The sequence below is a fragment of the Odontesthes bonariensis genome, chromosome 4 (genome assembly GCF_027942865.1).
Source record: "Odontesthes bonariensis isolate fOdoBon6 chromosome 4, fOdoBon6.hap1, whole genome shotgun sequence".
NCBI classification, from domain to species: domain Eukaryota; kingdom Metazoa; phylum Chordata; class Actinopteri; order Atheriniformes; family Atherinopsidae; genus Odontesthes; species Odontesthes bonariensis.
Genome location: NC_134509.1, coordinates 9,332,981 through 9,607,147, shown reverse-complemented (window position 1 = coordinate 9,607,147; position 274,167 = coordinate 9,332,981). Strand labels below are relative to the sequence as shown.

At 41.9% G+C, this 274,167-nt stretch overlaps 19 protein-coding genes and 1 non-coding gene across 28 annotated transcripts; 8 read left to right on the top strand and 12 right to left on the bottom strand.

Moving 5' to 3' along the window:
• Nucleotides 1-8,010: 8,010 nt before the first annotated feature.
• Nucleotides 8,011-10,430, bottom strand: LOC142378118 (intelectin-like). Its single transcript, XM_075462348.1, has 7 exons — nucleotides 10,346-10,430; nucleotides 9,888-9,986; nucleotides 9,476-9,723; nucleotides 8,982-9,140; nucleotides 8,487-8,604; nucleotides 8,231-8,334; nucleotides 8,011-8,145 (listed from the first exon to the last, which is right to left on the bottom strand). The coding sequence occupies exons 1-7, from the start codon at nucleotides 10,428-10,430 to the stop codon at nucleotides 8,011-8,013; spliced, it is 948 nt and encodes a 315-aa protein (XP_075318463.1).
• Nucleotides 10,431-25,412: 14,982 nt separating this feature from the next.
• On the bottom strand, nucleotides 25,413-29,241 carry LOC142378117 (intelectin-like). The gene is made up of 7 exons (XM_075462347.1): nucleotides 29,208-29,241; nucleotides 27,290-27,391; nucleotides 26,878-27,125; nucleotides 26,384-26,542; nucleotides 25,889-26,006; nucleotides 25,633-25,736; nucleotides 25,413-25,547 (listed from the first exon to the last, which is right to left on the bottom strand). Exons 1-7 carry the CDS (start codon nucleotides 29,239-29,241, stop codon nucleotides 25,413-25,415), a joined length of 900 nt encoding a protein of 299 aa, XP_075318462.1.
• A 4,701-nt stretch (nucleotides 29,242-33,942) lies between these two features.
• On the bottom strand, nucleotides 33,943-39,430 carry LOC142378408 (D(1) dopamine receptor-like). The gene has a single exon (XM_075462868.1). The coding sequence runs from the start codon at nucleotides 39,291-39,293 to the stop codon at nucleotides 37,929-37,931; it is 1,365 nt and encodes a 454-aa protein (XP_075318983.1). The 5' UTR covers nucleotides 39,294-39,430; the 3' UTR covers nucleotides 33,943-37,928.
• Nucleotides 39,431-47,419: 7,989 nt separating this feature from the next.
• On the bottom strand, nucleotides 47,420-53,158 carry chrna9a (cholinergic receptor, nicotinic, alpha 9a). Its single transcript, XM_075462866.1, has 7 exons — nucleotides 52,931-53,158; nucleotides 52,615-52,760; nucleotides 50,727-50,881; nucleotides 50,420-50,600; nucleotides 49,906-50,257; nucleotides 48,408-48,991; nucleotides 47,420-48,305 (listed from the first exon to the last, which is right to left on the bottom strand). The coding sequence occupies exons 1-7, from the start codon at nucleotides 52,974-52,976 to the stop codon at nucleotides 48,135-48,137; spliced, it is 1,635 nt and encodes a 544-aa protein (XP_075318981.1). The 5' UTR covers nucleotides 52,977-53,158; the 3' UTR covers nucleotides 47,420-48,134.
• A 4,035-nt stretch (nucleotides 53,159-57,193) lies between these two features.
• Nucleotides 57,194-62,292, bottom strand: rhoh (ras homolog family member H). Its single transcript, XM_075462867.1, has 2 exons — nucleotides 61,980-62,292; nucleotides 57,194-61,012 (listed from the first exon to the last, which is right to left on the bottom strand). Exon 2 carries the CDS (start codon nucleotides 60,592-60,594, stop codon nucleotides 60,007-60,009), a length of 588 nt encoding a protein of 195 aa, XP_075318982.1. The 5' UTR covers nucleotides 60,595-61,012; nucleotides 61,980-62,292; the 3' UTR covers nucleotides 57,194-60,006.
• Nucleotides 62,293-65,401: 3,109 nt separating this feature from the next.
• Nucleotides 65,402-77,966, bottom strand: n4bp2 (NEDD4 binding protein 2). Its single transcript, XM_075462865.1, has 16 exons — nucleotides 77,561-77,966; nucleotides 76,154-77,120; nucleotides 74,985-75,109; nucleotides 74,695-74,783; nucleotides 74,354-74,430; nucleotides 74,126-74,266; nucleotides 70,865-73,362; nucleotides 69,938-70,023; nucleotides 69,806-69,851; nucleotides 69,343-69,566; nucleotides 69,121-69,245; nucleotides 68,767-68,893; nucleotides 68,089-68,265; nucleotides 67,480-67,648; nucleotides 66,656-66,779; nucleotides 65,402-66,560 (listed from the first exon to the last, which is right to left on the bottom strand). Exons 1-16 carry the CDS (start codon nucleotides 77,841-77,843, stop codon nucleotides 66,515-66,517), a joined length of 5,304 nt encoding a protein of 1,767 aa, XP_075318980.1. The 5' UTR covers nucleotides 77,844-77,966; the 3' UTR covers nucleotides 65,402-66,514.
• Nucleotides 77,967-78,637: 671 nt separating this feature from the next.
• Nucleotides 78,638-105,789, top strand: pds5a (PDS5 cohesin associated factor A). 3 transcript variants are annotated; one of them, XM_075462858.1, is made up of 33 exons: nucleotides 78,638-78,728; nucleotides 79,650-79,802; nucleotides 89,226-89,429; nucleotides 89,800-89,886; nucleotides 90,285-90,382; nucleotides 90,650-90,776; nucleotides 90,919-90,999; nucleotides 91,192-91,332; nucleotides 92,322-92,437; nucleotides 92,678-92,772; nucleotides 92,888-93,033; nucleotides 93,635-93,786; nucleotides 94,034-94,147; nucleotides 94,389-94,470; nucleotides 94,568-94,616; nucleotides 94,820-94,959; nucleotides 95,303-95,418; nucleotides 95,944-96,049; nucleotides 96,235-96,395; nucleotides 96,477-96,600; nucleotides 96,725-96,883; nucleotides 97,055-97,123; nucleotides 97,309-97,445; nucleotides 97,619-97,742; nucleotides 98,084-98,288; nucleotides 99,184-99,298; nucleotides 99,420-99,552; nucleotides 100,273-100,392; nucleotides 100,706-100,768; nucleotides 101,057-101,205; nucleotides 101,306-101,384; nucleotides 102,328-102,605; nucleotides 105,360-105,789. In XM_075462858.1, exons 2-33 carry the CDS (start codon nucleotides 79,689-79,691, stop codon nucleotides 105,361-105,363), a joined length of 3,888 nt encoding a protein of 1,295 aa, XP_075318973.1. In that variant the 5' UTR covers nucleotides 78,638-78,728; nucleotides 79,650-79,688; the 3' UTR covers nucleotides 105,364-105,789. The 3 variants fall into 3 exon arrangements, with proteins under 3 accessions (XP_075318973.1, XP_075318974.1, XP_075318975.1); XM_075462859.1 differs by lacking the exon at nucleotides 78,638-78,728 and adding an exon at nucleotides 78,773-78,953; XM_075462860.1 differs by lacking the exon at nucleotides 78,638-78,728 and adding an exon at nucleotides 79,242-79,429.
• A 625-nt stretch (nucleotides 105,790-106,414) lies between these two features.
• ube2kb (ubiquitin-conjugating enzyme E2Kb (UBC1 homolog, yeast)) lies at nucleotides 106,415-111,728 on the bottom strand. The gene is made up of 7 exons (XM_075462861.1): nucleotides 111,355-111,728; nucleotides 110,399-110,492; nucleotides 110,253-110,311; nucleotides 109,256-109,338; nucleotides 109,071-109,170; nucleotides 108,833-108,961; nucleotides 106,415-108,651 (listed from the first exon to the last, which is right to left on the bottom strand). Exons 1-7 carry the CDS (start codon nucleotides 111,415-111,417, stop codon nucleotides 108,577-108,579), a joined length of 603 nt encoding a protein of 200 aa, XP_075318976.1. The 5' UTR covers nucleotides 111,418-111,728; the 3' UTR covers nucleotides 106,415-108,576.
• Nucleotides 111,089-120,696, top strand: smim14 (small integral membrane protein 14). Of its 2 annotated transcripts, none has more exons than XM_075462863.1 (5): nucleotides 111,089-111,232; nucleotides 115,557-115,652; nucleotides 116,375-116,423; nucleotides 116,559-116,713; nucleotides 118,820-120,696. In XM_075462863.1, exons 2-5 carry the CDS (start codon nucleotides 115,578-115,580, stop codon nucleotides 118,856-118,858), a joined length of 318 nt encoding a protein of 105 aa, XP_075318978.1. In that variant the 5' UTR covers nucleotides 111,089-111,232; nucleotides 115,557-115,577; the 3' UTR covers nucleotides 118,859-120,696. The 2 variants fall into 2 exon arrangements, with proteins under 2 accessions (XP_075318978.1, XP_075318977.1); XM_075462862.1 differs by lacking the exon at nucleotides 111,089-111,232 and adding an exon at nucleotides 113,156-113,320.
• Nucleotides 120,697-122,051: 1,355 nt separating this feature from the next.
• On the top strand, nucleotides 122,052-127,322 carry map9 (microtubule-associated protein 9). 2 transcript variants are annotated; one of them, XM_075464380.1, is made up of 14 exons: nucleotides 122,052-122,188; nucleotides 122,314-122,393; nucleotides 122,497-122,587; nucleotides 122,924-123,439; nucleotides 123,530-123,702; nucleotides 123,794-123,902; nucleotides 123,981-124,048; nucleotides 124,147-124,208; nucleotides 124,303-124,465; nucleotides 125,605-125,691; nucleotides 125,775-125,936; nucleotides 126,034-126,179; nucleotides 126,525-126,660; nucleotides 126,868-127,322. In XM_075464380.1, exons 2-14 carry the CDS (start codon nucleotides 122,322-122,324, stop codon nucleotides 126,985-126,987), a joined length of 1,905 nt encoding a protein of 634 aa, XP_075320495.1. In that variant the 5' UTR covers nucleotides 122,052-122,188; nucleotides 122,314-122,321; the 3' UTR covers nucleotides 126,988-127,322. The 2 variants fall into 2 exon arrangements, with proteins under 2 accessions (XP_075320495.1, XP_075320496.1); XM_075464381.1 differs by having other exon boundaries at nucleotides 122,052-122,393.
• Nucleotides 127,323-127,805: 483 nt separating this feature from the next.
• Nucleotides 127,806-133,629, top strand: ugdh (UDP-glucose 6-dehydrogenase). Its single transcript, XM_075462857.1, has 12 exons — nucleotides 127,806-128,051; nucleotides 128,877-129,038; nucleotides 129,484-129,585; nucleotides 129,697-129,897; nucleotides 129,984-130,181; nucleotides 130,649-130,796; nucleotides 131,065-131,159; nucleotides 131,233-131,363; nucleotides 131,628-131,767; nucleotides 132,629-132,720; nucleotides 132,818-132,928; nucleotides 133,026-133,629. The coding sequence occupies exons 2-12, from the start codon at nucleotides 128,877-128,879 to the stop codon at nucleotides 133,134-133,136; spliced, it is 1,491 nt and encodes a 496-aa protein (XP_075318972.1). The 5' UTR covers nucleotides 127,806-128,051; the 3' UTR covers nucleotides 133,137-133,629.
• Nucleotides 133,630-133,674: 45 nt separating this feature from the next.
• lias (lipoic acid synthetase) lies at nucleotides 133,675-142,236 on the bottom strand. The gene is made up of 11 exons (XM_075462855.1): nucleotides 142,102-142,236; nucleotides 141,654-141,829; nucleotides 140,331-140,424; nucleotides 139,242-139,322; nucleotides 138,118-138,274; nucleotides 137,674-137,731; nucleotides 137,457-137,585; nucleotides 136,249-136,394; nucleotides 136,099-136,169; nucleotides 135,879-135,990; nucleotides 133,675-134,500 (listed from the first exon to the last, which is right to left on the bottom strand). Exons 1-11 carry the CDS (start codon nucleotides 142,222-142,224, stop codon nucleotides 134,439-134,441), a joined length of 1,209 nt encoding a protein of 402 aa, XP_075318970.1. The 5' UTR covers nucleotides 142,225-142,236; the 3' UTR covers nucleotides 133,675-134,438.
• Nucleotides 142,237-143,299: 1,063 nt separating this feature from the next.
• rpl9 (ribosomal protein L9) lies at nucleotides 143,300-148,458 on the top strand. The gene is made up of 7 exons (XM_075462854.1): nucleotides 143,300-143,409; nucleotides 143,524-143,639; nucleotides 144,974-145,069; nucleotides 145,288-145,420; nucleotides 146,960-147,040; nucleotides 147,525-147,655; nucleotides 148,297-148,458. The coding sequence occupies exons 1-6, from the start codon at nucleotides 143,364-143,366 to the stop codon at nucleotides 147,629-147,631; spliced, it is 579 nt and encodes a 192-aa protein (XP_075318969.1). The 5' UTR covers nucleotides 143,300-143,363; the 3' UTR covers nucleotides 147,632-147,655; nucleotides 148,297-148,458.
• A 2,787-nt stretch (nucleotides 148,459-151,245) lies between these two features.
• Nucleotides 151,246-159,478, top strand: rfc1 (replication factor C (activator 1) 1). Of its 2 annotated transcripts, none has more exons than XM_075462853.1 (23): nucleotides 151,246-151,386; nucleotides 151,760-151,921; nucleotides 152,005-152,080; nucleotides 152,224-152,340; nucleotides 152,447-152,754; nucleotides 152,920-152,994; nucleotides 153,787-153,864; nucleotides 153,945-154,295; nucleotides 154,402-154,515; nucleotides 154,798-154,977; nucleotides 155,348-155,452; nucleotides 155,715-156,138; nucleotides 156,241-156,353; nucleotides 156,442-156,556; nucleotides 156,779-156,867; nucleotides 157,032-157,169; nucleotides 157,261-157,356; nucleotides 157,445-157,689; nucleotides 157,779-157,896; nucleotides 158,093-158,238; nucleotides 158,325-158,538; nucleotides 158,634-158,819; nucleotides 158,918-159,478. In XM_075462853.1, exons 1-23 carry the CDS (start codon nucleotides 151,384-151,386, stop codon nucleotides 159,008-159,010), a joined length of 3,546 nt encoding a protein of 1,181 aa, XP_075318968.1. In that variant the 5' UTR covers nucleotides 151,246-151,383; the 3' UTR covers nucleotides 159,011-159,478. The 2 variants fall into 2 exon arrangements, with proteins under 2 accessions (XP_075318968.1, XP_075318967.1); XM_075462852.1 differs by having other exon boundaries at nucleotides 151,247-151,386; nucleotides 158,915-159,478.
• A 662-nt stretch (nucleotides 159,479-160,140) lies between these two features.
• wdr19 (WD repeat domain 19) lies at nucleotides 160,141-175,820 on the bottom strand. Its single transcript, XM_075462851.1, has 36 exons — nucleotides 175,721-175,820; nucleotides 174,279-174,370; nucleotides 174,114-174,179; nucleotides 173,886-174,011; nucleotides 173,678-173,796; nucleotides 173,442-173,557; nucleotides 173,217-173,297; nucleotides 171,732-171,844; nucleotides 171,456-171,629; nucleotides 171,270-171,340; nucleotides 171,001-171,173; nucleotides 170,200-170,320; nucleotides 169,980-170,086; nucleotides 169,755-169,871; nucleotides 169,267-169,422; nucleotides 168,826-168,973; nucleotides 168,434-168,647; nucleotides 167,165-167,324; nucleotides 166,911-167,021; nucleotides 166,688-166,797; nucleotides 166,545-166,602; nucleotides 166,128-166,274; nucleotides 165,763-165,845; nucleotides 165,585-165,668; nucleotides 165,352-165,498; nucleotides 164,879-165,003; nucleotides 164,597-164,706; nucleotides 164,437-164,505; nucleotides 164,267-164,344; nucleotides 163,636-163,732; nucleotides 163,439-163,563; nucleotides 162,120-162,201; nucleotides 161,872-162,022; nucleotides 161,578-161,701; nucleotides 161,407-161,483; nucleotides 160,141-160,436 (listed from the first exon to the last, which is right to left on the bottom strand). Exons 1-36 carry the CDS (start codon nucleotides 175,724-175,726, stop codon nucleotides 160,322-160,324), a joined length of 4,053 nt encoding a protein of 1,350 aa, XP_075318966.1. The 5' UTR covers nucleotides 175,727-175,820; the 3' UTR covers nucleotides 160,141-160,321.
• Nucleotides 175,821-182,180: 6,360 nt separating this feature from the next.
• klhl5 (kelch-like family member 5) lies at nucleotides 182,181-212,779 on the bottom strand. The gene is made up of 13 exons (XM_075462850.1): nucleotides 212,038-212,779; nucleotides 208,075-208,263; nucleotides 202,611-202,747; nucleotides 199,867-200,063; nucleotides 198,296-198,508; nucleotides 193,176-193,362; nucleotides 190,789-191,013; nucleotides 190,114-190,189; nucleotides 189,746-189,832; nucleotides 187,656-187,730; nucleotides 187,238-187,375; nucleotides 186,307-186,478; nucleotides 182,181-184,596 (listed from the first exon to the last, which is right to left on the bottom strand). Exons 1-13 carry the CDS (start codon nucleotides 212,646-212,648, stop codon nucleotides 184,540-184,542), a joined length of 2,364 nt encoding a protein of 787 aa, XP_075318965.1. The 5' UTR covers nucleotides 212,649-212,779; the 3' UTR covers nucleotides 182,181-184,539.
• Nucleotides 212,780-238,324: 25,545 nt separating this feature from the next.
• LOC142378394 (uncharacterized) lies at nucleotides 238,325-248,071 on the top strand. The gene is made up of 10 exons (XM_075462849.1): nucleotides 238,325-238,644; nucleotides 239,224-239,520; nucleotides 241,550-241,843; nucleotides 242,536-242,655; nucleotides 242,756-242,818; nucleotides 244,424-244,459; nucleotides 244,534-244,572; nucleotides 244,659-244,691; nucleotides 245,072-245,119; nucleotides 245,304-248,071. The coding sequence occupies exons 1-10, from the start codon at nucleotides 238,557-238,559 to the stop codon at nucleotides 245,375-245,377; spliced, it is 1,092 nt and encodes a 363-aa protein (XP_075318964.1). The 5' UTR covers nucleotides 238,325-238,556; the 3' UTR covers nucleotides 245,378-248,071.
• On the bottom strand, nucleotides 247,422-257,373 carry fam114a1 (family with sequence similarity 114 member A1). Of its 4 annotated transcripts, none has more exons than XM_075462845.1 (13): nucleotides 257,313-257,373; nucleotides 255,998-256,330; nucleotides 255,540-255,612; nucleotides 254,875-255,119; nucleotides 254,022-254,156; nucleotides 253,738-253,890; nucleotides 253,461-253,644; nucleotides 251,604-251,689; nucleotides 249,670-249,897; nucleotides 249,419-249,558; nucleotides 249,250-249,322; nucleotides 248,650-248,703; nucleotides 247,422-248,220 (listed from the first exon to the last, which is right to left on the bottom strand). In XM_075462845.1, the coding sequence occupies exons 2-13, from the start codon at nucleotides 256,322-256,324 to the stop codon at nucleotides 248,095-248,097; spliced, it is 1,824 nt and encodes a 607-aa protein (XP_075318960.1). In that variant the 5' UTR covers nucleotides 256,325-256,330; nucleotides 257,313-257,373; the 3' UTR covers nucleotides 247,422-248,094. The 4 variants fall into 4 exon arrangements, with proteins under 4 accessions (XP_075318960.1, XP_075318963.1, XP_075318962.1 ...); XM_075462848.1 differs by having other exon boundaries at nucleotides 253,500-253,644; XM_075462847.1 differs by having other exon boundaries at nucleotides 255,540-255,609.
• Nucleotides 257,374-257,803: 430 nt separating this feature from the next.
• Nucleotides 257,804-257,875, top strand: trnap-agg (transfer RNA proline (anticodon AGG)). Its single transcript has one exon. It is a non-coding gene; the product is annotated as a tRNA-Pro (tRNA).
• A 299-nt stretch (nucleotides 257,876-258,174) lies between these two features.
• On the bottom strand, nucleotides 258,175-271,867 carry klf3 (Kruppel like factor 3 (basic)). Its single transcript, XM_075462844.1, has 6 exons — nucleotides 271,592-271,867; nucleotides 264,199-264,259; nucleotides 263,295-263,766; nucleotides 262,402-262,549; nucleotides 260,230-260,396; nucleotides 258,175-260,138 (listed from the first exon to the last, which is right to left on the bottom strand). Exons 2-6 carry the CDS (start codon nucleotides 264,238-264,240, stop codon nucleotides 259,957-259,959), a joined length of 1,011 nt encoding a protein of 336 aa, XP_075318959.1. The 5' UTR covers nucleotides 264,241-264,259; nucleotides 271,592-271,867; the 3' UTR covers nucleotides 258,175-259,956.
• Nucleotides 271,868-274,167: the final 2,300 nt, after the last annotated feature.

The window sequence follows — 274,167 nt, the reverse complement described above, 5'->3', positions numbered from 1 at the left end:
AGGAGCTGCATTAAAGCATGGGACAGGGCGAGCAGCGATAACCCCCCTACAACACAGAAACCACCACAGTCTCCTTTAGAAGACCTCCTGAACCCTCTGAGACTGTGTGCATGATCCAACACACAGCTGCGCTCAAACGTGTGATATTTTATACAGCTACTGAACAACACACACACACACACGCACGCACACACACAAGTACTCTCCCCTGTAGAGTTAAACGTATTACCTGTCAGGTTTAATACACTACTCGCTGTTTATCCACCCCCAGTCATGAATGACAAGTATTTATTGTATCATAAATACCTGTACTTATTCAGTAGATCCCCACATATCAATCTGATTCTTTTAATATATATTAATTTATATTTGTCCTTATTTTTGTATTAAAAAGACATACTCTGTCAAGATAGCTGAACTAACAAAATGGTGTCCTTTATTTTGGTTGATGACAAGTTGTTTTTTGATCACTGAAACTATTGTGCTTGCCAGAGACCTTAGTTACATTTTAATCTGCAAATGTGACGTGAAGACATTGTATATTTTTGTCGCGTTTCCTGAGAGTTTGTACTGTGCCATTACCAGAAGGTCTTTATATTAGAGTATAAATGTATAGATAATTTCCCTACCTATGTATTCCACACACAGATCTTGTGAGTAGCATTCACCTTAGCGGATGCATAGAACTGTTTTTACCTTTTTAACAAATTTAAAGAATACTGTGACTTTTTCTAAATGAAACTACTTTGTTAGCCCCTTGGTCTCCGATGTTAACATGTTGCTGCTAAGTTTTTGTACCGTAGACTTGGATCCTGATCTGTATGTTATATAGAGCTTCCTGCTCCTTACTGTATGGGGGCACCTTGTGTAACAGATAAATATTTTCCCCTCCCACCTCCACACATGTGCATTGTGCTTTATATTCCCTCATCTCCATCCCCAGACTAATGTCAGTTCCCTGACTGATGTTTGTTTATTAAACACAATATTTACCTCACACTTTTCACCTTTGTTTTGTTGTTGCTTTCAGAGGTCTAAGTTAGAAAAGATCCCGATGACACACCAAAGAGAATGATCCGAAAAGTTTGGAAGTGCAATGGTTTGTGGATTCATTTTGAAGCTACAGAACGATGCATAAAAGTGAGAATTCATCAGGATTGTGTCACATTCATCCTTACCCTTGACTTTACCTCTTCTCATCTCTTGTCTATGCCTTGTAAAACATTTAGTTTTCTGGGACATATACAGCATACAAAGCATATGAAGCTTTACACATGTATATGTTTTCAACTCCCTATATTTAATGAATATATAAACATATATCTGCATAGAAAGATGCATCGCATGTAGGCAAGGAATAAAAGTTTGGAATTGGAGGCTTTCTGGCTTCTGTTTTTAGTTTGCTTGTAGTCCAAGATGTATCAACCAATCATGTTGGGTTTTGTTTGCATGCGTGTAAGCAATCGTCTGGAGAGCAAAAGATGAGGAACACATTGGCTGAAATACAATCTAGAAATCATTACCAACTGACAACGATTCAGCTTTTTATCAGCCTTGAAATATATTTTGTATCTGTATTCGTGTGTGTGTTAACAACACACAGAAAAAGAGATCTTGTCTCATATAGCTGTTGCACATTGTATCCATATCTGTTTCTACACAGTAATATTGATCACTGCTGGACTACAGCCAAGGGTTCAAGGATTTCCTACATTAAACAAGTGTTTTTTAGAGGTAACAAATCTTATAAATAGACCAAAGCCTACAGGTTGTGCTAATACAGGCCCTAAGGCCCTGTTTTGGAAGTTTTCATTGTTTTACACTAATTTCATTAATTACACTTCCACAGTGTAATTAAAATGCAGCAATCAAGAAATGATTCAAATGAAGATTTTCAGCTTTGATTCAAGGTGTGATACTTGGTTTCATGGGTAGGTGCGGCCTGTTTTTTGGTTATTTCAGGACTAGTTAAGCAGATGAAAAAAAAATGATGATGTTGATTCAGTGCTGAACTTCATTTGCTGGCTTGTTCATGAAGGTAAATGAGGCCATTGTTTGGCAGAAAAAGCAGAACAGTCAGGTCAGCAGAAACTTTAGGAAAGCTCTAATCTGATACAAAGGCAAGGACTGTACTAGCCAGCTCAGCAACACCAAAAGCTCTTGAAGACCAGAAAAGAACAACTTGACATCAAAATGTCTTTGCATCATCGAGCCAAGTCCGTAAGACTCCTGAAGGGACAGGCATGGTCAGAGTCTATGAGAGACGTCTTCACACCACTGGTAACACGCAAGATAAGAAAGACCCGACTTGACTTTGCAAGAAAATATCTAAAAACAAATCCTGCACAGGTGCACATGAAATGTATATTACCCAACATTTGAAAACAACTGCTAAAAGATTAATTACCGAGCCAGTCTGTTTTGATTTTGTTTATTTTTTTTTCCCCAACATTATAAGCATGAATACATTTAAAGAGAGATCATTTGCTCTGTGTGGTCAAAAATAAACACTTTCTGGTATTCTACTGTTTCAATTCAAATGTGTGTTATATTCTTTTAAGTACAGAAGGGATGGAAAGTCACAGAGACTGATTTTCCCCCTGAGATTGTTCTTTGTATCTCAAGGTGTCTCCCTCTTTCTCTTGCTTTGGCTTCTGTACTGTCTGAAACTAAAGAAACCACACCACAAGCTGTACTTGTAGCAATAATTACATCACTCTCCTATCCTGGTAGGATGCAAGCACTTTCCCTAGAAAATCTTGTTGTTACATTTAAATAAAAAATTTGACCTTCACTGGGCATAAATGTACCTCTGTAGGAAGCTAGAAATAGCTTTCATCTCACAGACAGAAATCATATTCAGGACTTTCCTTAAATTTTCTATACCCACTTCATTTTGTTCAGAGTGGAGGGGAGCTGGAGTCTATTCCAGTTCAAGTGAGAGGCGAGGTACACCCTGAAGAGGTCACCAGTACATCACAAGGCTAAGGGCTGTTTTATACCTTCATGTAGGTATCAGTCTGAGGCGCTCTCAGCCTCCACATTTTGCCGGCCCAGACAGACAAATGTGCTGTCCTCCAAAAAGTTCAACACATTGGATTTGTTGATGATGCCACTCATTGATTGGATGCTGATGGGTCGAAAGTTAGCTTGAGCCTGTTAGAGCCTGGAGAGGCCGACAGCAACCAATTTCACAACAAAGAGCACAAAGTGTTCAAAACTGTAAATAGCAAAGAGTCACAGGTGAAAAACTCAAATAACATGCACTGGACAATCCTCATGATCTTAACACTGTTTGTTTCACTCCACAAAAAAAACATATCCTTGTCCACTTTTGTCTTTTCCACAGCAGAGCACAGCTAAAGGACCAGCAGAGGATACCAGAAATAACCAGAAAAGGATATTTTGATGCACTACCTCATTACGGGGCCTGTTTTAAGATTTTTTGATAGTTCTCCCTCCCCCCTCACCAGACCCTTTACTCCACATCACCCAAGGTCTCAAAAGGATGTCTCTATCCCAGCCAGGACTCCAGCGACCACCATCAACCGAGAAACGCAGGGCACCCCCCCCTCCTCCTCCTCTTACATCATCTGTCCTGGCAGAGCAGGACACAAGGGGATGTGCAGGATGTTCAAGGAGCAGCACAACACCCAGAGTTCAAAACAAAGATAGCACTGTTCAAACCAAAGATACCATGCCATGATGTGTTCAGGGTCCCTGCTATAGAAGTCCGACTTCTGACAGCTGTTCTGAGAACAAGCTGGGGCCCAATAGGATTCCTGTATTAGTTAGTAAAAGAAGGAATCGAAAACAGTCAACCTGCTGGGTGAATTTATCTAATCTGTTAACGGTACCACGTACAACTCAGAATACAACAGAGACCAGTGTAAACTCCACAAAGCCAGCCATACTTAATATTAGATCTCTGTCCAATAAGTCACTGTTAGTTAATGACTTCATCATTTCACACAATTTAGATTTTCTTTTTCTGACAGAAACATGGTTAACAGAGAGCACAAGTGCTACTGTTCTTAATGAAGCAGCTCCCCCAAACTTTAGTTTTATGGATAAATGCCGAAATGGGAGGAAAGGTGGGGGGGAGGCTGCCTTATTTAAAGATACATTCCAGTGTAAAGATATCTCATTTGGGGAATTCACTTCTTTTGAATATCTGAGTTTTATTTTAAAGGGTATTCCTAAAATCCAGTTCTTAATCATTTACAGATCTCCAGGATACTGTGCAAGTTTTATTGATGATTTTTCTGAATTATTGTCTGTTATTTCGACTGATTTTAACCATTTTATCTTGACCGGGGATTTTAACATTCACATGGATAATATGACGGATGGTACTGCCAAAGAATTTTCTTCTGTGCTGGACATGTTTGGTTTGTGGCAACATGTTACAGAACCTACCCACCTTCGAGGTCACATTCTGGACCTGGTCATTTCTAAAGGTGTTGATATTTCTTCTGTTGTTGTGACTGATTTGGCCTTGTCTGACCATTTTTGTATTTTATTTGATTTACATATTACTCAGAATGTTCAAACAACCAGCTTCTCAGTTAAGAAGAGGTACATCAATGAGAAAACAAGTGCTCAGTTTAGGGAGGCCATAGCTATGTTACCAACAATGAGCGCAGAGTCGGTTGAAGGAATGCTGGATCATTTTAACTTGAAAATTTTTAATGTAATGGAAGCTGTTGCACCGATAAGAATCAAGAGCACCTTGATCAAACAGAAAACCCCATGGAGAAACACCACTATAGTCAAAAATCTGAAAAGAGAATGCAGGAAAGCTGAACGTAAATGGAGGAAAACAAAGCTTCAGATTCACTATGAGCTATACAAAGAAAGCCTGCGTAGTTATAACAATGAGCTGTGCAAGGCCAGACAGCTGCATTTATCTGAAATGATTAATAAGAATGTCAACAAGTCTCGAACTCTGGTTGCTATGGTTGAAAAACTCACAAGTCCTCCTAAACAGTCAAACCCAGACCTCCTCTCCACTGAGAAATGCAATGAATTTGCCAACTTTTTTAGCCAAAAAATCAAAACAATTAGACAAAACATTAACGCAACACAGACAAACAAGAAAACTAATCTGTGTCTAAAACCTAGAAATAACTCTGACGTTATGTCACAATTTAATAATGTTGATTTAAAAATCCTAGAGGAAACAGTTCGGCAGCTGAAATCAACAACTTGTTCTCTGGACATAATACCATCCGACTTTTTAAAAACTGTTTTTACCTCAGTAGAAAGTGATCTCCTACAAATAGTTAACAGCTCACTGGCATCAGGCATTTTTCCCAAGTCACTAAAGACAGCTGCCATTAAGCCACTCCTAAAGAAGAGAACTCTAGATGCCTCTATGATGAACAACTACAGACCTGTCTCTAATCTCTCTTTTATATCCAAGATTATTGAGAAAGTTGTATTCAACCAGCTCAACGACTTTCTGAATGAAAGTGGAAGTCTTGATAAGTTTCAATCAGGCTTCAGACGTCATCACAGCACTGAAACAGCTCTGGTCAAAGTGTTAAACCACATCAGGTTGAATACTGATTCTGGTAATGTTTCAGTCCTGGTTCTGTTGGACCTCAGCGCTGCGTTTGATACTGTAGATCACAGAATCCTGTTGCACAGGCTGGAAAACTGGGTTGGACTTTCTGGAGCGGTCCTTAACTGGTTCAGGTCCTACTTAGAAGGCCGGAGTTATTTTGTTACAATTGGCAGCTATGAATCTGAGCGAGTGGCCATGACTTGTGGAGTCCCCCAGGGGTCAATTCTTGGACCTCTTCTGTTTAACTTGTATATGCTCCCTTTGGGTCAGATATTGCAGAATTTTAACATCAATTATCACAGTTATGCAGACGATACACAACTTTATGTGTCTCTGTCACCGGACGACTGCAGCCCAGCAGACGTACTGTGTCAGTGTCTGGAGGAAGTAAACACCTGGATGAGAGAGAATTTTCTACAATTAAATGAAGACAAAACTGAGATCATTTTGTTTGAGAGCAAAGAGAAGAGGGTCAGCGTTGGTAAATATCTTGAGACTCGGGACCTTACAATCACTGACCAAGTTCGTAACCTCGGAGTGTTGATAGACTCAGATCTGACTTTCAGCAGCCACATCAAAGCTGTCACCAAGGCAGCTTTTTACCATCTCAGAAACATCAACAGAATTAAAGGTTTCCTCTCCCAAAAAGACCAGGAGAAACTCATCCATGCATTCATCTCCAGTAGACTCGATTACTGTAACGCTCTTTTAACTGGACTTCCAAAAAAGAGCATTAAACATCTGCAGCTCATCCAGAACGCTGCTGCTAGAGTTTTAACCCGGACTAAGAGATCTGAACACATCACACCAGTTTTAAAATCTTTACACTGGCTTCCAGTCAGTCACAGAATAGATTTTAAAAGCCTGCTGATGGTTTACAAATCCCAGAACGGTTTAGGCCCAAAATACATCTGTGATATGTTCAGAGAATATAAACCCAGCAGAGCTCTTAGATCCAAGGACTCAGGCCAGCTGGTCCAGTCCAGAGTCCAGACTAAACATGGAGAAGCAGCATTTAGCTGTTATGCTGCAAATAAGTGGAACAAACTGCCAGTGGAGATTAAACTTTCACCAAATGTAGACATTTTTAAATCCAGGTTAAAAACATTTCTTTTCTCATGTGTCTATGCATGAAATATCTTTTAACTTATCTAGACTGTTGCCTGATTTTAAATTCATTTAAATGATTTTATTTGTTTCTATTTATATTATTTTATGTATTTTTAATGCTTCTTGCACTCCCTGCTGCAATGCTTTTATTTTATGTAAAGCACTTTGAACTGTTTGTACATGAAATGTGCTATACAAATAAATTTGATTTGATTTGATTTGATTTATATTCTAAAAAGAGTTCAGAATAAGCTAATTAGAGTATAGTAAAATTATTTCTTTATCATTTCTTTATACTTTATATCTTAAGGACCATTTCTGCACCTAACAGGGTACATTTCCGTGCATTGTTGAAATATTTGGAATGAAACACAATATTTCTCTGTTCTCTGTGCTTATTTATCATTTCTGTAGATTTCCGTCACCATCAAGACTTAATAAAGCACAAAAAATAAATGTTAGATAATCAAGGCTCACATTATTTGCTTCCTCTGAGAGTTTGGTTTAATTTCCATGACAATCTGTTTTTGGAAATGTATTTCAAACATTGTAAGCGACTAAAATAAACTTCCTTTCAAAAAATACGAACAAAAGATACAAAACATTTGGGTAAAATGTCAAATCTGGGTATCTTGGGTAAATATAATGTTCAAGACTAAGTCCGAATAAGAGCCTATGTGCCCAAAGCAGCTTCCACATGTAATGTTCCTTGTGGAGGCACTTACTTGCGACGTCTTCACACCACTGGTAACACGCAAGATAAGAAAGACCCGACTTGACTTTGCAAGAAAATATCTCAAAACAAATCCTGCACAGGTGCACATGAAATGTATATTACCCAACATTTGAAAACAACCGCTAAAAGATCAACTACCGAGCCAGTCTGTTTTGATTTTGTTTATTTTTTTCCCCCAACATTATAAGCATGAATACATTTAAAGAGTTTCCTTTAACTAGGTGACCGCTACATAAACTTAACTTTATTCCACCCAATATGTGGTCACAGATGAGAGAGATGAAGGCACACAAGATCACATAAGTCAAATAGAAGTCTTTAGCTGAGTGTCCAGAAAGACTGAAATGAACACAGAGACACAGAAGGGTTGACTGTGATCAGCCTCAAACACATAAAAGGAGTTACTGTTTATATATTTTCCAACAAAAGTGTCTCCACGGGTTAGGGGTTAAGATGGGGTTAAGTTACCTCTTTGTGTCCAGAGACACAGTCTAATGAATTAGCCCAACAGTTTAATCAGATACAGAGTACTGGAATACCATCTTCTGGTGTGCTGCTTGAATACAATTGACTATTCTACTGCTAAATAATCCTCTCAACGGTAGAACATTAAGACAGCAGATTCAGTCATCTCTTTGGAGGCGCTCGCCCCATGCCCCCAGTCAAACCCTGGGAAGTCTCCACACTGTAAATGGCTTTCAGGGAAAAATCCTCCTCCTCCTATGCAATACTGCACACATACATAGAAAAAGTGTTTACCATTTGATGCACTGACTCACTTACAGCATTGTGTGCAAAGATTGGTTCACACTCACATGTTCAGTGTTGCATCCAGTTGGTTTGACCCCAGAGCAGATAGCCATGGCTGCTTGTTCGTTGTTTATTGCTCTGAATGTGATGAATCCTGGCTCAAACTCCCCTTTCATTCGAACAGAACAAGATACACACTAAGTTCTGATTTTCATTTATAAATCATGGTCTGTGAAAATAATGTAGACTTTTATGTTCATCCACATATAATGGTGAAAGAACTATTCATTATCTTCATTTTGATCTTTTTGAGCTTCTTACTTCTTATAATCGGTCCATAAAATGTTTTGGTGGACTCTTTGTTTCCATGGTCATACACAATGGGAACAGATGGCCCTCTTTGGGAGCATGAGCCGATGTTGTATCTCACTGGAAATTGCTGGAAAAATGTGGCTTGATATGAATGCTTGTATGAGTAGATTTGCAGGTTTGTTTAATGATTTTGTAGGTCACCAACAACTGATAGAATTGTGATCCACAAAAATCTCATTTCATTTCGATATTTCCATGATAAGGAGGTCAAATCAACAGTGAAACAAATAAAGGAGAAAAGGAGAACAAAAACAGATTTCATCAAACCTACACAAATGAATAAATGAACTAAAGTAGCAGCAAGGGCACAGTATTTATGTGCTGATGTGAATATGACACTTTCACCTTCAGTCATGTCTGCAATGTCTGCATGTTTTCTAGTGTAGTTGGGACTTTTGATCTTATTGAAGTCCCAATTTCCCAATCTGTCCATGAATAAGTTACCTTGAAGAGATTAAAAAGGTTGCCCCTGTACAGACTAAGAAAGCCGTTATTGGTACGGTAGCGGAGGATGGCTCCCAGTTTCCAGTGCTCCAGCGGAAAGTTGTTGGGAACATGCCACACAGCCATGTTCTCCGCTATAATATCATAGTAGCCTGGATTCTGTGAAAGAGCACACAAGGACTTTTATCAACTAATAAGAGAACAATTAATTGACAAGTAAAGCTCTCCTCACAGTCTATAAACAACAACTTTTCAAGGGGAACTTTTCAAAGATTGTAAACAAGCATACGGGTAGAGTTTAGGATTTTTTATTTTCATTTACTTTCTCACATTTACTGACCACAGTAAATGCCGTTGTTTTCCGCCTAACTAGAGACCCATTAGTCTCAAATGGGGATGTATATATGTCATTGTTGGGATTTAAAGGCAATCTGCAGCGTACAGAAAACTAGAAATCTAGATAATGCAATAAAAATGTTGTCGGTCCAATGTACCTTAAAATCATCAGAAGTGGCACTCTCTGCTACTCCAAAAGTATTTCTGTTGGACCAGTTCCCATCTCCATCTGGAAAATGACCATAGTTACCCTGCTGACTGGACCAGCGATCGCCCACTGTGCACTTTCCCTGAATGGCGTTCTCATGGACACTGGCCACCAGTGTCCAGCCACCTCCAGCAGTGGTCATGTCGCAGAAAGTCTGATATCGCATGCCATTGGCTGTGGTCAGGTAGTACAACCCATCTGGAAACATCATAGTAAATTATGAAAGGAGAAATTCCACACCTTTATGTTTATCTCCTGGTCACTGGCTTGAGCTTCATGCCAAAGATGTTTTCAAAATGTACAGTTGAGGAGTCTGAAAATGCATATCGAAACATTTCTGCGAGGTCAAGCCTGATGCTCACCTTCTTGTTCATCGTATATGTTCTGGATCTCTTTACAGCTCCTGGCTACATATCTGGATCTGTCACTCAGTTTCTGCAAATGTTCAAAGTTCCTGGTACCTTTTGGGTGGGCGAGAGAAAGTTAGCAGTGAAGTACAACCCAAGCTGCAAAAAAAAGAGGTACGCTGTGAAAAATGTTGATTAAAACGATATTTTGTTCATAAGACGACATAGAAAACATTACAAATGATGAAAGTGAAACATTTTACTGTTTCATGATCAATGTTAGTTCATCTTAAATTTGATGGCAGCAACACATCTCAAAAAAGTTGGGATGGGGCAACATGAGGCTGGACAAGTAACTGAAACAACTGGAGTTGAATATGTTACAACTAATTAGGTGAAATGGCAACAAGTATAAAAATGATTGGATATAAAAAGTGCACCCTAGTATGTATGATGTATAATCAGCATTTTACCTGTTTGTAGAGAAGCAGGAGCGAGGGATTCGAGCTCCTCAGAGGTCACCAAAACCCCCACAAACAAGAAAAGATGGAGTAACATGTCTGTGGAACAAAATGACTCAAATTTAATGTAATAAGCATAATAGATCTGATCACTACACCGTATTATATCTTCCAGAAACAAATCAATTTCAACATGACGTATCCACCAAAGGGGAAAAATAACAAATAGACATGAATAAGTACAATTCTTTTCAGTGTTAAAAGTCTTTTCGTCGAGTTTAACATGACGTTTCAAGACAAAAACAGTTATTTGGAAATAATATAAACTCTGGAAAGTTTAGCAACATAGTCATCTCTCCCAGTTTTTCAAAAGAAAAGAGCTAGAAACAGCTCAAACAGTACAATAACTCCTAATTATAACCTTTTCAAATGTCAAGTGTGATATCCAAGTGTAAAATTTTTTTTAAAGAATTTCTATTTCTTATTTCCTACCTTATGATCGCTGTAAGGTCTGAAAGATGCGTGATGGTCAATGCTTCTTCACTGCTCTACTTTACAGCTAATATTTGTCCACAATGATGCAATTTTGTACTTTGAGCCTTTAAATTTCCTTTTTATTTGCTTCATTTATATTGCATCAGCTCCTGAAACACCTCTAATACAAGGAAAATGCTTACCAGACAGAATGATAAACTGTCCAAGGTATTCTGTTATCAAGGTTGGACTCATTTGATTTTGAACCATAATAAACTCACTCTACTGGCTTACTACCTCTAAAAACTAACTGACTTGTGATTACTCCAACTAACCTTGGAGTTGGGCTGGAACCAGGGTCTCCAGGCTCAGGGACTTCACAGAGCACCAGACAGTGGCTTGGCAATGGGGTAGAGCCAGGCTGCCAGCCATGCCAGAGAGGTGCCTGCGTCCAAGGCGACTGTCACCCAACTGGTCACCGTGGCTTCACTTGTACCTGTCACCCTGGTTGAACGGGGACTTTGTGTGACCAGCAAGTTAGCAACCCTTGTGACGGCAACAAGTGAGTGGGTTTTGGTTTTTTAGCTTTAAAACCATAGTGTTTGCACTTTTAGTGTTTTTTTTTGTTTGTTTGTTTTTTTTAAATGACATGGATATGGATATCTGTCCACATTATCAAATTCTGTCCTGTCCCTCCCTCCTCCATCCCACAGGTGTGTTCATGGCACTTGCCTCCCAATAAACTCCTACTCTTACTCCTGCCGCTGCCAGCCCGGCTTTGCTGGTGTTCTCTGTGATGAGCAGGACCATGATACAACTAACCTCTGCAGCCTGTCTCTCTGCAAACATGGCAAATGTAGAGTGTCAGGCCTGGGCAAAGCATACTGCGAGTGTAACAGCGGCTACACAGGAGAGGCTTGTGACAGAGGTGAGAAAAACAAGGACGCTTACCGATGAATATTTACTATGCTTGATGCTTCTATACATAAAGATTGTTATCTGTGCGTAAGGTAAAATGATGTCCAACATTCTTCTAAAAACATGAACTAATACTGTCTAAGCTTTTCAATCTGAAGGATTTCTTTAATAGCCCTTCTTCAAAGCTTTTTCCTCTCTCTGTGTCTTTCAGCAGTGTGTGTGTATCTAACATTCTTTAATGTCTCCGCACTAATGCTTCTAACCCGTCACTTTTTCAACTCAGCATCTCCTGAGCTTCCTATTAATCCCACACAAGGGGCAACTCAGGTGAGACTGCATGATCACATGTATCCTAACCCTGTCTGCTTCTATTCGTCATGATTTTTTAAGTCTCTCATCTTGTTTTCAACTCATGCAACATACTGTATGCTTAAGATGAGCTCGATTATCTCTCTATTTTTTCTTGTCAAATTGTTTACCGGTCAAATGGCAGGTCAGCTAAGTATTTTATTTAATGATAATGAAATCTTATTCTTAAATATTGCAGAATTTGCATGCCCTGATTTTTTTCTTAGCCAGAGGAGGAAGAAGCAAATGTGATAAATAAAGCTTTAGCATCTATGGACACAACTTGTTACATATTTAATTCATAGATAAGGAAAAAAAGTCAAAAGTGCCAAAGGAAAATGAGTTGGGGACAGTATGGAAAAGGAAAAAGAAAAAAAGAATTTGCACTTAGTGTACTTCGACTTTTATTTCATTGCAGTAGGAAGCCAAAATGTTTCATGTTTTGTCTCGTTAAGTTCTTTCCATTTGTTATCATACCTACATGTTTGCATTTCAGGCCTGACACATTCCAAATAAAAGTTGGGATGTGGGAAATTCACAGGTACAAATTAGGTTTCAAACGGATGATTGTAATCCTGATTTGGTACAATAGCAGCATCCATGAAAGGCTTTGTCTTTGAGGCGCAAAAGATGGTTGGACGATCTCCAATTTGTCAACAAATGCATGAGAAAAATCGCTCTAATGTGAAAAAACCTCAAAGAAATATTGAGAGGGTTTTGTATTTTTCCACCTCTACTGTCCAGAATGTAATTTAGCCATCGAAGCAATTTCAGTGCATAATGGGCAAGCTTAATCTGGACACTAGAGATCTCTGATACCTCAGACAGTACAGTATCAAGAACTGCCGTTCATCAATAGCTGCTGTGACTGAAGAGGCAAAAACTGTTTGTTCTGTGATGAGGAAGCACAGACAACAATAAGTCTCCTAAGATTTAAGGAATCTATTACAGAATAATAAATCAAAGTAGAATGAACAACCAGGAATAGTCAGCAACAATCATCAAACAGAGACAGAGACCAAGTATCAATATTCCGCTGAATAGGGTTCAGCTTCTTTCAACCACGGGGGTTTCAAGAGTGTGGACAACTCACTGATGCTAAGATCGGCCCTTATATACAGGGTTTGACCACATACACATATTTGTCCAGACAGTTCAAATTCCAACTTAAGTACTGAGCACGACGGAAAATCAACTATATGACGTTAAGCATTATTTGCTGAAGCTGTTCATGCAGTTCTGTTGTATAACAGTATAACTAATTTCCTATCACAGTAACCACATTGGCAAAGAATTACAGCAGGATATCTTTGTTAAGTTTTACAGTATAGAGTTACAATCACAAATGTCACTTTGCTAAGCCTTTTATTAGCCTTGTCCAGAAACTGTGTCATCTTTTCTGGGCTTCTGGGATGGACCATCACACAGTGGAAATGTGTATTGTGGTCAGACAAATCATTATTCACAATCTTGAACGTGAGAAAGATGTGTGTTCCACACCAAAGATGAAAAGGACCATCCGGACTGTTATCAGCAACACATCAAAAAGCTAGGCTGTGTGATAGTATGGGGTTATATCAGTGCCCTTGTCAAAGCTCCTTTGCAAGTCTGCGACCGCACCATTAATACATAAAAGTTCACTGAGATATCTGAACACATGGCCCTTTCAAGACGACATGTTTTCCAGGGACCTCCATGCATTTTTCAACAAGGCACAGCAAAACCACATGGCTTAACCGCTGCACTACCCTCCCCTCGTCAACAAATGTGGCACAAGAATTTTGCTTTATTGTAAAATACATGTGACAATAAAAACTTGAAAGTGAAACTGAGAAAAAAGAGGGTGCTGATACTGTACTGGTCATCCTGCAGACCTGAGCTGTCCCCAACAGAGAATTTTACAGGAAAATGCAGCGACATCCTTTTACTTCACACTTTAAGAAGTGTGAACAGGACAAAATAGTATCTAATATGACTCTTACTGTCTGCAATGAAATAAAAGTCAGTAAGTAAAAAACTTAGTGAGTAAATAAATAAGAATCACTGCGCTCTTGCATCGTCCATACTGTCCCAACTTTTTCCGATTTTGAGGTTGCAATTAACAGACAACCTGTCCTATTAAATCTTACAGTTATGTGGAAATATAAATGTATTTTATTTCTACAACCAGAACTTTGGATTTATTTGCCTATATCAGGTCCTTTTGAACATCACGTAGTCGTTGTCAAATGTACTTCTCTGGGTTTGATGCCATTAAGTTTCTGAGTATGTCTCCAAACTTTGCAGAACAGGGATTTTGCATGTTCCATTCCCCATTATAGCGCCACTTTAGCCTCTTCTCATTGTTCTATGTTCTCTCTAGAACTCACAGACATGTTGCCTCACAGTTTTGTTGTTGTCACCATAAAGATCAGCTATCATCTCCATCCGCTTTAAGACATGAGTTGTTGAGTGGGCATCCACGATCTGATTGAGTTAAAAGAATATTTTGATAATATAATTTGAATTATATTTTTTTCTTTGAGCAACTTTTTGTCATCAGAAAGCATCATTACATCCTTTCGAACAAGCACCCAAGATTTCTGTGCAAAATTCGTGGAGTTTCCCTCCCACTGTGAACTTGTAACACTCCTGTTTGGTTTGCATTTCTGCAGAGGTGGCCTGCCGAGGGGAACGGGTCCGAGATGTCTACCAGAGACAGCAAGGCTACGCGGCGTGCCAAACCCAGGAGAAGGTCTCCCGTCTAGAGTGTCGAGGCAGCTGCCCGGGGGGATCAGAAGGACAGGGTACCTGCTGCACCCCCCTACGCAGCAAACGTAGGAAATACACCTTCCAGTGCACTGATGGCTCTTCTTTTGTCCAGGAAGTGGAGAAAGTTGTCAAGTGCGGCTGTACAAAGTGTTCTTCGTAAAAAGAGAAAGAATTAAAAGAAAAAAGAGACAACACGATCGGCAGATTTCCGCTTCTCCAGATATGTTCTGTGTTCCTGCCCGCCTTACTTGATCCCAGTCTTCTCTTATTCCTCATGAGGAAACCGTTCAACCCCCTCCCCAGAGTATTTCCCCCACCAACCCCTTTTTTTTAAAAACCCCGAAAAAAAAGACAGAAAAAAAAAACAAAAAACAAGAAAAATACTACTAAAAAAAATAAAGAGATTTGTTTCTTGTCAGTGCTGGACTGATGATTGATGCTTCCTCGGCGGGGATCTTGAATTGTATTGTAAAGTACAAAAACAGACTTATTTTTTATTATGAAGTGGAGAAAAAGACAAAAAAACCCCCACAAAAGCTGACTTTGTCCTTACATCTGCTTCTTTTTGTTGGCCATGATGACTCCAATGGTGTGTCGCACTGTCTCTTCTCCGGAGAACTGACGGGTCACCGACGGCTGACCACTTCCTGTAGACTTCCTGCTTTCTGTCTGTGAGTTGTTTGTTTTAGGAGTAATTTTAACTGGTAGTACCACAGACTCACCACTAGGAGGAGCTGCATTAAAGCATGGGACAGGGCGAGCAGCGATAACCCCCCTACAACACAGAAACCACCACAGTCTCCTTTAGAAGACCTCCTGAACCCTCTGAGACTGTGTGCATGATCCAACACACAGCTGCGCTCAAACGTGTGATATTTTATACAGCTACTGAACAACACACACACACACGCACGCACACACACAAGTACTCTCCCCTGTAGAGTTAAACGTATTACCTGTCAGGTTTAATACACTACTCGCTGTTTATCCACCCCCAGTCATGAATGACAAGTATTTATTGTATCATAAATACCTGTACTTATTCAGTAGATCCCCACATATCAATCTGATTCTTTTAATATATATTAATTTATATTTGTCCTTATTTTTGTATTAAAAAGACATACTCTGTCAAGATAGCTGAACTAACAAAATGGTGTCCTTTATTTTGGTTGATGACAAGTTGTTTTTTGATCACTGAAACTATTGTGCTTGCCAGAGACCTTAGTTACATTTTAATCTGCAAATGTGACGTGAAGACATTGTATATTTTTGTCGCGTTTCCTGAGAGTTTGTACTGTGCCATTACCAGAAGGTCTTTATATTAGAGTATAAATGTATAGATAATTTCCCTACCTATGTATTCCACACACAGATCTTGTGAGTAGCATTCACCTTAGCGGATGCATAGAACTGTTTTTACCTTTTTAACAAATTTAAAGAATACTGTGACTTTTTCTAAATGAAACTACTTTGTTAGCCCCTTGGTCTCCGATGTTAACATGTTGCTGCTAAGTTTTTGTACCGTAGACTTGGATCCTGATCTGTATGTTATATAGAGCTTCCTGCTCCTTACTGTACGGGGGCACCTTGTGTAACAGATAAATATTTTCCCCTCCCACCTCCACACGTGCATTGTGCTTTATATTCCCTCATCTCCATCCCCAGACTAATGTCAGTTCCCTGACTGATGTTTGTTTATTAAACACAATATTTACCTCACACTTTTCACCTTTGTTTTGTTGTTGCTTTCAGAGGTCTAAGTTAGAAAAGATCCCGATGACACACCAAAGAGAATGATCCGAAAAGTTTGGAAGTGCAATGGTTTGTGGATTCATTTTGAAGCAACAGAACGATGCATAAAAGTGAGAATTCATCAGGATTGTGTCACATTCATCCTTACCCTTGACTTTACCTCTTCTCATCTCTTGTCTATGCCTTGTAAAACATTTAGTTTTCTGGGACATATACAGCATACAAAGCATATGAAGCTTTACATATGTATATGTTTTCAACTCCCTATATTTAATGAATATATAAACATATATCTGCATAGAAAGATGCATCGCATGTAGGCAAGGAATAAAAGTTTGGAATTGGAGGCTTTCTGGCTTCTGTTTTTAGTTTGCTTGTAGTCCAAGATGTATCAACCAATCATGTTGGGTTTTGTTTGCATGCGTGTAAGCAATCGTCTGGAGAGCAAAAGATGAGGAACACATTGGCTGAAATACAATCTAGAAATAATGACAACGATTCAGCTTTTTATCAGCCTTTTAATATATTTTGTATCTGTATTCGTGTGTGTGTTAACAACAAACAGAAAAAGAGATCTTGTCTCATATAGCTGTTATACATATTATCCATATCTGTTTCTACACAGTAATATTGATCACTGCTGGACTACAGCCAAGGGTTCAAGGATTTCCTACATTAAACAAGTGTTTTTTAGAGGTAACAAATCCTATAAATAGACCAAAGCCTACAGGTTGTGCTAATACAGGCCCTAAGGCCCCGTTTTGGAAGTTTTCATTATTTTACACTAATTTCATTAATTACACTTCCACAGTGTAATTAAAATGCAGCAATCAAGAAATGATTCAAATGAAGATTTTCAGCTTTGATTCAAGGGGTGATACTTGGTTTCATGGGTAGGTGCGGCCTGTTTTTTGGTTATTTCAGGACTAGTTAAGCAGATGAAAAAAAAATTATGATGTTGATTCAGTGCTGAACTTCATTTGCTGGCTTGTTCATGAAGGTAAATGAGCCAATTGTTTGGCAGAAAAAGCAGAACAGTCAGGTCAGCAGAAACTTTAGGAAAGCTCTAATCTTATACAAAGGCAAGGACTGTACTAGCCAGCTCAGCAACACCAAAAGCTCTTGAAGACCAGAAAAGAACAACTTGACTGTAATGACCAGATCAGAAAACCCGATAATTCAACCAGACACAAGCTTAGTGGTAAAAGGTTTATTGGATCACAGGTGCTGGATAGGAGTTGAATGTAGCTGGAGTCCGGATAATCCTCCAATGGAGATGTGGATCCGTGATGGTCAGAGTCCGCTCCAGGGTACGGAGAACAGGTCCAGAGAAGACAGTCAGGGGTAATCCAAGATTGGGTATGATCCTGAGGATCCAGGGAGGTCTTCTGGAGGTAGAGGGTTATAATCCACAAAGGTGATTCAGGCAACGGTCGGAACAGGAAATCAGGAAGACAAAGTAGAGAGGTGAGGCTGGACATCTGCTGGCTGTGAGGCTTGCGATAATCTGGCAGGGAACTCTGGCAGGAAGGAGTTGATATAGGCGGAGTGCAGAGTGGGAGAGAGCAAACGTTAATCAGGCACAGGTGAATATCATGAAGGCAATTAGTGTCAGAGCAAGGAGCAGACCAGGAAATGAACAGCTTCCAGGCTGCAACATTACAGTACCCCCTCCTCAACGTCCGGCACCCGACGGACCACCAGGTTTATCAGGATGGAGGCGATGGAATTCCTTGATGACCGTCTTATCAATAATGTGTCTAGCAGGAACCCAGGTGCGCTCTTCAGGTCCATATCCCTCCCAGTCAACCAAGTACTGGGTGCCACGACCCCAACGTCTTGACCGAAGGATGCGATTGATGGTGTAGACCGGCCCCCCATCAAGGTTTCGGGTGGGAGGAGGGGGTCTGGAGGGGGGCGAGAGGCAGGAGGAAGCATATGGTTTGATGCAGGAGACGTGGAATGTGGGATGAATGCGTAGAGTGCGAGGAAGCTGTAGACGAACTGCCACTGGGTTAACCACCTTAGAGATAGGAAAGGGTCCGATAAAACGAGGAGCCAATTTTCTACTCTCCACCCTTAGAGGTAGATTCTTGGAAGAGAGCCAAACCTTCTGCCCAATAGTGTACTGGGGTGCGGGGATGCGGTGTCGGTCAGCACCTCTGCAGAAGACACTGACCGCTTTAAGAAGGGCTCTTCTGGCTCTTCTCCAGGTCCGCTGGCAGCGGAGAGCAGCGGCGTGGGCAGATGGGACCCTGGCTTCCTTCTCCTGGATGGAAAACACGGGTGGCTGGAATCCATAAACTGTGTAGAAAGGAGACAGACCAGTGGAGCAGGATGGAAGAGAGTTTAGAGCATGTTCAACCAAAGGTAAATTCTGTGACCAACTGGTAGCATCCTTTTCACAAAGCATCCTAAGCTTCACCTCAACCTCCTGGTTAGCACGTTCCGACTGACCGTCAGTTTGGGGATGAAAGCCAGATGAGAGGCTCACCTTGACCCCCAACAGACCACATAACTCCTTCCAAAACTGAGACACAAATTGAGGGCCCCGGTCAGAAACAATGTCGGAAGGTAGTCCATGCAAACGGAAAACTTCTCGGACCAAGACTCCACCAAGCTCCTTGGCCGAGGGGAGTTTCTTGAGGGGAACCAGGTGAGTCATCTTGGAAAATCGGTCCACAATAGTGAGAATAACGGTATGGCCATTTGATGCAGGCAGTCCAGTTATGAAGTCCATGGCTATGTGAGACCAAGGTCGATGTGGAATGGGTAAAGGCCTGAGATGTCCGGCTGGCGGTCTGCGGGAAGACTTAGACTGAGAGCAGGTATGACAGGCAGCAACAAAGCCCTTAGTGTCAGAATATAACGTTGGCCACCAAAAGCGTCCCCGGATGACAGACAGGGTTTTACTTAGGCCAGGATGACAAAACAGACGAGAGTTATGACAGAAACAGAGTACCTCAGTTCGGAGATGATTAGGGACAAACAGGTGATCTGGTGGGCAAGTGACTGGGACCGGGTGCAGTCGATGAGAGCTCTTGATAGACTCCTCCAACCCCACCCGAGAGACTGCCAGTCGAACGGAATCAGGTAAAATAAATTCTCCACTCTCACTAGCTTGTTCCTTAGCTGATGGCTCCAGTATTCTGGACAGAGCGTCAGGTTTGATGTTCTTCGTTCCAGGTCTGTAAGAAAGAGTGAAATTGAAACGGCTAAAAAATAATGCCCACCTGGCCTGGCGAGGGTTGAGTCGCTTAGCAGAATTGATGTACTCGAGATTCTTGTGATCGGTCCAAACTAAAAATGGTGTCTCAGCTCCCTCCAGCCAATGGCGCCATTCCTCCAAAGCCAGTTTGACCGCCAGCAGTTCTCGATCTCCCACATCATAATTTTGTTCTGATGAAGATAGACTTCTAGAGAAAAAGGCACAAGGGTGAACCTTATCATCATTGCTGCGTTGACTTAGAACAGCCCCTACACCCACACTGGAAGCATCCACTTCAACAATGAATTGCCTAGCGGCATCTGGGCTACGGAGAACAGGCGCAGAGGTGAACAGATCCTTCAACTTGGTGAAGGCAACATCTGCCCGTTCATTCCACAGGAATCTGGTCTTAGACGAGGTTAGGGCATGTAGAGGGGCTGCCACTTGACTGAAATTGCGAATGAAACGCCTGTAAAAGTTGGCGAACCCCAAAAACCTCTGTAGTTGTTTCCGGGTTTGTGGAATGGGCCAGTCCTTAACTGCAGACAGTTTACAGGGATCCATAGTAATTCTATTAGGAGAAATGACAAAACCAAGGAAGGAAGTAGTGGACTGATGAAATTCGCACTTCTCCGCTTTGATGAACAGGTTGTTTTGGAGAAGGCGAAGCATGACAGATCTAACATGTTGTCTATGAGTCTCTAGGTCTTTGGAAAAAATCAATATGTCATCTAGATAGGCAAAGACATACTGTCCGACCACATCTCTGAGGACATCATTGACCAAAGCTTGAAAGATCGCTGGAGCATTCGTAAGGCCAAAAGGCATCACCAAATATTCATAGTGACCAGTTGGGGTATTGAAGGCAGTTTTCCATTCATCCCCCTCCCTTATCCTCACTAAGTGGTATGCATTTCTCAGATCTAATTTGGTAAACATCTTAGCTCCTTGAATGAGATCAAAGGCGGTGTTCATGAGTGGGAGAGGGTATCTGTTTTTCACTGTTATGTCATTTAGTCCCCTATAGTCAATGCAGGGGCGCAAGGAACCGTCTTTCTTGCCAACAAAGAAAAAGCTGGCTCCTGCAGGGGAAGACGAGGGGCGAATAATGCCAGCCTTGAGACCATCACTGATGTACTTTTGCATAGCAGTTCTCTCATTAGCTGACAACGGGTATATGCGGTTCTTAGGAGGAGAGGTCCCAGGAAGAAGATCTATGCCACAATCATACGGTCGATGAGGTGGTAAGGAGGTGGCCTTATGTTTGTTGAATACCTCCCTCAGATCATGGTATTCGATGGGGACCTTAGAAATGTCTGGGTATTTCTCTTCGATTTCCGACACACTGGTGGGAATGGGAGCATTGCGCAAACAGGACATCAAGCAATTCTGAGACCAGCCCCTGATTTCTCCCTTGACCCAATCCACATGGGGGTTGTGCTGCTTAAGCCAGGATGCCCCCAAGATAACTGGCAAGTCGGGCGACTTGATCAACATAAACTTGATTATTTCATGGTGATTACCTCCCATAGTCATATGAATGGGTTCAGTCTCATGGGTAACCTGATGAACTACATGACCATCTATGGCTAGTACCTTCTGAGTCTTTTGAGTTGGAGAGTTTTGTATCCCTAAAGACTTGGCGAGGTCTAAGTCAAGAAACTCAGCATCTGCTCCAGAATCAATAAAAACAGGAAAACTATGAACATGGCCATTTATCTTAAATTCGGCAGGAATAGAAAGGAGTGGGAGGGTCTTGGCGAGAGAATGACTCAGTAGGAACCTCCCACCACCTACTGAGTTTGTCCTTTTAAAGAACAGCGGTTAATGGTATGCTTATTGGAACCGCAGTAGAAGCATAACTTCAGTCTCCTGCGACGTTCCATCTCCTGTGGCGAAAGTTTGGTACGCCCAATCTGCATGGGTTCTTCCGTTTCCTGTGTAGGCATGGTAACCAAGTTGTGTACCTCAGGGGGTGCAGAGGACGAAGGAAATAGTTCCCCAGAAGGAAGGCCTCTGAAGGTGCCAGTCTCTCTTCTCCGTTCCTGCAGCCTTAGATCCATCCTAGTAGCCAGGTCCTCCAGGTCTTTCAGCGTCTCCGGAGTACTATGAGTAGTGAGCTGGTCCTTGATCTGCTCAGACAGCCCTCGGTAAAACACATCGATTAGTGCATCTTCATTCCACTTACTTCCTGCTGCCAGAGTGTGAAATTCAATAATATAATCAGTGACTCTTCGTCTGCCCTGTTTAATTGATAGCAGACCTCTGGCAGCTTCTCGGTCAGGTAATACTGGGCTAAAAACTCGTGCCAGCTCTTTAGCAAAGTTCTTATAAGAATAACAAATCCCTGAGTCTCTTTGCCATTCAGCCGTTCCCCATAACTTAGCGTGGTCAGAAAGCAAGGAAATAACATACGCTACCTTGGATCTCTCGGTAGGGAAGGAAGACGGCTGCAGCTCAAAATGGATCTCACACTGTGTTAGGAAGGCTCTGCACTGTGAGGGTTCGCCTTTAAAAACTTCAGGTGGTGTGAGACGAGGTTCATGAAGTGGTGATGATCTGTACTGCACAGCTGGTTGAATGGAAGGTGCGGGTGGAGCTGGAGGAGGGTTAGTAGGGAGAGAAGGATTACGCAACAAAACCATCATGTCAGAAACAGTCTTCTCTAATTTGGAAATGGATCGCTCAACTCCAGTGCACCACTCTTGTGCTGGTGACGGGTTCATCATGGCCAGATTATACTGTAATGACCAGATCAGAAAACCCGATAATTCAACCAGACACAAGCTTAGTGGTAAAAGGTTTATTGGATCACAGGTGCTGGATAGGAGTTGAATGTAGCTGGAGTCCGGATAATCCTCCAATGGAGATGTGGATCCGTGATGGTCAGAGTCCGCTCCAGGGTACGGAGAACAGGTCCAGAGAAGACAGTCAGGGGTAATCCAAGATTGGGTATGATCCTGAGGATCCAGGGAGGTCTTCTGGAGGTAGAGGGTTATAATCCACAAAGGTGATTCAGGCAACGGTCAGAACAGGAAATCAGGAAGACAAAGTAGAGAGGTGAGGCTGGACATCTGCTGGCTGTGAGGCTTGCGATAATCTGGCAGGGAACTCTGGCAGGAAGGAGTTGATATAGGCGGAGTGCAGAGTGGGAGAGAGCAAACGTTAATCAGGCACAGGTGAATATCATGAAGGCAATTAGTGTCAGAGCAAGGAGCAGACCAGGAAATGAACAGCTTCCAGGCTGCAACATTACACTTGACATCAAAATGTCTTTGCATCATCGAGCCAAGTCCGTAAGACTCCTGAAGGGACAGGCATGGTCAGAGTCTATGAGAGACGTCTTCACACCACTGGTAACACGCAAGATAAGAAAGACCCGACTTGACTTTGCAAGAAAATATCTAAAAACAAATCCTGCACAGGTGCACATGAAATGTATATTACCCAACATTTGAAAACAACCGCTAAAAGATCAACTACCGAGCCAGTCTGTTATGATTTTGTTTATTTTTTTCCCCCAACATTATAAGCATGAATACATTTAAAGAGAGATCATTTGCTCTGTGTGGTCAAAAATAAACACTTTCTGGTATTCTACTGTTTCAATTCAAATGTGTGTTATATTTTTTTAAGTACAGAAGGGATGGAAAGTCACAGAGACTGATTTTCCCCCTGAGATTGTTCTTTGTATCTCAAGGTGTCTCCCTCTTTCTCTTGCTTTGGCTTCTGTACTGTCTGAAACTAAAGAAACCACACCACAAGCTGTACTTGTAGCAATAATTACATCACTCTTCTATCCTGGTAGGATGCAAGCACTTTCCCTAGAAAATCTTGTTGTTACATTTAAATAAAAAAATTTCCCTCCACTGGTCATAAATGTACCTCTGTAGGAAGCTAGAAATAGCTTTCATCTCACAGACATAAATCATATTCAGGACTTTCCTTAAATTTTCTATACCCACTTCATTTTGTTCAGAGTGGAGGGGAGCTGGAGTCTATTCCAGTTCGAGTGAGAGGCGAGGTACACCCTGAAGAGGTCACCAGTACATCACAAGGCTAAGGGCTGTTTTATACCTTCATGTAGGTATCAGTCTGAGGCGCTCTCAGCCTCCACATTTTACCGGCCCAGACAGACAAATGTGCTGTCCTCCAAAAAGTTCAACACATTGGATTTGTTGATGATGCCACTCATTGATTGGATGCTGATGGGTCGAAAGTTAGCTTGAGCCTGTTAGAGCCTGGAGAGGCCGACAGCAACCAATTTCACAACAAAGAGCACAAAGTGTTCAAAACTGTAAATAGCAAAGAGTCACAGGTGAAAAACTCAAACAACATGCACTGGACAATCCTCATGATCTTAACACTGTTTGTTTCACTCCACAAAAAAAACATATCCTTGTCCACTTTTGTCTTTTCCACAGCAGAGCACAGCTAAAGGATACCAGAAATAACCAGAAAAGGATATTTTGATGCACTACCTCATTACGGGGCCTGTTTTAAGATTTTTTTATAGTTTTACATTCTAAAAAGAGTTCAGAATAAGCTAATTAGAGTATAGTAAAATTATTTCTTTATCATTTCTTTATACTTTATATCTTAAGGACCATTTCTGCACCTAACAGGGTACATTTCCGTGCATTGTTGAAATATTTGGAATGAAACACAATATTTCTCTGTTCTCTGTGCTTATTTATCATTTCTGTAGATTTCCGTCACCATCAAGACTTAATAAAGCACAAAAGATAAATGTTAGATAATCAAGGCTCACATTATTTGCTTCCTCTGAGAGTTTGGTTTAATTTCCATGACAATCTGTTTTTGGAAATGTATTTCAAACATTGTAAGCAACTAAAATAAACTTCCTTTCAAAAAATACGAACAAAAGATACAAAACATTTGGGTAAAATGTCAAATCTGGGTATCTTGGGTAAATATAATGTTCAAGGCCAAGTCCGAATAAGAGCCTATGTGCCCAAAGCAGCTTCCACATGTAATGTTCCTTGTGGAGGCACTTACTTGCGACGTCTTCACACCACTGGTAACACGCAAGATAAGAAAGACCCGACTTGACTTTGCAAGAAAATATCTAAAAACAAATCCTGCACAGGTGCACATGAAATGTATATTACCCAACATTTGAAAACAACCGCTAAAAGATCAACTACCGAGCCAGTCTGTTATGATTTTGTTTATTTTTTTCCCCTAACATTATAAGCATGAATACATTTAAAGAGTTTCCTTTAACTAGGTGACCGCTACATAAACTTAACTTTATTCCACCCAATATGTGGTCACAGATGAGAGAGATGAAGGCACACAAGAGCACATAAGTCAAATAGAAGACTTTAGCTGAGTGTCCAGAAAGACTGAAATGAACACAGAGACACAGAAGGGTTGACTGTGATCAGCCTCAAACACATAAAAGGAGTTACTGTTTATATATTTTCCAACAAAAGTGTCTCCACGGGTTAGGGGTTAAGATGGGGTTAAGTTACCTCTTTGTGTCCAGAGACACAGTCTAATGAATTAGCCCAACAGTTTAATCAGATACAGAGTACTGGAATACCATCTTCTGGTGTGCTGCTTGAACACAATTGACTATTCTACTGCTAAATAATCCTCTCAACGGTAGAACATTAAGACAGCAGATTCAATCATCTCTTTGGAGGCGCTCGCCCCATGCCCCCAGTCAAACCCTGTGAAGTCTCCACACTGTAAATGGCTTTGAGGGAAAAATCCTCCTCCTCCTATGCAATACTGCACACATACATAGAAAAAGTGTTTACCATTTGATGCACTGACTCACTTACAGCATTATGTAAAAAGATTGGTTCACACTCACATGTTCAGTGTTGCATCCCGTTGGTTTGACCCCAGAGCAGATAGCCATGGCTGCTCGTTCGTGGTTTATTGCTCTGAATGTGATGAATCCTGGCTCAAACTCCGCTTTCATTCGAACAGAACAAGATACACACTAAGTTCTGATTTTCATTTATAAATCATGGTCTGTGAAAATAATGTAGACTTTTATGTTCATCCACATATAATGGTGAAAGAACTATTCATTATCTTCATTTTGATCTTTTTGAGCTTCTTACTTCTTGAATTCGGTCCATAAAATGTTTTGGTGGACTCTTTGTTTCCATGGTCATACACAATGGGAACAGATGGCCCTCTTTGGGAGCATGAGCCGATGTTGTATCTCACTGGAAATTGCTGGAACAATGTGGCTTGATATGAATGCATGTATGAGTAGATTTGCAGGTTTGTTTAATGATTTTGTAGGTCACCAACAACTGATAGAATTGTGATCCACAAAAATCTCATTTCATTTCGATATTTCCATGATAAGGAGGTCAAATCAACAGTGAAACAAATAAAGGAGAAAAGGAGAACAAAAACAGATTTCATCAAACCTACACAAATGAATAAATGAACTAAAGTAGCAGCAAGGGCACAGTATTTATGTGCTGATGTGAATATGACACTTCCACCTTCAGTCATGTCTGAAATGTCTGCATGTTTTCTAGTGTAGTTGGGACTTTTGATCTTATTGAAGTCCCAATTTCCCAATCTGTCCATGAATAAGTTACCTTGAAGAGATTAAAAAGGTTGCCCCTGTACAGACTAAGAAAGCGGTTATTGGTATGGTAGCGGAGGATGGCTCCCAGTTTCCAGTGCTCCAGCGGAAAGTTGTTGGGAACATGCCACACAGCCATGTTCTCCGCTATAATATCATAGTAGCCTGGATTCTGTGAAAGAGCACACAAGGACTTTTATCAACTAATAAGAGAACAATTAATTGACAAGTAAAGCTCTCCTCACAGTCTATAAACAACAACTTTTCAAGGGGAACTTTTCAAAGATTGTAAACAAGCATACGGGTAGAGTTTAGGATTTTTTATTTTCATTTACTTTCTCACATTTACTGACCACAGTAAATGCCGTTGTTTTCCGCCTAACTAGAGACCCATTAGTCTCAAATGGGGATGTATATATGTCATTGTTGTGATTTAAAGGCAATCTGCAGCGTACAGAAAACTAGAAATCTAGATAATGCTATAAAAATGTTGTCGGTCCAATGTACCTTAAAATCATCAGAAGTGGCACTCTCTGCTACTCCAAAAGTATTTCTGTTGGACCAGTTCCCATCTCCATCTGGAAAATGACCATAGTTACCCTGCTGACTGGACCAGCGATCGCCCACTGTGCACTTTCCCCGAATGGCGTTCTCATGGACACTGGCCACCAGTGTCCAGCCACCTCCAGCAGTGGTCATGTCGCAGAAAGTCTGATATCGCATGCCATTGGCTGTGGTCAGGTAGTACAACCCATCTGGAAACATCATAGTAAATTATGAAAGGAGAAATTCCACACCTTTATGTTTATCTCCTGGTCACTGGCTTGAGCTTCATGCCAAAGATGTTTTCAAAATGTACAGTTGAGGAGTCTGAAAATGCATATCGAAACATTTCTGCGAGGTCAAGCCTGATGCTCACCTTCCTGTTCACCGTATATGTTCTGGATCTCTTTACAGCTCCTGGCTCCATATTTGGATCTGTCACTCAGTTTCTGCAAATTTTCAAAGTTTGTCCTGGTACCTTTTGGGTGGGCGAGAGAAAGTTAGCAGTGAAGTACAACCCAAGCTGCAAAAAAAAGAGGTACGCTGTGAAAAATGTTGATTAAAACGATATTTTGTTCATAAGACGACATAGAAAACATTACAAATGATGAAAGTGAAACATTTTACTGTTTCATGATCAATGTTAGTTCATCTTAAATTTGATGGCAGCAACACATCTCAAAAAAGTTGGGATGGGGCAACATGAGGCTGGACAAGTAACTGAAACAACTGGAGAAATATGTTACAACTAATTAGGTGAAATGGAAACAAGTATAAAAATGATTGGATATAAAAAGTGCACCCTAGTATGTATGATGTATAATCAGCATTTTACCTGTTTGTTTAGAAGCAGGAGCGAGGGATTCGAGCCCCTCAGAGGTCACCAAAACCCCCACAAACAAGAAAAGATGGAGTAACATGTCTGTGGAACAAAATGACTAAAATTTAATGTAATAAGCATAATAGATCTGATCACTACACCGTATTATATCTTCTTGAAACAAATCAATTTCAACATGACATATCCACCAAAAGGGAAAAATAACAAATAGACATGAATAAGTACAATTCTTTTCAGTGTTAAAAGTCTTTTAGTCGAGTTTAACATGACGTTTCAAGATAAAAACAGTTATTTGGAAATAATATAATCTCTGGAAAGTTTAGCAACATAGTCATCTCTCCCAGTTTTTCAAAAGAAAAGAGCTAGAAACAGCTCAAACAGTACAATAACTCCTAATTATAACCTTTTCAAATGTCAAGTGTAATATCCTAGTGTAAAATTTTTTTTAAAGAATTTCTATTTCTTATTTCCTACCTTATGATCGCTGTAAGGTCTGAAAGATGCGTGATGGTCAATGCTTCTTCACTGCTCTACTTTACAGCTAATATTTGTCCACAATGATGCATCTTTGTACTTTGAGCCTTTAAATTTCCTTTTTATTTCCTTGTTATTTCTTCCTGAAACACCTCTAATACAAGGAAAATGCTTACGAGACAGAATGATAAACTGTCCAAGGTCTTCTGTTATCAAGGTTGGACTCATTTTATATTGAACCATAATAAACTCTCTCTACTGGCTTACTTCCTCTAAAAACTAACCAGACTGGATCACAGGGATAGGCTTCCTGAAACTACTTATGTTGCCAACCGTCTCTAATGCTAGTAGAAATTTGTGTCCCATTTACAAATGTGTGTAATTTACCGAAAGGGAAATGCCAGCAGCTGCTCCCAAACGGTTCAGCTCACGCTGTCTCCAAACCTAATCTTGTAAATAACAAAACGCTATATGTCAGAAAGCAAAAGGGTTGATATTTGGAAATTAGACTGTAATTAACTGTTATCTCAAAGACCTATTTGCTGATTCTCCATTATCAAGCCAAGATTCTCCCTGATGAAGTAGATCAGGTTAGTTTAATCATTCACCAGCGGTTCAGCCATACACTGTCACCCAGGAGACTAACAAGTCCCACAAGAGTCACTCCTCTCCCTTACAACTGAATAAATCATCTGTTATTCTACAGGAAATTGGAACAAAAAAGAAAAGAAAAGAAAGTTGTAAGTTAAACTAAAAAGAACGCAAAGAAAACAAAAGAACTGATGGCAGAACTCATAAATAACATCCCCCGGGGATCCCAAGACTCAGATTGAGCACACAAAAATCAATAAATCAATTAGTCATTAGTCCACAATTCTTTGTGGTCTTTTAAGCAACCTTTGAATTTTATCATGAAATTCAGGCAACAGTTTCACCTTTTAACATTTTTTGGAATTGCTCAGGCACTTTTACAAAATACTGAGCTGAGCAGATGATTGGACATCTATGGCCATCACTAGTCAACAAAATCCGTTCAGATCAATGACACACTACAGAGCCTGTCTCACGAATGATGAGTCTTATCACACCCAAAGTCCATCAAATGCTGTTCTAATTGATCAGACCTACAACAGTTCTTGGGAGAACTGAAGAATTGTCACCTGATGCCAGAATAAACTGGGATTAAGATATTTAAGATAGATCATTAAAAAAAAAAAATGCCAGTGCATAAAAATTCACCACAGTACAGGTCATTTTGCTCAAAGTTTTCTGCAAGTGAATCCCCAGACCACCATTTACTTTTCCTCCCAATGCTCAAACAAAACCTATGTTGCATACATAAATATCATGTAAAACTGTGTAGAAACTTTTTATCACAAATTCTCTTATCAAGACTAATATTCACAATGACACACGTCCTTTTTTAACATGGCAAAGATGTTTTCAGGGAGCTCCACTGATTTCCAGATATTTGCAAATTGTTTGAGCCAACGTCCATGTGTCTAATGTCAGTGATCATGTTTTCAGTAGTAACCACCAGAAGTTTTTATTTTGAGACTATATAACCAGCCCCATCTCAGTTATCTGTGAAATGCTGTTTCATCTGATTCCCTCAGATTGCGCTGTCAGCTTTGTTGTTAAACTTCATCAGGGAGAGTGAAAAAAAGATCTTATGTAGACCTTTAATTGTTTATGTCCTGTTTTTGTCACATGTAAAGCTGAATATTATATTGTTAACTGGCAGTTCGGTGACAATGCATTTCAGGTAATGGCTGAGTATTGTGCAGTACTGTAACCAGTTACTGTCTACATGGACTATATGCTGTATATAGAGAGAAAGGTAACGTGTATTGTGTAATACATTGCTTTTTTTAGTAATGACCCAAACAATGGTTGTACAGTACGTGTAAGTTACTGGAAAATGATGTGTCACATGTTACAAGATTATTAAAAATGTAGCTTTTTGTGAAAATAACATAAATCTAAATCTTCAAGATTAAGATGTGATTTATTGGTCATGCATACACATGAAATTTGTCCTCTGATTTTAACCCATCCAGGTTGGCACCTACACATGCACAAGGTCACACACTGAGACAGATGCCAACTTGGAGCAGTGGGCAGCCATTCAGTGCCCAGGGAGCATGGTGCCTTGCTAAAGGGCACCTCAGCTGTGACAAGGAGGTGGACTGACATCCCTCCAGCTATCAGTTCCACCAATCTTTTTTGAGTGGTGAGAGTGGGAATTGAACTGCCAATCTTCTGGTTATTGGATGACTGACTCTAACCACTGAGCCACGGCTGCCCCAAGTGGCCCAATTCACTTTAGGACAAGACAATCCCAAAAAGATTCATCCCATTCATTCACAGATGGACAGAGACTTCTAGCAGCGTACACCTCTGTGGCTTTTACTGGAAGTTGCTCAGCAGATTAAAGCTTAAGAAGTGTTTCCGATTGGTGCCTCGAGTGTCTGTAGACAGAGAGTGACTATCATGTTTTGCTTTGAGCCACCAGTAGAGGTCAGCAAACAACAAAGATTGAAAAGGATCATAAAGTTAAACTGTGGACAGTGAACAGGAGAGTAAAAGAGATTTAAATTAAAAAAAAAACGCCTTCACGTCTGGTTAAGAGCAATTTGATTACATCACCAAACCAATAATATTAATACCCGTTTGGCTTTGGGAGCTTTAACAAGTTACCAAACCAGAAAACCCACCTCCAAACACTAAACAGTTGACCCAAAGATATTTCAAGAGACTGAGAACAAAGGCTGATCTTTAAACAACACATCTATGATCTGTTACTGATATCTGACATAAGAGAATGTTTTTACACAAAACCTTTCATTCAGGGGTGGGAAGAAAGATCTCACGGTCTTCGCTAAGTAAAAGAACCCAAAAAACAATGAAAAATTACTGCATTAAAAGTACAAGCACTTTATTTCAAATCTAACATAGGTAAAGCCTTGTCTTGTGGCTGTATCAAAATGTAAGTGTCATTTTATAATTGAGCTTTGAACACTCATGACCAACATCATTTGTACTGTTGGAGACACAAAACAACTGTTCGTGGTTGTTTGTTTCAGAAGGCAGAATGGTGGGGCCTTTAACGTGCGTGTGCCTGTAGTTCTCGTTTCATAATCTGTCCATGAGTGCAGTGCTTCATTACCAGCAAGTTAGTCACTTCACGCCACTTTGCGAGTGGCTAACAACTTGTGACTGGACTTTGAAGTCCTCTGAAGTCTTTAGAAGTGGCGCTCTGCAGAGGTGTTTCTGTTGGACCGGTGCCCGTCTCCCTGCAGCAGCTCAGCACTGTTGCCCTGCTGACCGGATGAATGTGACTCCCCACTATTCACCTTCCTCAAATGTTGTTCTCCTGAATACCAGCATCTGGGAACATTATTATTGAATGCTGATGAGAGAAAATACTCTGATCTCAATCAAATGATTGCTAGTAACAATTCTGAAGTGTTGCCCGCTGATCTCTCCAACACTTCCCCTGAAGTTCATTTGCACGTTTTTCTGGTTCTCCTTCTTAACGCAAATTGCTTTCCACAGCTGGAGTGAATGAACACTTTATCTGACAACTGCCTCTACTTTCCTCTCGAACCGTACAGTACACGGCTCACAAACTATCCAATTTTCCGCTGTGAGTGTATCTCTCTTTGGTCTATTTTTAGAGGGTTAGAAGGACACTGTGAGTTTGGGATGTCAGGCTTTCTGATGCCTTGCACTAATAATTCAACTGCTTCTTGCAGCAGCAAGAACGAGAGCCGCCAGCCAGCCTTGCACAGCTGCTCCGAACACATGTGGCTGTCTGTTGGAATTGTTTAAATCTTATTAAAATAGCATTTTGTGACTTTTACTTGCCCCTTTCATATTTGTTTCCCAGCTCTCTCTGGTGTCCTCAAGCCTTCTAGAACTTTCTTGGAACCTTTTCTCGTGTAGAAATGATGAAATGAAATCAAAACTGTCATGTAAACTCATCTTTATCATCATAACTATATCATTAAATGTGTTTGTTTTTAGCAGCATTAACATGTTTTCCAAGAAATGTTCTGAAAACATCTAAAGGGGTACATGATGTACTAGATTTATACTAGATTTTTAAGTGTCTCAAATGCCTATGGTCACTTGTACCTTGAAATTAAAAACAATCTTCATCTCTATATGATGTGATTCTACACAATGTCGAATTGCTGTGAGGATTTGGTTATTAGTTATCTAAATACTGCTCTTTTTTTCCCAGAGGTACTTGGTTGACCCAAACGTCTCTCCACTGAATCTTCACATTCTATTATTCATAAGACATAGCTTCCTCTCTCTCTCTCTATCTATGTCACACACACTAACACACACACACACACACACACACACACACACACACACACACCTCAGTAGCACTTACCAATGCACCAAACCCTCCAAATTAATTCCTGTCCATTTATATGGAACTGTACACATGTTGTTCTTCATATGTCACTCATAACCTGATTTATTGAACATTTATGGAACACAAGTCCAAAACAATTTTCTGATATGTGGAATGAAAGAAAGAGATATTCAAACAATGCTCTCTTTTAAAAAAAACAACATTTGACTCCATTACGTCAAGAAAAGGAAAACAGAAATGTTCTCTGGTTTTATCCAAAGAGCAGATTTAAATTAGACAATGCCTAATTTAAAAATGTCAACATTCCATTCAACAGATGTTTTTTATAGTACAGAAAACTGAATTTTGACTTTCATTTTCCATGAAAAAAGCTCTCAATGCCTCAAAATGGCTTGGGCTAAGACGCTACACCTTGTTCCTTATTATGTCTCCACCCGCCATGAAAAGAGTATCCATCTTAGCCGACGTCACCTTTATAAGGAGTTGCAGCTGGTGCTCGGCAGATTCAAAGCAAAGATAGCAAAACCATGGGATTGATGGTTGATTTTTCCCATGATATGCCTTATATTGATTGCCAGTGAAAAAAAGAATTTAAAAAAGATTACACTAGGATGATTTTATTTGCTTGTATTGTCTTTCCCCTCAGAAATCAGTCAGAAATGAAAAACTGTACTTTTTTTTCTCTGCAGAACCTTTGAGGTGTTTTATTCTTTCTCTGTGATTGTGTTTACTAATTATAAAGTAACTTCTGAGAAGAGGATTGTTTCATATGGCTCAGGGTGGCCAAAATCAGCTGAAATGAAGGCTATCATGAGAAATACTGACTCATTCTTCATCTGAAATACCCTGCAGGCTAAGGCCCTATAAGTGAATGCATGTGTTCGCCCACCTAAAGTGCTCAAATCAATTAACACTTCATTCTCTCTGCTCATCCATGCATTCATCTCCAGTAGACTCGATTACTGTAATGCTCTTTTAACTGGACTTCCCAAAGAGAGCATTAAACATCTGCAGCTCATCCAGAACGCTGCTGCTAGAGTTTTAACCAGGACTAAGAGATCTGAACACATCACACCAGTTTTAAAATCTTTACTCTGGCTTCCAGTCAGTCACAGAATAGATTTTAAAAGCCTGCTGATGGTTTACAAATCCCAGAACGGTTTAGGCCCAAAATACATCTGTGATGTGTTCAGAGAATATAAAGCCAGCAGAGCTCTTAGATCCAAGGACTCAGGTCAGCTGGTCCAGTCCAGAGTCCAGACTAAACATGGAGAAGCAGCATTTAGCTGTTATGCTGCAAACAAGTGGAACAAACTGCCAGTGGAGATTAAACTTTCACCAAATGTAGACATTTTTAAATCCAGGTTAAAAATTCACAAGTTAAAACATTTCTTTTTTCATATGTCTATGCATGAAATCTGCACGGTATCTTTTAACTTATCTAGTTGATTGTTTTTAATCATTTTAATTCATTTTAATTATTTTATTTGTTTCTCTTTATATTCTTTTGTGTATTTTTAATGCTTCTTACACTCCCCGCTGTAATGCTTTTATTTTATGTAAAACATTTTGAATTGTTTTGTACATGAAATGTGCTATACAAATAAACTTGACTTGACTTTGCCCAGAGCCTCAAGGACTCTTTCAGCTCTCATGCCAGGTATAGTTCATGTGAGCTTCTCCATGCATGTCAGTATGGGAGACACCTTAATTCAGTGAGCTTCCTCTGGGACCCACACAACAGAAATAAGGATGATCATTAGCAACTGCACTCACGTTAGCTCTGTAAGGACATTCTCACTCGGTAACCTACATGCAACATCTGCACTTTTTTTTTTTTTTTTTTTTTTAATCCTCTTTGTTTTGGTGACTATTCTTACACATAATGCACGCATGCAGCTGATGGATGTGGGTTACAAGCCCATTACAAAGCAAAAGCCAGAAGAATGCTTCTACTTAACCCGCAAAAAACGATCACACTTTTGTCACTGCTGCATCAAACAGATGCAAACATCTAATCTCTGGTGCACAGCAGAGATGATACTTTTAAGGGAAATGGATGTTAGGACCGCCATCTAATTGTTGCAGTTTAAATAAAAAAACAATTTTAAAGTCACATTTTGAAAAATACTTTTGTTTTGTAGCCAGAACTTAATTAGGAAAACTGACACCTCCATCATATGCTCACTTAGCTATGACTAAGATCATCAGTTAAAATGCACTTCAGTAATGTTTGAATGTTTAACCTAATGATCACCCATATAATGCACTGGGCCCTTACTCTGGGTCTGTAAGCTCACCATATACTCAGATATCAATAAACATCCCAATACAACATGCTTTGGATGAAGATTCCAGGTTAAAAAAAAAAGGACAGAATTTAAAAAACATATATGGAAATGCACTGCATACAATTACAAAATAAAGCTGTCTTTGAACCCTATTGTTTGTTTGTCAATAAAGTCCAGAGAAGCACATGAATGCATTAAAATGTCAAATAGCTTTCGATGTGAAGACAGGGACACCATATTAGCTTCGCACAAAGACCAGCTAGCTTGCCTCAGTCCAAAGGTTGCTCATTTCTTTAGGCCCAAATCATAGTTTGGTCATGTCCAGATGGTTCCTGAAGTGTCCACCTCTGGCATTTGTTCAAGTCCCTGAGGACTCAGCACAAAATGTTTATTGAATATCCAGATGAAGCCAAAAAGTTGTGTCTGCACAGACAAAACATACTGCAGGTGCACCAGCTGTGCAGGACAACAAAAGCAGGAGTTGCTGCAAGTAACTCCAGTTTTCTGACTACATCTGTAGCTTGGTTTGAGGAGAAGCAAGGAGATTTGAAGTTAGCCACATGTTTATCATTCATGATTAAAAGAGTGGTCCTTTATTTCTAGTAACATCACAGAAGCTCCTGTTCTTCCTGCCATGTAGTCTCAATTTAACTTCCTACTGCACTTGCATGGAATGCACATATGTTACAAACTGATACTGAAATTATGATGCGAATAAAGACACTATGAACTGGTTTCTGGTTATAAATGTTTGTGGGACTTAACCCCAAAACTATAGCTGGTCAGCGGAAATGATTTTTCTCATCACTTGTTGGCTGCTAAACCTGGGGATTTCAGAAAAATAATCTCTCACATTTTGTGTGTTTTAGGACTTACACGCCATGGGCATTTTGTGTGATTGTGTAGGTCACTAATCCATACATTAGTCTGTTTATTCAACTCTATTTTTCTCATAAGCTAGTACAAATATATTTTATTCTCCATTGTGAAAGTGTTATAAGTTCACATCACAGAAGTGATGAAATAAAATATATATATATGTATATATATTCACAGGTGAGTGTTCCTCATTTCTGCCATTTTTTATCCCTGACACGCTGATGATTTACTTCTTACTACTAAGCTAACTGGTTTCTGGATCATGCTGCCGGTAATAATGCACATGGGCGTGCTGTCAATCTTCTAATGTAAAGGAAAAAGGCTTTTTTTTTTTTTTTTTTAAAGTCACATCTGCAATAATAGCTTAAAAAAGCTAATAAAAAAAATGTTGCAGCTAAGGAAAAAATTCTAATTCTTTTTGGCTCCATTAAGGCTTCTTTCTTCCGGCGGTTATAACACACTCTTACATATTTAACACCAACAAGGAAGTCTCATTAAACAGAAATGAACTAGTGTTAATATGTAAAAAGTTGATCACATAGCAACATACGGGACTTCAACTCTTGTGTTCCCCTTTCGTACATCTGGCTCTCTGTGTAGAATGGTTTCTTATGGTTTTCAGCTAAAAGCTTCACTATTCTCACTGGTCAGGGCAACTTTCACAGGAACAACCTTCAGGTACAAATTATTCATGTGTATTTCTCTCAAGGTATCGATGCGGGGAAACTAGAGTGCACAGTGCCTTCACCAAGATGCTCAACAGCTGGGTGTTAATGTAAGTTACTTACATAATCCTATTTCTAGAGATTCAGAGAAAACCAGAAAACCTCTGATGTGGGAGGGGAAAGGGGAGCAATAGTTGGCTTTTTATGTCTGAATAGCCACATTGCAAAAACCCCGTTGACGTTAGTAATTCTGTGAGCAAACTTTTTACAGCAAAATCTCAGTGATAATTCCAAATGCTAGCTTGATTTACTACTCTGATATGACACAGAGGAAGCAAAAATTAGGAGGAGATGATTCCATTTGCTACTGCTGGATTTTGATTTTGATTTGGATGGAAAGGCCAATAGAATGAAAAAATTGAAATCATAGTCATCCATGATCTGGTCCTTTGAAGTGGGGCTGTCATTTTTATCTGCATTTTCTTGATGCTGAACTCAGATATTAAGAAATTTACATTTATGCATTTAGCTGACGCACTTATCCAAAGCGATTTATAAGGGAAAAGGACAGTTCAAAATCGAATAAAGAAATCTCCCTTGCTGCAGTTTTACTCTCTCATCTCCCAATTTTTGTCCTGCTCTCTGACCCCTCACATGTAAGTTTTACGCCGTGTGTATTTTGATAAGTCAAGTGAGTATTCTGACCGCATTATTTCCGCGTGGTTCTTACAACTTCACATGAACTTAAATGCTTATTAGAATATCCATTTCCTGAGATGTGATACTGAGTCAGGGTGTTGCAAAAATGATTAGAATCTAATTTTTAATCGGCATAATTATTAGGCAGGTTTGTTACTTTTGATGAAACATGTCAAATTAGAGATGGGTAAATGAACACCCTGGGGCATTAAATATTTTAAAATAGCAAAAGGCTGATGTGTGTCAGACAGTCAGATATATTTTGCATAGAAAGCTTTCATTAATGCACAAAGCAAATGTGCAAATTAAACACCAAAAATAGTCGCTATACTCTGGAGTGTCCAGCAAAGACCTTAAAGATGACTGATATGGCCCCTTCCTCACTTAAATTTTCATCATCTTAATGTAAATCTTCATGGTGAGGGAAGATAACCCACCTCTTTGACAACATTTGGCAGGTTGTAGTTGCTGAGAGTTGTTGGTTAACAGATGAAGAAATTCTGACTCTATGAATGGAAATACAGGCAATTTTTGTAATGGAGACATTTCTTATGTACTTTAGTAGAAGGAAATGTTTCCTAGAAGTGTAGTCGCCTGATAATTGTGATATATTTTAGGCTAACCTGAGAAAGAGAAAACTCGTTTTCATTTGCTAAAGCATTCGGGTTTGAGGATCTGTGCCATTTTGGACAGAAAGACCTCTGTATTTGTCCAAGAAAAATAATCCAAAGGAATTCCATAGGTTATGTCTGTAATTGTATAAATGATATTGTCTATATTGGTATGTGCGTCAGTTTGTCTTTGTCGCATCTTTCCCCAGTGTCCAAAACTGCTTCCGACTTGGCCCCTCTGTGATAAAACACAGCCGCCGTGGCTTTCCCGCTGTCCTGACTTCCTCTGGCGTTCGCGGAGATGCTCAGCTTCGCCTTCGGCTGGCTGTCCCTCCTCTGGTTTCCGGTCTCGTTGCTCGCCATCATCGTCTCCACAGCTGCGCTCACCGCAGCGAAGAAGCCGCGTCCGCGACAGCGCAACAGGCGCAAGAAGGCGTCCCTGAAGTCCGCATTGAACGCGTAAATGATCGGGTTAAGAGACGAGTTGCTCCAGCCGATCCACACGAAGACATCAAATGTTTTTTCGCTGACGCAGTAAGGGCCACGCTGGGCTCCCGGGGCCCGTGGTGCGGGGCAGAAAGGCAGAGCGCAGTTTAGGATAAAAAATGGCAACCAGCAGCAGACGAAAACACCCATTATGATGCTCAGAGTTTTGAGCACTTTTGTCTCTTTTCTGATTGAAACTTTAAGCTCGCGATGTGTCTGGCTGGGGCACTGGGAATCGGAATTAGCGCTGATGTGAGACTGACAGGAGTTGGCACCAATTTCTGTGCACATGTCTGGAACCACTTCAGGTTCGTGCGAACGGCAACTCTGCGCGTGCTCCGCCGCTCGCTCCAAAGAGGATATCACTCGGATCTGCATCTGGGCTATCCGGTAGATGCGGGTGTATGTGACAATCATGATAAGAACAGGGATGTAGAAACTGATGAGGGAGGAGGATATGGCGTAAGTACGGCTTAGGCTGGAGTCACAGCTCCCATCAGTATTCTCACGTGGCGCTAAATTCTGCCCGGTCATGTCACCGATCTCCGCCCGGTGCCAGTCCAGCTGCACAGGAACGAAGGAGATCACCACGGACACCGTCCAGGTCACTCCGATCATGACGAAGGCCACCTTTTTGTTCATGTTCCTCTCGTAGCGGAATGGGCTGGAGATAGCCCAGTACCGGTCCACGCTAATGACACAGAGGTTGAGGATGGAGGCCGTGGAGCACATGATGTCGCAAGCCAGCCAGGTCTTACAGAAGCCTCCAAACGGCCAGAAACCGGCCACTTCAGCCACTGCTTTCCACGGCATCACCAGAACGGCAACTAGGAGATCGGATAGAGCCAGTGATACGATAAAGATGTTTGTAACTTTAGCGCGCAAATGGCGGTAGCGAAAAACGGCTGCGCACACGGTGAAGTTACCAAAAAGCGTCCAAATGATAAGCAGCACCAGGACGCAGGCCGTTGCAGCTCGGTGCGCCGGCGGTTCCTCCCGGCTGCCAGCTCCATCCAGCGCCGAGCCGGTGGTGTTATTCATTGCCGAGAGCTGCGCACGGCCACATGTTAGACTGAACGGACGATAATCCGCGCCGTTATCAGATAAAGAAGCTTTACAACTCACTCACAGCGGAGTTCTCGCGTCCCGCTCAGGTCTGACTGATCTGTGCTGCTGCTCTGAGCGCACAGCGTGAGTGTGTACAACACAGCTCAGAGAAGCACAAGACCGAGACAAGTTGGTCACCTGAGAAATGCAGGAGCCATTTTTTTAATACTGTGAGCACATTTGTAAACAAATCTCACTTATCTTTCTACTTAGATTGTGTCCCCCTGTAGACTTTATTGTAAACAGTACATGTTGTTTTAACATATTTGACTCATGTTGCTTCCATTGTTGCTTTATAAACCATGCAAGTTACTGGTTGAATGTTTTCCCATGATGTTATTATTTGTCTTTTAATTAATTTTTGAAGATTATAACAGAACATGCCCAACATTCCATATAACCATGAACATTCAACACAAACAACAACACACATTTCCACCTATTCTATACAGTGGGAGGCAAGAGTTTGAGCACTCTTAAAGGCTAAAGGCTTAAAGAAGATAGAAAAGCATCTTCACATTCAAATATAACTATAGTTGCCAGTTATTATGAAGGATGGAGTCAAGAGGAGGTCTGGCAGACCAAGAAAACCATTTGAAAGAGCTTCTTCTCAGATCACCAGAAAGGCAAATCAAAGCCCCTATTTGGCTGCAAAAGATTTCCAGGAGCATTTATGAGACTGAAGTGGCGGCACACCGGGCTATTGTTCAGCTACTGTACAACTGCACAAATTTTGCCTTCTTTAGATAGTCATCAGACTTCGTCTCAGAACTTTGCAAATTAAAAATAAAAAAAAAGAGCCCAAGACCACTGACTAAATTAAAAAATCTAATCTATTTTAAAACAGCTATCTAGCTGTTAAGCACTGGGGTGGATCAATCATGATTTGGGCTTGACAAGGAAAAAATGAACTCAGTGCAGAATATGAAAATTAATACGAATACATGTCATACTCCCCTAACTCTTCACAGTAACAGATGTTGGAACAGGTGCCCAAGCTTTTGCATGCCGCTGTAAATCCTTTGCTGCTGTTCTTTACATTCATACCCTCAAACATGTACATCCTTATATGAAGTCCGTTTTGTCCTACTTGATTTAGTTGGAGCTGTTTTTTCTGTGGTCCAACTGTTATTACCTAATTTTTAATCACAGTCATTTACCTCATTCCTTTCAGCTTGCAGAAGTGTCCGGTGTCTAAAAAGATTAACGAAGCCATGTGCAGAATGGAATGCAAACTACATGCAAAGACTGTAATACATTCATGGTGTGCTGGATGCCTTTTCACACCCGACAGAAAGCCATGGTTTCCTCCTCAGAAGTCAGTGTCAGTCAGAAGACATGTGTCAACCAAGGCCTTCATCATAAGGTTCACAGTGTTCTGCAGGATGTCTGTCCTTAAAAAACACTCCAACCCCCTCCGACCCCATATCAGCGCCACCATGTGGATCGCAGACACGCAGGTGCAGAGAGCAAAACTTGCGCAGCCTTCTGATTGCATGTCCATTTAGCCGGGGGATTTATTCATTTTTTTATTTTTTTATGAATAGGTTTTATTCATGTATCTCTTTTCAGATGGCTATATTTAATTTATCCGGGTTCAGGCTGGTTCTGCGTGGAGCTACAATTGCATTGTGTCATTAGGAATTAAAAGAGGGCTCCAGGTTCGATTCCCAGCTGGGGCCCTTCTATGTGGAGTTTGCATGTTCTCCCGCGTATATGCGTGGGGTTCTCTCTTCCTCCAGAAAAATGCATGTTAGGTTAATTGGTGACTCTAAATTATCCCTAGGATTGAGTGTGAGTGTGCATGGTCGTGTGTCTCGTTTGTCTCTGTGTGGCACTCTGATGGACTGGCAACCTGTCCAGGGTGCACCCTGCCTCTCACCCAATGACAGCTGGGATAGGCTCCAGCCCCCTCCGCGACCCTAAATTGGATTAAGTGGGTATAGAAAATGGATGGATAAGTGGACTTGTTTAGCCTCCAGAGCAAGATAAAATAACACACACTTGTACAAAGTTGGCATGGATGACGATCAAAATAAACATATGTTCAGTTCTCCTTGTAGCTCCAAACTGATTAAATACTTGTCCTGTAACCTGCTGAATGGTCTACTATATTCAGTTGCATACAGTGAATATATATTTGATATTCAACTGAATACAACGTGAGGGGTGGTAGCAACTGAAAAAGGTAAAGGAGTGTTGATGATTCTGTGTGAATCCATCATTTGAGTTGAGCAGTTGACCCCATTTGCCTTAAAAAAAATGTATTCCTGTCATTCAGTTTGCTGTTAAGTCAGTTAGTTAAATAAGTCAGTTAAATGTTGCAAAATAGGTTCTAGCAGGATCATTAATGAATGATTTCTTCCTGTTTGAGAAGTCGAACAAAAAGTTCATAATCAGCCAACCAAACTGAGTACACTCAAAGCTACAAGGCTCAGAGTGTACACAGCGGATGTGTATCTGATACACCTGAGTAGATTCTGTTGGGGTTTTTTTTACCTCAGAGCTCGTGGCTGATTGGATTGCAAAGTAGTGCTCATCAACCCAGGCAGCATTTTATTGGGATATTCATGAACACAATGTTCAGACTCTTGATAAGCATTGTGTATTAGACTCAAAGAAATAATTGCAGGCATTACAAGCTGGTATCATAAAAATACATCTGATTCCAGATTTGTGTTTTGTCACTGCGTTGTGCAGACCGAAGATCTCAGATAGTGTAGTCATGTTGAAGTTCACCAAAACTTTTCACTATTAGCACTCACGCTTGCTGAAAAAATCTGCTGCTTTACACACTTTACACCATTTATTCAAAATCTTTCAATGAGTTCATTATCGAATGCAAATGAGTAATAAGTACTTCAGGCAGTCTGTGAATTTGAAATTACAGATGAGTTAAAGGTGCTGCACTAAAACCAAAAACTGATTTTTTTTTATTTATTAATGTTTTCTTGCACTGTTGCAATGTTGAGAAATTTTCTTTAGCAGATGAGTGGAAATATAATCTCCATATGCATTTCTGTGTTTATTTTAAACTCCAATTCCAAATAGTTTTGATGCCATTTATAAGATACATAAAAACAGAGTGCAATGATTTGCAATTCTCTTAAAACAGTGTTTTATTTACAATAGAACACAGAAAACATATGACACGCTGAAAGTAAGACATTTGACTATTTGATGAAAACCAATTGCTTATCTTAAATTCCATCGTGGCAACATGGCCGTTATTTTGCGATGGTGATGGCAGAACCGTACACTGGATGAATATTCAAAAAAGGGAAATTGTTGACTTTGAATGCTGTCCTCTCACCCACAAAGAGATTTCTAAGTATTTTGTCTCAAGTGTTGGCTCAAACGTTGTATGTTTGAAATGTCAAGTGAAAATCATTGTGTTCAAAGACCAAGCAAGCAAACTATGCTATGCTAACAAAAACCTTAATTACCGTATAAAACATTTGACAAAGCAGTTAGTGATCCAAAAATCGGTGATTAGAGTTAGCTTCATGATGTCAAACTAGCTTACAAACCAGAGCATGCAGAGCATTTCTGTCTATAATTATTTGTAAAAACTGAATAAAGGCGTGTTAGTCACTTTATGCCAATACTTCAGTTCAGTTGTCCAGCGTAAAGCTCTTCAGTTCCTTTTTCAATGTGCCATCTCTTATTCTAAACTTCCTGTTGAATGTAGGTGAAATTTGCAAATTTGTCCTACCTCTCTGTAAAAATGTCTCTCAATGAATAACTTATCCGTGGCTCTAATATTTTTTACATCATCTCAGACAGCATTTTGTCAGGCTATTGCACTTCACAGCGCTGACTTACATTCATTAACCCAAACTATAACTATCAACTTAACCTGTCTTTTTGTTCCCAAAAGGAAGGCAAGTGGACCTGATTGTATAAACAGATTAACACTATGTCCCCACAACATGGGGAATACAAGTGCCCACAAACACAATCAAAGGAACACTCAAACCCACTCAGTGATGCGGTGGATAAAAGCAGACCCTTTGGCTGGGAACACAACCAGATGGCACAGCTCAGGTCACAGCTGAGGTAAGGAACACTGAAACAGTGCTGAAAAGCAATATTCGCTCTTTATTAATGGCAACTGGGTTTTGTTTGAGTACAGATTTAGATGATGGAAACAGAGACAGCAGTGCAGGGCAGAGGGCGGGGTGTTATTAATCAGATTATCTCCATCATTTTTGAGACTTTGTGCATTTGCTGATTTAGGGCACACACAGGAATTACATCCATTTCTCGGAATGAAATTGCTTTCATACGGGCATTCATTTCCTGTCTATTCCTGACTCTTCAGTTAATGGTTGATGCGACAAAACAGAGAAAAAACAAAAACAAAATTAGAAGTCGAAATCATACATTGTGACCACATTTCTGAAAACTGCTACAGTCCACAGTGTAAAAAAAACTGTTCAAATCAGCAAAATTCCAATGTTTGAGGTGTCACTGTATGCAGCACGGAGCTCCAACCTTCTCTAAAGCTGCATTCAGCCCCAACAGTCCCATCTCTTGCACATATCCGGTCACTGTCCAGTGCTTCTGTGCAGACACCTTCTCAAAGATCTCTGCACATTTCTTGCCACACAGCTTCTTCAAAGTGGAGGTTTCCTTGATGCACCTTTCCCTCTCCTTTTCCAGACTCTCCTCCAGCAGTCTCTTGAAGTCCTCTTCACTCACTTTTTGTTGCTCTACCTTGATTTTCAGCAGTTTTAACTCCCGTTTGAACGCCTCCGATCTCCGTTTCTCTGCTCTGAGGTGCTCCATCTGTATCTCCATTTCTCTCTGATTCTCCTGCCTCTCATGTCTGAGCATGTTCTCCATTTGCTTATTCTTCTCGTCCTCCTTCTTGCTCAGCTTTTCCAGACTCCGGAAGAGTTTTTCAAACTCTCTCTGCAGGGCATCTCTCTCCATTTCTTCTCTCTGCCTGATGGCCTGCTCCATCTGGATCTGCTGAAGCTCCCTCTCTCTTTCTTTCCTTTCACTTTCCTCCTTTTCCTTTTTGATCCTCTCCTCCATCAAGTGTCTTGTTTTCTGCTCCTGCTCAACCTGCTCCTCAAACATTATAGTAAGTTTGTCAAGTCTTTCCTGAAGAGCTTCCTTTTTCTTCCTCTCCACCTCTTTCAACAACACCACCTCTTGAGACTTTCTCTCCTCCATCTCTCGCCTGAAGGCCTCCTCTCGATCTGTTGCCTGTTTCTCCTCCTTCTCCTTCTCGAGCTCCAGTTCCCTCTTCAGCTCCTCCAACTCTATGTTGTGTTTCTGCTGAATCCTTTCCAGCTCCTTCTCATACCATTCTTTTATAATTTCCTCCTGCTTCTTTTTCAGCAGCTCGCCCTTCTCAGTCAGCAGTCTACTCTCTTCTTGCAGCTGATGAGCCATGTCCTGCTCTGCTCTATGCAGCATTTTGCTGTTGTAGCAGCTCTCTCCATTGTCTCGCATCATGTCCTCCACCAAGGCGAGCAGCTCGGACACCTGCTCCTTGTTCTTGGAGCTTAGGTTGTTGAAAACACAGTACCTGCCACCACATGCAGCCACCAGCTCAGCAAGATCCCTACAGTCGTCTATTAGACATTGCTTCACAGATCCCCCCTCTTCCAGACGGTCTCCATGGGTAAAGACCACCACAGAGAAGCTCAAAGCATGGGAACCTATTGCCTCTTTGATTTGGCATACCGCATCTCTCTCATCCTGAGTGAACCTCCCAATCTGAATTACAATAAGGAAAGCATGCGGCCCGGGGAAGAGAAGGCTCACGCTCCTCCTCAGCTCCCTCTGAACCTCCTGTAGAGTGTGATGAGTATCCAGCACCCCGGGAGTGTCAAGGATTAACAGCTGTTGTCCACGAAATTCTCCACTGACCCTGCGGCAACGCTGGGTGGCTAAGGCGCTGCTGACCTTCAAGTCCAAGACCTTACGGCCCAAGATGGAGTTGGCAGTGGAGCTTTTTCCACTGCCCGTCCTCCCCAGTAAAACCAGCCTAATGACTGTGAAGGAGGAGGTAGAGGCCCTCTTGCCTGAGGAGACAAAATGGAAGATAAAGTTCAAAAGAAAGAAAGACAGACAGAAAGACAGAAAGAAAGAAAAATGATGAAGACCCACCTGCAAAGCCCACCGAAGACAGCTTCTTGGGGGACGACATGTCGTTTCTTCTCTTTTTCCTCCACAAACTGGGAACAGATGAAAATCCTGCAGCATATAGGTGCTGTCACTGTGGGCGTGTGCTACCCTTTGACATATAAAAAGCCCTCTGAACTCTCCCCATTATCATCACCAGGTGTTCAATGTCTATCTGGAGAAAGTGTGGTCCAATAGTCTGTCTCTGAAACACTCAGCGAAGCAGATTTCTGAGAATACCCTCACCAGCAAGATGTCACGATCCAGCAAAGTTCTGATCAATATGTAGGTGGGGGGGGGGGGGTTGTAAGTTGGGGTGAGTTGTGATTAAAGTCCGAAAAGACTGATAGCGATTTGATTTTTTGAGCTCTTTATCCCAAAAATAAGGTGATAAGCTATCATGAAGGAGTCGCATATCAATGCACTCGTCTGTCACTGGTGAGGTCAGACGGACCAGACAAACACACGGATGATGAAAAAGGAGTTTGCAGTCATGCTTGCAGCTATATAATGCCACCAGGATAGATAAAACTGTTTGTAGTAACATGTAAGCTGGTAGTTTTTTTTATTTGTGCCGTCATACTGTGATTTGATGCTGCACTTTGTAGTTTTTTTTTTTATGATTAGTCAGACAAGTAACCTAATTTCTCTTTTTTTCTAATCATATGTCGAGACAGCCTAATGTCAATACAATTGTACCTCTGATCAGAGAACATTATCAGAAAAGTGAAGACTCCACAGTCTTCTCTAATCTTCGTTCTGTACAAGCTTCTCATGGGTGTTTTGTGACTTTTTGAAGACATGTGAAAGAGTTCCAGTAAATCTAGGAGAATCTGTGTTCCTGGAATCTGAAAAGGGGACCCCTGTTTATAGAGATAATAACGAACTCCAGCTAGAGCCTAAAATATTCACTTTGTCTACTTCTTACATTAGAAATGATCGACTTGCTGTACAATGTTTCATCATGTTACACCTCGCCGCTCTATTCATCAGTCATTCCATCTCTATACGCTCCTGTTTGACTCTCCAGCTTGCTGTTGGAGTCAACTTCAAAACGTGAATTAAAAAAAAGTTTATTTGTGAGGGAACTAATGTCTCTAGTTGATCTTCATTCTTTCTACAGAGACGACTGTAGAAACAGAGCAGTCAAGTCGACGAGCTTTGTCTCGCAGTGACAAATGTTCCTAAAATCAACTGTTAAAACCCACTTTACCAGGTTTATTTCCACATGGTTTTATGTTGTATCCACTTTATTCTTTTAAACTATTCTGGCAACTGTTTCAACAAGCAGACCATTAATAAGCTATGCTAATATGTCAGGAATTCAGTTCATTTTGTGGTCTTTGGCAATATTAAGCTTCTTGTTGGGCATTTTCTAAATGTACTTTTTTTTTTTTTTTTTTTTTTTTCAGTCAGCCACTAACTGAATCATCTGTGATTGCAGCACTTCTGCCCTCTGGAGGCTCATTTCCAGAATGAAAATGTCTATAGAAACTAATCATGGTTTCTGCTTGGCTGCCCTCATTTTTCTTTAAGCTGTTTGTTGAGCTTTGCTTGACACACTTGTGTGTGTGTGTGTGTGTGTGTGTGTGTGTGTGTGTGTGTGTGTGTGCGTGTGTGTGTGTGTGTGCGCGCATGCGTGCGTGCGTGCGTGTGTGCGTGCGTGTGTGTGTGCGTGTGTGTGTGCGTGTGTGTTATATAATCCCAATGATCATATTTTATTATATTTATAGACAGAAAAACAAAATGGACGGTTTTGCTAATTGTTTGCACACAAATTCAATTTAAACCAAAATATAAACATCTGAGGCAGTGAGTAAAACAAAATTTGACAACGTAATAACAGTCTTCTTTTCATTTTATTGAGCTGTTTAGCAAAATGTAAGTTAGTCAAATGCTACAATATATGCATTGCCTCTTATTCTTGAGAGATAGGTTTTAAGGTCTGAATATAGAGTTAAAAATTGGATCTTTAAGCTTCATGTCCAAATAGGATAGCTTGTCTTGACCTTAAACATCCAAAGAGGAAAAGCTCTTTACCGTCAAAATTCTACTTTGCTCAATCTTCCAATTGAAGCTGCGTTGACTGTGTCAGAGACTATTCCCGTCTTGTGATTCCTTAGTAGTATTTAAGCTTAGTCTGCTGGTTCTTGCACTGCAACTAACTGAAAAGCATCATCTGGCTGCTTAAAACACAATGTAAGAAACGTAATGCGTATAGCTGGATGTCTGGCTGTTAGCTCATCAATAATAGAGAGTTCATGCATGTTCAAGGCCAGGCCTAGATTGTCTTACTGCTCCACTGCTTCTTGACACATGGAAGCGCACCTGACATTAACTAACTGAGAGGGCTTGATGAGTTTCAGTGTGAGTGCATGGTTAATGAGTGGGGTTAATGGGAGAACATAAAAAAAAAGGCAAAGCAAAACCGTGAATCCAGACAAACGCACTCCCATACACACACAAAACATTACTGACATGAAATATCATTTCTTGCAGACAAAACTGTCTTATATGAGGTTAAAGTAGAAACACCAGCAGTCACAGGCACCTCTCCCTGCCTTCACGCCCTCAGAGTTTAGTTTCACACAATACTGGAGGATTCGTGTTGATAAAAAGACGACGAGGAAGCTGTCAGGATGCCTTGGCGATGATGAGGATACTCATGAGAAAGACCATGACGAAGAAGATCCACATGAAAAATCTATCCATCACCTTGGCAACCTTCTTCCATTCCGCGACCTTGACACATGTTGCTCTCTGCTCACGGAAGCAGTTGGCAATATACTGGATGTTCTTCACCACCTGAAAGTGGACAGGTAAATTAAAGAGGGTGATTGTAAAACAGTGGAAGAAGAACAAGCAGACCAGTAAGCACAAGCAGGAGGAGGCAGAGCGTGGCGTCACCTGTTTATGTTGGAGGCAGGGGCAGCAGCAGGGGCAGGATGGGACCTGATAGTTCTCTGACGGGTAGAGAATCTGCTCCTTTAGCCCACCGTTCAGGTGCAGAGGGGCCTGGTAGTCCAGTTTTTCCCTCCCGATGTGGCGGTAGCACTGTGTGGGCTCCTGCTTTGTCTCACCCCTCTCCAGCCTGGAAGTGTTGTTGTTGTAATGGTGATGCTTGCCGTTGGCGTTGCCATTTGCTTGGTTTCTGTGATGCTTGTTGTGATGATGTACGCCGTTGCCATTGCTGTACTTGTACGGGTCACTGTCACGATGGTAAAAGTTGTCGTGGAAACGGTCGTCATAGTAGCAGCCCTGATCACTCATGGGTTCCTCTGGGTAAAGCGGGGTCCTTTCACTCTCAGGTGTTGTGCAGTTCTCCCCCACTTCATATACAAAACAGATTTTCGACATGTAGTCAATGATGAGCACCTTCGCCCAGTGAGGGACTGGTTTGGCCTCAGCACCACAGAAATGTATGTTCATGATAAAGATGGTGAGGGAAGTGGAGGCTGTGATCATCGTCATGGTGGCTATGTAGTACTTCCCTGGAGGAGAGGATGAAGAAAATGACAAACTTATGGTGGGTATACTTGCATGACATCCCCAATTTACACAATACAATGCTGCACATTTATACTGGCAAGCAAAAGTTCAGTCAATGCCAGGGCAATATTTCCATTAAGTGACTAGAGAATTAACTGATCTCTAGAAGGGCCAACATTTAAAGATAACAAATTTTAGCAAAAATAGTGATTACTGTTAGTATAAAGTAGCAGAATGTACCGACAGAGATTTCAGCTATTAGGTAACGTGCAAGATTAGGAAATCCAAAATCTAAGAGCTTCATAAAAAATGCTCCTCTAAGCAGCAGCCCAGGACTCTGAAAACTGAAAAACAATATGCCCACAAAGTGGGAAGAGACCTCAAGATAGCAAAGCCTCGTCTCAATTTTGAATCTACTTTCATTTTATTAAGAACACCCACTGAGATCCAGTCTTTTTTATAAAAAAAACAAAAAAAACAATGGGCTCTTAAAGAGGAAACATAATTCCCAGGCTTCCTTTATCACATTCTTTACAATGCTAGTGCAATGTCTGTTTTAACTTCAGGCTTTCCTCCAAATTAATTCATGTCCAAAGCGGTAGGTATGAAAATATTCTGACTTGTCCATCCAAACCTGCTGCAGGAATAATGGAAGTCAAGTTGACATTTAGAGGACAAAGAAAACTCTGAGAAAACTGCTTGTGGCATTGTTAGAAAGGAAAATCAGCCTAACCTGAATCTAAATATTCACTTTATTAATCAAAAATCGCAAGCTTCTCTGTAAAAAATAGGAGATACTAAGTAGGAATTACAGCGCACTGAGACAAAATTATACTCTTTTCCAAGTACAAATTGGTTGGTATGTTTTTCATAGTTCAATGATAGGGCAAAACAGAATTCTAAGATCAATTCAAACCTATATAGGGCATGCTCTCTGCAGGAGGCATGCTCTCAGCCACCAACAGCTGGAACACTGTGAGCGCCAGCAGCACAGTGACTCCCAGAGAAACCTTCTCCCCTGAGTCGGCTGGCAAGTAGAAGCCCAGTGGAGCCAGGAACGAGATGAGGAAGCAGGGCAGGAGCAGGTTGAAGATGTAGAAAGACGAGCGACGTTTCAGGAGCAGGGTGTAGGTGATTTCTGTGTAAGGGTCCGAGCAGCAGCCATACATCATGACGCTTCTAACTGCCGGCATGCCGTGACACTCCCACTCCACGTTCTCCACAAAGTCAGACAGGTCACCGCTGTCCATGCCCAAACTGATGTCCACCTGCAAAAGTACCGCAAACACTGTAAACCATCTTTACTTTGACATTTAAACCTCCAGAACAGGAGCTGGTTTCCAGTAACATGTGTGCTGTCTGATCTGTGTGTGTGTGTTTTAAAATTCCATTCATTTACCCAGTCCCCGTGTCCCCTTCTTAATACACACCTGGTTGCCATTGTAGGTCCATGAGCCAAAGGTAAGCTCGCATGATTGCCAGTCAAAGGGGAAGTAGGAGACATCCACCACACATGTGCTCTTTGTGATGGCTGGAGAGTCCCAGACAATTTCTCCATTATAACGCAGCTTCACATTAGTGTTAGACGAGCCCGACGACTCCTCATCTGCTCTACACAAACATAAAAAAGCATGTTTTTTCACATTTTTATTTCATTTAGTGTATTTTCATTCAAGCCTCATATGGATCTTTTGGTCTTTGTATTTCTAATTTTGTGTTGTGTCTCTTTTTACTGACTTGTTGTAGAGGACAATGTCTGGCTTCCAAACCAGGTCACTAGGGATGTTTATCATCTCCAAGTCGTCATAGTCCTCCTTGTCCCACTTCAGGTAGGCATCATACCAGACCTGCCTGATCCACAGGTAGGTGGTTAGCACCTGATTCCTCTCATCCTACACACACAAACGCATTTGCAGACAAACAGACAGCTATGACTTTACAAATGTTGAATCCCAAAATGTGATGAAGATAGATAAAAGTCCTGAAACCCTGAAACTAAATTATATATTCATTGTGGACATAATAACGGGATGAAAGGTAATTGTTTAGTGTAAGAGCCACATCTGTTGAGTAGTAGATGCTTTTCACCAGTTATGACAACCTCATAATGTTCCATTCCATGGTGCACATATACAGTACATCCTTCCCCCTGCTCCCTACTCAGGTACTGTCAGCTAGGGGAGCTTCCCTTTGAAGATCACCAAGGTCGTCAACGAAGGTCACATGAGACATTGCTCACTTTCTTCTGCTGCAGCAATTTTTGTACCAAAAGCTAAAATGAAATATTAACTAAATATTAAGCTAAGCTTGCAAAATAAACAAAGGAGGATGTTATACTGGACACTTCACACTTGCTCCATAATGCGCTGGTCAATCAAAGCAGCTCATTCAGCAAAAGAGTCATTCCACCATGATGTACCACTGAATGATACAGGAAATAATTGATTAAGCTTTACAGCTCCACCCTCTGACAGTTACTGTAACTAGGCAATAAATAAGAAGTTATTAATTATCATGTGCTTATTATGTAAGCTTGATTCAATGTTAGCAATAGCTTGTTTCCTGAAGCATATGAGAGAATCTTATTTAAAACATTTTTAATTGTATTTTAGAGGTAATGTCACCTGTTTAATATCATCAACACCAATAAGGAGAAAAAGAAAGATTACTTCCTAAGGGTCTTACAGTAAATAACATGGCTGAATACCCTTTGCAGTGCAATTTACAGGAAACTCAAAAATGCCAAGATTAGCCAGAGAGGGTCTAACAAACCAACCTGTAGACAAGTGAGTAAAGGCAAGGGATCTTAATTTATTAGTTTCATACCTAAACATAAAGATTTATTCATTAGGATCTGCAGGTGTTTTATATACCAAACAGAAACATATAAAAAGCACTTTATCAATATAGCCTGATGTTAACTGCGCTCCAAACATTTGTATCCAATACAACCACAGCCTTGCTAACTATCTTTACACAGCGCATAATGTTAGCAGTCATTCAAAGTTCAACTGTGTGTTTATCTCTACAGTCAATATATTTACCCTTCATTTTATTATTAAATTAACATATAATGGAGACTGAATATTATAAACAACTCTGCGTATGATGCAGATCATATTAAAACAAACACGGTTAAAAAGCTGTTGTGTACTGCAGTTGTACTGCACTGCATATATGTGTTCAAGGGGGCAGTGAGGGTACAGTGTGTGACTGAACAAAGTGGAACTCTCAGTCCTTAATTACTTCTGTGCCGATACAGTTCTTTATCTGTATTACTTAGATCTATTTCTTACTCTTTGATACTCTCCACTCAATGTCCTTTAATCCCAGTATACTATCTAAGATATCTTACAGGATTTCCTCCATCTTCTTTTCAGTATTGTTCATTAATGCACAACAGTCTTTTCAGTACATCCTAAAAGTTGTGTCACTCATTGGACAAATATGAGGTGGAAATGTTTTATTGATCAGTTTCTTCAAAAGTGTAGAAATAGTACATAAATAAAGCATATAAAAAGTGTATAATGTAATGAAGTGGAAATGTAAAAAATGTCATTTATAGGGTCGTATCTGTGGTTCTCTCTTGGGTGATTGTAGATATTCAGGAATCTTCTCTACTCACCATGTCTTTGATCTGTGACAGCGTGATCTGCAGGGAGACATTGAGGGCGTCGTCTGTGTCCTCCACAGGTCTCAGAGCGTTGGAGTAGTCCTCCATCAGATCATTCAAAAGTTTTCGGGCATAATGGCCCTGAGCACAGTGGGTTACTGTGTGGGCAAGAGGAGGTGGCAAAGTGGGTGAAACACATCAAACAATGAAAAGTTACACAAAACCAAACAATTAGGTTAACTAAAGCTAAACTCAAAGTTTTACAAGGCAAACTTGCGTATCACTTTCAGAATATCAACATCACACTGATCCATCATGCAAAACTAACCTTGCACCAAAAGGCTGAGCCAACCCATCAGAGCTGCCCTCCTCATTTTTTGCCGGTCACAAGCTAAGAGATCAATAATTCAGCAAAGCAGTGGCTGAGATAGCCCGAGCCCGAATCCAGAGCATCACCCGATTCTGATCTCCGTTCTCCCCTGCTTAGGCTGAGCCAGCCAAGACCACAGAATATTCTCGAAGTCTAACATCCTGTCAGAAGCTCTCAATGCTTCGCTAGTTGTTACTCGTAGGTTGCCTCTGTCTGTGTGTGTAATTGTTGCTCTGGAACAGGACCCGTGGCTATGACACACACACACATGCACTCAAACACAGGTACACTGCATCACAGTATCACTGTATCACATGGCACAATGGCACTGGGTGAAATGTGATGCCTGCAGCCTTATCTGCCCGTGTACATGACCACAACCAGCTGTATGACAAACACACATCCACACGGAGCCGTACTGCATTACACTGCGAACATGTGTCAGTCACACACATACAATGAAACATTCTTGCAAAGGTCATTTTAAGATGAAAACAGACATGCACAATTAAATGTAATGATCGATGATCCATGAGCAGGTCTCAGTGAGTAAAGATGAATCATTGACATAAAGATAGTCAAAGTGTTTGCTCATTGTTGATCAGAGCAGATTTAAGTTTAACCGTGCTGCCAGTTGTCTAAGAGGCTACAACTCATTTATCTTTACACGATGTCCTTCTGCAGTGGAAAAACTAAAGTTGTTAACATTTTTTTTTACTTTTCTTTTTATTTGTAACTTGCTTAATACAATTCTTTGTTTGGTGTGTGTTTGTCCAAGTCCTTTGCTGGACTGAATCTTATTTTCATTTTTTTAATGAAAAAAACTTGAAAAGTTGTGATCAAGACAAGGCAATAATAAAACTACATATAATGCTACAAGAGAGCAAAAAGACAAAATAAAGACGGTTTGAGAAATTGTTGGAGAAAAATGTCAATGGATGTGTCCACAAATTCCAACAGACCTCATCTAGAATATAGATAAAAGGTGAGAAAAATGAGTGCAGGTTCAGAAACACAAAGACCTAAATAAATGAGAGGATAAGTGTAGCGTTTTATCAGCCAACCTGTAGCCCTTTGAAAAAGCATCACGTCCACGTTGTTTGGCCCATTTTGTGAGAGCAGCCATTTCCTCTGCTAAAGTTGACTGTTGGTGCCTTTTCAGACTCAAGATCTAAAAGATATGCTCAGGATCTATAAAACATGCTCCCCTCAGACTTTTGTAAAACAAAAGAAAATTGCAATGTGTAATTGATTCAAACACGACACTTCTTGATTCCCCACTCTGTGAAACGGGGAGTTTGTAGTTGAAGAAGGTCACACGTGTGGGGCAAGAGATGCCAGTTGGTTGCCCTCTTAAATTTAAAACCACACTTTTCAAACAAACAAAGGCCTTATACATAACTGTTTATGTGTGTGGACATATTTCATTTTAGATGATGATTACATGGGAGTGTAAATGTCCAAATCTATAAAGAAGCTGCGGAAATATTTGTTGAAACATTTCAAAGTGTGGATGAAAAATTTGAAATCAGTATGTGAGGACAGATATAATACAATTGTACTGAAAACCTAACAATCAAATTTGAAACAAATGTAAAAAGCTTTTCTTTAAACTGAAAATATCATTTGTACTCAGGTCAATCCCAACTTGTAGTGCAGAGAAAATCAGTATTTTGTCCCAAAAAGCATGGAGTCGTAAGAAATGTCACTGACATAGGTGTTTGAATCTGTAAAGAACTGTGTATTGCTACATAATGTGTTAATGTGTCATTCAGTTTCTGTGGTACTGAGCTCGCACAGGACAGGTGTTTCCTGTGTGTATGTGAACGTGTGTGTGTGTGTGTGTGTGTGTGTGTGTGTGTGTGTGTGTGTGTGTGTGTGTGTGTGTGTGTGTGCGTGTGTGTGTGTGTGTGTGAGAGACAAAGAGAGAGCAAGAAAAAAGCCAAAGCGCTGGAGTCAAAGTAAATAAAATGAGCTTCTATGAACCATTTCTACTCTTCATTTCTGTGTTGGGTTCAACATGTGCTGTTAATGTTTGTTGGTCTTTGTTGGTAAGAGGAGACAAAGACTGTCAGCAGGCTCCGTCTGTATGTACACCTGTGTGCTGCTCTGTTGAATTTGATGAAAAAATGATGATGAATCTTATGAAAACCACAGCAAGCAATCAGAAATTGTGTATGTGATGTTGGTCTTTTCTAATTTGGAGAGACACTGGGATACTGAGACAGACGGATAGACCAAAGAGCAGAGCTGTTGTGACAGCTTGGAGCATGTGATTCTATACGTGATTCTCAGTCATCCAGGGTCATGGTAATCTTAAGTGCTTGAACAGAAAGCAACTGGGTTTCTTTATTAATTTTAAGAAGTCTAGTTGCTTTCTCTTCAAGTATTTACAATTGTTATATTTTCCCCAATGAAAAAAAGAAAAGAAAAGTAGAATAACATCTGTTTTGGTTTCAGGTATTCAGTATTAACTTTTTTTAAGCACACATTTTGACTTGTTGCACTAAAGAATGCAGGTGTATTCATCATGATTATTGTTCCAAGGAGAGGTTCATACGGCTTTACCAGCTTGCAAAATATATCTATGGAACAGATTGGTCATCAATACTTTTCCTTCTTGGCGAGTAAAAATTATGCCTTGTGCACACTGGCCCACTGTCATACTGACATGGTGAGACTCAAAGATGCCATTAATGTTGGTTTCCCCAGTGATTATCTTTCAGGGATGGGTCAAAGATATAAATTGAAAATGATCTATGAAAGAGCCCTTATTATGCTCATGCACAGGTTCATCATTTTGCTCTTGGGGTCTACTAAACCTTTCTCCTGAGAGACCCACTCTGCTCTGCCTGGTTAGTCAGAGATGGTGGAGTGTGAGAGAGCTGTAGTATTATGTGCCTCTGCCAGTAAGCAAGGCTCCTGGGGAGTGTGTGTGGTTTACATATCATCATAAGAGGGGCTGCCAGCAGCTTTGGGCTGATGATTGTGTGGTCAACAAGTTGTTGTGATCCCACAGAGCTGTTTGTGAGTGCTGAGCATGCAATACAACCTAAAATAGTTAGCCAACGTGTCAAATTTGGCTTCAACCCATCCTGCTGGTGCGACACACAACTCTGAAAATCCTGTGCATAATTATGAAGCACCGCTTCGTCCAAGTTGAGCCCAAAATACAATAGAGCAGCCTATCCCAACCCATCAGTGAATCTTCTATATAGTGAACATTATACAGTGGTATGGGTGAATAAGCCAACAATCCAAACACAGTTATGATAACTGCAGCCAAGTTGTACAGGAAGATGTTGGATAGTAGCTATTGGATGGCTGTTGGTTTTATTTTGCCTTTAATTAGATATTACAATAATTATCAAATATTACTTACAAAATAAGATTTTTAAGTCAGAAAATGATTTGATAAACACAAAATATCAACAAATCTGTTACTTTTTCTTTCTATTTTCATCAAAAAGCAATCTGCTAAAGAAATCTCATTAAAGTCTATTAAGTTACACTGCTAACAGGCTTCACAACATACAACAAAATATTGTGGAAAAACTGGAGAGTTGATTAATTGGCTCTTTTTGCTATGGTAGCCAGTGGCCAGACTGTGTTGCAGGAAAAGAACAGGTGTTGCCAATAACATCAACGATGGCTTTCATCAATCTAGCTGTACGTGTAAGTTAGCGTGCTCATTACCACAACTCTGGAACAATAAACTAGAGGCATCAGCTATCAAAGCTATTAGCTCCACCTGTGCTGTGGCTGCTATGACATGTCAAAATGTCTGCGATGAATAGAAACCTCACCGGGCCCCTATGTTATTCCCCAGAGGCACATGAGATGTAAGCATACCAACTACCGCTAACTGTGAAGTGGCTCGACGCATAGAGTTCTGTACACCACCATTGTGTGTGTTTGTGTGTGTTTGTGTGAGAGAAAGAGACACAGAGACAGGCCCAGAAAGAGAGGAATGAGGCATTGTGGTAGTTGTGGCAGAAAGCACAATGAGACATAAAAGATGTGACCACAGCAGTGAGTCAAACACCCTGAACTGTCAAAGTGGAGCATTTATCTTTGTCATTTTTCACTCAATATTCATGAAGACAGTATTCTACATGGAAAGAGATACAAAGATTGGCTATCTTACCGGACTTTAAGCAGATTAATGCTCAACAAATGATTTTATTAATGAATTTGTGGATACTGCAGATGTCTGGTTTTCTTGCTACAACTGTCAGATGACGGTTATCAATTATGTTAAAAAAAAAAAAAAACGGTTTGGAAGGCAATTCTAAATCGAGATGTATTTGAGTAAAATAATAAGTGCTGTTAGAGCCTCTTCTTCCCAATCGTTGCATGCTGCTTTAATATCTCTGGATTTTTGTCACATTATGCTACTTCAAGGAATGAAGTTGTTGAATATGCAAAGGCTTTCATTGAGTTAGTTTTCTGTTCAGGAGTCTCCTCAGAATGCAGCGTGTACATGACTCTGTAGCACATGTAGGGGTGTATACAGAAGAACATAGAAACAGTCTGCATGTGAACAGAACGACTAAGTGGTTGAGAGCTTGTTTGAACAACTTTGTCTAGATAATGCAACTCGTGTACATACATGTCTACGTTTGTGCGTGTAGTCTGGGATGTGGTTAGGGGTTCTTCAGCATATCCTTGAAAAGTCTGCCTGATGCCTCTCATCCTCAGCTGCTCTGAACACCGAGTAAGATGGAGGTAAGAAGAGAACGAGCGGGAGAAAACATGAGGGGGAAGGAGGAAGGGGGAACAGCTTCTTTCCTGGTTGTCTCGCTTTTTTTCCACCTTATAAATCAGTCATTTAGAACATTAAACATTTAAAAGACTTTACGTCCTCCTCTCACACACAATACATATTCACACAACTTTACACACTTCTCAGACATCACCTACATGGTCATAGAGTGTATATTATGAGTAGAGAACAAGTTATATTTGAAACCATGATACTTACAAGTATTGCCAATTTGTTTTGCATAAATGGATCATGGCTGTATCGTATATATTGTAGCCTTGAAGTCCTGAAACCCTCTAGAACCAACTTCTAACTTTGAATCAATAAACCTAAAGTCATATCTGTCATCTAAACTTCAACATTACACGTCTGCACTTCTTATCTAGTGTACGTTTGATCAAGCATCTTTCTTTTCAACAGCGATATATGTATTCGGTCAAAAAACGCAGTTGTTTAAATACTTTCGTACCTTACTGCGCCCACTCGGAATAAATGATATATGAATACTGCATTATACAACATATATGACAGTTATATAGCTTTATGAGGTTGAGTTTTTTAGAAATAGCACATTACAGCCACAAGTCACAAGTTTGCTAAGCTTTTAGTTCGATTGCAGCAGACACGCCTCTAAATCTTCATTAGAATCTTAAAAATAGAAAACTTCAGGCCATAGAAATATTTCTAATCTAAAAATCAATTGTATTCATACTTCTTAAGGTAGTTTGATAGCTCAGCAAGACATGTAACATGCAAAACATGTAATCTAAGGATGCCATTCTTCTACTTGCAAGACACACACTACACCAGAACTCCAGGCATACTGCATTACACATATTGTGAAAGTTTTCGTTATGACGTAAAGAAAGACTTTCATACAAGATCAAGTGTTCATATGCAAAATATAAATAAAACGTCATACAGCGTATGAATTTTTTCAGGAGCGGTAAGTCACCTAAGGCTGATAATTAGCCTAGAGAGTGATGAACAAAAGCGTATTTTAATCCCATGCAAACATACCAAAAACATAAATTACAAAGATGACTGCATACAATAATAATGACCATCATGTTGATTTCCTTTTAGTATTTGTTACCTCAACCTGTATGTCAAATTACTCGTCCACGAAGAGTAAAGCGGTACAGACTCACAAAATGTACAGATAAATTAAAAAAAGAAACGCTAAAATCCTTGAATTTAACAGAGTTTTAACTGAGTTAGTTGTTCTATGAATAAGTATTTAAAAAAAAAAAAAAAAAAGCAGCATAGTTAAAAGATAAAAACCTGGAGCAATAACGTCTTTTCATTTTCTAAAAGCAGGTTTAACAAATCAACAGTAAAGATTAAATAACCATATATGTGGTTTCATGTCAACTAATCAATGAAAAATTTAACTTTTTTAGACTTTTCTGTATATTTGAAATACAATTTCAGATTTTTGTATGAACGGAAGTGCAACTGTCTCTAAGTCCTAAATGGGTTTGACATTGTATTTATGATAAAACAATATACAGTCTGCAGGCATTTTTGCTAAACTATAACATTTCCTTTTCAGGACACATCTCATAAAGTTGCCCTATAAAGAAAATACAGAGAATATATTTCAGGTAGATCCTGATATGTGTTTTTTGTTTGGGTTTCTGCCCCAAATGACAAAAATGGGCCCACACCACTGTTTACTCATGGACTTAAATGGAGAAAAAAAGAAAACTCTAAGGACCTTGAAAGTAGATTTGACCTTGTCTGATTTAGACAAATGTGTGAATCACATAGTTAAAGCTCCATTAAACCATAAAACAATACTTGGTTGTATCTTTTTTAACTCGTGTTAGTAAAGAGGCGCATATGCAGTAATTTAAAAGTTCATGTGATGTTTAAATCCCTGGACTGACGCTTACTTTCCTTTGATTAACTCTTTAAATGTTTTCAATTTGAAAAAAAAGTCTCCAACTTTTCGACATACTGTAACTCCACGTGAGAACAAACACTTTTTTAGGACTTCGTTTTCGCATCAAACAAACGTAAAACATCCACCGCTGTACACCTGCATAGTACTCCATTAGGTTTACTGTTCAATCAATGCATTCTCAGTTCTAAAATGTTTGAGTTCAGGGGACTTTAGTGGGGAAGTTAGTGAAAAACAACCCGACAGACTCAAAGAAATCCCAGTTTGAGTTTTTGTACCCCCACACAGTTAACTGAGTTTGAACAGCACACTAATATGTCGTCTGAAAAACTGCTCAGATGGCAATCGGATCACGGTAAGACGTCAAAAGGCCGTGCATTGGTTTAAGCTGAACATGCGCCTCCTGGCTTGTTTCTTGGCCTGGTTGAAAACTGTCCGCACTGCATACTCAAACACCTGCTGCACACCGCGGTTGCTCAGGGAGGAGCACTCCAGGTAGCCCTTAGCGTGGATTTCATGAGCCACACGTTTGCCTTCAGCTGGAGAGATGCAGCTGCCTCGATGGACCCCGACTTCCCTCAGGTCCGTCTGAGTCGCCACGATGAGAACTGGCACCTTGGGTAGGTTTTCTCGAACCTCAGCGATCCACTTGCGCTGGATGCTGGCTAGAGAACTCGGGTTAGCCACAGAGTAGCAGATGAGGACGACATCGGCCTGGTGGTACGATCTCGGTCGGATCTGCTTAAAGTTGTCGTTGCCCGCCGTGTCCCACAGGCCCAGGCTGATCTGGACTCCATCCATGTACACCTCTACGCCCGTGTTATCAAACACCGTGGGCTTGTACGTGTCTGGGAAGGTCTCTGAGGTGAAGCGGACCAGCAGGGCCGTCTTGCCAACCGCGCAGTCCCCAACAAGAACACATTTCACGGACATCTCCGTCAAGCCGTTCATGATTGCGGTCAATTATCCTTAGGAAGTCTGCGGTTCTTCTAAGAGATTCTACAGTCAAGTTTTTATGAATTAGTGGGATACAAGGTCCGCGAGATATCACCCCGTGTGTGCTGTACTTCCGTCCGCAGGTGGCAATTTTCAAAGCAGACACTGTGTAGACCTGCTTTGTGGAAACTCCAGTACGAGAGGTGCTCTCGTGCCGTGACAATTCAGTTAACTAAAATGGCCTATGATGTGTTTCCTTAAATATTTCTCAGTAAGTGTGCATGATCAGCACTTCTCCAGCAGACAGGCTTCACACAACCTTTTTAGCTCATTAGGCCATCTCGGCTCGCCTCACTTCCGCTCGGTCTCCGCAGCAGCGTGGTCAGGCTCGTGCACTTCTCTTGGATCCTTTTGTCATTCTGCTCATCCGGGTCTGACGTTTGGTCACCGAGGAGGAAAGAGAAGATGAGACAATATGTCAGCACCACGAAGAATCGTAGAACACCCACAACGGTTAGAATCTGAAATGTTAAATTGAAGCTGAGAAACTGAATTTTGTTTTAATTTCTCCAAACAGCTGACAGATCATACAGCATGCAGTCTAACATGGAGGATGACAGCAGCACAGTTTCTCTGTACACTGCACTAATCGGTGATAATGTCCTTATTTTCATACGGAAGTAAAGACATGTTTGTTTGGGTGTGACCCAGAATTAACAGCTTGATCCCAAAGACTAAGGCAGGTGCTCATTCTCAACACATCCATCCGAGACAAATCATCAGGCTTACATGGAAGTTCCATCCCCCTCTCCTGACTCCGTTGTACCCCTTTTACATAAAACCCGTCTCAATTGTGCAGCTCACGCCACAAACTGACATCTGATGACAAAGACGTCTTAGTTTGGCAGAGAAAGTGACTAAATCTAATCTTGATGGTCAATGCCACATGCAAAACTAAATGTATTATTGATCTCTTGTGATTTATGTGAGGTATCAAACTGACTTTGGCATTTAAGTTAAAAACCTCAAAACCGCCTGCCATGTCATAGGCTCATCTCGATGGAAAGACCTGTCACCATCACGTAGATGGGACGTGTAAATCAGTGGTTTTTCCACATTTCAGTCAAATGACCTCACAATAGGTGACTGTGGTTTCTATTAATACAATGAGAAGACGTAAATGTTTAGAAGCTACTGCTGAAAGATATAATCCTCCATTTTTAAGAAAGCTCAACGTGTTTTTATTGGTTAATTATTACAAGTAAAAAAAAACATTACATTAATAATAATGATGATATAACTTCGAGCTTGAAGGTTCTCAGATGGTGTTATATAAAAGTTAAATTAAAAACAATTAATGACGTAATTAAGACGACAAACAAGAGGATCGTTGGGCCTACCTTGTCAGTCACCTCGATCTTTAACGGGCGGATGTCGGACTGCCGCCTTCAACAGATGACAACGTTGAAAAAACTCAAGTCTTTAAGCTCCAAAAACTTTGTTGTTAATTACAATGTGCCTTGAACCGCCAATGCGAGTCGCAAATCATTCGTATGGCTCAGAGAAGAAGTGATTTTGCAGCTTCGTAGCTGTTCAGGTGGAAAGTAAAACAGGAAAGTGACAATATACGAGAAATGGCAAGGGAACGCATCCGCTTGTTGGAGTGTGGAGGTGTGACTTACTGAGTCTGCCGCCCCCACAGCAGCTGTGCATTACAATAAGGCTGTTGTTTCTTTTCTTTTCTTTTTCCCCCCTCTTCTGTCATCAATTTGTGTAATTTTGCTTGTGCATTTTACGCAGCAGCGAAGCGCAGAGCTCGTACAGGGAACGTGGCTTTGAATCAAAAAGCAGCTGTAGCGACGATCACCTGTTTCAACTTCAGTCGGGAATAAATAAAGAACTTCCAAATCGAGCTCTAAGTTAATGTTTTTAATGGTCATGATGACCTAAGTCCACGAAGAGACGAACTAATTTCCCGTTGTTGAAGGGGGTCTTCTCTCCAGACTAAACATGGAGAAGCAGCATTTAGCTGTTACGCTGCAAACAAGTGGAACAAACTGCCAGTGGAGATTAAACTTTCACCAAATGTAGACATTTTTAAATCCAGGTTAAAAACATTTCTTTTCTCATGTGTCTATGCATGAAATCTGCACGGTATCTTTTAACTTATCTTGACTGTTGCTTGTTTTTAAATTAATTTAAATGATTTTATTTGTTTCTCTTTATACACTTTTATGTATTTTAATGCTTCTTCCACTCCCTGCTGCAATGCTTTTATTTTATGTAAAGCACTTTGAATTGTTTTGTACATGAAATGTGCTATATAAATAAATTTGATTTGATTTGATTTGATTCCATGCATTACAGTCTGTTAAGGTGTGTTGGGAAGGCCAGGACTCAGGAGTGTCCATAAAAATGTTGACGATTAAGCTGCCTTGGTTAACGTTGGCAGCAAGTTCGGTGGTGCTTCAGTGATTTAACCGTCTTCACTGTCAGCACCTGTGGAAGTGTAACGGTAGCCTGCTTGGAAAGGCCTCCGGGGGATAAAGCTTGCTGCTGCTGACTTTAACTTTGGTTCCTTTGTCAAATGAAAACCCCCATTTTTAAGACGCCCTGACCCAAAAGCTCTGTTGGAACCCAGTTATTGATCCTGAGGATGATGGTTTTACAGGACTCAGAGTTGCTCCATTCTATCGATCAGTTTATCAGTCAAATGCTTTACAAGTAAAAGAGAGAATTTGGGTGGGTGGTTGGGATAATGCCAATTTACAGGTGATGGTCCCACTCTGAGTAATCGTGAGGCACCTCATTATTTACAAGCAGCCTTTTACTATGAGGAAGACTGTGCCTACAGTAGCACTCACTCTTGGTATTGTGGCTTCACTAATCTAACATAAAAACATCTTAGTAAAACAAAGTGTGAGTACATGTAATGGAAAATAAATAGAATAAACATAGCACAGCACAGCATGGCTAGCACCTAATCCAATATCGGTAAGTATTGCTACAACAAACTCTGATGCTGCTAACTTTTGGGATGATGAATATGAAATTCAATATGAAAATGACTGTGATGAGCATCATCATCATCCCTTAAATTCCTGAGCAACCAGCAACATAATTGCAATGATTAATAGTTCATTAGCATGCATTTATACTGCAGGTGAAGTACGAAAGCATGCTTCTGAGCATCCACAGAATAAACCCAGGTATTACTGATGCGGGTAGTATATCTGGAAAAACAAAATAAATAGTCATTTTAAAAAAAGATTTAAAAAAAAAAAAAAAAGCTTTGTCTCCTGTTTTTTGCACTTTACGCCAGATTTCTTTAACTTTTCTAACATAGGTCTGTACTCAGGGATGGTAGCCTACCATGGGGTGAGCCTAGGAGTGGCTGTGGCCACCACCCACTTAATGCTTTGAACATACGTCTGTGGGCGCACCGTGTTGGAGCTTCACAAACTCGCATTTATATGCAAAAGGGTTTTGCCGCCACTTGGGTGCAGTAGCCGGCATATGCGGAACAGTCTGGGGTTTGGGTTGTTCTTGGTTGTGTTAGTGCTGTTGCTGGTCCTTTAGCCTTACTCTGCAGAAGTCAAAGTGGTCAAAGACCTGCTTTTTTGATACAAATTGTTGAAATGATGAGGATTGTCCAGTGCTGTTGTTGTTTGTGTGTTTTTCACCTGTTGTTGTTTGTGTGTTTTTCACCTGCTTGTTATTTGTTTTTAATGCTATGTGCTCTCAATCTGTTGTTGTTGGCCCCTGTATGATACAGATAACCTTTTTTCTGAGGAAAAAAAAAGAAAAAAAGTCAAGCTTGTGTCTTTCGTGTTAGGTACACTACATGTGGTTATGGTTGTGCCCTTTTATGGACAATAAATTATGTGATTAATATGGCTATCATTTCTCTGAAAATTCAAGTACTATTAAAAAGTGGTCTTGTGATCATTGCCAATACCAGGCATGTCCCTCAGCCCTACTGTACTACGCCCTACCGAAAAAAGAGAAAATTCTGAATCTGTTCAATTCTAAGGTTTACACAAATAGTGTTCTTCTACATGGCAGCCATGGCTGCATATGCAAATAAGAATATTAATTAAACACCGTACACCAGAAAAACAAAAACGACATCAGTTTCTGTTCCAGCCTAATAGGACTAATGGTCTTAGCCTGCACACCCATATAAAAAGTTTATAGCTGCCTGTACTGGGTGAACTACCACCACACATCACACTGCTCATGGTTTATCCAAATGATGCACCCTGAAGTCTGAAAGATTGAAAGAGACGCCAACTTACCTTCCCACCGACGGCTCTGTGTGAACAATTTCATGTTCAACCTCTCTTGCAGCTGCCGCTGCCTTTGCCACAACTGTGCAGTGGTAACAGCTTTGGTGACAGTAATGTAATAGTGCTGGTTCACTTCTTTTTTTTTTCTTTTCTTTTTTTTGACACAGCAGCTGTCTTTTCTTTTAGTGGAAATTCAAGTATTGGGAATAAGGCCCTAAACACACAGCTTTTTTTTAGGATTTTAGAAAGCAAAAGGAGTAAAAAAGCTATATAATATCACATTAATTAATATTACAAGGATTACTTCTAACTCCAACAGGACTTTTAAAAAAAAAAACAAACAAAAAAAAAAACTCTTGATCGTGATTTCTATTGTTAACAAATCAGAAAAACCTGCTTAGTTAAGGCTCTAGCAAAATACACATGCTAAATTTCCATTTTCAATCCAAAAATCTTGCATATAATGTATTTTGTTAGAGATGACTCCAGTGATCCACACAAACACACCCGCAAACGATGACAAATGTAAACCATTCTGGACAAATATGTTTTTTTATTTCACTCTATAACAACCTCTGTAAAATCTTATGAACAAAATGGATAAAAATACAATATTCTCTTCAAATTTCATGTGTTCACAGCGGCATTTATGGACAGCATACCTAAGCTTAATCAAATAGGTACAAAAACTGAAGCAGTTTTAAACTTGTAAAACTAACGTAGCCGACCAAACGCTACAAAAATGTTGGCACACCGTGTTTTAAATAGCTACCAGGGATGGGCTAGAAACAATCGACTGGCCTCAAAGGAGAAGAACACTTAACACTTGCAGTCACCTGAGTTTTGAACCAGCATATTAGCAGCTGATATATGTTTGTACAAAAGGAAAGTTTTTTTTTTTTTTTTTTTAAGTTGAAAGTAACAAAGGTCCGTGCTCAGACAAAGGAGAGCGAAGAAGTCACAGTGGAGGATGCTCAATCGATTCAATGAGGCTGTTCGACCTCATCGACGGTCTTTGATCATCTGTGAAGTTTCACGCGTACATTGTGGTGACAGTAAGACTAAAAACAAGAGGAAGGCGCTTTCTTCCTTTAAAGCATTTGGCTTAATAATACAGAAATGACATAGACCCGTTATGATAAACTGTCTCTCAAGAAACACGCGACTTAAAATCTGGTTGCAGAGGAACCGCCGAGTAGACGGCGTGTGATTGCTATTCGAATAAAATATGCACACTCTTAATAGTTATTAACTCGTTCATCATGGAGCCTGCTACACTCAGGACACGCTCACTCTAAAACACACCAAGTATACACTTAATATGCACTATAAAACAAATTTGGCGATAAAAATATACATGCCGTCGAGCTATACAGATGCATTAAAAATATGTGATTTGTGTGTCATACCAACATAGTCGTTTTCCATAGGAAGAAAAAGCACAACGGACAAAAATAAAAGCAATGTCAGCGTGACCAGCCATTTGAAATTCAGATGGCTCTATTATCGATGGAGACAGAGAGACTTTAAGAATACAGTCTGGCTGATGTTATAAACATGGCATTTAGTGTTAGACTTGTACTAAAGAAGTGAGGGGAAAAAAAAGAGAGAGCAGTCCTCCAGATCAACATAATCAGGATCCGTTTTTACCTCAAAGAGACCAACACGAGACCTGGCTTTGGCTCAGCAAACCTGAGAGATGCAGAGATGGAAGAAAAGGTGGGTGAAGATGAACATCTCTAGTTGTTTTTTTTTTTTTTTTTTTGCTTACATGTGCGTGTGTGTACCTGTAGTGTTTGTTGGTGAGGTAGTCTATAACAGCGGGGCGGATGCGGGCCACTCCCCCCTGGCTGTGGTTCCCTCTTCCTGTGATGATAGAGAGCTGAGGTCGACAGAGACCCTGCTCACATTCTGCACACAAAGAGGCCAAAGGGGAAGAAAACGCACAGAAAACCGTTAACAGAAGCACGTTCACGCGATGATGAATGTATTGCGGCATTGATAAAAAAGGCTTTAACGTTCCGATATACACATCTAATGTCTCTGTGCATGTTTTGCTTTGCATGGCAGTGGCATGCACATTTTGTTCTTCTAACCTATACCTCAGACATAGACACGTGCTGTGATGACATCTTACTTGGTCTCATCCAGAAAGGCCAAAGTTGGAGCTTGAGTTTAACTGTCACCGAATATTAGCGGGGTTTCCACTGCCATGTTTCGGTCACATTTGGAAGATGTAAAAAGGGTGAATAACAGGTGAATGGAAGCGGTGTACATAAAAACGTCCACTAGAGCACGTGAAGGTTCATGCACTGACTTGAGGTTGGTTTTTACCCGCTTCAAAGATTTGACACACATTACAGGGAACAGAAATGGCTTTACAAAACACACATCTGGCAAAGATTAAAATGATGTCACACACCAGCTGTTTACGAGTCGGCCTCCATCCAACCTAGTTTATTCACTTCGAAGCAGTCAACAGAAATGTCTCAGATTCACATTTCTTCCTTGTGTCTCTTCAAGAGAATCCTTCACATTTGGTTTGCTTGCGAATGCAAACCGGTTAATGAGTGGTGCACGCCTGAAAGGGACTGTTTGGAGTGTACAGTACCTGCAGTTTTGTCCTCCAAGACCTGAGCCAGATGCTCCAGGGCCTCGTCCACATGCAGCCCATGGAGGTCCAGGATGTTTTTGGGCAGCAGCGAGGAGTTGACCCTGTTAAAAATCTGAGCTGCAGCGCGGTGATTGGCTTCACGCATCCGCTGGCCGTGCATGTGTCCCTAAAAGGAGAGTCGGAACAAAGTAATTTACTCCTCAGCAGAGCTTATGTCAGCATAAAGCGATGATGAGCTTTGAACACAAAGACACGAAACAGGAAAGCTGAATAACACAACACTCAGAGTACAGTTGCTGTGGCAACTCGATCTCGTCGTGTCAAAAGCGTGGCTGTAAGTGCCGACTAGACTTATTGTAGGACATCAAATGTTTATTAAAAATGTACATTTCAAAAGATTTGACCTAACAGATGTTTGGGTGGCCATAAAATGTAAAACGTTTCGTCTCTTTTATTAGACAGAGTTGTTGGAGACATGGGGAAAGAGCAGAAGTTGAATGACATGCTATAAACGAATCAAAGCTTGGACTCGCTGCCCACTAACCAGTTGGCTCGTACACTAGCAAACAAAATATTAAATGAAATCATTGTCCCTCATTCGTTTACCTGTTGTGCATAAAACGAGGCCACTTCTTTGCGTCCCTGCTTGTAGGCTTCTGCGGCCTTTGCAAAACCCTCGAGCTGTCTCCTCCTCTGAAGGCTGGCCTCAGCTCTGAAGTCTTCGTACTCTGGGTCCTCTGTGTCCTGATAGTTGGCTACAGCCAGTTCCAGGGACTTTTGCCTCTGACAAATTAAAAGAACATCGTGATAGAGACACCTAATTAGGAGAGTGGGAAATAAGTCATATCCACTGCGACACAGTCTCTTCAGCTGCTGAGTTTTGGTGAAAATGAACCAGTGTTGTTTTGTTCAATCGCTCTCACGGCAGCCTTTTTATCCACGTTATGTCCGAGATGTTCATAATCAATCCTAATCTGGTTCATGGTTCAATAAATTTGTAATCACGGTAGGATATTTTTGAAGCTTAGGTAGAATAGTTTATATTCGATTAGTTTTTTTTTTTTTTTTTATCCATTTATTTTTGGAGAGAACACACTCTCTGCGATTACACAGATAGCATGATGTACTTACTGTGGGCGAGGCTGTGCCCTTTAGAACAAAATAAACAGTTTTATCATTCTAAACAAGAAAATCCCCCCCCCCCAAAAAAAATCCCAGAAACTTCAGAGGCCGCAAAAACGCTTGACAACACAGCACGAGCGTTCCACTGTTTGGTTTCCCAACCTTCTCTCTTTCCTTGCTGGCTGTTCTGTGGTGGTCAGACCGAGGAGCTTCTGGAGCAACAACCGTCTTCACAGGTCCCTCGTCGAGTAGAGAGCGAAGAAACAGCTCCGTCTGGACCAGGCCATAGCTGCGCAAAAACAAAGACATGGGGGTAAACAGTCGAGGCAGGAAATAATCAAGGACCTCATAGCATTGCAGGCGCATTAAATATTTGTATTTTATTTACATATCCCCTTTTAAGACCTGGGTTACAAAGTGCTTTACTGAAAAACACAGGCAAAAAAAAACAAAAAAAAAGGAGGTTGAATATTATATGTTAATATAAGAGGTTGCCAATCTCAGCTGTTGTCTTACTTGTGTTCTCTGAAGATGTCCTGAAGAAAATGCCTGTCGATGGTGGGGAACAGGGAGAACAGCTGCTGCTCTTTTAACAGAGTGGCTCCGTCCCGCCGGTCCAGGTCTGCACGGCTTTGTCTGGTCTTACAGAGAGAAAGTCGAACAGATGTGAGGATAAATGACGGAAGAAGAATGAGGTGGTTACGTTTTAAAAATTTTTTTTTAAATGCCTTCTGTTACCTTCTGCACGTTCTCCTGCAAAGCCTGCTCCTCCTTTATAATATCTCTGAGAGACACATGTGGATGGGGCACATTCCAGTGGTCCATAAATGGCACAGAACCAGAAGCCTCTTGCTGGCCCACCACTGACATATTTGCATCTTTACTACTCGGGAGATTTGCAGCTGGTGTCCAGTCTTGTGGCCTATATCTGCCCACCTGAGAATCCCCCCTGTGTGGTGAAGCTGAAGAATCAAAAGATCCACATTTAATAGTGCAGCAAAGCTGTGTTCGATCTGTCATGCACTTAGATGTATATTTCCGTGTGTGTGCTATTTATTTCTCTGGAAGCACTGACATACAGGGGCATGTTTGTATGCAAATGTGTAAATTGCTGAGCAACTATAATGCTGCTATCCTGACATGATGCTTCACTGGTTTCACCTTAGATCGTGTTTGGGTGTGTGTGTGTGTTACAACTCACTTTCCTGAAGCAAATGAAAAGAAAGCGCTGCTTGTCGTTGCCTTTCCTGAAAAACACCATAAACATCCAGATGAACAAACAAAGACCCTCTCACGGGAGCACATTCATCACAGGACAGACGTTTAACCCCACCTGGATAGTTTCCTTCCACCTCTGGTGAAGCAGTTTGGCCAGATTTAGGTCCATCTGCACAGCAAAGTCATCTTCGGAGCATGTTCCTGTGTGTCGTTAACCAGACAGGTCAGATATCCAGCTCAGTTTGGCCACTATGAAATGTGAATCACATGCTTTGACAGTCACTAGATTACAATACGATAGCATTTTGGACCAACGTGTTTGGGCACCAGCATTATAACTCCACATGAGGAAATGCGTTTTGGTGAGCAGAGAGCCACATAAGAATCAATTCCACAGCACACACCTTACTTAGATCATTTCATGTCTGTTTTACCCTCTAAGGTACATTTTTGTAACGTTGGACTGACCAACTTTTTACAATCAACTTTTTTTGCCTGCTAAATAAAACTGTCTCCTTTCATTTTTGACTAACCAGCTAACAATAAGCCAAGCAGCTAATGCTTAGTGGAATGGTCATGATACGCTGGGGCTCGGCCTTACTGCCGCCAACAATACGTCCTTGTTAACCTGCCTCGGTTTCTCTTTGGCAATTCAAACATACCTCATGACCATCTCTGGCACAAAGTGGTTTAACGGGAAGGTTGGGTCTGGGCATTTTTCATTTAGCATCATAAGTTTATCTTTTTCCAACAGGTGTTGCATTGTCATTTGAGTTTTAATTCTACTACTTAAAATATATTTTTCAGGCTTTGGTGTAGTGGGTACAGCAGGTGCCCCATGTACAAAGAGGCTACAGTCCTCGCTGCAGCTGGCCCCGGTTTGAGTCCCGCATCGGACGGCCCTTTGCTGCACGTTATTCCCCCTCTCTCTCTGTCCCCTGCTTCCTGTCTCTCTACACTGTCCTATCTAATAAAAGGCATAAAAAGCTTCCCCCCCAAAAAAACCTTTTATTTTTCAGTGTGAACCCTGTGTGTTAGTTACCTGGGTCTACTCCGACAGGACCAAACAGCTCAGTTAACTGTAGTGCCAGCTCAGTGGAGAGTTTCAGCTCCAGAGTCTGAATATCCAGGTGTCGGCTCCGTACCTCCTCCTTCTTCTGTTTTTCCTCCCTCTCAATCTCCGCGAGCTCAGCCTGCAGCAGCCGATTGATCTCCTCCATGCTGGCCATCTCGTCCTCCGTTTCAACCCTCAACTCTTCAATTATCACTTCATTATCCAAGCTCCCACCACTCGCTCCCCTTTCTAGGCCAGGCTCTGATATCACATTTTGATCAGAGTTGTCGCTTGGCTCCGATTCTTTTACTGCTTTAGTCAGACAAAGTTCTGTTTGAGAAGATCTTTCTAAGTCTGAAGTTGCATCTGATTGGTTCTCGTTTGTAACTAGAACAGATGCAACTCCAAAACTTGACACCTCTGCAGCGATGGCGCTCTCATTCGACTCATCAACAGTCCCACAGGTTGACTTTTGGCGACCCTCCTTAATCCCAGATTGCTCTCCTTTTGTCCAGAGCGCACCATGTTGACACTCATCTAACAAATCAGGACATTTACCGGTTTCTGCAGCCTCGCATGACGCTCCAAACAGACTTGATGTATTGTTTTGTTTATCCTCTTGTTCATCTTCATCTTCATCCCTAAAGAATTTCTCTTCGGAGTCCAGCAGCAGGTTGGTGGTCCATTCTAAGTCTTGGTGGCACTTATCATACAGATCCTCTAATGTATCAAAGCTAACCAGCTTAAAATGACCGCTGAGAATGCGCAGGCTCTCGAGCCGGTCTCGAGTTACCCCGAACTCCTTCTCCTCCACCTGTGTGCCTTTCTCGTGGACCACACGGTAGGGCACCTCTTTGTGGCCGGAGGGGTGAACAGCAACTGCCGCAGAAACTGCAGAGGAGAGCTCCGGCACAAACCGGGAGGAGTCGCCATACAAGACTGTGATTTCGCTGGACCGGCTGCTCGCAGTGACGGCCGTTTCCTCAGAGTTGTCATGATGATTGAGGCGCCAAAGAAGGGCAAAGTCGTGAGGTTCTGTCTGAGTGAGGCAGCCCATTTCCACCAGAGGAAGAGGGGTAGGGAGCTGCGGGTGTGCCGCAGAATTGCGCTCTGCAGACAGGTCGGTGTCTGGTTTGGGATCAAAACTGCCGTCACGCGCAGGATTCACAACAGATTTGACATCCGAGTTGACACGGCTGTCGGTACTGTCAGTGTTTTCAGCAGTGGCATTGGGACAGTTCAGATCATTCGATGAAGAAGCAGGGCAGTGCTGAGTGAAGGTGAGGGCAAGTTTGATGGGCTTCCCAGATCGCCGACCTTGATGCTGCTTTCTTTCCTGATTGCTTCCACTATTATCCGTTTCCACAAAGCCCTCACATGCTGGACTCTGACATGTCTCATTAGTATGGCTGCCATCAGCCTCAGTAACAGCCACTCGGCCATTTTCAGTACAGTCATCCGGGTCATCTGCGCAAGCCTCGTCTTTCATATTGAGGCTGTCGTCTACATCAAGGCACGCATGGGTTAACTTCCAATCCTCAGATACAGTTTTTCTTCCAATTTCTGACACAGTAGGATCCATTTCAGAGACACTACTTGGTTCATTTTCATTTTCCTCCGAATCTCTCAATTTTCCCACAACACAAGAGTCGTCTGCCTTCCAGTCTAACACACAGTCTGGTAATTCCCCTTTGCTGTTGTTGACTCCGTCCTGCTGCCTCTCTTTGCTGCTGGCATCCTCAAACATGCCACCTGCTTCACACTCTTTCTCACATTCCTCTCCTGAGCTCGGAGAAAGGGAGCGTGAGCCGGAAGAGCTGGTCTGAACTGGGGCGACACCGGTCTGAATAAGATCAAGAAGCTTCTTAAACTCCGTGACATCAGGACCTGACTTCACACTTGTTTTTTCATCGTCACTGGCTCCTCCCCGAGCGTCCTTGCCACACATCTCTCCGTGCCTTTCTCTTCTCCTCACCTGTCGCTGCTTGAGAGACCCTTCAGAAGGCCAGTCTCCCACAAAATGAAGCTCCTCCCCGCACCTCACCACCTCACCCTGTTCTGCTTTATCAGACTTTTCTTGGTCTGACTGGGTGGTATCTTTCACCACATCTGCAGGCTCTGCCTGCTCAAAACCAGACCTCCTGCTTGACCTTTCTCTCCTCACTCTCTGCCCAATAGATCCAGAGTAAGCCGCCTGCATTTCATCCCCACAGTGATCTACGTTCATCACCGATTCCACAACACAATCTGGGATTCTCTGGTCTCCTGTTGGGAGGTTCAGCTCTAACTGGGAGTCCAGCTCAGAATCCAGTTCGCCAAAATCAATATCGTCATCCCCATCAGAAACATCGGGGTTGGTGGTAGGTCTGCCGGTGGACGACACGTCGGGGAGGGAGGAAAAAAGAGGAGGGTGGGTTTTTTTACATCTCTCCGTCAATCCCGACTGACATACGAGGTCAGGACATGCCGTGTCAGAGGACACTGGGCTAAAGAAAAAGCAAAAGAGGCATATTTCTTATTGCACAATTTCAACACCAAGCAATATTTACCTAATAATAATTTTTTTTTAAAAACTAACAAAAAAAACAGAACCATTGCTGTTGAAGTTTATTTGTAAAAATGATTTTCAGGTAACATAAAGAAAAGTAGGAATCTGAAATCTTGAAAAAAAAAAAAAAAGTGGAAAGATAAACCCTACATTTGTTTGTTTATTTTGACATATTCACCTCTCTTTCTGTGGGAGAAGATGCTTTAAAATGGCAGGTAGAACCAGGTACATGTTAGCAAGCATTAAAATGGAACATGAATGAAACAAGTGATCTGACTGACAGAGTCTAAATGTGGTGTATCCCCAATTAAAAGAAGGAAGAGCTTCAAAGTCGATATGGATCTTATTTAAGCTGAGTAGGAGGAGTTTGACCGTTTTACACATCAGTGTTTAAAAAAACCTCAAATAAACCAAGTAGTGGAGCTTCATGCAGGTATTGTGGATCTACTTGTCGCAATAGCAAAATGTGTTATCAAACAACAAAAACATAATTTCCTTCCTTTCCTCCAACAGCAAAGACAGAAAGCTTTGCTTTGGCAGGCCAAGGTCCAAAAATACTGACAAACTTTCTCTTTCTTTTGAGAGAGTTTCTTCTGAGATATCAACTCAACAACTTCTCTGTTGTTACAACCCCCCCCTCCCCTGTTATATCAGCAGAAATGGGCTGAGGCATGGAGAAAAATGCTTTAAATGAAACTCACTGTGAGCTTTTGTTCTCCAGAACAAGGCGCTGTTTAAACTCAGGCACTTGTGAACCCATGATGGACTGGACCGAGACGAAGCGCTCATATCCGTTCAGCATGCGGCGGATGGTTTCCGCCGGCACATTATGAGTGGTGCGCCTGGACAAGAGCACACGTTATCCTCAACTGAAGCTTTTGCTCATCCAACAGGGAAATAACACAATGCTATTCCTCCGTCTCTCTGACCTCTGCAGTTCCCGGGGCTTGTGCTTCCACCAACTATCCGGCTCTTTGAACAGCACTTTATATCCATGTCTCAGCGCCTACGGACGGAGAGAGAAGTGGTCACTCTGTGCAGCTCGAAACAAACTCATGTGTAGGACATGATGTGCAAACGAATAATTGCTCCTGAAATCCCACATTTTCTGTCGTTTCTAAAACAAATATGCTTATGTCACCGGAAAACGTTCTCTTGTGTACTGACACCACTCCGCATATCTGAAATGTTTCATATCTCTTCTCATCAGTTAAACTCGAACTTGAACTCATTTAATCCACCGCGCGTGTTCGACCCCAAACTGACTGACCTGAACCACATAGGGTCTCATCTCCCAGCCCTGCATGTTGGTGTTATCGATGATGACAGGGTTGGTGCCCCTGTTGAAAGCCTCTTTGGCTGTGGCATAAAGGTGGTATGAGAGAAACAATGCATCACTTGTGTAACTGAAGCAGAGGTTAAAAACACGTCACTTAAAGCAAAACAACAGCACAGAGATACAAGAAGAAAAAAAAAAATCTTGAAATGTCCAGTTTTTTCTACTTTTTTTTGACTCAATGTTTTACAACTTCATGTCAGCGCTGCTTGTGTGTTGTTTACCTCGTTTATGGTTCCACTCGTGGGCCTCCCCCAGGGCCGTGGGGTCAAACTGGTATTGTCCATTGCGGGTGAAGTAGTCATCAGTGCTCAGTATAACTCCACCGGGGTTATTCTCCAGCAAGGCTCTGCAGACACATAATGATGGCTTTCAAATGATGCAACGGCTGTAGCAGAGGTCCATGAGTCTCACGCAGCGTTCCTAAACTTAGGACAACGCCATCTTCATTTTATGCCATTTTTGTAGGCCACCTCGATCGTTTTACCAACGAAAAATCCGATCCATTTCATATGTAGACAATATGATCAGCACAACCGATCACCACTTTGTTTTTCGTAACAGGAATGTAAAAATTTGAATATCAACACGGGCTGCTGGGCTGTAAACTGTGACTGGGCCACTGTCGGTAGAAAAAAAGATCAATGGACGTTTGCTTAAAAAAGAAAAAGAGGCCAAAATGGCTTCATCTGCCAGGTTGGATGAACTTCATCATATTACACATATATAACGCCTAACGCGTTTTTTGTGAAAGTGGACTTGACAATGAAGAAATCTTTGAGTGATTTCAGGGCAGAACCACGTATGACACTAACAGGTGTGTTAGTTAACATCGGACTGTTGGGATGACCGTGGTTCCTCCACGTTACAGGAATAAAAATAAAGGCAGGATATTCAAATATTTGATCGTCTTTCTGGTAAATTTTCCAGACATTTTTATCTTTTTTCCTCTCGAAATACAGATACTTATATTTTGAATTACCCCCATTGGGGCATTAATAAAGTATTTTTCTATTCTATTTCTATTCTATACACCATCCTCTAACAGCTCAATAAAATTCTCTTGTATACCTTTACTTCCATTGGTCTGACTGCAAGTAACAAACAATTCGGACTTGTTGTTCCTAATCTTAATTGGCATACAGGGATATTTTCAAATCAATCCTAAAAGCGTCATTCTGAAAAGCCTGTGACCACGATCTCTTGCCTTGTTGCGAACAAAAACAAGCGGATAAACTGTCTGAAAGAGAAATTATAACTTTCTGTTGATCATCGTTTATCAGTTTGGTCTCCAAGTCACCACACAATCACAGACAGAAACAGTAACACAAAATTATACAATACATTAAAATAAAAAAGAACTTTACTATTCTGACAATCAAAACATTTCTACCTTGCCAGGGTCGTCTTGCCAGATCCTGGAGCACCACGGAGGAGCACAAGCACTTTCCCTTGCAAACGCAGCCTGCTGAATTGGGCAGGAGCCTGAGGAGAAGCAGGCAGCGCCCAAGACTTTGGAATAGTAGCAGTAGGTTTGAGAGGCGCTTGACTGACGGCGTCCTGCTTCAGCCAGGGAGAGGCAAGTCTGCTCTGGCTGAACCAAGTGGAAGGCGTTTCAGCCACAGGGGTTATGAAGGCTGGCCCCTGGTTTCCAGGGATACGGGGAGAAAATGCTGGGGCCTCCAAGTTCCAAGGTGGCACGTAGCTATAGGGATTGAAATTTAGCAAGCTTGCTTCAGAGCTGGCTCCGCTGCCTGCAGCATCCGCATGCACGGGCCCAGTCCTCTCTGAAAGAGCGTGTGATGGGTCCTGCTTTTTATACACCTGGAAAGCCGAGGGGCGTCCCGAAGCTGCCAGGTTCAAAGGAGCGTTTGTCAGGTGTGTGAAATCCAGCACATCTCTCTGTCCTTCAGGGGTCTCGTCTTCCCATGTACTGAGCTGGTCGAGGGGGGACGAGGCTCCAGAGGAAGGCTCCACCAAGCCTCCAGCTGGTGAGCACTGCTCGGCAAAGCTCTCTGCAGATACAGCGCCCGGGCTGCTCAGAAGCAGCTCTGGGGGTACCTGTGGAAGAACAGGGGGTGGAGGGAAAGAAGCCAACGACACGCTGCCGTGCTGCTCTTCCTTCACGTCTTGCTGCGCGGTTAGTGCCTCTAACTCTTGATCAATAAGCATGTCCAGCTCTTCTTTGGGCTCATGCGATGCCATAGAAGAGGATGGCACGTCTAGACTGGTTCCAGAAAAGTGATGCGGGCTGAGTAATGCTGCAGCAGTGCGCTCAAAGCCAGAAACGGGAGCCGGGTGTGGGACTGCGACTTCAGCCGCCACCGACAGCTCCAGGAGGGAGTCCATTGCGTTTTCAACTATGACACACAAAGAAGACACAAAGAACAATACAAATAAATGAGCCAAGCAGCAATAAATCCCGTACAAAATACCCCCTGCTGCTTTTACTGCTCTGTAAAAACACCAGCACTCTGCCATGGGGCTAACTGACACACAGGATCTGTCATGTAAGACTCGTGCTATGGCATTCCCACAGTTCTTAACTCGGGCAACAGGTGGAGGAGGGAAGGTGGAGTTGTAGACCAAAAAAATGCAAGTTCAACTATGGTCTGTCACTTTCACAACTAGTATGCAATTATCATGGGAGTTGAAGTGTTAGGTAAGCTCGTGTTGTCAAATTCTTCAACACTTATCACAAGAACCAAAACCAGAAAGCAACTCAGCTAACTCGTTAGCCAAGTTTCACCATGAACACTTCCCCAGAGTCACACGGCAGGTTAGACAACTGTTGTGGTACCTTTAAAGTCACACTCGGACAGCACGATGTAGATAACCTCTGGGTCCAGGTGTGAAAACATCTCCTGCATGCTTTTCACGATTGTCTGCTTGACAGTCCTGCTGGACTCCGAAGTGCTGGCCATAGCTTGGTCATATCCCTGATGTGGAGGCGGGTAACCCGTAACGTGAGCGAGGCTTCCTCCCTCTGGTGGCCCGCCGGCGGGCTGTCTGGCCGGGCTCAGGCCGTTCTTCTTTCTACGAGGCATACCGTGGCCAAATGTGGAGCCGCCAACGGCTCTCATTAGCTGCTAACGGAGCTAACTACCCGCTGGTGAGGTACAGTAGGATGGCCCGAAACTGGAAACATGCTACTGCGAAATCGGCTGGAGAAAAACAAAGTGTTGGAACTCAAGGGTACGGTACCCGACAGCACTCCAAGTGGTGGAAACAAGTCAGAAAAAAAAACAAGTTGGCCAACACCGGATAGAGTTACTTCAAATTAAAAGCTTGTCCCCGTTGTCGTTTGACATTGTTTTATGTAATCGAATTGTTACTATTGACCACTGTTGCCATGGAATTTGCAATCAGTGTCTCGTTACATCCAAAAAGCAACCGGAATGTGTGAATGCCTATAATCTGAGGAGCAATCAAATAATGCCAAATAGATCAATTACTATTGCCAGTTCACCACTTGGTGTCACTCATTTCATAAACCACTGATATGTGCCAGCAGAAGTTACAATGTGATATAAATTGGCACACAGATAAGTGTTGGGGTCGATGAATAGAACCAAACCATTTTTCCCCACTCCTCTCTCTATCTCTCTCTCCATACATGTTGCTTTTGTTTTTGCAATGGCAGTGAACTTGTAGATTTTTATACAAACGCGTTGGGTACATTTAAGTCACGAAAAAGCTGTATTCTGGAGTCATACTTTCAGGATAGCCACGAAGACCTATTGTCAGACCCTCATGGGGCTGACAGGGAAGAAAGTGAAGTCAGTAGAGTGCTGTTTGTTTCCAACTCCCGCCATGAATCTGGAGCTGTGTGCTCCTGTCAGACCGAGGGGGGCGCTCTGCACCCAGCTTTCACACAGACAGCATTGACTGAACGGACACAGAGCTTTGTGCCGAAAACTAAGCTCAACCTGAGTCAGACTAATGAATTAAAACGGCCCATTTGAGAGGTAAATACTAGTGAGGACGCGCTTGGCAAATATCCCGGCTTTTAGGTCGCAGCGGTTTATTTGGAAATATATTCATTTTGCATTTGTTGGTGTGCTCAAAATCATCCGTGGGGCAAGTTGTTGGTGAGAGAGGAGGGCTCTGGGCGACGGTAGCAGCTCTGCCTCGCCTGTAAACTAGCGGCAGTACGGAGAGATGCTTGGAAGTTGGAAAAAAGATCGTAACAAGTAAATTAGCTTATTTTTTCAACTTCTCAAAGTAGTTGCATCAGTTGGAAATCACAGGAACTGACCACGAGAATGGCTATTTTAAGCAAAGATGATACGATACTTCACTTCCCCTGTGATTGTCTCTAGACGGAGATGTGATGGGTACCTGGACAGTTTGCGGCCTAGGCTAGCCAAGTGGGCTAACCAGTTAGCGCGGCTAACATGTATTAGCCACTTTCTGCTAACGTTACTTCCTTCCCGCAAAATGCTAACCAATGTTGTTTCCAATGCAGCTAGCAAGCTAGCTAATTTGATAACCTGTTTGACAGTAGATATACACCGGCTGCCCTCGTGTTGGTCGTAAAGTGCTTTTCCAACAACATTGATGTTCAAATGCGCCTAATGTTATCGTGGTGGTAGTTAAACTCGTTTCTGTGTCCAGTCGTTGTTTTGTGAAGAATTTACGGAAAATGTTCAACTGATGTTTAGCTGAGGTAATTTAGCATGCAAGCTAATAAGATGCACGGTGCTGGTTCAGTGATGGCTTTCTCTGTGAGAAGTGCACTGGACTAAAATGTCGTTTAGTGTACGAGAGTCATTTTAACAATTTCGTCGAGCAAAAGTGATGTTTGGCACTGGGGAATGATGCTTAAAGACAGGTTTTGGTAAGTGCGGTAGCATGGTTGTGTTGAACTTTTGTTTTCTGACCCATAGAGGCCAGTAGAAGACCGTGTGGACCATACATCAACTAGCATGGAGTTCCCGCAACAGCAGAAACCGGCGGGGGATGGAAAGATCATCTACCCTCCCGGAGTCAAAGAGATAACTGATAAAATCAGCAATGATGAGGTGGTCAAACGACTAAAGGTACGTCCATGACGTTTATTTTCCACCACCTCAAATAAACAACAACAACAACAACAACAAAGCAGCTCTTTCGCATTTTTAAGTATCCTGTCTCTGGCACAATACCCAACCCTCCAAACTTTGTAAACCTGCACATCAAGTTATCAGTGGCACTCTTTTGGCGGGCTGTTTTCCTATTCCGTGTATTTTGTCAGTGAACAATATTCAACCTTTGTTGAATATAGATTATTCTTACAAGGTCGAGTTCAAGCTGTGACTTCCACAATACAAAATAAATATCATTGTTAATGGGGCACTAGGTTTTCAAGTCCTTCATCCTTAAATTACAGATCAAAGTAATTTTTACTGGTAGTGAACAAAACAAGTTTAGGGAAGATTTAGGAAGGCAGCTGACACTGAAACTGATAATAAGCTAGTTCTTAGTGGTTGAAACTTGAGGTGTCGCGCAGTCGCTTGCTCGGTACCAACACTCGCCAAACACTTGATATTGAATTGGTTTGCCAAGTTGTAAAGTTTTGAATCGATGTTTGACAGTGAAATACTCTCCGTTAAAACAGCAGTTTGATGACACAATATCTGATTGTTTCTGCACTTGTTGTATTGCTGCATTTACATTGGGAACATACATTCTTTACTGCTGCAATATACTTAACTGGATTGCCTTCACTTTCTTTTCATTTGCCCCAACAGGTTTTCTTTTTTTTTTCTTTTTTACCGCTAAGGGGTAGAGGAAACGACTTGAGAATATAGCACTGACATATCTTTACGCTTAAGTTGGTATTTGTCTCTCGCGGTTGCTTGTTTACAAGGTCGTCAGTTGTGGTGATTATGTCGTTAAATTTGGAGTTAAAGTGCAGCCACCTGGTGAGTCATCTGTCCAACTCCTATGGCTCTGCTATGGTGCAACCAAGCCCTGAGCCATAAATGATTGCTGAATGCTCGATTGTGTTGACCATCTAGACATAACGTGTATCTGTCTACCATTTAATGCTGGTCAGAAAGTTTGCAGTTGGTTTATTTGGTTTCTTTGCTAATGGCATTTAAATGTTGTGGCTGAGGGATTGTGTTTATTTTTTGTTTTGCCTTTGCATCTGATATTGATGATAGAATGAAAAATGGACACATTTTTCAAATGCAATTCCAGTTAACCTTTTACTCGCAAATGACGTGACGTGTGACTTCTCATTTGTGTCACAAGCTCAGTTTGTTTTTCAGAATGGTTACACTCGCTGTTTATTACAGGGATATCAATTATACCAGCCTCAACACTCATGTTAAACCTCTTTCCGTGTTGTCTTTACCTCTCCGATACTTAAAGCTTGAGGTGTGCAAATTCTAACATGTATCTCAACGCAGAGGTGAGCGATTCTGCTTCAAACGACAATTGGATGCTCTCAAATTAATGTAGTGAAACATCGATAGATGGTGATATAATGGCTTCAGCGATACAGTAATGTAACGATGTGTTAAGTTCAATGCCTGTAAAACACGAAAGAAGCAGAAACAGCATAAGAAGAACAAACAAGTAGCTCCAGTGTTGTGCTAACACTACTGTGATGTGTTGGATGGAAGATGGAGCTGAGCAGCAAGTGATTATCAAACATTTGAAGTTGACTCTTTGGTCGTACCGTAAAGCACAAACTAGGTGAAATAAATGCGGCGTGTACAAACTCATTCTTTTATTTACACAACTAATACAACTAAAACCACAAGCTGTTTTTCGCCCTGACGAAACGTCTGTCAACTCAACGAACAAAGCAAGCCTCGGGGAACACAACCGGCCGAACCGTTTAGTCAACAATACACCAGACACCGTCAAACTTTGCTCCAACTCTGAGAGAGTGAAGAGAGTCACCAGATCTGTGGCAGCTTTCATTGATGGGGATCTATAGACATATTTTGTCATGGCCAGCTTTTGAAGTTCTTGTAGCCAAAGTATGAGGAATCTATTCCCCACAGAGACTACTCTACTTGCACTCTGCAGCCAAGTGAAAGTCCAGATAGAGGACTGAATGAGTAAAGCCAGTCAGATAGTCCTTGTATGAGATCTGAGGACTTCAGAGGCAACTGACTCGTATGTAACACACAGCATGCACTGTCCTGAATTGGGTCATGCTGACACTGTCACTGAATGGGTGCAGATTTTTATATTTATAAGAGTTAGATTTTTTTTTTAACTTTTATAAAGACCTAATTAAAAAGAGAATAAGTGCTGATTTGACTACTTACATTTAATCCTCTTATGAGTGAAAAAGATTTATTAAAACCATAAGCAGTGTCCAAATTGACAACAGGGTTTGCAGGGATCCTGTAGCTCTTCTGTCACATTTGATTTTTGACTGCACTTCTGCTAGCATGGCTGGCACTGTTTACTAAATAACACAGGAAGCTTAGCGTAAAAACAGCCATGGCCTTGGCCAAGAGTGTGCTGAAGGGCATGGTGTGGAATGTCCAAGTCAGATGTTTATGGATCATTTTGATGTGTGTTGCTCAGAGTCAGAGAGACTGACATTAATAGCATGTTATGTAGCCTCTGTAATCATTTAGCAGTTAGTAGATTATTTTGGGTCAGCACACCATATTGGTTCCACACCATGTGGCATTAATGTGTACTCATTGATGTTTCTCTGCGCGTTTTGAATCAAGTCATGGCCTGCGCGTTGTTGTTACTGCTGCATCGCCATTGTGTGGTGCGACGCTCATGTTGTGTGTTGTTTTACTTCAAACACTGTAGAGATGCACTGTTTGCAATCTTAGGAACCACAACTGGCAGCATATGCGAACGGTTTGCTTTCTTACATCCAGCTGTATGTTCTGAACAATCACTATTGAATCATTTCCAAAACGGCACCGGATCGCACGATCCTTTCCCGATCAAACAGAGCTCAGATTAAAGTGCCTGGGTGACTTGTCAGAGCTCCCTTTGGTGCCAGTAAAATCAGTCTTAAAAAAAATAATTAGTGACATGAAATATTGATCAGAAAAAAGGCCAGTTATCTCCACTTGATACTTTTTACAATATCCAGTAAAGGTTGTTTTAGGTTTGAAAGTACCTTAGCGGGATATCTGGCTGTATTACCTGCCAAGTGCCATAAATTATATGGAGCCCTGAAATTTATGGGATAGTTGAGGCTTACGATGGGCAGGAGAATCGGGCTGTTTTGCAATTGTTTCGTCACGTGGAACAGAGAAGGAGACTGAGGAGGGGGAAGGCGCGGAAGTGTACGAAGCCAATGCTAGCCTGACAGCTATCTGCAAGTATCAGGCTGATGCCTTATCAACACACAGGACAGAAGAATATGAAGGGAGGCTTTCAGTCCGCCAAATCTACTCGGTCATCAGAAAGTTAGATGCCTTTATGTAGTTGAAGTAGTGATGCTCCGATCAGCATTTTTTGGACCGATCACCAAAATCATGATCTGCCCGATTGCCGATCATGGAAGGAATCTGACATTTCCATGCCTTTCATCTAGCAGAGAATGCACCATTTATAGAAATTAAAACGCCAGAGGTAGCTGGGGACATGTAGAACAAGAATCTGGTGGAGTCGGCAGAGAACATTTTGATTTGGTTCTAAATGAGGTTTTCAAATCTGACTATGCAGAAATGAGTTTGATTCTGAATATGCTTCAATAATTTTGTTCTATCATTTTGTTTTAATCATTAAAAAGAATGTAGTAAAAAAACAACCAAGTAATGACAGGTGTATGTATTCCAACAAATGAAAAATCAACTTCGATCTAGATTTCTGAGTTTACGGGGTGCACTTGAATGCACCATAAATCCGCTCACACGCTTTACCGTACAACCCGATGTAAACGGGCACTAGATTTTCAAGTGTAGCTAGCGCGACCGTGCCTCTCCGAAGCGCAGATGGTGACCGCAGAAAGTTTCACATCTTTCTGACACACTTTGAAGAAATTCCAGACAGGAGAGGTCATGTTGTCGAGATGCACTGTAGAGGTTTTGCCTGTTCGGTTCTGTACACACGATAATTTAAGTCAAAAAAAAAAAAAAGCTAGTCATTTACGTCACGTGATCGGTTTTTTGATCGGCATATTTTTCCGATCGACGATCAGGCTATTTTTGGGCATTATCGGCCGATCATGATCGGCAGCCGATCGATCGGAGCATCACTAAGTTGAAGCATCTTGTGCTGAAAGATGTTGTGTAGCTAGCTATTTTTTCTTTTAAATGTTAGTTTTTTGTCAATATGCCTAAAATTGAAGCCTTTGTCTGTGACCTGGGTCTTTGACTACTTTAGCTCATTTTTTATTGCACACATTGGGCATTAATTGTACCTGTTAGGGTTTAGTCTTTGTATTTGTCCAAGTAAATAGTTCTTCAGTCTTGATAAATGTCCTTTTAAGTTAGTTTTACTGTCAAACAGAGTTGCTAACTTGTTGGGATAGATTTAGCTTCTGATAGGCTGTTCAGAGGAATCCGATGTTGAATGAATAACAACAACACTGAGATTGTCCTTCTCGGCTGCTTTGCAAATGATTCGTTGCAGCACAAAGTTGAATTTCTTTTTCATCTTCCGAGCCAAATGAGACGAAACTCCATTTAGAAGCTTTTGAACTGAAGCCTCTGCTTTCCGTTTGACCAGATATCATTACGTCCAACTGCCCCTTTCCGCTGCTATTCTGACCAACACAAAGGTTGTGTTTGTGAGCTTGATGTGAGCTTTTGTGTGGCAAAAAGATAAGTTGCTATGAAAACACTTAAAAACTAGAAGGACTTTAAAGAATTTTTTTCTGCGTATCATCTGCTCTCTGCTGATAAACAGCCATGATGTGTGTCGACAGTGTCCTTGAGTTTGTAACAAACTGTTGTGAGATGAAACCCTCAGTTGTATGAACATGTCGCTTAATTATACACAACCACTTTGCGTTGGGGACACTGATGCATACAGCTATGGCAGAGAAAGCTGGGGTTCTATGAAGACAAAGCAATGTGTATTATCCAGCCTTTTGCCATTGACAGTTATCGTGCGTTCCTCCATGGCTCTTTCCGTCATGTCTGAATGAAGCCGGGAGCAACATTAATGCAAAGCGACTCTTATCTGAATGAGTGATTAAGCTATTAGTGTTACATGTGTCTGAAAGGGCTCAAATGGGACTGGGAGAAATCAACTGCGAAACATGAGACGTTAATGTCTCGTCTATCTGAACGGATCTCGGGTCCATTTGCATGAATTAACGAATCCTCGAGCACAATCGTGAATTTAAAAGATAAGGATTTGCAGTTGTGTAGAAGAAGGTACATCTTCTTTTAATTCCAAGGTTTGTCTTATCAAGACGAGGGCTAGGATTCAGTTATGCTTCAGAGTGCTGCAAAGCTATTATAAAATGATTATCGATGCAGTTTTTTTTTTTTTTAAAGATTTATTTATGATTTTGTTTTTTTAAACTCCTTGCCACTTACTTGGCAAAGTATTTCTAACACTTGCTTTCAAGTATCTTTTGTTAATAAGGCAAAGAGGAGATGTGGCCTCTTAACTGGAAGTTTAAGAAGAAAAATGTGTCTGTAGCAGCCTGCTTTTAGTAAATTGACACATGTCATCTGGCTTTTATGTGCATTGAGCAATTGCAATTGTTGGATCACATGAGAAGCTATCTGCAAATCATCTGTGATAAAGTGCACACAGTTTTGGTGACACAACATTCTAAGGCTACGGCTACACGGAAACGTTTTTCACTGTAAACGATACTTTTGCTTATCGTTTGGCGGAGCCGGCGTTCCCACTAACGATAGTTTTGGAGAACGGGTTCCAGAGTGGGAAGATCTGAGAACGGCGTCGTTTCGTTTCCATTGTTACGGCCAAAACGGATTCGTTTACATCTGCGTCACAGCCACATGGCTAACGCCATTGACGTATACACATACGTCAGTGACCAGAACAAAAAGCGGCTTCCATTCAAAATCCGGAAGAAGAAGACAACACAGCAAGGACAGACAGCGATCATCATGGACCCCACAACATTGATGTTAGCACTGCTGCAGACACTGCTAACTACAGCGGCGTTGTTGAAGGAACATTTACAGGTGATGCGCTGGTAGAAGTAGGGGCGTACACGCATGCGCATTGCTTCTTCTATTGTTCTGGTGTAACCGGTGGGGGTGGCTTACAGCGCACATACAGGTGTGGCGTGTGTACTGCATCGTTTTCAGCGTTTTCAGCATTCCCATCTGGACTTGATTCTTTACAGAAGCTTTCCTGTGTGGTCGCAATAATTTTCGTACCCGTTTTCGTGTAGCCGTAGCCTAAGGCAAAATGGCCCGCACACGTTGGAGCTACGCTGCCTGCTTCCTTAAATGATCCTGTGAGTGTGGGGATCTCTGTCAGTAAAGTATCTTTGAGATGGGACGGTGTATCTCAGACATAAAAGTCCCCGGTTCTAACACCGAATACGTATGCAAACCCATGGCACTGAAAAAACTGCTGTGGTGTTTGTTTCTGCCTTTCCGAGTTTGGATGACGCTTTGACACATCGCTGGCTCGACGTTCCTCCGGTTCACAGCAACTAAATATCGGTCGTCTTTCATCCTTTCCCAGCTGGGACTGTGTCGTGTGCTTTATCGTGTTTGTTGTGGTTCCAAAATATTTCACTTCAACTTTGCAGAAGCCGAAGCGCTTCCATGCGTTTAACTCTCAGCGCCGAGGGCGCCGGTCGGATTTCAGGCTTTGCCACCGTGTGCGCTCCCCTGACTGCTATTCAATGCCACTTTTTCAAGTTCATTCTTTTTTTGTTCTTCAACATTTGCATCACTTCATTAAAAAAAAAAAATAAAAAAAAATCGATTTTTGACACTCGTGATTCAATTTGGAATATTTCGCATCTAAATGTTACTGTTTTTTCCTTTTTATTTTTTCATGTCCCCTCACCCTGAACCACGACACAGTAAAGAATCATCTGGTCCTTATCAGCTATGGGTTCATTTTAGTGAAGCATTTTAGCTGATTTGTTCTATCAGACTGCAGTGGATGGCTTTTTAGGGGGGGGGGAAAGTGCCGCTTATATTTTCAAACTGAAATTGTAATTTTGGCCACAAACCTTACAATAAATGTAGGTTACAGAGATGCTCAGGCACTCAGCTCAAGAGGCCCACACACTAGTCTCTGTATTCAGAGCTTTCCTCAGCTCAGAGCAGTGAGGGTTGGGGTGAGTGGGTGTGTGCGTGTGTGTGTGTGCATGAATGTGTGTAGGAGTGAGTTGAGCTGTTGGCCCCATCCCCCACCCATGCTGGCTGCCTGACTGTTGGGAAAGCTTTACAGCTACACTTCAGCTCTCACATACACACACAGAGGAAGTGGCAGCTTAAAGCACCGTCCTCTAGTGCATATCCACCAAAACTGATGCATTTGATAAGACTGCTGTAAATACAGCCTCAGCTTGTGTTTGGCTGAAAAATAAATGATAAGAAAAAGATTGATAGTATCTGTTGTTTTAACATTTGTTTGTTCTGTGATTGGGAAAGGCAATCTGGAGTTATTACATTTATTTTTAATTATTAATGGTAAAAGGTCCTTTTTGCGTAGCTTTTTATTAGAATTAATCAACAATATGAAACCGACCACCAGACGTGACCTGCTGTGTTTGAGGTATTTGAATATCTGCGGGACGGTTGCTCGCTGTACTTCCACGGAGTCCCAAGTTAATTGTTCTCGTCACATTACTGTCAAAAATAAACACCCGTATCATCAAGAATTCCACTTGTAAAATACCGACTCGGTCCATATTAAGTTGGTATTTTTTAACCATGGAGAAATCAACCTTGTTGAGGGCTCTGTTGGTGACACTCAGTGGGTCTACATGATGAGATTAATTCGATTATAGCTATAGTTGGATTATGCTCCTTATTTGAGCAAGGGAAATTATCCTTGGATATATGCCGGGAATTAATCGAATCATAGGCACAAAGCGTGTCATACCCCGGTATGATAGGTGGCGCTGTACCCATTTCAACTATTGCTAATAGAGCCACTTCCTGTTGACCTCTTCAACACCAACAACAGCAAACTCAGGCATTTGAGAAAGATGGCGAACGAAGAGCAAGATGAAGCTACGTCCCTCTACATTTTATTTGTGGCTTATTGCACAAACGCGATACACAACAGAGCATTCTCCATCGCGTTGTTTGTTTCTTTCCGACGGCGGCGACAACAACAGTAATATCGTCTCCTTTGACTTCCGGTTCACGATCCTGGGAAAAGATCTCGAGCATGCGCCGAACGCAAAGTCCGATTCACCACGTGCTTCACCGTCTACAAGCACGTTTAGTGTGACTTTCAACCGAGTTACCTCAGGGTCTTAATCTGACCGCGAGTAACCCGAACCGATCCAATTTCTTGTCAGATTAAGGTGTCTACATGAACTTAATAACTCATTCTTATTGTAATTTAGTACAGTGCCATGTAACCCTAGCCTAGCAAGCCAGACCCGTACAGCAAAAAGCTGTACAGGGGTCTAGTGACGCTGGATAGCAGTGTGGGTGGGATAAACGATTGTCTGTTAAGTTGCCTCTGCACTCAACGCCAACGGAGCAAGCTGGTAAATTAAACTTTTACCGTAGCCAGTGAGCAAAACTCCGAAAACGTCCTCTTTTTTTTTTTTCAATAAAAACTTAAGTGCAGTTATCTGTTTGTCTCGCAAAGAAAAATGTATATTTAAATCTTCTAGAGTCGCTGCCAAAGCCAACTCAAAAGACTGTTCGCTGGGCGCAGCCACTGTTTACCTCTCTCTGGAACTACACACTGAAACGACCCCGCTCCTCATGATTTGATTGCCCTGATTAAGTTTCGATTTTCAGCCTCGCAAAACGACCACAAGTGACTAGACTAGCCACGGAGCAAATTCAATTTGCGGTCGCTAGGGGCGACTAGATTTCTAGGCTGATGTAACCCCTATGAGTGTTCCAATAATGTCCAACTTTGGTTGTCATTTCAGTTCTTCTTTTTTTTTTTTAATGACATCAGTTCTGATTAAGTCTCATTGTTGACTTGGAGCAGACGCTTTTTCAGTTTGTAGAGGTGAGTTAAACTGTACTGAAATAGTTTTTTTTTTTTTTTTAATTTTATTGTTGTTGCTGACTGGTTTCTAGCATTTCTAGTTTTAGATTTTTCTAAACAAACACACGGTGACAAATCTAGCCACTTCTGGACAAACCTTCGCTGCTTTCCGTTTTTTCGGCGTGGTTGCCGTCTCTGATGTGCGCTTTCATTTTTGTTAGACACCCTTGGTCTGAAAGTGGCGACATTTGAGTCCCTTTTTCAAACCCTGTCTGCCGTCTGATGGCGGAAACACAAAACTGTGCTTTCGAGAACGGCTTTGAAGGGAATTCGGCTCATTAGAATTCAGTACACTTGTGACTGGGAGAGAAACTGACAGACTCAACCACCCTTGTCGCTGTATTTAACAGATGGTGGTGAAGACCTACATGGACATGGATCAGGACTCTGAAGAGGAGAAGCAGCAGTATCTCGGCCTGGCACTCCACCTTGCCTCAGAATTCTTCCTTAGGAACCCCAATAAAGACGTACGGCTACTGGTGGCCTGCTGTCTCGCCGACATCTTCAGGATCTACGCTCCTGAGGCCCCTTACACTTCCCATGACAAGCTCAAGGTTAGGACGTGACCCTCGACTTCGCACTATCCTAAAGGGGATCGTGTTCAGAAGTAGTTCAGACCTTAAGTGATTACTCGTATTCATAAGTCCACTGTGCAGATTCAGTGAGTTTATTTAAACTTCTTGAATGGTAGTTAAGTATGTTTGCCTGACAACTAGTGAGTAGTAATGTTTATACAGTCAACTGAGGTCCTTAAGACTAAAGAGTCATCGAAATTTTTAGTATTTTTAAGTTTTACAGAGAAAAATTGAGTTTTTACAGCAACTCTGTTGACGCACCATCCATTTCTTTTCTGCTGAACCTTCCTGTACCCACTAAAAACTCAATCATATACTGAAAATGACTTTTTTTTTTTTTTTTCTCCAGGATATCTTCTTGTTCATCACCAGACAGTTAAAGGGACTAGAAGACACCAAGAGCCCTCAGTTCAACCGATACTTCTACCTTCTGGAGGTGAGGGTTTTACCTAAGAAGGAAGAGCTCATCGCGTTTAGAGATCAAGCAGTTGGATAACAAATCAATTAGTTACTTTTCTAAGCAATATCATTTGAAAAATGTCTTTATATTCTCAGGTTCCAGCTTCTAAAACGGTAGTGAATGCTGCGTTCTTTTGCATATTTCATGTAATATAAAGATCTAAGATATTTCTGACTTTAATTTGGACGGGGAGAAGAAAAAAAAAAGAAGCTTACCAAGTCATGAGCAGTTTCCTGTTACTTCTCTACACAGTTTATTAAAGAAAGCACATCGGTGTAACTATTACAAAAATGTGCTTTATGGAATGTAATTCACGGAAAAGTCCCGGTTGAATTGATTGTTAAAGGTGAGGATTTCTTGTGTGTTTTCCAAAGAACCTCGCCTGGGTGAAGTCGTACAATATCTGCTTTGAGCTGGAGGACTGCAACGAAATCTTCATCCAACTCTTCAAAACACTCTTCTCGGTCATCAAGTAAGGCCTTTGTCGCTTGAATTAGCCGAATCTTTTCCATCCTGGATGTTTCTCTGAGCTGTAAAGCTGCAGAGTCATGGGAAATAAAACATTTGAATATACATGTGCGGTTCATTCCAACGCTGTATGTCAGTGGGGTTATAAGACTGCGTCACTTTCATAATTTTATTGGTGATTATGTATAATTATTATAATTTTTTTGCTCTTGTTGAAAAAAACAAGACTTGATGATAACATATCAGAGTCTCTGTCTTCCTTCGTCCTCAGTAACAGCCATAACCAGAAGGTTCAAATGCACATGATGGACCTGATGAGTTCTATCATCATGGAAGGAGACGGAGTCACACAAGAGCTGCTGGACACAATCCTAATTAACCTCATTCCTGCACACAAAGTAAGAATCTGAAAATCTTATTATTAGAACAACCATGCTGGCCAGAGGCTCAGAGATCCGGTTGTCCTCTGAGGGTTTTTTTTTTTTTTATTAATTTCTTCACTTGGACTAGCTGATCGGTGTTTAACTTTGTTTGGAACAGAATCTGAACAAGCAAGCGTACGATCTTGCAAAGACTCTGCTGAAGAGGACCGTCCAGACCATCGAGACGTGCATTGCGAACGTGAGGACCTTCTTCTGCATTTTAGTTCTCCACATGTTGGTTGTTCTCTCTCACTGAGCTTCTTTTTTGTTTTTTTTCCCCTCCCACTTCCTGCCTTTCCATCAAAATAAGTTGATGTATCGGTAGCTTATCTTCATCAATAACTCTTAAAGTCATTGTTTACCTGTTTGTTTTTTTCCTTTCTTTCCACAGTTCTTCAATCAGGTTTTAGTAATGGGAAAGTCCTCAGTCAGTGACCTTTCAGAGCACGTCTTTGACCTCATCCAGGAACTGTTTGCCATTGACCCCTTGCTGCTTACCTCTGTCATGCCGCAGCTGGAGTTCAAACTTAAGGTTAACACAACACAAAGTCGCACACACAATAACAACAACAATAATACTCACCTCAGACCTAGCCAAGCATCAACCTTTCTCTGAAAAGTTGACTCCTTTTGATATCATTTTTTTTCCCTCCAGGCTAACATTGATGTTTGATAGGCATGTTTTTTTCAAATATCTGTTGAATTTTCTGTAAATCGGTTCCATTGTCAACATCGCACCAAGCAGAGGATTTATTTTCTCCCGTAGTAAAAAAACACTGCGGTCGTGAAGCCTTTACAGGCACTTTTGAACAGTGCGGTTTCACAAAATTGTTCAATTACAATGAAAACCCGAACAAACAGTTTACAGGACAGAAACTGAGCTCAAACCTTCCTACTGGTTCTCGCGCACTTACAGTTGGTGCTGACTTGTGTGTGATCAGACTCATCGAGGGAGCGGTGACTATCATGAAGTTTTAATCTTCTTTAGCTCCAACGAGAAACTTGTCACGTTTTAGATTCGTCGAAGTCGAAGCTTGAGCTCTACTGGCGCGCTTAGAGACTAGAATTACTAGCACCACCTCAACCACTGAAGTGAAGTCGGGCTGCCTAACTTTTCTCACAGGGAAGCGATCAAGACTCGACACAACTCCCTGAATGTGGGATTTCCCTTTTATTTTTTTTCCCCACATCATGTACTCACGCCTGCTGCACCCTCCTGTGTCCCGTCACAGACGTGCTCCATGGCTGATTCCATGGCTAAAGCAATGTCGGCACTTGGATAGTGAACAGCATTTAACTCATGGTGTCGAGGTCAGCGATGGTGCCCACATTAACCCAACCAACAGACAAACATATCATGCATGCTCTGCCCTTTTCTGGACACCGAGGTGTGGTGCATTGCTGCCTAACTATGTGCACTTTCCACATGTCTGAGAAACGGTCAAACCTTTTTGGATGTGCATCATGTGGAAACGAGATGAAAAAATGCAAACATGTTAACGCGTCTGCTTCTGTTTGCAGAGCAACGACGGCGAGGAGCGACTAGCCGTTGTACGGTTGCTCGCCAAGTTATTTGGGGCCAAAGACTCTGAGCTGGCCTCTCAGAACAGACCACTGTGGCAGTGCTTTTTAGGACGGTGAGTCACTTCAACACTGTATGGCCCAAGTATTGTATTAGGCCGAGTCACTGTGAGCAGTTTTTTGCAAAATCTCAGCTCAAGTTTTTGGCTCATTTACTAATGGGAGGTACATTTACTAGTATTATTTCATTGTAATTCCAATATATTTACCGCATAAAGTTTTGCTGTAGTCAAAAGTACTTATGCAGATGAATATTTGTCCTCCGTTTTCATCACATGTAACCAATGTTTTTCCAGGTTCAACGACATCCACGTGCCAGTCAGGCTAGAGTGCGTAAAGTTTGCCAGCCACTGCCTCATGAACCACCCGGACCTGGCAAGAGACCTGACAGGTGTGTATTTGTGGCCGGTCGGGATTGCAGTCCGCCGTCCTCCAGCTGAATCCGTTCTTTTTCGCACACTGCTCCAACACAAACGTGGTCAAAATCCTTCTCTCCTTGCATTCAGAATATTTGAAAGTGCGTTCCCACGACCCAGAAGAAGCCATCCGTCATGACGTCATCGTCACCATCATCAACGCTGGGAAGAAAGACCTCAACTTGGTCAACGACCAGCTGTTGGGCTTTGTAAGGGAAAGGACCCTGGACAAGAGGGTGAGACGTATATTATTTTCTTCTGACAGTCTTCTGACATATAAACACAAGATTTCTTGCAATATGTCATAAAGCTTTCGTGTACTTATGTAACCGGTATGAAACCTCTGTGTTGTGTTAAGGTTAGAACAAATGGAGACCACACCGCTGCTCTTTCGAAGGCCTTTATTGTCCTCCACCTTTCCTCACCGAACCTCACAAAAAAGAGCCGCAAACATTAGTTAGCCTGGGAAACATTGGCACAAAAAAGTAAAACATGGAGCATACCTGACAAAATAAAATGCCAAATATAAAAGACAAAATGGGAGCTCACCTTTCCTCACCAAACATCACAAAAAAGAGGAAGAGTTTTGGCAGGACCGTGTCTTTTGTCACAAATGTTGCTCCCCCATAAAAGAACGTACAGAAACACAAAAAGAAAACAAAAGTTCCACCCGACTATTCTTGTCAGGTTAAAAACAATAATTTTGTGGAATTATACACAAGCCAAATTAACCCTTGTTACACTTACTTTCCTTATAAAACAAGGAAAGGAAATGGACTTTCCAAATCTTAACTGGAAGACTTTCCCTCTCCAATCTGTTTTCCTCTCCTTTTGTAGTGGCGTGTGCGTAAAGAGGCCATGATGGGCCTGGCTCAGCTCTTTAAGAAGTACTGTCTGCACCATGAGGCAGGAAAGGAGTCGGCCCTGAAGATCAGCTGGATCAAAGACAAACTGCTGCACATCTACTATCAGAACAGCATCGATGACAAGTGAGTTCAGGGACTGTTCATATTCCTGTCCTGATCATTAATGGAGCAGCTTTCCTCTGCTCCGGCAGGTGTTTAGTGTTGATAATGCGTTTGATGTTTTCAGTGTTGAATTGGCTGAGGGCACTTTTAATTGGGTTGATAATGTGCAAAGGGGGCTGGCAAAGTTGGTCGACTTTGGCTGGGTTTAACAGTGAGTGGGTGGGTGAGGCTGGTCTTCTGGTCACTCATGGAAACTTTCTTCTTCCAGGTTGTTAGTAGAGAAGATTTTTGCCCAGTTCATGGTCCCTCACAATCTTGACACAGAGGAGAAGATGAAATGTTTGTACTACCTTTACGCCTGCCTGGACACGAATGCCGTCAAGTTAGTACATCTGAAACATTTACACACATCTGCAAAAAATACTGACCTTTATTTCAAATTTATTTATTTATTTTAATTTTAATAAACATCACACTAAACAGTAGAGCGGGATACACTCCCGATTCTGTTTCAACCCACAAGTTGAACATGCGCCACACAGTAATATGGCAACGAGTGTTTTATAAAGGCAGTATATTGATTTTCTGCTGTGTTTTTCCTCTAATTAATCTTTGATTTTTAGGGCCCTGAATGAGATGTGGAAGTGTCAGAACATGCTCAGAGGTCTTGTTAAAGAGCTGCTTGATCTGCACAAGCTGCCAGTGGTGTGTAGAGATTCACTAATTTTGTTTTTCTTCTGAACGTGTACAGAATTAAGGCTCTAAATACATCTGTAATGTGTTTTTCCTCATCTCCTGGTAGTCCGAGCCCAATAACACAGCGATGTTTGCGAAGCTCATGAGTATTGCCAGTAAGTTGGAAGCAAACACATAGAAACACTCTGTATTGTATCATAATTTGTGTTCCAACTGTTATTAAGGTTCATCCTGCATAACAGTGTTTTCTTCCTACTCTTTTAATTGATCATTATGGAGTCGTGGTTAAAGTGGAGTCTCTTTTTCAAGCATCCATCCACGGTGTGGTGTTCCTCTTCTGACACTGCTGTGTTTTCAGAGAACCTACCAGATGCTGGAAAAGCCCAAGACTTCATGAAGAAATTCAATCAGGTTCTCGGTGAGGACGAGAAGCTCCGAGTCCAGCTGGAGATGCTCATCAGTCCAACCTGCTCCTGCAAGCAGGCGGAGATCTGTGTGGTGAGATGGCGCCAACTCACTGTACTTAGTTGCAGATTTGTTTGTCCATTCACCTCTTTGTCTAACTTCACACACAGCTCTTAATGCCGCTCTTAACACTTCAGCTACAGACACAAAGCTCTTTTAGGTTAAATATTTGGGTGGCTTTGAGCAGTCCTGAGCTGGTGACCAAAGCAGAGAAAAAGGGTGGGTGTGGGTGGAATGAAAAAAAAAGAGAGAGACTTTCAAATGAGTCACACATATTTGTTCTAGATAAAATAACGCAAGGCTAAGTGTAAATATACGTGTCTATGTATAAGGGGGAATGTTTGTGTTAATTATGCACCGTTTGTACTTTGTACAGAGGGAGATCACTCGAAAGTTGACATTCCCGAAACAGCCAACCAACCCCTTCCTGGAGATGGTGAAGTTCCTGCTGGAGCGGATTGCCCCTGTTCACATCGACTCTGAGGCTATAAGGTCAGCTTATAAAAAGCCCCCCCCCCTTTTATATAAGTGTAGACTTATTCAAGTCTAAACTTGAATTCTTGTAAACAATTTACCTGACTATGTTTCTAATTTTATTGAAATGATTCATATGGCTTTTGAAATAATGTTCCATTAGATCAGAATGAGTTTTAATGCGGAGCGCCTAAACAGAAACAGTCATATGACAGAGCAACAGGGTGTTTTCTACTTTCATGTGCTATCTGTGTCATTGTGTAACACTGTACCATTAACAGGCCATACCTCATTCAGTGAGACACCTAGTGGTGGTGAGGTGCAACTGCATGTCTCACTGCATGGCTCAGGTTTAACCCTTTCTGCTTTGTGGAAAAACACCATTAGTACATACATTAAATGGGTTATGCAGTGTGATACTTTTGGTCCAGAAGATTTATTCTTTATATATCTAAAGGTGCTTCAAGGCTATCAGAAAATGCAAAGGAGGCATTTTTCTTGACAGAGGGATGGTATTATTTGAGGTTTTATGTTCTTCTTTAGTTCTTTGGTAAAGCTGCTGAACAAGTCCATTGAAGGCACAGCTGATGATGATGAGGAAGGTGTTACCCCTGACACAGCAATCCGCTCGGGCCTGGAGCTGCTCAAGGTATGGGCTTTGGATCAAGTAAAAGACGTATAGTGACACAAATGGTAATGTGTGGATTCTGTAGCGCACTGAACTGAAAAGTGCTGCCACGATCTTTTTAAGACTGGATTATTGTACCTGGTGGATAATTGAGGTGCTTAACGACCAAATTGATGCCAGAAAGTGAAGTTCCTCTCCGTTTGTAGGTCCTTTCGTTCACACACCCCACAGCCTTCCACTCGGCCGAGACTTATGAGTCTCTGCTCCAGTGTTTGAAGATGGAAGACGACAAAGTGGCAGAGGCGGCCATCCAGATTTTCAGAAACACCGGGCAGAAGATTGAGACGGAGCTACAGCAGATAAGATCGTAAGCGATGGCTGAACAACAAAGGCAATCGGTTTTCTGATGCGTCAGCATTTTACAAGACACACTTTTAATCCTTTTCAGGACACTGATTCCCGTCCTGCATCAGAAAGCCAAGCGGGGCACTCCTCATCAGGCCAAGCAGGCTGTCCACTGTATTCACGCCATCTTCAACAACAAGGAAGTGCAGCTGGCACAGATTTTTGAGGTGAGAGACCATTTCTTATTTATATTACTGTTTTAAAATTTGATTGGGATTTCACTTGCATCAGTTTGCACTTGAACACGGTTTTGCGTGGATGCACTCATGATGTTTCTTCTGTCATCTGCAGCCTCTGTCACGTAGTCTCAACGCAGACGTCCCCGAGCAGCTCATCACTCCGCTTGTGTCTTTGGGACATATATCCATGCTCGCTCCAGATCAGTTTGCCTCCCCGATGAAATCCATAGTGGCTAATTTCATTGTGAAAGACTTGCTCATGAATGACAGGGTGCGTGGAGCAGACACACCTATAGATATATGTTTATATAACGACACTGTTTTGTATTTCAAAGGGTCATTAAATAAACTTGTACCAATGCAGCCAAGTCACGAGTGCATGTGGAGTTATTGTTGAAGTAGCGTGTGTAAAATGTGGTTTGCATGTGATTTGTTTCATCAGTCGGTGGGGAACAAAAACGGGAAGCTGTGGACCACCGACGAGGAAGTCTCACCAGAGGTTCTAGCAAAGGTAGGAAGCACGCAGACTAGCAAAATCTATGTCGCCTCCTGTACAATCTGAGTAAGTGTCAGTATTCTAGGTTTATATGGCAGAGGTTCTTATTTTCTTTGAATATATGTTGGAAACGAAAACAAATGGATTTTGTGAAGGAATCGAGCACACAACTGTACATTTGCTGCCCCCCCCCCCACCAGGTTCAGGCCATCAAGCTATTGGTACGTTGGTTACTAGGAATGAAGAACAACCAATCCAAGTCAGCAAACTCCACGCTACGCCTGCTGTCAGCCATGCTGGTCAGCGAGGGAGACCTCACGGAGCAGAAGAAGATCAGGTGCGTCACACGGATGGTCACTGTGCCGAGCTCAGTTTTTTTCCCATTTACTCAGAAACGTGGAGCTTTTAAGGGTCATGGTAAGCTAACAACTTGACAGTTGGAGCTTTATTTGAACCGACTAATTTATTGTCAGTTTTTTGTTTTTTTTTGTTCTTTCTGTCTTCTCACAGTAAATCAGACATGTCTCGTTTGAGGCTGGCCGCAGGTGGAGCCATTATGAAGTTGGCGCAGGAGCCGTGTTACCACGACATCATCACACCGGAGCAGTTTCAGCTCTGTGGCCTCGTGATCAATGTCAGTCTCGCCGTTATGTTATATTTTATCATAGACCTTTGAAGATTTTATTTGTAGAGTTTCATGTCCCCTTTGAAAAGCAGAAACGTTGGATGAAATTCGACTTGGTGGCTTTAGTGTAGTATTGTGCACGCTGGGCACGTAATTGATGTTAGTTAATTACGGCAACATTAGTTCCAAAAACGTGCTGAGCTATATTACACAATGAGGACAAATGACACTGTAGAGTTTGTACGGAACAGAGAAATTCCTCTCTACTTTTGATCATTTTCGTCATTATTTTAGTGAATGAATTTGCTTCTTTGATCCTCGACTAACTGTGGTCGCTCCTTCACACACAGGACGAGTGCTACCAGGTCCGGCAGATCTTTGCACAGAAGCTGCACTTGGCTCTCGTCAAACTGATGCTGCCCCTGGAGTACCTGGCCGTTTTCGCTCTGTGCGCCAAGGACCCGGTGAAGGAGCGCCGCGCCCACGCCCGACAGTGCCTCCTCAAAAACATCTCCGTCCGCAGGGAGTACATCAAACAGAATCCCCTCGCTCAGGGTCAGTTTTCAGCTTCAAAGCTCCAGTTCCATTGCTAGCTTTTATTGTTCCCATTTTAAACATCCTCACTCTACAACAGTTCAGACAATGGAAATTGGAATTGACAGTTTAGCTATCTTGAGTCGGTGACCTGTATGTGAACACAGTGTGACAGTGGGTTATTATCTTTCTTTCTTTCTTTTTTATCACTGGTGAATCTATTTTCTGTTTTGGTCCGTGTTTGAGGCCCCAGAAACCGCATTTGGGAGAGCTCGAGGGTTACATGGAGATGAACAGGATAAACAGCTTTAGTTATTAATTCAGATGTCATTCTGATTAAAGGTCTGATTAAAGAGTAGAGGACAAAAAGACCAGATAAACAAAAATGTCAAGGGAACCAGAACTTTTCATCGCTGAACTCATGTCTCGTGCTGCCTGGCTTTAGAAAAAAAGTCACAGACTAATATGTTGTCAGACCACCTTTAGCTCGGATTACAGCAACCCCCCGCTGTGACATTGTTTCGATAAGTGATAATATCACCACATTTATTCCTGTTCGTGGTGGCGTTGATTTTTTTTTTTCCCACGTGTGTCCAAGCACATCCCAAAGACTCTCTGTGGGGTTGAGGTCTGAACTATGTGGAGGCCGATCCGCGTGTGAAAACCACATCTTGTGCTCCCTGAACCACTTTTTCACAGTTTGAGCCTGATGAATCCTGTTACTGTCTGAAAAACCCGGTCATTCAGTATACTCTGGCAGCTGACCTCGGTTTTTAGGAACAAAACAGTGCTGAATATACACTTGACCAACTGTAGCAACCGTATTCTTCCCTCCCTTTTTTATTTATTTATTTATCAGCCTTGGCTGGACGCATACTTTCACCTTTAAAATGCCTTATTTTCTCTCTCTCCACAGAAAAACTCGTCTCTCTCCTTCCTGAGTACGTTGTGCCCTATATGATCCACCTGCTAGCCCACGATCCAGACTTCACAAAACCACACGAATATGAACAGCTCAAAGACATCAAAGAGTGAGTGTGTTTGCTTTTGTATCCAATGCTCAAAAAAATACACCAAAGTGACGCTGACTACACAAGTGACATAACAATGTATTGTGTGTGTGTGTGTGTGTGTGTGTGTGTGTATTTCTAGGTGCCTGTGGTTCATGTTAGAAGTGCTGATGACCAAGAATGAGAACAACAGTCACGCCTTTCTTAGGAAGATGGTTGAGAACATTAAACAAACCAAGGACGCTCAGTGTCCCGACGACGCGAAGGCCAATGAGGTACACACACGGGAAACATCTACAGAAACACTGGGCTGAATTTGCGTTGTAGTTTCAGAACAGAACCACATGTGTGGTCCTTGGAGCTTTACTTTTTGTCTGTAGCTATAGCTCCTCCAGAAAAGTTGACCCAAATCTAAAGGATTTGTCACAATGGGGACAGACTGTTGTGTAGATTGTCAGGGTGGCCGCGGGTCCTTAAAAAGTCATAAATCAATTTTCCTGAAAATAAGACCTTAAAAAGTATTAAATTGTCTTAAATTCAGATTGCATGGGTCTTAAATATTTGTGTATTTTTCTTTTTGCTCTAAAGGAACAGTATTTTTTTTTTTTAAATATATTTACTTGATTTTATAAGCATTTGTTCATGGGACTTAAATGTTCTGAAAATATTGTAATAAATTTAATTTAGGACAGTGATGACACTTTTGTGATCTTTTCGCATGACACACATTTAGCCATTGTTCTTAAACTCAACCGTCATTTGTCATTTTACCGTTTTACTGTCAGTGTGTTTACTTGGAAATGCTTGGTATTTCCATCGTACGTTTGGTCTTAAATTTCATTTAGAAGTGGTATTAAAAGGTCTTAAATTTAACTTGTTTATACCTGTATACACCCTGGATTGTAGTGATTTCATATTCATTGAAATGGTTTACTGATTTTAAAAACAAATATGTACATATTCTAACAGTTCATCTGTTGTTGCTTTGGTTACAGAAACTGTATATCGTGTGTGACGTTGCCCTGTTTGTGATCGCCAACAAAAGCACCGCGTGTCACCTGGACAGTCCAAAAGAGCCTGTCCTACCCTCCAAGTTCTTTCTCATACAAGACAAGGCAATATATATGCACACACACACACACACACACACACACACACACACACACACACACACACACACACACACACACACAACAACAACACACTGTGGATTCACATCTTCAACACAAGTATTTGTTTTCTTCCCCTGCTGAAGAAAGAACACGTCCGTTTGAAATAACAAAAACTCTTCATCAGAATGACTTTTGTTCAGAAACAGAAAAATATGCGTTGTTAAAAGTCAAAAGCCCAAAATGTGTGGTTTATATTTGTGAAATTGTAGATGGTGCTAAACATATATATTTTTCTCTTGTTATTTTCTTCAACCAGGACTTCAAAAATGATAAAGAGTACCTGACGACAGAGATGAGACAAATGCTCCTCACTGGGAAGGTGAGCACACAGCGCCGATAACAAGTGAATGCATCATAATCCACATTAGTTTGTGATGCAAGGGCAGTTTAATGGAGGAATATAAGATACGGCAGCCATAATTTTGCATTTGTTTGGAAATTGGAGAATGTTAAAAGCTAAAAAGTAAAGTATTATGAGTTTAAAAAACACTCAGGAAAATGGATTTCAGATTAATTAAGTGTTGTGTTGACATGAGAGTATGAAACCTGATCATCTAAGTACAAAATATATTTATTACACCTTAATTCCCTCACTTTTATTACGCAGCCCAAGCCCGCTCCAGTGTTGGCAGCTGTCAACAAACCTCTGACGGTACCAGGGCGGAGGGTCTTCCCTAAGACCACCGCAACATCAGACACGACCAGTAATACCAGCAGCAACTCCTCTCCGCTGAGCTCAGCAATCAACAAGAACAGGTGGAGTACGCACACACAATGCTCAGCCTTTACACGATCAGAGGAGAATCAATATTTCATACGCGTTGTCCATTTTTGTTTTTGCATTTGGTAACGACAGCGCAACCACCGAGTCATCAGAGAGCCGGGCGCAGGAAAACAACGAGAACCCTATCATCAAGAATGACGAGGGGAAGAAGGTGAGCTCACCTGGGAAAAACACGCCTCTCCACTTGAGGCGCTCTTCTTTCTTTTTTTTTATTGATGTTTATGCATTGATATTGTACAGAGTATGTAAATCGAGATGGTTACAAACATTACAGATAGAAACATCACCCCCCCCTCGCTCCAACAATAGCCCCGTACCATCGTCCATATACAAAAAAACAGAAAACCATATAGTACTTAAAATTAAAAAAAAAAAAAAAAAAAAAAAAAGGTATATAAATTAATTAAATAATAATTAAAGAAAAATAAAAAAATAAATAATTAAACAAAAAATAGTCCTTATAAATTCCAGATCATTCCAGTTCAGGTTCCATCACATACAACACCGCCAAAATCAGACATCTAATTTTTCTATATGACTCAAAAACGGTTCCCACATAGAATAAAACTTTTGAATACACCCTTTTGTGGAATAACGAATCTTCTCTAATACCAAATGGTGCAGAAGGTCGTTGATCCACATTTTAAAGGTTGGGGAAGTTTCTCCTTCCACTTAAACAGTATCAGTCGCCTGGCTATGAGAGTTGCAAAGGCTATCATGCTCTTCGTCTTATGATTTAGGTGAGCGTCATAAGGAGTTGTTCTAAATATGGCTGTAATGGCAGAAGGCCCTACAGGTATTCGCAAAACATCTGAAAACGTTTGAAATACCGACTGCCAGAAGTTGTCTAATTTCGAACAAGACCAAAACGTGTGAGAGGGTGGCTGGCATTTGTCTGCATCGATCACAAATGGGGTCAACATTAGGTGTGAATTTTGCTAACCTCACTTTAGACCAATGAAGGCGACGAACAACTTTGAACTGGATAACTATATGTCATAGGCAGATTGAGGAAGAATGTATTCTATCTAAGGCTCTTTCCCAGATATTAGAGGCGCTCTTCTTTTTAATCGGCTTTTCTCGACGTCTTTCAGGATGAGCCCAGTCAGAAAGCGGCTCCTGAAACCAGGACGGAAGCGTCGCCGGTCAAGCGGCGCGGACGCCCTCCGAAAACGGCCGCTGTGGCTGCCGTGGCCGCTGTGGCCCCTCCGGCGGCTGAAAAAGAGGGAGCAGCAGCTGTGGGCGGTGCATCGAGCAGAGGCAGGAAGAGAGCAGCTGACTCCAACCAGTCTGCAGAGTCGATCAACATTAAGATGTCAAAACAGCAGCAGCAGAACGACGAAGGGACAAAGAGACAGATTGACTTACAAAGGTAAGAGTGGGAAATAAGCCAGTTGGGAGGTTCACATAACTTAACCTTTTATGGTAGGCATCTGGTTTCAGATTTTTGTCTCAGCAGGTGGCCATTTGTGAGCGATTTAAAAAAAGAAAGTAGGAAAAAGGAAACGGGGACAGTTGCCCTCCTCCTGGGCAGCGAGGGTGACACTGAGATAGAGCTGGAGTCCAGCCCAGAGAGAGACAGATGCCTCCTCAGCGGGGACAGGTCCGCTCTGCAGCCTGGTCTTCCTCACATAGCCGAGGAGAAATGGAGTCTACAGGGAGGGGAGAATTTTCTACTGGCAGGCAGGGAGAGCGTCATTGGAGGGAAGTCAGGTGGGCAGGTAGAGAGTTAGTTTGAGCTGATTCTAAACCTCATTTCTGAGTCGTCTGCAATGTTTTAGAACCCCCGCTCACCGCTTTTTTGATGTTTACTGCTGTCTCCGGTATTTGCCTAATTTTGATTCTTCTCAACCTGCTTCAAAATGGCAAGTCATGTGGATGTCCTAAAAGGTCCGTAAAAGCACCATAAACGTCCGTTTTCAAAATCATCAACTCACCGGAGTGGTTACTGGTGTGCACTGGTAATCCATATCAAATTTCGTTGCGAATAGTTGCTTCTGTCGTGTTTTATTTGACATTTTGTACTGGATGTTTGTTGATATTACTCCGCCACCGCTAAGAAAATAGTGTGAGCATGAACGAGCTGCCAAATAAAACACGACAGAAGCAACTTTTCGCAAAGAAATTTGATATGGATTACCAGTGCACACCAGTAACCACTCCGGTGAGTTGATTATTTTGAAAACGGACGTTTATGGTGCTTTTACGGACCTTTTAGGACATGCACATGACTTGCCATTCTGAAGCAGGTTGAGATGAATCAAAATTAGGCAAATACCGGAGACAGCAGTAAACATCAAAAAAGCGGTGAGGGGGATTTTAAACATTGCAGACGACTCAGAAAAGAGGCTTAATGTTGAAAATACCGCAGTTCTCCTTGAATGCCGGCGCAACCGTCTGTGACAGTGACGTGTTACTTTAGCCGCTTTCGGACTGGAGGAACCTTTGGCAGTTCTAATAACCTTTAAATCCGCGGGGCCGTTTTCTGCCGCATTCGGACATACAGGAACTCAGGACCATCAGTTCCTATAACCATTCAGCTCCTTCTCCGAGGTCGGGTCTTTTCATGGTTCTATAGAACACATCTGACGAAGGTGTGTGGGGGTCGGTAGCTACGCCCCATGTCATGCTGTCACGGCTGAAATGTTTCATCATACCACACAGACACAACCGGCGGGTGTTTAATAAGTTAAACTTACACGTTGTCTCCTTTGTCTGCAGCGCTCTGCTCTCCTTTCTTCATTCATGAAATGAAAAAGTATCGTCTCCTGACTCTCTCTGTGAGCTCTTCCAGCCTCGATATTAGACGCCTGATGTGATCGTCCATGATTAATGTCACCATCATGCAGACCATGAACACGGTGGCCTCCCCGCTCTCCATATTAGCTTCTTGGTGGTGTTTTTTCTTCTCTCCTTACTTTTACGGGTTTTGTTGTTGAATGTGGCGCTAAACGGCTAACGTAACACGTCACTGTCGCAGATGGCTGCGCCGCATCAGTCCCGACTGATGTGCGAATGCAGACTGAAACAGCGCCGCTGGGGAAGGATAGTTATCAGAATGAAATTCGAGTAGAACAGTTCTGATAACTGCGTTCTTATAACGGCTCTGTCCAAAAGCAGCTTTTAGCGCCACACTCAACAACAAAACTAAACAAAACCCACGAAAATTAAGGAGAGAAGAAAAAACACCACAAAGAAGCTAACATGGAGAGCGGGGAGGCCACCGTGTTCATGGTCTGCATGATGGTGATATTAATCATGGACGATCACATCAGGCGTCTAACATCGAGGCTGGAAAAGCTCACAGAGAGAGTCAGGAGACGAAGGATGGAGCGCAGGCCATACTTCTTCATTTCATGAAGGAAGAACGGAGAGCAGAGCGCCGCAGACAAAGGAGACAAAGTGTAAGTTTAACTTATTAAACACGCGCCGGTTGTGTCCGTGTCGTATGAGGAAACATTTCAGCCGTGACAGCATGACAAGGGGCGGAGCTACCAACCACCAAACACCTCCGTCAGATGTGTTCTATAGAACCCAGAACAGACCCGACCTCGGAGAAGGAGCTGAAATGGTTACAGGAACTGAGGACCGTGGTCCCGAGTTCCTGCATGTGCGAATGCGGGAAAAAACGTCCCCGCGGATTAAAAGGTTCTAGGAACTGCCAAAGGTTCCTACAGTGCGAATGCAGCTAATAAACTGAAGCGACATTATAAAGATGATCGGGGCAGAATTTCCACTGCGATAAGGAAGACCGATAACTTGACATGGGAAACGATTACTTCAAGTTAATGCTGCAGATGGTGCCTCAACGCTCTGTTGAATCATGGGGTACGTTTCTGCAGTTTGTCTGTTTCTGTTCAGTAAAGACATGTAGTGGAATGTCTTGTTGTTTATCTGATGGAAGTATTTACCTGGTGAGGACCACAAAACTTATTGAAAGAGGGTGTATTTTTGTTCACAACCTCATCCAAATCAAAGGTCAGTGTTCAGGCGCCTGACAGTAGGCCCACCTGCCGCTTAAGCTTTTAATGTGAATTGAAATAAACCTTTTGTCTGCTTTGAAGAACGTGCGGCGTGTTATATAAGCGAGTGTCGACGCTGATGTTGAATTTTTGCTGTTTTTCAGGTAAAGAGGAGAGCGTTGAAGGTGAAATCATGACTGTAGAGAATGGGCCAGCCTCTTCCTCGTTACCTACCCAACCCCCTACGTGCAGGCTCCTCTGACTATTAAAGCTTTCCTGGAGACAATATGGACCTTTCTTAAAAACAAACACTGAATACACAAACAAACAAACACGCACGCACATACACACTGACTTCCTAGAGGGTTTAAAACACCTTGTAGTCATGAATTGAAGCTCGCTGTATGTAGGTCTTACAGAGAAACATGATATTTTTTGTTTTTTTTCCTTTGTGTTTGTTGCTCTTTGCTTCTTTTGTGGAGCCATTTTTAAGAAAAGAGAAGAAAAAACTACAGGATGGACATTTTACAAACATTTTAATCTGGTTCTGATTGTTGCTTATTAAATTCCCTGGGATATATCCCACCCTGTTGACTCCTGACCTCTTCCTCCTTGTGTCTGTTGCACAGTACTTTTGATTTCCTGCTTCAACCTGTTATAGATTGTAAATACGAATGTGCAAAATTTCCAGTTCCAGACTCTTTAAATGTCAAAGAGTCGATCGTTCGCAGCTAATCTTAAGAAAACACGGGAACATCGATGCTTTTTTTTATAAACTTTGTTACGTTTCGGTGCTTGGTTCTCGCATCGCAACTTCTTAACTGCCACGCGGCGCTTCCTAAATGCCTTTTGATTCATTTCCAGTGTTCAAATTGGACAAACTGAATACTGCTCCAAGCTCAGTTTGCTGCCCCGGGCTCCTCACACCGAGTTTTCTTTCCTTTTTTAAACAGCATTAGTACTCCACTTTGTAATGCATAAATGATATATTACTATACAAGTATGTTGAGGGTTTCTTTTGTCATCTTTTTCAATTAAATTTTTTTTGTACTTTGTCACTTTTCTGTTGGGTGAAGTCCTGCTTTGAAGCATCGAATGAGTGGAAACCTTCACGGGTTATTTTTTGATGTAGTTAAAAATATGCCTATTCTCATATTTAATTTTTTTTCCAAAATAAATGAATAAATGGTTTTAGACGTTACCGTGCAGTGGATTTGTCTCGATCGGTGTGTTTCGAAGTGCAGCTTTCAGAAATGCAAGCAAACCCTTTTTTTTGTTTTTATTAGTTGGATTTTTTTCCCACTTTTTTAATCAAAGAAACATAACACTGTCACAATAAATAACCATGCTTTTTTTTTCTTTTGTACTGCTGATGCTTTCTTCCAAAAAAAAGGAAATGAGTCTCGATCCAAATGGAGAAACTGGGATGCAACACCCCCCCCCCCCCTTTTTTCCCCCCCTATTTTTATTTTTACGCTTTGTCATCGTGCAATATTGTACATAAACACCAGGAAGACGGGAGGGGTGGGGGGGGGGGCTTCTGTCTCTGCCTTTTCTTACAAAAATGTAGATCCAGCCGTCAATGGTGCACCCCCCAGTGGTTACAACACAGCCCTTTCATAAGAACCTTAACTATTTACAAGGAGATTGTGTGTACATTCTCTCTGCCTCAACTTTTCGTTTCCTGGCTGCAAACTCGCTTCACTGTCAGCTCGATAACTGATGCGAGACTGTAATGCTGTGCTGAAAAGGACTGAGCTGGAGGTCAGGCAAAAGGAACATAAATCTTTAATAACAAACGGCTCCATGTTAAAATGCATAAGCACCTTTTTTTTTTTTGCCTTTTTGCCTCTGTAAACTCGACACATCTTAAGTTCATGTACTCGTATCCTTGACAACACTGCTATCTTCATACACAGAGGAATTCCAGCCTCTTAATACTCCGAACATGAGCTTTTTGGGGAGGTTCTTTTGTCTCTGTAGTAAAGCACATTTGGGTATGCTGGACATCACCTATACACCTTTAAATATGGCCAACATTTTGTGACTCAGTTCCATCTCCTAATGATCTCGTTAGTTAGCAGTTTTCTCAATCCGAGGCAGACAATCGCTGCCTTTACATGGGTGAAAGAAACACCACAGCACTGCAAACCTGAATCCTCGATGGCATTCACATCACTCAGTTCTTGCTGAGGTGTACAGGTCGAATCTGTTTATGGCGGGGGGGGGGGGGGGGCATTTTACAGCAACAGGATTCTAAAAGAAAACACAACAAAAAGGCTCTTACACCCCCACACAGATGCAACTCTGCGGCTGATTGAGCAGAGGGTGTTGTTGACGAGTTCTCAAGGGGGGGGGAGGGGCTTGTTAAGACTAACACACCCACCACATCATTTGGCTAAATGAAATGAAGGCAACAGAACATGCAAGCATCAGAAAAGACTCCAGGAAAGCTCGCATTGTGGCGTAGCTGAGGAGGAGACGTGCATCGACCCCGCAGGGGCCTGAGCTCTTACAGCCAACAAAACAAAAATGACACAGAAAGAGAGAGAGGGGGGGGGGTTAAAGAAGCATAAAAAGATATCTCTCCCACCTAATTGTAAAGTAGGCATAGTTTATATTGAAAATAATTTGTTTTACAATGCCATCCGCGTATGAAAAGAAAATTACATCCCCGTTGTATTTTCAAATTTACACACATCTATTTACAGATAACTTTGTCCATCGGTGCATGTGGAGGAGGGCGTGGATGCGTGGCACTAAATGACCGCCTTCTGCATCCATACTTCTGCAGTGGACTCGCACATCTATGATGAAAGTGTTCAGGGAAAGAAAGAAAGAAAGGAAAAAACCCAAAGCAAAGTGTTCTGCCCATGCGCAGGGAGTGTGACGCTCAGTCCGGCTCTCTGCTGACGAAATAAACGTGTCATAGTGACGGCAGTCCCCACCCACCCCCCGGAATTTTACCCTGCAGAATCCACCAGGCGATGGCAGCTGATCGAGCAAAATAATGAGCACAGACAGGATTTAAGGGGGAAAAAAAGTTTCAGAGCAAATCAAATCAAATTAAAAAGGAAGACAAGTTGCATGGTTGAAAGTTTAAGTTTGTTACAAGAGCACACGTGTCAAGAGGAAGAAAAGCCTCAGCAGAAAGGAAAGGTGAGATCAGACAGGCAACAGGGTGGCGTACATATTGGCAACTGCGGTGCTACCGGTGTCGAGTTTGTAGCAAACTAATTTGTGATTAAAAAAGAAGGCCCAGACTGCTGCGGTGAACCTGGGGCGGGTATCTGCTTAACAAAAGGCAAAGGTGGAATGGTGCCAGAGAGGAGCTGATGCTATGCTGTCCGGAGTTTTTGGATCCTCGCACCTGGATGGGCCTCAGTTGCTGAGGAGCAGCTCTGTCGCCGTTTCCACATCCCAGGATTTGGAAGACAGGGCCGCTATTACTGCATTCTGAGTAGAAGGGGGAAGAATCATTGAGAAACTATTGGAACCTGCGTGCCCCTTGCAAAATAAAGTGAATTAAACCAAACAGTTTGAAAGTAAAATGTCTTTTCTGTCAACTGAACACAGACATTTCTAATATTAAGTAATGTTGTTTTCCTTTTTTTTTTTTTAACATATCTTACTGTACCTTATCAAAACCCATGGCACAGAGTTTGTCTATTTTTCTCGTGTAGTCGGGACTGGTGACCGGAGCGCCTGCGTAGAAGTGTGACCACAGCCTTGCAGTCTGTTTGAACATTTCTGGGTTCTGCTTATACTGTGGATTCAGACAAGAGTTCACAAGAAGGTAAATGTAAGGCACGACGCCACGCTATCATAGCAAAAAAAAAAAAAAAAACACACATACACACATTCGTGCGTCTCACCTGGTTTGCTACAACTGCATCCTGGGGATCGTCTGGTTCTGCTGCAGCGAGAAGAGCCTGTAGAGACAAGAGCACTGTCCGCAGGGTCATTGCAGCTGCCCTGGGTGAGACAGAGTAAACGTTGGAGCGGGTACAGCTCATCTCTGAATACAGTGGATCACAGGGCTTAGATACTTCTCACTCACCACTGGTCTTTTAAAATGTCCAGACATATCGCTCCCGTCACAGAACTGATATTAGGGTGCCAGATCTTGCTGATGAAGCGCACCTGAAGAAAGACGGACGGGGGAGATTTCAGAGGTGCTCGTTGTGTGGCTGATGTCAAAAATCACTGAGCCAAACCACTTTCTGTAGTTTGCACATCAAATGTGGCAAAGTTCCTCACTGTACGTGCTTTACCGGTGCGCTTATTAAGAGTCCCGTTTCACTTGATTAAGCCACGCGGTGACACCGCCATCCAAAAACTGTGTGTTTAAAAGGCTTTCAATGCAATGCGGACCGACTGTGGGAAAAGGATTGTGTGCGTTTACATTTCGAGCACGACTTCACTTCTCTTTCGGTTAACACTCAATGAGTCTCTCTCTCTTGTTTTCATTTATATTTATGAAACCCATGACGGTAGCCAGAGTACTACTGAGTACACAGATGGGTGACAAACCAGAAGACACACCAGCCTAAAAGTGTGTTGGAAGGTCCAACAGTCAAAAGAATGACTACGTGCCGTCTTTACCTGAGTGCTTTTCCTTGTTAGGATGGTAGGATAAATTCGTAAGGAATTGTCCTCATATTTATCCACGCTAATCACGATACAACTGGGTAAATAACCCAGCAGCACTGTGAAAGTTGCGGCCGCAAGGACTTGTGGGACAGAATTATCTTTTTTCTTTCACTCAGAACGGTCCGGTGTTTCCAACAAAAGGATATTAAATCCCTCATATTTAGAGAATTTGGCTAGGGTTAGGGTCTAGGGTCTTTCCTGAGCGAAATAAATAAATAAATGAGCACTTTTTAACTGGCACTGCCACTAAAATGCCCCCTACGAAAGCACAACAACCACCAAACCTGCTTACTGTGGGCTTCTCTTAGTATTTAACACTTCTGGTATTTGAATTAATTCCACAAACAAAATGGAGGCCATCACTATTTTTCAGATGACCGGATGGAAGATATGAGGGTGCATACCTTTGGTGGGTTAAATGGGTAGGTTTCTGGGATTTTTATTTCAAGTTGATATCTTCCGCCTTGAAGAGAAAGCATAGTAACAAAACGTTAAAGCGTGACAAACCGTGACAAAGTGCTGTCACTACAGTTCAGGTGTGTGGCAGTACCTTCATATGGCGTATCTGGAGGACCCGCTATCTCACCCCTCAGCTCTGTGAAGTTCTCATCCACCAAATCAACTTTAATCTGGTTTTTGCTTGTCTGAGGGTTCGGACAAATGACAGAAGCACAAAAGAGTTAAGCAGGCATTACGGGTCCCCGCCCGTTTTGACACATTTCCATCGAGTATTTAGTCTCACTTTCAGCTGGCAAACAAGAAGCCACAAACGTGCTCATCGTAACAGAAGCGACCGATAAAAAATGAACGTGGAATTAAAAGTCGGTTTGTTCCACATTTTCACGAGAGGTGTTGGGACATGTTAGCAAAACAGACGAGCTGGACAAGCCGAAGTTAACTATAAACCGACAGTAACTCGACTTGTCAGGCGGAAGAATGACGACATAAACCTTGTAAATGACCGCAAACCTCCCACACCGAGCCGATAACAAGTTTGTTAAGTGGCTCAACGCTGAAGAACAACGCGACATGCTAATGCTAACTGTACACGAAGTGTCAACATAACGTTTCCCCGAGCAAGCTAAAAGGTGCTGAACCGGCGTGTCGCCAACTAATTTGATAAACAGCGGCTGTACATGAGTCCTTTGAAGCAGTTCGTTCAAAGTGGGTTTGTTTTAGTTGTTATTTCTCTAAGACATACGGTATTGTTTGCTGGAAACAAGAAGGCCTGTCAGTTGACAAAATCGAATCCCCGGTGTTTCCTGATCACACCCACCTGACATAACACGGGAGGTTCTACCACATACGAAGCTAAAGCTAAAGCTAGCTAAAGTTCTCCTGTTCGGGCCTGACCTGCCGAAACGTAGAACCGGGACCTCACCAGGTAATTTTGTTCTGTCCTAACGCGTTGCTGTGGCTACAATTTTTAATACAGCCTAAACGGAGTAAACAAAAACGAACAACAGCAGAAGGAGGAAATAAAAACAGCCAGTAACGTAGACGCACCTCTTCGCTTTTAAGAACTTCTTTGAACTCTCGCTTGATCCTTTGGACCGCGATGTTAGCCATGACTGTGGCTGTCTGCCGAGCTACTGCTGCCGCCTCGAAAGGTAGACCCGGGGCCTTTCTCCTGTCTGTGTGGGGACTGCCTGCTCGGTGTTTTTCTCTGGTGTGGAGCTCCTTTCACTTTCACCGTTTAGTGCTTCCTTTCACCTCGGAGGGAGATCACCGTTGCCGTGCACTGCCAGGCAGCCAGCCCACAGCGTCAGTCAGTCCAGAACATGCACCACAGAGCAGCTGCTGCATGGAGCACAAGCTGGAACTTTCATTAACGAGCTGGGCTCCAGTGACAGACAGACAACGTGGGTTAATGCTCTTTTGAAACTTGCCTTCAGGGCATTTCTCATCATGTGCTGAGCACATCTGGTTCAATGAGAGCTGTCAGGATTTTACACCTGACTGCGATCTGACGTGTTGTTGTTGTTTTTTTGTTTGTTTTTCGTGTATTGTTTTATTACTTGAAAATCAGCTTAGAGGTTCAACTTATTATTAGTCAAATAACAGTTGGAGGTGGTGATGGTCTGGTGTTGAAGCCCAAACGATTATATACCAACTAACACTTCTGCTCTTCTCTGGCACTTCTGCTCAAATCTTACAGTTTAGCTGACTTTTCAGTGTAATTCAGGTTCCAGTTGACACAACATCTGAATGTTGGCTTTCATACTTCCACACTTCATCTTGGTTGCCTCAGCTTAAAGCGAACATTCACTCCACAGACTTTTCAGTCACTTTTAGCTTGTAGTTTGTCAGTGACAGTTCGGCTGCTTGAAAATTCAAATATACCCTCTTGATTTTGAACATGACGAGCATTTGCGTTGCTTCCATATCTTATGAAAGGAGTACAGAAAGGAGACCAACTTTGCTGTCAAACAATCAGCCCATTGCAGAAACATACAAAATATGTGTCAGATTCACAAGAGGACACTACTACTTTTAAGTTGAATACTTAAAGCACACTACGTAGTCAGTACTTTTTACTCAGATCAGACAATTTTAATGCATGTTCACAGTGCATCACTACTTTTTTAAGCTAAGCTGGTATGAGACAATTATGAAATCAGATGCTTACTGATTGCAAGATCAATTCAGACTAGTTTTCCCCATAAATCCCACTAAAAAATCATAACGTAATAGTGCACTGTTACTCCATTTTACGAGTTAACAAGCTGTGAAATGGTAGGGGGAAAATGCATCACACTGAATGTGGCAAATCACACAAGATCAAAGTTTAAGAAATGGCTCAATTTCAACAGAGATGGTAAGAAGTGACAATTCAAGTAGTGCATTTGTACTCAGTTATAGAATTCTTTTTTGTGGCTACTCTGATTGGTTATGGTGCAACATACATTGTAAACGGAGCACACGTATTTAGGGTAAAATGTGCCAAGCAGCTCCAGCTTCCAAATAATTGCAATTGATTAAAAAGTAACACATTTCTTCCTGAAATGTGGAATTGTTGTGGAAAATTGCTCGAAGCTGAAATAATCAAGTGTATTCTCAAAATGCTTTCCTTAGATAAAGTCTTTTTAAGACCAAATATTGCATCAAATATTTGGTTATACAGTTGCACAGATGTTTTAAGTACATCTGCCTTCTGTAAAGGCAGACAGCTGGACTCTTTGTTTACTAGTCACACGGCATAATGTGATTGGCTAGAAGGTCCGCCCATCAAATGCGTGGACCAATGAGAGCGTAGAAGCTTCCCTCGTACCGTACACCCCGCCCCGGTCTGGTCGGGCCCGTCGGGTTAGGTCCCGGATGTCAGTCGTGAAGAATAGCTGGTTTGCTCACGTGTATTAAACAAAACAGAGACGGATGGCTGACATGTCTGCGAACTGACGGTCTCTGAGGGGAACAGCAGCGGCAGGCCCGCTAAAGACAGTTGTCGTTTCTGAGTAATTACCAAGCTCAAGTAAGTCGTGTTTCTGTTGTTTGTTGTCACATCCGCGTCCAGTGTTTAACCAAAAGGGAAAAAAGAGAGAAGAAAAACCTGACATGGCTGGGAGCTTTCTGCGGCTCGGTTTGGCGAGACTAGCAAGAAGCTAGTTAAGCTAAATGAGTTCCAGCTTCAGTGTTAATGTTTTGACTCGACAGTTGGTTAATGGTGGTGATGGCTGCTTTGATAAGGTCGTTGGGATTTTTCCGAGTTAAGTTAAACTGACAACTTGGTCTGTTTGTTCTTCTACAGATGTGCAGCCACCCACCCATGAAAGTAAGAAAAAGAAAGAAAAAAAACATTTACACATTGGTGCTAAAACTAAGACTGCTTACTTGAATTCCATCATCGAGGAAGTCATAATGTTTAGTTTGAGGAAAGTCTTGACTAAACTGTATATGGCCGTTGTTTAATACAATGACGTGTTTCTGTGATTTTTAGTTCACTGGCTCGTTCCAGCTTAGGTAAACCCTCCCAGTTTGTGCCATGAACTTCTTTAATAAAAACACAGCTCCTGCTAAAAGTATCCTAAACGGTGGCGTTGCACCCAGTAAAACCTGTGACATACAGCCACCAAAAACTATAGATATTGTGTAAAATTTAGATAACAAAAAAAAAGCAATAATTTGCTTATTTCATAAACCAATGGTTTATTCATGGTGGAAGTAAAAAAACATATCAAATATTGAAAGTGAGGCATTTAGCTATTTTGTGATAAATGTAATCTCCTGTTGACTGACGGTGGCACATGTAAAAATATTCCAGTCCCGTAGACCCTAATGCTCCCGTCGGCCATTGGAGATGCAGACTTTTTGAAGTGAGCGCGGATAACAAGCTGGATGGTCCTTCTCTTTTTGACTCCAGAGGGTTGCGCTGTTCATGCTTCCCAAATACAATTCATTTTTCTTTATTTCTGAGAGACTCTGCCTCTCTGAGGTGCTCTTTTTTGCCCCCCCCCCCCCCCCCAAAAAAAAAATGTTGCCTGCCTATTGCCAATTAACCGAATCAGTGGCAACATGGTCATCCATCTGTTTCTATTTAGCACCACTTAATCTCCCAGCCTTTTGTTGCCCCTGTCACAGCTTTTACTTTTTTATAGACGTGTTGCCGCCGTCAAATTCAACATGAGCTCATGTTGGTCGTCAAATAGTAAACTTTTAAAAGTTTTCCGTGTTTTGTTGTGATTAAAAATTGTTCAATGATGTGTTTCTGTACATTTTACATGTCGTTCCAGCTGTTTTGGAATTGTGTTTGTTTGGTAAATTTATAAAGTTGTGAAAAAGTGATAAAGCTCCGGTTTATTAAAGGATAAGACCGGTTTTTTGACATTGGGCCCTTGATTTCACATTATAACATGATGTTCTACTCACCCCTGCTTGTTGTTGAACATTTGGAGCTGTTCCGAAGATATTCGAGAGGCGTCTGGCTGCTCTCTTGAGATATTCGGCCATGAAACGGTTTCCTATGGGCAAGCTTATACAGGCACAAACTATGCTGTTTATAATTTATTAATTACTGTACATTAGCACTGATAACGTGGAGGTGCGTCGCTTACTTAAAAAAATCCGGGTTTCTGTAATTTTGTTTTTTTTTGTCGTAAAGTGGGTGTTACTGACGTCCTCATCGTGCTACTGCCACAGGCAGCCCACAGACCTGCTGCCTATTTATTCATTCGGCTAAAATTCAAAATTAGTAACCCGGATTTTTTTAAGTAAGCGACGCACCTCCACGTTATCAGTGCTAGTGTACAGTAATTAATAAATTATAAACAGCATAGTTTGTGCCTGTATAAGCTTGCCCATAGGAAACCGTTTCATGGCCGAATATCTCAAGAGAGCAGCCAGACGCCTCGCGAATATCTTCGGAACAGCTCCAAATGACCAACAACAAGCAGGGGTGAGTAGAACATCATGTTATAATGTGAAATCAAGGGCCCAATGTCAAAAAACCGGTCTTATCCTTTAAGTCAGAAAACCTTTACTTATTTATTCATTTACTTCCCTCTTCTGAGTTTTCTACAGTGAATGTTCTGTTTTGAGGAGAATAATAAAAACAGAGTATGCTGACTGTCCTTGGCTGAGCAGTCTCCTCCCCCTAATCTCTGTGCGCCTGTGGAAAACAACAATAGTCCACAGCATTGACAAGAGGTAGCATTAGATTTCTCTCACTTGCTCATGTACGTCCTAGTTACATTCAGCGCTTTCGTTTCAAGGTGGATACTGTCCGGTGAGAAATGGCAGAGGGAGGCTTCGACCCTTGTGAGTGCATCTGCACCCAGGAGTATGCTATGAGGCGCCTCATTAACCTGGTAAGCAACAAAACTGGGAGGCTTCGAAAGGCGAATGAAATTGTGCGGACAGGTCGAAGTATTCCAAGAATGTTGCGTGGCACGAAAATGTAGACGAGGAGGGAAAGACGTACACTTTGTAACGTAAAAGTCTTTCCAGGAGGACAGAAAAGGAAATAAAGTGACGCTGAGCCAACATATCCTGGTTCCTGATCCGTGTTTGTCCTGAGATCCTATCAGTGCTGACCTGCAAAGATGTCTCACTCTGCTCCACCGTGTGAAGTCAGATTTACGTTGTGCTGTGAAATAAATTCTGTCCTTTCTTGGTGGACGGTGAGTTTTCAAAGATGAGGTCAAACATGTAATAAAGGAAACATCCGCCGCTCACTTTTAATGTCGGTTTACAGATTTGACCTAATTTGCTTGTTTGCGCTCGGCTAAAACTTGTGTGGCGCGTCGCAGTTGGCTGAGAGCTTGAAACCACTCCGAGGTTTCTGATTAGCTCACTTCATTAAAGGGCGTTGCCAAATTTCGAAAATACCTCATACAACATTTGCCATTCAATATGCCATAAAATCAGTTCTATTTCAGGAAGCAGACGCAGCATTGTAGAACATAGAGCATCATTTACTGTTTTTTGTATGGACCACCTGTGTGTCCCCTTTTGCCAGATGAGGGCACTGATGCCCAGCGTAAATAATTATTCTGTCATTTGATCCTTCTGTATTTTTTTTCCCCCCCAGCTCAGGCAATCTCAGTTCTACTGCACAGACACAGAGTGTCCTCAGGAGTGTATGTACACCCACCCCTTTATATACTTCACATTTTATGGTTTGTGCTTGTTCTAGAGTGGAAATGTGGCCCCGCTCACAATCTTATATGAGAAATATTCGATTCGGTGTGTAAAGGTGTTGTATTCCTGCACAGTGCCAGGACCCAGTGGGACAGTGGGCGGAGGAGGTGACCTGATCCTCCCCATGGTTCTCATGGGCTGGGTGGTGGTGGCCCTGGTCCTGTTTCTGCTGCGCCCATCCAGTCTCAGGGGAGCCCGTCCTGCAGGCAAACCAACTGGACCTCATAATGTCAGTACCGATCATTCTTACACTGCAGAGCCAATCTAAAACGGCAAGTCACTGCTCTGCCTTGGCTAAGATTGAATTTGCTTCTATAAGAATATGATAAGACACGGCTCATCCATTTACAGATTTACTGAGGTAAACAAGCCAATAATAATAATAATAATAATGTTAAGGTTGATTTAACACGTCTAACAGGAATAAAATTAGATGAGAAACACAACAAAAGCTAAGGTACCGGACACATCTACTCCTTTATGAATAAACAGGGAGGCGAATGTTCTTTCTCTATTCTCACATTGGCTTACTTCCTGTTAAATTAGGGCTATTAACTCATTTGTTTTCACAGATTTTAAGAGAAGGAAAAGCTTTTGTACACACCATGAGCAGCTGGGTGAGAAGGGCTGATATATAATCACCTGATATGGAACATGCACTTATTGAAAACATAAACCATGAGCGTTTGTGGTTGTGGACACACTCTCAGTCCTTAAACATGTACAGTCAAGGTCTTTAATCAGACTGACACATAAACTGGGGAGGTGCTTAGCTAAACTTGGAGCTCTCATCCCGTACAGTCCCTTAAAGGAACATGATCCCATCTACAGTAAGCTTAGTCTTTTAGTGTCATCTAAATGATACTTAGTTTTTGGATTTGAAGAAAGCAGATTTCCTGTTGATGTTCAACATGACTGCAGATCCACAAATAGACGAAGGACCTGAGCGGTGCATCTTTCTTTAAATGCGACTTCCCGTCCTTCTCACTGGGAGCTCAGTTTGTGCCTTTTTCTCAGGGAATAGTTGAGATAAACCTGAGAAAAGCAGCTGATTATTGACCTGCCGCATGTGTTTGCAGAAGCTCATCAGGTAAACATTTACAGCAGGCTGAAAACAACGTCGCTGCTCCATCCAGAGCAGGAAGAAAGCCTGACAAGAAAATGGCTGACTGAATTCAAAAGTTCTTCCATCTCACTGTCGCCTCTCTAAGGCGCGAGTAGATTCGGCTGCTTAGAGTCCTGTTTTATTTTTAGTCAATGTGTTGCCTCTCCACGGGGCAAGTGACTCAGTTTTATTGTAAGATGCAGCACTGACTGTTTTTATATTTTTTTATGTTGATCGCATCAAATGAGGAACAAACATAAAAGCGATTCGAATCAGTCGGGGGGGGGGGGGAATTCCATCTTCTTAACACATTTTATGAGATGGATTTGAATATGAGTTTATGCAGTCTGGCAAGTCTGATACGCAGCACCCATGCTCATGAGAAAAAAGGGCCGGGGGAGAGAAAATTATTCTACTAAAGCAGAAGAATTAACGTTTTACACCCACATCTTTAAACATAAACTGGAGCAGCTGTAGACAAAAAAAACAAACCACTTTCAGATTTGGCCTACAAGCATTCCTTCGTGATGAGATGTCCCTCGTGAAGATTCGCAGTGAAAGCCAAACGGAACAGTTTAGATGTTCTGTGACTCGGAGAGAAAAGTAAAACGCTCTCAGAGGCTTTACACGCAAAGCATTTATCTGAATAAGACGGTGTTCTATTGGTCTGGAGCTGATGCTTCTTCATGTGGTAATCTCTCATGTCAAACTGAACCTCCTCTGGAGCAAATTTGGTCTCGAGCATGAGTAACCATGGCGATGCAGCCCAATAAGAGGTGAAGCAGCTTTGAGACGCTAAAACCCAGAGATGCTAATCCTGCTCTGTTGTACAGGTCCCTGGTTCTTCTGAGTAACACGATTACTACAGTTCTTCTCATAGATGGGTCACATCAGCTTTGTGATCGGAGGGAACCTAACGTGTTGGCATTTTGGGGTTCTCTCTTTAGTTTTTTTTGTCTTTAAATTTCTCTTCTGTTGTAGCGCTTGGTATTTAACGGGCACGATGTAGGCCGGAGATTATCTTCAAATGCATTTATTTTTCCAAACCATTTAGCATGAATACATTTTTCATGCACACTGAACATTGGATCATCAGTACATGCTGCTAGCCTAGTGTAGCAAAGCGTTTAAAATGCTGCCTTAAATAAGCGTTCATCTCCACGATAACGTTTTCGTCTGCGCTCCGTGTTCCTGTTTTAGAGGATTAATCGTTTTTTGTGTGTTTTCCAGAGCGACAGAAGGGAGCCCCCAGCGCCACCTGTCGACTAACGGTGGAACCAGATCGTCGGCAAACATCCACCCGCTCTGACCGGAGCCTCCCAGTTGCCTGTAACTGTGGCCAGGACAGCAGCATCTCCCTGTCAACTTTCACTCTCATATCTTTCTCCATTATTTCCTCTTATAATCCTGTTGCAGATCTACCTTTGATTCCTTGTAACAGAAATGTTTTTGGGTTTTTAAGCCAGACTTTATGATTAAAACGGGCATATCACTTGGGCTCCACTAGTTACTTCACAAAATCTTAAAATCGGGAGGTGTGTCAGCGTTTGGAGTTGGTCCCCGATCCCAGCTCCGGATCTACTGAAGCTCGCACACAGAAAAACAAAATGAAGGAATGTGTCACACGATCAGTAAGAGGGAGGGGGGCAGTCACTGAGATTCCTTCTCGGGTGGTTCCTTTTTCTGTTGCAGCTCTAGCTGAGTGGTTTTTGGTTCTTGATTCTCTGAAACATTCCTTTATTTCACCTTTAAAGTCGCAACTTTAGGCAGGTGATGACGTCGTCACATCGGGAGCAAATTCAAACCAAACAAGCAGGATGACCAAACTTATTATGTTCATTAGTTTAGGTTGATTTCTGAATGAGAATTTCCTTTACGATAACAATCGCATTGTTTAAGGCAGTGAGTTAGTCTTCTGTGTTTAATGTGGACTACAACCAGCAAATAGTCACATCCACTATATGTCTTGTCCCTTTAGATATCGGTTGGTTTGGTCACTGTGATCCATGTGTGTGTGACTGAGATGGCTACACATGCGCAACAAATTACAGAAAGTTGATAAGTAAAGTGAGGGATAAAAATCTATAATAATAATATTAATTATTGATAATAATATAACCGATTAACTGCGAGGTATGATTTCAAGAAAAAAGAACTGTGAACAAAATCGGCTTAAGAAATATTAAGCTGATTTTGTTTGGACTGTATTTGTTTTGTGGCTAAAAGACCAGCTGATGCGAACAACAAGTTGTTGCCAAAGAAACCTCGTGTTTCATCACAGCTCCAGATTTCTTTTGAGGGTCGGGTGTGAGAGCAGTGCAAAGGTTTCTACTTCAACCTCACAAAGTCAGTGAATGAGAATCTGTGTTCAAACGGGCGCGAGTGATTTGTTCTGGAATTTAGAGAGCTTTCGCAAAGACAAAACTTTTGTGTTTTTTTTTCGGGGGGTTTTTTTCGGTTAAATTTCTCGTAGAAGGCGGTGGAGGGAGCGGTAGCCTGTCCTTGTTTTTTTTTTTTTCTATTTTTTTTGTATACATATTTTATTGGGGGCATTATGCTTTGATGCTGCGGCAGCCTTTTCTATTCTAAAGAACCCTGTTTGAATTTATTTCATCCTCAGAGCCACCAGCCGAGCAGTCGCACGGCACTCTGGGAGAGTTGTTTGTTTTTTCATGAACCCCGACTGTATTGTATGAATATCTTTCCTGTGCTTGGTAGTTAAAGTGCATTTGGGTCTTGTGTTGGTTCCGGGTGTCTTTGACAAAAGAAAATCTGTGGATTTGTTTGCGGATTGAAGGCTTTTGAGCTGTAACACCATTGGTTTATGATAAGAGTGCTCTTTCCATGTCCTCAGAGCTTTTTGTTTTTCTTATTCCTGTACTGCAGCTTTCCACTTGTTTCGGGGATAGCGGGGGTATAAGAGTAGGAATCTTCATCAGCTGATGTTTTAAATGAAGTGGTAACTCCAGACCACTTCCTGAGGTGATTACGTGGACTATTTGGTATGACATGAGATTTCAAATTTCACTGCTACTTTGAACAAAAGGGCTTGAACTATGCACTTTTCCTACAAAACAATAAAAAATAAATAAATACCTCAGTCTTAATTGCTTGGCTGTGTTTTGTTATTTACTGTAGGTCTCTTAAACACTTGTCTGCTGTCATTTATCCATCCATCCATTTTATATTCCCGCTTAATTATGAGTTTTATAAGTAAACGCATTAAGAGCTTTGAGCTGTTCCCCTTGTGTTATAAGTTGCAGGCTGATGTGTAATTGTTGTCTCCAACTTAATCATTTCTTGCGTGTTCATTATTGAATGAGTAATAATGTAATTGCAACAACTACTTTTGGTGCTGAGGTACTTTTTACTTGCGCTGCTTTTCAATTCTTAGACTCCTAAGGGCCGTGTATACTCTCGCAGCAGTGTGTCGCAGTGAGCTTGTCGCAGGTATGACGCAGTTATTTTTGATTTATGCCCAATTTTGAAGCGCGGTCTGCGCTATGTTAATCCCACGCCACAACGCAAGAGGGACAATCACGAACAAGCTAGGATTGTGGGTGTGGTGTGTTTCTCTTCCTGTTACGGAGGTCATTCAACAACAATGGCGACTGGACGAATGCGCACTTTGATTGAGATGCAGCTGATCGATCTAGAAATAGAAGAAATATTGCTACTACTGGAGCTGGCAGAGAGGCGAAAGAAGCGTCACGGTGAGCATCACCATTAGCCGGTTAGCAAACCGGAAATACGCATAGTGTAGAGCGGATGTAAAGTTGACCAATCAGAGGCCTCCTTTCTCTACTCCTGCGACGATATCTGCGGCACTGTCTGCGGTCAGTTACAATTTTGGGGAGATGCACCAGAGTGTCTGCAAGGGGGGGGGGGGGCATGTCTGCGTTAGCTGCAACACACACGCAGACGACCTGGTTTCCGACCATAAACCCCGCTTTAGCTTTTTTTTTTATTATTATTATTTAACTTCGTATACCTCATCTCAGAGGTTTGACATATAATTATGAAGATTAGAAAATGGCAGTCAAAAGTGTACAGCCACGTGCCTGTGAAGTTTTTTTTTCTCGCATTCTCGTTTGTGTTGGAAAACTGCAGCATCAAAAAGAGTGTGAAAAGATTTCACCTGTTGGTGGGTTTTATTGAGATGGGGGGTTGGACACCGGGGGCCGAGGGACTCCATCATCGCCTCTGCCTCTACGGTCCGGAGTGTGGCTCTGCTCTCCTCATCGCAAGACAAACTTTCTTGGCACGAAGTTGCTCCTTCGGTCACACATTCTTTATGAAAACCGTTGGAATTGTTCCGCTAGCACAAACCGTAATTCCGTTATTACGGTCATGCAAAGTGCGCTTGCGCAAACTTGCCGCCGGCGACACCCTCGGTGAAAAAGCAGGTTGTGGTTTTGGGTCTCCGAGCATGCGCAACGTCGTTGAAACGGAACTCGAGAGCCCGTCTCCCTGGGTTACCATCAACAACTCGGTTAGCTCTCTGTAGCTCTGTATGCTAACCCGGGATTCGTTTACATGATATTTATCTTAAGCTGTATGATGTGAGTAGAAGTACAAGACAACTGTGTCACAAACAAGGTGAGCGTAATGCGTAGTCATCTTTATTTGCAGAAACTTAGTGGCGAACTATCTTTAGCAAGGACTAGCTGGCATGCTAATGTCCGTGCGCGCGACCTGAGTATTTTGTTTATGTTTTTTTTAAGTTTTCATAATGACAAATGAGGAGATCACGACACTGGCGTACACGAAAAGCCCTAAAACATCCAAGAGAACAACATTTCAGGTGAGAGTTTAACTGTATGTACTCAGGATTTCTTACCAAAAGAAAAACAATGGGATTAGAGATAAATCGACAGCCCCACTGAAAAAGTAAAATCATGTTGTAGGATGAACTTCAGGCTGCTGTGGCTTCCAGGGCGAGCAAAACGAAAGCGGAACGTTACTCTTACCTTGATGACTTTGATGATGATGAAGATGGTGAGTTGTCAGATCATCACAATACCAAAAACATGAATAATGTGGTGAGGAATTTCAGAAAGAATAGAACAGAGTATTTCTTTGTAATAAATAAAAGGGAAATTATTTCACGCAGTGCAAGTGATTGAAGATTTCAATAAGATGAACAGTTTAGAAGATCAAATGGGTATAAGTTCATAAGAGTCAGTGTGTGCTGTTACTTTGGGCAGAAGTGATCCCCTTTACTGAGGCTGAGGAAGCCTCTGGCTGAAGACGCTGTTGTTAAATCACTGTGATTTGTTGAGATGAGACAATATAATCTATTGGCTGACTCTGCTCTTATTTCTTATGTTTCAGATTTTTTAAATGAACTTCTCAAATCAAGAAAAAATAGGACTGATGCACCGAAGGCTGGGAGGAATAAACCCAAACCTAACAGCTTTGAGCTTTCAGACGATGAAGGCAAACATAGCAGGCCAAAGAAAGTTTCATTCCTAAAAACCCAAAGAAAAAGCTCTCCCTTGAGCGACACAGCAGCATCAGAGGCACAAGAAAATGAGCCGCCGGGGTCTTCTGTTGACGGGACTGGCAGTTATAATGGCTCCTATTCCCCTCAGCGCTCTGCGAATGTCAGTGAAGAGAACACACAATTTGAAAATAGGGATTTGGAGTCTGCTGACCCTCAGATCACGAATGGGCACTCAAGTCTTTCCTTTCACACATCAAACGATTCTCTAACTTTGCCCTTACCGTCTGACGGCAGTGTGGTGGACACTCCAGGTCCCGGGCAGAAGAACAGGAAGGCGGTGGTGGGGGAAGGCTCGGAGACTCCACGGTTCTCAGCGTCTGACCTCAGCCACGCTATTTCAGTTGGTCTGTTTAGTTCTGCGCGTGATACTTCTTTGTGAAAATACTAAGAGGCACATATTGGAAGTTACGTTTTCCCTTTGTGTTATTAATCAGATAGTGTTGCAGAGACGGAGCCACCTAGACCCAAACCTCGGCAGCGGACCCTTGGATTAAAGGCTAACGTTACAGAGAAACCAGCTGAGGAAACTGCATCTCAGGATGTCAGCAGACCCCAGACTACTTCTGCGTCCATCCCCCTCTCAACTGCTACATCCAGCAGTATAGCTGTAAGAAGCCGGAAGTTTATCTCATTGCTCAACTATCATCTACGTTGATTTGCAAAGTAAGCAGCTTGTTTGCTTTGTCGTTTATTGTCAGTGGTCAGATGGGGAACGTGCAGTTTCCTGTAACCTCAGCAAGTCCTCTTCAAATAAGAGCAAACAGTCACACCTCCTCACGGGGTCTACGTTTGATTCTGGTTCCAGAGGTAATAATTTACATTTTCAGCACTATAAAAGATCCGTATAAGTCCTCCATCCTCTTGACATTTGATTTACTGTTTTAGATGGCTTTATTTCTGGTGACAGCAAAGAGCCGGAGAGAAACTACTCTTCATCATTTGAAGAATTTAATGTAAGATGTTTTGAACGTTATCCATGCCTGGGGTGTTTAGTCTCACGTTAGATATGTTCCGCCTCCTAATCTGAGTTAATTGTTCATTGTTCTCTCAGGAATTCTCTGGAGATCACTCGGATCAACTCTCTTGTGCACCTGAAAAATCTTTCGATACCAGGTCAGTATGACAGTTTCACAAATAGAATGAAACGGTTAAAAAAAGGAAAGATTGTTGATCGCCTTTTTGTTTTTTATTTTTAACTGCAATTAAGAACATCGAGTGTTCGCTCTAAAACCCCTGAGAGGTCTCGGAGTGTTTGTTCCAAGAGAGTAAAGTCAAAGTATTTGGGAACTCTCAAAGTTCTGGACCGTAAAGTCTCCCTCCAAGAGTCTCAGCCACAGGAAGCAGATTCTCTCAGAGCTGCGATTTACCAGGTCAGTGTGAGTGTGTGTTGTCTTTCCTGTCACCGCGAGAGTCTACAGTGCAGTAGTTGTAAGTCGAGTTAAGGTTCTCCTTTGTTCTTTGATTAACGGTGCGAGACAGTTTGGAAACATCGTGGTTCTTCTTGCACTCAATGCTGTCTCGATAGTGATTTCTGTCACCTGACTGATAGGTCCTGTTAAATCATTCTAACCTCGGGGAACTTGTATTTGCTTCATTTAAGTCTCATTTATGTTTTCATTATTATCATTAGCTCCAAATTCTTCACAGATGGTTCAGTCATGCCTATGATGCCCCCAGTTTAAGCCTTGATCCAAATGGCCCAGCTTGAAATCCAAATAAATTCCTGCTGCACATGCATTTCTTCTGATTAAAGGCTTAATTTGTCTCCACGGTTCCGTTAGACGACGTTAGAAAATGCCAAACTGACCACAACTGGACATTTGAAATACAAGTAAAAATGTTAGGCTGATAAAACCACGAAATCCATGACCACAGCCTCATCTGACAAAATCGCCACTCAAATAACTTAAAGACATTGTCTTTGCAGGGACTTGCGCCCTGTTCTCTAAATAATCTGCATTGCAGTTATGGCTTCGTTAGCCACACTAGCTAAACGTCTGCAAACATTACGCACAAAGGGAAGCGCTTGTTGTGGCATCACAATAAAACTGATCCTCTTGATTTTCAGTCGCTCAAATGTCACTCAACGACAGACGATATAGCATCATTTGCACCTAACAGAGACACTGTTGTGCATCTATGTCACAGCGGTTGTTACATTCACTGGTGGGGGCAGTGCTTCTCTGGCTTTGGCTTCATAATGGGCTGCAAACCAGAAAAGCTTGTTCAGAGACTTTTCTTTTTGTTCAGAGGTTTCTGATCTGTGGTTAAAAGAAAATGGAGAGGTTTGTAGGTCACATGAAACACTGGGAAAATGTAATTGCATATTTTCCCTTTACAACACTTCTTTCAGATATCAGACACAGAGGAGTTAGTATTTCCAGACCCATTCTGTTTTGTTTTTTCCTAGCATCTGGACATGATAGCTGATTATTTATGTCTTGCAGAGGGCATCAGAGCGTCCACGTGATATTCTTCGTTAAGCAAACCCCTTCTTTGCACTTCACAGGAATGGCTTAAAGAGAAAAAAGAAAAGTCAAGAGAGACGATGCAGCAAAAGAAGAAAGAGGAGCTTCGAAAGGAAAAAGAGAAAAGGGTGATTCACAAAATATCATCAGTAAAGACCGCAATCATCAATAATGCTAGAATACTGCTCACCATCTTTATGTCAACAAACAGGAGCAAGAGGCTAAAAAGGAAGATGCCATCGCGTCTTATGAAGCTTGGAAAGAAAGGAAGGCAGAAAGCCTCAAAGCTAAAGCCAAAGAAAGGAAAGATATGATACGAAAAGAGCAAAGAGCTACTGAGGAGAAGCAGGAAAAAAGCCAGTCTGCTCAGCAGGTAAACTTCTCAGTTGCTCTCCGTTACTATTGAAGCGATGGTGAACAGGTTTGTGCTCAGGTGTGATACGAAACCTGTGCTTTGCTGATGACTAAAGGTGTTTGAGAAATGGAAACACGAGCACGATCATCTGCTCGGCGAGAAGTCCAGAAAACAGAGAGAGGCTGAAAATGAACTTAAACTGCAACAACAAGAGAGAGAAGAGGAAAGAAAGAGAGGCAGTAGTTCTGCTTTTTCTAACTGGTGAGTGTTTGTATTCCTCTTATTCTTTCGAAGGAAATGAAACATCAAATCATTTCCAGTGCTGGCTTTTAGTGACAAGACGGTGATGACAGTGCTGAACCGTCAGAGTCAAATATTCAGAATCCCCCTTGTTCTCTCGGAAAACTTCCCACAACACTCATCCAGTGGTTGGAGTGGCAGGGATGTGTCTGTTGTGCATAGACGTTTCATGGTATTTAACTTTAGTGGTGCTGTTTGGTTGTGAAAATGATCAACCACAAGATGGCAGTCACAGCTTTTCGTGCAAAGAGACAACCCCCCATTTCAAACTGCTTCTTTTTTTTACCTCTCTTTAACCTGATCAAGGTGTGACAAGAAGAAACACGTTCTGCATGAAAAGGTCACAACCGAGCGCAAAGAAGTCCAGAATAAAGCGGAGGAGGAGCGATACGTGAAAGAAGAAAGAGATAAAATGGCCTTAGAGATGTATGAAAACTGGCTGGTAAGTAGAGTTGCCAGAAACGGAAGAGATTAGCAGGTAATCTGTTCCTGCTCTGTGGCTCGGAAGTCATCACCAATCCTGCCAAGTGAACTTTTGACCTGCAAAGTGACAGTTTTTGGTTTTCTCAGTAGACGGTGACGCAGAGCTGTGTTGTTGAAATCCAATGTTTCTCCCTGAGACTCACGACCATTTGACTTTTCTCATCAGACAAGAAAAGGCCTTGAACAGAAGAGGCAAAGAGAGGAAAGACGCATACAAGAAATTCTCCGGGACACTCCGCCTCCGCCATGGAGCCCTCCAAATAAAACCATCCCATTTCGAAAATGAAGTCTGGAATGAAGTACGTCCTTCCGGAAAACGTTTTAAAGTCTTATTTTGTATGTTGTACTAAAGTGAGTGTGCCTGCTGTTGAATTTGATATTTTTCATCAGGTTTGTAGCAGCTCCTGTGGGCAGTTTTATATTTTTATATTATATGTTTTCTGACGAAATAATGGACGTATGATAATAAAAATGGTGAGAGAGTTAAATGTCAGTGTGACAGAAAAACTCATTTCATTATTATTTACTTTGTCTGTTTGCTTCAACATTTGTGGTGATTTGTGTTTACCATGCTGGACATAGTTAAATCACGGTTTGTATCAGGAAGGAAACTATTGATATAAAACACAGTTTTATGATACGGATCTGTCGAATTTGTTTTGCAGTGTCTATTTTTTTGTGCAAGGGCCTTGTAATAAGGAATCTTCATCTAGAGTTTAACCAACCCATTTGGGTTGATTACAAGTTAACTACATTGTTTTTACTTTAATAGTGCTCTAAAAACAGACATTAGACTCTGTAAAACTGAGGCTTTTCGTTCTGGGAGTTATACAAATCTAGGATTTTATATATAAACCCAGGCAGCCTCACTTTTAATTTCTCATTTTATGTGGATAATATGAGATTGTAGATTAATTTAGCCACTAAATTACTCCTGCAGGGGTTGGACCTTTTTAGAGCAAATTACAAAACGTGTTTATTTAAATCAGCATGTCCCATCAGCAATCCCAGAATGGGATATACGATATACGAAATGCGTTTCAAGTCTGCGCTTTTACTTTGAGGCTGTAACACCGGAAGTAAGTGTGTGCGCGTGCCCGCCGCTATAAAGCCCGGTGAGGGGGCAGAAGTCCCTCCGTTAAAGTATAGGTTGTCTCCGAAAAGTTACCAGAGGAATTCCTGGGGCGTGATTTGTTCGGTCGGGTGCTGGCTTCGCTCATCTTACTGAACACTTATCGTGTGTAACACAGCCTGGGCTCCGGAATTAACGTCTCTTTCGGCCACGAGACTCGTCCCACGGAGAAGGACATTATTTTCACTGAAGTTTAAAGACTGCCGAGCTTGTTAGAGGTAACGTAACGTTAGCTACTGTTTGCTAGCTAGCCAAGAGTGTCCATTCATTCACAATTTGTCTGGCTTTGGTCAGTCTGTGATAAGGAAGAGGAGGTGAAAACAAAAATTAGCGGTCCGTTTAGTGTTTTTACCTTCCACTTAAAACAGTGAGTCCTCTTCGCTGGTCAGCTGCCGCGAACAGTGAGCTGAAAGGCGATAAAGGGCTCATTTTTCTTCTCTGCCAGACGTGGCTGAGCTGCTATTAAAGGGCTCTTTCTTTTTCTGCCAGGCTGTAACGGCACGGCTGGTGACCGTCGGGTCGAGCTATTCAGACTATTAGACTTTGAATGGTTCAGACAGTTATTGGCATTCTGAAATGTATCCAGAAATGATTGAAATATATGGAAGTTTTTCTGTGCCATCAGTTTGAATACGAATTTCTAATATCGAATTTTTAAAGCATCAAAATCAAACTCTGAATTTGAAAAACCAACAGTGGAAAAAAAAAAAATTCAACTTCCAAAAATTCAGTGGTTTTTCAAATTCAGAGTCTGATTTTGATGCTTTAAAAATTCGATATTGTAGTGGAATTGCTGTTTGTAAAATGATGCCTGACAACATCAAACATTGGTAGTAAATCATAGAGCTGAAGTGAGAGGACATTTAATCTGTTAGACAATCAGCTCCTTTCGCTATTATCACTACTAATCGATAAGGACAGTTGTTATAGGACATTAACCTGCAAAGGAAAGACTGAATGATTGGCTTGTCTATGTATTTTTGAATTATGCTTGATGTTTTGTTTTTTTTCATTGTGTCCTTCTTGAATATTTGTGTTTGCAGATGTTTCAGATTAAAAGGATCTGTTGCATCGGAGCTGGGTATGTTGGAGGCCCGACCTGCAGCGTGATCGCCCAAATGTGTCCAGAGATCACGGTGACCGTTGTGGACGTGAACGAGTCTCGGATCAAAGCCTGGAACTCTGACACTTTGCCCATTTATGAGGTAAGCATATCAGTGTTATTACCAAAGAAAATGGGGTAAAGAAAGTACAAAGAGCTGTAGGTCACAGTTTATCAGGAGTATTAATGAGTTTCTTTCCCCTTTACCTTCATACCTTTGACACCCACTTGTAAAACGCGCCTGTTTAACTTCCCACACCAATCCTGGTTTGACTTGCTCAAGTCAGGCCTTACTTGATCCTCACAACTCCAGATGGTCAGTCTCCTGAGTTACACCCGCTAACGGTGTTGAGGTAGTGGGTGTAGCTAGGCAACCCATGCAGCTATCGTTGTTCTACTTCATCATCTCATGGGAGAAATGAGACATAAATTAGTTCCAGATTGTTTTGCAACGTCTCTACGTCAACCTCAACCACGAGGTATTACATCATCATGACTAGTGTTGGTCTTTGTGAGTCGATGCAGCCTCCCACTTCCTCTCATTTCAGCCAGGACTGAAAGAGGTGGTTGAATCCTGCAGAGGGAGAAATCTGTTTTTTTCCACCGACATAGACTCAGCCATCAGGGACGCAGACCTCGTCTTTATCTCTGTGAGTAACACGTTCATGCTGCACACTTCATGCTCCGTACGACATATTTTGTCTTGACTGCCAAATCTCACCTTTCCAACGCCCCCCCCCCCCCCCCACTCCCCCCCACAGGTGAACACTCCAACCAAGACCTACGGGATGGGGAAGGGCCGTGCGGCCGACCTGAAGTTCATTGAGGCGTGTGCTCGGCGGATCGTGGAGGTGTCTGACGGGTACAAGATCGTCACGGAGAAGAGCACGGTCCCTGTGCGAGCCGCTGAGAGCATCAGACGGATATTTGACGCCAACACCAAACCCAGCCTCAACCTGCATGTTTGTATTTTCACATTTAAAAAGCTAAAATATATCAGTTTTTTTTGTTTTTGTTTCTAAAAATAAAAGATGTGCTGCTGTTATAGGTGCTGTCCAACCCCGAGTTCCTGGCAGAGGGAACAGCGGTGCGGGATCTGAAGGAGCCCGACCGTGTTCTGATCGGTGGGGATGAGACGGCTGAAGGGCAGAGAGCCATCAGAGCGCTTTGTGCCGTGTATGAACACTGGGTCCCTAAAACACGGATCATCACCACCAACACGTGGTCCTCCGAGCTCTCCAAACTGGTGAGTTCAGGGCTGGGACAAATGTTGATTTTCATAGTTGTATATTCAGTTAAGCTCCCGATGATTGTAAGTACACATGGATTAATCATTTAGTCAATAAAATATTACTTCTATTAGAAGCTGATTATTATATTAATCCAACAGTCAGCTTATAGTTTACTGTATTGTAGAGCCCAGGGAGACATTTTCAGATGTCTCATTTTGCCAAACACACAGTTCAAATATATAGATTTTTTTTCTTCAGTAACAGCCAAGAAAAGCCAGAAGAAATTCTCACATTTGATTTAAAAAAAAAAAAAAAAAAAAAAAAAAAAGTCCTACAGTTAATCACTTATCAGCAACTTTCAATTAAGATTCTTTTGATTGCTTCTCTTCGTATAAAAAGATAAGGAAACCAGTCAGTGAATTATTTGTTTCTAAATGGTTTAAAAACGGGTGGTTCTCATTTGTTGTGTTTGTGTTTGCAGGCAGCCAATGCGTTCCTGGCACAGCGAATCAGCAGCATCAACAGCATCAGTGCTCTGTGCGAGGCCACCGGAGCTGATGTGGAGGAGGTGGCCAAGGCCATCGGTATGGACCAGAGAATCGGCAGCAAGTTCCTTAAAGCCAGCGTTGGTAAGAAGCGCCCCCCATGAAATTAGAAATGGTCCACTGTGTATGATGTAGTGACTGTAGACTGCAGCCGTCTGAATATCTCCCATATCATCCTCTCCATACAAGCTAAAGTGGCTGTGAGGGGAATTATGGGGAGGAATCATGTGATTCTACACCAATCTAAACAAAGCTATTCATATTTGACTGCATCTCTAGAGAGAGATAGCTCATGATTCATGATTTCCATCGCAGTTGAACCGAGGTGAATGTTTTCTGACACCCTGACCAGGTTTTGGTGGAAGCTGTTTCCAGAAAGATGTGCTCAATCTGGTGTATCTGTGCGAGGCCCTCAACCTTCCCGAGGTGGCTTCCTACTGGCAGCAGGTGAGAACGACGACTCATTGGCACATTGAGCTCCCCGTTTTTACCTTCTTCTCACCTTCCGATTTCCGCTCAGGTTATAGACATGAACGAGTACCAAAGGAGGCGCTTTGCCTGCAGGATCATCGACTCCCTCTTCAACACGGTAACTGGGAAAAAGATCGCTCTGCTGGGCTTTTCTTTCAAAAAGGACACCGGTGACACCAGGTAGGCGTCTTCAGTTCTGTCCTTTTCTAGTATTTTTATCTCTAATTTTTATCATATAGGCTCTAAAGTTTGTCATAAAACAACATAGCATTTGCATTAAAAGCAACAAATACCCATGACAAACTGTGTCTAACCTTTGTGCAAAACTTGCAGAGTCTCTGCTGATCACTTCGCTCCACTTGAACTCAGGCCAACGAGATATAGCCGCGAACCATGACCCCCGTTTAGAGTTGACGGTTGTGTTTGTCTGTTTCGCAACTGCAGGGAGTCGTCCAGTATTTACATATCTAAGTATCTGATGGATGAGGGAGCCAAGCTATTCATCTATGACCCCAAAGTCCTTAAAGAGCAAATCATTCACGACCTCTCCCAGCCCAACATCTCTGAGGACAACCCAGAAAGAGGTAGGTGTGTGTGTGTTACACAGGTACGTCTTTTTGCTTTTATTGTCAATCATTGACTTTGCCTTATAGCCAATTTCTTTCTTACAAGTCATCGTTCAAATGTGTCCGTCTTGAAAGGTGAACGCACACAAACATCACTCGGGTCTGAAGCAGAAGAAAGACGCCCGCATTGCATCCGGTCTGCGGATTAAGGAACGCTTTCACGTTTTTGGGATTAACGATGATTTAATTTCTTGCCGTGTGTTTGATAAGAGGGTCAAAACCAGTCTCACACGTGCACGTTAATTGCGGAGCCCGAGCTTTTAAAAAAAAAAAAAAACTGTATAAAACAATGAGCTTCCACATCCCTGTGCCAGCCGTGAAGCTGGTGCAGAAGTTTGAGGCACTTTTCAGGTTGAAGCCAAAAACACGTCAACAAAGAGACGAGGCCGCTGATCCAGCCCCCTGCAAAGGGAAAAAATAAAAATCTAACTTCTCTGTTAATTCCTATTAACTGAATATTGAAACATTTGGTGATGAAGTGTGCCGTTTGCTATTGGCTTGCGATTTAGCCACTGAAATGTTGAAACGAGGGAAGAGAACCAAAAGTGATTGAAGTACAGGTATAAAATGTCTTTGGGAAAAGCTCCTTTTAAGCTCAGTCAACCATGAAATCCAATAAATTGTTGCCCTGGAGGCGCCGTGGCAGGGTCAGCCTGACATTCTGCGCACACATGCCACGAATGAAACGCTCATTAGCTGTTGAGTCAGTGATTGTGATTCAGTTAAACCACCTGAACCTGAGTAAAAGACTTTCTATGAACTATGAACTCCAGGGCGAGACGATTCACTCACTCACGCTGGCTTTTTGCTCGTTTTCAGTGTCCGAGCTGGTGACTGTAACTTCAGACCCCTATGAGGCCTGCCAGAGTGCACACGCGTTGGTCATCTGCACCGAGTGGGACATGTTTAAGGTTCCTAATCACATTGATCCATCTCACAACTCATTTTTTTCTTGAAAGAAAGTGTGAACTTTAATTTGACACTCATACCTCTCCGATGCCGCCACAGGAACTGGACTACGAGAAGATCTACAAGAAGATGCTGAAGCCGGCCTTCATATTCGACGGTCGCAGAGTTCTGGACCACCTCCACCCGCAACTCCAGTGCATCGGCTTCCAGGTGAGCAGGGAATAAATAAATTAAAAAACACACACTTTTCACACCGAGTCTAAACGTATGGAACACGGAAAGCTTGACCGCCTTTCTTTGGCTGCAGATCGAGACCATCGGGAAAAAAGTGACGTCCACACGAATCCCCTACACTCCGGCAGCTGTTGGCACTCGCATCACTGCCAGTGAACCTCCCACCAAGAAGGCAAAAGTTTAAAGCCGATTGCTCCCCGCACACGAGCTCCGCACGCATTCCTCTCTCAGCCTTTTCATTTCAGCGGCAGAGGGGATGGACCTGCCTCTCTGTTGGTACACACCCGATGATCAGAGGAGCCGACTCCTGCGACTAGCTGCTCCCCGCGGTGGGATGAAAGCCAGGAGTCGGTGGAAGCCCAAATCAAGTATTACGTTTTGTTTTTTTTAAAGTAAGATTTGTGATGAACCATTCCAGATGCACGGTTACCATTTTACATTAAATGCTGCGTAACCTTCAGCGTCAGATACCCGTCTGCTGTACACTCTCAGTGGGGCTATTTTCTTACATCGTTTGTTATATAATTAAATAATGCTCTATCTTAGCAGAATTTGATGTTTCTTTTTAAAAAAAAAAAAAATTTATAAATCATCTTACTGTATGTTAAATAGTGTCTTTTGTATCAGACTGTTTACCTGAAGGGCCAATGCAATAAAATGTGATGTGCGTCCTTAAATCGTGTCACTCGTGTCATTCAAAGTGATGTCAGAAAAACGCCAAGTACAGACTGAAGACTTTTAATTCTGTAGATACAAATATACACTTTAGGATAATACATCCGTCTTGTCCAGGTGTTAAATTGAACCTCTCCAACAGAAAACCGGCACCTCAGAGATATCCCAAGTAGCCGTGTTGAAGCAGAAGTTCTTCTTTTGATACTCTTACATCTGATAAAAAGGCCTTTTTTATTTTTCAACTTCTTCGGACACGAAAGACTCTTTCGAAGGGGAGGGTTTCAATTGAGTCGGAATAGCTTTGTTTTTGTTTTTTGTTGTATCGCGCATAACTTCCCCTCTCAGTCACACAAGACTGGCTCAAAGAAGAAAAACAGCTCTCGCTTCATTAAATCACGAGTGAAGCGGCAAACATCAAAGCACTCAAACAGAAGTCATTTGAGCTCAGAAGCTTTCTACCTGAAATCCAGCTGGGGAGATTGTGATTTATGAGCCCCTGAGGAGCACGGATTTAACTACTACAGGTTCTGCTCGCGCTGGGTCGTATTCGATACAGAGTATCTGTAGTTCTCACACAACTGTAAGTTTTCTTCCTGAAGGACACCCCCCCCAAGGACACCCCCCCCCACACACACACCTTCGCAACCTTATCAAATACTTCCCACCCTTAGTTTTTATACTGCATGATGTCTTAGAACTTACTAGATTAAGTTTGGTGTGTTTCCTGCACTACTGTGAAAACAACGGATAACTAACTGTGAACAGAGTGTGTTCGGTCACAGCAAGATGAAGAGCAGCTTCTACCAGCCTCTCACTCTGCTATTGTGACTTCTGCTTTTCTCTTCTTCAGTAGATTCTTCAAGAAGAACTCGCCTGTAAAGAAAACAACAGCGAGGGATAAGTCCTGATCCCTTTCCGTTTTCTGTAATCATACTTATCAAAAAGGACACTGGCACGGATTGAACTAAGCAAATGATCCAGGGGGTTGATTCGGTCCAAGTTCAGCCGCGTCACGTGCCCAAAAAAATTAGGTCGGTCGACAACCTGAATACATCGAATGACTTAGTTTTCCCCATCAAGAGACTTTTTTTTTTTTAATTCCCTGATGGCGAGGGGGTGTTACAAGATGACAGAGCCAGGATTCACTGGGCTCAGACTTTGAAAGAGTGGTTAAGGAAACGCGAGACTTCGTCTTCATACGTGGATTGGCCATCAGAGGCCAGACCTTAACCCCACTGAGCATCATTGAGTGTGCCAGAGAAGCCTTGAATCGCGGTTCGACTCTCCCATCATCAATACACGAATAAACGTTGTGACATTTCATAGGCTCGTACTTTTCTTTTTTTTCCCTTTGGCAAGGCAGTGCCGCTACACTTAGTCCACATTTACACATATTTACAGAAACGAATATTTCGTACACACAACATCGCTTTCAAAAAACTTGTCATTTACATCAACCCGCATAAATACGCCGTCAAGCGCCATAATAACTATGCCAAACCTATTGGCGGCAGTGTAGGGAAAGGAATAAAGCCATGCAAGCCAATCAAAATCCTCAGAATCGACACCAACAAATAACACGAGCGACTTTTTCTGGATTAATGACAAACACGCAATTTGATTTTGTGTCTGTCAAGTGTCAGATCTCTTCGGAAGTAAAATGTCTGAAAAATGAAGACGTGTGTTTATTCAATATGGGTCAAACCAGATCAACCGATTATAGAATCCCATGATAATCCTGATCAGTAGCCAAACAAACTGTAAACATAAGGCGCTCGCATGATGTTAAGCATTTTCTGGCGCATAATGTGACGTTTAAGAACCTAAAACGCCGTTTCTCCCAGTTGACACGGCAACACATAGCCGGCGTTATCAGAAATCTCCACTTTGGCCGGAGGTTTTAGAAATAATCGTTTTCTGTGATAAAAACGGGGTTTTGGTGTAAATGAGAGGCCAAACCGCAGGAAAATATCTGCGTCTTCCTATCGTGTAAACGGGGCCTCAGTGCAAGCGGTGCTATAAACATGCAGCTAGTAAATATGTATATTTTTTCAAATTGATCTTGTCATTTATGTTGAGTTTCTCCACGCACGCGATTGAATGCTCCTTGATTTTGTGCTCATAGTTAAGACTAGAGGCTTTATGATTTGAGTCTCAGCTGACTTTCCAAACTCTAACAGTTCAAAATCTAAACAACATGGATTGCCTATACAAAATAAGAAATACGCAGAGCAAGATGGAGACTGCTCACCTGCTTTGTAGGAGGATCGGACCAGAGGCCCGCTGGCCGTGTAGACAAAACCCATTTCACTTCCGACTTTCTCCCAGTGAGCAAACCTTTCAGGGGTGACGTATTCCTCCACCTAAACCCAAACACACATCGTCTTAAAGTCAATCTATTTGCCAAACAACGCCAATTTGTCAGACTTGACCGTTTTAGTCGTAAATGGGTAAACGGAGCGGTGACTTACCTTTAGGTGGCGTTTAGTGGGTTGCATGTACTGGCCAAGAGTTAGACAGTCCACTTCTGCCTCTCGCAGCTCTGTCACATCAACACAAGAGTGATGTCAGAAAATAATGACGTAAACTCGAGACTGTGTGTGACTGCAGTGTGTACACACCGGTCAGAGTGTCGATTATCTGTTGGTCGGTCTCTCCAAGTCCCAGCATGATGGAAGTCTTGGTGAGCACGCTGGGCTGGACCCTCTTGGCGTGCTTTAGGACACTCAGGGATTGGTCGAAGTTTGCTCTGGGGTCACGTACGTGCCTGCAAAAACATGGCAGACATCACGAGTAACTGAAATACTTAAAGGGATAATCCGAAGTAAAATGCACTTTAGATCAATTTACTCCAATGTTGGGAGTACATACGTTGAGTTGACATAAAAATCATGTCATTCGGATGTGTTTTGAGAATTTCGATTTGACCGTTTTTTGCCAAAAGTCGTTAGCCTGGAAGTGATGAGGGCATCGAGTATCGCCGCTACAAAACGCTATTTTTATACCTCTTCTACAGCTCCAAACAACATAACACTTACGTGGTAGTGAGTAGAGGGTCCCTAAAGCCAAACCGAAGTGTCCCGAGGTCTTCATGTGGTCGGATTTAGAGTCCAGAATGAATTTAATCAAGCCAGTACCTTTCCGGAAATGTGTCTGCTGCAGCTGCCGCTACAGACCGTGGTGAAGTTGGTTTGATATTGGATATTCGACAGATATTCACAATAAGGAAATAAGGTGTCTTTTTTTTCAAACCAATATCAAACCAACTTCACCACGGTTTTAAGCGGCAGCTGCAGCAGACACATTTCCAGAAAGGTACTGGCTTGATTAAATTAATTCTGGACTCTATATCCGACCACATGAAGACCTCGGGACACTTCGGTTTGGCTTTAGGGACCCTCTACTCACTACCACGTAAGTGTTATGTTGTTTGGAGCTGTAGAAGAGGTATAAAAATAGCGTTTTGTAGCAGCGATACGATATGCCCTCATCACTTCCAGGCTAACGACTTTTGGCTAAAAACGGTCAAATCGAAATTCTCAAAACACATCCGAATGACATGATTTTGATGTCAACTCAACGTATGTACTCCCAACATCCCGTAAATTGATCTAAAGTGCATTTTACTCCGGATTATTCCTTTAAAAGAAGGAAGAGGAAACAATGAGAGATGTCTCTTGCACCACCTGCTGTCAGACTGGGGAGTTGATGAAGTCATGGTATTAAAACCTTCATTAATACTGAAACTGAAATTGGCAGCACAGAGGATTTGCATGAGCAGGTAAAATAAAGTGGGGGGAAAAAAAAAACAAATCTTAAGTCTGTTTACCGTTGCAGCTCACGCACCGTCTCCACATTGTGGGCGTACACATCTAACCCCGACAGGGCGATCTTCTCTACAGCCTCCAGGTCACCACGGAAATCAGGGGTCAGACATTCAACCAGGATCTGAGGGTTTCTGCATGAAAGTGACAAGAGCGCTTACTTTATCTGCTCCGCAAATGTCATGAAACAGTCACCTGACACGTCCAGGTTAAAAGTTTTACCTTTCCTTCAGGTTAGAAACAGTCATGGCAAAGTGCGACGCCCCTCCATCGGCAATATCTGTACATAAGAAAACCATTAGGACGGAGTAATGTTAGCCAATACTCTGAAAGCCGGTTTACAGTAATCAAGTTAAATCTGAGGACATTTAATACTTTATTGCAAATGTAACAACTTTTGAACATCAAAAACGTGCAACAAAATGTTGAACATGTGATTTTTCAGGGTTTTTATTTTTTTATTTTCGTCTAAGCTAATTCATAAATCATACGTCACTTACTGTGGGACCTTTTCTAAGTAACGAGGATAAATGAATGTGACAGAACATATAACTCCAAAACCCTGGTTTGTCTGGATTAATTTGATGTATAAAGACGGAATATCAAACTTTCCTTACAGGTCGGTGTGAAGTTGCACGACTTCAGATTGAGAATAGAAAGCTTTACCATCTCTGTCGACCGAGGTCAGAACCACGTAGTCCAGCCCCCAGGCAGCGATAGCCTTGGCCGTGTTATACGGCTCGCCTGGATCCAGAGGCGGGGGCCGACGGGCCGTCTTTACCGAGCAGAACCTGCACCCGCGGGTGCAAGTATCTCCCATCAGCTACATGCAGAGAGAGAAGAACAGTATCTTATGTGTGTCGCTGGATGTTGACGAAAAAAAACATCCCGCAACCGACCGGTTTTTCCACTAACCCGCCCGTTAACTCAGACCGCAAGAAATATTTATGAAAAAATGTTGACCCGACCCGCTTTTAAAAAAAGTAGCCAATGGTCTTAATGAACATCCTAGCGTCATTGGCAACGCACAACGGACCTCATATAGCCTACCTGCATTCATTTTTAAGGTGTTAACATTGTAAGATGGCATTGCTTGTAAGTTTATGTTGACAAACTTGCCCCGCTTCAGCATTCAAAAGTTAAATTAGCGCTCAAGCCTGCACTTTGCTCATCATCTTTGATGATCTCGGCGAATGAGTCCCAAACCTTACTTTTTCTGCTTGTGTGTTTGCGGAGCTTCCACTCTCCCAACTTGACCTTCTCTCTTGCCGTCTCCATACCTACTGTACTTCTGACCACGTACATCATCTCTGCGGAAGTTATTCACCCAATAAAGTGTATTTATTTAATAGAACATTGTGTCTACTGTTTGAATTACAAACGTTTACCACGTTATTTTTTTAATGTTTATCTCAAACGACAAAACGACCCGACCGATTGCAACCCGAATATCATTAAAAATATTTTTTTATGACCCGCAACTGCGGGTGACCGCGGATGCCTGCAGGCGCCCGCTGGCTTCGGGTCAGCCCGCGCATCACTGGTCACTACCCACAGCTCGTGACCATAGGTGAGGGTAGGAACATAGATTGACCGGTAAATAGAGAGCTTCGCCTTCTGGCTCAGCTCCTTCTTCACCACGACGGGCCGGTGCAGAGCCCGCATCACTGCAGACGCCGCACCGATCCGCCTGTCAATTTACATATCTGTGAAATCCTGTGAACCTAGACGTGCTTTGTGACCATTATGTCTGTTACTAGAAATAAATCTGCGATCTGGCAAAGACCCACCATGATGGTGGCTGTCGCTGTGGCGTACTCTCCTCCCCCCCAGCATTCCCCGATGTTTGGACATCTGGCCTCCTCACACACCTGAAAAAACAGACAAGAGACAAGAACTGACGCATGACATTTCCAGTTCTCCTCTCTGAAGAACACGTTTATTACTGTGAATGTTGACAAAGCGTAAACTAAAAGCCTTACATTTTGTAGGGCAAAAACAACAAAACTGCCACCTGTATTCAAAAGGCAAGTCACAGTGTGTTGAGGTCAAAACCTCTGCAGTGCCGTTGTATTTCCCATTTTCACATGATTTCTGGAGCGTCTTTCTGTGCTGGTTTTGCTGGTTTTGCTGCTGGAAGGACTGCAACGGGCAACTCTGGCAATTTTTTTTGCAATCTGCGATGATGCGTAACCACAGCTATGGGAAAGTTTTCAACCTCCTGGAGCAGCTAATTGAGCTTTTAAAAGCCCAGGTAATGCCTGGAATAAGACCCCGAATCAAGAGGAGTTAAGAAGAGACATCTAGGATATGGAGCAGGAACAATGCAGAGAAAAAGGAGGAGGAAGTTTAAGCCATTTCTTCCCTAGATTATTACGGGAGGTTTGAGATCACGCTTGGAACCCTGATGGGGACACATTCATTCAAGAGAACGAGCATCTCGGCCCTCCAGATGTTGAACTGTTGGTTGTTAAGTTTCTGTCCATGATGTCTATGGATACAGTTTCACCCGCGTTAGCCGGCAGTGGTGCGTGACATTGTGTGCTAAGTTGTTGCCAAGCAACAAAAACACCCCCAAACCGTTGATGGTGATCTCTAAAATATTCTATCATACCTTCCTCTCTGCTACACTTCAACTTTTTACGCGTTTGCCATCTAATTTAATATTTTCATTTTGTTATCCATCTATCTATCTATCTATCTATAAACAATGGCAGGTCATAAATAATAATTCATACTGCAGCAATATAATTTCCCTTTGGGGACTGAATTGAGCCAAAATCTGATTAACCTTTCAAAATGTCACATTTGACACCATTAGTTACATCCCAAGCTTTCACCTCGTGGGTTACTTGAAAAGTCACAGGCACGACACTCACTGTGTGCAAGTTGAGGTCTCTCAGTGTGTTCTTCAGCTTGTTGTAGTTCTTTCCAATGGGGATCTCAGTCTTCAGCCACGGAGGAAGCCTCAGCCTAAAACAACAGCAAAGCCGTCAGTGATATACTGAGAGTGCATTTTACGGAGACTCTGTGGCATTTTCTTTCCTGAGATCTTGCTTATTCAAACCAATCACCCTCTGGCACCCCGTGGCACCTTGTGGCAGCTGCCTCTGCAAAGCTGCCACCGGAAGTGCCATTGCTAGTTGCCATTGCCCAATTGGAGCTTTCTTTCTCTCCTAAATTACTCAACGTGGTACAAATGATGTAGTTATGGAGTAAATATATATATTTACTTAGCAGTTAAATCATGTGCATTCCTTGCAATGTGCTTCTTGTTCCTTACACTACCAGGTTAATTATATGGATGTGGCTATAGCTGATTAACTCAAACTGACTCAGGTATAGATTAGGTATGTGCTACAGCATGGACATTGAGACAAATCAGGGGTCTACAAACTGAGAGCTTAGACTGACTCAGCTCAGCAGTGTCACCACAAGGTTTATCTGACATGGTCTTTGAACCCCTGTGATAGTAAAACACCAACTTCTTCCTGACGGGGGAGCGTGTCTATGGTCCCACGGCCCACTGGTCCCACAGGCCCTATGTCCCACAACTCCATGTTCTCACATTTCTGAGTAAACTAATAGCAAAAAAGGTGTAAAGACATTTGGCCTGCACATGCTAACCTTTTTTTTTATTTGTTTTTTTTTTAATTATTATTTCCTCAGCTGTTTTTTTAGCTTCATTTCCAAAAGTAGAAAAACACCTACAACTGCACTGGTACTACTAATACTACTGCTACTACTAATAATAACAATAATAATATGTATTTCATGGCTAAATTGGCTTTACACAATAAAAAGTGGACTATAAAATATCATCACAGTCCGGGGTGGCGCACTTGACCATGGGAACATTCCCATGCAGACCCCACATAAAAATTCTGTATGGGCCTCCCTCACTGTGCTAAGTGACAATAAAGATTAGTGAAAACTTTCATTAAAATTCTAAATTTTAGACCAATGGGCCTAAAAAATAATGTTAAAAGTCTTTATGATGTGGGACCAATGGGCCTAAAATGAATAAAAAAAAGTCTTAGCGATGTGGGACCAATTGGCTGGGGGACCATTGGGCCTAATTTTGAAAAAACAAAAAAGTCTTAGCAATGTGGGACCAATGGGCCGTGGGAACATGGAGCTGACCCCCCTGACGGAACTGAAAACTCCTGCTTTCTGCTCCCCACTTGTCAGAGCTGGAGTACCTTTCTCCCTTTTCTCTCTTCAGGCTGCCTTTGTACTCTTCCCACTTGCTCTTCTCCGATAGTTCCCCTGAAATAAAGTCCTGGAGATCAGGCCCGTCTTCGCCCAGAAGCTCCTTCTTCCTGTCAGCTCGGTCTGGAGAGGATTTGGCCGCAGTTGTCAGACTGCTCGCGTAAACCTGCAGAATAAACCAGCGGCGATTAAATCAGGCTGTTTTTTTAAAGATGCGATTCCTTGACATGATTTTCATTAGTCCACCTACTGGAAAACACAACGTTAAAAATCTGTTAGTGTCGCCACAGCTGAGTTCCAAAACATAAAACAACGCAGGCTGCTGGTAATGTTATAAAAGGCCCGGGACCTGGCTTCGTAACTGAAGGCAGCCGTTAATGGACTAACCAACACGGTCAAAGTGTGTTAGCTACTGGAGCAGGGAGGTGGAATACTCACATGTGGAATGGACCTGGGACTTAGCCATAGGTGGTTTGTGGAGAAACGACCCGCCACACAGCAGCTCTGTTTAAGCAGCGCCATGACTTTGGCTAGCAGACAGCTGTCATTGGCAACAAACATCCGCGTGCAGCTGATTTGGTCTAGTGCTGCATTCAGGTCTTAACGGCAAAAGCAGTGACGGCAGGGAATATTGGGTTTCTCAAGTTTTAGGCTTAGCTGGAAAGACTTATTAAACTAGTTAGTATTCAAAGTTATTTTTTTAAGTAAATTTTTAAATTCTATCGTAACTATGATATGTCTTCGTGAACGCCCCCCCCCCACCACCCCCACATTCAGCAGACATGATTTATGATTTCCAATTATACGATGTAACTGGAACGCACCAGAAAATTCATACAAAGTGTTAAAGTGACACGTTTAAACTCGTTTAAACTTCTTCGTCTCGCGCATTTATGAATGTCCCACTTTTTGCAACTAAAATGTTTTTCTCACCACAGCCATGTTAACACAATCTACACTTCAAAAGCCACATTATGTCAGATAAGGTCAACGATTGTCACGTAATGTCTGATGACGGCGCGTACGTGCTCTACAATTGCGTCGTGACGTCCTACGTTCTTCCTTTCCTCTGCTACCGGCGAGGTGAGGATAACTCGAAAATTGTTACAAGAATTTCATCTACCTTAATCTGCGTTGATTAAACGTCCTTTTCGTTCAGTTTTGAATAACTTAGACGTGTATTACATTCTACTCCACGTTACATGTTGTATTTTACCTTTATATTTTCGTTTTGTCTTGAGATACGACAGTAGTTTTCCAACAGATTGCAGGTCTGAGGCCTGACGCTCAATTTATGCTAATGGCCGCATCCGTTTGAACGGTTGTTATATTTAGAGATTGTGTCGGTCTGGCTTTAGTGTGTTCATTACGTCTGTGTCGGTTTCAACGACAGTTTTTGTCTAATAAACCCGAGATGCAGTGTACGGTAACACCGGTGTTAGCATGCCTGTTAGCATAGTTGGTAACGTTGGTTCAGTGCAGTGTGGCTTCACTCCCATTCGTTACTAAAAGTTACAGTTTCGCTCACTGTATTATTAGACTGACCTTAAAACCTTAATAAATGGACTAAATGTAACCTCGTAGACCTATATGGTGCAAGATACTAAGTCTTTTGCACAGCTGTTAACTGGCATTTAGTAAATGTAACGCAGGATATTGATGTTGACGCACCTAAGTTCCACATTTGGTCTCTTTGCAGAATGAAGACCATTCTCAGCAGCCAGACTGTCGACCTACCCGACAATGGTAAGAAACTTTCTTTTTCTCTGGCCATAATCGCAGACTGTTGACTTAAACTCGCGTGGAGTGGTTCCTCACGTGTTTTTTTTTTTTTTGTCTTTCCCTTCCTCTTTGCTGTAGTCGAGGTGAGGTTAAAGGGGCGAACAGTGATCGTTAAGGGGCCCCGTGGCAAGCTCACCAGGGAGTTCAACCACATCAACCTGGAGCTCAGCCTGCTGGGCAAAAAACAGAAGAAGGTGAGGATGAGTGAAGATGCTCTGGAAAGTTCAGTTATCTCTTATCGCTGTTGTCTGTGTGGCCTAAATGGACTAAAAAAGATGCCTGTAACCACTTAGTCCCAAGGAGAGCGTAGGAAATTGAGTTTCCACAAACAGAAACACTCGGATAACACGGTTGTAACTACATTTGTCCATGCATACATACACTCAATTAGACTTAAATGAGCTTCTGTTCTCCACTGATACTCTGAAAAAGTTCTTTCATAAAACATTCAGCATAAGTGTTCCTCTGAGACTGTTCTCGGTTACATATCTGTCTGTAAACTGAATGAAAACCAGCCTCTGTACAAACAAAATCAGCAGCTCGATTAGTAGAATCCTGTAATAATTGCGCTGAGGTCAGTGTAGCATCTGCTAAAGGATGTTATTACTAGGAGTGGGACGATATGCTTTGGTCACGATTTTATTGTATCACGATTCTTGATAATTGCGATTCTCCAAGTATTGCGATTCGATATAATCAGTAATTGCAATTTTCTTCCTTCCTCCTTAAAAAAAACAAACAAGTTGAATCGTACACTTCTAGAATGAATGTCGTTCCCATAAACAATGCACATCAGTCTGTGTCAGTCAGTCCAGCAGCTGACATTTATTTCAACTGAGACAAAAAGAGGCTTTTTTTTTTTTTTTAAAGTTTACAGTTACAAAATGAATTGAAATGTCCACACAGCACAAATGTGGGCTAGTCTTAACATAACTTAATGTGATGAATTGATGAAGTTTTTCTGGACACGGATATGATGTAATATAATCGATAAAGCTTCCCTTGGCATAGCAAATGTGTTTAGCATAAACGGTATTCAGATTACAATTCTGCTGCCATAATGCTGGACAGGAAATGGGTAAAATATATATATATATATATATATATATATAAAAATTATAATTATTCAGGGGAGAAAAATCTTTTTTTTTTTTCGCCCACCCCTAGTTATTACCCATCTTTAACTCGTAGTTTGAGATTTTCTGTTGTCATATTGAGCTGCTTTAATAGGAACAAATCTAACATTTCTGTACTCTACTTCATCCAAATAAAAAATGATCGTTCTATCAAAGGATCTCAAGTGTGCAGAGTTCTGTGGACACATAACAAAAACTCCTATTTTTCTGCTTTTCTCAGTTGTCTTAAATAAACTGTATAGTTGGCCACCTCATCTAATCAATGTTTTGAAGATAGTTGAAGTTTATAAGAAAGCAACAGAATGATCGTAACTGTTTGCCAGTGATTTTTGACCAAAAGGAAACCCTGGACACCTGTACAGTTTTATGCTAATCGGTGCTGTCTTCCTTAGCTTCGTGTGGATAAATGGTGGGGCAACAGGAAGGAGCTGGCCACGGTCCGCACCATCTGCAGCCACGTCCAGAACATGATCAAGGGCGTCACGCTGGTAAGACTCGTGTCAGCTTTGTTTAATGAGAGAAGCCGGGTGAAATGGCGTCACGCTGCTCTCTGCCCAGCCTTTATGGTGGGATTAGCAGATTTTCTAGCAGTGATTTCTCTTGTGTGGCTGTGCAGCCCGATGCCGCCTTTGTTGTTGTAGAACAATGTGTTCCGTTTGCTCCATCAGTTTAGCTCAGTCCCCCTCACGCTTGTCTCTGACTGCAGGGTTTCCGGTACAAAATGCGCTCCGTGTACGCCCATTTCCCCATCAACGTGGTCATCCAGGAGACTGGAACTCTGGTGGAGATCAGGAACTTCCTTGGAGAGAAGTACATCCGCCGCGTCAGAATGAGGGGGGGTGAGTCCGCTACACATCATGGAGTAGCTGTAGCTGTTGAAGTGAAACACAAAAAAAAAAGAAGAAGAAAGCAAAGCCTAAACGTAGTCACAGTTGCTGACCTTGACTTATTTTGACTTCAAAGTACACTGGTACGATTGGTCACTAAGTATGTAAGAAGCTGCTGACACCTCTTCCTGTTTAAGAGTTGGGGGGGCAACCTGGACAAGTGACAGAACTGGATTTCACCTCTTAACCGGTTTGTGAAAGCGAGGTTCGACAGGGCTGCAGGCAGCATCTGCTGATTAATTTCAGTTCACCTTTAAGCTCATATCTCCATCGTTCCCCTTCCTCCCTCCGACTGACTGAATTCCTCAGCTGGTCTTCCAGAGACAGGAGGGCAGTTGGGTGCCTGTTAGACGGCAACACTGGGGTGAAGGCTTCAAGATGCTGGCTGATACTGGTCAACATGAAGTCCTCTGTCCTCGGCCTGCTGTGTGATGGATGTAGAAATGTGAAGAGGCCGAGACCGCTGGAGACACCAGCGATTATGCTCTCCGCTTTAGTTTTTGTGATCAAATGGTGACCTCCACACAGCACCGTAACCGCTCGCTGCACTCCTTATTTTCTAAACAGCGGGCGTTGCTGCTCACAAAGTGGCTGTGCTACACTGCAGGAAGTACGATGTGCATACGCAAATGTTTAAATGTGCGTTTCACTTTGTCTTTTGCCTGCAGAGACAGACCAACACGCACACTCTTCCCTCTTAGTTTTTCATACATGCATCTCATTGAGGTTGTGACACGTTACAAAAATCCCAGCACGCCAGCTCTTTGGAAGTACATTTATGGCACGTGACTCGAACGGTGACCATAGACCTAATGTTAGTAGACTTTGTGCTAAAGTACCAGGGCTGTGCCGGGGTGTAGGCAGTGGGAGCCAGCAGGCCAGTGACCATCCAGCTGCACCTGACATTAGCAGTGAGGGACCAGGCAGAAGAGACCTTAGGCGTAATGTTTCCTGGGCTCAGCAAACCATCGGCTGGTTGATCTCTAAGTTTAATATTATGTTGGAGTGTTTTTTTTTTTTTTTTTTTTTTTTGTTCTGTTTTTTTTCTCAGTGCATCCACATTGAATTATGAAGAATAAAACCAGTTAACTCTCTGGCTGTGTGACATCCCCTGCTGCCGGCCTGTCGATGCCGCAGTTACAAATGTGCATTTATTGTGAGAGCCCTGGTTTTTTTTATACAGTAAAGAGACTGAGGAGGTGGCTGTCTTTGTTGGTGCCTGATTAGATCAGAGTTGTTCTGTGGATTTGGTGTATCGTCTGAACATGAGGTACAAATAGATGTGACTGTTTGAATTGGTAGTCTTAGAAAGGCTTAATTTTCTTGAGGAAAAAGAACCTGGGGCAGAAGGAAATGTAATAAAAGGACCACATTTGTAGATTACTGCGGTGATATCTGAGCGTACTCTCCTCTACATGTTAAAATGTCTTTTGCATCTGCATTGTATACACTCGCACAGTAAAGCACAGTGCTCTGTCCCTTTGCTCTCAGGTGTGATGTGTTCCGTCTCAGCTGCCCAGAAAGACGAGTTGGTCCTGGAGGGCAATGACATTGAGCTGGTGTCAAACTCAGGTATGTTTGTCCACCTTTTTCGCCGCAGCTTTTCTCCAAGGATCAGATTTTCGATGACTTGACCAATATAAGCTTGAACTCGACCATTCTGGGTCTCTGCTCGGGCATTTTAAACAGTTAATTGAGATAAAGCAGGTTTTGACGGTTAGTTTTGTTTGCAGAACTCCCGTCATATGATTTAGACCTTACATTAGGTGTGAAATAACTTCTTATTCTGTCAAACAAAACATGAATGGGTTCAATCACAGAGATGCTCAGAATCATCACGTTGTTTATTTTTGCCTGTAGTTTTTATGAAATAACATGACTTTTTTTCTTTCCTTCCCAAAAAAAATATTCATGTAAGATCTGCTCATATTTGTATTCCGTTACAGATTAGTTTGTTTCAGTGAAGTTTGGTTACTTTCTTTTGGTTGTGCCAACACAACATCCCAGAACAGCTTTGTGTGACGTGCTGCTTATCACCCCAACTCTTCTGTTCCAGCTGCTCTGATCCAACAGGCCACCACAGTCAAAAATAAGGATATCCGAAAGTTCTTGGACGGCATTTACGTGTCTGAGAAGGGAACAGTAGTGGAACCACAGCAGTAAAAGTTACATCTGCACTTGTTAGAGGTTAGATGATGCCGTCGACGCCGCCTGCGTGTCCTCCACGGAGTGGGGGAGGACACTGTTTTGTTTTTCTTTGCATCTTCTTAACACGTCTGTCCTGGGTGCCTTCTTTTAACTGCTTTCTGTTTAGAGAGGTTTTCTTTTCACGTTTCACACTGGTTGATCCAAGACATTTGATTTAAGGCTTATTTTCACAGGTCAAACTTGAGCTTTAACGGGAAAAAGGGAAACAAATCTCACATCGCAACTGAAATGCTAGCTTATCTACAGAAAGACTAAGAAGCATGAATGCTGTTGCAGAACTCAACTCTGACACGTTCATAGGCCAAATGTTTGTGAGCACATCAGAATAATTTTAGGGAATGATTCATGACACCGTTCAGACTTACCTGCTGCTCGGCCTCGTGGTGTTGGCTCTGACTGCATGTTATTTCTTTGTAATGTAACTTCACAGTTTAGTTTTTTTTTCTCTGAACACTCGTCCGAACAGCTTCACTCCTAACATTGTTTTATCCTTTTTGACTAAAAGAATCTCTTCTCATTTCACGCTTGCCACCAGGCCCCGGTAGCTGAGCATGTTGTGGCAGCAGCCTCCGTGTTGCACGACATCCGGTCCTCACACTCTGCCCTCTCTTTCTCTGCAGCGGCATTGATCCAACAGGCCACCACAGTCAGGAAGAAGGACATCAGGAAGTTCCTGGATGGCATCTATGTCAGTGAGAAGACCACCGTGGTGGAGCAGGAAGTTGAATAAAATCTCACATGTCCTGTTATGACCAATAAAGCAACCATCTTTTTCCAAGTTACCAGATCTCTGTTTCCATATTGTCACCCTTCCTGAGCTGCATGTAAGAATAGATGCAGGTTTGTAAAAGCACTCAAGAGTTTTTGATCAGTGGGTCAGTTCATATACTCGTGTTTTACACGGTATACAAATTGAAAACCTAATGTTTAGTGATGGTAAGGTAGGTAGAAAAATGCAATTGTAGGTTTAGATGCAGCACCAGTAACAGCCATTGAAACGCTTTAGAAAGTAACTCGGTAAAGAGCTGATAAAGGAATATGACGAAGATTTCTTCCATGTTCCAAGAACTCACTGAATGCTACAGGCTGGATGGTCTCTATGGGTTTCCATACTACATAAGTGACATAAGATGGTCCTAAAAGGTTCATCTATTCAACTTTCTTTCATATAAAAAGCTGCAGGAGTTTTTATAGTGTTCATACAGTCACCAAATTTGGAGAATGTTCTTTCAGCTTATTTATTTTGTAAATAAAACGGATGACAAAAATACTGCAAGTGAATCTTTGCAGTTAAGAGTGCTTGCAGCTCCTAACAAGCTGTTGCACCTTGAAAGGTGGGCCTAGGAAGAGAGCTGCCAGTGCAAACAATAAAAAGGATTATAAAACTCCTTCAAGAAGGTGATTCAACTTGATGTTTTTGTTTTTTTCCCAGTTGGCTGTGTCTGAAATGAAAAACGAGGACCAGTTTTTTGCCAGAGTTTGTGTATCTCTTTATTAGATTCCTTTCACAACAAAAAACGAATGATGAAATATGTGATACAAAGTCCTCGAGTTAGTTTTACATTCATTGATGAGTTTAAATGTTCTCTTGGACCACTGACAGTCCAATAAAAGAGCAAGTTTTATTATGTCAGACACATTTTTGGTGTCCAGCTGCAACAAATATGATGTGGAAACACTGACAGACTGACTGTCAACCGTGAGGTGTGGGACTTCTCAATGTCGAGAAATTATTTAAAAAAAAAAAAAAAAACATATTCCCAGAGATTCTGGAGTTGTCCATTTTCTTATTTTGATGGGTGAATTCTGTTTATAGATTTTTAATCTCTGCAAATGTCAAAAAGAGTAGTTTCAGTGCTTTAAAAGGGTCATCTGTTTATGTGCTGAATGGATCTGCAGATACCTGTCAGATCTGTTTATTATGATGGAGTTATTCTCAAATGATGCTTTTAGTAATATATTAATTTTTTTTTATATATATACTTTATTGTGTTCATTCAGGTCTCAATCACTTCACAAACAGTCATGATAATTCATTTGTGAACACATTTTCTCTCCTTATGTGCATTTCACCTTCCCCACCCGTGAAATAGACTAAATGAAATACATCATAGTCATGATAAACAAATAAATAAACAAAAAATAAACCCTAATCATCATAGTAACAGTAAAATATGCATTAAATACATTGAACAAAAAACAAACAAACATAAATATATACCAATACAATGCATGCACCTATTTATGCAGTTTAACCTGTGCTTAGCAGTATTCCTCTTCATTTTAATGTACATGTACTCTTAGACCCTCCCGCCCTTCTAACCCCTCTTTCCCTCCCATCTCCAAGCATACATCCATCCATCCACTCATACGCCCACATTCACACCCATATAAATGCATCAGCATACGTTCATCCATCCACACATGCACCCACATTCTCATCAACATAAATGCATCCACATGCATCCACTATCCCCCATCCCTCCCCTTCTTTCTAACCCCCCCCCCCCCCCCCCCCCTCACACACACACACACACACACACACACACACACACACACACACTCACACACATGCATTCACCCATCTATATACAAACACACTCATGTCTAAACCCCCATAAACAAAATAGCGAAAAAAAATTAATCTAAAGTAAAAAAAAAAAAAAACTTAGGTAAGTAACCAATTTAACCAAAATACACTGCAGAGGGTATCCATAAATATGAATTGAGTATTGAGTATTAATTTCTCATGAGGGTGGTTTAAGATGGCTCCTCATTGTAAAGGGCCCATTTTTTGTCGTATACATTTTTTTTATTATTAAGTCTATACATTATTTTTTCCGTATTTCTCATTTCCTCTATACTTTCCAACCACTTATCTGTACTCGGTGGTTCTATTTTTTTTCCAATTTCTTGTTATTTGTTTAAGTACTGTTATTCTAAAGACCCAAAACAGGTAGAGGTGTTCCTTTTCCAGTCCTTCTGGTATTATGCCCAAAATAGCATAATGTTGTTGAATTGACACTTCCTTACTTAGTTTTTCTCTAGTAATATATGAATTGGGATGTTTGATTTAGTCTTTTATTTATATATAATATAAATATAATATATCTGATTAAACTTATGTGTTTCCTAACATCTGTTTTGTTTGCCCTGCGCGGTGCTTCTGTCTTTGCAAATTACATTTTCGAATCTCAGCCATATTTCTTCACATCACCTGAAGGAGATTTGTTTTCTGCCTGATTTTGGTCGTCCATCTGTGTCAATTTGGTCCGAAAAGGAACAGAAAACCCCTTTATACATTTATATTTTTTGAACACACATTTTCTCTCTTGATAATCCGCATTATAACATTGCGTGTTTCTGTTTTGTACAAACTTCTACAGATAAAATTATACTCAAAATCAACAGTATTAATCTGTCGATGCAAATAAAGAGGAAAAAAGTACAACTTTAAACACTGGTGAAGGACATTAATACCTTAAGAATCCAGGCTTTTGGTAATGAGTTTATACTTTGTTATGTTGTTTTTTTTTTTAAATAGAAAGAAAATAAAAAGATGATGACGCACTGACGTACGCCGACCATCTACGTTTGCGTCATCTCCTGGCGACCGAACAGAAATCTCTTCGCGCCAAGCAGTTGGAGGATTTTCTTACTTCTCTGATAACAAACCTTCGACAACACTGCCAGAAAACGCGTAAAAAATGGTATGTTGCACTTAAAAAAAAAAAAAGCGTTTTGTTCGTTAAGACGAGAAACTGCACATAAAACAAAGTGGTTGCATAAAGAGAAAACAGGCGCGCGCTGTCTTGTTAAACCAGCACGCAGGTGTTGAAACGTACTGCGAGTGTTAGCTGCAGCTAAAGAGGATCAACTTCTGTTGTCAAGTAAACGAGAGACACGTTATATTTATATGTCTGGTGGCTTTGTTTGGAAAAACAATTCAAATGGGTTTGCGGGGTCTCAGTGAAAACTTCGGACTGTAAAAGCATCTGTTTGCATGCAGTTTGTGGAATCTGTACCCCCAGTGAACATCTACCCTATAATACTCGTACTTTTGCATGTTGCAATTGTGCACAGGATATCAGGCGGTTCTTTGCACCGACATCAGCAAAGCCTGCGGTGCAGAAACCAGCCCCCAATGGAAACCTCAAAGACGGCGAGGAGGAGGAGAAGAAGAAGAAGAAGAAAAAGTCTGAAAAGTCCTCAGATGAGGAAGTGAAAAAGAAAAAGACCACCAAGGCAAGCAGATGTCATCTTCTGTCTTCCCACTTGTAATTTTGCCTCCTTTCCTCCTCTTATTTGCTTTGCTTTATGTTCTTCAGGTCAAAAGCTCCAAGGCAGAAGAGCCACGCAAGGATAGTGAAAAAAAACGAAAGAAGCATGCAGTCATAGTATCAGGTAAGCCGCATTTAAATTGAAATGAAGGAAACGTACAATTAAATTCCCTCCCCAGTCGGTCCATTTCCCCTGTGCAACGACACAGTACGTTATTCTCACCTGAGCTGTCTTCAATGCATGTTCTTGTGTTTTGTGCTGTTCAGACTCGGAGGAGGAGGAGCCGGTGATGAAGTCAAAGAAATCCTCCAAAGAGAAAGCAGCGACCAGCAAAGCGGCGCCGCCTCCTAAAAAGGATCCTGTGCAGTATGTCTCCGAAACAGGTGATCATCCCAAAGCACCATTTCCCTAACGATGAGGAGGGGAAAAAACAAATGCATCATCATATACACCAAATGTGTTTTTGATTGTTTCTCTTCTGCCTTGTAGACTCAGACAGTGACAATTTTCAGTCCTTGAAAAAGGGCTCCAAACCCAAACAGAACGGCAATGCCAAAAGCACAAAACCAAATGCAGAAAGTTCTCGTCCAGGAGCCAGCGGCGGGGCGAAGTGTCCCGTCGAGCCATCCTCCAGCCAGGGGAGACCTGGGCTGAAGAGCCCTCCAGCCCCTGCCACCCCGAAGTCGGCACCGCCTCCTCAGCCCAAGCGAACTCCCACCTCTGTGTTGGATTACTTCGGCAGCGGGACCATTCATCGCTCGGACAAGAAGCTGGTGGCGAGCGCAAAACGGAAGGCTGTAAGTGCTGATAAATTCTCCTCTCTCCTCCTCTGGCTGTCTTGAGTTATCACAGAATATGTTTTTTTTTTTGTTTTTTTTATCCATTCAACACTCTTGTGAAAGGAGGGTCCTTTTTTACAACAAATTACTTTTATAAACAAAACAAAAATCTCTGTTTCTCAGCCCACTCAAGACACCGATGACCTGATAAGTGATGAGGAAATCGCCCGACAGCTGCAGATGGAAGAGGACATGGAGGTATGGGGGCCGGCCGGTTTTTAGACTGACAGAAAGTTCTGTGTATTCAGTGGTTGGCACGGGCGATGATGACGTTAAGCGCTCGTCCTTCCTCAAAGGCGTTTTTTATTTATGGATTGACACTTCAGTTGTTTACATTCTTGTTTAATGGCTCATAATGTCTCTCTTCACTGTAGCACCACCTGTTGCGTGACATTACCCCCTGGGGTCTGATGTGCTTAATCATTTTCGTTCATGTTAAGTTTTTATAACAAATGAGCATCCCTTTGCAGTTACTTTCACATGTTATATTGCCCAGGAGGTGGGTAGGCTTCTGTACATCAACCTTTTGAGTGGAGCATTTTGTCCACCTGACCAGCAGAAAGCTCATCAGTCTCCCTCAGTCTGACAGTTTCGGCCAAACTGAGTCACCTTCCTCAGTCGATCTGTGTGCAGCTTGGAGGTGCTTAGAAGTTCTTTGCAGCTAGCTGCCACTTATTACCGCCAGCACCATTTCCTTTTTTTACAGTAACAATGTTCCTTCTGCCCTTTTCAATCCTAAATTCAAATATAATGTGAATACTTCCACAATGTGAAGCGTGTCAACGCTGTCATCCTGCTAGCAGAGTTGCACATTAGCACTGAAACGATCACTAGCAACAAAGGAAATGGCCAATTTTAACACGCAAATTATGACTCAATACATTTCTAATGCTTAAATTTGAGACTAACACAAGTTAAGTGTCTTTTAAAGGAATGAGATTACCTTTTTCTTACCACACTTGTGCCTTTTTTCGATCTGTGTTCACTCAGCTGGAGAAACAAGTCCATGAGGACGAGGAGTTTGCCAGAACGCTGGCCATGCTGGACACGGAGCCGCAGGCCAAGAAGGTAGAGGGCAGTGAGAAATGAACTTTTCATCCTACACTTTTACATGTGCAGACGTTTATCTTCATGTCCTCCTCACGCAGGCTCGCAAAAGCTCTGATGAAAAGCAAGACATAACCACGACTCCCAAAAGCAGCCGCGAGGGCGGTGCTGCGGGCAGCTCGCGCAGCCTGTCGAAGACCAACCACGTCACGTCTGAGGATGTGATCAGTCCGTCCCCCAAAAAGAGCCCCGCAACCGTCAAAACCAGCTCCAAGCTAGCCTTGATGAAGAAAAAGGATGAGGGACCAAAAAGTAAAGCGCCCGCTTCACCCACAAAAATGAAAATCTCTCCCAAGAAGGAACCCATTGCCTCATCAAGCTCGGACAAGAAATTCACACCCAAAACTGTAACCACGCCTACAGCAGTGAAAACTTCTCCTAAGAAACCTGAGGTGGGTCACGGTAAATCGCTTCATACGACAGGGGCAGTAACAAGAGGTTAACATGGCACACCGTGTGTAAAAACCAGCTCAGTGTTCTACTCTGCTTCTTAACCAGAGCACAAGTACGAGTCCTGATGACGCCGAGAAGAAGAAGGGCAACTCTGCAGCTTTCAGGAACTTCCTCAACAGGGACGGACCCCGAGCCCTGGGGTCCAAGGAAATCCCAAAGGTGTGTGACGCTGTCCATCAGCTGTGGAAATAACGGTCAATAAATGTAGCTCCAAGTATGGAGACATTATTCTACCATGTACACTGTTTATACCAGAGGGAAATCATTTCATATTTATAATATTTATTTGATTTATTAGCTAAAGATGAGAATGAGTTTGCAAAAAAAAAAAAAAAAAAAAACAGCTCGAGTGACGTAGAAAACTACATTTTTCTCGGGTAAATATCCTGTTTACTTTCCGTCGGGGTCCTGACTTTATACTTGATTTTTCTGTTTTTCCAGGGAGCAGAGAACTGTTTGGAGGGCTGCGTCTTTGTGTTGACAGGAGTCCTGGAGTCAATGGAGCGAGATGATGCCAAATCTCTCATTGAGCGCTATGGAGGCAAGGTGACAGGCAACATCAGCAAGAAGACCACCTACCTGGTGCAGGGCCGAGACAGCGGAGTGTCAAAGCTGGAGAAGGTGACCCATCCGTCAACTTTGGGGGGGGCGGAAGGGGAGATGTACAGATAAGGGGGGGGGGGGGGGGGGGGGGGGGGGCTTTAATGAACTGGTTATAAAAGGGTTTTAGAGCCAAATGTTGTGATTGGAACCTTTTTATTATTTCTAATCCACTACACTGATGCATTGAAATACTGATAAACTGCATCAATATAATATCTTTTTTTAAAAAAGGCAGGCAAAAAGAAAGAAATCCCATGAAATTAATGCAAAATTTCCCTTTTCCTGTCCTTTTCTTTTTTTTTTTCTCATTGTGCGGTATCAGTCCTCCAAATACACAATGTTTTGAAACAGTCCAGTCTTACCCCCCCATGTGTCTCGCACTGCTCAGGCGGAGAGTTTGGGCACCAACATCCTGGACGAAGACGGCCTGTTGGAGCTGATCAGGACCAAACCAGGGAAGAAGTCAAAGTATGAGATTGCAGCAGAAGCCGAGGTCAGTTCTCTTGCATCTCTCATGTCTCGTCCTCGTCATCGCTCTATCAAAGACTGCGTTTCGTGTGCTGAAACATAAAAACGGGCTTGCATTTGCCCTGAAATTGGAAGCTTTTTAAGCCATAAATCTGACCTGTCTTGAGGGCAGTTGGTTATATTAGCAGTTCAAAAAACGGGCACAGAAGATGTTTTTTGTTCAGAGCAAAACAAAAAAAGAGGGATTTATTTATTCAGGGCTGTTTTCTTCCATCCTCATCAATTAGAACAAAGCTTCCAAGACCAGGACTCCTCCCAGCCAGACATCAAAGAGCACCCCCAAAGCTCAGAAGGTCTCTCCCTCCAAAGGTAATTCCAGGTCCCCTCACACGCCGAGTCCGTCGAAGACCGGCCGGACACAGAGCCACGGATCAAAGGCCAGTGATGGTAGCACCCCGTCTGGGAGAGGCTCCGGTCCCACGGCCCGGAGGGGGCTGGGCCTTTCCTCCTCCGCTTCCTCTTCTTCATCAGCCCAAAGACCTTCACCTTCAGGGGAAGGCGCCAGTCTGTTGTGGGTGGACAAGTACCGTCCGCAGTCTCTGAAGACTGTGATTGGTCAGCAGGGGGATCAGAGTTGTGCCAACAAGCTGCAGCGCTGGCTGCAGAACTGGCACAAACACCACGGCAGCAGCAGCGGCACCAAGCCAGCAGGTAGCAGAAAACTGAGCTCATTTTATTCAACCGAATTTTATGTGCTTTAAAAGTAAATCCCTTTTAAACCGTGTGTTTTTGGTGCTTTCTCCCAAACGATAGCAAGGTTTGGGAAATTTGGAGGAGGGAAAGATGATGGGTCAGGATACAAAGCGGCGCTGCTCTCTGGACCTCCGGGAGTGGGGAAGACCACCACAGCTGCACTGGTTTGCGAGGTCTGACGGAAAAACACCAGTTTGCGATTATTCTCTCTGGTTGTATGTTGCGTGCATTTTGCAAACGTGTTTGCGTTTGGGCTCGCAGGAGTTGGACTTCAGCTACGTGGAGATGAACGCCAGCTGCACTCGCAGCAAAAACAGTCTGAAGGAAGTCGTTTCTGAGTCGCTGAACAACACCAGTATTGAGAACTTCTACAAAGGTGATTCCTTCTTTAACCTTTGTTTCTGTCTTCTAATCGTGTCAGATGCACCAAAGCTAAAAAAAAAAAAAAAAAAGTGATGTGAGTGAACAAATCGGCAGTTATTTTTCTCGTCATTACAGAAAACACACTGTCCTGTGTGTTTTTCTTCTTTTAGAGAATCAGCATTCTGTTAATCTAGAAGTGAAAGTGCCATCAGCTGCTTCTCTGTTGGTGTTGTAGGTACGTCTCAGACGGTGAGCAGTAAGCACGTCCTCATCATGGATGAGGTTGATGGCATGGCCGGTAACGAGGACCGCGGAGGAATCCAGGTTGGCAAACGCGCTTTTCTTGCGTTCCGAAAACATCTTCAGATTTTATTTAGCTGTTTATTTAGGAAGTTGAAAGCCGCAGCTGTAGTAGCTGCTGTGGTGGTTATTGGTGATCTTTATCATATTTCCCTGGCGGCTAACCTATGTCCTTGTGCTTCCTGTAGGAGATGATAGGCCTGATAAAAGGTTCAAAGATTCCCATCATCTGCATGTGTAACGATCGGAACCACCAAAAGATCAGGTCGTTGGCCAACTACTGTTTTGATCTGCGCTTCCAGAGGCCGAGAGTGGAGCAGATCAAGGTGCAAATCCTCCCTTCCTCCATTCAACAGATCTTAGTCTGTAGGTTAAAGGAAAGTTTAAAAAACAAAACTTTTCTTTTTAACTTTTCAGGCAGCCATGATGTCCATTGCCTACAAGGAGGGAATCAAGATCCCGCCGCCGGCTCTTAACGAAATGATCTTGGCCTCCAATCAGGACGTCCGCCAGGTAGAGAACGCAAAGCATCGAATGTTTTGAGCGAGTTTGAGATGTTCTCCCATGGCTTCACATTCTTTCCGGGCTTTTGTTGCTCCAGGTGATTCACAACCTGAGCATGTGGTCAGCCAAAGACAAGGTGATGACGTACGACCAGTGCAAGTCCGATGCAGCCCGCGCCCGCAAGGACATGAAGCTGGGGCCGTTTGATGTCTGCAGGAAGGTGTTCGCCTCAGGGGAGGAAATGAGCCTCATCGACAAGTCGGACCTCTTTTTCCACGACTACTCGCTGGCGCCGCTGTTCGTCCAGGAAAACTACCTGCACGTTCGTCCAGCCGCTGCTGGGTGAGACACGCTGGCTCGCTGGCCTTGTGACTGAAGCTCAGATGTCAAACGGTTCTTTTAACGTTTCTGTTCTGTCCCGGCTCTCCCAGCGGCGATGTCAAGTCCCACCTGGTGCTGCTCAGTAAGACGGCAGACTCCATCTCAGACGGGGATCTGGTGGACAGACAGATCCGCTCAAGGCAAAACTGGTCACTGCTGCCCACTCAGGTAACCCGCAGCAACAGGAAAGCCAACACTTAACTTCACGCTTGCTCATTCTCACTCTCTGAAAGGGACCTCGAGCGCATTCACAAGTGACTTCCGCTCACAGCCCTACTAATGATGCTTATTTATGCAGTAATCAAAAACACTCATGTTTGGGAGGAACAGAGCTTCATACGTGTGTGTGTGTGTGTGTTCATAGGCCATCTATGCCAGTGTGCTACCGGGTGAGCTCATGAGAGGCTACATGACTCAGTTCCCACTCTTCCCAAGCTGGCTCGGAAAGAACTCCTCCACCAATAAACACTCTCGCATCATACAGGAGCTGGCCTCTCACATGAGTTTAAAGTGAGTTTTTTTTTTTTAAATTCTTCACACTTTATCAAACACAAACTCTCATTTTGCTATTTTTTGTATCTGCTCTGTTCCTGCAGGACGTTGAGCAGCAGGCAGGCGGTGAACCTGGACTACCTGTACTACCTGCGGCAGGCGCTCCTGAGTCCACTTCAGAAGCTCGGAGCGGAGGGCGCCAGTCAAGCCGTGCAGCTGCTGGATGACTATCAACTCATCAAGGAGGACGTGGACAGCATCATGGAGATCAGTGCCTGGGGAGGACAGCCCGACCCCTACTCCAAACTGGACTCCAAGGTAAGCTCGAGGAAGAGTTTTAGCCGATGTGACGGAGATTTAAGGTGATATTTATCACCTTCAGTCTGACACCTCTGCCTCCGGCTTCCCTCTAGGTGAAGGCAGCTTTCACACGGGCGTACAACAAAGAAGTTCACCTGACGCCGTACTCCCTGCAAGTCGTGAAGAAGGGCCGCCGCGGCGCTGGGGGCGAATCAGAGCTGGGAGGGGAAGATGTGGATCTGAACGGTCAGGAGTCTGAAGACGAAGGGGAGGGGCTCAAAACTGACGCTATGATCAAAGTAAGTACTTTCAACATGTGAAATGTTGTGGCATCATCTTTTTTTTTTTTTTCCACTTCCTGTTGATGAATCGTGCGTCCTGTTCCTCCCTGCAGCAGAAGAAGACCAAAACCACTAAAGACTCGAGTAAGGAGAAGAAGGAAGGTTCTGACAAGGGCAAAGGCAAGGGGAAAGGCAAGGCTAAGAAATGACTCCGAACTGGAGAAGGAACTCTCTGCTCTGCCTCCACACACTAACGGTATTCCCCGGCACTTATGTCAATCCATAAATTAGCATCCACAGGTAGTGAGACTGGTCCTCCACACAGCAGGGAACTCATCTGTCCTTTACGGTTGATTTCAACGCACTTCTGAGAATGGTCTTTTCCTGTTTTTGTTTTAACTTCTGGTGTCTCCATACTGAACAAATAATGCATATTATCTGCTCATTATCATGTCTGCGCACGTCTGTAGTTCCACGTCTCATCGGGAGAAACGCGCATTTCTCCAGTTGCGTTTGGAATCGTGCTGTCGAGGATGTAAATAATGTAACCCTGACTAAGAAGACTGTTACCCTTTTGCTACACGAACAAAACAGAAAATGCCCTTGCTGTTGTGCTACCGTCAGTATCATTTTCATGTAAATTTCAATTTTGTAATAGAGAAATATGCTGCTCGTGATTGTTGGTGTTTTTATTTCCAAACGCAAAGATTCTCCCAGTTTAACAGACCCTTGTGTAAATGCTTTTTCAGGAGGTATCGCACTTCTTGAATGTGTCGATTCTTCAGAAAACCATTTAAAAAAAAATCTAACTCTGCAAGGTTTGTGTTTGAAAATCTAAATGATACTCTGTGTGAAGAGTTCAATCATGATGTCAAATGCGTTAGGGTGTCAGCACCAAAGTGCCTAAAAACGCTCCCCGGCTCGTGCTGCTCCTTTAACCCACATTACTTCTGTTCTCCTTATCTAGCAGTCGAGGTTGGAGACGGCAACCGTCTCGCAAGCCGTCCCCCCACTGCGTAGCAACGAATTTCATCTCCTTCTGTCAACTGTGCCCTCAGACTTCTCACAAAACCGTGTTTACGACCACCCGGGTCCTCCACTCCTCCTATTCACCGCTGTCAGGACAACGCTCTACCTCTCCTGCCTTTTTATGCTGATCGAAAAAGAAATATTCAGCAAAGCGAATCAGTTTTTAACTCACTGCTGTAGCTTTAAGGTGAACGGTTTCAACAGAAGGAAGCAGAAGCTGCAATCTGGCAAATAGTGTTTTTTTTTTTTTAAAGGTTTTATTCGAAAATTCACAATCGTAACAAGATTTTTTTATTTTTTTTTACTTGGTTTCATTTTCTTTTTTACAAATATGAACACTGATTATTGTAAATATTCAGAGACTCACTAACCCCGAGGGGCATAAGAAATAAGCAATATGGGAAAAAAAAAGGGTTTCTTTACATGAGCATTGACTTAACTATAGAACTTAATTTAAATATAGATTTTATAATCGCTTATTTCTGCTTTCATCATTGATCCAGCTCGTTAGCCTGCAGGTAGTTGGAACAGTTGGAGATCTTCTTCACCTGCGTGGTGCTCAGGTTCTCGGAGCACATGGGGCACGTCGCCTCGGCCTCCAGCAGCCTGCAACAAAGTCCAGCGTGCCTTTGTAAATACGAGGGTGTTGTGGTAGAAAAGGGGGGAGAAGGGCAAATTTTGGGGGAAACACCTCTTCCCTTTGGTATGAAAGATATGTGAGGGGGTAATCATCTTTTATCAGCTAAGTTTGAGGCGACAGCGTCAGCCTGGCTCCGTCAAAAAGGGCAATTATCGGTCGAGTAGCACCTCGCCTTAAACTTCTGTTGCGTGTCTGCGAGCTGCAGTTTCTTAGCCACGACCTCTGTTTGGTGAGAGTGTTTCCTAAGGCTCATCTCAGCCTTCTGTTTGTGATTCAGAAATCCGTCACAGCTAAATTTCTTTGACGACAGCCGGAGGGGAGGGGCAGCTCGTCAGAGGACATATATACGCGCATACAACTCTTTATCTTTTGCAGAACTTTCTTGGCGCCCGTGACGTCCAGAGGAAGCGTGGCATATAAGTTTTAAGTTGTAACTAAACAATGTTCAGCTGATGCAGTTGTGTCAAATTACGCTCTGAAGCAGGAACGTCTCATTTTATTTAAAAACCGCCTCTCTCCTCGCGTCTGTCCTCGCCTTCTGTGCTAATTAGCGGCGGGACACTGAAGGGGCCAGTGTAAGCAGCAGCTTCAGTGCACAGTACAGGGCTCATGGTCACACAGACACTGACTGTGATACTGGGAGTGCTGAGATCGAAGTAAAAACACACTTTGGATTTAATTAGTATGTGTCGACTCGTTCAGGCCGCACTGTTGACCGCATGGTACGTGGTCTTACGCAGTAATTAAGCAGAAATGGAGAACTACGTGAAGGTTGGCGACATGTGGCAGGTTGTCACCAGAAATCCAGAGAGAAAAATCTATTAGAAAAACTAAAGAAATTCCATTTAGTGGAATTTACATTGTTTGTATTACTTATTAATACCATATTTAGATTATCCACAACTACAGGAATTACATCTTGTGTGTGCCACTTACAGAAGGAACTGTGAGTAGAGGGCAGGGAATTCACAATGAGGACAGATGGACCAGTCTTCTTTCAGCATGTGACGACCCTGATGAGAAAAACAAACAAAAAAAACCAACTAAAGCTGGGAAAACTACTTTGCTTAAAAGAGATGCAACACGTGGGTGCTCATGTGTTTGTACCGTGGCTATGCAGTAGGGGAGGTTGTTCTTGCAGGAGATGCACAGAAGGTCATTCTGTGGCAGCTGGAAGCCGCAGAACGGACACGGAGTGGTTTCCTCCTCCAGCTCGGATGTGTCGGGACGTCTGTGGCATAGACGGAGAACAACATGGGATTCAGAGGCAGTGCGAGAAGAATCTAGAACGATGGGACCGGCACTGAATATGTGTGGGAAAGGATTAGGTGATGGACACGGAACAAATGTTACCAGGAAGCAGAATGGTAAATAGCAGGCACGGACATCCTGGTCACTCACCGAACCATGGCCTCAATCTTTTTCCTGTACTTTGCGTCTATCTCGTTTCGGTACTCCGGTCTCATCAACATGGCAGCAAAGCTGAAGGCTGAGTTCTTCAGTCCGGCTCGGTGGCATTCAATGACTGCCGACGTCAGAATGGGGACAACATCTACACACACACACACACACACACGGATTCTTTAAAATTCAAAGACTAAATGGGACTACGGTTTTTGGCGGCTGGGGAGATCTCTGCGTAGACTCACGTGCAGGAAACTTGCTGATGTTGTTGCTGACGCGAATGAGCATCCGCGCTCCCTTCAGATGGTCTCCTCTCTTTACGTGGATCTACATAAAAACATCATTTACGAGGTTAGAAAGACTCCACTTACCAACTGACAAAGCTGATCATTCAGACAGCATTTCACTATTTGTGCTTTACAGCGTTGCCCTGCCTGCAGACAACAATGAAGAAATAACTTAGGACTCATTCAGCGATGAAGCCGTTTGCAGTGTGAGGTCAGCATTTTCACTGAAGTGTCAAACAGTGTCCTGGTGAGGGGGCTCCAGACCATCTTAGACCCCGTTCCTATCTGCCACAAACACTTGTCTCAAGGTTTTCAATGGCCAAAAGTAAAAAATGAGTCCAATTTTGCAAATATAACCAGATTACCGTATGCTCAGTGTCGCTACTCAACATTATATGCAATTATCTGGAGCAGCTCTTGCCCTTTGACAGGTTCTACAACCTAACAGCTGATTAGGCAAATTCATGCAAATTGAATAGCTAATAATAGCTTTGTGTGCCCAAAATGGGAAAGGGGCCATGCAGGACTGTTAAATACGCTGCTCCAACCAGCTCATTAGGCAGCCGTTTGATGTGGGCTAGGACATTAGAAGTAGGGCTATTTATCAGTATCATCTAAACTTCACCGATAACAGTCACAGCTACTATGAGTGACCGCTTTTTCACTCTGCCTTGTGAGTGTGGCTGCCTTGATCAAGAGTGTGTGCTTTAACAGCATGTCGTAGAAACAGAAAAAAAAAAAAAAAGCAATACCTATAACATATGAAAAAAGCCTACGTAGTATGCAGCTGGGATCTACAACTCGCATCCTGTGAGGATGGACCGCTTTGTAGCTATAGATGAGATGTGAGTCACTGTAATGTCTGTTCTGCCCTGGAGCCGAGTTAAAAAAAAAAGAAAAAAAAAGGAGAGGAAGCAGTATTAGAACAAACTAAAAATAAAACATAGAGCATGTGGGGCGAACATTACCATCAACAACATGTTCGGCAGCAACGATAAGAAACGGGAAAAGAGCGGAAAACAAGTGTAAATATTGGTGTTGCTTTTCAGCAGGCGGGTTCTGGGGGACAGAATTTTTTGCGCTGGTAAAGCAGAACCCATAAGTGAAAAGGGCTTCAGTGCTAAAAAAAACTAAACGAGCTAATCACGTAATGTGAGCTGCACATGTGTGAAGGCAGCAGTGTTATCGTGACATGCCCACAGAGCTACAAAATCCTGTCATCAGCTTCTAAAGTTCTACAGCCTGAGCAGCAGCTTTCAGCTTTCTGCTGTACTGACCTTAACCAGCAGGTAGGAGTGGAGGATCATCAGATTGGTGGCCATCTCAGCGGGGATCTTAATCTTCTGAGCCTGCAGCTCTGTGTACATGCTGAACAGCACATCGTGGGCATTGCGGTAGTTCCCTACAGCGAATCATAACTCTTATTAACACATGATCAAATATGTATAATATCCTAAGGTGGTGTTAACAGCACCTGCACACTGCTCTTCTCTGGCAATGATGATGGCGGTGCGAGCAGCCTCTCTGTACTGTTGCAGAGCCATATAGAGGCGGAACAGGTACTTTGCATCCTGGGAGGAAGAAGCGACTGTCAACTAGGCGCCAACATTTTAGCCAAAGCTTCACTCTATAGTCACTCAAGGCTCCATTTAAGTGCTTTGAGGCATGAGAAAAGCACTTTCAAACTGCGTGTTCAGCAGCAGAGGTAAATGTCTCCTGTGAAATAACTACATGCGTTCCAACTTGTTCTTGGTCCAAAAACTGTTGCTGGGCAGCCTGGAGTCGGCCGTGTGATTGGCAACCTGTTCAGGGTCTACCCTGACTTTCATCTAAATGTAGCTGTGATAGGCTCCGCCCCACCCCGCCACCCTGACATGGCAGACTCTACGCGGCTTGTTTTAATGTAACTAAAACACAGCAGTTCACGCGATCCTACAATAATAAAACAGTTGAGAATAATTTATTGCATTACAGCTACTATCACCTCCTAAATCCTATACACTGGAACTATAAAGCACAAGAGTTTGATGATAGAATGTCTTTTCTTTGGAAAGTTAATATTGCCGAGTTGAATCCAAAACAGAGGGCTCCTGTGTATTGGTTACCTTGGGCATACCGTCACTTTCACCCATCAGGTAATCTATCAGCTGGTTGGTCAAAGTCATGTCCTTGGCACGGCCCACCTAGATGGTGCACACACACATCCAAAAACACGCGCTCAGCCACACGCTCGGAATGTTTTCTACAAATTCAGTTTGCAACGCGCAGCTCTCACCGTCTCAATAGCCATTTCAATAGCCAGGTTGTCCTCTGTGTTGGGACACTTAAGGAAGTGCTTCAGGGCCTGAGGTGGAGGAAGAAGAAAGAAGCAGTATAAATGATTCAAGTCATTAAAAAGTGACTGATGAACATATAAATAAATCAGTGGCTCTTACTCTGCTGTACTGCCCGCACTTCTGAAAGAACTTGCCGGCCTGCAGGTATTTCTTCTCTCCTTCAAAGTACAGAGCGATGCTCTGATAGTCCTCCTGTGTAGATTCAGGGCCTGACAAAAGCAAATCAAAGAATACTAAGCTTACTGTTCACTTCATCAGAATAAGATGCAAGGCTACTAGTAAATAGCGCAAAAGGAAACGAAGGGGGGGCCACTGAGAATTTAGCTTCAAGTTGGGTAATATTGGTGCAATCTTCACACGGACATTCACACACAGACTGACCGATGATGTCTGCGTAGACCTCCATCTGTCCGTGCTGTTGGGCCAGCTGGAAGGCCTCGTCGTTGCACTGAGAAAGAACCAGGAAGTGGATAGCTGAGCCGTAGTCGTTCAACCTCAGGAAGAACCTTGGGCACACACAAACATACGCTACATGAATATTTAAAAATTTTTTAGGAACAGTAAGCTGACGCCGGAATTCAGTCAGCAGCAGTCCTGATGAACGAAACCAGTTTAAAAGAGAAAAAAAAAAAACTTGGCCTTTTACATTTACATTACATACACTTACATTTCTTCTGCCTTCTCAGATCAGAATCTGGATTGTTTTTAAACAGTTAGAATTTAAAATGTTTGGCACAAATGTCAGGGACTAGATTTAAGGAGTGGTGACAGTAAGCCAGTAAAAACCCTCATTAACAAAGAAAAAGAAACCGGTTTTTGTGTTGTGTGTCCATCCGTGGTCACGTTTGTTCTACCTGGCTACCATCTTTGCTCCATCGATGCTCTGCGTCTCCCTGACGATGCGAACGGCATCCTCTGGATTGTTCAGGTGGTCCAGCAGCACGCGGATCACATTGTCCCAGTCTTTTGCGCTCTCGTAGGCCTGAGCTGCGTCCTTATACCTGATGCACACAGTACTCATCACACCAGATTCCCTCTCAACAACCCATTCTGCAGAAGAAGAAGGTACAAAAAACTGAGAACCCACTTGCCGTCCGCCTCCTTGGCCTTTGCGTATTGCAGGTGGATCTTAGGAGAAGACACGTTTGGAAGCAACTCTCCCACCTTCGCCCTGAGAAAAGATAAACAATAAGTGGGATGACACTTATTTCTTCTTCTTTTTTTTTTTTTTAAAAGCTTAGGTGTGCGTTAAAGATCCGTCTCACCAGTTCTTACAGCGAATGTAAACCGATGCGGCCTTGTCGTGATACTGGCCTTTTTCATAGAGTTGCGCAGCTTCAGAGAATTGCTGTCGCAAAAAAAAAAAACACGGATGAAAATAGAAAGAAAAAGACATCAAAAAAACAATATCTGAGGTTCAGATTCTGCAATCACTTGCAAAAGAACATCATGCTTTATTAAATGAGACCCGACACTAACGTCTGAGACTATAAACGTTGTAATGAGGTAAATAAACAGATAAATCCCATGAACAGTGGAGTCATTTGGCCAGAGACCTTTAAACAATCAGGAGTCCGCCCTGCTGGTCGTTACAATAAATCTCCACATACATCTTTTACAGCACTCTTACCTTCATGCTTTCCAGTATGGCTCCACATTCCTTCTTGAGGATTCTGCTTGGGTGCTGGATAGCCTGGGCGGCTCCTCGCCTGATGTCGCCCATCCTGATGGACATCCTGGCGACACCTGCCTGGCACGCCTCGTCGTGCTCCTGGAACTGCGCAGACGGGTAGAAGAACGAGGAAGGTGAAACCGGGACTCAGATTATTCTATCTTCAACTGAGGATCTAAGCCTGATGTACAGGAAATCCTCCCGCCTGTCTTTTAAATGCTCATTGTAAACATAAACAGAGCGGACAGGACGACAAACCGTGGGCAGGAGATGCGCTCTTTAGGCTTGACGGTAATATGATGAAGTGAGAAAATACTGCAGTATGTGTAGCAAGAAAGCTTTTTAAACAGCCATGTAAAATCAGACTGCACTTACTTTATTATTGTGTGTCATGCCTTTTTCATAGTGTGCCAAAGCATTAACATAATCTCCACTATAAAGAGAGAAAGAGGGCTTTAGTAACAGGTCAAGTCTTCTTAACGCTGTACACTGGGCGTGTGTGCGATGTATGTACTCACATAAACTCCAGATGGACTGCATACTCTTTGGATATGAAGGGAATCTGGTCGTCTGCGAGCCTCTTGGCCAACATAAGAGCGCTGTCCCAGTGCAGCAGGTCTCTTCTCATCTAATACACAAACGCAACATTACACATGCTCGTTTTACACGTCTCAGAAAATGATTCACACGTTTTACTCGGCGCTGATCTCGGATCTCGGTCGTGCATAAACACAAACCCACCTCCAGTGCAGCGATCGGGCTGCTTGAGGACAGATAAAGGTCTTGGGCCAGGTTGTAGTCTCCCAGAAACATGGCCAAATGTCCTGCCAGTAAATTCTTGTCCTCTAAACCCTGGAAAGAGCCAAATATATGAGAGCTGAGAAGCATTGTGTCGAGGTCTTATAGTATAATGAGTGTGTCAGACACAAACTGATGTGTATGTTTGTGTGTGTGTGTGTGTGTGTGTGTGTGTGTGTGTGTGTGTGTGTGTGTACCTGGATGCTCTGCAGTGACAGGACCATTCCCACGCTGCCGCTCATGCGGTAGACCTGGATGGCCAGTTCAACCTCCATGTGGACCAGACAGGCTTTGCCCAACTCAGCCCAGTCGGCGTCACTGCCTGCCGACTTGCACAGATTCCACGCCTCATGGAACCTGGACAGGAAGTTTGCATAATTCTCAATCTAAACTCATTTAGTGCACACCTGGAGGAGCGGGAGACGTGTGCCTCCGTGTTTTCCTGCCAGAGAGTCAGGTGAGACGGTACAAAGAGCAACAAAGTCACATGTCGGGATGGAAGTCGTGGTGAAACCAGGATTCAGAATCAGGATTCTCACCAAGGAGGACAGTCTTCCACTCCCCTTTGGAAACAAAAGTTGGTGATTTTAAACCTAAATCGTTGGAAACTATTTGCAGATTTCAGTCGCACTTCTTTGTTTGAGCGTAAACATCAAAGCTACTTTTTATGAGTTCAGAGAAAATCTGGTTTCTGGGTTGAAATCGTCACTTCATAACTAAGCATGTTTTTCAGGTATGAGACTTTCCGGAAGAAATCTCTGTGATTTCTAAAACACATTTAACTTTGTGAAAGCGTCTGTATTTAACTCAAACCACCATCATTTAAAAGCCGCTTGAACCAAATTGTGACTGAAGAGTGGAAATCGAATAGCTTTGGTCTCACGCTGGAAGTCTCACTATTACTCTTGCAGTTGGTTTCTTGATTATTTTTCACAACACAGACTGCAGCTTGAACATTTCTTCCAGCTGCATGTGAGAAAGCAAATAAAACAGACATGGACACACTTCTCTATTCGATAATAAGCCCACAAAATCTCTAACAAATAGACCATGCATCTATGAATAGAGCAAATTCATGTTGAGCGAGTGCCTGTGTTAATAATGGTTGCTGCTACATGCTGTCTGCTGTCTGTATGTCACTTTCCACTTGTTCTTATGTAAATATTAACACAAAAAAATTCATAATTGCTGGTAGGCCACATGTGTCACAACAAAACGCTGCTATATTTGCAGCTTACTTTGGCATCATAAGCTGCATACTGTGTGCTCTGCCCATTCATTCTACACACTGTGTGAACTGTGAACCGTCCCAACTGGGCTGCAGTCTATTGGGTGAAACCTTTTTTCTTTTACCAAAAGATGAAACAGTCCACCTGTACAGTGCTGAAACAAGTCAAATAGCGGCGATGTGTATTTCTATTTTCCAACCACAAGCAGACTGCACAGCACTGACAGCCCTGGCTGACCTTTTGAGCATGAGAGCCTGAGCGTGCTGCTTGCCGAGCTCCGGCGGCGAATCCATCGATGTGCCAGGTGAGCGCTTGAGGAACGAGTGTGTGCTCAGAGCCACTTCACTGGTCTTACCGCTCGTCGTCTGACAGGTCAGCTCACCGTTGTACAAGAGCAAAGGCTTCTGGGAAAAGAGGAGCGCAGTGCTCCCCACCAACACCACCTGGGGGCCTGAGCAAAGCGACAGTGAAAGAAAATGAAGCGTCCGTGTCCTCTCTACTTCTGCTGCAGAACAACTCTGACAGTTTGTCTTTTCAGAGGTCTGAAAAAGCCAGAAATCTTTGAACAGGAAATGAACATGGCAGGGATGTGATCTTATCATCACTGATAATGTGTGGCATCCCCCTACCATATATGGTAGTTTTATGCAGGGCGTAAGTGTAGACCTTGTCATCATCATAAGCTACGAACACTCCTCTGTCTGCATGCCAGTTGTCCCACAGCACTCCTGTGATGGTGGGAGAGAAGCTGGGGAGCTCAAAGCAGGAGGCCGTAGCCTGGATTGGACACAAACACACACACACACACTTTTAGATTTCTCTTCATCCCAAAAAATATTCTGTTTTTCCACAATTTCCTGCACCCTTTGCTTGTAATAATAACTGTTGTTTCTCATATCGGGGATACTTTACCTGCTAAAGGTGATTAAAGATAATTCATTTGAAAAAAAATCAAACAAACAAACAAACAAACAAACAAACAAACAAAAGGAAATGAAAAAAAAAGAAGACGAAAGTTAGGGAACACTGAGCATGTGTACTTTCAGCGCACGCTGTAAGTATGTACTGACGTTTGACGGTGAGAAAAGGAAGCCATCGTTCTTGTCATCGATGAACACCAACCGCGTGCCATTTACGTCAGGGAACACCTTCCTCACGCCGACTGAATGGCTGTAGCTACTCACTGTCTCCCAGTCCTCCACCAGTACACACACCACATTGCCTGACTGAGAAACAAACAGATGGATGGCTTGCATTAGCAGTCTGCCAGTGCACTACAATGTCAAAATGAAGAAAAAACAGTGTGGATGAAAAGAAAATTCACTGAGACACTTGATGACACTACAATGACACTTTTCTGTGTTCTTAATGGCGCCAGAGAGAACGGACTGATTGACAACTTCAAATCAGTGCTCCGTCAGGATAAAAGAATAAGAGCAAGACCTTCTTGGTTAAACTAGAGAGCAAATTTGGGATTCAGAAATGATAACCACAGAATGACTTCCATTCACTGTGGAGCAGCGTTGCAGACTGAGATGGGGAACTTGCTGAGCCTTACATCGGTGCCATAGTAGAGGAAGTCAGTTGTGAGGGCGTGGCACAGGATCCGACCTTTTCTGTCATTATCTGGGAAAAGTTTCATCTGCTTCCTCTCCTCCTGGTCTTTGCCTTCAATCTGAAACACAACACAGACCTGTAGCCGGCTCAAATGCTGTGGACCGTCCCGTGACAGTTCAATGGCCAATAAATGGAGATGCAAAAACGTGCAGAGTCGATGGCTCACCATGTGCAGCTGCACTTTTCCTTCAAACAGCGCTGCTGCATAGTCTGAGTTAAGGCACATGCTGGCTATCGTCCCCAAATACTCAATATCCTTAAGTTTGTTAAAACCTGAGAGACACACACACACACAAAAAAACCGTCTTAATAATGTCACAGTACTGGCGTTCCCTCACTCTGACACGACTAAATGAATTTATACACGAACACACACACATACACACCAGGTTTTTGGTCTACCACGCCATAAAACCAGGCTCTGTTGTTCATCCCCACGGCCACATGGTATGGTCCCACGGCGATGAACGTGGGCTCTACCTCCACCTCTATGGCTACAGGACTCTCCTGACAGCACAACGCAGAAGAAAGAAACTCAATATTGAATCGACCACAAAATCTGACTCTTTTTCCCAGCCAGAAGCTGGTGATTTCAAGCTGACGTTTGTCACTGAATGCACCATCAGCAGATCGGCCATTAGTAGAACAATCATGGAAAAAAGTAGCCTGAGCTCGGTTTGCTGTGCGAGTGCTGGTGTGAGAATATGTACTATGTTCTCTGTCATATGACAATATTGTGCTTTAAGGAGGTATTGAATACTACTGATCTAAAAAGAGGCAGACCCTGCGGGTGGAGTAGAGTCGATCGGGTCACTCAAGCGACTAAAACTGGCCGTTCTGATAAGAGGTGGAAATTCGAGGTGGAAAAAGAAGCTGCTGTACTGTCTTTTTTATGGTATTTTGGCCAAAACGTGTCACAAACATTTCATTAAGACCTCAAGAAAGTATCAACTTATGAAAAAAGGGCATAATATATCTCCTTTGAGATGTCCTCAAATGGTATTTAGTCTTTGGACAGGGCTCAGTCATTTCCAGCATCATAGCCACTGTCACCACTCAGGATCTTAAAGAATCATGTGCCCTTGCATTACATCTTCTTCTTTTTCTTTTCTTTTCTTTTCTTAGCTTAATTTCTCTTATTTTTTAGTAAACTGCTACTCTTTTTGTGTGCATGTCTGTGTTCTCACCCCTTCCACCTGGTTGGAGACGGTGACCTCCAGCAGGGAGGTGAGGTAGGCCAGCCGTGTACCAAAGCTGTCCCCCAGGATGGGGAGCTTGGTGAGGAAGACATGAAGAGTCCCTTTTTGTGTGGAGACTGCCAAGAGCTGGCCATCGTCCGTCCAGCTCATCTGATCAAGACCTACGAAAAGAGAGACAAAGAGAGGTGGGTGATGTATCCGAGGCACATAGAACAAGTCCATCAAGAAGAATCTGGATGGAAAAAAAGAAAAGTCACCTTTTGTCTCATCATCCAGCTGAACTATACTGCTGATGTCATTGAGATCAGACAACTCATAGATCTTTATGCTGCAACAAAATTGCAGAAACATAATTATTTTTCCCTAACAAAAAAAAAACAAAACAAAAAAGTTGTTTTCTTTCAAAACTTGAAACTTTTTTTTCTTAAAAATCCCGTGTGTACCTGTTGTCGCCACAAGTAGCAGCCTTGTTTAATGCCGCTGAGATGGCCACGCTGTTGAGACTATCTTTGTGGTTGTGAGCCTGATAGAGCTCTCCTCCTATCTCCCTGATGTGTGTGGAGATACCCACGAAATATCCATGGGAGAAGCCAATGAGTATATACCCATCACCGTACCTGAACAGTCAGAGAGCGCGAGAGAAGGAGCAAGTTTTGAGGCATGCGCAACGGCTTCCATTTAGTGCCAGTGTTGGGTTTGTGTGTGAGTGCGCGCAGTACCAGCGGTAGGACACAATAGTTCCGTAGCGCCGCTGAAAGGTCAGCTCTATTGGGTTCTGAGGGTCGTTGACATTGACGAGCGTCAGTATCTTCTTGTCCACAGTCACGCTCACCTGAAGGGTCAGTGATTGCAGCAATATGAACATCCGCCTGATACACATTACTCACATTAAACATTATTCTTGTATTTTGTGCAGAAAAGCTCATGAATAAATCTCATCCTGTAAATACGGGTTGTGGCTCTTAGAAAATTCCTACAAATGCAGGTGCTATAATTCAGTTATCATCTTTTTTTTCTCTTTCACCTCAGATGCACAAGTAGTATCTAGACACTTTGGGAGGAAGAATCAGAAGGATATCACACAGTATTTGGGCCTCATATTTAAATACTTTAGAGGAGGACCTTTTTGTTATTATGCTGCCAATAATGAAGCATACATTCCAAGAATAAAGTCAAACTTTCAGTATTAGTGCCAGACAACAGAATGAGTCATTCAGGAGACAGATCATATAGATCAAATTTACAGAAGAAAAAAAAAATAAACATTTAAACATTTGAGATTAAATCAGACCAGAGTGGTATCAGAGTGGTAATAGGTGCCTCGTGAAGCCAGGCATACCCCGAGCACGTTTGGCCTGAAAAGGACCAAAAATGTGAGTCCTACGTCGCACTATGTTAGAGAGGTTAAGAGGAAGAGGCGGCCGTGGCTCAGTGGAGTCAGGCGTCCAATAACCGGAAGGTTGGCGGTTCGATTCCCACTCTCACCACTCGAAAAAGATTGGTGGAACTGATAGCTGGAGTCAGTCCACCTCCTTGTCATGGCTGAGGTGCCCTTGAGCTCCCCGGGCGCTTCATGGCTGCCCACCGCTCCAGGTTGGCATCTGTCTCTGAGTGTGTGTGTGACCATGTGTATGTGTATGTGTGTGTCAACAGGTGCCAACCTGGATTGGTTAAAAGCGGAGGACAAATTTCGTGTGTATACAATAAATCTGATCTTAAGGAAGCTGTTGCAATCATGCAACCAAAAGATAACCTGGGACAAAATGCTATCACGATGATGTGGCGGCTGATACAAGCTGCATCTAAGAACCAACCAATTGAGCTCACTCTTTTGTCTGGGAAAGACACTGCAGCACACGACCACCCCAATTCACCAGATCTAGCACAAAGCCACTTTTAGCAGATCTCTGGGGAACCCATTTTCAGTCTGTTCCAGAGATGAAAGAGAAAACAACAGAGCTTTTGAGACACTAAATGGAAGAAGACCTGTTGCACTGTTTTGATCAGTGGAAGACCAGAATACAATGATGTGTAGCTGCAGAGGGGGAAGAATGAAAACATTCTGCGTTAAAACTGAAATGCTGCTTCTAACAGCTTGGTAAAGAACCACATGCAATTTGTAAAGGCTATCGCAATGGAAGCCAGCTGCCAACAACATATATCATTTAAGAAAAATACGGGAAGTTGCAGTAAACAAAACTCACAGTGTTCTCCCCTTGAGAGGACCTCTCATCCGTCTTCATGACCGAAAAGTAAATTTCTGAAGGCTCTCCATGAAGCGATGCCTGAAACAAAGATCAGAAAGACAAACTGTATCTTTATGTTTCTTTTTGTGATGACATTGCACTTAGATGGCACTAACAGTGATACATATCTAACATAGCTGCGCTGTCACATGGCGCACACATGGATTGTGTCAGTGTGGCTACCTGTCTGATGGTGTCCCCCTCATGATTGCTGATACTCAGACTGTTGTCATCACTTCCCAGGGCCAGTAGATTCTGAGAACTCCAGCATCCGCAGGTGACTTTCTTGGTGTGTTTACCTGGCATGGGAGGAGAAAGAGTGGATAAAACACTATAATGTCAGCTACAAACAAAACATCCAAAAAGTGCGTGCCTTGTGTGTGTGTGTGTGTGTGTGTGTGTGTGTGTGTGTATATTACCCAGTACGGGGATCTTGCGAGACGTTTGCTGATTGTAGATCAACAGGTTTCCTTTCACTGTCCCGACAGCCAACAGAGGACCAGTCTTTGACCACAAGATGAAGGACATCTGATCTTTGCTGAAACCACAAACAGTGAGGGAACAAATTCAGAGTGTAAGAAATGATGACTTCTCCCTCTTTGAAGAGAAAATGCATGCTCGTCATACCTCATGCCACTATCTATCTGCGATGTTTTATTGACACTGGCATCCCAGAGGTAGATGGAGCTGGACTTTGCGGCTATCACTGCCAGAATGTCGCCATCCTTATCCCAGTCCATCCCCACACAGCGCCTAATGGGAATAAGACAAAGAAGAGGCCGATAAAGACTTATTGCGAAAAAACATCAAAGAGACCAAAGTGGAGAATCTAAAGATGGGGAGTCTCACACTTACCCTGGAAGAGTGAGTTCAGTCCACTTATTTCCATGTCGATCAAAAATTTTCACAGAGTTGTCCTGCCTGCATGGTTAGAAACACAATTCTCAATCGATGTTAATCTTGAATAAAGAGAAGAAGATTATCACTTGGTTTCATCCTCCATCCTACCAGGTTACTCACCCTGCGACAGCAATGTAGTTACCGAGGCTTTTCTGCCACTTATACAGAAGGTTAGAACCCACCCAGGCTTTGTCAGCAAGGACGAAAACACTCTGCGGAAATAAAGGTTCCTCTTAAAATGTTTCTTATTTTATTTTATTTCTTTTCTCTTTTTCTTTTTGAGGGTCACAAGTTATGAAGAGTATCTCTGCAGCTGATGGGACCATTTAATCATCTTGGAGGCGTTGGGAAAGTTTTGCCAAGTCTGCAAAAAAATGAATTCAAGTTGCATCCCTGAAGTTGTGTCTGGAAATATTAAGAGAAAATATCTATTCAAAGATTGTGTCAAGTTTGTTTATTGGAAGTTCTGGATCCGGCACCTTCTGAGTTTTTGGAGGGGCTCAGATTCAGGGTCTAACAAGCTCTGTTGGCATGCCTCTAACTTTTAGAAGCCCTGACTATGAGCTGAGCTCATCACTAAGACTGGGTTGCTATCCCTGTAGTCTATGCAACAGGAAGTAACTAGGCACTTCTAATGTTTGCACAATTTTTTTGCTGAGCAGTCCCAAACACACTCCGACGGAGTTTAGTCTCCCAGGCTTTTAGAGCCTTAAACAATGAGCAATAAACTCATTAAGACCATTCTACTCATGGATAATCACCTAAGCATACCATGGCCGGCATCACTAACAGACTAAAACTCCCATCACCTTGTTTACAGTGTTGTGTTTAACAAACCCTTTTCCCAAAAATATTGGGAAACTTTCTAAAATCCAAAAAAAAATTTCTTTAAGCAGATAAAGTCAAAATAAACTATTTTCAGTATCGCTGACCAACTTCACTGTATCAAGAACATATAAGCAAATGAAAATGTTGAGGAAGTTGGTGATTGAACACACTGAAAATCATTTAATTTGACCTTTAGAAAAGGTTCAAATTAAGGGTTTGTACATGTGATAAAACATGTTTGTACATGTTTGAAGTTGTGTAAAACTTCAAACAATACGTACAAATTGGTAGCAGGGCTTCTCATGAAACTATATGTGTTATCTCCAACAGACATACAGGACAGTAAAAATCTAAATCGAAAAAATAAAACTTTACCATGCACATCAGTAATCCTTGCCTCCACAAATCATGTTATCTTAGCAGGAATTAGTGACAGAGACAAACCATTTTAACAGAGTATAGTTGTTTTTTTAAACACCACAATCTAAGTAGAGAAGTCTAATTAGATAAGAGTGGGGCAACCAACGATATTACCCCTGGGAACGCAATTCGTACAGCCAAAAACAGAGTTGTTTTGTTGAACTAATGTCACTTTAGCTTACACGATAGCTACGAGCTGCCTACAGTTAGCAGGTAAATGGCTCGCTCGCTGAAGCGCCTTCATGTGATAAAACTTGACATGTAATTTATAAAACGACCAGAAAAAGCAGTTTTCAGCTCTTTCTGGTACCAACCTTCATATTGATGGCGTTTAAATAGTTCAAAGTTGAATGGATTTGTTCTTTTCAAAACATCTTCGACAAGAACCCTGTGTGTGTGTGTTTCCCATGATGCTTCACTCTAAAGCGTCTGCGACGGCGATGTCATAGCAACAGTGAGTAGCCAATGAGGCGCGCCCCATACAGAAGCCAAGGCAACAGGTCTTTACACTACGAAATCGATGGGAACTAAAGAACGTCTTAACGCTTATTGGCAAATGTCAATTACTGTAAATTGTTAAATGCTTTGGTACTCAGATCGTAATGGAAAACACGTGTGGCCATTCAAAAACTCGTAACAGAGGCAGAAGAGTGCATTTTGATGTTAAACTTTGTGAGCAATAAGAATTCATGTAGTGCAAAAGAACAGATGTTACAGTGTGTATTATGAACCAATATTTATATAAAACCAGCGGTGCAATCTGCCAAAAAATAAATAAATAAAATTCAATAAAAAGTTGACCAAATATTTTCAATTCATCAAAGGATGCCAATAACTTTGTCCAGCATACCTGCTTTTTCTTTCTTTCTGTATTTTTCTATTTTTCTGTAGACATTTCAAGTAGATTTTACGTTTTCTTTTCTAAGTGCACTTGCATTTGGAATTATTTTTAAATACAATACATGTTTTTATGTCATTCATTGCTATTGATTTCTAGTCCTATTTGCTATATCTAATTTCTTCTTCTGTGCTCTTGTCTTCTGACCTAATACTCATTTCAATCACTTTGTCTGTTTGTTTGTTTGTTTTTTTTAAATTTCTTATTCAGATAACATTAATAAGAAATGCTATCCAGTATGTGGTGCAACAGAGCACTGTGGTAGGCCAACTCACAAACATCTACTGCTTCACTTCTCTGCAGTGTCCTCGTTTCACGGTGTCACGGCCCAAAGAAGTTGTATTGACATCAGCCCTGACATCATGACTTTTTGAGGCAGCATAGCAATGGTCTTCTGGCTGAAAGGGGAATTTCTACCTGATTGAAATGCACACAGCCTGATTAGAGAAATGTATGATGTAGGTGAATGACCTTGAGAAGGAGCTCCAATAGAAGTTGGAGGACAGGGAGGCACTGGCACAGAAGATTAGACGAGTGGAGTATGAGAAGAAGAAAAACTGGTGGAGGGGAATTGGAGGAAAAGATGAAGGAACTGGAAGTCAAGGAAGAAAGTGAAAAGACTAGCGGCAAAACAGGAAGGAAGAGAAACAACTGGTGAAGAATTGAAAGAATTAGAGAGAGAAGAGACAAAAGTTGAGGAAAACATGAAGGATAACAAAGAAATGAAGAGTTATTAGTGGGACAAATTATCAGGGGGCAAGAAAAAACTGAAAAGAAAATGAAAGAAAAAGAGGAGCGTAAGCTGATAATCTCCTACATCCTCCACTCCTCCCCCACTTCACCACTTCCACTTCCCCTTCTGTTCCATATCTGTCCCTTTCACCCCGTCCCGTCTCCTCTCTTTCTGTTTAAATCCTCCATTTGTGGAGTTTCCTGTTCTCCCTGCACAGGTTTTTACCTGGCAAGCTCCGCTTTCCTCAAACGACTCAAAACTCAAAACCAAAGCAAGTGAAAATTCATATCAATTGTTGAAAATCTAATTCACAAATAAAGCACATTGTCAATCAAATAAAAAAAAGTATACCGTACTGATCTATACAGATGAAATGCAACTTTATCACACTCTGCATTGTGGTCTTTGAACATTCAACCCAAAAAAAGAACAAACGCATAAAGCTCTGAAGTGTAATATTCTCCATTAAACGTCAGAGGAACGTTTGATAAGTTAACACTGGGAGCTGCTTCTTTGTCGTCGACTGACAGAAAATAAATCACAAAACATTTTGACAACCGTTTGACTTTTCCATCCTTTATTTCTTACCTGAAAAAATATTCAAACCCATTTTTTGAAATCACAGAAAACAGGGCAAAAGTGGAGAGTGAAAAAGTGATTATTAGATCCCATTTTCTTACGGCTGTCTACAAGAGATAGCTGTAAATTAAAATGAATCGACCTCTTAAAATGCTAGACTGCGCTATCAAAAAATGGAACTCTATATTTTTCTAAACATGCTGAAAAGCTGGAAACTTCTTACATCGAGCCTTGAGGTGTGCCAACGCAATCTCCAACACTGTTTCTCCTTCTGTGAAACAACAGCTGGGGTTACTGAAGTATTTCATTTGTGTGATAATCAAACTTAGCTCATAGGCCTTAAGTGGGGTCCTCAGTCACATGCATGGATTCCACCTTTAGATGCAATTGTGAGACCTACAAGTTGTGTTATGGAGTGTTTCTTAAGTTCTAAGATCCGTTGCTTTGCTCTGAAATGTACTCAATGAATCCTTTTTCTTCAGGCCGATGCTAACAGAAATAATTGCTCTTGAGTAATTCATGATGCATTATTTCCTGCTGAGCACTGAGCGGATGTCATAATTATTTATAGAACACTTCAGGATTTTCCACGTTTCTGTATAATTATGAACAACAACGAGTCCCAAAAGTAACAGAACCCAATTATACAAGAGGACGAAAATGTTATGGTTGGGAAATGACTGAAGGACAATGTTCAGACATTACATATCTGCAGGTGACAAAAACAAGTGAGCCTTTGCTCCCAGCATCAGGTGTGACACTCACGTGAGACACTAACTGCAACTAAACACTTCCAGCAGCTAGGTGACCTGTGTTGGTCCTCCGTTTTAGGGGACGTGGAAACGGTCCTGAATTTCTTCCGTTTATAAAAATATTTATCGCGTGGAGAGGCGATCGATCCCTTTTTCCTTCACTAAAAGAGCACACACAATCGCAGCTGGTTCTCATCCAACTTGTTGAAAGCACCTGAATAATACAAGTCCCTACGTTTGTGTGTCTCACACACGTTTGCCGCTCACAGATTTGTATTATTGGACAATTTTCCTGAAACATATGTGAACAAGTGTGTTATATTTTTCTAATTTATTAAGTTCTTTTTATCTGTATTTTGAAATTGATGCAAAAATAAGATTACCATCCATATCTATAGAGAAATCAACCACATTTACAAACTTTACATCACTATAATGGTGTGCTGAATGTTAAAATTGTACTTTCGCCACTAAGCCTGAGGGTGGCAGCTTTGTACCGTTGCTCATAATCGACTCGTCTGGCCTCCATAACAAACTCTGCCCCATTCTTTTATCCTGAAAGTGTTCCACAAAGCTTTCTGGCAGCGAGCAAAAGCTGCCTTCCTTTTTCCTCTGCAGAGGACAGGCTGACTGTACCAGCCTTCTGTTCATCCAAAAAAACTTGTGCTTTTCCCCGTTTACCCACCAAATGGCACCCTCTGCACTTTCCTGTAGGCTGATGGATGGATGACAAGCTTCTCTCTCCTGTGCGACTTGGCGAACTGTGATGAAATACCAGCTGTGCGACACGAATACTCTTTGGTGTGCTCTGGCGTGCTGACTCAGATCTCATTAAGATGCACAGAAGCGAGCAGCTGAATGATTTTCAGAGCAAAACGATAAAAATAGAGCAGAGAAATAGTTTTTTAGGGGGTGGCGAAGCGTTGTAATATGAATACTGCGAAATTATATTTTTCCAGCAAGACAATAAACCCCAAATGAGAAGGGCTTTTACAGTTTGTGGCGCTTTCTTTTTTTTTCTAAGCAAAAAATAAAATTGGTTCCCTGCAGTTATCTTTCAGCCATCCTATGAATCATGAAACATGATTAATTCATCTGCTGCCATCAAACTGCGCTGAGGGTGCCTAACCTCCTGTTTCTGCAGCTGCAGGGAAAATTAGGCTGTAATCAGTTGTGTATCTGCTCCTTGATCTTTACTGCGACCAGAGGAAATCCCACTGAACTTTGTCTTGTTTCTGTTTGAACGGTGCAGATGTTGGGCTCTGGCCCTGTCCGTTTGAAGAACGTCTTGTAAGACGTCTGCCTGAGCAGTGTGTTGCGGGAAAATTGTCTGTGCAAAGATTCTGAGGTTAATGGTAATTTCATACTGGGCTTAAGGTAGATTGTCTGCAGGACAATCTGGTGGCAAAAAAAGATGTAGGTATCATTCATTCATTATTTAGATACCGCTTAATGTATCAAGGCATAATAAAAGAAAATCCATCCTGGTTCTTACCAGGTCTTGAAATGAGGTAAATACAATGTCAATGTGCAACAAAAAAAGAAAAGAAGTGTGAGAAGAAATAAGAACGACCAAATGATTTCACAGAATGGGTAACCGGCTTTGGCAGCAGTATTCATTTTCTGCGTGATGTTATCAGTCATCACTGTGGAGGAATTTTGGCTCGCATCGTTTTGCAGCATTTGCTTCAGGTCATTGAGGTTTGTGGGTATTTATTTATTCATAGCTCTCTTATGGTCCTGCCTCATCTTATTAATCAGGTTGAGGTCTGGACTTTTGACTGGACCACTGCAACACCTTGATTGTTTTTCCTTTCTCAGACATTCTGTTATAGATTTGCAGCTAACCGCCAAAACGTCTGCTCTCACAGAGCTGCTCACACCTGCGATGATCAATAGTCAGTGCCACAGGATTAGCAGCACCTGGCTGCTGCTGGCACTCTTAATTCCCATGGAAGCAGTAAGGGTGGACTTGTTTTTCAATGCTTCTTCATTTTTGGCTTTTAAATAAATAACAACGCAGTGTAGCATGTCATGTGTTGATGCAAATGTTAGGTTGTATTCTCACGTGTATATTGTATATATCAGGGGTCCCCAACCTTTTCAGCACCAAGGACCGGTTTGGTTCTGCAATTTGTTCCTGCGGCCCGGTCGAGGGGGGGGCGGTACCGGTCCGCGACCCGGTGGTTGGGGACCCCTGGTATATGTTATATATTATAATATTTAAAGCCATTATTTTGAAATTGCGCCACAATTTGGAGACACGTTGTTTTGGCAGATTGCTGAACCTCTGCCCAGCATTACTTCTGAGAGACTCTGCCTCTCTCAAGTGCTCTTTTTAAGACTCAGTCGTGTTCCTGACCTGTTGCACGTCGATATAATTGCAACATGTCCCTCCAGCTAATTCTGTTTAGAAACATTGACCTTTCCAGCTTTTTTTATTTTGAGTCATGCTGCTGCGATCAAATTCAAGATGAGCCGATGCATTTGACATCATTCGGTAAAATGACTTTGAACATTTGTTTTATTGTGAATAAAAATATTGGTTAATGAGATTTGCAAATCATTGCATTCTGTCTTTATTTACGTTTAACATGTAATCATCATAATCGTTTTTAAAGTTATATCATGTCCAGATATGTAAAACCTTAGAACTAAAAGGTTGTTTTTTTCTTTTTGAATGTAGAGTCTTAAGACTGCACAAAAGTGGGATTGGGTGTCTTTAAGTTCTCCACAACAAACATGTGTAACAAGCGTAACGGCTAGTGTTTCAGAGCTACTTGACAATGCAACCCCACCATATTTAGCATTTCTTTGTCCAGACAAATCTGCATATGCTGACATTTCTAATCAAGCTCTGCTTAATAAGTGAACCTTTTGTGAGCTGTTTTGTTAATCATGGCCATCAATGAATGAACTTACAATCTCTGACAAATAGTGACAATGTTAATGCTAAGTGTGATCACACATCATGCTGACTGATGATGAGACCTTGCATATATTTTTTAAAAACTGACACGTTTTCACTGATAGACGCGTAAAGACCAACGTTTCTCTGTAACTGAACCCTTTTCAGCAACACAGTTCTGGTGTTGATATTTAGTTTTATCTCTCAAGCTGCCTGTTAAATGCACGCATGTATAGTTGCAGTGAAATGTACAGCTGCGTATCTGAGCCGAGTCTGCAGGATTTGTCTCCGTCTGGATGTTGAGGATGCAGCCTCACAGTCCAGCACTCCTCGTCTCCCTCTTTCTTTTTTGTCAGCCGTAATAGAATCAGGTGCTGTTAAGGCCGCAAGGCAAGGTCACTGGCATCATCTCTCAGCGCCAGCAGGGGCCGTTCGTCAAAACCACTTATGATTTAGAGCTTCCACTGCAATAAATAACAGAGTGACTCAAGTTGGCTACCAGTCGCTGTGCCGGGGTTAAAGAATCTATAAATTGGGAGCGTTTCCTCATCCTCGCACACTTGTTTTACTCAACAGACACTTCAGCCTGCTGCCACGTCCCCGGCTCGGCTCGGCTTTTAAGTTAGAGCAGCCACTCTTAAGAGTAATGAGCATCCGTATTAACTTCCAGGCACAGAAAATTAATGCAGAGTCACCCTTCAGCAGCCAGAACCGCTGAACGGTAAAGGCCGCCGCTGGAGCCGAACTGATGCCGGTGCCCAGAGAGATGCGAGCCGCGCATACGCAAACAAATTTAAAGCGTAATGACTTTCATGGTGATTGTGACAAATGCAGACTGCCTGCAAAAACATCTGCGCCATAAACACGAGTAGCTGGAGCCGCTGGGGAAAAACAAAGAAGCGAGTTTTAAATCACATGTTGACTTTAATGTACAAAAGACCACTGAGCAGCGGCGTGCTCTGCACATACAGAATTCGTTTAGTAAAAGGGGAGGTGTGACATTCAGCACAACAGGACAAGATGCGCAGCTGTGGCACCAAGTGTCTTTATTACACCTCTTTATCATCTGAAGTCATGGTACAAAAAGAAGCACACAGTTACACATGGTATGTTTAGTGGGCATTGTACACAGCATAATGCAGTAACACTTCATACAGATTTCCTATTCATCTATATACATAATATACAATACATTTAGAACTTTATTTGGAATGTGTCCGTTTTTCATTTTTACCCTCAGCCTGAAATGACACGACTCTGAAAAGATGACACTTCTTCTGCCGAGGCCTAAAGAGAATTACTTTAAATAAACAGGCAGGCGGGTTTTAAGGGGAGGAAAACAGAACGATGCAGCAGCGTATTAGCCCTGAATAAACATCAGCACAGCTGTAGGGAGTAGCCGGCCTGCCCATCCCAGCTTTTTAGATGTCATGCTGGCAAATTTGGGAGGCTTTTCAATCTCCAGTGGCTCCTGGGGCACTTGGCTTTTAGCTCGCAAGTGCGAGCGTGTGCAGCCCGTCATGTTCGGACGTAAAGTGCTTCCTGTGGTCTCCATTAGTTCCGAATCTGCCAGTTCAGACAGGATGCCTGCTTTGGCTCTCACTGTCAGTTTTCTTCTTTATACCAGATATCCACTATGCAAACCAATAAGAAATACTCGTTCAAATATGCAGCATGAAATCATTGTGGCATAGTGTGCACTATTCAGGTTTCTTGTCACAGCCCACAGTTATGTACATGCGCCTTCGTTCCACCGATTTATGCCCCCCCCCCTCATGTCTCATACTCTGTGTACAGCAGCCTCAAATCTAATAAGGCTTTGAACATGACATCAAACAAAACGTCGGCACCGTATTAATAAATTCATGGTCTCATCATAAGGTCTGTTGTTCATTTTTGTCTCAGTACCCATTCCTGCTATGAAATTAAATGGTGCATGCGTCTGTGTGTGTCTGCGTGGTGATGAAATGGGAAAATGTGGTTGAAGACAGAGCAGCAGGGAACTGAGGATGTGGAGAGGGGAACGGAGGGAAGATTTTCATTTGAGATAAAAATATACTTCTGGCAATCTCTGAGCACCCAACGCTAGCACACACACACACACACACACACACACACACAGAGGCAGTGATGAAACATATACGACGGAGAAAAATAAGATAGCTGGGAGACAGAAAAGCTAAGCAAACCCGGTGAAAAAAAAAAAAAAAACAAGCCTGTAAATAGCTGACCTTGTGCTCTGGGGGAAATTGAAAACAAATTTCCCTGCAGGGATTAACACAGAGCCATGGTGCAATTATTACTGCTCAGGCTGTAAACCTATTAAGACTGCTTAATGGGCCTCTAATTCAAAAATGAAAAAAAAAAAAAAAACAGAATAAGAAAAGTACAAAATGAAAAATGTAAAATAAGTAATAAAAGTAAAAACGGACGACAAAAGCCAAAGGCTGGGTCCCTTTCTCATTTCCCAATTCAGTTTGCAGAAGCCGGGGATCTGACCTGATGCAACAGAGAAGACATGCACACAGAAATATCAGACGAAGCTCGATGTGTTTTCGACTGAAAGATAATAAAGCACCCCACAGATCCTTCCAGAACAGCTGTTTATGATGTTGTGCTGATTATGTCAGAACTCTTTCTTTTTATCTGTCAGGGGGCAACAGCAGCAAGGCACAGCACAAGTGCACTTGCCAACTGCAGCCTTAAAATAACAGGGAATGTATTAAAATAGCATCAATATACGCTACCAGATACAGTTAGGAAAGCTGAGAGCATGAAATGAGGAGACAGTTTTGACAATCTCTCTCTGTCTCAGCTATTTGTCAGCAGAAATAGAAGCTGAGAGCAGCTGTGTAGTTTGATGCTGCATGTGTGCGAGTGAGTGCGAGTGAGTGCGTGTCCCCACTTGCCTGGAGAAAAATAATAATAATAATAAGCAAGAAAGAAAAAAAAATAGAAAAAAGACAGCCGTTATGTCAAATTCAGATAAATGCTGCAGATTCCTGTTCGCCGTGCGTGCAGATGGCAGTTTCCTCTCGTGGCAGAACTAATCAGGATGTGTAACTTAACCCTAAACTCTCCCTAAAATGTGAACGGTTTTTTGAGTGTGAAGGGTAAAATATGAGAGTAAAACCTGAAGAGTTCTCAGAGGCCTGTCTTTTGTTTCTCACTGAGGCCAGCGGGTTCACTTGGTGTGCCTTCGGTGTCAGTGATGACAACGAGGATGGTCTCTGAACGCAGTGGGTCATCATACGTTTGTGTTTTCACAGTCTGACGGCCACCACGCTCGCACCTGCCCTGCCCAGACACAGAGGGGCCACCTGGAGGACGAGAAAAGGCATTTACATGCATCTCATTTCTATGCCAGGAAAATTCATAAAGCAAAGCTTTCTGTGATTTTGCACCAGGCCAAGAGTCTGCGATCAACGAGTCAAGTGTCTTTTTGCCACATGGTGGGTGTAACATCAGTACCATGAAGTTCTCTCCAAGGAAATCTTTAATTCTCTCAGAACTGAACTTGAGTTCTTTGCAAAACCAGAAACGCTGAATGATGGTTTGTATTTGCTAGATGTTTCAGGATCTGTAGGAAAAATTCAAACGGACACTACAATGCCAGGACTACTACGCTGCTTCATTTGGTTATGAAGATCATGTGAAGCGCCAGGAAAACTTCTAAAAGGAAGATTTCTTTTGCTAACTGCCTTTAGGTTAAAAATAACCTTCTAGACTCAAATAAACAGATTATTTGTGGATGGACAGGGGAATTGCTGAGCTCTGACCAACATTTTGAAAATTGGACGACACATCTGCATCGACCCAAAAAACTACTTCTGAAAAGCAGTTCAAATTGGAAACTAAATAAACAGAATCAGTGAAAAAGACTCAACATGGGGAAAGCCCAGACCAAGCATTGTGCTCGCTTACCCCGAGGGTTGAGGATCCGTTTAACGGAGCTGTTCTATGTGACATCCCACAGCACTATGGGATGAGGTGACGCAAATCAAGAGCGACACGCGTTACCATCATCAGTCATATCAAGAGTGAAAGAGAAGAAATGGCTCCGGCTTTAAAAGATCAGAAAACACGCATCTCCAAGCTCGAACGCACATCTACGTTACACTGCAACACTGTCAAGCAGAGAAAAAGATCAGCCACAGCGAGTCCATCGCCAACACACTGTGTAATACAGGCGTCCCCAGTAACATAAAGTGAAATCCTCACTCTCAGGAGAAGCGTGCCTTCATTTGTTGGGTTACCTATGCAATCTGTTTATTTATCCGCTGCTTCCACACAGTAACTTGCGCCGCCTGATTTTAAACCAAAACTTAACATTCATGTTCCCTGGAGGTCCCACAGTTGACAGATTTGAGCTGAAACGAGGAAAAGGTGCAGCCGGAACAGGACAGACAATACACCCACTGGGTCGTTTGTCTCAGTAACTGACAACGCGCACAGGACACTTTTAATGCTCTCAACAAGCTGCCTCATATCTCAGTTTATCCCCGTCGCTGTCTGCCAGTGTGAACAGCTCCCTGAGTTTTTATATATATATCCACCCACCTACAACTCTCTTGTTCTCAGCGGGGAGCATGTCTCTTAAAAAAAGGAATTTTTAAAAAGTCAGATTTCCAGAAACTTTAGTTGGAAATCCTCCGAGGCTTTGGAGGAGGTGGGGTATAAACTCCTGAAAGCTGCCATGTGAGATTGTTCTATGTTAAAACAGTACCCTCTACCTCCTGCCGCTGCAGCAGCAAGGACAACTTTAGCTTGGGGAAAACACACATTTACATAATCATGCAAACATGCCAAGATACACGGGAGAGGAGTTGTAGGAAGGTCAAGTGTCTGTAAATAACAACTTTATTGGTGTTATTTATGATGTATCTCCTGTTTTTACTGAACTCAATTCAGTGTCAGTGCACATATGAGCAACAACACACACATCAGTCTGCTTTGGATGACTGCATTACATGAGAATAGAACTTATTCGACTGTATATATTGCTTATTTAGTGTATCTTTACACGGTACCTGTGTCCATTCGTTTGTCTGAGGGTCGTAAGCTTCCACAGTATTGAGATACACCTGCCCGTCATATCCGCCCACAGCATAGAGACAGTCGCCAAGGAGACAAACACCAACAGCGTCTCTGCTGATGCTCATGGGGGCCACAGCTGTCCACACGTCTGTCTGAGGGTCATACCTGTACACATGCAGTATTAACACGAGTTTACACAACTCAATGGTTGATTAGGTCAAATACATAACGAAACGTCTCTTGTTTAGACTATGTATGACTCAAAGTTCAACACTGACGGAGCAGAGCAGTATTAAAACATATTAAAAAGAAAATCAATAAAAAGGACAGTTTGTAGTCTCAATAGGACTTTTGTGCATCAGCTGTTTTGGTGAACAATAGTCAGACACAGTGGCTTATGATAAATGTGAAGAGATCTCTGTATCCATCATCAGCAATGCTTGGCACGAAAGATTCGAACAGAAGGGCAAACATGTCAGAACGTCATCACTCAACAACCTGTACAGCCAGTTTGTCTTCTTTTGTTGTTAAACATACTACACACAATGCTTTATTCAATTTGCTTCAATGCTGCTGATAAGTATACATTGAAAAAATTGTTGGGCAGAACCAGGTTGGTGAGTTCCCCTGATCCCCTGTGCTGATTCATAACGCTAAGCTAGCCAAGTTCTAACAATAGCTAATACCTCACACGCAGACAGACCAAAGTCCTCACACCTAATTCTTGGGAAGAAACTGAAGGAGACTGAATTTATAAACCGCTAAAATGCCTCGCTATCAGTTTAAAATCTGTTTGTAGAATTTGAGAATTTGTGATGGAACACTGTTTACTAAAAATTAGTAAACAGTAAATTTGATGTTTCCTAAATGATTTTGTCACATTTCCGTAATCCAACAAACAACACACAAAAAAAGCAGTCTCACCTTTCCACACAGTCACTTAATCGAGACGCCAGGGATGAAGCTGGAGCGTCGTGACCTCCGATGGCGTAGAGGAAGCCATGCCACGTGGCCACTCCCACACCCCCACGTCTTTTCGCCATAGGAGCGCAGCTGTTCCACCTGTAAATGGAAATCTCAATCATCAGGAAAAAGTACAAAAGCAAAGCTGCCTGATCAAAGTGCAAACGCAAAAATCTGCACCATAAGCCACGGACCTCTTAGGAAACCTTAATGAAGGTACTTTATAAACAGAAGGTGTTTGTTTATGTCCTGAGAGAATTAATCTGTGGATAAATAACCTCACAAGAAGAGGGGTTTCACTAGAGGAAGCAGTAGCAGACAGGAAATAAAGCAGGGGAAGGCAATTAATTCTTGTGAAGTGAAGCCCACAGTGTCTGACCTGTTTGTGTGGGGGTCAAAACACTCCACTGATCGCAGGCAGGATGAGCCATCGCGACCTCCGACAGCATACAACCTGCAGAAGACAGAGGACGGTGTTAATCCTTCTAGACATGCTCACACAATATACTCAATATTGTCTTTTTCAACTTTCTCTGTGTGTGTGTGTGTGTGTGTTGTCCAGGCTTATGGGGGCAAAATAAGTTGAGCAAAATCACTTAACTGACACTCTTGGGACATCACAACCCTAAGCACTCACTCAGCGTGTATCTGTGTGTGTCTTTGTGCACGAGTACACTCATCCGTGGATGTGAGGCTGGGATGTTGAAGGAGGAAGTGCAAAAAGACCAGTCAAGCAAGTAATGAGCTCCATCAGGCAAAGAGCCTGGAGAATATACAACGTATACATGCCACACTCATACGCACAAACACACACACTCTACCACTGCTGGGTATGGTAAGCACAAAGCTGTGTCTCAGTATTAATTAGCATCTGTAGAGCCTTTCACTGTAGCAGCTCTCTGAGGCACTGAAAAATGAAAACAACAGAAGCTATTAGAATCAAAACGGTGAGCTGTCTTATTATAGTGCAAGCGAGGAGCTGCAGTCCTGAACTTATTAAGCCCTGCTGTTTAAATATGTGTGTGTGTGTGTGTGTGTGTGTGTGTGTGTGTGTGTGTGTGTGTGTGTGTGTGTGTATATCACAATGAATATTGTCAACTTTCCCAGTATTGTGGGACATGAGCGTATCTGTCGGGGAAGAGTGATTCTGTAGAGCAGTCTCTGTAACTCTGACAACTTATACTTGCAAACAGGCATAGAGAGTGAAACTTTGGGTCAAATCTGCCCAAACGACAAGCAATGGGTATTCTTTAATAACGGGTCAGTGCAAGAGTGACATATGGGGTGCTGCAGTATTCATACAACGCAGATCATGATGATTGGCCAGTCTCTGAAGGCAAGCAAAGAAGTTGGAATATCTTCAGACGTGAATGCATTCAGGCCGTTTTAAGTTTGCTAGAATCCTTCCTGCGATGGCAGATCTAAACTCTGAAAGAAACAGATGCATTTAATTTCAAAGAAGCTCTTCTTGGGTTTTCTCTGTCCATAGAGCATTATCCAAAAGGACTGTGGCTCATCTCTGAAAGTTTCCGTAAGCATTAGTCTTGTCTTGCTTGAGCTTTACTGTCGTCGGTGGTGTCATTCTTGGTTTAATGAGCAGCATCTGAAGCCGACACTCCAGATTGTTTCATGTTTGCCAGAAGCTCTCTGCAAGTCTTAAAATACGTTTTTTTTTTCTTAATACATTTTGCACCAACTTTGACAGGCCTATCTTACTGTGTTAGTGTCCCATCCTGGAGGTGTCCTCCTCACAGTTTAATGACTAAAACTCATTGATAACACAACAACCTGTGGAAACAGGAATTTCAAGACATACACTTCTTTTTATGTTGATGTTTTATTTTAATGTTGTTTCTATCTTTTCATTATTATTAGTTCATTATTATCATACGTTTAATCTCTTTAATAATTAGTTTGTAAATATTTTCATTACTTCATGATTCTTCTGTTATTTATGTTGCTATCACTTTTTGTTCCACTTTCCCATAAGCACGAAAAGCAGATTTTGTGTTGATAAATGTTGAATTCCACACTGAAAGAATGATGAAACATAGCTCTGATATCATTATATCAAATCTACTTCCATCAAATTAGTTTTAAATCACTCAAATTACTTGATAATTCATCATTTCAGCTTTCTTTTGCCCTGTAACATTTTTAACTAACATGCATATTCATCCACTCCATTTTTAATCACTAAGCAATTTTCCTTCACTTCCACCCCTTACAGAAACAATCAGCAATTTGTTTTATGAATTATTTATTTAGTTTTTCTTTGCCTCTGTCCCAACTTTTAAATTTTTTTTTTTAGTGCAACTTTTTGTACTTGTGTCTGTTGAATAAAAGTTCAAACAAATGAATAAATTACAAATCCAAGTTTTGTTCCTTTTTTACGTTTGTCCTAATAATGAAGCTTACATGCCACCCAGCAAAAAAGCAATATGTAAATCAATTGTCAAGTTCACTTACTTGCCATTGAGAACAGCTACTCCCACTGTGCTTCGGGGTGTAGCCATGCTCGCAACAAAGCTCCACTGGCGAGCCTGGGGGTCCCACCTTGAAGACATGGAGGAAAGAAGTTTACATCACCGCATCCTTCAGGTCTCTTTAAGAAACAGTGACCTTTTTATTAGAACCACTCTCAACCAGATAAACAGTCTCTGAATTATTGTGTGGAGAAACAGATGTCACAAATACCTCTGGTCAAAAGAAAGCATTACTGTCTGCAGGTAAAAAAAACCCCACTAAGGGTATATATATTTTTTTTGTAGTTATGGGGAAATTGCGCCTTAAGGAGAGGAAATAACAGAATCAAACAATAGAAAGTATCTTCGCACCTTTCCACGGTACTGAGGTAGCTCCAACCATCATGTCCTCCCACTGCGTACATGGGTCCCTCTAGGACAGCCACACCTGCAACAACGACCATGTGTGCATCGTCAAATCGTGGCCTCTCTCCAAAACAACCACCTTTGACGAGCTCTTGAAACTGCACTCCTTTACATCAAGGGCTGTGAGTTCATATTGTTTGTGTGCAACCAAATCCAGGGCATTAGGCATGCAGAGTTAGCAGCGTGCCGACACTTTTCACACTGCGGGGATTTATCTGCCACAACATCTGTGCTGCCAGACGTGCGTCCTATCTGTTCTCACACACATTTAGAAACTTGTAGAAGCAGCACAACACGACTCATGAAATTTTTGTCATAGTAACAGGAGGCTTGTGCGGTGAGCGGGGAGACGGGTTCAGTCTATCTGTTTTTGTGCTGCGACACTGAATTGTTTACAAAAAAATGCTGCAGAGGTGCGGCTCTGTGGCGGACGTCTGAGAAACCTTTTCAAGTGGTGGTAAATTTGAAAAAAATGAATAAATAAATAAATCTTATATTACAAAACACCCAATATTCAGGAAACAAATGCCTATCCTGTGAAAAATAGTCATTGAATTGCAAGACTACCAGGACAGAACCCTTTTCAGATTGTCCCGTTTTCTATAAGAAACAGGCGCTCACCTAAGCCGTGCCTGTGCGTGGACATGGGAGGCATGACGCTCCAGCTTTTACTGTGAGGATTGTAGCACTCCACAGTGTTCAGGGTCTTCAGTCCATCTCTGCCTCCGACCACATAAAGACGACCGTCAAGAACAGAAACACCGAACTGTAGTCTCCGTCCGCTCATGGTGGCGACCTGCCTCCATGTGTCCAGACGCAGACAGTACTGCTCAATACTTGTGGCGCCTAAAAAAAAAAGAAAAAAAAAAAAGAAGAGAAAAGTATGACTGACAACTTATGGATTGAAATGAAGCCGTCTAATCATCTGCATCGACTTTAAACACGTCACTGATAATACCTTGTTTCTTTCATTGTTTGAACATCTGATGAGTAACAGCGATGTTCCCTTTATAATTCTCTATAAATGGACATACAGTGGTATTTCCTCATATTTTGCTTCCAAGCACCCAGAATTTCTTGAAATCTTTTAAAGTGGTCTTGAGCAATTGTTCTCAAGGCTTTTTCTCAAAGTCTTTTAAAGTTTTTCTTTGGACATTGGCTTACATTTCTCCAATTTTCAATCCAGTCTGTGTACCTGTCCATTTTCAGAGGAATAGGTTTTTTTTCCCCCCCGGTTTGTTTGTTTGTTTGTTAAGCCACTTAACATCGACACGTGAATCATCCAAATATCTAAAAAAAAAAAAAAGGCACATAACTCAAAGGATGAACCAGTATTGTAACCAGTCTACTAGTAATAGGCAACTTGACAAAGAATCAATTTAAAATTGTATATTTCGGTACTTTGTAACTAGAAGCCTGTCACAAAGACACATCCTGTGTTTCTGTTTTTTTAAGTGCATCTACAAATAATGACAGACAACACAGTTTGACAGACATTTTGTCCCTACAATGTGATTCCAAAATAGCTATTAGCTGAAAACTTGGCAGACCTTGGCATGGTGTGGAATACTGTGTGTCATTAAAGAAATTGAGGAAACTGGACAAGTCACAGGCCTGGAAAAACTGTCTGCCGCAGATGAACAGTATCTTAAAGTGACGCCCTGATGGAGTAGGGAAAAAAAAAAAAAATCTAAGAAAGACATGAGACATGCTTCTGGACCTTGAGTTGATCCATCTAGAAATCATCAGAAATTGTTTCCATGGTTGTTGTCAAGAAGCCTTTCTTAAGGAAGGGAAACAGAGAAGAAATGTGCCAAATGACACAAAAAGTGGGCTGAAAATCAGTGGCAGCAGGTCTGATGGAGGGATGAATCCTCCCCAGAGCCCGGACCTCAACATTACTGAAGCAGTGTGGGATCATCTTGACAGAGAACGGAACAAAAGCCAGCCAATATATCCAAAGAAGAGCTTTCGGATGTCCTTCAAGAAGTCTGGAGAACTATTCCTGAAGACTAATGAAAGAAATTGCTAAAAAGAACTTGTCTCAGAGGGTTCAGGCAGGGCCGCCGATAGGGGGGGACAAACGGGTATTTTGTCCCGGGCCCAGGAATGGGGGGGGGCCCAAAAAAAATAAATAAAATAAAATATGCGCATTAGTCCGCAAATATGTCCAAATGTTTCAGGCACGCACGCCAATCAGGCTGAATTGATTTGAGAATCATCCCCGGTCAGCTGAATAACAGCCAGTGTAACGCGGCTCTGGTTTAACCTTATTTTGTTTAAAATAAGCCAGTATAGACATGGCAACGTGTGAAATTGCCATTTAGTTAGAGTTGAATGTAACGAATGGGTTATAAACGTGACGTTTTGGGGTAGCCTGTAACTTTCGTTTAGACTGATTTAACTTGACACTCGCCAGATGAATGGGCTCCGCCTTGTTCCCCGAACATTCTCAGAAAGTTCAGCAGACATACACGCAGGTCTGGCGATAAATAAAAGTACCCTTAACATGATTCCCTTGGTCAAGAGAAAAATGGTTGATGAAATGTGCAGTTTATGAGCTCTAAATGAATTCAGAGAATTTTGTCCCGGGCCCAGCCAAACCTGTCAGCGGCCCTGGGTTCAGGTGTGTTGGAGAATAAAGGTTCTCAGACCAAATGTTGACTTTCAAGCTCATTAGAATTGTACAAACAAAATTGCTTTTGCCTTATGTACTGTATTTTCATTTAGATTCACATACGTTTCAATACATGTCTGCACTTATTTCCCATTTTACTGGTAAAATATTAATAAATGAAAGGTGGCTTAAGACTACTGCACAGTATTGTATATTTGTCAGTAAAAATGTGGTGTTGAGTCACCTGTAGATTTTTTTTCCCCTATCCCTGAGATGGATATAATTGTCAGATTTTGTCATTTTTTTGCACAGTTTAATTTCACAATGAAAAATAACCTCAATATTGTGTGTGTGTTTGTGTGTGTGTGTGTATGTGGGAGTGAGGCTCTACCTTTGGAGGCATCCATACCCCCTACAGCAAACATGGCCCCTACGGTGGCCTTGCGAGGTCGTGTGCGGGGACTCTGAAGCGTGGGGCGGAGCTGGGGCAAAAGATGATACTTCATCCCTTCCATGAGGAGTCTCTGACACTCCACACTGTCACGGAGGAGGGAGTTGGACTCCAGGTCTGCCAAAAACTAAAACACATCAACGCATAGGATCAGGTGACAGTTACTGCTGAAACATATGCTGGGTAAATGCGTGTACCGCCCCAAGATGGGTGTAGGCCCGTGTCGGTTACCATGTTATCCCTGATTGAGGAGGTTTGAGAGTCTAAATAAGGCAGCTACCTTATTGATTGTGAGATTAGATCAGACCAATCTGTCTCTCTCCCGCAGACACACACACACACACTCACATAAGTACGCACTTATCATCTGACACACTAGAGCACTAATCTGTCCTCAACATCTCATCAGCCCTGCAGTCAATACCCTCTAACCTCATCACACACATACATACAAAGTCATACAAGCACATACACACACACACGCAGCCAGGGGCTGCAGAATGAATCCTTCAATTCACCAGGCTCGTCCTTAGATTACAGTCAGAGGAAGCAGCTGCCTGCATGTGAGAGGCAGGTTTTGGGAGAGTATTTTTCCCCGCAGGCAAGAATTACAAGATTTTCATTTAAATCCGAGTGCGACTGCGTGTCTTCATGTTTGTCTGTGCTAATAGATAGCAGCCACTGAAGGTTTCCTGGAATTGTAAGTAAATTTGACATCTTTCACTCTTGTGTGTGCTCTTTGGAGACGACTCGAGCCAAGTGGAGAGACGGCTATGATGAGGATAGAAATATAATCGCATCTACCCTCTCGTTTTGCTACGTGCTCTCCTCCATCATGCCCACCCCCACACAAGAAAAGATTTGGTCACTGAATCTGCAATCAAATTTCACAGCCAGATGCAGAGAGTGTGAAACAAGCATGGTAAATGGATAAGCAGCTTACAAGTCAGGGTCGAACCGTACTTCTGCGTACAGTCAGAGGGACAAACAACAGCGAGGCCTTTCTGCTCATTCATTTGTGTGTGCCGAAGAAGGACAGATATAGAAAAACATACTTGTTCCTCTCTGTGGTAAATTATCCATCATGCTGTGCAGGACTGAATGTGGAGGGCCAGATAAGACCGAGTCCCACAGGCATCCCACCTTCCCCTCCCCGTCCTCTCTTTACCTCACAGTGTGCAGAGGGAAAGTTGTGTTATCCTCCGTCTCAGTTCACTCTTGGAAAAGACAGGATGGGCGCCATCCACTTATAACCCACTCACACTCTGATACACAGGGAAGCACACATCTCCCAGCTATGTTTGTTTTTCATGCTTCAGGCCCCTCTCATTTTTCTTCTCTCCACAAAACCCAGGCAGTACACTCAACCTGAAACATCAAATTAATTGATTTAAGCAGCAAAGCAACACAAGGGTGATGTACAAACATTTTTCTCTTCAGCATAGTCAGTTAAAGTAATCAGGGATTCAGTGTGGGTCTGTCAGTCAGGCTTTTTATTTTCTAGCACACACACACTCTAAACTAAAGCTGGGTACAGCAGCCAGCTGTATGAATATCATGCTCACTTAGGATAAACAAATATGCATAAGCATATTAGCGTTGCCATTGAAAGCCTGTTAGCAAGCGCCTGGCCCTTTGCACAGCTTTCTAGCATAGCTGCAGACATGATCAACAGATTAATAAATGATCATCATTGATGAAAGCACTTACACACACTTACACTGTCAAGCTGCTTCCATCAGATTTGCTTGTAAGATATCAGGTCCTCTCCGCTCAAAACTTTCCTATCAGCATTTCATTATTGATAATCCAACACTGACGCATATGTCAGGCCATGACTAGAGAACGAACGGTAAAGAGGTGCAAACTTAAGACCAAACTTTTGGTCCGAGGACATGAGCACAATGAATTGAATGAAAATATGTGCACTGCTTTCGCCTTAAATAAATTCCTCTCTTTGTAACACGCAAACGGTTGTATACGGCTTAGTGCGCCATACCAGAGCAAAGATGCTCCTCTAAGAAGATAAGATCAAGTGTGTGCGTGCCTGCATTTATGTGACAGTAATGAGGAGCAGGCATTAAGGGTATTAATCTGATGAAGTGACACTCTTTTGATGAGTGATCACATTGTAGCCTCGATAGAAAGCTGAGTAATTGGTTGAGGGGTATTGATCAGTAGACGGTGTAACGTTTATATGTCACTTTATTGGCATTTCACAGCTCATGAGGTTGCTGAATCTTGATCCATCTATCAGTTTAACTTGGTGGTGATGGCGGGGGAAGGGCCTTCACACATGATGCAGTGAAGGTAGAGTCAGCTCTAAGCTCTGTGCCTCTGGGCTTTCAGTTCCTCTGCTCCCATCAATCTTCAACCCCCGAATACATGTCGCTGCGACTCGTGATTTTAGCTGACCGGGGCAAAGTCATCTATCTAAGGCTTTGTGAACACCATACTTCACAAGTGAAGAAGAAGGTAGACGTGTAGATGCCTGCAGAAATGATGGAAAATGATGGCGTTCACAAGGGACGGTTTTTCTTTGCAGTTTCCTCATTCACAGTGTGGGACATTAACGAGGAGAGAGATGAAGAGAAAAGATTACTCCATCGCAGTTAAGAGACATATCAGAATCAATTAAGTTATAAATGCACGCGTGTGTGAAGCCAAAGCCTTGGGCAGTGAGTGAGCTTCTGCCAAGTATATGAAATTCTTAGCAACAGTCACTGCTACACAAGCTAGGCAGACCAGAGAGACACACTCTCAGTACTAAACCCATCCTCACACGTTTAACAGAGTAATGGTCGTGATATATGGTAAACATAACGGTAATAGTCCCTCTAATCGTCTGAGGAGGACAGAATAGCCAATTGAGAGATAGAGAGGCCAGTTACAACCAGGAGGAGAAGAAGAGAAAGCATGAGAGAAAACTGGCCATGGAAAACAACACCTGCAGGATGTCTGATGACTGCTGCGAAGAGTTATGAGAACATCAGCAACTTTAGTAGCTTCCGTAAAAACTCCCCCAACGTGTATGTGGTCCTAGCTTTGAATACACTAATACAGAGCACTACATAGAGAGGGAAATGATCAACAACACGGATACAATATTAACTAACAGGGTGAAAACAAAACCAACTATGTTATTGCAGCTGTTATATATTCATCAACGTTATACACTACTTTTCCATTATCCTAAATACTAACAATGAGAGGATCCTGTATCAACTATCACAGTAATTAATACAACTGATCTTTTCGATAACTTTCGAGAACTCTCCGGGTCGGGAATGAGATCCTTCCCCAAGTGGAGGAGTTCAAGTATCTCGGGGTCTTGTTCACGAGTGAGGGACGAATGGAGCAGGAGATTGACAGACGGATTGGTGCGGCGTCTGCAGTGATGCGGGCTCTGCACCGGCCCGTCGTGGTGAAGAAGGAGCTGAGCCAGAAGGCCGAGCTCTCGATTTACCGGTCAATCTATGTTCCTACCCTCACCTATGGTCACGAGCTGTGGGTAGTGACCGAAAGAACGAGATCGCGAATACAAGCGGCCGAAATGAGTTTCCTCCGCAGGGTGTCTGGGCTCTCCCTTAGAGATAGGGTGAGAAGCTCGGTCATCCGGGAGGGGCTCGGAGTAGAACCGCTGCTCCTCCGCATCGAGAGGAGTCAGATGAGGTGGCTCGGGCATCTGGTGAGAATGCCTCCTGGACGCCTCCCCGGTGAGGTGTTCCGGGCCCGTCCCACTGGGAGGAGACCCCGGGGAAGACCCAGGACACGTTGGAGAGACTATGTCTCTCGGCTGGCCTGGGAACGCCTCGGGGTCCCCCCAGAAGAGCTGGAGGAAGTGGCCGGGGACAGGGACGTCTGGGTCTCTTTGCTCAAGCTGCTGCCCCCGCGACCCGATCCCCGGACCAGCGGAAGATAATGGATGGATGGATGGATGGACTAACAATGAGAGGATCCTGTATCAACTATCACAGTAATTAATACAACTGATCTTTTCGATAAATTTTTAATTCTGTTTCTAACATCAAACTAATTTGTTGCACGCTGTTATCAGGTTTGCAAGAGGAATGAGGAGTTAAAGTTGGGAAGATAGTCACAGAGGCGAAACGGATACCGTGTTTAAGAGAGAGCTGGCATGACCCGATCACATCACTCTGACCTTCAACGCTGCCGTCACTCAGCTTATTCCGTATGTTTGGGCCGGGCAAATTACCAAAGGGAGACAGCGGAAGTTTGTTTATCTAGATTCAGTCATTCAGGTCATGGTAATTCTAAGAGCTTGAATAAGGGCAAATGGACAAGAACCAGACGTGTTAAGATTCAAGAAAAAAAAAAAAAGATGTAAAGTCGCCCTTATTCAAGCTCCTAGAGGAAACAGAAAAAGCTTAACGAGGACATCTCTTAGCACCAATAAGAAGCAACTGCAGTGTGAAAAGGTTTTTGGTCCTTATGTAGTCTGAGGCCCTGCTCAGACCTAGCATTAATGTGTCCTGGGTGATCCAATCGAATGCGGACAGCTCTAAGAACATCCACATCTCACACCTGGCATTGAAATGCATCCCCGCGTGCGTCTTGAGTGACCCATTGTGATCAGATCTCAGTAAATAAACAAGTAGCCAACATCACACAGGAAGCTATCCGCTGAGCAGCAAACCGGACAACAGCAGGTCTACTGATGTTCCTGGAAACTCACAAATATATTCAGTGACCTGGCATAGATCATTTAGACAATAAGATGTTTGTGATTCATTATTTGCGATTCACCAGCAGTTCTTGTCTTGCCCCAAATACACATTTGCTGTTGCATCTGGAGGCAAAGTCATCCAACAATGGATTGACTTGCATTGAACTGATTTGAATGAGTTTGATATAATGAGATATTTAGATTTGAAATGTGACAATAAAACACACCTGTGGCTTTAGATAAGTATTAGATAAAAACATGCTAAAGGAGGGGCACTAAAATGTCCATCTTTAGAAGAAAAAAATAGTGCATGTCTAACTGTTAAATCTTCTTACACAACTGTATGTGAGCATGCGTTATTTGCAGCTCTCACCTGTGGCTGCAGCAGTGGCAGTCTGATCAGAGAAAGCAGCACAGGTAGGAGGCGTTGCCGAGTGGGCGCATCGTGACCGATCCAGGTTAGCAAAGAGGTGACGACAGTTTCCTCATCGGGAACATTGATGTCATCGGATGTTAGAAGCCTTTCCATCTCCTCCACGGGGAGTAAAAGAAACTCCTGGCCTCCGACCACCTCCAGAAAGTGTTCCTGGTGGATAAAGAGGGGTTGGGGTGAAACTGAGTGAGGAAAAGGCTCAGAAGACTAGCAAAGAAAAGATTAAATGGGAGGCATAATGTGTTGCAATTACTAATTTCAGAATTATTTTCGAAATGAATAAATCTTGTTTAAGTCTTTTGGGGAAAACAGACAACATGCAAATGTACCCTGCTTCTCACATGAACAACAAAAATAACGCCCCCGCAAACAAGGCCAGTGCTATGCTTTGAAAATGATCCCGATCTGCACCCAAAATTTAATGAGTTCTTCCTTTGTCCCAAGGCTCCGCTTAAGTTTCAAGAAATTTGGGTCAATAGTTTTTTTGCATAATCTCGTTAAGAAACAGAAACAGACAAACATGCCTCCAATTCGTCTTGGCTGGGTTAAAAACAGTAGCTTTGTTTACACACATGGGCAAATATTTCTTCAGTCTGCACGGACTCTATATAAAGAGTTCTGAAAAGTTACACGTTTACATGCTGCATATAGCATACCGTCAGACTTCTCCTCACTGAATTTACTGTTCAGGAATGGAGCACTGGGAAAATATTTGGTCAAGATCTTCAACAATCTGTAATTCTTCCACTCCATCAAAGAAAAGTGTCCATCACATCCTAGTTAGGTTTTGCTGCCACCGTGTTTCTACCACTTGAGTGAATGAGTCAATACATGGTAATATTTTCCATCTCATCACTTTATAAAGCGGTTTAAACCAGCCTTCTCAGCGGGACTGAAAATTCACCCTGATTGAGCCTCATCTGATCAGTCTGATTTGATTGAGGCGTTTACATGAGGAATTTTGATTGCTAATTTGACTGCTAATCTGATTAAAAATGGTCCGTGCAAACACTCTCCAACTAGTCGCTTCATTTTTACAAAGGCTGTAATAATTCTGCAAATATGGTGTATGTGCAAGTTGGCTCGACACAGAGACAGTAAGACTCAAATAAAGCCACCTTTGCAACATAATGACCTCAGATTAGACTTTCACAATAATCCACTTAGAGAAAGAGTAATAGAGGAGCATTGCTACTAACAGGCACAAAGTGAAGCTGGGTGCAAATGAGGCGTGTAAAGACAGGGGAGAACAAAAAAAAAAAAGAAGAAGAAGAAAAAAAATCATCAACATGATGAAAGAGCTTTTTCACTGTCACCATAGCAACTCCATGCTGAAAAACATTTACAGGGGCAGTAATGGTGTGGCGCGCTGCGAATGAGGAGCCATTTGGTACCAAGGAAAACTGTTCATAATGTTCCTGAACAACTCATGTAGGCTAGTCTGCCCAAATGCCCATTGTTATCTATTCATTTGGATGTGTACAGACCATTTGAACAGGCTCTGTACCCACCATGGTGTAGGCGTTGGCAGCCTTCTGCAGGTCGTGGCAGCCCTGAGCATCAGCGTAGGAACGAATGCCGAGACAGTTAGATGGGTGGAGCTGCTTCATGAGGAAGGAACAGCAGGCTTGAACCACAGAGGACAACTGCAGCAAGCAGGAGGCTGACAACAGAGACTCGATGGTGTCCTCCTTTAATTCAAGACGGCCTGGACGACGCGAGGTGGAGAGTGAAGGAAGAAGAACAAGAACAGTTCTAATATTTCTGATGAGAACATTACTTACATAAACACATGTGTAACAACAGCTGAAGTGGTTTTGTGTATTTTTTTTTCAACTATTTTGTATCTGAACCGTCTATGACAGAGGTCTTCAACAGGGGGTCCGCGACCCCCAGGGGGTCCGCGGAGGTACTGCAGGGGGGTCGCGAAATCTTTGGTTGATTAGACGATTTAAAAAAAAAAAAAAAAAAAAAAATTATTTTTTTTATTTTTTTTTTTTCAAACAGTTTTTTTCTCACAAATTGTGTGCAAACATGTGCCATCCACAGATGGTTTGAGGATTCATTGTCCCATCTACATGCAAACACTCTGGACTCTAAATCCCGCCGGCAGGATTTTTTTACACATCTCCAAAAACACATCTGTAACTCTGTGAGTTTTTGTCATTCAAACATATAAGTGATACCATTAAAAACCTTGAAACTTCTAGTTTTCAAATATATATATATTAAATAAATTATATAGGTGGCCCTTTTTAAAGAGAGTGAACAAAAATCTTTGGATTTTCTGTAGTCTCAGACTGCAGCAGCTTCCTAGGCCACACCTATCACTATTCACATGTAAAGTACCAGGTGATTGAGTGGCTATTCACAGGTGAGAACATGCCCCATTCAGGCTACGGCTACACGGAAACGAAACAAGTTTTTTTTTTAAAACGGGTACGAAAATTCTTGCAACCACACGGCAACGCTGCGGTAAAGACTCAGGTCCAGACGAAAACGGATGAAAACGATGAAACGATGCAGTACACACGCCACTGTGTCACGCCACGCTGTGAGACAATAGAGAAGTCTCACAGCGTCAACGTTTCACTGACGCAAAAACGTTTTCGCTGTAATAATGGAAACGAAACGGCCTCGTTTTCAAACTTTCCCACTCTGGAACCCGTTCTCAAAAACTATCGTTTTGGGGTAGTGGGAACACCGGCTCCGTGTGGCCGCGACAGCGAAACGATAAGAAAAAGTATTGTTTACAGTGAAAAACGTTTTTGTGTAGCCGCAGCCTCAGCCAGCAGGTGGGGGAAGGCAGCAATGTCCTGCCAGTGACAGACAATTATCACATGGAGAGTGACAGGGGGGTGGGGTGGGGGGAATCAGGGGTGTTACACACCCATCTAATTAGTATTCAACTAACAGAGACACTGTCTTGAGTTACAATAACTTTTTTACAGTTTGTGTGAAAACAAAAAAACATTTCTGACTGCACTTTTTACTTTTATGCAGCCAACACTTTTGTTTACAAGGTTCAACCTTCAAAAGTCTTGGCTAGATATATTTATAGTGTGTTTTCTTGCACTGTTTGAAGACCTCTAAAACTTGTTTTTTTGTACAGTTGTGTTTCCCCTCAATTTAAATAAAACTTGTTTGTATTACATTCACTTCAATGTCATATTGTTTTTTGTTAGGCTTTTCAGAACACAACCATATGTGTCACTTTTGCATTGATGTTTACAGTTAGTTGAAATAATTAAAAATGTCAAGGTGGTGACAACTGCCTCAAAGTCTCTGAAAAAGCCTTAGACTCCAGGGGGTTAAAGGTAAAATCTCTGGATTATTTGAATAGCTCAGTGTTGTATGCAAGATGTTTGTTTATAAAAGGCAGTGGCACGGCCACCCTGTACCTTGCACATGTTTAAAATAAAAACATGAATATATTAACTTGTGTATTATTTGAATAGCTTAGTATTGAATGTACAATAACAGAGGACCTATGTTTATACACGGCACTAGGCCCCGTTAAATATAAAACACAATTGTATGCCATATAAATAGTAGGGGGGTCCCTGCTCCAACTCTCCATCAGTTTGGGGGTCCCTGGCCTGTAAAACGTTGAAGACCCCTGGTCTATGACATAGACTCTATGTCCTTAAGAAAACCGTATTCTGTATTCTGTCCGCAGTCTACTTTCTTTAGACATCTTTTTTTTATCTCAGCACATGTCTGTGGGTAATCAAACACATCGTTCCACAGAGGCTACACCGATATGGATGCCTGCACTCTTAATTCATCAACATTTTCTTTAATAATCCAGAATCTTTGGATGACTCAAATATTTGGCCCGACTGATCATGGTTACTTAATCTATCGCTAGTTTAAACCATAATCTCACTCCCAGTATATAAATGTGCACGGACACTTACAGTTTTCATAACGGAATTAAGACCATTTGCTGCCGACTTGTTAACAATTACAACTCATCTCGTGAAAACGGCAACACCGTGTGTGCTTCTCAATGATCATATCCGCTTTGTGGCACAGCAACAAGCCCATTTGATGTAGAGATCAAATCTTACAAAAAATAAAATAAATAACAACTAAATCACAATTTGTGCTTCATTCTACCATAAACCAAAGAGAAAGTAGTGGATCTGTTTAAAAACAACAAATATAAATGTGATGTTCACGCTAGCAAAAGAGAAAAATAAAACATTCTCTGCTAAAGTCTTTCTGGCAAAGAAAGTAAATGCGTGTGTACCTGTGTATGCATATTGAACTAGACCCCACAAGGCATCGGGGTCTACTCCTTCCATCTTCACCTCCTCCTGCTTGGCCTCCCGCACATCACTGGTAAACATGGCAGCGAAGTAGTCTGACACAGATGAGAGGACCAGCCTGTGAGAGAAGATAGAGTCGGGCATCAGTCTGAGAGGATGGACAGCTGTAATGGAGGAACAGACCAGTCTGACCTTGTTGATTGGATGAACCTAACCTGAAAGGGAAAAGCTGCAGAACAGAGGGAAAGGACAGCCTGGAGATGATGACACGAGCGGGCGAGGCAGAACAGAATCAGCTTGTAAACAGGTCAGCAAAGAGAAGTTATATAAAAGACAGCAAACTAAAAAGCTTGTGGGCTGGTCAAGCAGCCTCTGAAGCTCTTACTTCCACCATATCATAAGTTACACATAACAGTTAGTGCTGTTTTGTGGCTAAAGAAAGATGATTAATACCGTATGTTGTCTTCTACAAATGGGTGACAAATTCAAGAAAAGAAAAAAAACTCTTATACAGTGAGGAGATCCGTTGGAATACATGTGTCTGGTTAAGAAAGATGCATTTAGGTTTTGAACAGAAGTGATAACTAAAAGTCACAGAAAATATGGATTTTCTTTGATGTTGGACGAGGACGAGCCTTGTGTGCCAGTACGTACAGCAGTTTAAGTGTAGAAGTCAAGGGAAAATACTCGTCCACAATAGACAGTGAGATGAAACAGAGATGAAACCAGAGCAATCAAGTGGGGGAAAAAAAGTCAAGTGAAACAGAAAGGTTCAACCTCGGTTAATCTATATATATAAATATATATAAAACATCTTGGTCTTACCAGGCCTTAAAGGAAAACGTCGTCATGTTGAGTGAACATGGCGGCGCTAGGGAGGGAGAGCCAGAGCGGTATAACTTGAATTTCAAACATTCGCGAATGTTACTCTCTCGGGCTGACAAATGTAAACAAGGTGAGAAATCGATTTTGGGGAACATGTACCAGGGAAAATAGTAAATTTGAAACTTTCCGGCGTTTTCCTTTAAAGTTGGGTAAATAAAACCTCAGATGGACAACACAATGATATTTTACAATGTCATTACTTATTTAAAAAAACAACTAAACTAAAGTATGAATAAAGAAAATGTGTAAAAATAAACATTTTTTTATTCAACAGCTTGCAGAACCACCTTTAATAGCAATAACTTAAAGTATTTGTCTTCTACATGATGTTACCAATCTCTCACATTATTGTGGAGGAAATTTACAGCGTTGAGCCAGCTCACTGAGGTTTGCTGCATTTGTTTCCTACACAACTCTCTTAAGGTCCAACCGCAGCATTTCAGTCAGGTCCAGGTGAGGCTTTTGACTGGACTACTGCAAAACCTTGATTCTTTTCTTTGTCAGTCATTCTGTTTACTGCTGCATTCGGGATCATTGTGCCGTTGCATGATCCGATTTCAGTTGAGCTTTGGAAAGATGGCCTCCTATTTGACCCTAGAACACTTTGGTATATAGAGGAGTTCATGGTGGACTAAACGGCTGCAAAACAAGCCCAAATCATCACCCAAGTGTTTGTGCTGTGTTTAGGTTTTCACCAAACACGGAGCTGTGCATTATGACCAAACATCCACACGTTGGTATAGTCTGCCCAAAGGACCTAGAAGTCTTGTGGTGCGTTCAAATTGCGCAATATGTCCTTTGTTCTTGTTCATCTGAGGCTGTAATTCCCTAAATTTAAGCTCTAGTTTAGACCAGATGACTTTTCATTATGTCCTGATACATAAAAGCATCTTTTTCTCATGTCTGTAGGTTTGGAGTTTAAACTAAAGGCCACAATTTCCACTCGTTCATTCATGAGTCATTAAATATTTTATGTAATTTTTTATTTTCAGACTCCCATTTTGCAGCACTGTTTGCTCTTTGCTTGGTTGATTTAAATTTAGAATCACTCTGAGCCGTTTTGGACCTATTTTTGGTCAAACAAGGCCTAAAAAGAGATTAAATTATTGAAGTAGCTGCAGTGTAATCTTCTTTTGCACCTCAACACTTAATGTAATAAATTCATATGTTTGTAAAGAGACGTCATTTGGAGTAAAGGCTTTCCTATTTTGGCAAACAACTGTTTTCTGTCAGATTTCACCGCTGCCCGTATGCGAGGCCCTTAGAGAACTTCATTAAACTGCCATCATGTCACACACCGTCACAAAAGCCCCGAACCTATGGGATACGCCGCAATTAAATGTTGGCACAAATAACTCCTTGCCATATTCACAAAGTATGATGAAGATATCCGAGCAAGCCACTAATACAAGGCACGTGTTTGTTTGGTTATTAGGCATTTGCCTCGATTAGCGTAGCTCTGCTCCTCGGCTCTGACCCACCCCACAAATTTCATGTTGATTAGTAGTGATGCACACAAGCCTTTCAGTGAGAGCATCATAAAAGACTGCTTCTTTAAAAAAAACGTAACTTTCAATGAGTGTGTCTGTTACACGTTTTCAAAAGCTGATTGCTGGTGGGATTAAGGGAACATTGCTATTTTTTCCCCACAGAAAAAAAAAACAACCTTGGTTACGCTCTCCTTGAAAGGGACGCTGCACCAGTTTCTGCTACAGTCCGCTGCCACAGACTGTGTTAAGTCCGCAGAAATTTTCAAGTTTGCACGTGTCACCCACAACAGGTGAACTTAAGAAGGAGAGACAAAGCCAGCGAGGAAGGCACATACCCTTAATATAAGGTCAATGTCAAATTTACTGCCCGAGGGGTCTGTCAGAGATGTTATGTGGCATAATGGAACACAGAGGAGATGAAGGAGAAAGAGGCATTATCTAAATGTCACTCGTAAGACAGTTAATTAATTCCCTTCTGCAACAGTCCATTACCGTTTAAAGTCATCATGAAGTTTAACACTCGCATATCATGGTTAAAAAAGTATCAAAAAGAACTAAACATCAAATTAGTAGCATGTCCTTAGCTTGTCTCTGTAAATGAGACATCTCTACAGCTGAAGGATGCAAAACGCCAGTAAGAAGTAAGAAGTTAAGCAGTAAACGAGTTAACACCCAGTTTGTTTAACAAAGTAATCTTAGAGGGAAAAATACCAACTGTGACCTTGATCCAGCTTCTTCAGGATCGTGAGCTTTTCTCGTTTATGGCGCTCTAAACTTTATTGATCGCACCACCTTGGATTCCAGTTCTAATTGAGGAAATAACATTTGGATTAATTGATAATGAAAATCATCATCACTTGCAGAATTGACTCATGTGAGGGTGTGCCTTCAACGTTGCATGTCCTTGTGTGTTTTAAGTAAGTTTAACATGCGTGTGCATGCACAGAGAGTGTTTATCTCACTGAGGGTGACACGGAGACCTTGACAGATCGCCTGAAGCAAAGCATAGCCGTGTGTGTGTGTGTGTGTGTGTGGTCCAGGTGTGTGTGCACTGTGCAGACAGTGATGTCAAAATAAACTACAGTCAGCAGGAAGGTGTACTGCCAGAATGCCAGTCAGATATCTCTTTTCTTATTTCTCTCTCTCACACACACACACACACACACACACACAGACACACACATTTTGATATTTCATGTGAGTCCCTGACTTGTTATGAGTGACACAAATAATGCGCAGTACTGACTTATTTACACACAAATGCGCTGTGCTGAGGATAGAGGCAGGAGGGTCAGTTGGTGTGTCGCACTGTTACGAGCTGGCAGAAAGAAGACAAAATGCCTGAGAGAAGAGAGCAGGAAACAGACAAGTTAAACTCAGGAAAAGAGGGCAAGAGCTGGAAACTGAACACTGCGCTTGTTTTTTCCACTTATGGCGTTCCTGTAACAAGCAGCACATCCACAGTACGCAGAAAGGGGGGAAAGAACAAGCGAGTCATGAGGGACTTACTTAAATCTTGTGACTTTTCTCGACATGTACTGAAGTATGTCGGTATAAAGGAAGGACTGACAGAGCAGCTTAATCACAATGATGACGTGACTGTAGGGATTGCAACACGTCAGCCGACTTAGTCAGTTAGTGGGCCTGCCATGAAATGTCTGAACAACTTTTAAATTATTTTGGTAACCACCACATTCTTGGTTTTGAGAAAAATATCTCAACAACTATTAGGTGGATTATCCTGAATCTTCAGCAACTTCCAGGACGAACATTAGCAAGTTATCTCAACTACTACGATTTACTACGATACATTCAACAGTGTTTACTGAAACGATCCACGACTCCTGAAACAGTCCCGAATGGTCCGGTGGAAAAGTTCCTACAGTATCTTTGCGCTGCTCTTTAACAGCGTGCTGAGGTAGACCAAATGTGCATTTGCAAAGCCAGACAAGCAGTAATCACCCTCCAAGTTATTTGTCTTGTAAAACCAACCTTGTAAAATCTCTGTTAAAGTGCAGCACACAGCTACCTCGCTCTAGCTTCTCTGAAGGGCCGTGCAGTACTGTCTCCCCCACAGCGGATCACAGACACCTGAGCTGGGCTAGCATGCAAGCATAACCCCTGATCTGCAGTAATGGTAAAATGAGGCAATGGCTTACTTACTGAAAATCCTTCACAGTGGCCTTTGAGGAGTTTTTAGTTGGGAATACAAAAATAGATTAGCAAAGCAATGCATTTGTTTGCAGTGCTGCCAAAGACTAAGACAAAAAGTTCAATTGTGTGCAGCATTTTTCATACACAAAAAGTTTCTCTGCTCAAAGCGCACACTTTGCACCAAACTCCAAAGAAATCAGGGACTCTGTACGGTGAAAGTAGCCCATTCAGAATGTACATTGCATCTGCTTGTAAATGTAAGACGACAAAGAAGGAGACAAAGAGGGCGCGTGTTTTCGTACACATGGTGTACAATAAATCATCTGCAAACAAAACAACCACTTTCCAACAGAGATGTCTTACTCCTACCTTCTTTCTCGCGCAAACACAACAGACACAGCACACGTACACAACACAACACAACAACTTCAGCTGCCGACACACTCTCTCACATCCACCATTAGGATTCTTGTACAGCGGGGTCTTTGTTTGTCACCATCTGCGCCTGGAGGACTGAATCAAATGAGGCAGAAGAGGAAGGCAGTGAGAGAAAAGGAGTCTTTCTGATGTGGAGGACCACTTTTCTGTCTCTTTCTTTTCGCACAGATGGACCCTGCTGCTACACCGGTGGCCACGTGCCCAGAGAGAAGCAGAAAAAGGAACAGGGTAGTGGGGGCCGTGTCCGTTTGTTTGTGTGCAGTGAGTGATGCATGACTCAGAGACTCTGCTGACTATGGTACATAAAGTACAGATATACTATGATAATTAAAAAAAGGACTTCTCATGAGCATGACTGTCTGCTTCGTTTGAAAGATTCTTTCCAAACTGCATCCATTTTGTGGTGCATGTAACCTTGTGTTTGTGGACGGACGGTTCAACTTAGAAAACAACCCAAAGCTCTTCTGCACACCCTCACCTGTGCGCAGGTATCCGCCTTTCTCCAGCCACCAGTATGACGTCACACAGCTGTCTGGTCCTCAGGTAACCCTCCATCTTGTGGAAGGTGACGTCAGCATGGGACAAAGCGGTGAACATACACTCCTCTGGGCACACGCACGGCTCCAACGACACGCACGAGGACAGTGTTGCGCTGCTGTTGGACGTCCTGCACACACACACACACACACACACACACACACACACAAACACAAAGAAAGAAAGGCATTAATACAAACACAAACAGAAAAAGCTGCAAAGAGGAGACAGAAGCTTTGAGTGGATGTGTTGGTGTCGATTCTCTTTTGTTCAAGACACAGAGACAGCTGTGTGGAGGGAGCCGCGCCGGCTGCTCTGCGCCTTTTCCATGCAACCACATTTTCCTTTGTACCATTTCCTCACACCAATTCACCCTCCTTCACTTTTTAGCAGGGTTAGTGTATGTTGCCAGGAACACACAAAAGCTCTTTAATGGTCCAATTACTAGGAGCAAACGGACGGATAAATTTAGCCCATTTAAACACAGAGTATGCCAATTAAAGCACTGTAGGAGCTAAGCCCATAGGACACACAGTCATTTTCTCTGACCCATAAAGGCAATGGGTTTTCTTGTGTCTACACCAACAATAAGAAACAAAGCAGGGATTCCTGGATGGCTCCACCCTGAAAAATAAACGACTGTGGAGTCTTATTTTCCAGTCAAAAGCTGAAGAGGTATATACTGTATGTCAGTGCATGTGTGCGCGTGTGTTTGGTTAATTACCAAAGTATAGCTGCTCTGTGAATTATCAGCCATTGTAGCTCCCAAACCAGCATTTAATTTAAAAGAGGAAGAACCGCACTTGAGCTTTTAATTTAACAGCAGAAGTGGCAGGAATGGCCCTAGAGCACAAAGAAGTCTAATCCAAGCCGAAGCCAACAACGGCCCAATTACAACCTCACAGTTAGAGGAGGAATCTAACTCTTTTAGTGGCATGGAAGTATATGCGTTAGTGCGTGTGTATCAAAAGCCTTGGCGGTTGCAAAACCCGCTGGGCTCAAATGCAATGTTCCACACACATTTTCTCTCAGGAACAAACAGAGAGAGAGAGAGAAAGAGAGAGAGAGCCTGAGAGAAACTCCAGAAATCAATTCTGGGAGAACTATAAGAAAATGTGGCGTGTAGACAAACAAATGCCAAGACTGGATGACCTAAAAAAAAAAAAAAAGGATAATCGTAAATCATCTTTAGTGTGTCCGTGCTGCGTGTCTTTCAAGTCTCGGTCAAGTCCCTCTGTGCGAAGCGCTGGTGGATGGTTCATCTTCTCTGATCAATAATTTTGACACATTTGCAATTTAGCTGTGTAACAGTGTTATTCTTTTTTTTTTTTCTCCTTTCTTACTGATGCTGATCTTTATTGATTTTCTCTGTCTTGAAAGAGGGATTTTTCCTCATACGTCTTTTTTCTTTTGTTAAGTTAAAAGGTTCATCTATTCTGTTTTTTTCTTATAAAGATTTATAGACTTTAGTTCCCTGTAGACTACCTACCCAGTACCAAACTTCATCACCTGCCAGCACTTAGGCCCTCCTCTCATCTAGGTAGTGATGATGATGCTGGTGCCGATGTGGAGCTGTATTCAGACATTTTGGGAACCGAACGTGACGTTATGTCGGCGTTTCACACAGCTTATGCCAATTTCTTTCCATCTAGGGGATTGTACTTTCATAATTAAAACTGATGTTGCTCAATATAATGCTTAAATATTGTGTATTTCTGCAGCACTGTTAGGAAAATGACATCTGCCTACAGTGTGGAATGCACACACTGTGTGTATTTATACTCCCAATTAGGCATGTGTGTGTCCTGCTGCTGATGTTCTATAGGAGCAGCCATCCTCACTCTGCCTCTGTCTCCTCTGTCCGTCTCCTGTCTCCACTTTTACTTCTCCAGCTAATCTCATCATTCACTCACTTCATTCCACCTCATCACATCATCCATCTGCGCCTTCATTTCCTCTCTTCCCTCTCCAGATCTAACCCTCCAAGGAAGCTTTTTTGGCTCGCTTTCCTGCCCTCGAGTATTCAAGTGTGCGCGCATGTGTTTGTGTTAGTGCACATGTAGACGAATGGCATGGCTAAACACTGCCAGAGGAGATGGCTTTGAAGTGGGGGGGACGCTGCCTTTCAGTCCCCTTAACTAAGCCTGGCAGGCACTCAACATGGATAGAGAGAGACAGAGAGGAAAGAGCGTCTCACCATGCAGCCAGATTTTTAAACCCCTGCACCAGGCAAGGACACTCACCCAAGTGCCAATCAGTGTTTCCCCTCCCTCTCCTCTTATACGCACACATCTACAGACACACGTCCTGGTTCATTAGCAGGGGAATAGAAAGTGAATGACCGAGGGTGGGAGGTGATGAACATGGGAAAGAAGGAGGGAGAGAGCAAGGAAGAGAGGCAAACTAGGATTAAAAGCAGGGCGAGCTTGTTGTGGTGTGAGAGTAAAAGGGAGTGGAGGAAATGAGTGCAGTCGAGCCCAGCAGAGCCTTCGGACTCTCTGGGAACCCTTCTGCAACCCTTCCCACGATCCCATATGGGATTTTGCCACCCGGGTTCTTGGGAGCACCATAGCACACACAGGAGCTCTCTGAGGGAAAGGATGAGTCGCATACAGAGAGGCATAAACACACGTATACACACAAAAAGCAAACATGCCCCCGAACGGCACATGTATGCTGCAAAAAAACCAATATCTGCGTTGGTATGGCAACCATAAAATGTGGCTCCATATAAAGAATATGGCTCTATGCATGCACATGCACCACATATAGTCAAAATCCACTGAAACTCATACATTTTTTCTCAGCTTATGCTAATGTGATATATGTGAATATGTGTGATGTACATTTTCTCTTTAAGCCTATCCAGATACCCATCACAATGACATGAGATGTGGATAACAATGGAATGATAATCCTCTACTTCTCTTAACCCTCCCAGAAACACATACATTAGCAGTAACAACAAATTGAGATGAGACAAGCCTCGTTTGAAAAATGACATCGACTTTTGCTGAAAGCTCTTTGAAATGGTGTGTATGTGTGTGTGGTGTCCTATAAATCATTTACATTTCCTATGTGTATCCTGAGAGCACTGATGGGAGGTTGTCCAGTGCATCATAGAGTAAATAGGGAAAAACACACTGGCTACATTTGACCCCTTTGGCTGATATTGGCTGTTTCATGAAAATAAAAATAAAACATCTGAACAAGTGCAAGGGAGAAGTTAAGATGCTCTAATGTCTTTACTTTGCCGTCTCCATAGCAACTATCATTTAAATGTCTTCACACTCCACTTGGTTGGCCAACCCCATCACGTGTGTCCATGCTAACATACATGAAAAAACTTTGAGTAAGGCAATGAAAAAACACACTATACATTTCTGGTGCAGCATACAATTGGCCTTAGAGTAATTTAAATTTGACTCCTAAAATAATTCTATGATCAAAGAACGTGTTTGTGTGAAAACTACAGAGCTGGTGAGGTGTCATTAGGGAGGCTGAGGTTATAAATCACTACACCCCCACCCAAAGGCCCTCAGACATCATTTTCACTATCTCAGTCAGTATGTTTTGAGTAATAACTGCGGATTTCCTGAACAAATTCTGGCTTGTTAATTCCCCCATTCATAACTTCCTCCTGCCATGTGTGTGTCCGTGATGATGACCTTTTTAAGGAGACCGAGGTTAATTGTGACAGTGACTGATCAAACTTCAGCAAACTCATGTGCTTGGCTGAGAACAAATGTTGACAGCTACGGCTTACACTTTTTCAGAACTTTTAAATTAAGTTATTTTGTGAATTTACAAGGCAAAAAAAAACGCGACTTCACAGTTTTTGCTGTTTTTTTTGTAACTTTTTTACTAAAAAAAACTCGCTCAACCCCCAGTATCACAGTCCTACCTGCACGAGCTGGAGTCCGTTTCCGGGTGGTTTTGGTTGTCCTCTGTACCCACTGCTGCAGCCACTGCCGCCGCTTCTTCCTCAACCCCGACACGAGCCGAGGGCTCGGGTACCACCTGGGGCACCGGGGCCTCGCCAGGGGGCTCCATATTTGACACAGGACGAGAGCGACGAAGAAGCGGCGGGGAGACCCACGACAGCCCCGCGGCGGAGCTTCTGCACTCTGGCTGGCTGAGGGAGCGCGTACAAGAGTTCCCCGTGGCTCCGGCTGCCGCTCCTCCCGGACCGCCCCGACTCCCCGCCGGATCAGCAAACTTTCTGTTGCTGCCGCTGCCGTTACACAGGTTAGACCCAGCGCTGCCGCTGGCCACGAGTCCGCTGTGACTCCCCGAGCTGGGGTTTACGCTGGCTGAACTTGAGTTGCTGCAACCGCTAACTGAGGGTCCGTTCCCGGAGCTGCCGCCCGTTCTCCTCCCGGCGAGATAATCTCCTGGCTGCGGAGAGTGAGGCGGAGGCACCGCGGGGTGACCGAACCATCTCCATCGGATCCTGAGGATCTGCTTCACATCGAACTCCTTCCGCGAGGAAGAGCCCGTGCCACTACTCGACATTCCAGGGCTCGACACGAGGAAATGGCGGGGGAGATCCCGTGCCGATTCGCCGTTAAAGCTGTACACTGCACTGCACGCGCGTCTCTCTTGGCAACCGCACGCCCATTAAACCGAGACTGGAGGGAGTAAGTGGAATAACGCGGAGTATATGGAGTATATGGAGGGAGAGGAGAGGGAGAGAGCAAAGCAGGGCGACTCAGAGTTGAATGTAAATGCCGAAACCTTAACTCCAATCACAAACATCTGACACAAAGACAGTTTAATGTCACATTTATTTTGAATAATACAACGCATGCTGCAGGCATTGCACTGTAGTCATGTGGAGGCAAGGTTATTAACGTTGTCACTCATTAATTAATAAGTTAGAAGTGCTATACCTGCCTATGTGTTAGGGAAGATTTAATCAGAAAATGAATGGCCAGCTATGGCTGAAACCCACATTTTTGATTGTCAGTCAATTGATTTATTTATAAGTCTATTAATTCTACCGTCTGCAAAGAAAAAAGATGAATAAAAATTAATTTAAAAGAAAAGGATGGCTTAACAGAAGAGAGGCCATTTCTTTTATTTTGGTTATTTGATTTTTTCCACTCTCTTGCCAACAACTTTCAAAAACTAAATAAACCATAAATCATATTTCGAGTAGCCTAACAGTTTCTGTGCATCACATACCCTTTTAAGATAAACACCAACCTAGCCTCTTAAAAACTGTAAACCAAATAATAAACCATACATCCGCCTATCTTTAAAAAAATAAAATTTAGTTTCATGGACAAAAGCATATAAATGTCGTGTTTTCCAAACGGGTGTCTTTGTGATTGTGTGTGCCATGACGGTTGTTGCTTCTGGAAATTTGCGAGGCTGCAGCTATCGTGGCACGTTCATCAAATACTTGTAGAGGTAATGAGGCGGAAGACGCACCCTCTTCATCATCTTCACCCCCACCCTGTCTGACTGTCCCTCCTTTGCTCATCTAAGCACATTTCCTTTCTCTGTCTGTCTCACAGGCGTCAAAGTCCTGTTGCAAGAGGCTGAGGTGCCCAAATGATGTTTGAGCAGATGCTGGAAACAGAAAACAGTCCCTATTTCTTTTATACGCCATGGCAGAGGACACGAGTCTCCTTGAAAATTACATGTCTCTTGAATTCCGGCCTCCAACATACATGTATCTAGGGTGACCAACCGTCCCACGTAGCGCGTGCGCGTACAGCGTTCGAGGCCAAAATAGTCCGTCCCGCAAATTCAGAGTTTGTCCCGCATAATTGATTCTTGCTGGGGTTGTCACTTTCCCCGCGCCACCCAGATAGCGAAACGAGCGTTACTTGACATTTCAGAACAGCACAGTCGCCGCAGACTGTAGAGCTACAACAGATCCACACACGCGCGCACACACACACCCCTTGCAGTCGCATCTGACAGGCTGGCTGTTATCAAATATTTGTTGTTGCCATGACAATTGACTCAACGTTCGCAGTGATGATGAACGTCAATTCACGCGCCTCATCACTAGGCACTTCAGTCAGTCAGTTGGCGCGGCATACTTGGCTAGAACTAGTTGTGGATTGTGGTTTGTGGATAAAAAAAAAAAAAAAACACAGGGGAAAATGGCAGTGTAGATGGTAGTGTGTGTCATTGAATGTTCAAAATATTGTTATCATTATTATTGTTATATATTACATCACCAATAACAGAGGAATCACTATATATATATATATATATATATATATATATATATATATATATATATATATATAAAAAAATTGATATACCATGTAAGGTAGTATGTGCTAGAAATGGGTAAACCACTAAGAGTCTGGCGGCGGGGCGGCGTCCCCCCTTGTCCCCCATAAACATACCCCTTGTCCCCCCTTGTCCCCCATAAACATACCCCTTGTCCCCCCTTTGGCTTATGAGCAGGTGGTCACCCTACATGTATCCCCACATTCTATTCCCATCCCCCTGCGTGTCCACAAATCATTACTCCTCGCCATCCATTACTGCTCTTCCTCCCCATTTCCTTCTTCTCGCCGTTTTCTTTCCATCTGCAATGCAGCAGCTATTCATAGAAAAAAAACAATGATCTGTGGGGAGTTGGTCCTGTGGGAGCTATAACCATCCAGACACCCGGGGAACCCCGCAGACCAGCCAACCAGAACCCTCTTCACCTTCCACAGTAACCCCTGGACCATGGTCGGAACACGGTGCGTTCTGGATGAAGTCCCAACAAAAGAACGGGAGGGATGCTTTAGAAGATCCACTCTGGCAAAAAATCAATAAGTCAAACAGCGAGGTCAAATTGTGAATTACACAGATGGGAGATGTGTTGCTCATAAATTGGCCCAGAAGACGAACGGCGAGGCCTGCGGACTCAGATTTTCCACGAATTAAAGACTGAGAAGAGCAAGTTAAACGTGGCCAATTTAACTTTCACCACTTTTGTTTGCCAGACTCTGAGCAACAGCTTCTGCTCTTCAGTTTCAGGATGTACTGATTTGGACCACCCTGCTGTTTTATCAGATCAATACGACATAGTCAATATATGCACACACGCGCGCACACACACGCACACACACAGTGTCTACAAGGAAGCAGGAAAACAAGCAGCAGTTTCAGGAGTTTCGAACAGGATCTCACTTTGATTTACACTTTGTGTTAACATTACTATGGAAATCTCCTGTTCAAAATAAGTCAGATCCTCACCAATCAATCATTTTACACCATTATAATTGAGCTTTTTATCTCATGCATTATTTTTGCCCTGGGCATAGCTGGGTGAAGTCCATCATTTAAAGGGATAGTTCGCCTCTTTTGACATGAAGCTGTATGACATCCCATATGAGCCGAGTTCCAGCCGAGTTTTGGCGTTGATGAAGGTAGTCCGGAACTCGGCTCACAGGACGCAGCGGGGGGGTAAGTCAATGTTCATAAATTATATTGCTAGATTGGGATGTCATACAGCTTCATGTCAAAAGAGGCAAACTATCCCTTTAATGTATCCAAACAACTGTGCTCACAGAAGTGTGTCTTGCTTTGTTTATTAGAATAAACAGGAACTGTATTAGAAAACTGTATAAAACTCTATAGATAACTTTCTACAGAGCATGTGCACACAGCTGTGAAAAAAAACAAAAGAAAAAAGACCCACAGCGTAAACCAACGCGTTTCTGCAGCACTCGAGATAGAAACACCGTCCTGTTACTGGGGGATACTGGGAAAGGGGCTCTGAGGGGAAATGAAGCTGAGTAATGACGGGCCATTCAGCTCCGGTCTCCCTCAGTTGGATCTAATCATTGGACACTTGGCAGGAGCCTTTTTTGAGCCGCCTATTTTATTGGTCTCCTGGCTGTGGTAGTCCAAGGCAATCGCTCAGAAGTCTCTGGTGCAACTTTACGACTCTTCAGCACTCCGAACACACACACACACACACACACAAACACAAATGACACTGTCATATCCTATATAACAGCTCTGCATGTTTGTTAATCATCCTGTTTATCCGCATTCACATGTACAGCCATGCATGCACAAAACACACATGTTTATGTACACTTTGTGCTTTATAAGCATTCAGCTACACACTCTCAAACTCACATAAATGCAAACATAGGGCCAAATAAAAACAAGTACCAATCATCTTGGGAAAGCTGCCGTAAAAAGATTTTATGGGGCCAGAAAGTGAAACATGATCTGTCTGGCCTGGATGTGATGATCAGCTCATCTCACATGACTGATGTTCATCCTCCAAAGTCTTTCCACCAACCCCTCCCTTTTTTTAAAAAAAATCATATTTTCTGCCCTCTTTTTCTGTCCTGTGCATTTATCAGTTAAAAAAAAAAACTCCTCCAATTACCATCCACACTCTAAGCCTTTCTCCTCGATCTCCTTCCCAACCTCAATTTCCTGCTCTCCATCCCTGCTATTATACTGCAACACACAAGGGAATATATGTGTGTGCGTGTGTGTAATGGTGCAACTTGGTGCTCATTCCCTGAGGTGTGGACTCGCAGGCACAATGCTGCAAAAGTCATCATTCCACCCCTTAGAGACTCACAGACACACACACACACACACGTACACACATACACAGCTCTGAAAAATATGAACCACATGCCCACTATACATTCTGCATGCATACACACAAGAACACAGAGGCATACTTTAATTCAAGTCCCAAAACCGACATTACAGGCAGAGCAAAATACACGCACACTTTTTGTTTGTGTAATCGTTGTGTAGGTTGGTTGGCTGCGGGCGAGTCTCTCCGTCCTTGAGAGTCAAAGCAAGCTCAGACTGGCCAAGCAAATAATTACCTCTTCACCACACCAGCCCCACCCGACGCATGAAAAAGGCACGTCTCTCTCGAATGTGTGTGTGTATGGGATTGCAGTTCAATTGATCTGGAGACACAATATTCAATATTAATTATAACAGAAAATGTATTTCGCTGCTATAAAAAGGTTTTGCAGGATCAAATTAAACGTGATGGATGAGTTTATGGGTGCTGTAAGAGGGGGCGGGGGAAAATCAAGGCAACAAACCTTTTTAGTCTTTGAGTCATTTTAAAGGTTTTAGTTGTGTTAGACTTCTCCAAGTTAGAATTTTATTGTTGTTTAAGTTGGCAAAAATTTTGGTTCTCCAAATCTGTGTATCAATGCTGGGTTAATTACTAGTTTTGCTAATCTTAACTGTGATAGTTATCGTAATCCTTGTGGCCTATTTGTTTTACATAAGATTGGTGTAAAAGGCCACAGTACTTTTCTAAAAGCCTTGTTATACTATAGCATTCACTACTTTAACATTCTAAGCAAGATAAATAGTTTTTATTATCTCTTATAGCTTTAATGCAAGAAAAAGTTGGCAAAAAGCAAAGCCTCAGGCATCCTGAACCTAACCTATCCTGTGCAGTTGGTTCTTTAATTAAAGCTCAAGTTGCTCATCTTTTTGTTTTTTTTAAATCTAGCTGACAGACAGACAAACAGTCAGCAGTGGTCATATACCTCTACATTTATTCTGGCCTTGGCAGAGGTCGACAATTTTAAACTTGATGATTAAAGTTGAGTATGCTGGAAAGCTGCATGCTGTGTAGACCGTGCAGACCGAGCAGTCCCCTGCTTCCGAGCAGTAAACACCTTAACAGGTGCGGCTGTTGGCGGGTGGCAGAACGCAGTGATACGAAGGGAGAGAAAATAGCACCAAGCGATTGTGAGGTCTGACTTTTTCCTGGAGAACGATTTTGTGACGCAAATGTATTACTCTTTTGAATGCATATTGTTTTGAGAAGCAAAACGCTTTATTTTTGTGCCCCCAGCCAACTAGCCGGACTACATTCGTCAACGCCAAAACAAGACCGGAACTCGGCTCACAGGACGCAGTGGGGGTAAGAAAATGTTCATAAACGATATTGCTAATATTGGATGTCATACAGCTTCATGTCAAAAGAGGCGAACTATCCCTTTAAGAAAACAATCCATTGGACCTATTGTTACTCATTATTTGATACCAAGAAGCAATTATACAGCCATTAACAAAAAAAAGAAGAAGCAATTCTAGAATAAAGTGTGATGGTTCGCACTGTCACCTCACAGCAAGAAAGTTGCTGTTTTGAATCTTGGCTAGTGCCTCGTTGCTTGTTCTTTGTATGTTAGGTTAATTGGTGATTATAAATGGACCTCAGGAGTGAGTGTGAGTTTGCATGGTTGGTTGTCTCTGTTCAGGCCCTCTGACGTAATGGCAACCTCTCCAGGGTGTATCCTGCTTCTCACCCAAAGGCTGCAGCCCTGTGATGATATAGGGAACCACTCTACATATTTAGGGTTGTACTTGAACTCTACTCTATTCTACTTGTGCAGTTTAAAATAAGGGGTTGAAATTAATGCAGCATATCCAGATATTTTCTTTTATATTCACATTATTCTTGCTCATAAAACTTGTTGCCTCCCAACAATACCAACCACTGTAACTAAGAAGCAGTGGGCAGAAATGACTGGTTCATTAATTTCTCCACACTCCCAGATTGTTTGCAGACATTTAGGCCAAATCCCAATTCCCCCGCTTGACCCTTTCCCTCCATTTTGCAGGGATAAGATAACCATTTTTTCCTTTGGGAATGAAGAATAGTGTCATCTAGCCCTTTAACAAGCACGTTGGGCACCATTTGGATGAACAGATTCCCTGCAGGGTTTGGGTCAAGTAGTAGGGCAAAGGGGGGGGATTGGGATTTGGCCTTAAAGGAGAAGTTCGGGAGATACAACGGGAGTGAACGGGGGCATCCGTCGATGCCCCTATATATGGATATATGGGGATCTAAATATCGTCCGAAGGACGCCGACTTTCACCAAACTGTTATCGGAGAGTAGATGAACGTATTTTATGCCAGAAATAAGGTCCAGGTTAAAAAAAACCGAACTTCTCCTTTAATCTTCAGCCACAACCATTGGTTACTCAAGTGACATCAAGGCACAAGAAGCAGGTCATCTGTTTGTTTTTTTTGCTGCTCCCTGTGGAGTGTTAAAACCCTTTCTGAAACCTTTTCACAGGAAGCTGTACCCCCCCCCTCATCTGAAAACACATATTGGTGTGAAAAATGGATGGCGTTCCACTTTAAAGGAAGAGTTAATAGAATAGGGATCGTATTCTGCTCAAGATGGTCCTCATAAGCATAGATGTTTAAAGTTTGTGTGTGTCTATGCGTGTGTCTGATTTGAATAAAACGCAGACCACCTTCGGCTGGTAATTTCCCTCTTATCCTCAATCGGGTCAGTCAATAACAGAGCCACACAGATCAAGGAAAGCATTCTCTGCGGTCCGTGTGTGTTTGTGTGTGTGTTTGTGCGCATGTTGGGCTCTATCTGCATTCAAGAAGAGTGTGTTATAGCTCCAAACGGACCATGTTGTCCCAGTTTCCCAAAACGTAACTAATAGGATAGATGAAAGAAACTTGACAGTGAATTTAGATGCCTTGCTTCACTGGTCCTCTCCCTCTTTCCCCCTTTCATATAATGTTTGTGCTATCAGACAGAACAAAGTTCATAAACAGGGATTTGTGGTCACTTCAGACCACTCTTCAGATGTTTATCCCTTTATTTCCATTTCTATTATCTTTATCTATCATGTTTCGGTCACTTCTTGTTTCATCCCCCTCTGACCATATTCTGATATCCTCCTTTACTTCTCTCTCATTCATTAGCCTTTCTTCTCTATCGTCCCCCAAAACCCCCTTCCAGAGATGGGCATTAAGTACATGTGCCTCATGTAGGCAACTAATATAAGGTCTTGAATGCACACATATAGCAGGGAGTGGGAGCAAAAGAAAGAGAGAAGGAGACAAAGGGGAAAAAACACCTGTTCGATCTGAGACATGGACAGACAGGCAAAGATCAAAACACTTAAATGGTCCACAGTCACATCTATGCCTTGGCTTGACTCAGGGAAGCAGACATATCCTATGCTCTCACACACAAACTCTTTCTATCTGATCTTGTATCAGAGCAAAAGCTTCCCTCCTGCTACCTCTGCAAGTCAGACTCTGATGCACTTTTACTTCCACAGTCTGTTGACATAAATTGCAGAGAGAAAAAGTGTCAATGTGTGTCCTCGTGTGTTGAAATGTGGAGGAAGAGGAGAGCACAAGACTCACCAAAACACTCACACACTCATATGCACAGGGGCTTTGGACTCCCTAAGTGTGACCCAAACTGTCCAATTTACAGTGATCCATGCCTTTTTCTGTGAGAGGAGAAAATAGTTTCTTCATTCTCGCCTTTAAGCACATCACCTGGGCTCACACACGCACACACACATGGACACACTCTCATTCACTGACACGACATAATGGCTTGGGTCTGGCTTGCCAGCTCTGGGCCCCCTAATTGCCTAAGAGGATGGAGAGAGCTGAAAAGCAGAGGGCAAAATGAAAACTGCAAAATCTAACCACATATGTTAAGCAGTGCATCTCTTTGGCAACTCTAAAGTAAAGGAGGTGGAGGATGATGATGATGATGATGATGATGATGATGATGATGATGATGATGATGATGATAATGACAATGAAAAACAATAGCCTGTGGCTCCTTAAGTCACCTCCTGGCCTGACACAGAAAAATGTAAACAACTTTTGATAGCAGACATAGCCATCAATGTATAGGAGCCCAAGATTTGGCCTTGGTTTGTGTTGTTGTTTAGCTTTGACAATAAATTAGATTGCCGCAGGTCAAACAGAAGGTTATGTGCTGATGTTAGATTATGTGGAGCCCATTAAACCGCACTGTGCACTCTGTCAGCCTCAGATATAATGATGCCAGAGTTTGTCTGATAATATCCAGCTTTAAAGTAATGCTCTCCCCTGTTATCTCCCACACACTGTATAATGCAATGTATAACACTGACATGTCATAGTATGCATTCTTGATGGAAATGAAGCCAGTGAAAATAAAGTACTTGTATAATAAGAAGAAAATAGATATCTTCCCACTATTTGTATAATGTTAAATTGTCAAATACTCTTCCAATCTAAATGGTAATCTTTTAACAAGACTGTACAAGAATTTATTTCATTTGGAGCTGTGCAGCAATTTTAAATAATATAAACAAAATCAGAGAGGTTAGTATCAGTCATACAGCAATGTCAGGATGATGTAAATGGACGCCTCTTTTGTCTGAAAGGGAGAAGGTAGAAGTACACATTTATGGAGACCTACCCCCTTATGTCAAAAAGAGATGAAGATAAAAAAGTTTCAAACAGGCAATGCGTATATTTATTATGTAAATAAACTGTTTTGCAATCATGAATAAAATAATAGTAACAAAAATCATATCAAGGTTACCAGGATGAGATAAATAACAACATAGCTTTCTTACTTGTTCACCCACATATTCTTAATATATGGTTTTAAATAGTCTGAACTAAGTCTGAATATTCTGGGGTAATGATTGGTTTCTTGCTTTGTACACAATTTGGGCTATTTTGAGGTCAAAATGAGTGTTTTTGATTGCATAAAAAGTAAATCAGATTCTTCTTTTAAAGTCGTTTTGTTTATGATTCTCATTGCTCTTTTTCGCGGTACGTTTATTGGATGCGTGTTATTGTGATCATGTAAGCTTTCAAGAATATGCTGCCTTGTTAAATGCAAAATGTTATAATAGTTTATGAGCCAAAGACAGTATTTACTCATAATTTGAGTAAAGTTGGAGCCCAATTCACAAGACGTAGAATCATTGGTAGATAAATACTGAATAGAAAATGTATTTTGCTTTACTTGATAACTTTTTATTTGATTTTGCCCCTCCACTTTATACACAACTTATGAATGAACAAGCATGTAATAACCACATCAATCATCAATCTTAACCCACTCTACCATGAGCCAGTTTTCGCAAAGTGAGAACTTGTTGGGCCTTATTTGCAATAACTTGCTAAAACACATTAGTCAGTATTTGTTTTTAAATGTGCTTCATAGAATGGTCTCTTCCCCAAAACATGTCTGTGGCTCTTGTTCATGCAGGTATATGACCTAAAACTAAGTTAGGGATGTATTTAACCCATATGGTCGTATAGATTGGAGAACCCCCATATCAGCCTATTCTTTTTATTCAGCAGACATAAAATGGAGCATCATTAACACTGATTTATGATTAAAAATTAACTGAATCCGATATTCTTTTCACCTGACTTTTGCTCTCCACGGACCCACGGAGCTCTTTAAATGCTAAATTCTCCACTATATTCACCAGGCAGCTGCTAGATTTGTCTGCCTGCCTTTGTGATGAGCTGTGTACAGTGAAGTGATATTACTTATTGAAAAGAAAAGCATGTTTTATGCTGGAAATTATGCTGATGTAAGAGATCCAAAAGACTCAAAATGTCATGTCACTCAAAAAATCATGAACTGAGAGATGCTAAAATGCTTCAAAGAGCTGATTCAAATTAAAGGGATTGTTTTTCTGTGCTTTCCCTTTAGATAAATACCTTTTGCTTCAAATCACATCCAACAAAAAAATCTAGAATACTTGGAAGTATTGATCAGGGCAGCTGTATTCATAGTACTAAGGAGAAGAGAGGATCAGAAGGTTAAGATGTCTGTCATTGGTACAAAAATGGAGTAGTTATGTTTTATGGAACAGGAGCGCAGAGTAATGCAAAACATGTGCTGCCTGTTGGATGCAAAAGACATCAAGCGATAAAAAAGTGCACCAATAATGAACCCACCACTTTCCTGCAGTCAGAATTTGTCAGAGAAGAATCCAACATTAACATAAATTACATTTCTCTGTCCAAAGAATGACACAAACAATTCCTAATCCTCCTGATTGTGTGTGTGTGTGTGTGTGTGTGTGTGTGTGTGTGTCATCGTGTTTAACACTGTTGAAATTGCTGAGGCATGAAGTTTGCAGCTGCACACCACAGGAGATGATACACATCCTGAATTATTGATGGAAATGAAAACAAGTCAATGTTTTCTTTCAACTCTGTCTTTAAATGTGTCTCCTCCCCCTGTCTTCTCTTCTTTCTGCCCTCAGCTGTTTGGCACTTTAACATCTTTTAATGACGGAAATCTCTTTGATTTAGTTTACAAGCACATACTGCGCACCCACACAGACAGACACCAACCGGTGGCCTTTAGTCTTAGGCATAAAGCAGCCATGTGACTTCGTTGATGCACTCAGGTCTCGGTGCAGGGCAGGTGTGGAGGCTTGCAAAAAGCTCAAGCGTGCAATTCATTTCAATACTCTCTCTCTGTCACTCCTCCAACTCCAGTGCTCCATAGCTCTTTTTCCAATTTCCCTTCTGACATTTTTTCTTCTTTCTGTCCATCACCACAAACCTCATTTGTCTCTGTGTAATTTCCCCTTTCGGTTGTTTTCCCCCTCGCGCTGCAGTGCCTTCTTTTCCTGTTCACTCTCTTCCTAAATGGGCAGAGTGTTGAGAGAGGAGTGGAAGATTAAAACACAAGGGACTGAGAGATGGAAAGCGAGAGGGAGAGGGAGGGAGCATTTATGGCCAAATAAAGAGCAGGCCTTAATAATTCACTCTGCCCTGCAGACATGAGCCAATCAGAACCCATTGCTCTCGTTGAAATGAGAGAGACGGAGTCACAAGCAGTGAAACAGATGGAGAAAGGCTGCTGCACTGGAACTGACAGTCTCTTGATCCTGTGATGAGACATTTGAGGTCTAAAAATTTTTGAGAAATTCACTGTCAAAATGTCAAGAAAACGGAGATGGCCACTGAAGTTGTCACAAGATCACAATGTAATTATAGTTTGACATTTTCCCCAATACACGTAACGGTTTTTGTGAATAAAGTGAAATATTTATGAGCAGAATGATAGAACTTGACATCGAGGTCAGAGATATTGCACTGTGCCAGTACATCTTGCTTAAGACACTATTTAATATAGCCCACATAGTGAAGCTCAGTGCACTGAAAATTAAACTTTTTTGGCCACAGGGGAGCTGTAGATCAAGCTGTAAACACAATAATGGGATTTTATTATCTTATTGTACTTGCTGGTTAATGTGTTAGCACACATTAAATGACAATTGAACTACTGGGGCGACACTACCATTACTCGTAGTTATGTTTTCTGGCTGAATGACTGCATGTAAAATTTCAGTTTGCCTTTCACGGCAAACTATTGGACTGAGTGTCATGCAATGCAGTCCTACTAGGATAGGTTTACATACTTTTATAACACAGCATTTCTTATACTGTAAGTGGCTGCAGCACATCTTTGACTCTTCCTTCTAAAACACTCAGCAAATAGTCAGCTGATTGGCCAAAAATAGTGCGAGGTAGCTGCTTGTTCTTTGCTTGAGATGTGGGAAACTGACCAAAAGGCAGGCCTTAAGCTAACATGTTTAAATGTGATGTAGCTAAGTAAGGGGAGGATAAGCCTGGATCACAGACAAGGCATTTCAGAGTGTTTAGAGGCAGTGTTTTCTGTAGGAGAGAGACTTTCATCTTCCCAAATACAAATCTCCAAGGGGCATTTGTTCACATAGGCTGAAATGGCCTATAATTATATTAATAAAACATGGGGCCTCTAGCTGTCATTAGAACAACTGCATGTGAACTATAAAAATGGCATCTATGAAGCTGACAGTCACAATCACCTTGTAAAAAGAATGTATTTTAGTACTAACCATTATTGTTTTCTAGCACTAACCAAAAAGTTTTGCTTTCAAACACCCAATCAACTGAAGTGTTTTGCCAAACTAAATTAGGTCATACCAAGTTGTGTTTATGTGTAGCCAGCAAAATAACAACCAAAGGAAACATATGAGAAAGACTTCTGCTGTGGTGTGGAAAACATCCTAGCTGATGTTTGATATAAACATTGGCTTAATGTCGCTTTAAGATGCAATACTTAGCGTTAGCCATCGAGATTTTGTCATCCTCCACACATCGTCCTCCCTCTGTGAGGCTGCTTTCAAACATGCACTGCAAATGCAACACAATCAAGGAAATTCACTTTGTGATGATGAGGTGCCTGGTTTGACGCAAGAAGAACAAAAACCTCCAAGGATGGCTATAGAACTATGGCATGATAAATGTCTATGCGGAAAGATGCTAAGATTCGAGAACTGCTGTTGTTGAGGACTGATACGGGAAACAGAAGACATTTTCAAAAAATGAGAAGAGACTCAGTTAGTTACGACCAAATTACCAGTTGGAGATGTGACCCTAGAATAACCCCTATTTTACTCAACTGGAGCAAGAAATTAATTAACGTCAAATGTGGCTGGAATGAAGATAACCGAGGACAACACATACATCAGTTAGCTTTTGCAACTTCATCTTAAAGTGTGAGATTTTGTTAACACACACACTCCTTCACACGCACCTCATGGAGCTGCTACTGTGTGAAAGATATACTTTAGCATCCTTGAAGCATTTTAAGCCCTTGGATTAGTGCGTTATCCAGCAGGCTCCCGGACTGGTCAATCTAAGCAAGGTCACCTTTCCCCCTACAGATTATTGATCCATAAACCTATGAAACCACGAAAAGAGGATGGGAGGATGGACAGAACAAGGAATTGAATAAGAGAGGTAAAAGTGGAGATGTAAAAGAAAATCAATGATTATTTAGAGGTTGAAGACATTGTACATTTTTTGCTGCTTTTGTAACTGAACGTTGGCCTAATAAGAGAACAGTCCCAGCTCACTAAAAGGTGTCTTAAAGCACTTAATCAGCAAGTCGACACCTGATCAATTCTGGATCAGTTACCTACTTATTGTGAGTGTTTCAAAGTGATGCATTTGTCTTTTGCCCCGGCCATTCTTAGAAAAACAAGGGGCCAGAGACACAGATAGATGAGACAAGGAGAAGTAATAATGAGGTGTAGCACAAATGCTGTCAGAATTATTACATGATCAGAGTGGTGATTGTATATTTGGTTTCATAACTAAATGCAAAGTTTGCGATTAAACTGACAAAACTTTCGAAAATGCTCGCAGAATTTTCGTATTTGAACAGTTAAGACTCACTTTTTATTATGGCTATCGAAGTTAACACAATAATAGCACATTGAACACTATTAAGAAGTAAGTGTCATTATCACATATTACTGGATTCCTGGTCCATATTCCTCAACCAGACTGTCCTCTGCCCAACGTTATTTATTTATGGGTGGCAGATACAACCTATAACAATTATGTTTAAAGAATATGCAACCTGTAGTAGTTGTGTGAGCAACTGAATATGAATAGTAAAAATGGCATTCATACGTCCTAACCATGATGGTTTTGTCTTTTTTTTTTTTAACTCTAACCCAATAGCTTTGTTTTCTACACCTAATTAAATGAGTGATAAAGTTTTGTTGTAACTTGCTGTGTTTATTTGTAACCAAGACAACCGGCTAAATTACGTCCATGAGGGAATCTGCAGTGTTGTATTAACATTGCGTTTTAGCTCTAATCATGATTATTTTTCTAATTCACACAAGTACCATTATTGCCTTAAAGGGATAGTTCGCCTCTTTTGACATGAAGCTGTATGACATCCCATATTAGCAACATCATTTATGAACATTGACTTACCCCCCGCTGCGTCCTGTGAGCCGAGTTCCAGCTGAGTTTTGGCGTTGACGAAGGTAGTCCGGCTAGTTGGCTGGGGTCCCGAAAATAAAGCGTCTTGCTTTTCAAAACAATATGCGTTCAAGAGTAATACATTTGCATCACAAAATCCTCCCTCCAGAAAAAGTCAGACCTCACATCGCTTGGCGCTATTTCTCTCTTTCTTCATATCACTACGGGCTGTGTAAACTGTGCAGACCGAAGTGTAGACCGAGCAGTCCCCTGCTTCCGAGCAGTAAACACCGTAACAGGTCTCGCTAGGTGGCTGTACGCATTAATATGAAGGGAGGCAAAAATAGCGCCAAGCGATGTGAGGTCTGACTTTTTCTGGAGGGAGGATTTTGTGATGCAAATGTATTACTCTTTTGAACGCATATTGTTTTGAGAAGCAAGACGCTTTATTTTCGGGACCCTAGCAAACTAGCCGGACTACCTTCGTCAACACCAAAACGAGGCTGGAACTCGGCTCACAGGACGCAGCAGGGGGTAAGAAAATGTTCATAAATGATGTTGCTGATATGGGAAGTCATACAGCTTCATGTCAAAAGAGGCAAACTATCCCTTTAAGCCAACCGGATGTGACAAAAGTGTTATAGTGAAGTATTGGTGAACTGTCAACTGAAAGTACGCCAAAAGTAAAAAAGCCTTTATTATATGTTGGTGTTGAACGTGTCACATGTCACTGCATTATCAAATCCCCGCTCTGCCCTCCTTATAAAGAATTTGGGGCTTGTTAAACCCAAAAACTAGAGAAAGGCGTCTGTACTGATGTGATTCTCTGATGAGACGTATTTCCCTCCACTCTATGTAGGAACGCTACTTTATAGGATGCCGTATTATGCCGGTTTGTATTCATAGGTGTGATCAAATGACTTATACAGTATGTTCCTATCAACTGGATGACTTATCGACCAATTCAAATGAAAGTGGCATAAAATGAAATCCAGCTACATTAAACTACTTTCACTATTAGGCTTAAGCTACTTTTCTTTCAAAGTAGTTTGGAATTGTGGTCGGATGTAGTGATGGCAATTTCTGCCCTGTTCGATTCGGACAGTATTACATAAAGAACACCATATACTACATATAAATGTACTAACAGGTGTTCAAATTGAGCATACAGAGAATGGACAGAGGTGGAAAGGTAGCACAGCCCCATCTGTAAAAAGAAATACTTGATGAGATGTAATTTGAATAAAAAAGTGTATAGGCTTGCTCAGTTCAATGCAGTATATTATTTTTACCTGAGTTGGCATTTGTCGATGTGCATTCTGCATCCCAACAGCCGAAACTATGTCTCTGGTTATTGCAGGATAAAAGGAGCTGGGCATGATGACACCAACTTAGAATGAGTTGATAAAGATGAGAAAGAAAGGAGGAACAGGTGGTAGGTTTAGTTGGACAGGGGGACTGAGCAGCGGCAGGTGGGATAATTACAGGAGGGGGAACATTTAGAAGATGCTGACACTGAGGATTATTAAAGCAGTGCTGGCCTTCAGCTCTTCATGTTTTTAGCTTTTAGCATGCATGTGGTGAACTGGGTGAGGGAGAAAAAAAAAATCCAATAACTAAAGAGCACTTAGTGTGTGTTGGAGGGGAGACTGGAGATTGGTGATATACTCCTGATTAAATCATGATATATGAAATTGTCCCACCAATGATCAATGCCAAACAGAAAAAAAGAAAAAAAACATAAACATAAACACATGTTTAAATGGCTTCAAACTACTTTGAAAGAAAATATAGTCAAGACCACCCGTCAGCTTTCTGACATAGATTCACAGATTTTTGTCCAAATCACCAAATCTTATTTTATAATAATAAAAAATAAATATAATAATATAATATAACGGAATAAAATTTGAGGAAGAAAAGTTTTTTTTTTTTTTATCAAACACAGTTTGACAATCTGTCTTCAGGCAAGATAATGAACAGGACTATTACTGTCTGTTTGATACACCAAACATTTTGTTGTAATATCACAATGCTCATGCTCCAACATGTTACACTCAGTGTCAGGCACGATTTTATAAAAACACATTGGTGGCAGCTGAGGGTGTGAGGATTAGGGATCAAAGGAGCATGAATCAAATGCTTAGTCTATCCATGGTTTACGGCTCATCACTTTGTCAAACTGAGCGAAAAAAAATAAATTGAAAAATTACTCATAACTTCCAAAGGCGATTAAAAAAAATTGGAACTTCAATGCAAGACTGCACACAACTTTAGTCTTTCAACATCGTCTGTACATAACATTGTGGAAAGTTGAGGAAGTCTTAAGAAATCTCAATTCATAAATGTCAGTCACGAAAACCACTGCTGAATACATGTGACCCTCAAGCCCTCACATGGCACTGCATAAGAAACCATTCTACCTCCGTGATAGAGCCAAATGGGCTCAGGAATACCCTGGAAAGCCATTTCCACATAAAACAGTCTGCCTCGGCTTCTAGGAATATAACCCGAAACCGTGTTGCGCAAGAAGAAAGCTATATATGTATTCTGCAGAGAAACACTGAAGAGCTCTCTGATGGACAGGAAAACAGCGGATTCATGTTCTGTGGTCAAGTGAGTCCAAGTTTCAGCTGCTTCCTGGAAAAATCTATAATGTGAAAGACCATCCAGGCTGTTATCAGGAAAAGGTGAGATGGTGTGATATTATGGGAGTGCAGAAGTGTCTATGGCATTGGTGACTTGGATATGTGTGAGGTACCAATGATGCATAGATGTACTGTATTTTGGAATTTTGGAGACATATGCTGCCATTAAGTTGACGTAATTTCCTGGGAGATCCGTGGCTGTTTAAGCAGACCTAATTCTACACAATTTAAGGGCTGAACATGCTTCTCCGTATGCTTCTCCATATGCTCTCCAATGGTACATCTAAATGCACATCTACATGTTAGAGCATTTAGCTGGCCCAATCCCATTTCTCATGAATATGTCAAATATGAATATGTCAAATATGTCATTCATGAACAGTCTCATGAATATGTCAAACTTGTGGGCTATGGGCTGTTCTTAGTTATGTTGACCCTATTAATGGTCCTTTGGCTTTGCACTTTGTCTTTTTTGTTTTGAAATAGGTTGTCATCGGAACCTCAAGGATCTTGCGACCATGAGCCAGCTTTTAATTCATCGGCACTCTATAAATGCTAGCTTGATGTAACACATTGGTAAATATGCACATGTCTGCCAACTTCTTTTTCAGTCAGTTGCTGGAATTAAATGTTAAATTTGTTCTCATTTTCTAAAAAGGTTGAAGTTGGTCAGGGAAACCAGTGAAAATTATTCCTTTGGACTTGGGAGGTTCAAACAAGTTGACGATTTACATCTATCTAGTAATCTATTTAGGGCATTAAAAAGAACCCTAACCCTGCTGAAAATAAGGTTTTTAAGTAAAAGAGGGTTGGATTAATATTTTACTGAGATTGGTCATTTCAAAAAGAGATTTGTTCTGTGTTTTTACAAACTGATGTTGGTAGTTAATGTAGTTAGTGTAATGTGTCCAATTATTGTAATTTTTAATGGGGTGTTTTGCCAATCTATTTCACTATGTTTGTATTCTTTTATGATCTAACTTTTATTGGGCATTTTATTGCAGTGCTCCCGGCAAGTTTTCTTTGCCACTCATGACAATAAAAGACGATGGTGTGAACTGTGACCAATAAAGCAATTTAAAGTGTAAAGTGTTCCAAGTTTACACGTGCTATCTACAGAATTTCAAGAGCTGCGGAAGATCTGTAGATTTGTATTTTAATGTCAGAGTACAGTATGCAAATCTACTGATATTCTGCTTTAATCTTTTTCTTTTTCACTGCCTCTTATGCAGCAAATATCCTGTGTGTTGAAGCAGAACCAATCATTTGTTCGCTCGAAAAAAGGTGCAGTCAGAGCACATTGATTTTTCTCCCCATGTTAAAAAGCTTTTATTGACATGGCATTTTCTCACTAGAAAGGTTACAGAGGAGGAAAGAAGAGAGGGAACGACGAGGTGAAACAAGAAGGGATGCAACACTATGATGGGTCAGAGCTCTCCATGATTTCACCCCACTTTAGCCCACTTTAGTGGCTCTATCATCCTTTGAAAGTACAAAATATGGCCCATTCAAAGTGCCATACAGTATAGGGTCTGTCACAATAACCCACACACGCATGTTTAGACAGAGCGAGATGTGATTCTAAAAACCAAACTAAGAAATTCTGAGAAAATACAATCCTGGGAATTTCTTTGTTAGCAAAATGCCAATGAAGTTAAGGAAAAAATTCAATAACATCCTGCAAGACTGCATAACATCAGAGCGCACTTTGATGTCATAAAACATGGTGATTTAGACATATGCAGAGATTAGAACAACAGCAGGATAGGTCTGGAACTCTTCATCACCTTTAAAGTATCACTAATGATCATAATCTCATTGTGAAACATCGTAATTTTTCCATAAAAAGTCATAAAGCTTCACGGAGGATTCGTCTCTAGAGAGCCAGACGACGCCTTACTGCTGACACAGCACTAAATCACCATGCTTTCATCCCTCTTCCTCCGCCTCCCCCTCCTCCTGTTCTGTTTTTAATGGAAAAACATGCTCACTCCCATAGGTCATTTTCCATTTGTTCTCCCAATTTTCTCCCCTTTAACTTGTTTTGCAAAGGATGATCATCATTTACAAATGCCTTCAACAGAAAACGCACAGTTAAAGAACGCAAAATCAGCTCCATGTGGATGAACCGGTTAAAAGGGGAAGTGTTATGAAATAAAAAATAAAATAAAAACCTTTTTCTGTGCTTGAGATCATACATTTGGAAGTCATATATCTGAATTGATTACCAACTCCAGAACTATGAATTAAAGGTCCTGCTGCAGGTCCTATGTTTTCTGGTTTTCTGCAGACAGTGTTATAAATGATGTACTGTCACCTTTGACTTAAAGCTAAAACAGAGGCATATGCATGTTATAGTATTTTTATGCAAAAGGGACTTGTTTTAACCTTGAATTCTCATTCTCAAGACTTTTTTTCTACAATCTTTTCACTTACAAGTCACAGTGAGAGAAAAGCAGGATTGGAGGAATTCTTTATGCAGTGCATGCCCATGGGAGCTAGATCTTGCACGTTATCCACCGAGAGGATTTAAAAAGCAGAGGTTTGATGTGCCGGAAGGAACGAGTAATCATGAATGGTACTTTGTCTTTGCCTCAGAGATGTCCTCAAGAAAATGTGTTTTTGGTTGTGAGGGAAAGTTGACCTTTTTCAGCATCCCCAAGGACCAAGCAGTCTTGGGTCAATGGATGCGATTTGCGTTTCCTGACCAGCAACATAGTCGTGAAAGGGTTTGGATGGTTTGCACATCTATACTTCATGGACAACAGTCTTATGGACAAGAAAGTACGACACTGGCTTTGCAGGGACTCTAAGGATAAAAGTTGAGACTGTTTTATTATTTAAAATGCACAAGTCTGAACTACAAGTGGTGAGTGAAACTGTTTAAAATGTCTATTTTGTGTTGGCAGTACTTACCAATGGATTTTAATACAAACATCATGTTTACTCTGAGGGAAAAGGCAGCTAACAGTACTTTGTGTTAATAAATTTAACACAAGACAACTACACAAGTTAATTTTGTGTTTATATAACAGCCAAGAGTTTCAAGAGTAAAGTGGGAAAAGAAACATGACTGCCTCCAGATTTGCTTTTGTGATTTACTGGTGACTGCATATTCTCATCAGCAGTTATATTGTTAACTTAAAAAATTGCTAAAAATGCTATACCTGTACATCAAACAGTCATACTAATATTAGCCTTTGTGGTAGGTGAATCCCTGGTGTGTGTGGGGTGCTGTGCACTTTGAACATGGACAGCAGATGCTGTTTCACTAAATCAAATTTGTTGAGATAGATATTAGTTGTTCTGCTATGTGACTTTGCTCTTTTTAGATACAGGGTCTTTGCAGCAAATACAGCAGCTAGCCACAGAATGGGCTTCATCACCATGTCGATTATTCCTCTGATGAGTCCAGAGTTGACCGCCTTCCCATCGCAAACATGCTGAGAAAAATGAGCGCATTCTTTCAGGTGAATTTGCATTGATTTCGCACCTGGAGTTTGATGCTATATGTGTGTATTTTTACCATTTTAACAATAAGAAAAAGTTGAAATAAGAAAATAAAATCCTGCAAATCCATTTACAAAGCATCCCTTCATAACCAGTGTCCTTTTTGTCTTTTGGCACGTGTGCAAAAACATCAATGTGGATATTGAATTAAATTAACGTCACACTGTACAGCTTTATATTACAAGGTCGTGATTTACATTTTGAAATGTGAATAAGGAAATTTTCTAACCTTCTACTACTGGGCAAACCGTTTATATTCTTGCTTAAGATGGTTTTTGCTTGTTTCAAAGAATTCTTTATGTGTATTAGTTGCAATGACAAAACCTTGGTGACCTGCTCTTTCTGACTTTGTCAAAGTTAAAAATATGTGACCCACCAGCTGAGTAAACGACTAGACTGAGGACTAGGTTTATTTCCAGCTTGTGAAAGATACTTCTTCTACTGACTTAGAACACTAGCAACAAAGTCTGTAGCACCATCCTCTGGAAATAATACGCAGCCTATAGTTTACTTGCTTAAAACTGTCCAAGGAAATATGTCAGATTCATATTTTCCTTTTTGCAACTCTTCAAAAGGCTGCTTTTGATTTGCCTTACTGAATGGAAACCTGACTTCTGCGTCTTGTAGACACAGAAAATATTAATTGGCCATTAGGAGACAGAGTAGAGCTGCCATTGACTACAGGTTTGGTGGTCAAAATAAAAAACAAATAAATTGACCAAATTCCATGACAATCCATCTGAAATGCATTTCGACTCTCAATTTGTTAATGGTGCCAGTGAAACATTCAGGTTATGTAAGTCAGCTTAGGATCCTCTGTTGGCTAGAAATGGATGTGAAAAATTAATGTCATCTACCGATTATATATTTTTGTCTGGCATAAGGTGGCTGATCAAAAGATTAACACTGTTATCCCCGGAGCCACGTTACTTGTATGGTTAGAAGGGATGGATGACATGATTCTGATTTCTCCTGAGATGCCACATGTTAGATGAAAGGAAAAGATTTCAATTTCCAACAGGCACTGTATGACAATATAGGCTCCGAAGTGGTATTTTTCTTTTCTTATTAGCTGTGGAAGTTGTCTGCGTGTCTGATGCAAAATCTAACATGCAATTTAAAGTTGGGTAAATTTGGATTTGGTAACTCTTATTTCTGGCAACATGAGTTGTTACATGAAACAAAGAATTCAAGCGTATGTGCATGATGTAAGAATAATAATATGTGCTGCTTATCCCTTTACACAGTGTCCCCGATATGGGGGAAATATACACAAAGAATAATATAGAAATGCTTGAATTGTACATTGATGTATCTGAACAATTATATACCACAAACAAAAAACAGCAAACCCCCTCAAACAGAGCATGACCTTAAAAGCAATGATTTTAACTCTGCTCCTGATGTAGAGGATGAAAGAGAATTTCAGATTTCTGTAGCTATTGATGTCTTTGCCTGTCTGAAAACATCATTGTGTCCATTCAAAGCCGATCCAAGTTCAGACACCCGTGAGAACGTGATGGGGGAAATCAAATATCCTTCGTCTAATGCCTGAAATGCTACCTGGACACTTCACTCGCAGACTATCACCGATTCTTTAAAATCTTCTCTTTTACCTAAATCCCCTAATTCCACCACGCTGTTACATTGCCTCTCCAAACTCCACATTGAATTTCTGCAGTAATGTGACAGGGTTTATATTTAATATATATTTAAAATATAATATATATGTCTTAAGGACAAGTTCAGTGCTCATTATTTTACTCTTTTTCTTTTCACACACACATTTCTCACCCTGTAAGCGTTTGCAAAGATGTGTTGAGTTCATTATAAAAGCCTCTGACTGCAGTGTTAGAAATGATAGATGTGTGTTATTAGCTGAGCCTGACAGATATTTCAAACTGTGCAACAGAATAGATTACCATGGAACAAAGCACCTGTTCAAATCCATACGTAATAGAAATGTTCCCAAAGTGAGTTAAATCTCTGAAGTGGATATTATAAACAAGACTAAACGCCTCAAGTTCTGTAAGTGATTTCCTGAGGCGGAAGAGTTTATTATGACTTCAATAAGTTCAGGAACTAACAATTAACTGGTGTTCTGCTGTTTTTAATGACATTATTGGTGTAAAGATTAGAAAGTCAATAAATGAAAAGATTTATCTTAGGAGACTTAAAGCTGTGGCTGTATTTGAGGCATCTGGATAGTAGGGTTTGAAATGAGCCCACTGAGTTTCATCACTCAGGAACATTTATATCATCGACATGAAGTCGATTCACTGTCTGGCTGAGAGGTTGAACTTTTACCAAATCAACTGCAGCAAATGGGCACTTTACCCTAGTGTCGAGGGAAGGGATGTTTACTTTCCAGTTCATGCTGGTGTGGTAGTGAACCTCACCACAAACACTTCACATCACACATGCAAAAGTAACAAAAAGATGAGTCCATACCAGTGGTTTTCTGAGCAGAGTTCAAGAAAAGTTGAGGATCCTGGGGGGGTTTCCAGCGTGTTCCCTGAAAAATATGGAGCATTAAATTTCAGTCTATCAATACGTGGTAAATTGTGATAGCTTATGTTTTTCCCCATTCTGTAAGATAAAATACAAAGAATTGATATATTTGGGGGTGTAAACTGTCTGCCCAGGAGGTGTTTTTTTTCTTGCATACACTGTTAAAACCAGTTATCTTGTTGTGAGTCTTAAAGTGATGCTTTTTTTTTTTTAAAAAGTGTGAATTCATTTATTTTGTTTGAGGATAAATGATCCTTTACATGAAACGATGGACACTAAAAACCACTAACATTTTGAAAATGGTATGTGGTCTGAAGAATGGACCAAGTGGGACGGCTGTAGCTCAGGTGGAAGAGCAGCCGCCTACCAGTCGGAAACTCCTCGGGCAAGACACTAAACCCCACGTTACCTACCGATGTGTACATCGGTGTGTGGTTGGAGCAAAGCACCGTGTAGCGTGCTGTATAAGTGTATGAGTGAATGCGGCATGTAGTGTGAAAGCGCTTTGGGTGATCAGACTGACTAGAAAGGTGCTATACAAGTTCAGTCCATTTACCGCATGCATGCTCTACAAAATTTAAATGTAAACAAAATGCAATGACTTGTATATTTCATGAACCAATATCTTATCACAATAGAACATAGACACAACACCTCAAATATGGAATGCGAGACAATTTATCAATTCATTAAATGTAGCCGCTATGAAGCCATGCTGTTGTAATAGATTTAGCATTGTCTTGCTCAACTATGCAAGGCCTTTCCTGTAAAAGACATCATCTGGATAGGTTTAAAAACCTGTTTATGCCTGTCAACATCAATGGTGCCTTTTCAGATGTTCGATAGGCATTAATGCAAGTTGAGATGCAGCCTTTTGTGCAAGTCGGATATTCACTCTCCTCTTTTGTCCAGAGGCGACAGTGTCTATTCCCAAAACGAATTTTGAAACTTGATTAGTCTAGTTCATTTTAAATGAGCTTTGTCCCAGAGAAGACAGCGGCATACGTGGACCATCACATATGGCTGTATTCAGATTTTTTCTTTTCATTTTTTGTAACCTAAATCAATGTATGTTGCCATAAAATGCTTTTTTTTTCTTCAGCCATATTAGTATGTATTTGGGAATGCTCCAATTGTCGAGCAGATTTTATTTAACTAAAAAGCACACAAAGTATGGTTGTTTTTTTTTTCTTGTTTGTTTTAGAATTTTTGCAGTTTCTATCCTCCTCCATAAGCTGCCAGCCGAGCGCTGAGAGCAGCAGACTGCTGAGGAGTAGAGATAAGACTCCACCTGCCAGCCATGCTCATCACCGTGTTTATGGGTTTGAGTGTGTGTATTTGTCCCAGCCCCTGTGTATCCATGTGCATTCAAGCTTGCTGATTTAAAGTGGCTCTGAACCCACCCATAGAATCTGAGCCTCGCCAAACACCCAACAGAGATCAAGTGAGACCAAACAAAGGAAAAATACAAATGATTTTTATATGAGCATTTTATGATTATGAGATTAGGATTGTTCATGTGTCCTTGGAGAGTTTCTCTAATCATTTTTATCAGCAACTGAACCATCAGGTCCCGTTTATCATAGTGTAGTTTTCCCCTTTTTATTTGAACAATTTAGAGATAAAAGCTCAGCTCTTTGATTCTGCTTCTTTTTTTTTTTAAACCTTCAAGCCACTGCCTGGTCCTTTTGCTGACATAGGTTGCACATATAAAACACTTTTAGGAACAACTTTATATCCTTAAACCACTGGACATCAGCTCATGGCTTAAGTTTAGCCTCTGTGATTTATTTGAACTGCTATTTTCTTACATTTTTAATGCATCTTTAATATATATATATTTTTTAAAAGATTCTTTCTTAACTTCCCATTGATGATCGTGAGTTTACCACCGCTTGAACTGTCTCTTTACTAGCACGCGTTGCACTGAGGACCATAGATTTACACAAGTCTTGAGGGTCTTCTGGAGCCATTTCTGAACAGCTGCAGATTCTATGATCATATGTTCAAACAACTACATATTTAGGAGATATAGAGAAGTGTGGCCAGTATTCCAAAGTCTAAAAGAAGACCCAAGATGTCCCTCTCAGCTCAGAGCAAATCGGTTGGGATAAGTAGGAGCAACCCAGGACCTAACAAGGCACTGGCCTGCTATGGAAGCTGGTGAAAACCCGAGTTAATGTAGAGGATACTGTCCAAAAAGTGAAGCCCCTGCTCCAAAATCAACACCTTCACGCTCAACTGAAGTTTGCAGCCAACGAACTGTACAAAGAAAAAACTTACACCTGACCATCAAAGTAGTGGATCAGATGAAATGAGGACTGTTTGGAGGAGTAAAAGTGAAGCATTCATTGTATTACTGTTAGTGTTAATCATTGCGGCTGTAGCATAAATCCTCTGGGACTGTTTTACTCATTTTCACAAACTAGCTGGAATTCTTTAGCATAATCTCAAAGAATCAAGAGGTATGTTGTCATGTTACAACAGGACAATAACTCCAAAAATACTTTAAAAACCAGCTACATTTCTTGTCCTGGCCTTAACCTTACTGAAAATGTGTGAACTGTGTTGAAGAAGCTCCATGGTAGGAAAACCATACATTTTATTGAGCTCTACCAATTCTACCTGTGACATATGAAATATTCTGCTGGAATTCTGCCAGAGTCTTGTTGAAGCAACCAAACTTGTCTGGTTAAGGTGTAATTTGCTGACAGGACATTTATCTAAATATTAGTTATTAGAGTATTTTAGCCTGTAGAGTACATGTAGTATTTCCTGATATGTTGATCTCAGAAGAGCCACATTAAGTCAAAACAGTGCATATTCCTTATTCTAAGACAAAATTGCATGTTGCCCAATCAACACACCCAAACAGAAATTTCTGGTACTTACATTCAGCTGACAGAAACTCTTCTTTGTCTCTGCTACTCTCCATTTCTCACTCTTTCTGAGGAAATGACAGGAAGTGCAATAGGAAGTGAAGTTACTTTGTAATATGTACAAGCGTTTTTGTCTTCCTCTACTTGAATTTTGAACAGTATCATAGTGGCGTCTTAAAGTCAACCTGAGCAGCTCCAACTGTCAGAGACAACGTGTGAATGCATGCGTTTGTGCGGTTCCCGAGCAGGAAGGAGCAAACAATGAGCCACATGTCAAGACTGTGTCAGCGTTAACGAGCGTGTGCGTCCGTGAGTTTGATCTCATTGTACAACCATGACAAGATGGGTTCTTGCTAAACTGCTCCTCCTTGTGATCCTCGTCTTCATCATCTGTCTCCCAGAATTCTTCACAATACACAGAGGTGGGTCATCAAGGACAACTTCAGGTGCACACAAATATTGCTGTGTGTGTGTGTGTGTGTCACAGTCCACTTGCTTCACTTTACAGGATCAATTTAGGTTAATTTGAAGCATTAGCAAGGAGAACAGTTCTCTTCTGTTTTTGTTCAAACTTCATATCAAAGTCAAATTTTGGAAGGCGTAATATCTTAAGATGTTTTTTGTCTTTTTCCTCTTTATGTAGAGTCTCTCTGATTAGTCTTTTGTGTTTTCCTGCCTGAGATAAAGATCTGACCCACGTATAGCCTCATATAATTGTGACTGACAGCTGTTTGAAAAGGTTTCCGTATTGTATTGCCTTGAAAACAGATATTTATTAGAACTACCTGCTTTTAACCTTTGTAGTCGTGCTGTTTGCCTACAGTTTTTCCCTCTCTGTCTTCCCCTGTTTGTCGTTTCTGTCAGGTACAAACCGGAGGCAACAGCTTCCATTTTAAGATCTTGCTCTGGTTTCTGACTTGAGAGCACTTTGTTGTTTTCCTGCCTTATGCCTGCTTCCACTGAGAGATCTTTCTGAATATATATTCTGTTTATCCTTTCAGTGTCAAAAGTGAATTTTCTCTGCCTTCCCTACCAACCCTGTGAACAAGGGAATCAGGTGAAGAAAGGGGGAGATGGGAGGCCCGAAAATAGCCAAGACATACAAGGAGATATTTGCAATCCTTCTCCAGCTCTAGATCATAAAGAATGGGAGCAACTCTGCTTACAAGAGAATCAAAGATACATCCCAGATTCAGCACCAGAAACCAGGAAAGGTGGAGATGATCTAAAAAGGAGCTGGTTCATGTGTGAAACGGACAATGACATGGAGGAAATGCAGAGCAACATCTCATCTTCAGGTAGGCATCTTGACAGAAGTTGTTATATCATTCTAGCAAAGCCAGCCTCAGTCTCGGTTTCATTTTCAGACTGAAATATCCTATTAACAGTAATGCATTACTATACATTTTTTTCATGGTGCTCAGGAGATTAATTTTTATTAAACTAAAGCTCATGTTTCATTCAAAGGGAAGAAATTACTGTGGTGATCTCCTCAATTATATTCTTTCTTTTTTTTTAGCACTGTCAGGATGTTCAAATTTAATTTGTCACTCACTTTGGTTCCTGGTTCCAAGGTCACATGTTTCTCATGCCTCTAATCTTTGGTGGTAGAAGAGATTAGCTAAAGCTACTCGATGTAACAACTAAAACTAAAGGTTTCTCAGTTTGATGGTTGGTAGCCTAATGGGTGTATGTACACCACTTTGCAGACTTTATAAAAGATGAACATAACTGCTGTCACACAATTTGTTAAGTAACGTTTGATGTTTAGCATCTGGTTTTGTTAGGTATAAGCACCAGTTTATCTGCTAATGCTATTGCGATTGCTGAGCGACACACATCAAAAGTCATCCATCCATTTTCTATACCGCTGAATCCGTTGGTCAGGTGGCCTGGAGCCCATCCCAGTGGTCAATGGGCAAGAGGCAGGGTACACCCTGTACAGGCCACCAGTCCATCACAAGGCCACACAGAGACAAACCAGACAAACAACCACACACACTAAGGACAATTTAGAGACACCAGTTAACCTTTTTGGTCGGTGGGAGGAAGCTGGAGTACCCGGAGAGAACCCACGCATACACAGGGAGAACATGCAGACTCCACACAGAAAGGCCCCAGCCAGGAGTTGAACCTGGAACCTTCTTGCTGTGAGGCGACGGTGCTAACCACCACACCACCATGCAGCCCATCAAAAGTCATGTTAACTGAAATACAAATGGTCTTCAAATACAAGTGTTGAAATCCATTGTGCTTATTCTACATAAGGCAGTTATGAATTGTAAACAGTGCATTAAAACTGGAAACGATTAAGCAAATAATCTGACTCATATCGAAAAGTTGACATCAGAATTTCTTTGGGGTCTGTTTTTATCAAGCCATAAGAACTTAGGACAATGAATTAAAAACAGCCGTCAAATAGTGAAACGTTCGTTGAAAAATGATTAAAAACAGTAACACTGATACAACAGTTAGCTATGACATTAAAACAATGACGGGTAAAGTGAGTGACTGTTCGTTCCTTTGCCATTGGTCACACTGGAACATTGGTGACAATCAGATCAGAGCATTAATGGTTTCACCACTAAGCAATTTTGTTCAGTTAAGTTAAGCTCCGCTGTGTTGGCTCAGTCAGTGGGGTTTATTTGAGGTAGTCTGAGATCTGTCAATCAGCACCCACAGTGACACAACCCCACTGTCCCAGCGCAGAGAGCACGGCTCATATTTTTAGGATTTTGAAACCTAATTTGCTACACTTGGAGCATATTTTAATCATTCACTTTTAGCTGAGTGATTAGTAACACGTTTTCTCTGATGTGACGAGCAAACAATGCACATTTTTTCACAGGTTCACTGTGGCTTTTTGTGGCTGGTAAAAATACATTTTGCTCGTGATCAACTCGCTAATCTACGGACATTTTTTTAAGCTAGTGCCAAACAACCCTTTGTGCTTCTGTTTTTTATGGTACTGCAATGGCCTCTCCTTTCAGACCAGTTTCCTATGTTTTATACGGTCTGTGCACTTGGCAATGTAAGACTCTCATTAAGGTTCTCTACATGTCATGTCCCCAAGGACACACAAACAACGTTTTTGTGTGGATGATTGAGTTCAACCTTTTAATAAAAATGTTGTGGTTATCAAGATACCCATGTTCATGTGTAGAGGAGCTACAAAAATGTGTAACATCAGCATGCTAACATTTTTCACTGTGAGTACATCAGATACTACTCTGTCCATATTTAGCCTCAGAGAACCACAGAGATGGCTGTAGATTCTTAGTCCTGTTTTTAACATTAGAAGATGATTTCTGGCCTTTTCACCCACAGCTCTGACATTGCATCTGGAGGTGTCAGTCAAGCTTCAACTCAACAGCACAGAGTCCCTGAATCTCACTTTGTACGGCCGCAGTAATCACAGCTCCTTGCACCTCCACCCACCTGAGGAGGAGCAAGGCGAAAAGGGTGATGATGAAGGACAGAGGGAGGCATTCTACTGCTGTCTTTCTCTTCTGCCCATATCTAAATCAGCCAATCATAGCCGGTGTCTCCTTTGGTTCGCCAATCAAACAGTTTTGACTGAAACAGCAAAGGAAAAGCTGCCATGGAAACGGACACAGAAAGGTTGGTCTGTATGAGGGAGCTGTGCTTCTTTGTTCCCCATGTGGCCAGTGTGGCTTCACTGTAAGATAGGAGAAAATGAGAGAGGAGACAGTAAGAGACACAAAACTATCTGATCTGTTTTCATTTCATTCAAAACCGCCCTCTCTTTCAGCTCTCAGTGGAGTCATTTTTCTCAATAAAACAAATTTCCTTAATTTCCCCTTCTCCTGACTCCTATCTCAGCAGTAGCTTTGCTTCTTTATCTTCCTTTTACGGCAAGATCTTTCTGCAACCACAATATATCTTCATTTTCAACCTCTGTATTGATTTTTATTTTGTTGTTGTTTTTTGCTTCTTTCTGTTCTGCTCTCCAGCACTCCTTCAGTACTTAAGGCCACAACTATGTCATATTTTTCAGTGTGCATGATGAGAGCTGGATATCCATCGCTCTTTGGAAAGCTTCCCTTTCCCTGTGAATGTGTTTGTTTCCTTTTTTTTAATCTATGTGATTTTATTTCATTATTATTTCTTTATTTACAGGGCTTTGTTTTTCTAAATTAGATGATTTCTCACTAGCTTTTCCAGGAATTTGTGGCACTACATAACTCATGTCTTTTAGGTCCAGAACTCTAGAATGAAAATAACAGTTGTTGCAGGCCTTGCTGTGCTCCGTCTCAAGTCTGCATTTGTCTCAATCCTTGTTTGACTTTCAGATGAGTGGCGATGTATAATAAGGGTGGTCTGGTTGGCTCTGCTGTGTTCAGTGTTGCTGGCTGTAGCCTCAATTGTGATCAGACAAATCTACAGAAAGAAAATGTGTGCTAAGATGTGTGGTAAGAGTCACAAAAATACACACCACAAGCTCATTGGATTGGTTTGATGTTTTAAAGATGACATGGAGACGTTTGTTTCATTTGTTTGTTTGTTTTCCAGAGAATCCTAAAAAGACTAAGACGCCCCCTATTGATTACAACTGTTTAAGGCAGGACTTAAATGGTAAATAAGCACAAGTTGTTTTCTATCACTGAAGTCCCTTTTCTACTTCACATTTCTTCTGCTTTCCTTTCACACCTTAACGTGTTAACCCATTACAAACTTGAGAGTATTTCTGTTTCATGTTGAACATCTTTGGTTGTAATATTCAGGTGAGAATACCTGTTTTATGCCTCATTGGGAAATTTGAGACAAGCCTGTCTTTGCAACAAAACTACACAAAATACAAAAAAAAAAAAAACACTTACACACTTAATACCAATCCAAACAATGATGAACGACAGTTATCTTTTGATCGCTTCACAGCTGACCAACAACATGTAACAACAGTGTCGACCATCTCTTGTACCACAGATGTTCACGTTTGCCTTCCTGCTTCCAGAAGAAAAGCAAACCCTAAATCTCTTGATTTGTGCTCTTACGCCAGAATTACCTTTGTGCTTGAACTGCTCTCGCGAAACTGTCACAAAATGAAAACTCACAGGCGAATAAGTCCGCATATAAGGGGTTAGGTGTTAGCGACACACGGTTATCAAGCAGGAGATCCAAGTTTTGTCCTGTCTGACACAATACTTCCTACGTGTGCTTCACTTGAAACATAATTTTTGTTTTAAGCTTCTTCTTTTAGTCATTTGCCCTTTTGTTAGTTTGAGAAAGTAAAATTTGTCTGTGTTTTGCTATCAATCTGCTTAAGGTTCATTGCATACTTAAACTCAGACAATCTCATAACCTCTCACATAAAAATATATTTTCTGGCTTACTGAACTGGAGCCCCACCCCCTCAACAAATGATTCAGAAAAATGTTGCACAATTGAAGAAAAGCTCCCACTGATAAACATACTTTCAGAGTGGTGCTGGGTGTCCACGCAAACACAAAGATTTCTATTGCGTGCCTGTTTGTGTTTCAATTTGTGCAATTCAAAGTGCTTCACACATGATTACAAAGGGAGTATTGAGAAAAAAAAAGACAAGAGATACAGATTGAAAACAGATCGTGTAAATAGTAAGAAGAATAAATAATTTATCATGTAGATACAGATTTAATCAAGTGAATTTGTCTCTGGATATATATATAAATTTTAAAATCATATTTGGAATGACATCCGTTGACTATTAAAGTAAAACCCTGATACAATAACACATTAATAATAAAGAAAAGGACATTAAAGATTAAAACTAATAAAAACAAAACTACTTAATGCATCAAATTTTATATGTAGAAATTTTTATAATATATATGGAAAGGTCTTGAGACAGAAATCTATGAGACACTTCATAAAAGTCAGACTAGTGCATGTAAAAAAAGATTGACGTTTTACATGAAAAATCACAAGATGACATCTGTGGCATCAGCTCAAATTAGTTCGAGCAATTTTACCACTGAATTTCAGAATGTCACAAGTATGCAGAGAGCCTGTTTTCAATGATTCTGCCATCTTTTCATACGGTGTGGTAGTGTTTTCATGAGCAATGGAATGCAGATGCGTGCATTTGTTTCAGACTCATGATTCTCTCAGGAGTTAGATAAGACCACACTAACCGCACCAAAGACAGTCCGTTTTGTATGAAAAAATGATTTCAGATATTTCTGATGCTCTTTCATTCAGAGAGCGAGATGAAAACGGACATCTTCACTTCTAAAGGTAAACTGCACAATAATGCTCATTTCCTGAAACAGTGGCTATTCACCAAGTCTAACACAGTGTTTATCCAACAGGCTCAACCCTGAAATCGAATGGATTTGATTTCCGGACCGGTAAGTTTCTGAAAAAATTAATCAAAATGATTTGATATGTCATTTAAGTCCGTTGACAGCCACTGTCTTTTTTTTTCAATGAACAGGACTGTCACCCATTCAAGAAGCTCACAGTCAAAGTAAGGAGGCACGCAGAAACACACACACACACACACACAGATGTTGGCATTCCTTATGTAGTGACAACATAACACATTCTCAAACTGTTTCCTAACCCTCTCCTTAACCTCAATTCAAACTTAAACATTTATGCCAAGTCTTAATCCTCAAAAACAAAAGCTTTAAGGGGTGTGAAAAAGTGATGACTGGCCCAAAGAGCCTCACTTTTCCAACATGTCCTCATTGCAATATCTTAAAATACAGTTATTCCATACATCACCATGTTTCTGTGACTTAAGACTTGACTTTACATTCATTTTCAACAACAAATTCCAAATCACAAGCACACCATTGTTTCTGTATGTTTCTGATAAGTGTCTTGGCATGCATTTTTTTTCAGATGACATAGAAATTCTGCTGGATGGAAATGCTGATCACGGCTACACTGGTAAACTCAATACTTGTGCATTCATACACACTGAAAGAGGCCAAATTCATGGTGAATTATTTCATAATTTTATTAACTTTTAGTACCCAAACAGCCAAAAGGGAAAGTACTTTAAAGTACTTTTTTTTTCATTACTTACTTTTCTAATACTAGAGTGTTTGTTACCTTTTTTCATCCTCTTCAGCAAATCTGCATCATCGCGGCCACCCCACCGCTAATCCCACCCCTAACAGAGAAGCACACCTGGTGATGGGGTAACAGCCAGAGGAGCGTGTGCATAGAATGAAGTATGAAAAAAAGACTGAATTACCCGCTGGCTTCCTGTCTGGTGAAAATGAAATCCCTGAAGCACCTAAACTCTTGTTCATTTCCAATAACTCATCTTCAAGCACTTTATTAGAAAACAGTTCTACATTTGTAAATTCTCCAAAAATAAATAAATCGATTGGCCTCCAGACATTTTCCATCTGTGGTACAATTAAGTGTGCATTTGGAGGCAGACGTGTGGCTGATAAATAGCTGCAGCTAATCTGGTTATAGCTGAAAGGAGGCAAAAGATTTTGACAGGAGAGAATTATATTTTCTCCGTATAATTGCTTCCCTGCCTGCATCAATGAATCTCTGAAAGTGGAGGCACAGAGGAGTTTGTTGGTTTCACTTTATAGAGAGAAGAAAGAGTTGTATAAAAAACTAGAGAGAGAATAATGTATCTCTGCAGAGCAAAATATATGCATCTATCAGTTAAAACACAGAGCCACAAATCTTATTTTTTATTGGTCCATCTTTGAGCCGCCTCCAACAGTCATGACATGGAAATGGGATTTCTGGGGGGTGCCCTGTTTGGTTTTCAAGAATGTTTGGGTGGTCAAAGTCAGAACAGTAACATCCACGTAAGATTAAAGAACATTTTCATTTTAATCCAATTTAATGTAATCCAATTAAACTGAGGAAACCAAGAGATCACTCAGGATATTCTGAGTAATAGTGGGGAGGAAATCTACCTTTACATGTTGTGTTCAAACTGAAAACCCATAAAGGAAGTGACATGTCAAACTGCAACCAGTTTGCTCAGCAGCTAGCCCTGTTGAAAGCAACAAAATTAACCTGGCACCAGTCAGCTCATACATAACAAACAGCCATCAATTTTTTGTAGCATAGCCGGCAGACCACAAACAGAACCTTTGCAGGCACAGGTAGAACATGCAAACTTGCATTGGGAGGCTATATCAGTACCTCCACACCTCTATGTATTTTGTGCATTTAGAATTAGTCGCAAATTATCTACATAATAATGTATGAAATTATGATATGAAAACTATGCAACACTGTAACTAAGGTTCCATGTGTCGCCATCCTTCTGTAAGGCAAGGCAAGTTTATTTGTATAGCACAATTCAACAACATGGTGCTTTACAGATACATTAGAAATAAAAAGCATGATTCAAATTTTAGACAAAAAAGAAACAAGAACAATAGATAGTTCGGATAATTAAAATGTGATTAAGTTTTGAAACTCAAGCTTCAGATTTGGAGCTTTATTCAAATGCAGCTGAAAATAGGATTTAAATCCACTGAGTGTTTCAGCTGATCTGAGGCTTTCTGGGATTTTGTTCCAGACATGTGGAGCATAGAAGCTGAATGCAGCTTCTCCATGTCTGGTTCTGACTCTGGGAACTGATAGAAGACCGGATCCAGGTGACCTGAGGGGGCTGGAAGGTTCATACTGGGTCAAGAGGTCGCTGATGTATTCTGGTCCTACACCATTCAGAGCTTTATAGACCAGCATCAGAACTTTAAAGTTTATCCTCTGTAAGGAGTTATCACTTAAAACTCTCTTTACTTTTACAATGTCTTTTACCATTCACCTAATGTTTTGCTAGGATATAGAACCGCACGGACGGGTGGAATCCAGTGTTAAAACGGTTGATAATGGTCTTTATTCAACGGGTCATCAGAGGCATAAGCTGAATGATGACATTGCTCTGGTTGGATGTGTAGATAATTGCTTTCTAACTTCCTGCCTGTCTACAGAGTTGTGCTCATCACTTGTTTAGATTACAATATCAGTCAGATAATATTATTTTATATTCCACACTGTTTGTTGGTTGGCTGTTTCCCCATTCACACTGTTTATGCTCTGCCAAGCAGCCAGAGCTCCGTATTTCATGTTTAAAAAGTGCTCTCGTTCATATCATTCTCTGCAAGAAAGAAAGAAAAAGCAAGTTCTGAAAATGTTGAAACTCTTTTCTTTTTTTTCTCCTTAAAGACTGTACCAGAATGACAAAATACTTCAAGATGAACTCTTTTGTATTCAACACTTGATGCACATAATAATGCGACAGGACAGGAAATCCTTTTATTGTAGAGCATTACAATATTTTCTTATATTGCACAATATGAGATTTGAATATAAGGTAGTGTTGCTTCATTTAATTTAACACAAAAACAAACGAGCGAGAAATTACTGTGTATATTCACTAATACTGGCATTTAGTTTCAGAAATAGTGAAATATCCTATGTTGTTGTTTCTGCTGAAATAACAATGAACTGTGAGGAGCGTAAAGAAAAACTTCATTTACATCAAAGGAAAATCCCTTTAGTTCAATCTGCGATTTTTTCATTTTTGGTTCAATTCTCCAAGTAAATGGAGAAACATTGTTTGTAACACAGAATGAGTATCAGTTAGCTTGAGTGAGGTATAATTTCTTAAAGCAATATACCGTATCAACTGAAAAACAGTCAGAGATACAAAGTGGTAGAGCCACCATGTTGGTTATTTCCACATGCACAAGTTAATCATTCATTAATTTATCTGTTATCTTCAGGACTGCATCGTCTTTAAATCATTTATTTGTTGTTGCTGCGTGGCACTTACTGTGGATGAGAGCACTTCATCTGGAACATCTGTTCTATATACGTTACTGTACAACTATACATACATTAGGACAAGCGTATGAGCAGTTAGTGAGTACATGTTAGTGCTGTAACTGCGCTCCTGGCTCTGCGCTGGGTTGGCAGTGTTGGCTCTGAATGTGAGAGATCTGCAGGACCGGCAGGAGCAGCTGAAATGCGTTATGGATGTAGTTGGTGCTATTGGAACCCTGCACACGAAAGACCCATAAAGTTTAATTGTCATCAACATCATTAAGGATCGGCAATACATGTAGCAGATCAAAGCAACTACGCTAGTTCTGATTTTCTCACCGACCCACCACAAATATAGGGGAGGTGAAGAATGAAATAAATCTTTAAAATGCAAATAAAATACTTCAAATCACACTGTTAAACATGAAAACATAAACACCAATTTACCTACATTTTTGCAACTTAAGAAGGAATTTTCATGTCTTCTTCATTTAAATGTCTTTAAAGAACTACGCATGATTCACCCCATTCCCTATAAACAAATAAAAACTTAATCATCAAATAAACGTCCTTCACTAGCAGTCATCGTGATGCTGAGATAGCTACACCATTCACTCATCAACTCCTTGATTGTTATTGTGATTGCTTGACGGAAATATTCTCACCTCTTGCAGCACACCGTCCACAAATGGATTCAGATCTTCTGCTTTTCTTTGGCCCTGCAAGAGAGACGGCTGCAGTTAATACTCACACTGTCTCCAGTCCTGTGAGTAGGAAATAACAGCGTGGGTGGAAAATACAAGTAGAAAGAAGACAACATCACAGATTGATTAAAACATAACAAATGTGTCCTGCGCAGGTGAGGCCTGATATATCTCCGGGTCCGTCTGTGCTGTAGAGCTCATTTCTGTTCCCACTGAGTCACTGTGTTGCAGTGGCTGACACTATCCTTCATCACAGCTGCACCCACAGTAGATTCTGCATCTCAATCCAAAGCAGAAAAACAGCTCCCACTACCATTTGCACTATTTACTTGAAAAACAAAAACTCTTAGCTTTTTCATAAAAAGAAGTTTATATTTGGAACCTTTCTCGAAGACTGAAAGATTCCTCTTCAGCGTTAGCTAATTTAGGTTTGAGGTTAAGATCTGCAGACAGGTCAGAAAGCTGCAAGCTATTGTAAGACGGATCAACAAAGACAGTTTCTTTTGTTGGTTTTGGTCTTTTCTCTCATTTTTTTAAAAAAAACAAAAAACTCTCACATACCCCAACTAGAAGCAGTGTGTCAGAGAACCTTTTGGCCAAACAATCCACCTCCTTACACATGGCACATGTCAACCTGCAATGTAAAGAACATTATTTTTTTTTCATTATCTGGCCATTATTCTAAAGCAAAATGAGTCGTGCACACTCACTCTGACACACACACACAGACCTGGTGAGGATTTGGGCCTGGTCTCTGGCTGGTTTTTCCAGCTCCTGACCATGAAGGATGAGCTCTGCCACCTTGTGGAGCTGCTCGATGCTGCGAGCCGTCACCTCTGCCAGACTGCTGACTGATGACAGGTAGACTGCCTGCAGAGGGTGAGATGAAGATGTGCACACAAACAAGCACATGTACATAAAATCAAACCAGATGGAGGGGAAGTGGCTGAAATCCAAATCAAAATGTTGAGTTGACCTCACCTCTGCAGATCTTGGGTCGTTCTCTTTTACCTCCTCGTCCTCCTCTCCTCCCTTCATCTCCTGCCCCTCACTCCTCTCCTGATGCTCCTCGCCATCTTTCTTCTTCTCCTCCTCTCGGCTCTCTTCAGGTGAGGCCTGTTCTGGCTTGTCCTGCGTTTCCCTGCCAACCGTCTCCGTAGTGACAGGCTGCTCCACCTTGTTCACCCAATCATGGGCCCTCATTCTAGCCTGAAGATGCATAATTAACCACCCATCAGCTATGCATGGTGAGAGATCACCATCCTGATGTATGCTAATAAGATGCATATACATGATTCTATGCTAATGCTGGTTCTGTAAATGTGAATTTGATTATGCTGAGGATCTTCAAAGGAGATAACTTTTATATTACCTCAAGACTGAAGCAGGATATTAACAAGGCTGTAGCTGTGTGTATGTGCACATTTCTGTTGATTTGTGGACAGCGTTTCACAAATATGCAAAAAGAAGATATTCTGCCAACGTTTATTAGTTATGATGTGTGTATTCCTGAAATGACCTTGAGATTGAAGGCTGTAATTACTTCTGTCGAGCAACTTTAATGGATTAATGGACTTAGTCTAACTCAAGTCAGTATTTTCCTAAATTTCTGTTGAATAGGATGACACCCTGGTTATCTTAAGTATCTACAGCATTAGAGGAGTTGTTCTGAGAAGTTCAGCCGTTGTGTAAAAGAGCAGCGGAAGTTGCTTTCCTTTCCAAAGGCTCAATTTTTTATGACCTGATGGGACACGTGTGTGTTTTGGCATTTTAAGCCTGAAGTGACTCACACATAATACAGAACAGCAATAAACCTGAGGGGGAAGTTGGGGGTTTACAACAAAGGCAGAGAGTTTAACCTCTGAAATCATTTTTATTTCATGTTGCTAGTTTCATCAGAGGCTAAAAATACAAATTTCAGTGAACAGCTTTAAGTTGATCAGGCACACCTTTGTTCATATCAGGTTGAGAAACTGATTAAAATGCAAGTGATTGGAAACTGCAGAGTGAGGAATTTCAATTCCTGGCTTTCTTGTTCCAATCAATGAAAATATTGTGGTATGTCCACATCAAAGGAGGAAATATACACATCGCATTTTTTACTTAATACATTTTTTTTGCAGTTTCTTGTCTGTCTGATACCATGTTGATGGTGCGTTGCGTTGCGTTGATGTTTTGCTGTACACTCCTCTACTTTATGAAGTATAGACCTTTTCTTTATATTTTTTTTACTAATTATCCCAAACATTCAATAGGTCTTCCTGAAAGACACAGCTGAGCTGAGCTGAGCTGAGCTGAGCTGAGCTGAGCTGAGCGACGGTTAACTCGACCACTCTCCTTTGTCCAGGTATACATGCACAAGGACTTATTGACTGAAGTATTTCTGACACCACTACTCTGTGGACTGTGTGAGGAAGCACTCCAGACAATCTGCCACTTCTAACTATCTTTGTGCGAGATAAACGTACTTTGAGCATTCTGTATTCAGCTGATGACGCTGCAGTTATAAAATCCGGATTTTATTAGAGCAGAGTGACAGTCTGGAAATGGTTAAATCGTCTTAATGTCACATTGTCTTGATGCACTGATTTCTGATCATTTCTGCTGCTTGTCGTTGTTGGACAAAAAATAAATAAAAAATGTGCATGAGAGGAGCTTTCTTTGGAGTTCAGTTCTTATAATATGCACTTATTCTTTCCTGTTTTAAGAAAAAGATGCTTTGGAGCATATGCAGACAGAGAGAGAGAGAGATTTGAACATCTTCATTATCTGGATGTGTTTGTACAACAATGAGAGCTTTGAGTTTGTACGATATTTACATGCACTGTGAAATTCTTACATAATCACTGAAGTCGTTTGGGTTTGTTTTTTTGTTAGTCAAGTAAATGTGTTCACTATATGTGTGCGTGTATCACCTTGTTGAGTTTGTCTGGTGTTGCAGCAACATGAAGCTCAAACAGCAGCTCGGTAAGAACACTTACGAACTCCTCACCGTCCGCAGCTGAGAGAAGAAAATACAAACACAAACAGCCCTGTCACGTCAGCGGACAGAAATTTCCACAGCACATGTTCCGGCGCCTACACGTTACATGCAGCTTCACACCAGCGGTGAGTAAATGTTCCATTTCCCCCATGCTGAGATCATAATGACAATATTCTTGTTTGCGTGCCAAATTAATCCCACCATTTGCATCAACATTATATTCAGAAGCTGAACACGTTCAACACACATGCAGATTCAGCGTCTCGATCTGATTGATCTGTTTCTGTTGTATCAGTGGCCCCTGAGCACCGACACCGGATCAGGCACCCTGTTCAACCCCTTCAGGTGTCTGCTCTGAACTGTGCACAGCTGTGACGTTGCCTGAAGGTCACACGTTATACCTTTAAAACTTAAAGAGTGACGTGAGGCTGGTGAGATACGATGAAACTGAAAGTTTCCACCATTTTGACACAGTTTCTCTGTGGCAGAAATCTTTCCTCTAACCAATACGGATGATGAGGAACATGCTACTCTTCAATGCTGATTTCAAGAAGGATTTTGAGCCGTTCGGGGCTTTTGCAAAAAGAAAGAATAATCAGTGTATACTTGTACTTCAGAAAACAGAAACAAATCTGTCATGTTTGTGAGAGGCTGGATTTTCTAACTCCAACACAAGAAAATGATGAAAGATAGAACACTTTGGAGATTTTGAACATCTGTTTGATGCTTACATTGTGAAATCATGTCACAGACAGCATGATGTCATCGTTAATATTGTGATTAAAACTAAACTTTTAGTTCAGATGGAAACATTACGGTATAAAACTGATGGGGGCGAAGCAGTTGTTGTGTTCTAGGACATGACTGACCATGCTGTGAATTGGGCCTGTTTTTTTTTTTTAATAAACGTTTTACTGGAGCAACAGAAATGGTGAATATTGCTGAAAACTGGACAAATTACAACACTCCACTGAAACCTTTGTACAGAACCAGACAATTTCAGAGAAAACAAATTAAATCTGGGGGGGGGGGGGGGGGGGGTACTGACAAGAGACCACAATGCTTCGCTACGGCATTGTTTGATCAATCTCTTACCAGCACAAACAGTGGTTGAGATATTTACCATTTTGTCATGCTTCTCAATATACTGATCAGCCACAATATTAAACCTGCCATATATCTGACATTGTCTATGTCTGCTAGAGGAGGCAGACGCTGTCAGGGAGTCCCACCGCCACAGGAAGCTGCTTGTTTATTTACCGTAGGTGGGTGGTATGTGTCAATGAATGCTAGAACCCAAGGTTTCAAGCACAGTATTGCCATGTGATGAAATGAATAGTTTCTTTACCCGTCAGTAGGTTTGATGCTGCGGCAGATTGGTGTAATCACAATATGATATTAGGGCGGGGTTTTCCAATACGCCAGGTTTAGGAGAGACTATTACTGTAAAAGTATGGGGAGGATTTTTTTCAATAACAATATCAACAATAGATTTCTGCTATTTCAACTACATGGGTCTAAACATTCCTAAGGCCTGATAAGGCCCCCAAACAGTAAAGGCAGGCTGAAAAATGTCATCATCAGTCAGAGGTTTGTTACACCTGAGCAAAAACAAACTATTCATCATCTGCCCCCCAAAACAAACCCGAAAACAAGTTAAAACCCAAGCTCAGATCCATGCGACTCTACTCTCAGCATGTGCCGCCAAGTCAGAGTCTGCCACAGGCCACCTGATCCTGGGTCAGTGCTCGGGGACAGCCTACACGTCCAGCTGGTCCGGGTCACTCACATAAGGGGATAGGACAGTGTATTTGGGAACTTAGATCACCATTATCCTTCGTCTGTCCTCCGTCTTCCTCTCCTTCCTCCTCTTCTTCTTCGTGCTGTTTGATGAAAATCTCTTTGATGAAAATCAGCTCCTTCTTCACCTCCTCCTGCTCTTCTTCCGCCAGGGAGGAGAGGAAGGCTTGGACCTAAGAGTGGACACGTGGTCATATGTGCACACTGTATACAAACACACTGTCTCAATGAAAAATCCTGTATGTTCCAGAGTCTTGCGCTGTTACCTTTGCTTCACTCTCATTGGACAAGATCTCCAGGGCCTCGAGGTGCGACAGGCCCTGGTAGTCATCAAAAAGAATGCCGTAGTGAGCTGTGGGTGCGTTGATTGGCTGGTTACTCAGACGTGCCCGCTCTATCTCCTTGGCTTCCTTTAGCATCTAAAAAATATAGTACAACATCAGCACCAAGCGGTCAGAAGCAGAGAAATTACAAGCTGCAGACTTCCACTAAGTTTTGGTCAGATAGGAGACACATTGGTGGGAGTGTATGTGAATGCACATCTGCATGCCTGACTCAGTGAAGCCGTCTTCTGCATCAGGGTCTTGGTCTTTTTGAAGCCCGGGTCACTTTCAGCAAGCACAGTCATGGTCTTCTTTCCAATGAACTCCAAAGCATCTAGACCTCCACTGATCACTGACTTACCCTTTGAGGCAGAGAGAGGCAAATTATGGAGGCTCACTCAGTCCAACAGGTTTATAGAAAGTAAGGACGACGGAGGAATCATAAAAAGAAATGGAAATCAGAATAAAGTCTAAGTCTTTACTGGTGAAGTTGTCAAATATACTGCAAAAGCGACCAAGACACAGTCAAAAGTTCAAAAGTTTTCAAAGGAAACGATTCAAAATTTTTACTTGAAAGTGTTTGAAATCTAGAAATTTCACTGTTTACTTGATAAATTTGGACTTTCGTCAGAGAGTGGACAAACAAATATCGACAGGAAACTTTTATCCATTCTTCAAGCAACCGATAACTCGACAGGAAAGAAGAAGAAAAAAGGAGAAATAAGAAAAATCTAATATTAATCACATATTAGGTATAGTAATACACTTTGTTCTCATTTCATGATTTCATTGATATATGTCTGTAACAGATTTATGGATGGCTTCACATTTAAAAACTGCAGTTCAGTTTGGTGTCACATGAAGCATCTGTACTATTCTGGACATTTGAAAACACAGAAATAAATGTTCCTAGTCATAGCATGCATTTTACTTTTGGATTTATGGTCTTACAGCAGTTCATTGTGGTGTGTGGCGTCACAGCAGCACACAATAATCAGAGGTTGTGCTGAATTATTTCACAAAAGTGAATTCATAAATGTTACTGAAGGCTTTGTAGTTTGTGTGTGTGCGTTTGCTCACAGTGTTCTGCACAGCGTGTGAGATTGTTGAGAACATCCCTCTGCTTGGTGCTGCTGCAGCAGCAGCATGTGAAGATGACGCTTCACCCAAGCTGGACAGGTCGGCATCTTCACCTTCACCTTCACCTCCTCCCTCTCGCTTCTCCTCTGCTCCCTCCTCCTCTTCTTGTGCCTCCTCTCCCACTGAGATACTGTGGAGACGGAGAGCCTCTCCTGCCTTCACCTTAACGGAGGTGATGCTCTGCCCTGCACACAGATGCAAAGTTAAAGATTACAGCCACGATAAGGGATTGTGCGTTCGGGAGAGATTATGCTCTGTTAAACATAACACATACACATAAGATAGAAAAAAAAGAAAAGAAAAAAAAGTGTAAAGTTGCTCCAAATGAACAAGCATGAAGGCAGAGTGCGAGACACGGTAGTTGAATATGATGTTAAAGGTGTGCTTGTTCTGTTTAGCACAACAAGGTTAAGAATGAGTAAATCCACCCTTTAAGAATGAATCTTCACTCGTGTTTACAAGAGAAACTCTAACCCTGACTGGTTACAAATTTCTGTGAAACTGTTGAACTGTCAGTTTCTGGAAGCCACAGAAATGAGAGGAAAGAAAGAAACTGAATGAGGGAATAGAAAATGAGCAGCGGGATGTCACCACACAGGACGTACCAACTGAGGAGGTGGCGCTGCTCAGAAGAGATTTTCCCCATGAACTCCAACCTCCCCAGGCTTTTTCTTTCTGCTGGAGTGACATATTAGTTAGAAAACACAAGTTTGGCATGCACGTTTGCTTCGTGCAAATGATGTTCAAATGCAAAAAGAAAACTAACCATCAAAATCTTCTGAATCGCCAGGTATTTGTTATACTCGTTTGTTAATTTCAATACAGATTCCATTAATCACTTCACTGAACTCTCAACTAACAAAAACAAAGGTTGCAAATATGCACAAGTGAGAAAAGTGGAACTACTTGTTTTGGGCATTTTTTGATGGAAAATAATCAAACTGGTAAATTTAGGAAATGTAAAATATTGATTCTGCATTGAGCTGTTTATTCACAAACAAAACCCGTCACATTTAAAAGGATTGTCCCTTTGCATTATGGGGCAGAAACTTAAGCCGCAAACCTCCACATCCTCCTCCGCATTCTGTGCATCTGGCTCCAGGCTCACTGGTTGGTCACATTCAATCACCTGGCCCTCAGCGGCCGGCTCGGGATGGCCCTCGGCTGTGTCGTCTTTGTCCTCTGCGCTGGTGTCCTCTACTGCCGTCTCCTCATTGGACTGTGGAAGGTCGAAACTCTCAGGGACCAGAGGAGGCTCCAGCGGGGCCGACGTGGTTGCGAGGGCAGATGGGACATCCTGACAGGGGCCGGGGTCGGCGTGGAGTGGCTCCTCAGATGGAGGCGTGGTGTCTGTGCAGGGCTCTGCAGCAGAGGGAGCAGCCTGGGACATGGTGATCTGTAAAAGCACAAATCTTTGTAAGCGGAGTAAACACCAATCTGTGCTTCTTTTTAAAAAAAAAAAAATCTCTTTGTGAATGTCTTTAGCATCCAATTAAAATATCAAAACGTAAACAATAATAAAACACCTTATACTTATCGAAGACAAAGCCTGATGAACTAATAATGTCCAAAACGCAAAACTCTAAAATACCTGCTAAGACCTTTGCATCTTATATCAAATTCAGACTCAAAGTCCAGAAATATGGATTTGTACTCTACCGCTGCAGTGGAAGGCATTTCAGTAACAGTTGCGCCATCTTGTGGCCAGATGGTGTACATGCATTCCACATGATTTTCACCCAGTGTTTTCATCCAAAGTTTGTTTTGCTGCCAGCTAAAAGTTATTAAAAAAAATTACACCTGTATTTTCAATAAACAGGAGAAAAATTATGGTTAAAAAAAAAGACTGCTTGGCTATTGATTTTACACCAAAACAAATCCCTTCGAGAGCCATCGAACCAAGAAAATAACTTCAAAACAATCAACATTAATGATGACTAGCAAAGACGACACGACTTACAATTGTTGCACTGAAAGAATAAAATGCCCTGAAATGTCGAAAAAACGCGACTGCATTTCACACTAAAGCGGTTCCTAAACCGCTACAATTACTCACATTAAAGCCGTTATCAATATAAACGTTTATCAAATACACTTCTGTTTCTTTTGACATATTTTTTTTTAAACATTACCGCAGCACGACGACTTAGAGGATGTCAGGCAAACTAGTGGCAACACTTTTGTTAAACTTTATGTCAACCCCAAAGCAAGTTATTTTCATTTTAACGAGTACACACTTCAGCAGTTCAGTTGATTATTTCACTCGTAAGACCTATTTTTTTAGATGCGCGTTTTCCTACTTCAGTTCATACTGCCAAAGGAAATTCGTAAAGCTGAAAAGACAGTTATGTTTTACAGAAAGTGACAGTGCAGCTCACCCGTTTGGTGCCAGCCGGTGGCTCCTCTTCCGCCCCGCCACGTCGGCAGGCCGGTCACTGACAGCGCCAAAGAGTAAGAGCCGTCAAGATGGTTCACTACCCCGGAAGCAGCAGCTTGTAAAATAAGCCGTTTGTGTTTTAAAACTTAAGCTAACAATGAGGACACGACGGCGGTTGCAAAATTAAACGGAAAGGTCTAATTGTTAAGACATTATACTCTATATTAAGAATAAAGTTCCACTCGCTGACAGGGCAGTTTGACCTTTGATGTGGTATCCTGTTTTGCAAGGGAGAAACAACAACGTAAATTAGGCTAACAACCATAAAACGATCAAATAAAATGGCAAGTGGGCAGGAGGGAAGCATCTAAATTACAAATATTGGCGTTTAAATTTAAAACCATATTCTTGTTGTCACTCGAAATAAATAAACACCCTTTAAAATATTCTATTATTTCAGTAAAATGTATAAGTTTTGATTTTCGCTGCCGCGGCTCGTTGGTCTAGGGGTATGATTCTCGCTTAGGGTGCGAGAGGTCCCGGGTTCAAATCCCGGACGAGCCCTCATTTTGCGTAACTTCAAAAATCTCTTGTATTTGTACAATAAAGCAAAGTAGCAACAAAAATATGTGGTCAGCTGACATCTTTACGATGTAAAAACAAGGCTAAAACCTGCATCCATGTCATTTCAAAACTCATTGGGAAGTTTGTGTGTCTTTGTGTGTGTGTATCAAATCAGTGAAGTATGCCAAGATCATAGATGTATGACTAGGACAGTATAATTATAACATAACTACTAATTACCCATACAATGATGTAATAACAACTCCAAGAAGACACAAAATTTTCCACACAACAATCCATTCTGCAAATATTACCAATAAGTTTATTGAGTGGCAGGAATATTCGGTTTAAAAATACAATGATAGACCTGTACAGTTATATCTTCACAGCTTAACACGATCCCTTTGAATAGCCAACGTTTAAGATTAAAAAAAAGATATGATTTATTAAAGACACAAACTGAAGAAATGTTTAATAGAGTATCAAAATCATGCTTAATAAAAACCTTTTATTGCCATTTCAGGTTAATAATCATTTGTAATATATAACAACTTGCTTGTGCAGAGATACAAAAACATATACAAGCAAAACTGCAAAGTGTATCGAGGGGCAAATGCAGATCAGTTGAACTGCTACATTCGGTATGTGTGTTCACATGTGGAAAAACGGGCGAAAATACATGGATAATGACAAACCAGGACACCTGCTGAAGGTTTCTGATCATCTTGACCAGTATATCTATGAGCAGAAAAAAAGGATGTGATTTAAAATGTTTGGCTTTCTGAATGATATTCAGTATACTCTTGATGTATATATATATATATATATATATAAATATATATATATATATATATATGTATATATAGATAGATAAAGTGCCCATTTGGAGATGTACAAACTATTTTGCTCCCCAGGTGGTGTAAAAAAAGTGTGCTCTAAGATCACGGTTGCATTTGGCAGCAGAACATTTGCTACTGCGTTGACCTATGATCAGAATCCTAGAAGAATATTGAATTTTACTTTCAAAACACATGTTCTGCAAGGTGGGCCTGAAGTTCTGAACACAACACAATCGCTCCTAAAATGCAGAAGTTTAAGAGCAAATTTCCCTGTTTTGCATTCTTTTTCGATATAAAAGTGTCATATGATAAACGGTGCCACATCACAAACCAAAAGAGTTCATATATATATATATATAAAACTGTTATATAACATAAGATAATATATATTTTTTTCTACCCTTTAACCAACTGAGTGGTGCGTTTTCCTCACTCACAGATTAATGCCCCTGTGCAGCAACTTTCACATTTCTGTATGAAAACATTGATAAACACTTCACTCTGACAATGAACGAGACCCACAGTCCCCTTTTTTCTACACCCCGAAAGCACACAAGACCAAGGCTGAGCTGCTTTTAATAAGTGCACGTGTTCTGCTGTGTATGTACGTCTGAAAGAAAGCAAGCATTAGCTACCTGTCATCCCTTCATGGTGTAAGCTTCTAGAGGCAGATGAGGTGTGTGGTGTTTTGACGTGGCAGCCCATGAAGGAGGAGTTAGCGTTAGCGTTATGTCACAGCTTGCGGCACTGATGAAGAAAACTAAAGCTGAAGAATGTATGACACAATGCACAGGTGGTGTGATATGATACATTCTGGAAAGTTTCACATTTTATTGGCCGAGCTAGTAAATAACATGCATATGTAAGGGTGTGTGGACTTTCTGCTCAAACGCGTGGAAAGACGTGAGATCTGATGGGTGCTGCTCTCAGACCAGCTGGGACGCTGCAGCCGATCTTTACAAAGTATTTGGACCTTCCACAGCTGATCCGAAATCTGATACAGAGACCACATTTCTTTTGCAATTTCAAATTGAGTTGAGCAGAGAGCGGCAAGATGACACCAGCTCCTACTCAGGACAGTGAGGTGAAAGGGTAAAAACGTGCACCCTGAGGAACATTTCCCCACTCCCAGTTAAGAGTCCATGGTGTAAGACCAGCTATTCTAACAGCATCAAGTCAAGGTGGTACAGTCCAACGATCAACCCAGCAAAGAGTTTCTTTCAAGTTGCCCGATGGCGGGTCTCACACTAGGAGGTGGCGTTTCTTGTGCAAAGCCAGGTGGTCAGAGCGGGAGAAGCTGCGCTCACAGTCGGGACACTCGAACGGCTTATGACCCGTGTGCTTGCGGTAGTGTCTCGTCAGTTCGTCTGAGCGAGCAAACTTCCACGTGCAGCCTTCCCAGTTGCACTTGTAGGGCTTCTCCCCTGCACAAAGAGGAAATAAGACTGGTTGGTAAAAGAAGATGGAAATGTTGATGAAAAACATAGGCTCCTCTTTGAGTGAGGCCTCTCTCACCAGTGTGCGTCCTGCGATGTGCTTTCAGGTGGGAGCTTTTGGTGTAGACTTTGTTGCAGCCAGAGAAGTCACAGCGGTGAATTCGCCGCTTCTTCAGAGAGTCTGGAGAGTCGGGGGGGAGAGGATGCCTTGAGCCTGTGCGAACTATTACAGATGGGTTGTTACACCTAAGATAGACACAGAAAGGAAAAACAGATCAATTCATGTTGCTTATCTGGTGTGGCCACCAGAGGGCGCCAAATCTCTCTTTCACTCTGTTGAAATATAAAACAAGTTTAATTTGGCTGGAAGCTACTCTTCTGTGCAATAACAACTTCTGCCAGTCAGGAAGTTGAAAAACTCCTCCCGCCTTTTTCCAGTCAGCCACGCCTTTGCTTTGTCCTGTCACCTGTGTCATTTCTGTGCAGTGGTGTGTGCCCGAAGGCTTTATGTGTCTAAATTAAGCTGCTCTGTGTGAAATATGATGTTCACGTCCACCAAATGATGTCAGAAAAGAGTGTACAGACAGTAGAGATGGTGCATTTAATAAGAAAAAAGTGAAAAAGTGGTGTTTTTCTTTGATCATATCCAGTGTGTGCGTGTGTGTTTGAGTCTAAGTGGCAGTTGAGAGCAGGTGTCAAGTGTTGAAATTTGAATCAATTCCACATTAAGGGATGTGCAGAAATTCCCCTGCAACACAAACACTTAAATATATGCCGGCCAACCCATCATTATCAAACACACGGCACCCCTGTCCTGTTCAGTGTTTGGTTACAATGTGCAACATACAACATACGTGTGTTTTGAGAGAAGAGGTGCTGACAGATAAAGTCCCGCCCACTTGTTTTTTCTTAAGGGTCCCCTCTTATTTCCCTGTTGGCACAGTGACAAGAGTGACTTGTGAAGGCATTCACCCGTGAAACAACAGAAAAAAGGATGGGGTTGGACTCTTGCACACGCACATAAACAGGTGAGAACCAACTGCCAGAGCATGACTATTACGTGTGGAACCAACCTGCAATTATTTTTCAGAGGAAAAGCCTTTATTTTGCAGAAGATGAAACACTTGTGCACAAAACAGAGAAGACGCCAGAGAAGGGGAGGAGGAGGAAGGGAGGAAGAGGGGAGTTGAAGAGAAAAAGTTGGACAGCAGAGGAAGCCACAAAGCGAGGAGGAGAAAGCAAAAGGTGGAAGGATCATGATGGCTAACTTGAACTTGCAGCATTTCCTCGAGGTCTATGTGAATGCGAGCAAAGCTTCAACTTAGAGGCACGGCAGGTGGGTGGGGAAAGAAAACGAGAGAATAAAAGACATCACAGAGGAGCGACAGACTGACACACATTGCGTACAGTATGCACAGCATATGCTGTGTTATGTGCTCTATCCTGAGGGTGTTTTTCCTTTTCTAACAGGAAAAACACCAATATGTGAACAAATGTCAATGCGTTTTGGACACTTTCTGAATTTATTTGGCAGCATACTGCAAGAGCTAACAGGGAATCTGTGATCCTCACTTCCTGAGCACACAACAAGACGACATATTCAACACTGGAAAATAAATGCCAACCCACTTCTCAGGTGACTTGCAAAATGGCCAATCATCATTTCAACAAGACTGAGAGGTAATAGTGCCAGTTCGGCTGTGGCAACAGAACTTCATTTCAAGGCTCAAGTCAGAGGCATCAGAATTACAGTGCGTTAGCGTGAGTGTCCTGGAGATCAGATCTGCTCTTTGACCATACTTATTGCATCAATGTTGATTTGGGTTGAGATACAAATAAAACAAGAAGAAAGAAGCTGGTCTCTTCCCCAGATAACCCGACTACAACTGTTTGAACAGAATTAGACAAGATAAGCATTGTTGATGTTTAGGATTTGATTAATTTATTTACTTATCTTATTCCACAGAGCAGTACCAACATGTAAAAACTACATTGATCTATTGTTTGTAGCACAACTGCTATGTCAGTCCCTGTCTCTAGAAACTTAAAAAACGAGACCCAGCCCTACTTCTGGAACTGCACCTGCCTTAAAAAAAAAAAGTCTTCGACAGGGAAACAGCTGAAACTGAGTCTGACCAATACGTCCATATTCAGTTAAAGGGGAAGCACTGCAGCACACTATGAAACTTGTGAAACTTTTGGCGTTTCTCTCAAAACTTGACTTTTTTGTGTGTTTCGGTGTGTTACTCACTCGTACTCCTGTGGTATCATGATGACTGATGATTTCACCTCGTGGCTGCCGTTGAGGTCATGAGGGAGTTCAGAGGGAGTTTCTATTTTGATAGACTTGTGCAGGTCGTGGGCATCACCTCGCAGCTCAAGGGACTTCGTGGAATGAACTGAGAAAATGTAAGACAATAAAGGATTTATCTTCAACGCTTTTACATCCACAATATAGCCTTTGTGATTTCTTTTGGCGCTACCATTTTGGAGCAGTCCACATTTGTAAGTTCTGAACGTTAATAATTGTAATTTTTTTTTGGGGGGGGGTTTATTTGAAAAGTTCCTCAAAGAATGGCCACTGCACACTGAAAAAACACGGTAGTCATATAAGTTTTCAAGGGAGTCCGTCTCCGAGACCTGCGCGATCCTTTGTGACCTATAACAGATAAATGTGTTTCTGATGCCATGTTTATTAAGCTCAACTTATACTTCAAAGAGCCCATTCCATACCAGTTTAAAAGTTCATAATTGTATGTTATGGGTCTGATAGAGGGCGTTAACACTCTTTAATGTTTGTATCACATTCCACATCGCTTTTGTCAACTTGTTCCTTTCTCTTTAAGGCTCCCTTCCCCAAACGGCCCAGTTAACTTTGACTGGTCAACTGATTGGCGAAAAATGCAGAAGCCTTTTATTCTTTGTTTGGTGCGATTGCACTACTAGGCAAGCATTATTCAAATGTGATGTTCCATGGTGATGTAGATAAATATCGGAGAAAGGCCTGGATTACATACAGCGGTGTCTTCTGTGGTAGCAAAATAACTCCCTAACTTTGCAATTCCTTTACTTGCACCAAAAAAATAGCACAACATATTGTATTCCTCTTTAAGTGTATAAACCAATTCTGTAAACATGTCTCACTTGGTTTGGGCTCTCTGCTTTGATGATGGTTGTCCTTACTGGCGACAGGGGTTTCCACTATTATCTGCTGGTGCAGGTGTAGAGGCGGCTGGTAGAGTAGAGGCACCATGACTGGAGACACCATGACTCCTGAGCCTGGGCGGATCAGGGTGTAAGTGGGCGGCGAGAGGGCGTGGGCGGGCGAGGAGTGCAGCTGAGAGCGTGAAAGCGGGGAGCGGGGGGACGCGTGGGGAGTAGAACTGTAGGGGGATGATGGGGAGCTAGAAGGGGAGGAGGAAGAAATGGAACAAGAGGAGGACGAGGACCGCCTGTTGACTGAGAGGTCCACTGGCTCCATCTGGGTCTGTGTGGGGTTGCTGGGGGTGTGAGACTGGGGGAAGGCTTGCATGTGCATTTGGTAGAGGGGAGCAGGATGGGGGAAGATCACTCCGTATGGCTCCGTATGGGTTCTCATTAAGGAAGAGTGGAATGACTGTGAGAAGTAGAAAGAGAGGATGCAGAAAACGGAAGCAGCGAGGGGAGACAAAAGAGCAGAGAGTTAGACATTTCCGTTCTGCCTTGAATACATCAAAACATGTTTCTGCCACACAAACAACTACAGCCAGCCAAAAACATATAAACACTCCGTTTAGGAGCAGGTAACCGTTATGTTTCAGAGTACATAGTGTGTCCGTTCATTAGCCTGCTGCCTGGCAGTGTATGCAGCCATTGTATGCAAATGTCCACTGTACAGCAGCCTGTTTGTCCAGGAAGAGTAGGAATGTGGGAAGCAGTCTGTCTAGACACGTAACAGAAGCTGTTTTTATCTGTGTGTGCATGTATGTCGCGGGGGGGGGGGCATCACAAACATGTTCAGGCATGTTGGGAGCACACAAAAACAAAGTCGTAAGTGCACATGCCTTACCGTCTCCATATCTGTTTTCAGCGGATAATCATACATCAGCATGGCTGCATAGGCCAGGCTCCTAGATAAACAAACAAAGACACAGGCATCAGCACACACATGTACTACACAACACAAGATTCAGCTCACACTGTTAAGTCAGTCAGCACACGTTAGAAGAGTAATAGAAACACCAACAGTAATCTGTGTTTGCGATAGGGTTTTCTTTGCCACAGCCTCCACCACACTCCTCCGTATTGTGGCCTGCCATGTCTCAGTCTCTACGGTTCCTTCCCCCTTCAGCTTCTGCATATTCAAATCCCCACGCGCCAGTGTGGAAATGTCACCACAGCCAGTATATCCAGTATATTGCAAAATGCAGATGCATGTCCCTGTTTCTGATAGGCTTTATCAGCACAGTGTAAACTTGTTTTGAGGGCTTGGAGGAAGCACGCTTTCATTTATGTAAAATACTGCACCCCGGCTTTTAATAAAAGAGCCATTACAACATTGTAGAAATACTATACAAGTATTATCTGCTAAATATACATGAAGCAATTAAAGAAAAACAAGTAGTTCTGTAGATAATGAACCCCTGTTACAGTCAAGTGTTTCTCAACTTTGGGATTGTGGCCCTACAGCAGGTCACAAGATAAATCTGAGAGGGTCATAAGATGATTAATGAGGCCAGCACAGAAGAGAAACATCTGATAACGGTGGAAGAGTTTTCTCAGGCTTTACTCTGATCTTTGTCTTTTTTTCTTTCTTTCTTTTCTTATTGCCTTCTGAATAGCACAACCAGAAGCCTCAACAGCACACTGCTTCTCTCTAGGGCTCCAAAGGTGGGAAAGGTGTGATTTATAGTCCTAGTAGAGCTGAATCTTTTTTTCTTCCAAAACTCAATTTTGAACGAATTAAAGAATAAGAATAAACATGTAATGTGCAGCTCTCCTACACGAACATGAAACAGTGTTGCCTCCGCTGCCTTACTTTTGAGGTAAGCCAGCACGTAACTCGGCAGATTTGTTGTCGTTATAGTAAGAAAGCTGCTTTGTTTAAAACTGACAAACTACCGTATCGTTGTTCATTACGTAAAATGTGTCACATCCAAACACTGTTTTTTTTGCTGTCATGACTGTCTTCTTAAGGCAGCTTTACTCCCCTGTCTCCTCGATCCTCATAGTAATTTTGCAAACATAAGGTTAGCTTATTTTAGTGAGAGTTCTTCACAGTATGTACTGCCTATCTGTGCACCGTGTTTACATATAGAAATGGTTTTGGATACCTGGATATGTAACATATACATTTCTGTTGGACAGTTATTGACACTATTAGAAAATACTTGACAAAATGATGCATCATTTTTTGAGTCTACTTCTAGTTCCAGTGATGATGTGCCTGGAAAGTTCACAGTTTCATCGGCAAGACACATCACATCTCAAGCATGCAGCCACACACACTTACCACCCACTGAGACCTGTCAAGTATTTGGATAAAAGGGTGTGAGGTTTCAAAGGTATTTCCAGTTACCTTGGCTTTGAATGGCCAGGTGGGTTGACTGCCTGTGCCTAAGTGAGAGCTTTTATGAGTGTCATTGTGTGTGTTTGTGTGCGTGCGTTGTGTGTGTGTTTGTTCACTGGAGCATTACAGCAACATTAACTGAGGGAGTCTGTGTTTGTGTGTGACCTGATTAAAGTCCACAGTCTGGAGAAAAGTTAGCCTTTAATTATTAACAAATGCACAAGAGCACAAGCCATCACGCCCTCTCGCTCACATACGGGAATGCAGACACACACAGGGTCCAGATGGAGAGCAGGCCAATTGGAGAGCAGGATGCTCACTGGCTGGGGCAGGAAGGGTGTGAACGTGACGGCTGAAGCCTCACCCTTTGCCAGGCACCAAAGAAACAAAGAGTCTTCGGTCAGGTGGGAACTTCGCGTGTCTGTGTGTGGCGCGTTCAAGATGGTGTGTTTTCTAATCCGGGTTTGAATTGTATTGCAGTTCAACAAGAGGTCAAGTGATTGTCCTATTGTGACTGCGAATCATACACGGAGCTGACAAAATGAGCAAGTATGAAGCACAAACAGATCCTGAGACAGGAAAAGGTCAAAGGAAGCAGTTTACAGGTACTTTCCGTACAAAAACAAGAAATTCTAAATGTCCTAAAGCCTGTTTCATGTGTGAAAAACAATCTTTTGTTGCGAGTTCCCAACTTGCATGCACACTCTGCTCTTATTTTCACACACACACACACACACACACACGCACACACGCACGCGCGCGCGCACACAAAAAGCAAAAAGTTGTTCAGCAAAGATTCTTCTGTCGGACCACCAACAGTCCAAATCTACCAGATTTCAGGCAAAACATTAATTTAAGTCCACTACTCAACTTTAATATGTTTAATAAACATTTTACAACTAATAGCAGTGCATATTTAAGTGCTTTATTAATGTGTTTGGTAAGAACTATAATTCCTCCTGTGTCTTGTGACTTTAACTGAAATAGCAATTAAGAAATTCACATTCATGAAGTTAAAATGTCCTTAAAGCTGCTTCAAAAAACATCACACAGTGTGATGTAAACTGTGCGATGGAGGTCTGCGTGCTGCTTATACAATCTAACAGGGGGACTTAAAGTGTTACCATGTATGAGGTTAAAATGATATAAAAGGAGAATTTTAGGGAGAATTTGACTCTCTCTCTTATTTTAAACAATGGATCGCACAAATAGCTGGCAGTTGATCTTTCGTCAGTTCACAAACTGATTCATTTTTGCCAATTATCAGCTAAAAAGGTAGCTTCTGCTTTCAAATGCAGTCCTGAACTTGGGCTCCATCTATAGGCAAGGAAAGTAATTGCTTCTGAAGTATTGAAAACTGCAGCAAACACTATTTGCACGTGTGTGTGTGTGAACAACTTTTTATTGTTTTTTGTTTTTTTTTGGCTGTGGATGGCAACATCACTATTTCTCAACTACTCTTTAATAAGGCAATTAAATAAGGTGTGGCACATTTAAAAGCATTTTTAAAAAACAAAATACTACAGATTTACTCAGAAATGACTGATGGCAAGCCTTCTTGAAACACTGGAATACACTAAGTGGCAATTATCCTTTGACTTCAGAGTGAGATCAGCCGGAGGCACTTGAACAGTTACACGTGTGTACCTCTATGAGCCTGTACACTCAGGTACACTTAGATTATGAGAAAAAGCTTTTGGAATGTTGCTTATCTTATTTCATCTTTCACTTGAACAACTGCAAGTGGCCCTCAGCTCAGGTTTGATTCCTCAAAACAGGATTCTCATAAGAGTTCACCTGTCGTTCACGAGGCCCGCTTGCATGAGGCTGAAATGGATTTTTGGTCATCTGAGACACCGGAGCCAGTCATCTATGATTTTGCGCGCAATTTGCGACGATGGCGAGTTTTGCATCACAGAGCCGCAACAAAAGATAACGCTATTTCTAATCTGTTCTACACACATGAGTGAAGAGAGAAGGGCTATTGTGTGCGTAAAATTCAAACCAGTTGCGATGAACAGCATATTCCACCCAGACGAAAAGGATTCAGCCAATATGAGGCAATCTGCTGGGTTTTTTTTGTTAATTTTGTGTGTGTGCGTTTATAGAGGAAACAATTAATATTCATGTTATATCAGCTGAGTGAGATGAGTCCAGCTCGAGTTGAATTTCTCCTCTGACAGACTCCTGGCAGGCAACAACCTCTCCCAAAAAAACTCAAATCAGGCAGCTGTTTCACCTCCTCCTCATCAGAGCATTTCCAGGTACAACCCCCTGACGGCGAGGTAAAGGAACCAGTGTTTGTTACACATATATGGTAAGTAACAAGTCTTACCTCGGTTGCTGAGTATTTTTCTCCTTGAGCACCACTGGGTGTGTGTGTTTGTGCATGTCTGCAAATATTGTCCTTCTAGGTCAGTAGAGCTACTGTGTACTCAACCCACTCGGCAAACACTTCCTACATCCCTCTGTCTCCGTCTCTCTCCACCATCGGCCTCCAGATCTTCTCCTACACCCCCTCTTCACTCGCTCCACAGCAATCACTCATGTCTCCACTCACTGTATTTATCTGAGCCACACAGCACCCCGCACTCTTCTTCTTCTTCTTCTCTCCCTCACAATGAATGATATAAAACAACATGACTGAAGGGGAAAATATTGTGGCTTGGAGTCCCTGGCTACCGACTCGCTGAGTTTCTGCTAGCTCAACAGAATACACACACTAAATCACTAACGGCCTAAATTATTACAGACACACACACACACACGCACACATGCTCTAATGGCAACAGGCTGGAGATGATGAGATCACCAGAGACCAGAAACCTCCAGACAACAGCTCTGTCCAAGAACATGCCGACACACACACACACACACACACACACACACACACACTTGAAGTCTACAGTTTCCTGCTTCTGACTCTGACTTTTCTTTACTTTACAGCCGCTTTTTTTCTTGTCAGTCTCACCTCACGTCAGTATTGTGCTGTTTTATCTCAAGACTGTCACTTTTTAACCAAAATTGCCCAACTTCAAAAGCAACGCAGAAGGCAAAAATTGCTTCACAGCTTGTGGTGTGGAACTTCATGTACTCCCAGCAGCTTGATCTACACTTTGCAATTAGTCCTAATTAAAGATCCTAATAGTGTAACTCATCCAGGTGGCAAGCTAATATTCCAAAGTTTGAATTTTTGGGAGCTCTGTTCCAGTGTTTTATTGCTCCACACTTCTTCTGTTGCACGTTACTCACACAAATGTGCTCATTCTTTAAAGCTTGCAACCCTAACAGCTTCCTAATTTCAACCCCTTACCTCACCTCTTGCTCCTGGATCCCCTAAAAAACATATGCTCTGCTGACTCTTCTCACTGTAAGGCCCCTGCTTAAGCCCCCTATCCTCTTCTTTTTGCTTTCCGTTTATACACTTACTTTACACTTATACACACACGTACTGACACATTGCCCCTCTCAGCTCCTCTCCAGAAGAGTGTGAGGCTGCAGGCCTGCAGACCTCAGGGGAAGCCAGAGGGGGCCATCAGCAGGGGAGAGGAAACAGGATCCATTATCACACACACACACACACGTAAAGGTGTATACACACATTTTAACACCGGATTTGTTAAACACTGACAAAGGCAAACACACGTGCACACACCCCGAGTCGAACTTGTCAAAGAGAGCAGCGTTTTGAGGCTTTCCAGACAACTGAGGACAGAGGGAAGGAGAGAGCGCCGCTAGAGAAGAGAAAGAGGGAGAGAAGCGGAAGCCCCGAGAGTTCAGTCCGACTGTTATTATTTCCACACTGCGTGATGGGTCAGGGGGTGTAAAGGAGAGGAGGAGAAGGAGGAAGAGGAGAATGAAGCCAAATGGGGGGGTGCTGCTGCTGGGGGCCTGCGGTTTCCTGTCTGACCCCCTCCCCACCACCACACACTGCACCACCCCTCCTGAAGAATGAGAGGAGGGGGGAATGGAAGGAGTGAGGACAAAAAAAAAAAAAAAAAAAAACAGCCGCCGTGACCAAACTATGTCAAAATGGAAGTGGAAACAACAAGGCAGAGACAGAAACGGGGAAGAAAATGAAGTGGGTTTCGACCAAAATATGACAAAACTTCAATGAACCTCACACACACGAGGGGGGGGGCAATAGATAGTCACAGTGGCTCAATCCAGCGGTTTGAATGCTGCAACAAACCCACACACTTGTGTCTGTGTGCGCGTGCTTAAATGTGAATTTGTGTGTGTGTGCCGGCACGTATTAAGTTGTGTAACTACTCGTAGTATTTTAGGTTTATGGCTGTCTGTGGAGCAGAGTGTCCTCTTTCCTTAACTTCTCATGGAGAATCAGCAACTATTCAGCATCCAAGAGCTTAATGTTTAGCCCTAATGTTCCCCTGGACATGCCCTTTGAGCAGCGTGTGAGTGCCTGCGTGCGTGGGTGTGTGTGCGTGTACACACAGTTGTGCGCATTTTGTTCCACCAGATAACATCAGCATGTTGATTCAGGAAAGGAGGCGTTGGGATGGGTGGAGTATTTGGGGCGTGTGGGTGTGTGTTTGTGCATAAGTGTGTACTGCTCTAATGTTGCACAAATAAATAAGAAATCTGTTTAGAAAAAGAAAACAGAAAGACAGGCGAGAAACAATCATCTGTTTCTTTTATGTTTCTGGAGTGAGACAAAAGAATGGACTTTAAACAAAGAGGCAGAGGGAAGCAGAGAGAGATGTTGCCCTCATTCCACCCATCTACCCCCCACATCCCTCTCTCCTCCCTTCTTTCTCCTCCTCCCCTCTTTCTCCGGCTCTAAACAGGATAAGGGCTTCATATGCCAAGTGGAATGTGTGACGCAAGCCTCAGCCTTGAAACAAAGCACAGGAAACAGGGAGAGACAGAGACGGAGAAACCCACACACTCAGGGAAAGAGACGAGGATTGCAAAAGATGCAGTGAGACGAGAGGACGGAAAGAAAAGCTCAGGTGTGACCAAGCGTTTGAATCTGTCACTCACTGTCTCACTGTCACACACACACACACACAAACATTATCTCTGCTTTGTGTAGCCCTGCAGTGTGTTATCTCCCACTCCCACGCCACTGCTCGATTCCGCATCACCATCAGACTTCATGGATCAACGCCTCAAAAGACCAAAATGATCATTTCACTATTTAGTCAAACCTGGCAACTATATACTGTCCCGAAATTTTCAAAAGTAAAATCTTAAATTCAAAATTGGATAGGAAGAAACTCAGAGATGTCCACTCAGGCTTATAGGAATTCTTATTCTGATGCCCCCCCACCAACCCTTTCAGTCCTTTAAACACATAAACTGGGGACATTAATTAATTAATTAATTAATTAATTAAATCCTAAATTATTATACAAATTATAATAAAAACTACATCAGAATAAGGAATAAATACCACACTCATAAGTCTCTAAATGGTAAATGTTCTGTCAAAAAAAAACAAAGTCACATCTGTGTTAATTAATGGCAACATATTGTTACAGAGCTCGGAAGCTTAAAAAGATTTGTCTCGCTGTGGACTTATGGTCGGGTTACATAAGTTATCAGGTGGCGTTAAGACCATTAGTTATCATGTCAATGGCTATTTAAAAAACAGACGCCTATTTAAGTCTATTTAAAAGCGCAATTTGGCTGGAAGGAGCCAAACTGTGAACGGTTTAATGAGAGGCACTGCCGGTAAATGATGAATCAAGATAACACAAAATCTACACACAAGCCGGCTGATCCCACAGAACTGGATCCTACTACTACTGAGTCCAAAGACTGTAATAATACAATAAAACACGAATACAGCCACATGTAACTTCTTAAAGAACACGCGCATCCGATAGGAAGTAACTGTTGACTGCAGGGACATCACATTCAGACTTACTTCTCAGAAGAGGCACGCAGTCAGAGCCTGCAGGACAGACGGTGGTTTCACAGCTGCCTTGCTGGACGGCACAGGATCCCTCTGAGGGACAAACTCAATTAGGCGACTCCGCTGAAAAGGCTCTCCGCGGTGTCACTGACATCAAGGCTCAGAGAAAACAGCCGCCCGGTGATCGATGGCTCCACAAAACTTCCTCAAGTTACGAAACTCCTCTCTCGGTGTGCACGTCTTGTGTGTGTGTGCGCTTCTCCGATTTAGTCGTTTAGAGGCTGCTGCTGCTGCTGTCACATGATCCGCTGTCTGCGCTCCTCATGGGGTCGGACCGCTGGGCGGGACCTGGGTGGAGTGGTCCAGCCCGTGTGCTTGGGTGTGTGTGTGTGTGTGTGTGTGTGTGTGTGTGTGTGTGTGTGTGGCAATTTTCATTTCAAGTTTGGAATGGACAGCCAGCAGGAACTGCAGCAGTGTAACTTTAGTAAGACAGTTGCTCAGTCTAAGTGGCAAAACAAATGAGCAGAAGCCAAAAGTGTGACGCATCCTAACCTGAAGTAGAACAATTCAGAGCCTACAAAGGTCTGACATAAGGTCAAATAAGCCAGCGCTAGAATTCTGCTAGTAGGCTGACAGTCGAGCATGATTATTTGTCAAATTTAATAAATGTACAAACGGAATCACTCAATCTACAATATGACTGCATTCTATGTTGGATTCTATTTAATAAAGCACTCTGTATACCTAAATGATTGTCTTATGGAATGTTATAGAACTGACCATTTAATTAGACAATAAAATGATACAAATAATCTTATTCCATAATTATAAAATAGCTTCTTTAAATTAATCTGGAATTAGATTTTCACATTGGCAACTGTCAACATTAGTCATAAAGTCTAAATAATGTGCACAAGAATTTAACAGCATTTTAAAGAAAAAGAAGAAAAAATACGATGATCTAAATTATTTTCAAATGTCTTTACAATTCATGGTGTGTGTGTGTGTGTGTGCGTGTGTGTGTGTGTGTGTGTGTGTGTGTGTGTGTGTGTGTGTGTGTGTGTGTGTAGGAGGAGGATTGGGACAGCTGGGATGTGACATGGATTGAGCTGTTTTTACAAGGAACTGCAAAAGTTCAGGAGAGGCAACAAAAGAGGTGGAAAGACACCCGTTGAACAAAGAATAAAAAGTAAGTAATTTAAAGTTGTTTTTTTTCAATCTGTCACTGAGTGAAGAGATGTTTCTGATTAGTGCCGTTAACATAAAAATAAAGTTTCAGGTCACGTCACTCCTAGTTCTTGTCAGCTTACATAACTACAGATCTCTATCAGTGCCTCTATGTTTAACAGTAGCTACGATTAACTTTACCTTTATGGTGAAAGATTCCTCATCACCAACATCACAGCACTGAACACCTTCATGTGAGGGGAAAGTGCTCGTGCTACAAGTGAAGACACTGAAAGTCAGACCCTTCTAAAATCTTGAGCCCATTGTTTTGGCACAGCCGTGCGCACAGGCTGACAGGACTGTTCAAGCACCTGCACAGAGTCCGTCTCCTGAATGTGAACATCACTAGGACTATACTCAAGAGTTCAGGAAAAAATTGTGAAATTCAAAAAGATTGATTGCCAGTCTTGTTAGCAACTTATGAGGCTGGAGAAAACTAGTTTCAGGCATTTGTAAAATAATACAAACAAGAAATGCAGGTTATCAAACTCATGTGAAGTGTCCAGGATGCCTTTCAAGATGCCGTGACCACTAACAAATTAATATCTTCAATTTATCCAGCCAGGAAGATATTACAGATAAACAGATATTTCTTCCGTGAATTACGAGTGAAAAGTTAAGGGAGTGACAGATTGGCACTGATCACAGATGCAAGATCTAGACTCCATTAGATGTGTCCATGTTGTTCTCCTGGTTATCTCCAGGAGATGCACCTAAAATCACAGTTGTGTGGCCTTATTCGTGAAAAATCCCCCACAACGCACCAATCCTGTGGCGCTTTCTTGCTGCATGTTAGCTTGCCAGTGAGGGCACTCATTGTATATAGCCTCCTAACATGTTCTCTTGCTTCAGGATCTATTAAAAATGTTGGCTTAAACAAGCCATAAACCAGTCTTAAAAACAGATGATGGCACTTTTATTGCACTAAGGGGAGAGCTTGCCTTTTCACCTGCAACCATATGTTGAAAAATATTTAAATTTTCTCTCCAACATGACAGCTAGGATTCCTAAGATCTATTCCAGTTAAATTTGAACGAATTTCCTTCTTTCTACCTCTGGCAAAATGCCATCGTAAACTGCACCTGAAAGCAAAGCACTCCTTTTGTTTGAGGACTGATAAAGAAAACATGACAATGTAGCTCCTGTTCTGTAGATTCTGAAGTTTGTTTTTTGCAGTCTTTCAAAATGAGAAAGGTGGTGATTCTACTTTAGGTGTCATTATATTGCACAGGCACTCCTAATGCGTGTAGTCCCGTGAGAAATTACACTAAATTTATTGAATTAATGGGGGGAAAAAGTTAATTATATTTTTTACCAACATTAATCCAAGTATTTCACTGTTCTCTTGAAAATAGTCAGAC

Excerpts from the sequence above, each read along its gene's own strand:
- rfc1 (XM_075462852.1), top strand. Across the intron at positions 154,516-154,797 it reads GGTCCAAGGAAATCCCAAAG|GGAGCAGAGAACTGTTTGGA; the intron begins GTGTGTGACGCT and ends CTGTTTTTCCAG. Across the intron at positions 154,978-155,347 it reads GAGTGTCAAAGCTGGAGAAG|GCGGAGAGTTTGGGCACCAA; the intron begins GTGACCCATCCG and ends CGCACTGCTCAG.
- klf3 (XM_075462844.1), bottom strand. The coding sequence starts at position 264,240 with ATGCTGATGTATGATTATCCGCTGAAAACAGATATGGAGACG. Across the intron at positions 263,767-264,198 it reads TGAAAACAGATATGGAGACG|TCATTCCACTCTTCCTTAAT; the intron begins GTAAGGCATGTG and ends TACTTCTCACAG. Across the intron at positions 260,139-260,229 it reads ACATCGCAGGACGCACACTG|GGGAGAAGCCCTACAAGTGC; the intron begins GTGAGAGAGGCC and ends CTCTTTGTGCAG.
- n4bp2 (XM_075462865.1), bottom strand. The coding sequence starts at position 77,843 with ATGAGAGCCGTTGGCGGCTCCACATTTGGCCACGGTATGCCTCGTAGA. Across the intron at positions 74,431-74,694 it reads TGAGACCCTATGTGGTTCAG|GCGCTGAGACATGGATATAA; the intron begins GTCAGTCAGTTT and ends CTCCGTCCGTAG. Across the intron at positions 69,567-69,805 it reads TTTTCATTTGCTTCAGGAAA|CTTCACCACACAGGGGGGAT; the intron begins GTGAGTTGTAAC and ends TTGATTCTTCAG.
- LOC142378118 (XM_075462348.1), bottom strand. The coding sequence starts at position 10,430 with ATGTTACTCCATCTTTTCTTGTTTGTGGGGGTTTTGGTGACCTCTGAG. Across the intron at positions 9,141-9,475 it reads CCACTTCTGATGATTTTAAG|AATCCAGGCTACTATGATAT; the intron begins GTACATTGGACC and ends GCTCTTTCACAG. Across the intron at positions 8,605-8,981 it reads ACCTTTTTAATCTCTTCAAG|CAATTTCCAGTGAGATACAA; the intron begins GTAACTTATTCA and ends ACATTTTTCCAG.
- rhoh (XM_075462867.1), bottom strand. The coding sequence starts at position 60,594 with ATGAACGGCTTGACGGAGATGTCCGTGAAATGTGTTCTTGTTGGGGAC.
- wdr19 (XM_075462851.1), bottom strand. Across the intron at positions 166,798-166,910 it reads GCCCGATCGCTGCACTGGAG|ATGAGAAGAGACCTGCTGCA; the intron begins GTGGGTTTGTGT and ends TTTGTGTATTAG. Across the intron at positions 162,202-163,438 it reads ACTCCTACCTGCTGGTTAAG|ATCCACGTAAAGAGAGGAGA; the intron begins GTCAGTACAGCA and ends GTTTTTATGTAG.
- lias (XM_075462855.1), bottom strand. The coding sequence starts at position 142,224 with ATGTTTGTTGCCAATGACAGCTGTCTGCTAGCCAAAGTCATGGCGCTG. Across the intron at positions 140,425-141,653 it reads AAGAGAGAAAAGGGAGAAAG|GCTGAGGCTTCCTCCGTGGC; the intron begins GTACTCCAGCTC and ends CTGTTGTTTTAG. Across the intron at positions 136,170-136,248 it reads GATAATCGACACTCTGACCG|AGCTGCGAGAGGCAGAAGTG; the intron begins GTGTGTACACAC and ends TTGATGTGACAG.
- ube2kb (XM_075462861.1), bottom strand. The coding sequence starts at position 111,417 with ATGGCTAACATCGCGGTCCAAAGGATCAAGCGAGAGTTCAAAGAAGTT. Across the intron at positions 110,493-111,354 it reads AAGTTCTTAAAAGCGAAGAG|ACAAGCAAAAACCAGATTAA; the intron begins GTGCGTCTACGT and ends CCGAACCCTCAG. Across the intron at positions 109,171-109,255 it reads GACATTTTAAAAGACCAGTG|GGCAGCTGCAATGACCCTGC; the intron begins GTGAGTGAGAAG and ends TGTCTCACCCAG.
- chrna9a (XM_075462866.1), bottom strand. The coding sequence starts at position 52,976 with ATGAGGAGGGCAGCTCTGATGGGTTGGCTCAGCCTTTTGGTGCAAG. Across the intron at positions 50,258-50,419 it reads GGACCTACAATGGCAACCAG|GTGGACATCAGTTTGGGCAT; the intron begins GTGTGTATTAAG and ends GTACTTTTGCAG. Across the intron at positions 48,306-48,407 it reads CCTGCCTCCAACATAAACAG|GTGGTGAAGAACATCCAGTA; the intron begins GTGACGCCACGC and ends GTCCACTTTCAG.
- map9 (XM_075464380.1), top strand. The coding sequence starts at position 122,322 with ATGACAAATGAGGAGATCACGACACTGGCGTACACGAAAAGCCCTAAA. Across the intron at positions 123,703-123,793 it reads CTACATCCAGCAGTATAGCT|TGGTCAGATGGGGAACGTGC; the intron begins GTAAGAAGCCGG and ends GTTTATTGTCAG. Across the intron at positions 124,049-124,146 it reads CATCATTTGAAGAATTTAAT|GAATTCTCTGGAGATCACTC; the intron begins GTAAGATGTTTT and ends TTGTTCTCTCAG.
- LOC142378408 (XM_075462868.1), bottom strand. The coding sequence starts at position 39,293 with ATGAATAACACCACCGGCTCGGCGCTGGATGGAGCTGGCAGCCGGGAG.
- pds5a (XM_075462858.1), top strand. The coding sequence starts at position 79,689 with ATGGAGTTCCCGCAACAGCAGAAACCGGCGGGGGATGGAAAGATCATC. Across the intron at positions 91,000-91,191 it reads TCGAGACGTGCATTGCGAAC|TTCTTCAATCAGGTTTTAGT; the intron begins GTGAGGACCTTC and ends TTCTTTCCACAG. Across the intron at positions 99,553-100,272 it reads ACGACGCGAAGGCCAATGAG|AAACTGTATATCGTGTGTGA; the intron begins GTACACACACGG and ends CTTTGGTTACAG.
- smim14 (XM_075462863.1), top strand. The coding sequence starts at position 115,578 with ATGGCAGAGGGAGGCTTCGACCCTTGTGAGTGCATCTGCACCCAGGAG. Across the intron at positions 116,424-116,558 it reads CACAGAGTGTCCTCAGGAGT|TGCCAGGACCCAGTGGGACA; the intron begins GTATGTACACCC and ends ATTCCTGCACAG. Across the intron at positions 116,714-118,819 it reads AACCAACTGGACCTCATAAT|AGCGACAGAAGGGAGCCCCC; the intron begins GTCAGTACCGAT and ends TGTGTTTTCCAG.
- ugdh (XM_075462857.1), top strand. The coding sequence starts at position 128,877 with ATGTTTCAGATTAAAAGGATCTGTTGCATCGGAGCTGGGTATGTTGGA. Across the intron at positions 129,898-129,983 it reads AACCCAGCCTCAACCTGCAT|GTGCTGTCCAACCCCGAGTT; the intron begins GTTTGTATTTTC and ends CTGCTGTTATAG. Across the intron at positions 132,721-132,817 it reads CCGAGTGGGACATGTTTAAG|GAACTGGACTACGAGAAGAT; the intron begins GTTCCTAATCAC and ends ATGCCGCCACAG.
- klhl5 (XM_075462850.1), bottom strand. The coding sequence starts at position 212,648 with ATGTCGAGTAGTGGCACGGGCTCTTCCTCGCGGAAGGAGTTCGATGTG. Across the intron at positions 200,064-202,610 it reads AGTTCAATATGCATACACAG|GCCGTCTTGAATTAAAGGAG; the intron begins GTACACACGCAT and ends CGCGTCGTCCAG. Across the intron at positions 191,014-193,175 it reads GGGTATGGATGCCTCCAAAG|GCGCCACAAGTATTGAGCAG; the intron begins GTAGAGCCTCAC and ends TTTTTTTTTTAG.
- LOC142378117 (XM_075462347.1), bottom strand. The coding sequence starts at position 29,241 with ATGGCCATAGATGTCCAATCATCTGCTCAGCTCA. Across the intron at positions 27,126-27,289 it reads CATATACGGTGAACAGGAAG|ATGGGTTGTACTACCTGACC; the intron begins GTGAGCATCAGG and ends TGATGTTTCCAG. Across the intron at positions 25,737-25,888 it reads TTATGGACCGAATTCAAGAA|CGGAGTTTGAGCCAGGATTC; the intron begins GTAAGAAGCTCA and ends TTCGAATGAAAG.
- LOC142378394 (XM_075462849.1), top strand. The coding sequence starts at position 238,557 with ATGACAAGATGGGTTCTTGCTAAACTGCTCCTCCTTGTGATCCTCGTC. Across the intron at positions 238,645-239,223 it reads ATTCTTCACAATACACAGAG|TGTCAAAAGTGAATTTTCTC; the intron begins GTGGGTCATCAA and ends TTATCCTTTCAG. Across the intron at positions 242,819-244,423 it reads TTTAAGGCAGGACTTAAATG|AGAGCGAGATGAAAACGGAC; the intron begins GTAAATAAGCAC and ends TCTTTCATTCAG.
- fam114a1 (XM_075462845.1), bottom strand. The coding sequence starts at position 256,324 with ATGTCCCAGGCTGCTCCCTCTGCTGCAGAGCCCTGCACAGACACCACG. Across the intron at positions 254,157-254,874 it reads CACACGCTGTGCAGAACACT|GGTAAGTCAGTGATCAGTGG; the intron begins GTGAGCAAACGC and ends TCTGCCTCAAAG. Across the intron at positions 249,323-249,418 it reads CAGGCCCAAATCCTCACCAG|GTTGACATGTGCCATGTGTA; the intron begins GTCTGTGTGTGT and ends TTTACATTGCAG.
- rpl9 (XM_075462854.1), top strand. The coding sequence starts at position 143,364 with ATGAAGACCATTCTCAGCAGCCAGACTGTCGACCTACCCGACAATG. Across the intron at positions 145,070-145,287 it reads TGATCAAGGGCGTCACGCTG|GGTTTCCGGTACAAAATGCG; the intron begins GTAAGACTCGTG and ends CTCTGACTGCAG. Across the intron at positions 145,421-146,959 it reads CCGCGTCAGAATGAGGGGGG|GTGTGATGTGTTCCGTCTCA; the intron begins GTGAGTCCGCTA and ends CTTTGCTCTCAG.